The 288,358-nt window shown below is 37.8% G+C and overlaps 1 protein-coding gene and 1 pseudogene across 1 annotated transcript; both read left to right on the top strand.

Annotated features, from left to right (window-relative positions):
* The first annotated feature begins 56,225 nt into the window (after positions 1-56,225).
* Positions 56,226-57,428, top strand: LOC129782788 (cytochrome b-like; annotated as a pseudogene).
* A 41,657-nt stretch (positions 57,429-99,085) lies between these two features.
* Positions 99,086-277,925, top strand: FBN2 (fibrillin 2). The gene is made up of 65 exons (XM_055791573.1): positions 99,086-99,693; positions 101,141-101,223; positions 104,882-104,980; positions 105,569-105,664; positions 108,055-108,150; positions 140,837-141,034; positions 154,006-154,131; positions 164,725-164,850; positions 166,862-167,014; positions 167,782-168,015; positions 168,881-169,018; positions 176,120-176,239; positions 176,798-176,923; positions 177,584-177,706; positions 178,797-178,919; positions 184,694-184,846; positions 185,749-185,802; positions 190,563-190,688; positions 193,674-193,799; positions 202,728-202,847; positions 209,277-209,414; positions 210,667-210,717; positions 211,193-211,318; positions 214,220-214,447; positions 216,922-217,047; positions 219,378-219,506; positions 221,597-221,722; positions 222,433-222,558; positions 223,373-223,495; positions 223,621-223,746; positions 227,706-227,831; positions 228,850-228,972; positions 230,378-230,500; positions 232,219-232,344; positions 235,043-235,165; positions 235,542-235,664; positions 240,236-240,397; positions 241,432-241,500; positions 242,174-242,299; positions 243,426-243,551; positions 244,104-244,256; positions 248,477-248,545; positions 249,081-249,206; positions 250,022-250,147; positions 250,561-250,686; positions 252,230-252,346; positions 254,581-254,709; positions 255,035-255,154; positions 258,413-258,538; positions 258,773-258,925; positions 259,495-259,560; positions 259,857-259,982; positions 260,089-260,208; positions 261,395-261,517; positions 261,938-262,069; positions 263,449-263,574; positions 266,286-266,492; positions 267,191-267,316; positions 267,911-268,033; positions 268,184-268,300; positions 268,947-269,075; positions 270,745-270,864; positions 272,521-272,752; positions 273,425-273,584; positions 276,018-277,925. Exons 1-65 carry the CDS (start codon positions 99,470-99,472, stop codon positions 276,390-276,392), a joined length of 8,697 nt encoding a protein of 2,898 aa, XP_055647548.1. The 5' UTR covers positions 99,086-99,469; the 3' UTR covers positions 276,393-277,925.
* The last annotated feature ends 10,433 nt before the right edge of the window (positions 277,926-288,358 follow it).

The following is a 288,358-nucleotide window of genomic DNA, read 5'->3' as shown; positions in this document are numbered from 1 at the left end:
TCTCCAACCTCAGTTCTGTGCACATGCACAGATGTTTGATTAAGTTTCTCAGAATTAGCTCCTCCTGTTGTTCTGTGATGTCTGTTGGTGATTTTCCTGCCATAGCAATGTTGAGACAAACATCAGCTGTGTTGGTGGTGCCAGCAATGTTGTGACAAACTTTGTTGCTGTGGTGGCAGTGTCCGCTGATGGTTATCACTGACGCAGTCCCTTACAGAGGTCTAATGCTTTAAAGTCAAATGGCTGCAATTGATTATTTCAAAAGCATATTCCTAGTTTCCAGCTTTTTGTGCAAATCTGAGAAATATAACTTCATATTCCTTCAACACTATTGAAACAGAGGACTTATCATAAATAATTGACTTATTTTGTGTTCAAACAGCCCTCTTACTAGTAAGAGAAAAAATTAGCATTAAGTTGTACTGATGAACTACATAGGGTAAACAGCAGGGTCATTGGTTATAAAATGACTTCTTGTTCCCAACAAAAAATCATGTTTTCATTTTAAAAAGGGCTTGGATGTTTCTCATCTACTCTAATGCTATGCCTTAAGCTTATAGTGCTAGTAAATCCTCTTAATACCATTCAAAAATAATACTGAGCCTCAGTCAGGTCCTAATGACCAAACAAAAGGATGATGGTTTTTAAGGCTGTGGTCTGCAGCCTCAGTGCAGTGACTCTTTTTTTTTGTCTGATGGAAGAAAATGAACAAATACTTCAATCCACTTTTGCAGTAGTAGAGGAAGATAAGTGTTGTCATATGGTTTAATCATGTGGCTGCGTCTTCTGGTTCAGCAGCAAACAAGCGCTCAGAATAAAATCATCAGGCAAAGAGGCAGAGTTTTGTACGAAGGACTTCAAGGTCAAATGCCCTTTGACTTCCATGGTCTCTCATCAGGCTTTTATAAATGAGACTGTAACTATGATCATTAGCGATCTACTAGTATTTTCATTATGAAAGGAAAGTTGTGCATGGGCTATTGAAATGTGCAGTTTTATTTTTTAAGTGTTTTCTATAGCCTTCTCAGAAATTGTGTGATAGTCAGTAAATGTATGCTTTCTGCGCCACTTTTTCATGTGCTTGGTAAGACATGTACAACAGCCTGGGTTTACCCAGCAGACAGTTTAATCACCACTACTGTAAATTCAGTAACAGCACTTGTGGGTATGTAGTCTGATGCAGTACAACCTTGTTAGGGCAGATTATGAAAATGTGTGATCAATGTTTTAGGCTGTTGTAGATACTGGGAGATCTTCTGCACATGGCTTCTGGAGAACAGTCTTTGGTGAGTTTATTTTTTTGACAAAGATGACGGTTTGAGGCAAAAGTAAGGCCACCCCATAGTGCAGTGGCCTTTGTAGGGACTTGTGAGCAGTTACTGCAACCTGGGATGAAAGAAATGCCTAGTTCTTGGGCAGAGAAGGGGAAAGAAGCTACTCACCTGCCCCTATCTCACCACCAAAGTTGAGGGGAAATAAAGAAAGGGAGAGTGATGGTTTAAAAATGTAGAAGACTAAACAGGCCCCTATCCCCCTGCTCTGCCTGACCTGACACTGCTATTCATATCCAGCCTGCAGAGGAAATGCTGCAACTCTTGACACCTCTGAGGCTGTGGTAGCTGCAGAGGTGGGTGCTGCCCATGCAGCAGCCTCCATGTCTCCCAACGAGCACTTCCCAGGCATTGCTAAACACTGCACCTAGGCTGTTGTCCTGTTTCTCTCCTTTTCCTTTTGAGGGCTGCTGGCTGCTCCTGTGCAGGTGAGGGAGTCGCACTTGCCAGTCTTTTGGAAGAGAAGGAAGGGTGAGGTGAGGGGTGTAGAAGTCAAAACAGGCTAGGCAGTTTTGGAAACTGATTTTTATGAAGAAGCAATATTTTCTACCTCTGCCTGTGATTTTCATTACATCAGGACAAAAGAAAGGCTTTGTGTGGAGATTGTAGGTGTGCTAGCCAAACTATTTACTGGCAGTGTATTTGTCACTCTTCCATCCACCTGCTCTTTAGCTAGTTGCTACCTTAGCAGATTGGGCACAAGGTTGACAGGACTGGCAGGTTATGCAGCCAGCCTTGTCTGGAGGAGAGAGGAAAGGGAATAAATTTAATCCAGGTTTTGTTAGCCCTCACCAATTTTCACTCTCACTTAGAAGCCCTGTTACTGCTAATTTTCAGTTACTTGCTAACACAGAAACTAAAACTCTGGGGTGTTGTGGCCTTTTATCATTATTTTGTTCCTAAACAGATTTTTGGCAGCCTGTGAAGGAGAAGGTGAATAGGGTGAGGTAGAGGAGTTACTGTTGTGTTGCAGATGTTCCTGAAAGACTAGCACAAAACGGTGGAGTTTTGTGACTACATGGGCAGCGCGTAAATCTGAACTCTCAGTAAGAGTCTTGTTTCCTCTTTGGCTTGGGAACTCATTTTTGCTGCTTCCATTTTTCCTGGAGGTAGATGTTTGTGATATCATGTGCTGAGTTAGGTCAGATAAGTCATCAGGCAGAAAATTAACCTCATTTTATAAAAAGAAAAACATTGAAAAGCTAAAAAAGAAATTATTACCTGGTCCTAGCAGATAGGCAGGATCATCTGTGCAAATATTGGTGTGGGGAAGGCAGAAGGAGACAAATACATCCACCTCTATCAGCAGCAGTTTAAATCTAGGTTGGTTTAAATTGTGTAAGCCTGACCTAGTTTGGACTATTGCATGCCTTGTTTGGGATTGAGATGAGCTTTCTGTGCTCAGATTTAAGACTTCTGTGTGGGATTCAGTGGATGTTCTTACCCAGGGTTCAGTTTTAACAAAAGGAATGTGGTAGCTTTGGGCCCAAGCCCTAGGCTTCTGCTTTATGCCATGTAAAAAATCCCCTTATCATCACTCTCAGCAAATATTTCTCTTTTGATTTTACTGGCTCTTTAGCAAATGCTTAGGCATCCTACTGAGGAAAACTTAGTTTTTAAGGCTTCTACTGCACACCTGAAAACCTGCAGTTATATGCTAACAGGATAATGTAATTTTTCATAGTTGGAACTTTATCACAGAATCATAAAATACTTTAGGCTTTAGGTCATTTATCCAGTCCAGCTCCCTGACCAAAGCAGGGCTGACCCTGAAGATATGTCCATTAGTCACAACATTTCAGTTTCAGCTTCTTACTATCCATTTGTTATAAAGCAGATTATTTTCTTGCAAGTCTATCCTAAAAGAAAAATTAAAGCTGAGGTTTCAGTCCCCATGTTGTTCTAGTAACATGGTACATTTCTGTTACAAGAATCATCCACAACAGGCAAGCCAAAACAAACATTCATTATGGAAGTATCCCATCAGCTGAGTGACAGACATACTGTGAAAATAATGACCAGATAGAGAACCCATGAAAACTGACCCCTACTGTGCAAATGAACAGTCTCTAAAAAGTGTTGAGAGAGTCTCTGGGGGGTTCTCTCCATCGTTTCTTTAGCAGCTCTGCTTTACATTCTCCTTCAGTACTGCACTCTTGATGGCTACTTATTGCAGGACACTGCAGTTCACAAATGTGACTATTTAAGCTGAATAGAGGTTAAAACTGACTGGGATTTTTAGAAACTTTTTGGTAAAAAGTATTGATTCTTATAAAGCAACTCTTTTTACAGGAATACAGGAGGTTCAACAACATTTTCTTTCCAAATGGTCTCTTCTCAGCCTCAGGCTGATCTGGTTACACTCTGGTAACACCAGCCACCACATATCCAAGCCAGCCCCCCTGTCTCCAGATTCTGCTAAGCTGTCCAGTTCTGTGAGAGGAAGGACTGAAAACAGTCCTTCCTGCCCTAATGTGGCATCTTCTTTCATAGGAAGAAAACCTCAAGTCTAGCCTATTTTGAAAGAGCTTTGACTTTCTTCTTTTTCATTTGGGATATGAAAGCAAGAGGCAGTAATTTTTGCCAGACCTGACTATTTTCATTACAGAAATATTGCTTTCCATTTTAAATGGAAAACTTTGAAAGCTCACAGCCTTTCTCATGCAGGATAGCATTTTGTTACTTCTTAGTTCCATGGGAAAACATTAGCGCTTCCCCTCATCTTAGCATGCAGGCTCTGAAAATAAAGTTTGCAATAAATACTAGTAAGACTTTTTTTTCCTTCAATCTTTTAGAATACATATATTCATGTTCAGATCATATTACAGTGGATTTCAACAGATTATTATTTTGAAACACAATTTTACACTTACTTTCTTTTGTCTTATCATTATGCCTTTATCACCTATCTCACAATGAAGAGAATTTTCTGGGTAGTCTTGATTCATATATTAATACATCCCTTCCAAATACTAGCTACTGACAAATTGAGTCTTGTGTTATTCTGTTAAGGGCTTCTGTATTTTCATTCATGGGAACATTTTTTTCCTGGAATTGGAGCTGCAAATGTATGTAGGATTGATATGTAGGGTAGGATTTATTCTCCTGACTCACTTTATCAAGTAAATCAGTGAGGTTTTATTTATAGTCCTACATGACAGTATATCAAAAGACCATCAAGAGAAAACATGGTGAAAAGGTTAAGTTCTCTAAGAGATAGTTTACTCACAGTGTCTCTCTAACAGGGAATTCTAAATACCTTTTTGCAAATAAATATAGCTAGGAAAATATTAAATGGCTGGACAGTTAAACTTGTAAACAAGTTGAATGTGAGTACAGCAAAGAATTTTGCCAGTGTTTTGATTTCTGTTCCTCTGAGAGTATAGTAAATATGACAGATTTATTCTCTTTGAGGATAAAACTTCAAGGGTGTATTACAGCCTTTGGACTCTCAGATACTCAGCTTTTTTCTTTCAAACTGCTGTCTAGGCTGAGACATGTTATGTCACTTGAGTAACCTGGAGTTTCTGAAAAAGCAGAGAGGTAATGGTCACAGAAAAGCTTCACCTTTTGATTCTCACTTATGCTCTGCCTCAGTTCTCATTCCTCTAAATTAAAATATCAATTTGAAATTCAGAATTAAAAGAGGAGGAACAACCTTCTGGGAAAATGATTGAAATTCATGCAATCCAAAGCCATCTGGAGTATCTTTGCAGTGTCAGGCCTCCACTCTGCAGAAGTGGTCCTGACACTGCTGCTATCAGTGGAGCACCCCTGGCACCAGATCCACCCCTGTGGATTAGTGTCAGAATCACAGGGGCAAAGGAAGCTGCTCCTAGTCACTGCCTTCACTGCCAGGGAGTTACCAAAATATGTAGGTTCTGGTTGACTCTGAAAGGCAGCTAAATGAATAGTCAAAGCATATGTGAAAGTTCCTGACTTGAAAAGTATATCCAGTCTTTCTCTTAAGTGCACTGGCTGCCTTAAGGGACTAAGAAAACACTTACATTTCAGCTAATTCTAGCAATTATTTATGATTTCTTTGCCAGATCTAGGTATATGGCATGCAACTCCTATTCTAGGACTATCAGCTTTTGTAAATAACTAACTCACAAAAACTTCTCTGTCCCTGATGCTCTTGAGAACTTTAACTACCACAGCACGAATAAAAGTAGTAAAAGATCATAATTCCATTTTTTCCAGGACAGTCATGGAATGGAGACATGGTTTATGGAATTAGATTTTGCCTAATACAAGGACTATTCCTGCAAGAAAGTTCACTTCTGTGCTCCAGTTCTTAAAAACTGAAAAATGAGATTTCTGAGATTTCCTTAATTAGTTGCTAGGACTCATCATTATTCATTACATGGAACCACTTGACTGTAACCTACATTGAATTCTCCACCTGGATGTAATCTGTGCTAAAAAAAAGATTGATGGTCTTGTTCTTCATGATGAGTAATTCCAGTATTCCACCAGTGCGTACCTCCAGGCAAGGGCTGAAGGCAGAAGATCAAGCAGAAATGAAAGTGTCTTCTTTCCTACAAATATTTCATTATTTCTTCTAAGAGATATTGGGCTAGTGACTTGTCATTAAGTTTATGCCTTTTAAATTTTTATCTGCATTAGTCAGTATAATTTTGAATGTGCTTGCTGATTAAAAATCACATCCAACTTCTTAAAAGTCTTTCAGTTAGTTATCTGAAAAATGTCATCTGCCAATAAGCTGCACTATTTCACTGTAAATAAAGGGAAATATTTATTTTCTACTGCAATTTTTAATTTGTTTACCTGCAATTATTAATTCATTTTTTCTGTTTTATGCAAGAAACTATACGCAAATATGATTAAATTGATACATAGTTATTGGGGTTTTCCCCACCTGAACCCCACCCTAAATGTCAGAACAAGTGGCATGGAGGTATAGAATATCCATCCTTGAAGACATTCAAGACTGACCTGGACAACACTCTGAGCAACCTTTTCTATGTTGACCTTGATTTGTATGAGCAATTGGACCTCCAAATGCCCCTTCTGTACATATTACTATATGGTTCTTTAAATTTACTTTAAACAAATGTAAAAATATAGAAAGACCCAAAAAGGTGTGCATGTAGGAAACAGAAATAGTGACTTCACTGTCCCATTATGGAACTAACTAGGGATGGTGGACCTAGGCACATGCTGCTAATGCACTGTGACTCATTTTTAAGACAAGCACGTGATGGTAGTTCTGAACACAAAATGAGGTGCAAGATACACTGCAAAAATGGTGCTTTCAGAGGTGATTCTCTCACCTTTGGAGAATGCATCTTCACCAGTGTTCTGTTGAGTCAAGACTATTTTTATATATGTCATAATGGCTCAAGCTTCTTTACAGAAGTTACCAGTCCAAAAGTAAGCCATATCCTGAAAGCACAGGAATCTGCTTTCCTATGACCATGTCTCTGGATCTGATGCTGTTCTTCTGTGTCCCTCCCACATTTACCTGACAGTAGTCCCTACCTTGCTCCCCAGTTGCTGCATGCTGTGCATGTAGACCTGTCGTGGCTGCACAGAGTCAACCACATGCCAATTGTGGTCAACAGGCAGCATGCCATGACATCCTCTTCATTAGGGCAAGCCACTGCTTTTCTTTGGACTTGTCCCTCACCTTCCATTTGGAGGGAATTGGTCCAGAGTGTCAATAGCTTAATAGTTAAACAGTGCCAAGTGTGAAATTGTGCCCAACTTGCAACAGCAGACCGAGATCTTCTTAGAAAAAACATGTTTTGCTAAAAAATGCCAACTGACTGTAGTACCTGCTTTTCGGAAAGTGCACCACTTGTGAAAAACAACTAACAACCCAACCCAAACCAAAATACAAACTGTACCAGGAGACTTGCAGCTCCAAAGACAATACGGACGCCAGGTAAGCAGGCATTTGGTGGCATGCATGCATTTTTTTTTTTAAATCTCGATGTTCATGGGATGTAGAACTGGTTTTATTACAGCTCTATCCATATAATTTGTCTGTCTCTTGAACCATAGTTTTTTACAGGTTCCTATCATGGTCACTGAGCTGAGGATCTCTCCCAGAACATGTAATTTGGGACTGTCATCAGTGTCGGTACTTAACAGTATTAACAATTAAATAAATCAGGCTTCAGGCAGAAAAAGAATTTTTGGTAGCCTTTGGGCAAAAGTCACACCTGGCTATGAATTCAGTTTCACACCTGCTGTTTCAATGCATCATGAATTTTGGAGAGGTTGTTCATGCTGTCTGCAGTCACCTAAGTAGTGACCACTTTGTCATTGGCAGAGTTAAACTGACAGTTCTAAGAAGGAATCTGAAATATTATTAGGGTGATCCTGAGAAATCGATTAGCTATTTATACCTGTCCTTCCCACTTCCAGATACCAACAGCAGTCAACAAATTACATTTGTGTCATAAGGCACAACACCACGACCAGCAAAATAAATATGTTTTGGTAACATTTTTTTTCTGCAGGGTAGCTTAGGTTCATGAACTCTTTTCATTATGTTTATATTCAGAAGTTGTGTTTTTGCAAGAAAAAGAGGAGGCCGACACTCCTTATTGTGGAAAACGGACAGGGTGAGGTTCCAGAGTTTCTGGGGTGGAATTTATGTTTCTTCTTTTTTTGCCTTGTTCTCTGGTTTTTATTGCAGTGCCCCAGAATCTTGAGGGGAGGTAGGGAAAAGCAGAGAGAAAACGTTGCTTTCCCTGCTAGCTGTATTGCTCCTGCACTTGTTCAATGTTTTATTCTTTCTTTCTCCCTTTCCCTCATACTCTTTATTCAGAAATTGTAAAATAATTCTTGGTTCCTGTCAGCATTAGGGACTTCTGTATTTTGGATACACATTGGTCTGCAGAAGGTGCTTACCAAGTGAGAGAGGAAGAAGTATGTAGTCTCAGAACACAGAAAGGTGCCCTCTAATCCTAAGATCCCCCCTGATTTTGTAGCAGTTCTCTTTGCCAACTAAACACTACTGGATCAATCTGACTTCATGGGTATGTCTGTGCTGGCTGCTGAACAGGTAATGATTTCTCACCATGAACAGGTGGTCAGTGTTGGGAGTGAAATTTTTATGTGATTCATCTACACTGGCCGAGTCAACCTCAGCCTAGGATAATCCTGCACTGGCAGGTTTATCACCACCTCTCCCTTGACTGCACAGGCAACACAGAAAATTTAAGTGTGAACTTCAGCACAGTAAACTCCCGAAATAAAGTGAAATTAATTCATTTGTGTAGGGGTCCTTTTTTTCTCTTTGTCTTTCCTGTGTTCATTATATTTTTCCATTTTCATTTCCTTTGTATATTTCCTTTTACCTTGATGTTTCTTTCTTGCACATTGCTTACTTGGTGGTTCTTGGAACTCTTCATCTAGTTCCTGCAATAATCAGAAAAAAGCTGTACTTCTTACCTGCTAACATTGTGTCTGTCAGTGGTTTTGATCCAAAAGGCACTGAATCACAGAAGGAATGTTTGTAGCATCTGGTGACTCTTTCTCCAGTACAGGCAAGTGATTTCTTGAGAAATCACAAGAAGCACAGAAGCACAGAATGGTCAGGTTTGGAAGAAGATGATCTCTCTCTGGAGATGATCTAGTCCAACCCCCACTAAAGCAGGTTCACCTGGAGCAGGTTGCACAGGATCTTGTCCAGGCAGGTTTTGAATGTCTCCAGAGAAGGAGACTCTACAATCTCTCTGGGCAGCCTGTTCCAGGGCCCTGTCACCCTCAAGGTAAACAAGTTCTTCCTCCTGTTCAGGTGAAACTTCCTGTGTTTTGGTTTGTGCCAGTTGCTCCTTGTGCTGTCACTGGGCACCACTGAAAAGAGCCTGGCCCCATCCTCCTGACACCTGCCCTGAAGATATTTGTAGACATTGATACGATCCTCTTTCAGCCTTCTCCAGGATAAACAGGCCCAGCTCTCTCAGCCTTTCCTCATCAGAGAGATGCTCCAGTCCCCTCATCATCTCTGTAGCCCTCCTCTGGACCCTCTCCAATAGTTCCCTGTCTCTCTTGACCTGGGGAGCCCAGAACTGGACACAGCACTCCAGATGTGGCCTCACCAGGGCAGAGTAGAGAGAGAAGATAACATCCCTCAACCAGCTGGCCACACTTTTCCTAATGCCCCCCAAGATCCCATTGGCCTTCTTGGCCACCAGGCACACTGCTGGCTCATGGCCAACTTGCTGTCCACCAGAACTCCCAGGTCCTTCTCTTCAGAGCCGCCTTCCAGCAGGTCAGCCCTCAGCCTGTGCTGGTGCATGGGGTTGTTCCTCCCCAGATGCAGGACATTACACTTGCCTTTATTGAACTTTATTGGATTCCTCTCCGTCAAACTCTCTGGCTTGTCCAGGTCTCACTGAATGGCAGTGCAGCCTTCTGGTGTGTCAGCCACTCCTAGGTTTATATCATGCACAAACTTGCTGAGGATATACTCTGTCCCTTCATCCAGGTCATTGATGAATAAGTTGAACAAGACTGGATCCACTACTGACCTCCTGGGAACACCACTAGCTGCAGGCCCCCATCTGGACTCTGCACTGCTGATCACAGCCCTCTGAGCTCTGCCGTTCAGCCAGTTCTCAATCCATCTCACTGTCCACCCACCCAACCCATGCTGCCTGAGCTTACCTATGAGGATGTTATGGGAGACAGTGTGAAAAGCCTTGCTGAAGTCAAGGTAGACAACATCCAGGGCTCTCTCCTCCTCTACCCAGCCAGTCGTTCCATCATAGAAGGCTATTAGATTCATCAGGCATGACTTCCCCTTGGTGAATCCATGTTGACTACTCCTGATAACCACCTTTTCCTCTATGTGCTTAGACATGACATCCAGGTCATCACCTTTCCAAGGATGGAGATGAGGCTGACCAGCCTGTAGTTTCCTGAGTCCTCCTTGCCCTTTTTGAAGACTGGAGTGACATTGACTTTCCTCCAGTCCTCAGGCACCTCCCCTGTTTTCCATGACCTTCCAAAGATGATGGAGAGTGGCTTAGCAATAACATCTGCAAACTCTCTCAGCACTCAGGGGTTCATCCCATCGGGGCCCATGGATTTGTGGATGTCAGGTTTGCTTTAGTGATCTGTAAACTGATCCTCCTCGACCAAGGGAAAGTCTTCCTTACTCCACAATGCATCTCTTGCCTCCAGGGTCTGGGATTCCTGAGGGCTGGCTTTGGCTGTAAAGACTCTAGCAAAGAAGGTATTCAGTAACTCCACCTTCTCTGTATCCTTTATCACCAGGGCACTCACCTCATTCAGCACTGGGCCCACATTTTCCCTAGTCACACTTTTCCTACTGATGTACTTGAAGAAGCCCTTCTTGTTGTCCTTGACTATGTTTAAGAGGCAGTAGACCTGTGGAATGAGCAGAGAAAGTTTGTCAACAATCATATTCTGTCACCTGATCAAAAGTGTAATTCTAAGACAATGAGTATTTCTCCACTGTGAGCATGTTTTGTTCCTATGCAAATCAGGAGTGGATTTTATGAGTACATAGAATTGGGGTTGAGGATTATGTCATTTCTCTAGCATCAATCCAGCAGAGATCATAAAGAGAGCACAGAGTGCTGCTGTTAGTGCCTTTTGGCTGGTCATGCTTTCCTTCCACTAAGTCTCCGTTTAACTCACCAACAGGGAAGAGAAATGTTCAAGTGGGAACACAGATATAAAATTCTGATATATATTGATGAGTTCTCCCTTGAGCCTTTTCTTCTCCTGGCTTCAGTTCCAGCTCACTCACTCTTCCCTCAGTGGAGAGATGCTCCCTAATCAACTTGTAGTCTCTTCACTGGACTCTCTCCGGTATGTCCATGTCTCTCTTGCACTGGAGAGTCCAGAACCTGGCACAGTACCTCATGCATATCCTCACCATGGAGTGAGGAGAGGGAAAGGATCATCTCCCTCAAGCTGCTGGTGACACTCCTCCTAATGCAGTCCAGGATAGCCTTTGCTGCAAGAGCACATTGCTGGTTCATGTTCAACTTAGTCATTTTCTGTGAAGCTGCTTTCCAGGTGGGTGGCCCCCAGCATATATTGTGCATGGGCCTGATCTTCCCAAGGTGCAGGACTTTGTGCTTTTCTGTGTTGAATTTCATGAGGTTCCTGTCAGTCCATTTCCCTAGCTTGTTGAGGTCCTGCTGGATGGCAGCATGACCCTTTGGTATAACAGCCTCTCATCCCATCTTTATGTCATCTGCAAACTTGCTGCAGGTGTGCTCTGCCCCACCATCCAGATCATTAATGAAGACTTGGAACAGGATTGGACCTAGTACTGATCCCAAGAGTACCCCACTAGTTACTGGCCTCCAACTAGACTTTATGCCATGGATCACAACGCACTGCACCTGGCCATTCGGCCAGTTTTCAATCCACCTCAACTTTGTTCAACCCAAACCTTAAGGTTATTTTTACTTCATGATAAAATTGAGTCTTTGGGTCATTAATAAAGATTTAAAGCTCCAGCCTTGTATAGGCCTAATTGTACTGTTGCAAATTTCCCAGAGATCTTCAACACTTATTTGTGAACTGTAAACATTACTAAGAAAAGCCACTGAAATTATGACATCATTGTTGATGCATTAAACTAAATTGAAGAAACTACTATTTGATCAATGTAGACTTAACTCTGATCTTAAAGCTCCTGAGTAGTATGATTTGATTTTTTTGAACATTTTATTGAATAATCATTTTTTTTCACATTCTGAGATCAGGTTTGCCTATATTGACCTTTTGTTAACCTTGTCTGTTTATAATGAGTCACACTGATTGTGCTTTACTTATTTTTGGCTAAATCAATATGTCTTTAAAATAGGTGTTTCTGCTTATTTCAGAAACAAAATCTGTTGCTACTTCAGCAAGAAACTGTAGAAATTAAAAACAAATAGAAAACCCCCACCTGTAGATTCATCTTAGCCACACAATCCCTATAGACTTAGGATCCACACAATTTTGCTTTTTTCTTTATCCCATGTCTTACCTCAGTACTGTGGTCTGCATGTAAAGATGGCTTTTGGCTTTTATTCTCAGTGCTGCAGTGAAGCTCAAAGGGATTTCTCTTCAACTTTTCTGGACCTCAAGGAACTTTCTGAGCCCATCACTTGATAGTCTCCTTTCTGGCATTCAAGAACACGTGTAATTTCCTCAAAGAAAGATAGACCTTTCAGTAAACAACCAGATTCCTCCATTAAAAAAAAAAAAAAAAAAAAAAAAGGAACCTTGATTTGCCATTCCAATATCAGTGTAGTTGGTTGTGACAGTGGACAGCATGGTGCATTCTGAAATTGTATGACTATTAAGCATGCTGAAAGTGCTTCGAAAGTGATGTGCTTGGTGATGAAAAGGCATATTTTACAATACAGCTACATATCTCAGTGAGAAATACACAGAGAAAAAATCTTTTGTTACATAGCCTTAAATAAGATAACGTACTGAGAAGAAAATTCTAAGTAGGTATGACTATTCATTATCAGGTACAAAATTTTATATGGGACATGGTCACAATCAGCCATCTTTCCATGACTTCAATTAGTTTTCAAGTAAGTTTCAGTTTTAATACATGATTTTCAAAGTGTTAAAACATAGTTAAGTAAAAAAATACGGGGTTTGTCAATATTTTTGCCTTTTTATTGTGGTTTGTCTCAAAATACAGTATTGTAATAAACATTCATAGTTTAGTAAACAAGTCTTACAAACAGAAAAGCCACCATATGCACACATTAATACATTAATACAGAGATAATAAAGACTGTATGTAGGGCTCTGGGATTCATCTTAAATATCTTGTATCTATTTTAGATCAGTCCTAAGTGGGAAAATACATTCTAAGAAATAGTTGTGATTGATCAATCTGTAGAAGGCACCCAATCAGAGATGTCCGAATTCAGTTCTCTCAACTATTTTATGGATCTGTCTTGTTCTCAGCAGGCTTTAGAGCATTTATGCTTGTCTGGTTAGTGTTCCTTTTCTTGGAGCTCCCACTAGGGAGCTATGCTGTGCAAAATCCTAATCCATAGACTTTATATAATTTCAGATTTCCTTTACCCTGAAGCTATGTCTGCTCAGACTTTTGGGGACAGAATTAAACTGGCTGTGTCTGTCAGATCTGCCAGCTATGATTCAGCTCTGAGCTTGAAGTCAGTCCTTCAGCAAGACTTACTAGCTTGGGCACAGCACTGTACTCACAGCAGTTTCCAGTTAGAGCTCGCTGGCATCCAGTTAAATTGAAGCATAGGCAGAGACTTGGTAGGTCTGCAGTGATCATGTGGACTTACTCTAAATATGCTGAAGCACTCTCTTCTCCCATGTATTTGGAGTACAGACTGTCTGTTGCCTCACCACCGAAGTGGCCCCAGCTTGCTCTGACCTGTAAGATCACTGCTTACCCCTATGCATCTTCTTAGTCTGAGTAGCACTTTTCATCATGACACTATTGTAGTCAGTATTGTGCACATTTAGGAGCACATGTGAAAAGTGCATAAAGCATGCAGGTTTTGTACACAAGTGTAAAACAAGTTACTCACTGCTTCCAAAAAATAAGAAGTATATAATTTAAAATAAATCCTGTGTGCACATCCATGTCTCTGTTTCCTCATTTTTCTATGGGCTTGGGTTGACATTTTTTAGTAGAGAATAGTTCTGTCTCTCTGGAGTAAGTCAGTAAGCCATTAAATTTTCCTTTTGTCAAAAGAGCATTTGTCTCCACTGGCCTGTTGTTTTGGGTGGGTTTGTTGTTTGGTTGGGGTTTTTTTATTATTTTTTGTATATATTGGTGTGTGGTTCAGTAGTCTCCCTAGTTCACAAGTGCTCTAAAATCACCTACTTCTAATTTTGCAACTGTTTGGTTTTTTCATTATCTATTTCAACCTATGTTGTATCTCTGCTCTACAGACAGGAAGGATATTCAGAATCTAAGCAAATTATTCCTCCTTGAGCATCAAGGTGAGAGATAGACAGTGAAGTAGAGCTGCAAGCAGCACAGCAAGGTCCAGAGACAGTTATTTTACTCCAGCCCACACTGTGGTCTCCAAAAGAGGCATTGATCTAACCAGATTACTGACCCTAACTGTCTTTCAGTAGGCAAGTCCAAAAAAAGTGGGATGCTTAGCCACTGTTGAAAGGTCTTCAACTATAACTTCTGACGAAGTATTTTAATGTACCACGAGTAAAAGAACTGCACATATATATTTTTGTACAGCTATATATCTATATGTGTACATTAAAAAAATGTCTCTGGTGCTTTGTGACCACTTTCAAAACATTGCAGCTCTTGTTGCATACATGAAGGCTAGCACACATCCAAACAAAGGCTGTATTTAAAGTGTATGATATCCAACAGTTATGTAATGGCAGGTACTAAAAGTAACATACCAAGGTGCTAAAACCAAGACAAGAGTTAAGCAAGAAATGAATAATAATATCTGGCTTTTAAGGAGTTCAAAGTGAGCAGTAACAAACACAATACAAACCCCACAATAATAAATTGCAAAAATGTAACCCTTACCTACAATAGATACTCTATAATAAGTAACTAATTGTTTGGGTTATGTATGTGCACACACACGGTTGTCTGCTATGGTAGAAAAAGATATTTATGTAAGAAAAAACAATTTCTTTCAGACTCCAGTCCCTGGAAACTTTATACCTGAGTAGGAGCCACACCAGCTAGTCAGCTATCATTCAGTTGTGAGTGGCAGTGAAATTTTCTTCCCTTGACACTCAGTGAGAGTCCAATTGGCTCTCAATTTTCATTTTGTCTAAGCTTGTCTGATTTATTTTGAACTCTTTATCAATTACTTTGTCTCAGATCAAGGTCTGAAAATACAAAAGGTCTCCCTGTGTGTGCTGTGCTGCCTATCTCCCGCACACCTTGCTGCTACTCCATAGGAAGAGAAATAAGCTCCTAGCTTCTTTACAATTCTAGGGCCTATTCCATTGCTACACTGTTGGAGATATAATGAATCTGACTGTCTTTGAACCAAGATGACCAAACTCTACAGTGTCTTTTACTGATGACTAGAGTGCTACTAATAAATTGAAATATAGATTTATGTTAAATCAGAATTCTTTCAAGCTAAATCATTTCAGAAAGCTGGAAAAGAGATGCTAGTGTCCCTAGAGTAAAGTCTGCAACATATACTCCTTAACTACATAGCCATTACTATAACTTTTCACCGAAGGCACACAGGAACTGGTGCATTCGTAAACAGAACCATTGTTCACATTAACTTTTGAAACTATAACAATAAGATCTACTGCATAAAAACGTACTGGGAAGTTAATTTTTCATTGACATGGTGTTTAATAACTAAAATATTTCTCATATAACTATACACATGTAAAATATACAGATTAACAGACCCAGCAGCATATTACTGATTTTAATCCAAAAATGTATACACATATACACTAAGTGCATTAAAATGCCCTAAGAAGTATCTTGGGAATGCAAAAGTAAAAAGACTGCAGTCAGATGACTACTGGTTGTAGTCAGTAAATGAATAAATCAATAATGTTACTCTTTACAAAAAAGAGATCTTTCACATAGCATATTTTTCTTCTCAATAAGTTTTATTTCAAATGGGAATTACAATATTGATTTTGTTTTGTTTTGTTTTTTGTTTTATAAGGGTCCAAGTTTGGACAAAAAAATCAGGAACCACTTTTTTCTCCGACCATTACAGGGCAGTTTTTCCTTATTTGACAATAAAGCCTCATCATGAAGGAGAAATATTTGGTTCAGTTAAGCTTTAAGAATATAAAGAGGCAAAGGAAGATGAAGCACATATACATTCATAGGTTTACACCAAGATAATTCTGGAGGCAGATATAACTTGGAGTGAGGCTGAAAATCACTGAGAAAGTTTTAGCTTTTCTAAATTATTTTTGATTACATTCTTCTTGTTACTTTTAATATTGCAGGGTTTGGAAGACCCTTTCTGGCAGAAATTTTCAATCATGCTATCTGCTATGTAAATGTCCATTAGGTGTATGGGATTCTGACTGCAAGCTCTTATAATCACTGAAATATAATTTTCAACAGATACAGTTGCAACAATCTTTTTGGCTTTTTTTCTTTCCTGAAAACACATCTTAGAAAGTGAAGAGAAGGAAACAAGTGTTAGTATTTGCTTTCTGCAATAGAAGAAAAAAGAAATTTTGAAATATATTTTCAACATTAAGATTAATCAGTACCTGATGAAGTAACCTTAATGAAGAAGTGCAATAAAAAGTTACAAACTTAGCAATATCTTTTTGGTCTGAAGTTAGAACACCATAGCTGCTGGCAGTCAAAGGCTTGCTGTAGGTAAGGGGGTTTCTCTGGTTTCAGTCCAGAGGATACATCTGGGTCAAACTGCAGGCCAGTGAGCAGCAACTGTCTGAGACAAAGCTTAGTTGTGCCAGGAAAAGTGGGAGAGGTTTTTTTTACTCCATAATGAAAAATAAACTGCTATAAGAAACTGTAATTATGCCTAAACTATGATAATTTTTCTGAAATGAATGTATATAATTCTATACAAAGCAGTAGATTATGGCTTCCAAATGATTCCATGGATAGCGCAAATATGTCTACTCTTCTGCATTTGTCTCTCCTAACACATAGAGCTACACAGAGATTTTAAAATTCTTACATTTTTGTGGAATTTATCAGTGTATAAAAATTTTACTGCTCTGATTAACTACGAACTCAAATGAATCCACTGTTTTGAGTATTTATGAACATGTTTAGTGTGAACCAAGGTTATATGGCTTCTCCACATCTGGAATTCAGGTATTAGTTAGAAATACCACAAAATGAAACAAAGTTGCATTTATAGCATGCATTTAAGTGCATGCTATAATATTTAAAATCAGGCATGAATTTCTGCCATTGTATTATTTTAATAATGTATTGGTGCTTTCAAAATGTAGTTGTTAAAAATGAAGATGGTGAAAGTCTTGCTTTTGTTCAGCAAAGTCACTGATCTCGCTAACCACCAAAATGTACTACACTGTCTAGTAGAAAAGGCATTAGGTAAAAATCACAGAAACAGATTCCAGGCCTTTCCTTACTTTGTAGAAACACATATCTCAAATCCTTGTGGTATTTCTGTCCTGTCATTCAGGTTAGACAGAGGTTCATACATTAATCACTTAATTCTTTGAGTTGGGTAGAGCTTGCGTGTGACCGTAAACAAGTTTTGCTGTCAAGTAAACGTGTTGCCATCTTTCTTTTTTGCTTTACATTCACTCTCTAAAACACTTCACTCTTCCAGAGTATTTGTTAAACTAAGTCTTCTATTAAAAGTTAGTTTTGATTCTCTGCAACCATGTTCTTTTTTTAGAGTTTCTATTTTGAGTGACCTTACTTTGGTATAATATAATTTGAGAATAAGTCCTTTTTTCACTAGTTTACTGGATGTGGCAAAACACATTTATTAAATGATAACACAGATAAAATTTGTTTAAGAAAGCCCTTGTATGTTTTCTTGAATGTCTTGGTCATATTCAGTCTAAATTGGTAGTCTGGAAACATGGCCATTTCCTTCCATTACATTATTTACAGTAGCCCAGTGAAGTGGCTTTGTATTTTGTTCCATGTGATTTGGTTTATCAAAGCAGTAGGTGGAGATCAGTGCACTGGAAAATGTGGTTTATGCTTGTTGTCAAGCTAAACCATTGTGGTCCAATGTATATACAGTGGCTCCAAAACCAAGACATTTAGCAAGGCTGAAATGCAGTAGTACATGATACAATGATCTCGTATTGAACATTACCTGCTTTGGGGTATTTTTGGACATCACTATGAGGTAGCCTTTGATCTCCTGATGGTAGCTTGGCAGTTTGTGGTGTCCTGAGCATCTGTTACAAATTGATTGCTTCATGAAGACTCTCACTGTTGTTTCAGGGCACTGTCAATTGGGTAAAAAAGGAACTGCTGTTTGAAAACTGCCGCCAAGGTCTTGTGAGATCTGGAGACATGGTGTCATTAGTGAACTGTGTGAGACATTTTTGTGTGTTTTCCCCATCAGTCAGTCTAGGTTAGAGAACTAATATTGACTGACTAGATATAAAGGAAATAGATACTCTCATTTACAGAGTCCAACAGTTGCAGCTGAAAGATTCTTTGTCCATAGACAACAATGTAAACATTTTGTGTGTGCCGTATCATTCCATATTTCACCAGCTTTCACATCAGCATCCTACAGATTAGCTGGACCTTGTTCTAGTATTTTTTTCAGTTTATATTTAGGATTATTCCCTATTGCCTTACTTAGAAAAGCATTGTATGCTTGAGAGGTTCCGTTAGAAAACAGAAAATAAAAGCAGATTGCTTTGAAGGATAAGCCTGTGATGGCAACCAATATAAACACAAATCCAGATGTTTTGGCAAGCTAATGTGAAGACAAAGCTCTATAGTCTTCATTTACACTTTACAGCAAATATTTTACTAGGAGGTAATGAAGAATGTTGACATTCTACCACTTAGACCCCAGTCAGAGCAATGTCCTGAATGCCAAAATGTCAATATTCATTGCAAAGTTTCCTTCAGAGCAGCATGCTAGAACAAACATCTGGCATCTGTTTTTCTCTCTTTTTTTCTTTTGCTGCTGGCTGTAGTAGATATGAAAATGGGAAGGCAAGATAATTCTCACATCTCTCAACCAGCCATCTGTATTCAGCTGTCTGTTCACCTATTTAGAAAAAAATAAAACAATCCAAAAAACCAGAAGATATCGTAACCTCAAGTGCACATACTATGTGCAAAACCCATATTTAATATCTGCAATCTATAAACCTTACATCCCTTGTAGACTATAGATTTATCTATTGTAACCTTTATTCCTTATTATGATCTGTAATTCTTATAGAATCTATAATTCTTACAGATTATAACCAAAATTCGTTTTATCTCTCTGTTTTTGTATTTATCTGCGTGGTAATGTCAATGGTCAGTACTCCAAGATGAAGTCCATTTCATGGACGCACATTAGGAAACAGGCTGAACTTCATGCTCCAAAACTATTAGAGAATACTTTGATTTTGGCTAGATTCCTTCTCAAGCTCACACGAAACAGCCATTCAGCTTTTCCAGGGACATCTAGTAAATGAAGACCATTTTTTCTATGCAGATCTACTGTTTTGAAGAGCATGTGGCTCTCCTGCCTTGTTCTAAATCTACATCCTGAACTGAAAATATTCTAGCACTGATTCTGGAGCAGATTTTGCCTCCTGGTTTGAAGGCAAAGAAGGGAGAGAAACTTGCTTCTGTGTGTGAGCTATGAAAATAAAGTCATGAGGTTTGGTGTCCTTGTCCAGCTTTTTGTTATGAATTATTACCTTTGTCTATATTTTCCCTGATAATCTGACTGCCTGAAGAACTAGTTAATTATATCTGTGTTTCTGAAAATTCACTCTTCCATTTGCAAACAAAAGTAGAAAAAGCCCCAGGGAACCCATGATTGTGTAGGTATAAATTATTCTGAATTATTCTGCAGGGGTCCTCCTTTTTCTAACCGTGGGAAATCTCCAGGAAGAAAAAATGTTCCAGTCATGATAGTTCAGGCTTATTTATAGCATTCTAGAAATAGAAAATATTATGAGAAACATCTACCTTTTCCTCCTTCAGAATTTAACACTTGTTTTGCTATGTGTGACTGCAGTTTGGAAAAAAATTACAATGTAAAGTACTCTCTCATATACAGAAATTGTTGTGTGAACTACCAAAAAAACCCCAAACCGCTCCACAAAAAAAAAAAAAGGCAAAAGAAAAAAACCCCCAAAAACTAACCCCCACCCTTTCATACCAAAGATATAATTTTCATTTAAGGTTTCTGACTTGGCCTAGAACATATCCTGTGAACACTGAGTACTAAAAGCAGACAGTTGCTCTCTTGTAGAAGCAATTAAAGGGTTACATTTTCCTTTAAATAGAAACTGTGTAGGTGCTTAAGGAGAACGTATTCTATTTTCTCCACAACTCAGGGATATAAATATGTAATGTTTAGTGGCATGTTACACAATCACTAATTCACAGATTATTTGGGCCATACTATACAGTAATTACACAGTGTTTAGATGCTTTCAAGTTAAAATAAGTTTAAGTAAAAGTAGAGTAAAGTAAAAGTAAAACTTGGCTGAATTGTGTATTGTAAATGCCCACCTTGCTTTACACTCTTGAAAGAAAATATAAGTTGTTACAGGCTTTGTGAATCAGTTGTAGTATCAGTGGGAAGACTACTACATTTACACATTGGTATAGAGCAGGAATAAATAATTAATAATTTATTATTTAAAAATTTATATACATCCAAGTAAATCAAAACCAATCAAATCAGTATCCCTCCTATCACAAACATGAATAACATGGTCACCACTGTTACTATGAGTAAATTAATTTCCTTTTGTCAGCCTCTGGCATCTATCTTACAGCAATCTCTCTGACATTACAATACTGAAAGCAATAAAAGGGAAGTTTTTTTCTTCATTTTAAACCTATATTTCTTTACAATCTTTATATTGATTTTCTTCTTCTTACCAGCACTGCAAGCATTTTTGAGGTGTGATGTAAATGGATTCAGTTTCAGCAGAATTCAGAACAACATGAAACTTTGACAAGTTGTTTGAGTATCAGCAGATTATATATTATTCCTTATGCTTTTTCAAAAGTTGACCTGTTGGCAGCAAATTGAATGATGACATTTTCCTTATGCTTTCATTTTGTCATGCACAGTAGTACTTGCCCAAGATTGAAAACAATTTGGTGCAGCATAGAATCACCAATACACAGTCAAAATGTAGTTCAAGATAAACATCTTTCATCATCTGTGTTCATTTCCACTTAAGTCAGTTCCTTTCATCTGTAGCTTATGTTGCTGCTTTGACCACCATAAGCTTCACCTCTTTCCTGTTCCATTAACCTTCATAATGCAGTGCATTCTACAGCTATTCCCTAAAGCTATTCCCTTTTAATCATTTTTTTTACTGAATCACAGTCTATTTGGACTCAAGTATCATAGCCCTAGCCTAAGCCTCTGAATGGCTCAAACAGGACTGCCTTGGACTGCTTTGTTGGAAACATCAGCGATTTTATTTCTGGTTGACACTTACCTGTGATGGTTCTGACTAAGTGTATTTCCTTTGCCCAAGGTGCATCAACCCTCTTTCCTGCTGGGCTTAAAATGGACTCTACAGCATAGAAGCTCAAGCTCAAAATCTTCCCCTTCCAATCCTCTCTCCATGACTGTCCTCAGAGATGTTTTTCAACATCTGCTATTCAGCAGTCACAAAGAAACATGTCAGCCAAACACTGTCCATGCTGGTGCCGCTACTGGTATTGCAGGGTGCAACCGCAGAGCGATTTGCATCCAGATAGTAAACACTATTGTGATTAGAGATTGGGTTTCTGAGGGCATCTGTGCAGCAGAAGGGAGGTGTGACTGTACCAAGAACTAGGGTACCTGTGCAAGCCTGACTAGCTAATAAGGTGACAGCAGGGCATAGATTTCACACTGGAGTCCAGCTGTTAGTGCATGCTAAATAACATGCACAAACAAATCTGTCATTATACCATCCAGCTTTTAGTCTTGTACTACACTTCAGTTCAAACACAAACTCTTCACCCATTTCTAGGCCTATTGTAGTTTTAGTGTCTTTCTTAAACATGCCACTCTCACATCTTCCTCTTTGGGAGGGCACTGAGAGCCCTCATCCTTCTCCTGCTCCTTTGTCTTTAGATTTATTTATTTTTTTCCTAGTCTCAGGAGTCAGGAGGATGGACTTTGCCAGTCCTTTTGAAGGTAGACTAGTAATTGTCATTTACTAATATCCACACTGCTTTCTCAATTACTCTTGGTATTATCCCAGCTTGAAATGATTTTCTTTGTCATGGTCTTTAGTCATTGTCAATTTGCTGATGGTTTCATCGACCTGAGCCCCATCTGATTTAAGGTAAGATATGAAACAGGTTAATTGCATAACTTTTCCAAAAAATGAACTTCACACAGTTAATTCCCTGCTTTACAACAGAAGCCTTCCTTACTTTGAAGTTCTGACATCACTGTTGGTCATCTTCAGTGTATTCCACCAGTATCACATTTAAATAAATTAAGCAGCCTGAGGAAATTTAATGTAAACTGGCTAATTGGCTAGTTCTCAGCTCCTGCTTTTCAAACAAAACTGTTGTAGCACCACAGCAATAAACCAAGTGGCTACCCACCATTCCTCTAACTCATCCAAACATGCTTGTCTGTACTGTTGCCAATGAATCTGAAATATGTTAATTCATATTAATACAGTGAAGACTGCCGTACTCAGCAATACTACTACCACATAATTTCAAAATGCCACAGGCTTATTTAAAAAGGTTGAAGTATGTATTATCAGAAGGCTTGACAGCTACTAAATATAACCACTGGTCCTAGACTTCTATGAAGAGACCCTACAGCACATGAAACCCAGCAACAAATGGGCACATTGCAGCACGCATGTCAAATGATTATTTCCAAAATGCTCACTGGATTCATTAAGATTGCCCAAGCAAACAGCAAGGTGTCTGCCTGCTCACTAGAGTTGTAGCAAAAAATTCCAACCTTAAAATCTGTTGGCACAATGAAGTCCTGTGTCAGTTAATCAGCTAGTGGGTTCTAATGAAAGATATTTTGTGTATTTCTCAGCCAATTCACAACAGAACTAAGATGTCCTGTTAGGCTCTAGTTTGAAAGACTTTGACATGTTCATTGGAGAAATCTCCTTTTTTTCTCTAAATTTCCCTTATTCCTTGGAGAAAATGGAAGAATATGCTCAAAGCTGTTCCTGTATGTCTTGTCATGTTTTAGAGTAACTGTCTAAGCATGAACATCAAGTCAGTAAGGCTGACCTTCCTGTGTTTGATTCCATTTTTTGTACACCTTCTTCTCTTTTTTTTTTTTTTTCTTTTCTCTCCTTTCCCATATTCCCTTTGCTTGTTATAACTGTGAGAGGGTCAGGAAATTTTTAGAGCCTTTTTTCATGTATTTGATATAACCGTTGTTATTTTCCTGTCCCATTGCTAATGTTTACAAAGTATTTTCTATTTGCAGGATTGTATTAAAGTTTTTGTAAGTTTGATATTTCAGTTCAAGGACCTGCTTCTAACCTCTAGCTTTGACTACCTTGTCTTTTAGAAGAAAGTAAAGTCAGGTTTCCCACACTTCAGTGTAAGTGTTTTTCTAAAATGAAAATGTGATTGTTTCGCAAATACTGAATTTACTGTAAAAGCAGTTTTAAATCCCATCTTGTAGAAAAATAAAGAAAAGCAAAATCACATCAAAAGTTCTAGAGCTGTACAATAAAAGCTTACTCACTTCTGTAACTGTGGAAAGCTGCATTTAAAATTTCAAAATTCATAAGACTATATACCTGCTTATTAATTTCAGACCAAATGCAGCACAATCTATCATGTGCTAGTAAAAAGCAGGACTAATTTTGTAGTTATATTTTTATTTTATATCAGCAAATCCTTAAATGTCTAAAGATACTGTTTGTGATATGAAGAATTACTTGCTAAATTCAGGTGTGCCCTTAAAAACAATTCTAGTACATTTTCTTTTGGTCTTTTTGGTTGTGGAGCCTACATCAGATCACAGAGAGATGATATTTGATCTCTGTGGAAAGATTTTTGACAGTTTTGTGAAGGATTCACAGCCTGCAGCTAGGCGACATTTTATTGACATTTGTCCTAAATGAGTTTCTTCAAAATTTACTGTAATTACTGAAAAGATATGTCAAACATGTCTGGTTAGCAGAATAGTTACAGTGACCTTTTGCTTACATTGTGTGAGTTACCAACATTCTGGACCAAAAATAGTGCAATACTTATCCAGGCAGACACCCCATCACGAGTTAGCATACTGAGTATGTTTATGTCTTGGTTTAACAGACTAACTTGGAGAAATAACTGAGTTGAACCATTACCTCAACAGACAAATCAAAACAAAATCTCAAAGGCTATTAAAACTTAACCTATATAAAATAAAATATTTGGTAATCTTTTATTTTTCTTTTTTTCCTTTTGCCTCTCTGTTTCCTGTTTTTGACCACAACAAGACACAGAAATGAACTGCAAGAAGAGCTATCCCCTCCAAACCAGATGGGTTTGGATAAGCAACTTCTGGAACCATCCAGCAGAATTTCTCAGACTTTTGATGTTTACCCAGAAGTACACACACACTTTTCCTGCCCCCAGCCACAGACACGACAACGAATGTGCTGTAAAGTAAAATGTCATATCTGTCCTCACAATTTTTTAAAGCTTCTTGCTTTCTTTTAGTCTATTAATGTATACCTCTCCCATCCCAAAGAACCACATACACATTTTTTTTAATTCAGTTTCCTGTATTAAAACCTTTTGATCAATAAAAGGTTCCGTTATTTTTCCTATACTGTCCAGACAACAAAAAGAATATAGAAGAATAAAAAGACCTTTCTAAAATTATTATCCCACTTGATCCGTTCTTTCTCCTAGGAACAATCTCTTATCTTAGTAACAAATGAGTGAAGATTTATACCGTCTTAATTGTAGGGTGGGTTTTTTGTACTTTTCAGTGTTCTTTCCTTGCCATTGCTTCTGGAAAAACCCTGTTTTTTCCCTCTAACACTTGTCAAGTAGTACATCATTCCAGAGCTGTCTATAGGGCCCAAAGTACAGGCCCTAGTTTGGAAATATTCCTGTGGTATGATTTGCACATAAGACCACAAGGTTTAAACCTTGTTGTCTTTAAACACAGTTCTCTCTGATCCAGTTTCTGTTACTTCCTTTTTTTTCTATTTCCTCCATCTTTTTCCCTGTTCTTCATTTTTTGAGCATTTGGGCTTCTTAATATTTTTCCCATACTTTTTCCAGGCACTTAACTGATGGAAACATTTCCCAACTTTTATTCTTCTGAAAAAGATTGAGGAACAGTCTGTGCAAATTACAGTCTGTTTCACATTGGGAATGGAGCAACACCACCCCAGGCAGTGCTCCAGGAAGGACTGAAGCCACCAAATGCGTGAGAACTTTTCAAAGCACAAAGAGAGAGCCAAGGGTATTCACCTCTGCAGCTCATGCCTATACTCAGCAATGGATGTTCTTATGGAAATTAGTTCCAAAGATAATTTTTAACTGGAAACTAGAGATACTGGAGTAAACACATGACAGATGATCTTGTGGCTTGTAAGCATAGCCCTAATTCAGGCAGTGCAGAACTGCATCATCCCCAAAGGAACATCAGAATGGCTTTTTTCTCAATAAGCTGCAAGTATCTCAGTCAGCTCAGTAAGGTGAAAAGGCTTCTCAGACCTCCGAAATGTAGGAGGGGAGTGTTGCTTAATGGCCCATTTGCAGGATGTACATCATCCACACACCTGTCATACAGCCAATATGCAAAGAAATACATGTCACTGGTATATTTCAATACCTTCAACCTGCATTTGGGTTTGTGACATTTACCCAGCAGCTCAGGCAGATCTTGGTATTCTTTCTCTGTCACCATTATCTGATGCATATAAAACATTCAGGAGGAAGGCTGGATTAATACATTTGTTCAAGATGCAAATACTTTGCATTGCAGAATGCAATTTTTTTTTTTTTTAATTTGAAATTACATCAGAACTTCTAGCAATCACTAGCTACAGTGATTACTCATATCCCTTATATATGACAGAAAGTCAATCTCATCCTTCATGGGATGTGATACAATCCTCATATAATACCGAATTCTAAGGTTGCTAACATTTTATTTCTGAAAAGCTCCAGAATCGCTTTTCCATTTTGCAGGTCCCTGCCTCAGAATTCTTTTGTATTCTTCTCAGTATTCTTGCTTCAGTTATAAAGTGAGCAATGGAACTTGATCTTACATGCTGTTTTTTGAAACATAAATAAGTTGGTTTGCCTGTTACTAACTTAAAAATATTCAAGATACACAGTGTTGAATAAATGCAGAAAGCAACACAGTTGTCCTGTTTGACTATGAGCAAGTCAAGGAATGAACCTGATAAATCTGTGGTGTGCTTAAAAAGTATAGGCAGAATTTGTAGAGGGGTTTGTTTGCTGTGTGTGTTCTAACAGTTCAGATAAATATGGCACTTCCTCTTCCTTCACCACAAAAGTAATTTTAAAAGGATCTCTAAAAAAAATATATATATATACTTCTAGAATCTTGTTCTTAATCATAAAAAAGATGTTTGGGTTTTGGTTTTTTTTTCCTTTGTGAAAGGGAAATTGAAAGATCACAGCATCCTGAAGTTTAGGACAGCTAAACCATACTAATCCTCACACCAGTCCTGCTGGCAGCTGCTTCAGTAGTTTTGGCAGCCAAATGTGGAGCTAGCCAGCAGCACAAAGAAATACAGCCAGGAAGACAGCTACAGTCCCATATATTGATGCTGGAAAAATTGCATTCCGGAGCTTGGCGTCTGTTCTCCGATGCTTGCCAAGCACACCCTAGGAGTGGCCACACATGTGCTGGCTTTCACAGCAGAGAAGCAGAATGAAAACTGTGTGAGCCACAGTGTGGGCAGTAGGGGGGAACATGCTGCCATAGTCCATTTCTTTTTTCTAGAAAATGGAAGATATTCCTGAGAAGTCAAAGTGAGTGTGCACATATTTTACCTAATGTACAGCAGAAACATTATTTTTTATTTACATCCAGAAATTTTATTTTCAGTTCTGCTGAAACTGTTCTGACCTGTTATGATAGGACGTTATATATCTAGCTTCTCAGTTGTGCCAAGTCATTCACATGGAAATTAGTCAGGATGAAAACGCATACCTGATAACCTGCAGCATTCAGACAGCATTCCAAATGCCTATCTGGTGCCATTAAAGGGGATTTGACTTCCATTAAAGTTTTTATCTATATATGCATTAAAGATTATTCCATTAGGTGTCTCAAAAAGATAGGAATGTACTTGGTCAGACTGTCGAAGGTTCCAGTGTTTGGGCTGACTGGTATCCTGTCTCCAACACTCACCATAAGATGGCGGCGTCTATCTGGTATTGTCCAGAAAATTCTGGCTTAGTGTATGTACACTTTCTCTTTACTCAGTCCTGCAAAACAATTAGGAACAGACATATGGTCCTCAGGCTAGAAGCCATAACAAGCTATGAGTCAGAAACTATAGTCAGCTATCAGAAATTGAAAATGTATCCCAAAGACCAAATGACAGAGTAACTGACGATATACAACAGCATCTGCTGAGGTCCCCCTATGGAGGTGGCTGTACCAGACAAACTGGGAAACCATCCTGGACTAACACAAATTGCAGTCTTTTTGTTTAGAATGGCCAGGATCAGAAGCTGCAAAATTATATAGCACTGCAGACATTCCAGGTAGCTCTGATATCCATAGAGCAGCTGAAGGAGGCTGCTGCAATGTGGATGATTCATCACATGTTACAAAACCGTTGAAAACTAGCTCAGCTACTGACACATCCAGGACTACTAAGGCATAAAGATGGCTTAAGGGCACAACTTTGATCTTCTTTAATGAATTACAGCTGCTGTGTGGCACCTGTAAGAAATGTCAACTCCAGTTGATTTTATCACGTGTATTAGATTTATAGATACTTGCTATCAAGTAACAAAGATAGCAACTATCCTCTACTGAAAAATGGAAAAGCGATTCTGGAGCTTTTCAGAAATAAAATGTTAGCAACCTTAGACTTCGGTATTATATGAGGATTGTATCACATCCCATGAAGGATGAGATTGACTTTCTGTCATATATAAGGGATATGAGTAATCACTGTAGTTAGTGATTGCTAGAAGTTCTGATGTAATTTCAAATTTAAAAAAAATGATAAGGTCCATGTAATCTCAGAGAAATAATTGTATCATATGCTCAGAAAAGCAGTCCATGAAATCTGACCATTTCCTGGGGATGAATTTGGTGTTTGCATAAAGCTTATTTTTAGCTATTTTATTGCTTCAATAAGCTTGAGTTTTTGCGAACAGACTTCTTTTTTGTTCTGAAACAGTACAAAGTGTTTTCTTAAGAATGCAGTCTCTGGCTTTCCTACTCCCTTTTGCAGTCAGAACTGCAGACAAATTTCAGTGTGAAGCACTCTGTACATCTAGGAAAACTAAGTAGTTCCAAGGAGTTAACCCACTGTAATACATTCTTCACAGATATCACTGCTATTAGCCAAAAATATACAGGCAAGAAATATTTCCTTCAGTACTGATTTATGCACTGTCATCTATGAATTTTGAGACAGTGGGCAGGAAAGAGGCAGGAAAACAGTAAGGAACCATGCTTCAGGTACATTTTCAAATATAACAACTGTCTGGGAAGTAATACTGAAATGAGTACTACCGTAACAGGACAGTGTTGATGTACACTTACAATACATCCTTACATGAAATGTGAATCTGATTTGTTGGAAAACGATTTGGAAAAGGCTGAGCTTGTTTATCTATAGCATGTAGCTTTCATTGACTGCAGAATGTATGACTGACATGGCATGTAGTGTTTTATTCTTCCTGTAAAGCCACAAACCTGCCTGGATTGTCATACTCATAAACGACCCACATGTAAGCAATCACTCAAATTTTCATTCGTATTTGTGGATGGGCTTTCAAGTTTAGAACAACATACAATGTCACTTCTATAATATATATTAAAACACTGTAGTGGTTATCTATCAAATTACTTTATGTGCAAGTTCAGGAAACTGCTTTATAAATAGCACTGAGAACATCTCAATAGAACTGATTACCTCAGCAAAAGGCCCAAATTTATTTTTATTTCCCAAGATATTTCTACAAGACTAATCAAATTCTTGCTAATTCTTTTCAGCCTTGAAGAGAGCCTGAGAGAATTAGCCCCTGACAACAGACATCAACTCACATTCATGGAATCTGGAGAATTTCTGAATGGAGGAAATATTAAATACAGACATACTTCTATTTACTTTCCTCAGGCCAAAAGGGAAACAGAACAATTTAGACAAGTTGTGAAAGATGGTTGCAAACTGCTGAGCTATGAGGAAAATCCAGGAGCTGGTTACTTGTAGATTAGTGACAGAGCTCTGTAACAGTTCAGTTAGTTTTCCTTAAAAATCAGTGTATGAGGGATAGAAAGATTAATTAGAAAATTCTAGAGTACTTACAAAAAATGTAAGACTGCAGTGACATCAGAATATTTTTTTTGCATGAAAATGGTTATAATAAGCTGTGATTTACATAAGAAAAATAAAAATTGAGAGTATAGTTGAAGAGAGAAAACAGAATATCAGACAGTGATTTCCATATGCCCTGCATATTGATGAATACAACTTGGACATAAATAATATAGTGATAAAGAAATAAAACTATTTTAAGAGAAAGATGAAAAGCATAGCATTTTCACATTTATTAAAGGCAGAGCAAAGAGAGTAATAGCTAAAACTAGTCGGTTTCAGTGATCTTACAAAGTTGAAGCTATTGTGGGGAATCTTGTCTGCTGGCAGAAGGCGGGTGCTGTTAGATGTGCTTATTCATCAGCTTCTCAGACACCTTTCCAGGAATAAAAAATTGTCTGCTTTTAAGCGATAATAATAGTCTGAGTGCTGTATTTTTTTGTGTTCTTCCAGATAGTCCTGGCAAACATCTGTTCTTCACACACACTCCCTGAAAATGCCTAGCAGTTAAAATATGTTTTTGCTTTGTGGTTTCATTGTAAAACTATTTAAATCTTCCTAACCTGTACATGCTTTCTATTAAACAGGTAGTCCAGTACTTCAAACTGCTAGAATACAGCAAATATGTTTCAATTGACTTCTGACAAGGATGGGTTTGATATACCAACATTCCAGTTTGCCAAGGAAAATATATTTGCAATTACTTGAAAGCCAGAAGCTTTGTTCTATACTATAAAAAGCAGATAAATGTTTTGATCATAGCAACTAGTCATTTTCAGAATCCACCTGCTGTTTTAGATTTGTGATGAGTGACACTCACTATTACTGTTTAAGTTACTGTTTAAGATGAAGAGTAAGAGGCAGTTCTTTATAAGATAAAGGAACTGATCACAGCAGTAGTGATATGTCAACAGGCAAGAACTGGGTCTAGTTTTAATGCTTTTGGATTTTGATTAGGCAGTTTACCAGACTGTTTGGATCCAAGCATTACATGGTAGCAGTATGAATGAGACACACATTTTCTATCCTATTTATTCTTAATTTGATCTATATATGCTTTTTAATGCCACTGTATCCCTATTAAAAAAATGTAACATACTTCTAGAGTCTTAATGTTTTTTTGGAAGTTGCTGAGCATGTTTAGGTGCTTTAACAATGGAGTTGGGCATGGCATGTTCTCATTACAAAGACCTGTGTCAGATTATTGTGAAGGAAGGTGTTACTTAAAAGATTTTGCCTTTAATTTTAAAATTATACTAAAATAATTTATCTTACCATATGATTTGATGACAAGTTAGGCAATTAAAAAAATTACCTGTGTTCTACAATTTCTGTAAACAATAGATTGCTTGTCCTCTGCCTTCAGGAGAATGTAAGAACATCTGAAACTGATGGATAATAAACCCATGTAAATCTGTACCTAAGTAAATGTAAATTATATCAAAAAGGATGTTAACACCTCTGTGCACCTACAGCCATCATCATTCACAATTTTAAACTTTCCTATGTGATTACAGGGTATTGTTATGGAACCTGGTTGTTAGCAGGCCAGACAATAAAAGAAGATAAAGTAGGAATTCCTTCAAAGCTCTGTAGTTTTCTTTTGTTTGGGAGTTTCAAAAATCTTTTTGGAGCATGTATATGATATAATTGGGCTTTAACTTGCATTTAGTATAGTGCAATACTATTAATGTGCTTTACTGATTTCAAAAGAATACCTCCAATAATTCAAATTGTTCTAAGATGAAAAATGAAATAAATGTCAAATCCAGTTAATCTTACAAGTTAAAAATGGTTTGTATGGTCCTTGTATGTGCCTCAGCATACGTTTGGCTGGCTGTATCACAGGACCACCAGAATGTTTGGCTTAGCTGGCAGACTGTTGAAGACTAAAACAGTTAAGCTATTGGGGGTCAAAATGCAAAGGGATAGCTGTGGTGACTTGCCTAGTCCTGCCTCCGTTACAGACATGAATCAACATTATCTGTATCTCATCATCAAAAGAATTGCCAAAATCCATTTAATTTTGTTTTTTAATAATAGAATCCCATCTCTGCACAATTTAATAGAAAGTTAGTTGTGTCCACAGGGATGGATTGCTTTTAACTTTTTATTAGCATGAAATGAGTGCTTAAATGTAAAATTAAATGCCACTGGCAAATATGCCCTCACTTCTCAAGTTAATCCTCCCAGAAACATTTCTTGCTGCTGTTTGATAAATAATGGGAGACTGCACAAATTGTGAAAGATCATAAAATCCCTTTATTTCTCTGCAACTAGAAAAATAGACCCATTGTAACTCTTCTGTTATATTGACATTAATTTAAAATGTTTTAAATAATTGTCCTGGTTTAACTCCACCATCAACTAACTACCACACAGCCACTCGCTCACTCCCCTTCGTTCCCCCCACCTCTGGTGGGATGAGGAGGAGAATCAGAAAAAGGTAAAACTCGTGGGTTGATTTAAGAACAGTTTAATAACTGAAACAACAACAACAATAATAACAACAACAATAATAATTGTAACGAAGAAGGGAGGGAGAGACAGGAATAAAAGCCAAGAGAAAAAAAATCACAACTGATGCACAATACAATTGCTCACCACCCACTGACCAACACCCAGCCAGTCCTGCACAGCAATCAGCAGCTCTCTGCCAGCTCTTCCCAGTTTAAATACTGAGCATGATGTTCCGTGATACGGAACATCCCTTTAGCTAGTTCATTTTTAGTTCATTTTACTTAAAAAAAAAAAAAAGAAAAAGAAAAAGAAAAAGAAAAAAAGTTATATAACAAAATATCAGCTAGATTAGATCTTCACTATTATGCCTCAGTTATGATAGCTTACAGTTGTAGCAGCTGTTATGCTTGCAAGTCTGAATAGAAGAATCCTTTAGAAATTCCTCAGCAGCTAGCAATTTTCATTTCATTTATCATTTTAGTATTAGTAATAGGTTCTCCATTAAACAAACAGTGATGGAAAGACTTCCTTCTCTTAAGCTCTATCACCTGTCCCTCAGATCTTTTTCATTCAGCGTTTGCTTTCAGCCTCTCTCAGATTCTAAATCCCAGCAGTTTTTCTGATTAATTTAAGCCTACTAGCAGTAAGTTGTTATCAGATACCTTCAGTAGATACAAAAGTAGATCCAACAGCTAGCAGTGTGTCAGCAAACAACAGAAAACAACTCCATGCATACACAGAGTGAAGAAAGGGGGATCTTTGTCAGGAAAATGTATAATAGTATACGCTTTCTACACATGTTGGTGAAGGTTATCTAAATGCAGTGTTGAGTGCAACAGAACAGTGTATTTAGGTAGATCTCAGTAATCCCAGAAATGTCTGTTCCAGTTTTGGAGTATGCACTAAGGCTCAGGTGTAACAGTATAACATCTTTTTTCAACTAAAATTCATTTTGTTTTGGCACTAGTGATGGTGTTACTCTGCTTTCTGATAATTGTTCTCTGAGGAGAGCCTGACAGACTCTTTGTGCAATACATAAATGACATAAAAGTGTTAGCAAACACAGCTTTCATAATTAATTTGAATCTCTTGTTCTAAGCATGGAGCACATGATCTCTGCTTTTATCCCACAGTCCATATGAAACATGGAAAGGCTTCAAAAATGTAAAACAGAAAGGCAAAGCACACACAGTCATAAAATGTATGTCATAAAAGCAATAAAATGTACCAATTCTCTCACTGGAATAAGTCTTTAACATAAAGGTCTATTTACAGTATGTCCCATACAAAACTACAAATTAATAAATTGCAGAGTATGTAATTTTCTTTCTAGAGCAAAACAATTATTTACATATGTAGTTGAGTCAAAGCCAGCCTACCCTTCCTAAATCAGAGCAGGCAAGTGTTATATACCTATTTAAATCCTACAGCTTAGAAAATAAAAGGACTTACTTTGATTTTCTGCCCATCTTCCTCACTAGCAGGTCTCTTCCTGAAGTTCAGTCTACACCTCTCCCCTTTCAGTTGCATCCTGTTACTTATAGTTATGCCCTTAAATATGGCAGTAGTGATATTTACATGCTTCAGCTATTTCCAGACTCTTCCCATATTTTCTGCTTAGTTAATGTTTAGTGTCTTTTGTCACAAGTCAAGAATTAAGTTCTCAAGACATTTTTATCTTTATTTTACCCCTTTGATTTTCTAGTAGTTTTCATCCTGTGTATATGTTGAATTGATTTCACAATTCCAAGAGCAGTTATAGTAGTTATGTTGAGAAAGGATAAACCTACTTGCTTTTTGGTGTGCTGCATTCATACGTGAGAACAAACACATCCTTGGTGCATTTGATTCTTTCTGTTCACATACCTACCCAGCATAATGACAAGGTGCAGCATCAGGGAAGTTGCAAGAGAATGAAGAAGGGCTTAGGAAAATAAGATGCTGGTCATGGAGAACAGACCCAACAAAAAATTAAGTTGGTGCTCTAACAAAAGTCTCTAGTATTTACTCTTTGCTAACTGCCCAAAACAAGGGCTTGTTCATGGAAGATTTAACATCAGTGTAGCTGAAATCAAACAAACACAGTAGTAAGCATTGTATTTAATAGTGCTTTTCAGCCTTTGGTGACAAACCATTGTGCATCCACTCCAAAGAATTCAACAGAAACATATGCATGAGATCAAGATAATATATAATTACATTTTCTCCCACTACATAGCAACAATACAGCTAGTATTGTATATCATACTAGATACGCAAAACTTGCTGGCTAGGACTTTTAAAAGCACCCAGCGTTGACTTCACTCTGTTGCTCTTGAAGTTAGGATAACTTACTAGGTACTTCTCAAAATCTATCCCACTGCTTGACTATTAGTGTAATAGCAATACAGTGGTCTTTTTGTAAAGCCAATGTGAAGCTGATGGCTAGCACTAAAATGAGGCCAATGTTAAAAAGCCATCCCTAAATTTTAATTAATTCCCACTCTGAGATACCAAAAGTATTAACACAACTTATTTTTAGACAAGGTTTTAAAGTGGGGTTAACATGAAGTGGCAAACAGGTACAGTTTCTTTCTTTTTTTTTTGTCCAGGACTAAAGTTGGAGCACAGTACTGCTTGTAGAGTTGTAGTGGCTGAAAAGAACAGAACAGCTACCCAACACTGCGTGTTCCAAGTGCCATGTGTTAAGTGATACTTAAGTTACACAGAGTGCCAGACAGGAGAAAGTCAGACAGCAGCTGTACAAGGTTTTCAAGGCCTCACCATGAAGGGAAGGTGCCCTAACAAAACAAAAATAAAAACCTTCCAGTTAAAATAATCACAGAATCACAGGAGTTATATCATCTTTTCCACTACCATGTCAGTCTTTGCTCCACTCTACTATACTCAATAAAAAGAATTTCCCTTAATAAAGTATTCAACTAGTAGATTCCTCAGGCAATATTTCTTGGTGTTTAGATTAAGTTCTTTTTTCAATGAATTTTGTTGCACAGTTCCTGTGTTCTCTCTTTCATTGTTTACACCATTCATTTCCTTCATCATTTACACCATTTAAGATCTTTCAGGGAAGTGTCATATTCTTATCCTACCCCTACAGTTTATGGTTCCTCTCGACGCCTTCTATTCTATCTCCCCCCAGTATGGGATGCACTTAATTATTACCTTGTTGATACATCATCTGTCCAACTTCTTGGTATGTTATGAAGAAAGTAGTAGCTATGCATGATTTTCAGAGGATAATCTGTCTCACAATGTAAATTCTGAATGTCAAGTTCTGAATGTCAAGATATTAAAGCAGCTCTGAGTGCAAAACCCCTTTTAAAATAAGTTCAGGTAGTATTTATCATACTGTTTATTCACATGGGTAAAATTAATCTAGTACAGTTTTCAGCAAAATATTCTTCCGACTGCTTGAGATCTCCATGGGGACTGCATGGGTTGACTTGCCTGCTCTCTGCATACTGTAGAAGTTACTTGCACACCCTTGTGACGGCAGGGGTTAGAAAAACAGGTTACAGCATCTACAGAAGAACATATGTAACATTTATTTTTTAAAGATGTTTATGTAGTTCAGTTTCATTGTATCAAATTTTTTATTTTGTTGATGTATCAACATCTGGCATTCAACTTTTTAAATACCTCAGACTAACAAATGGGGAATTGAATGCTTTTTCAGTTGTGACTTTTGAAGTTACTATCTATTTGCTACACTCAGCTGTGCTTTAGGTAAACAATGATGAAAGATTATCACTCTCTGATGCATGACCAGGTATGTTCATAGTGGAACAGATCAAAATTTTGACACCTGATTAATGAATAAATGTAGACCTTCTTTTGGTCCACTCCCTACCATTAAACTCACTTTGAAGTGAAATTTCAGAACTAGGTTTCAAAATTTTAAGAGTTTATCAGACACCTAATCACCACCCCATGAAGTCAATAATTTTGAGAAACCAGTCTGTATGTAGTACATTCATTTTTACCCTTTCCACACTTTCCATGCAGGAAAACTGACAGCAAACTAAAAAGCTAACGTTGTGATCTGTCCCATTCTTAAAACCACTGCACTCTTGTACAAACGCTCCCTCTTTTTCTTCCCCTCTGTAAAAGTTAATTATAACACATGTATTGCACAGCTGAATATTTAAAAAGGAGTCTGGTAACCCAAGCAAGGAAAATAATGGCAGTGGTTTCTGAGCAGCAATTACACCATAAGTTATTTTGAATATGTTGTGAAAACAGAGAAAGCTTCATCAGCCTGATCAAAACCTTCATGCTGGCTCAAGGATATCAGGATTGCAATCTCTTCTGAAGCTCTGTAACACAAACAATGACTTTTTGATTTTTATGAAGGTGGATGCCATAAAGTAAGATGTTAATTTTAGCAGTAATGCAGCTACACTACATTTTAACAAGCCCAGCCTAAGAAATCTACATACAAGCCAGTCTTAATACAGAAGACTTCACAAAAATATAAGAAGGCAAAAGCTAAAAAATTTAATAATCAGATACCTGTCTAAGCTTAAAGAGGAGCCCAGAAGGCCACAGGACTCGCCATCACTATGCAAACTGACTGATGCTTTACTGACAATGAGGACTACAGATGTGAGATCTGCCTTAGCAGTAGGTCTAGTCAATGTTCTTACCTGCAGTGTTTCTGGATATCTGGGATGTTGACTTCTGTATAGTTATCATATTTTGTTGTGGTGACTCAACATATGTGTGCTCACAGATTTTTTATTTCTGAAAGAAATAATTCCTTTTAGGATGATAAGTATAACCACTTCCTGAAACATCAACTCACAAACAAAATGTTCACCATAAAATCTGGTGAAGTATCATATTAGCTTTCATTTGCCCTAATAGAAAGAATTTCAACAAATGTATATTAATAATCTAGATTTGGTATTCTGTGAAATCTTTGCAAAATAAATACAAATGACCCCAAATAGCAATGAAAAATTTTGGTTTGTGATAAAATAATGCCATATATATCAAAGGGAGGAACTTGGTTCCTTTACTTATCTTCATTAATTATTTGGATTTAAAGACATTATGAGATTTAGATTCCATGTTCTTTTGGTCTTTTGATTAGAGAATGGACTTCTGCAGTTAGGGCAACTTTAGGAAGTATAGCATCTTTTTCTATTTATGAGTGCAGTGGTAAGTGGTCAAATTGGAAGGAAAGAAAGCCTCTGTTAGAACATTTTAAAGTATAAATGCATAGACTTCTAAATTATTAAATTATTTCCCTATACACAGGTATTACAGAAAAACAGATGATCACTGCTTTACCAGTCTGATGGAGTAGATGCCATAGTATAGTGTTTGGACCCTCACTAAATAAAAATAAAAAATTCCCAGACCTATTTTGAAGAGATTTTGTCATGAAGTCACAGAGTTTATTTGCTTTGGCTTTGTTCAGATATTAGGGATTTATAATATTTAATCACAGACAGTACTACGGGACATGGAGAAAAGATTTGGGTCATTCATTAAATGCAAGACTTTTGGAGCATGTGTGGTGAAAAATTTGTAAGCCATCATAAAAAATAAACCAGTAACAAATTCAGAATAATATTCTTCATAGAGCTTTTTTTCCCCCTTCTACACTTTAACAGATTGGGTTAGAGATAGATGTCACATGTGGGAAATATAGGAAATACAGTTGCCTTAATTATACTGAGATGTCAGGTCTTCGTTTGAATAGTTTCAGTGCTCATACTTTTCAATATCTTCTTTGATTTGTGGGAAGAATTGGAATATGCATTCATACATCCCGAGGCACCTTGCTAGATGAACTGGAATCACTTTATTTTCAGTTTCTTATTTTAGACCATATGAAAGAGAATTGAACACACTCTACTGTAAAACAAATAACAAGTAGACAGGATTAGATTTCTAAATGGACCAAAAAAGTCTTTTAGGACATGAAGTACGACTTTTCTCCAGTTAGTGATTTTTACCACTCCTGAATCGTGACAAGTGATCCTTTCTAAATAACTGGTATGGCTCTGTGTTTTCATGAGATAATGCATACAATATATAATATAGACTATAACATGGTATCATCCATTATTTTGTCCATTTGCAATAGCATTTCTAACAGTAAGGCACAACCATAGCATTAATGTGAATGAAAGAACAGACATGTCTGGTTTTAAATAGATATTTTTTTATTAAAGCATAAAGGACAGGTAAAAGCCACTGACATGCTGGCCACTAATGCTTTCATCAAAGATACTATGCTTATCTGTTGAGGTCTGCTGACTTTCCCAGATGCTGGTGACATCACATGCAGTCAAACAGCAGGAACATGAAAAATATGAACCAAGCTGGAACAAAAAGAACGTTCCGGTGGTTTCAGAGCAATGTAAACATTATCTATGCCAGCAAATGCTGTCCTGAAGTCAGAGAACTGTGTACTGTCCTTCCATTTCAAAAATAAAAAAGTTATCTGTATTTCCTTTAATTGTCCTTGCTTATACTAAATAAGTATAGGAAGTATTTTTATTGACTTTTTTAAGAAAGCTTACTAGACAAAACTTGTAATTCTGCAAGCTCTTTACTTCTTACTGAGCTACAGCACAAGAATTTTAGTCTTATGGAAACAGAGGTATAATGGCTGATCCTAACAAGGAATGTTATCATTTAAGTGGTACCAAAGAAACTTGTAGTACTTTTTTTTGTTTGTTTTTTTCTTTCTACCTTTACAGTGTAAGAATATTGAATTAAACATGATTGCCTTTTTCTTTTCAGATAGACCAAAGTCGTTACGTTAAATTCCTCAGAATCAAATGCTACTGACATAAAAATAACTCCCAAGAGGCAGAATTAAAAGAATGACCCATATGTACTCCAGCCAGCCTACACAGTATTCTTTAGCAGTGGATAGTACTGACATAGCTGTCAGTAGGTCAGAGCAGTTAGTGGAAGTGTTTGCCAAAAAGCCAGATGCTGCTGTTGGAAAGACACCAACAGTGTCTCATCTGTATGGCTCTGGGCATTGAAAAAGGCGTCAAGGCAGCAAAAAAAGAAATAATGCTGCCTAGACCTTCAGCGCTGTTTGGAACTGTAACTCAAATGACACTAGTTAGATGAAGCAGTCATTACTTTCTTATTCTGTGGATTTAGAGGATATTCCACAGGGATTAAAAGATTGAGATTATATCCTCACAAATTCTTTGTTTTTCCTTGTTCCCCAAAGGTAGAGGAATATGGGAAATCATGTGGCTCCACAACTTAGTTTCTCTGAGTACGGCAACATATTCCCAGCTCTTGGAAAATGAACCCTGTCAAAGTTCTGACTCAATGTATAGTTTAGCAATGATATTAGGTCAAAGAAGCTACATTCAACAACTAAAAATTGTAACCTGGAGTTGTTTTTCACACAGAAATGTTAAATCAAACACTGCTACAAGGTCTGCTTTATTTGCCTCTCCGGGTCATCTTAATGGATCTTTTTAGATATATTTAAAGGAAGTGGTAGATCCATTTAGGGATGATTTCAGGAAACAGGTTAGGAAAAAAGGACCAATACCTAAAAGAACCAGCAGCAACAGGTGAAATGTTTCATTAAACACTATTATTCATGGTGTAAGGCAGGATCTTGAAATAATACTAGAAGAACGGTTCTAATCAAATAGAGAAATTGCTTCTGCTCAAAAGAGCTTTCAGATGAATTACTGTATTTAGGTAAGCTGTAGTGCAGTGGTATCACAAACACTTATGCCAGATTTTCAGAGAAGAATGAGGATGTAGTTGAGCTGTAACTAATGCTGGCAGGCTCTGTATTTGTGGGGCAAATAGTATCAAGTAATGTGGTACATTGCACAGTGCATGCACACGTACAATATGCTGCCAGTACCCTTTCTTTCTGATCAATAAAGACAAGAATTCATATACAAAAGTAATGAAGTATAAATTCTACAGTTTATATACTGAAGTATTTGAAAGAGCTTGGTTGCTACAGCAAAATAGCCAGGGTCTCCCCATCTACTTCATAGGCATGGAGCTTAAGCAGCATAGCTCAAATGAGTGGTCATTAGTGCCTGTTGTCCTTTCCCCCTTGCTTTTTAATGCTGTGTCCCACCTCATTGCGTTGCTAAGCATATCCTTTGAGACTGAGAAGGGAAACTCTGGCAATTTTATTATCTGCTACTATTCAGGCATTCCAAAAAGCTCAAGCAGAAGCCCCAGTGTGCCAGAAGATTGGCATAGGAACTGCAAGTGGTTTGTTTCCCTTTTGCAGTATTTTAATAATGCAGATACTGCAAAATTAGGTAGTAAATACAACCCAGTATACTGACAGTTGCTTTCTGACCTTTTTGGAAGAGTATATCTATTTCTCAGGAGGCTGGTCAGCCTCTCCCCACATTAAGCTATGTGTTTGCTGGGCGCTCCATGTTTCCCACCTGTCTGCAGACTCCATCCAGGAATGGGTGACGTAACTAACTAACATCTCTTGCACAGGTAGGAAGACAATGTGAAACCATTTCACAAAGCCTGCAGACAGACAATTTATGCAAAACAGCAGGCACAGGGCAATATGCTTCTTATGTCCGCTATGCTGCAGGCCCCTGTGCATACCCCACCATATCACTAGTTGCAGCAAATTAGTGCTTGTGTCCATGATTTCAGATGGAGACATTAGAAATGCATCCAAGAAGCTGAATAAATGGCTTGGTTTTGGTGGGTGGCACACACGTTAGTGTACTGACAGAGGAGAGAACTCATCATCTGGGTAAGTGTAGCATGTACCGGATTGCACGGCTTAAACAGGCTAATGGAACCAAGACTCCAGGAAAATGAAAATTTTCAGAATTGCCTTTTCTAGCACAATTTAGGGTTGTCTGTCTTCTGGGTTTAATTAGCTCTGCTAATTTAGCATTATATGAAAAGAGAAGCAAGGGAATAATTCCACTTCCTTGCTGTAGTTTTTTGTCCTTTTCCTTTGAAAGAACTCTCTTGAAACTTCTTTATTGCATCATCGTGACAAGGTTTCAAACTCTTTGTTTCCCCTTTTGACACTGTTCTACTGTAGTGAGTAACAGACAGTTACTGTGAGTGACAGTAGGGGTCCTACTATGCAGTGAGTAACAGATAGCTGCAGTTTAATCAAAAGGAGAAACTGCAATGTTTATTAATTTATCAATTTTTTTTAAAATTAAAAATCTTGCTGGTGCTCCCTGATTCTATAATCTGTTCCTTCTGCAACATGCAGTAATTGACACAGCATGCAAGAGCATTCAGGAAACCTCTTACGCACCCTGAACAGTGCCTGCATAGACAAGAGCAAAAAGGCACAATGCATCAGGCTCAATTTATGTTTTCTTATTGTAGGGGTTAGCACTTGAGAGTATGAAACTATTTGAGAAACAAAAGCCATAGGCTATTTTCAGTCTTTTATTTTTTGTGTGTGCTTTAAAATTGCTCTTGAAGTTGTGTGGGCACAAGCCTGGAGGTCAGGAAAGGAGGCACAGCTGCCCTGCTGGCTGCAGGATGGCCAGGGTGATAGGCAGCAGCTGGGCAACAGGCTAGGCAGGTGGATGCCATTAGCCTAAGGAGCAGTGAAACACTAAATTCCTCCTCAGACACCTCAAGTGCCACAAAAAAAAACCCCCAAAACCAAAAAACAACCAACCAACAACAACAACAAAAAAAGGTAGCTAGGGTGGGTAGGTACAGTTTGCTGTAAATTACACTGCTGGTTTATTTGAGGGTTGTGTCCATTATATGTTTAGGGTAATGTAAGATTCAACAGCTTTGAGTATTATGTACTGTTTTATGTAGTATGCAGGAAGAGTGGCAAGGGAAGAGGAAATACATGTGACCAAAAATCAAACTAGCTGTGCATAACCCATTTGGTTCTATGAGACACTGGCTGTATTATGAGACTGGCTGGAATCTGTGTATCTTAGACCTCCTGTATAAGCAACTCATTGCTTTAGCTCTCTACCTTTCTGTCCATGGCTACAGCGGTGTGAGAGGCTGATACTGTAGGAAGCAGTCAAACTCTCATGCGCATTTCTCTGAACAGGTTGACTACTGATAAAAGGTGACTTGAGACTGTGGTGTACCAGGAGCAAAGCAAGTTCAGTTGAGCTTTTCCTAGAGTTTCCTTCAGTTCTTTACCTCTTCCCTATGCCCAGCCTCCCTGGTTTTCCAAATAAAAAGACATTTATAGGTTTCTGTAGTAGACATGTGTTTTGATTAACTGCCTTCTCAAGATGGTAAATAAAGGATGACCTCCTATTTTAAAGCATCTGTAGGAAAAACACTATACTATTAAATCTCAGATCTTGTCAAAACATTAACCGCTTACTCTTCTGAAAAAGTAGCTAAACTTGAAAAATAATGTCAGTTAGTTCTCAAATTCTTGATCTCATATCTCTTTTTTTTTTTTTCCCTTCAAATTAAGGTACCTCCAGGTATAAAAATCATTTATATTCTTCTTCTGCCATACTTTGTTCTGCAAAGACATTTTATTAAACTATTTCTTTAACTGAAGAATGAATGTCAAACTTGCCCATGTATAACAAGAGGTTTACATAAGACTATGAAAGTAAATAAGCATTCCTCTGAAGGACAGTGGCAAAGCCCCCTTAGCAGTGCCACCTTTGTCATACCTGAAATCAAAATTAAAAATTAAAAATATTTAGTAAGCCTTTTAAGTTCTGTGAAATGCCTTAATGCCCTCCGCATCCAAAAGTGGCAAAATAAAACATTATCTGTTTTCTGAAACTCATTTGCAACTGATGGAATATCATAGGAAATGCTGTGTAACACTTTTCCATCAAACAATGATTTCCCCTGGAGTATTTTATTGCATTGTGTGCTGTGTAATCTGCCTTGGTAGCTGGAAGCTAACATTTTCTTTTCTCCAGCACTTTTTTTGACAGCCTAATGTCTCTGAAAGCTCTCAGTTGCAGCTGATGGTGATAAACTCTCGAAATTTGATGGCTGTATTTGGTGTCCAGTAGTGACTTTACACACACACATGTAGTACTGTAATATTGCAGGACACTCACAGAGTTTGCAGAAAACAGTCAAATTATGGGCTATCCTTCTTTCGGCTATGAGCTTCTGAGACTGTCAAATCCTTCAATTTTTAAGCAGTATATCCTGTGTAAATTGTGAGGTAAATCTCTTTTTGTGGAGGAACATTTGTACTGATATGAGAAACACTTAAATGTAAATGCTACACTTTTTACCAGAGAGCTGCTTCCCATTCAGTTTCTGCTATAAAATGTTTATTCAGCTTTTCCTTTAGTTCCATGAGGGGGCCATTTTTTCTTACAAGGTCTCAAAACTACTTTCAGTGTTTTCTGCAGTCCAGACCATGTCAGAAGTACAGCACAGTTAATCTCTGCAAAGGCTGGAACCTATTTTCCACCTACAGACCACTAAGCCTGGACAAAAAATTCTGGGGAACTCTGGTAGGTGTCCAAAAAGTACACTTTTCCTTTTTCTTCTTCCTATCCCTGCGCCCCCCCCCCCCCCCCCCCCCCCCCCCAAAGTCTTTAAGGAAGGCCTGCCACAAAAAGCCACATGTTTCTAAGTGGTACTTTACAATGACACCTCACTCACTCTGCAATAAAGCAAGCATTTCCTATTTATATTGCTATTAATTAATTTCTTTTAATTTCTTCCTTGGAAGTATAAAAACAGATTCACAGTGTAATGTCAGGTTTTAATAAGCAAAGTTTTTAAAGACTGATACAGCTATGAACTTGTGTCAGGGACACAATTCAGTGCAATTGTACAATTAGGTAGAATAAGAGTTTTCTTGCTGTCAGCTTTGGCTTTTTAGATATTTGTCCGTCTGGATTTAAAACGTTGCTTTCTTCATAACTGGAAATGGTAGTGTCTACATATTGTTTTCTGAGGTTCTTTGAATCAGCATTAAGAATCATCTTTCTTGTGAGACAGAAGAGTGGAATGAGAACCTAAACTGTGGACTTTATAAGCAACCAGCCATCTTTCTCTAAAAAAACCCACAACTCTTTAAAAATATACATCATATATTTGTTACTGGTGAAGAAGCTGTAGGACGTGTAGGGTTTTCTAGCTTCCCTACTTCTTTACACAAATAATTCTCCCAAGCCTTCTAGGCTTTGCTTTCTATGCAAGTCTTAAATAACATATTGAAGGACTGCTGGGGTTCCACAAAAAAAGAAAAGCATAAGGTACTATAGATGCAAGCAATAGGAACTGGTACCACTAGCTCCCAAACTACATTTACTTTGAGGTGTTGTTTTAAATGCTGCATATGCCTCTGTATGTTTGTCTTTGACACTACCATAAAATAAAAGCCATTATTACAACATAGGAAAATGCCTTAGATGACAAAAAAGGAAAGAATTACACCCAAACTGTGTAACTTCTGGCTAAAAGAGCCCTTCCTAGCTCAAAAGTGTCAGTGCTACAGAGTCACACAAAAAAACTTAGGTCTAAAATGCAGAGGGGGTGGGGTGTCACTGATTTGAAAGGAATGCAAAAAGAGTATTCCCAAAAATTTATTTTACCTTTGTCGTCTCAATAAAAATCAGAGAGTCCCCAATGAACTCAGTAATCTCCAAATGAAATCAGAATTCGGTCTCTTCCCTACATGCAGAAGCAAGAAAGGGGTTTTTGTGTATTTTGTTTTCCTTTTTTGGTTAAGGTTTCCCAAACAAACAGAGCTAATCATCTGTCCCCTTTCAGTAAAATGAGAACAGTAGCTAAGTGGTAAACTTTATTGTCTGGATTTTTATGTGTTGGGTTTTTCTCATCATTCAACATGTTTACAATAAAACCCAGAATTTGTCCAGTCATATGTACTGAATTCCCCCCACGTTTGACATAATTGTATAAATAAAATCCACAATTATTTTAGGCCCAAGGAAAACATTTCTATTCATGAGAAAGACAAAAAGCCATAGATGGCAACAGTGCTATAATAGAATACTCTATGCTTAAAATGGGCATTTCTAGCAGTACAAAAAACATTACCAACCCATATATTATTTTCCTTATCTTCCTAGCATTTATGCAATAGTGAAAATTGTGTGATAATAAATATTATCTTGGGTTTTTAAGACTGGAAGGATCTTCCCACTTGTAAGAAGTCTTAGTATTGGTAGAGTTTCTACTGTTTAAAAAGCTGTAGTTCGTGTCAAGTGGAATGGAATTAGTTGACCCCAAAGTTGAAGGGGAAAACTATCAAACAATCCCAATTTATCCACACTTCTTTGGTCATTTATTCAGACCATTTTACCAGCATCCCACTGGTACAGCATAGGTAGGCAAGTTGTCCTTAGAGCGAGTATGCAAGATTTTGTTTCTTTAGAGGATCTGTTTGTCTTCTAGAGTGGGTTTATCTCTGGTTCAATCACAAATTCAAAATTAAAATCAAAGTGTTAGAGAAAAGAAGGCAGTTGTAAGAGGTCAGAATTCCTCACCTAGAAAACATATAAATGCTGAATTCAGTGGTGGTTTTATTTACCATCTCTTCATTATCTAAGTTTCTGAGTAAGCAGTATCTAGTGTATTCTTCTTAACTGCAGAGCAGCATTTGCACGAGTTCATCACCATTTTGAATTTACTTGGTGACACCTCAAACTACTAAAAATGTCACTAAAGACTAAAAATTAAATTGTACTTTGTCACAGATGTGTTAGTTAGGAATATCTCCCGTGAAGCTCTTAAAATTACTCCAGTTTCTATTTGAAACAGAGCTTGGCTTTACCTTAAGAGCAACGCTGAAAAGGCAATAGGGAAACTGACCTGTATGCACCATTGTGCTCTTCCCATTGGAATGTCAAGTGCCCTAGAGCAGAATAGGTAGTTTAGAAGTGTTATCTTGTTGGGATTATTCAAGGAGCAACAGCAATGTTTTCTTTGTTTAAAAAAAAGATAGGCATCTGTTGACAGGGCAAGCTCTTCAATTAGCAACAAGAACTAGTGATGGGTGTTTTCTAAATTAACCGTAATTTCTACACAGTTGCATAAAATGTGAATGAAAATAATGAAATATTACATTTACTAAAAGTGTAGGGAAAAGTAGGGAAAGAAATGACTTGGCTGTTTTTGGTTTTATACGGTGACTGCAATGTAGTAGAGAGTGACCAGTATGTAATAAAAATCCTGTGAAAATATAAGGGTTTTTCCCTCCTCTGCAGCTGAATTGTCTCTGCAGCCAACTCAGAACAAAGCTATGCATGCACAACGATGTAGCAGCTACATTGTCATGCTTGAACAATGCATAAATTCCAGAGTTTGATTGGGAAAGAAAATGCTATACCTCTTACTATGAGCTTCTCTATTTTTTCCACAAGTTGCTACTTATGTATGAATTATAGTCTTGTTTTCTGACCTAGGATATGGAAGAAGTACTGTGCTCACTAGCTTCCCTCTGAGTATAATGCAACCCCTGGAATGAGAACAACGATGTAGAATGAAATGTTAGCAAGATAATTAAATTCAGTTATGATTTAAAAAATTAAATTGAAATACTCTCCTTGCATCAGGAAAAAAGGAGTCAGATACATCTCTGACTATGTAAAAGACTGCAAAAAAAAAAAGACAAAAAATGATTCTACTAGCCAAGCTAAAAAGAAAAAGAAATAAGGTTAAATTGGAAAGACTTAGATTAGACACAAGGAATAATTTTCTACTGGTAAAAAAATAAATAAAACCCCACTGTAATATTTTGCTTGAATCACTGTGGAAAAAGGAGAGGAGTTTTCTGGGAATGTATTTCCAAAATACCTAATATTTAAAACAAACAAAAACCCACCTAATGTAATCCTTTTCTTATTAAATTGTTATTTAATTTTTGCTTGTAGAACACATCACTTTGCCACACTTTTTATGCGCAGTAGTTTGTATATGAATAGTACTTATTACAGCAAGGGTTTGGGATGAAATACCAGAATGCAGAATTCTTCAAAACAATTCTTCATTACTAATCAAGAATTGTAAAAAGACTATTAAGCAGAATTTGTGGCGAGAGAGTACTCCTTTCAGGTTTCACATTCCATTAGTTTTTTCTTATCCTTATCACAGTAACTAATTGTGTGGCGCTAACATTCCTTAGATACTTGTAAATGACTGAGTTGTGTCTAAAATTATCTCTTCCTCCTCAGTGAATACCCTAATCATGCTGTACTATGTGAGTTCAATCTTCTCAAGTGTAGCAAAGAATTGAACTAGGTCTTCTGTGGCATTCAGTGTTTCAGAGTAGAGCACTTCTGCAGGAATGAGTTTGGCAACAGGGGACATGTGAAATGCAACAGCAGACTGATAGAAGTGTCTGTAAATCACTGTGGCATTCGTCTGCTTTGTGAACTTTCCTTTTCAGACTTTGTTTTATTGCAATGTATAAAACCTGGTGGAGTGCTAATACAGAATATGATGTGCTGGGCCATGATGATTTTCCTATGTAGACACATACTCTCACATCCGCTGTAAGATATGCATTGATTATGTCAGCACAGAAGAAAACAATGGAAAATACCATCTGATCTAAGTGCTTCTTTCAGTGAAGTCATGTTTCCCACTGAACTTAATAACAGTTCTGATTTAATTTGGCTTACCTGGTCTGTATATTTTTTCTGCAAAAGCAAGTGCTAAATTCTAGAAGCAGGGAAGAAGGAGAAAATCATGTTTGTGAGAACTGACAGGCTTAAGCAATTTTAGAGTCAGAATTGACACCCTAAGGGTATAATGTTCACAGTTCGGGTGCTCTGAAAACTATTGTTAAAATTCCAAGCTATTTAAAAGTATTCAAGCCAGAAAATTATGACTCGTACAAAGACTTAGAACTACAATAGAACCCAAAGTTTCCCACATTTTTTTACTTTCGTGATGGTCTCTAGAGAACAAGTAGAGCAATGTAATGGTGCAAATCTAACTGCTAATTGTAGATTTGACTCCTCGTTTCCATACCATTAGCTGACTACATATGCCACTGCTACATACAGTCTACCCAACACCATTTTTTGGTCATTTTTTCCACTGTGGAGTACACATCAAATTTTCAAGATTGTTTATATGTTATTTAGACATAAACAAGGCTATTTTGTTGAATTTATGGACTATGAAATCATATTCTGTGCACATCTTCTTGAGAACCTCTTACCTGAGAACCTCAAACACTGAAAATATTATATGAAAATCCTATCAAAAAAGCATAATATAGTTCATTCCATATTTCCATGTTACACTGAACCATTTATGCCACAATAAATGGTGGTGTAGTCTTGAAAAGAAACTTCAGAAATGGAAAGAAAGCCAGAAGATAGGTCTTCACACACTTCCAAGAAAAAGTCTGCAAGCTGCTCTTTGATTTCAGAAGGTGCTTAGTCTTTCCTTTTTCTGACTTTCATTACTGTAAATGGAGGAATACTGATTTTTTAAAAATGTCCTCCTTTAAGCTGAATCTATACTTTTTTAACACTGAATTTGTCCTGGGATATAAAGTGGGGCTTATGCTTAAATTTTTTTTTTGTTATGCAGAAGTACCCTGAAATTTGGAAACCTTTACTGTAATTTGCAAAATAATTAAAAGTTTCATTTCTAGAATATATTACCAGAGAGTAAGAGGTAGAGGTTCTTAGCAACTGATATTAATGATAGTTCACATTTTCTGCTAGGAAACAAGTCATGTTGGTATTTTTAATTCAGGCAATACTGATAAACTGTAATCAGAGCTTCCAGAAACAAGTTGGGATGACATCTATCATTTTAATCTAAACAAACGTACCCTTACTAAAAAAAAACGATCTTTAAGAAGTACAGTTTTAATTTTGCAAGTAGAATTTGTTGTGCTTTATTTCTCACAGCCTTATATACAGGCCTACCTTTAAGGAAATCAAATTCTAAATAAATGTTAAAAATTGGGGATCCTATCCAGTATTAAATATTGAACCCCTTTTCAAGCTGCTTGGATTCCGAGTGTTCTAAATCCTGGGGGTAGTGCAAGGTAGACTAGATGATGTATCTGAATAACAGAAGAGACAAACCATATGAAATTCCATTTAAGTGTAAAAATACTGTTTGAGACCAATGAAAGCGTATGAATAGCAAACTACTCATGAGTGCAATGCCCACTGCATTTTCAGCTCCTTCCAAATACTGTCACTGTCACAGTGAAGTAGGTGAGGTAGTGTAGCTTCAGTGGATGGGGACCATTTCAGTTAGAGGATGTCTCTTACCAAAGCACCAAACATATTCTTGATATTAGCCAGTAACAACTTTTAATGCCAATCTACTGACCTGTATTACATTCTAAGAAGCAAGTGTGTTAAACTTTATGCATGTTTAACACTGAAATAGGTTGTATGTGTAGAATAATGCTAATGTACTCCTATATTTGGGAATATTGATGACAATGGTGCTTCCGTGAGTGATAAATGTTTTGCAGGAGGAGGTCATGTGTGTTGTGTCCATTGCCGTCACCCATCCCCCAGCCTCTTCAAAGCCCTGCTTTCCCTCAGAGAATGGGGAGAGCCAGTTTAAGTTGCATAGGGTAATGGACCATGAGATTATAACACTCATATATGCTTTTATCTGCTGGTATATATATAAAACAGTAAATGCAAAAAGATTGATTAGGTTTTTTCACTTTTTATATGAGCAATTTTTTTACTACCTGTGTACTCTATGTAGGTGACATTGTGCCCCACTAATACTGATAGCCTGTAAGATTTATATTTCTGTTGACTAATATGAGGTCCCTTTAGGAATGTTCTAGCAAAATAACACTCTTATTGTCATGAGTCATCACCCCCAAAATGCTGGGATTTTATTTTAGTTGAAATCTTTTAATATTTTCACTGTTATAAAAAGAAAAGTGTGAAATACTGCCCGTTCTCTTAAGAAATCAGTTATCTATCTTCTAGAAATAATACTGTCAAATGAACCGTGAGCTAATTATTCTGGATGACTTCTGGCACCTTTTGCCTACCTTTCCAAAAGAAACCATAGGCAGAGTTTGAGAGGGTTTTGTCAGGATTGTAACAGTATCTTCAAAGCTCCAAGCAATGAGCTTTCTCTTATAGTAAAAAGCTTTGGAGATTCTTAATCACTGCAGTCAGTTTCTATGGGTTTTACTACCAGGCATGGTGTTCCTATGTCATTATGAAGCCTGTATGCTGTTCTCACATATTCTCACAAGACCCGGCAGTAATGCTGATGGGAAGATTTTTCCCAGTGAAAATCTTTCTGTTAATAAAAGTAGTTGGATTTCTCAGTAGGTATGTTCTGGGTCAACTAAAACATGAGATGAACTTGAACAAGGACATTATGGATAAGCCTTTGCACATATTGGAAGCTATAAATGAATGTCATACGTGTCTATAAGAGCAAAACACCTGCATCTTGTAATCAAAAAATGTCACCAAAGCCAGCAGCAGAAAAAAAAAAAAAAAGGTGTAAATTGAGAGCGAGTGACAATTTTGGGGTACAAAACAACATTCTGGTACCTTTCACAAAAGTTTTTAATGCTTACAACTGGATTTGGCAGCTAGTTTGAAATGTCAGCACATCATGTAAGCAAATTTTGTAAATGTACCAGTTACAGTGAGGTGACATGCATATCACCTGCCTTTCTGACATTATGATCACTATCAATACACATGAAAATCCTCATATATGAAGCTTCTTAAAGGATAACCTGGTGTTTCCTACATTATTAGGTAGATGGTTTAGAGCCCATAAGGACACATGATATATTTTTATATGCATAAGGTGAGTTACTGGTTTCAGTTAGTATTGTAAGTAGGCTGTGGACAGTAAACACACATACAGATCCTCATCCTTCCCCTGCTCCCTCCCTGCCCACCTCCATTTCATAATTCTTTATTGCTTTTCAGAAAATAAGACACATTACACGAATTTACAAAGTAAATAATACAAAAAGTCTTAATCCAGCTTTACAAAATTTCCTAGAGCTTATTTCAGTGTTGTTCATCTTCCTCTGCTTTAATCTATTACAGTGTGATAGTCCTCAGTGCACACACCTTACATATTCAACAAGTTATGTGCAAAAGTAATAAGCAGATATCTATCCAAACTTAGTCACTGCTAGTGTTACTACAGCCCACAATCTTCCTAGGACACCTCCTGCCTAAAGGCACCCCCACCCCACTAATCCCTGCTTTAATTACAATTGGAACTACAAGCCTACTCATCTTCCCACTAGCCCTAGGGGTCTACCTCACAGCAAACCTCACAGCAGGACACCTACTTATTCAATCCATCCCCACAGCTACCAGGGCCCTGCTCCCTATAATGCCAAGAGTATCCACCCTAACCACATCAATTTTACTCCTACTCACCATCCTGGAAGTGGCAGTAGCCATAATCTAAACATATGTCTTTGTCCTTCTACTAAGCTTACACTTACATGAAAACATCTAATGGCCCACCAAGCATACTCCTACCACATAGTAGACCCAAGCCCATGACCAATCTCCAGAGCTGCCACTGCCCTTCTCACCACCTCAGGACTAGCCATATGATTTCACTACAACTCTTCCCAACTACTAACCCTAGGCCTACTCTCCATGATCCTCCTTATATACAATGATGACGAGATATCGTCTGAGAAAGCACATTCCAAGGCCACCGCACACCCACAGTACAAAAAGGCCTATAATAAGGAATAATTCTATTTATCACATCAGAATTGTTCTTCTTCCAAGGCTTCTTTTGAGCCTTCTTTTACTCTGGCCTAGCCCCTACTCCAGAACTGGGGGGACAATGACCCCCAACAGGAATTAAACCCATAAATCCCCTAGAAGTACCCCTACTTAACACAGCTATCCTGTTAGCATCCAGGGTCACCGTAACATAAGCCCATCACAGTATCACAGAAGGAAACCTTAAATAAGCAATCCAAGCCTTCAGCCTAACCGTCCTGATAGGAATCTACTTTGCAGCCCTCCAGGCCATAGAATACTGTGAAGTCCCATTCTTAATTGCTGATGGTGTATATGGCTCAACCTTCTTCATTGCCACAGGGTTCCACGGCCTCCACGTAACCATCAGATCCTCCTTCCTCTCAATCTGCCTTTTACAATTAATTAGCTTCCACTTCACACCAAACCATCACTTCAGATTTGAAGCCGCAGCCTGATGCTGACACTTCGTAGATGTTATCTGACTCTTCCTTTATGTAACTATTTACTGATGAGGACCTTGCTGTCCTAGTATATTAATTACAATTGACTTCCAATCTCTAAAATCTGGTACAACCCCAGAGGAGAGCAATCGATATAATCACCTTTATGCTCACCTTATCCCTTGCCCTAAGTGCCATCCTAAACTTTTGACTTGCCTAAATAACCCCAGAGTCAGAAAAACTATCCCCATATGAATGTGGCTTCGACCCCCTAGGCTCAGCTCAACTGCCATTTTCTATTTGATTCTTTCTCAGTAGCAATACTATTCCTACCATTTGACCTAGAAATTGCACTCCTTCTTCCCCTTCCATGGGCCACTCAACTGTAATTCCCCCTCCCCCCCCAATCTGAGCCCTCACAATCATTCTCCTACTCACACTAGGACTCTAGTCTACAAATGACTACAAGGAGGCCTAGAATGAGCAGAATAAAAAGAAATTTAGTCTAACCAGGACAGTTGTTTTCAACTCAACAGACCATAGCCCCACCCTATGACTTTCTCTATGCCACTCCTTACACCTAAGCTTCTATTCAGCCTTCGCCCTAAGCAGCCTAGGACTAGCCTTCCACCGCACCCATCTAATTTCTGCCCTACTGTGCCTAGAGAGCATAATACTATCCATATACATTGCCCTCTCAACCCTACTCATTGAAAACCAAACAACATCATTTACTCTAATACCCATGCTGATACTGACTTTTTCAGCCTGTGAAGCTGGCACAGGCCTAGCAGCACTAGTAGCCTCAACATGCATTCATGGCTCCAACCACCTACACAACCTAAACCTCCTACAATGCTAAAAATACTGCTCCCAACCCTCCTACTACTCCCAACAGCCCTCCTATCTCCAATAATTTTTTTATGAGTCAATACCACAGCTCACAGCCTCTTAATTGACTTTCTCAGCCTACAGTGACTCCTCCCAACCTACTACCCCTACAAAACCTTAACCCAATGAACTGGCACTGACCAAATTCCCTCCCCTCTCCTTGTCCTAACCTGCTGATTCCTACCCCTTATAATCTTAGCCTCTCAAAATCACCTCCAACACAAACTTGCCTCATGAAAATGAATTTTCATCCTAACCCTCACCATCACCAATCCTTTATCATCCTAGCATTCTCAGCCACAGAACTAATACTATTTTACATTTCATTTGAGGCAACCCTAATTCCAACCCTAATCCTAATCACCTGCTGAGGAGACCAACCAGACCCCCTAAATGCAGGCATTTATCTACTGTTCTACACCCTCATCAGCTCCCTACCACTGCTAGTCACAACCCTCAGCCTGCACTCACAAGCTGGCACCCTCCACCTCGTAACAACAAAAACAAATCATCCCACCCTAACCTACTCCTGAACAGGCCTCCTATCAACCCTGGCCCTACTAATAGCCTTCATAGTGAAAGCACCTCTGTATGGCCTCCATCTATGACTACCCAAAGCCCACGTAGAGGCCCCAGTCACAGCCTCCATACTACTTGCAGCCCTCCTCCTTATATTAGGAGGGTACGGCATTATATGAGTAACCCTCCCAATAAACCTCCTAAACCACCTCCACTACCCATTTATTGCTCTAGCACTATGAGAGGCACTAATGACCAGCTCAATATGCCTACAACAAATCAACTTAAAATCATTCATTGCCTACTCATCTGTAAAACACATAGGCCTTGTTATCACAGCAAACATAATCCAGACCCCCTGATCATTCTCAGGAGCAATAATCCTCATAATCTCCCACAGCCTAACCTCCTCAATACTATTCTGCCTGGCCAATACCAACTACGAACACACACAGAGCTGCACCCTGCTATTAACACTAGGCCTACAACCCCTTTTACCCCTAACAGCAACCTGATGATTGCTAGCTAACCTCACAAACCTAACAGCAGAACTAACCATCATAATCACACTCTTCAACTAATCCACCCCAACAATCCTTCTCATCCGAATTGCAGTCCTACTGACTTCCTCATACACCCTATTCATACTCCTCACAACCCAACGAGGAACCACCCCCACCGACATCACCACCCTCCAAAGCTCAAAAACACGAGAGCAGCTCTTAATAGCCCTTCACATCCCCACCCTGCTCTTCCTTATCGTAAAGCCAAGCATAATATTGGGAATCCCCTAATGCAACCATAGTTTAAACCCAAACATTAGACTGTGATCCTTCTGTAAATCCTTCTTGCTTGCCAAGGGGAGGTTCAACCAAAAAGAACTGCTAATTCTTTCATCTGAGTTTAAAAACCTTAGACCCCTTGCTTTTAAAGGATAGCAGTAATCCACTGGTCTTAGGAACCACCTACCTTGGTGCAAATCCAAGAAAAAGCAATGGAGACTTCACTGCTCCTCAACACCTCCATACTCCTTACACTCACGGTTATTCTCACCCCCCCTACTCCTACCCCTTCTACCAAAAAAGCTTAAAAACTCCCCAGCTACTATCACCCACACCTTTAAAAAAGCATTCCTAATCAGCTTCGTACCAACAACACTCTTCATATACTCAGGCACAGAAAGCATTACCTCCTGCTAAGAATAAAAATTCACCACAAACTTTAAAATCCCAATCAGCCTCAGAATGGACCAATACTCAATAATATTTTTCCCCATTGCACTACTTGTAACTTGACCTATCCTACAGTTCACAACATGATAAATAGCCGCAGAACCAAATATCACAAAATTCTTCTTCTACCTCTCCACATTCTTAATTGTCATATTAACCCTAACCATCGCCAACAACATATTTTTTTTATTTAATGGCTGAGAAGTAGTTGGAATTATGTCTTTCCTCCTAATTGGCTGATGACATGGTTGGGCAGAAACCAATACAGCCGCCCTTCAAGTCATACTCTATAACTGAATTGGAGACATTGGTCTCATCCTAAGCACAGCATGACTCGCATCTACCCTAAACACTCGAGAAATGTAATAAGCCTTCTCCCACACACAGCCCAACACTCCTTCTCCTAATCCTAATCCTAGCAGCCACAGGAAAATCAGACCAGTTCAGCCTACATCCCTGATGGCCCCACCCCATCTACACCCTACTCCACTCCAGCACCATAGTAGTAGCTGGAATTTTTCTCCTCATCCACACCCATCCTATACTTACCCACAACCAAACTGCCCTAACTTTGTGCCTATGTTTAGGAATACTATCCACACTATTCGCTGTCACATGTGCTCTGACACAAAATGACATAAAATAAAATCATCGCCTTCTCCACATCCAGCCAGCTAGGACTAATAATAGTTGCCATCTAAAACCTCCCCCAACTAGCTTTCCTCCACATCTCAATACATGCATTCTTCAAAGCCATGTTCCTTTGCTCAGGCTCAATCATCCATAATCTAAATGGAGAACAAGACATCCAAAAAATAGGTGGCCTACCCGACAACCACATCCTGATTAACCATTGGCAACCTAGCACTAATAGGAACCCCCTTCCTGGCAGGATTCTACTCAAAAGAACTCACTACTGAAAACCTAAACACCTACCTAAACACTTGAGCACTAACCCAAACGCTTCTAGCCACAGCCTTTACAGCAACCTACAGCCTCCACATAACAACGCTCGTTCAAGCAGGTTTACCTGAATTCCCACAAGAACACCAATTAACAAAAACAACCCCAAAATCACCAACCCAATCCTACACCTAGCCCTAGGCACCATTGTAGCTGTCCTACTCATCACATCTTACATCATCCCCACAAAAGCTCCACCAATAACTATGCCAGTTCTCACAAAAACTGCAGCCATCCTAGTCACAATTCTAGGCATCATTCTAGCACTTGAACTTTCAAGCATAACACACACTCTAACTCACCCCAAACAAAACACTTACCCAAACTCCTCCCTCAACCTGGGATACTTCAATCTATTAATGCACTGTCTTAGCTCCACAAGCCTACTAAACAGCAGACAGAAATTCACCCTCCACCTAACTGACCTTTATTGGTACAAAAAGATAGGCCCTGAAGGACTTGCTGACCTACAACAGATTGCCACAAAGACCTCAACAACTCTACACACCAGGTTAATAAAAACACACCTAGGATCCTTCACCCTATCCACCCTCATCATTTTACTAACATACTAAAAGAAGCACACTAATGGCCCGCACCCTCCAAAAGCCACACCCCCTACTAAAAATATTCGGTAACTCCCTAATCGACCTCCCCATCCCCTCCAATATCTCTGCCTGAACTTTGGATCCTTACTGGGCATTTGCCTGGCCACTCAAATCCTAACAGGCCTATTACTAGCCATACACTACACCGCAGAGACAACCCTAGCCTTCTCATCAGTCACCCACACATGCCGACACGTACAATATGGCTGACTAGTCTGCAACCTAGATGCCAACGGAGCCTCACTCTTTTTCATCTGCATCTACCTACACATCGGACGAGGCATCTACTACAGCTCCTACCTATACAAGGAAACCTGAAACACAGGCATCATTCTTCTACTTACTCTAATAGCAACAGCCTTCGTGGGTTACATCCTACCTTGATGACAAATGTCGTTCTGAAGGGCTACAGTCATCACCAACCTATTCTCAGCCATATCCTACATCGGACAAATCCTTGTCAAATGAGCCTGAGGGGGCTTTTCAGTAGACAACCCAACATGAACCTGATTCTTCACCCTATGCTTCCTCCTACCATTTTTAATTGCAGGCCTCACCCTAATCCACCTCACCTTCCTCCACGAATCAGGCTCAAACAACCCCCTGGGAATTACATCAAACCGTGACAAAATCCCATTCCACCCCTACTTCTCCTCAAAAGACATTCTAGGGTTCATACTCATATACCTTCCACTAATAACTTTAGCCCTATTCACTCCCAACCTCCTAGGGGACACAGAAAACTTCATGCCATCAAACCTACTAGTCACACCCCCCCATATCAAGCCTGAATGGTACTTCCTATTCGCCTATGCCACCCTGCGTTCAACTCCCAACAAACCGGGCGGAGTACTAGCACTAGCCACCTCTGTACTAATCCTATTCTTAAGCCACTTCCTCCACAAATCTAAGCAGCTCACAATAACCTTCCACCCCCTATCCCAGCTACTATTCTGACTCCTAGTCACTAATCTCTATACTAACATGAGTAGGCAGCCAACCTGTGGAACACCCATTCATCATCATCGGTCAACTAGCCTCCCTCACCTATTTCACAATCCTCCTAATCCTTCTCCCTCTTAGCAGGGCCTTAGAAAACAAAATCCTTAACTACTAAAACACTCTAATAGTTTATAAAAACATTGGTCTTGTAAACCAAAGAATGAAGACCACACATCTTCTTGGAGTTCCTGCCAGCCTCAGGCTTGCATTTTTGCCCTGAATTATCCTATAATCCCCCTAGATCTGATTAAATTCATCACCACCACACCCTTTAATAATATTGCATGCACATATTTACCCCATTACATTACAACTCAATGTAGTAAATGCATTTAATGTATGTATTGAACCCATCTCTGTATACTTGGGCGTAACGTTATTGACAGCCATCTATACTTTCTAGGATTATTTAAGCAATGATACACAGAACGTACACCCTCTCCCCTTGGACTAAATCCGTTATCCCTTAACCTTATACACGACAATTCTCCCTAGGATATGGCAGTGCTTTAACACATACCATGAATACTAGCAGGCCATAGTACTTAAACTACTTCTCAAAGTTTCAGGTTTCAGGTTATCTATTAATCATCCTTCTTACATGAAATCAACCTCTGCTGTTGCATATAAGGCTCTACTTTACTAGCTTCAGGACCATTCTTTCCCCCTATACCCCTAGCACAACTTGCTCTTTTGCGCCTCTGGTTCCTCTGTCAGGGCCATAACTTGTCTATTCCCTTAACCTTGTTTTTCAATGAGCCATCTGGTAGGCTATCAACTGTTTTGTCTGTGATGGCAGCATTTTCTCTTTTTGACACTTGTGGTTCCTTTTTTTTTTTTTTGGGGGGGGGGGGGGGGAGGGCGCATCTTCAGGCTGCCCTTCGAGTGCACTGGGTAAACACAACCTAAGATCTGGGCATCACATGGTTGGCGAGTGGCTATTAGTCCTCAGGAGCTGCTGAATGAGACAGTTTGCACATCTGGGGAATCACCTTTACACTGATGCGGTTTGTTTTCCATTCAGTTCATGTTACCTCTGCTGTCACTGACATATACCACTATATATGAATGCTCATTGGACATAATCTATCACTCTCTCTCTTTCTTTACCTTTCTAAACAACACCAGTAACATCTTAACCATTCCATCACCACACTACATTCACATTTTCATCACATTTTTTCATCAATTTTTTTCCATCCATTTCACAAGCTTTCAGCACCGAAATCACATTAATAGACACTCATTCCATTAACCATTTTTTACATTGAACCACATCCTAAAATATTCCCTTCCCCCTACCTCCCAACCTCAAAAAAAGAGGACTCAAACCTCCATCACTAATTCCCAAAGCTGGCATTTTCTATTAAACTATCTTCTGAGAGTCTTTTTTCCCAAAAAGTATCTAAATTGCCCCAATCACCCCACGAGACAACCCCCATACAAGCTCCAACACAACAGAGTGAGCAACAACCCTCAGCCTGCAACTAAAAACATTCCAACACCATACAAATAAAACATAGCCACCCCACTAAAATCCAAACGAACAGAAAACACACCCCCACTATCAACAGTATTCATCCCAGTCCCCCAACATCCAACACCACCTGCAACCGCAACCCCCATAACCAACATCAAAGTAAACCCCACGCCATACCCCATGCCAATCCCCCCAAGCCTTAGGAAAAGGATCTTCCACCAGCGCTACAGAATAAACAAAATCCACTAACATTCCCCCCAAGTAAACCATAAACAACACCAACAAAATAAAAGAAACTCCCAAACTTTTCAACCACTCACACCCAGCAACAGACTCCAACATCAGCTCAACAACCCCATAATAAGGAGATGGGTTGGACGCAACTGCTAATGCCCCCAAGACAAAACACATCCCTAAAAACCCCACAAAATAAGTCATGACTATTCTTGCTGGTGTCTATCCAGGATCCACAGCTTGTAAAACTCTTGTACAAACTTCAACCACGAGAACCCCACAAGGCCTTCACCAATAGCCTGTGCTAACCCAAACACAGCCCAATAACCTCAGCATCACATGACCAAGATAACCTCCACTAACACCCAAGAATTACCAAGTGAAACAACTTACTCAGAAAACTGCCCCAACACTGACACTACATCCACCCCGCCCACATTTTCAACCACTATACTGCCACATGTTACAAATTTTCACCATAAACTTCATCTCACATGCTCTCAACACCAAAATTGCATTAACAAACTATACCACAAAACCTACCACAACTCCTAAATAAGACCCCCTCCCAACACTAACGTGCAAACAACAAAACAATGAAACAACAAAACAAAAGTCCTGTAGCTTACAACAAAGCATGACACTGAAGATGGCAAGACGGCTTAACCCACAAACCCAGGGACAAAAGACTTAGTCCTAATCTTACCGTTGGTTTTTGCTAGACATATACATGCAAGTATCCGCGACCCGGTGTAAATGCCCTGAACCTCTCACTAAGACAAAAGGAGCAGGCATCAGGCTCACTCACTATGACTGTAGCCCAAAATGCCTTGCTCAGCCCTAACCCCACAGGTACTCAGCAGTAATTAACATCAAGCAATAAGTGCATGTTTGACTTAGTTATAGCAACACCCCAGGGTTGGTAAATCATTTGTGCCAGCCACTGCGGTCACACAAGAAACCCAAGCCAACAGTCACATGGCATAAAGAGTGGACCAGAGCTTATCACAGCAACTAGGATCAAAATGCAACTGAGCTATCATAAGCCTAAGATGCCCCTAAAACCAACCTCAAAATGATCCCAGCAACTGCCCCTCAACTGACCAAGCCCCACGAAAGCTAGGACACAAACTGGGATTAGATACTCCACTATGCCTAGCCCGAAATCCTGATGCTTGCCCTACCAAAGCATCTGCCTGAGGACTATAAGCACAAAAGCTTAAAACTAAAACTATAACTTGGTGGTGCCCCAAACCCACCTAGAGGAGCCTGTTCTGTAAACGACAACCCATGCTACACCCGACCACTCTTTGCCAAAACAGCCTACATACTGCCATCACCAGCTCACCCCAACCGAGGGCCTTACAGTGAGCACAATAGTCTACTTCGGCTAACACGACAGGTCAAGATATAGCCCATGGAGCAGAAGTAATGGGCTACATTTTCTAGACTAGAATACTTAGGAAAGGGGGCATGAAACCACCCCTGGAAGGCAGATTTAGCAGTAAAGCCAGACAATAAAGTTCTCTGTAAGTCGGCCCTGAGGCACGTACATACCGCCCATCACCCTCCTCACAAGCTACCAACCACAATAACTAATACTCTCCCCAGCTGAAGATGAGGTAATTCATAACAAAGTCAGTGTACCGGAAGGTGTACTTAGCATACCAGAGTGTAGCTATAAAAACAAATCATTCAGCTTACACCTGAAAGATATATCTGCCACACACCAGATTGCCCTGAGCCCCACTCTAGCCTAACCACAATGCCCCAAAGCCAATTAAAAATCTACCCCACCACCCAACTAAAATATCTTTTAACTTAGTATAGACAATAGAAAAGACCTACCGGCACAATAGAGCTCTGTACCACAAGGGAAACATGAAATAACAGTGAAACCCCAAGCAACAAATAGCAAAGATGTATCCTTGTACCTTTCGCATCATGGTTTATTAAGAACAACCAAGCAAAGTGAACCTATGCTTGCCCCTCCCAAAACCCAAGCGAGCTACTTACAAGCAGCTACCCCTGAGCAAACCTGTCACTGTTACAGAAAAGTGGGACGACTTGTTAGTAGAGGTGAAAAGCCAATCGACTGCGTGACTGCTGGTTGCCTGTGAAATGAATATAAGTTCACTCTTAATTCTCCTTCAAGGACCCCCAACCCAACCGACATGAAGTGAACTAAGCAATTTAAAGGAGGTACAGCTCCTTTAACAAACAATAGAACCTCCAGTAGCAGATAACTCAACCGCCCTCTCTAGTACTGCAGGCCTTCAAGCAGCCACCAACAAAGAGTGCGTCAAAGCTCCACACAGAAAAATCCAAAACCAACACGACTCCCTTATAATCTAACAAGCCAATCTATTAGCAATAGAAGAGTCAATGCTAAAATGAGTAACTAGGGAGTCTGCTCCCTCTTAGGCACAAGCTTACATCCAAACATTATCAACATACAAACTAATGCCCCAACCCTAACAAGACCAAACATTTTAACTAACCCTATTAACCCAACCCATGTGCTTCCACCAGAAAGATTTAAATCTGTAAAAGGAACTTGGCAAGTCCAAGGCCTGACTGTTTACCAAAACCACAACCTTCAGCCAAACAAGTATTGAAGGTGATGCCTGCCCAGTGACACTACGTTCAACGGCTGCGGTATCCTAACCATGCGAAGGTAGTGCAATCAATAGTCCCATAAATTGAGACCTGTATGAACAGCAAAACAAGGCCTTAACTGTCTCTTACAGATAATCAGTGAAATTGATCTTCCTGTGCAAAAGCAGGAATAAGCCCATAAGACAAGAAGACCCTGTGGAACTTAAAAATCAATAGCCACCACACACAAACCCAAGCCTACCAGGCACACTACCACTGCTCATTCATTTACTGTTTCTCTTTACAATGGTCTTAAAAAACATGATGTTTCTTCATATTTCTGTAGTAAGACAAAGTTTCCATGAAACAAGTGAAACTCAGCCTGGAGTGTATTGGAGAACTAGAGCCTAGGCCTGCATATTTTTGTTGCATTTCTGTTTTGAAAAATGTTTCCAACATTTTCTTGGTAGGAAGAAAGCAAACTACAATGAGTGATTCTTTTGTGGGGGTTTTTTATGTATTTTACAAATTATACTGAAATTTTGAGTGCTATCAGTTTATGTATATCTAACAAATATCAATTCTAGGTTTTCTTAGTTTATTAATTCCAGATTTATTTATTCAGTGCTGGAATATTTTATAAAAAGGAATATTGATTTTCAGAATGATTAGTGACAGTATTTATTGCTTGTCAAATACTAGAAGGAACAGATCGCGTTCTGTTGTACAGTGTGACATGTTTGCCATAGTATGTCTTAACTATGCAATTTAATTTTATATTAGATTTCTTTGGGCTGCTTTTTATCACAATGATTTCATTTTTTTAATTTTACTCTATTGTATTGTGCTTTTCCAGTTTTACTTTAACTTCAGGAGAATATGGGAAAGTAAACCAACACACACAGAACTTTATGCAAGAATCAGTCACGGCTGTTGACCTAAGGCTGAGCTGAGCTGAACTTTGTGTATACATAAAGCAGCTTTTTGGTCTTTTTGGCCATGTGTATTTAAAATATATATGGATATATACACACACACCTCCTTCCTAAATTTTGAATATACTTAGTAGATAGATGTATTTGATGAAAATTTTCAGGTGTTTTCTGTACCTAGACTGAGTTCAATCAAACAATTCCCTTAACAAAACCAGTAAAATCTGTATCCTTTTTGATCCTCAAAATAGAATAATACAGATTTTAAAGATGTGGTTTTGGGAGTGAGGAAGAGACATCCTAAAAGAGTAAAGAGTAGTCCTATGGTAAAATCTTTTCAAATGCAAATTGGTAGCTCTATCAATCCTTATCACGAATCTCTTAAGAGTAATTTGAATGCCAGAATCATCTTGCTCATAGAGATAGGCTAAGAGCCACAAAATACTTATTTATTTACTTCTGCCAGCCTACTGGGGTTTCTTCAGCAAAAACAAGACATTCTGCTAATTTGAATACTAAAGATGATGATTTGGTTTCTGCCAGTTGTACCAAACAGCTGCCTGTTTTTGATAAGGCCCAAGTTGTTGTCTGTACCCTCTCTGGCCCTTCACACAGGTTCAACACAGACAAAACCTTCACTGACTTTGACCAGCTGTTCAGTTACTGCTGCTGGTATTCCTCACGCCAAATACCTTTGCAATTGCAGAGTCTACTGGAAGACACTTTAGTGGATAACCTGTCGAGTCTGACAGACTACAAGATCCTCTTTCTGGCAATTACAATGTTTTTTTCCAATGGACAAATGACCCCTCTCATTATTTTTTTCCTTCCGACTCTAGAATAAGAGCTCAAAATCCATTTTGTGACCACCTGCTAATCTCCACCCTAAACTAGCTCAAACCAAACTCAGCCTGTGTTCTTATGATGCTGAGAGTAACAGAATTCCCAGAGCAATGCAAGAGTGTGTCTGTTTAAATTCACTGTATGCAACCTCTCTGCAGCACTAGGATGTCTTGTTCACCTACAGAATAATGATGCTTTGCTCTCCAAGACAGGCTTTGGAATGGATACTACACCACAGAGTTGGGAAAGAATTCTACTGTTTTAGTAGTTAATATACAAAAATAATTATTCTAGGCAGCTGAATGAAAAATGACCAGGCAATGGTTGCTTGGCTTCATATCAGAGAGATAGCTTTAATGTCTCTCTTAAATTTAAGAATTTTTTTTTAGATATACACATAGAGTAGCGTAATAGATAGAAAGTTAGCAACAGTGATCTGACAGTTTTTACCACAGATATTAAAATATTTAATGGAGTCAGAAACAGTGTGTGTCAGACTTGTTGGGGGGAAAAGATAAGGAAAGGAAAATTGCTTCAAAATAGGAAGTGAGGACCACCAAAGTTAGAAATCTGTAATTTTTATGTCTGCAAAGAATATTTTTAAAACTGGGGTGGGGTGGGGTGGTGGGGAGGTGGGGGGGTGGTGGGGAGGGAGGTGGAGGGGAAGTGAGGGGAGGGTCTATGCTGATTTTGTAGCATGACATTACATTTTTAGCCATAACAGCTTTTTAGTGATTTCAGGCTGGAAGTAGAGCTATGTAAGTCTGTTTAAGAATGAGGTACAGTTTAATTGCATCACTGCACACTTTCATTATGTGAGTTGGCCTTTGTATGATTCAATACTGCGCTGTGTGCACAGTCACCTAAGCCAGAGCTGACTCAGTCTCTGCACTGTGCTACACATGATGTAAATGTGCCCTTGGACTAAAAAGCAAATTGCTAAGTTATAAATTGAAGTAGTTAGAGGATCAGAGTTTCTGAATGTCTAGTGCAGTATGGAATTTTATTATGCCTCTTGAGAATGAAGGAAACACTCATAATTTTAAGTTTTATAATGCTAAATTAAGTTTTATTACTAATTTCTTGTGAAAGATCCTGTTACATATTTTGCTGTAATAAAAAAATATTTAGTGATATAATATTATCACTATTTTATTGCAGCAGAATGTGTAGCTGGACACCCTGGGGAATACAAAGGCTTAATGAAGTTTTAGCACAGGCTATAAAGTCTCTTTGAGAAAGAGTAGGGCTCGGTGTTTTGTTACTGTGATGTAAACCCAAATCAAACTGTATGCTGTGGTTTCCAGAGGGTCTAATGAACTTGTAAACCAGAAATTCAAGCTGTTGGAAAGTGAATACTAAAAAGGAACAACTAAATAGATAGTCCTCCATAGTTACGAGCAAGGAAGTTTATTGTTTTGACAGCCAAACTAGTGTAGCAACACTTACTTTATTGAAAGTTAAATCTCTTTGATCTTTTTCTTTTTTCCAGATTTTAACAGGTCATCAGATATTGTGTAATGACTTATTGTTTAATTAGTGCTTTTGGATTGTGAACAGCAGGTTTTCCTCTAAGTGCACCCTACCTTTTTACATTAGCATCCACTACTTCCAGTATTTACATTACTAAAGATCACTGTTAGCAAGAATTTGCTAAGTATTAGGACACATACTGGAAAACAATCACCACCACTTCTAAGATGTAGCTATATATCCTACCAATGCACTGTAATTTAATAAAATCAAGTTATACGAACTAAAACCGTTTGATTTCATGATAAATTTAAATTTTAGTAGGGCTCAGCAGGAAAAAATGGGTGCTATGGCATTACTTGCAGCTGAATGTACTAAAAACCCAGAAGGTGAAAGTTGGAAACATGTACTGAGCTTCATAGTTCTCTTCCATGCTGTAATGAGATGGCTGAAAGATGAGCTGCAAGGGCATCCAGGGTGGTAGGAAGAGGGGAGGACTCCACATTGGGATATCAGAAGGGGATTTGCCTCTCCTGTGAAACACACCAGCCTCTGGCTATGCAGCAAGCCCAGAGGTGGGCAGCACTGTCTGCCCGAGGCTTTGAAGCTTGTTTCCCTCCTCTGTTTCTCTGGAATGGCTTCCAGTGGGGTGTGTGGAGTCTTTACCTCAGTCTTTGCCATAGCATGAGGGTATTTGGACAAGAAAACTGAGCAAACAGATCTGTTACATTGACTTTATGCTCCTCTGTGCTACTAGGCACTATTAAAAAATCCTTTTTAAAGTAATAACTATAATAATAACTAATAAATTGTATAGAAAAACTATATATATCATTTTCTTGGGGTTTTAGAATTACAATTACAGTTTCTTTCAATAAATGTAATGCTACTATAAATTATATCATCAACATCATTCTGAAGTCTTTGACAGCTTTATTGCAGCATCAAAAGTTTAACAATCCTCTGTCTTGCTCTGCAGGGAAAATACTTTCTGGAGCTGAAGGGCTTGGCGGCAACCATTTCTGAATGACTACCTTTTCTGGGCTTAGTGCAGCTGCCTGGCACAAGAAAGAGCAATCTCTACACTGATTCAAACAAATCAAGGCTTTAATTGAAAAAGCAGTATCGTTTGTTTCTTCAAGGTGACCACAGTATATAAATCAAGAGCGAAGTCTTTTATTTTCTCTCATGTGTATGTGAAAATTACTATGACTTATTTCTGTATTATCAAAGAGGCTGCTTGATGCCTGGTCATTTTGCAGTTCCTGTCTGTCTGTGAAACTGAAGTTAAGAGTAGTTGAATTTTATTCGGTGGGCTTTTTTGGTTTGTTTGTTTGGGGTTTTTTGTTATTAATATAAAGGAATGTAGTTACTAGATGCTTGATGTTTGGGGTTTTGGGGTTGGTGGTGGTGTGATTATTTGTTTGTTTGTTTGTTTTGCAGGGAAGCTGCATTAATAAGTGCTTCCCCTATAAAAGTAAAAAATAGCAGTCTGGAAGCATATTATTAAAACAGTACCATCTAGCTGACCCAGCAAGGTTTAACCATAAAATAATAATTCATCTGTTTTTGAGGAGAAGAAACGTATTTCTTCATCTGGAATAGTGAACAATAATTTTGAAAAAGAAACTTCTCATACACTCTGTAACTATTGTATATGGAGTAAAAGTAAAGTTTCTATAGCTTGCTACAGCTGTCCTGCTGGAAGCAATAGTAAATGACTTGTCAAAGACAAAATTAAAAATTAAATCACTATTATTATGATGTTTATCCATTCTGCCAGGGATGTTTTCTCTCATGTTATTACACAAGCTGTCACATGTAGGATTTTGTGCTGGTGATTTTTACATTAAAGAAACAAATAGATTTGAATCTAGTTGTGCTGCTGGTCAGTACTGCCTTTTTCCTTGGGGGTGCCTTTTGGACAAGCAAATAGACCTGTTAGCATGAAAATGAGGCAAAGTGGGTATAACCCAGCCATTACAACCTCCATATCTCTGCTGTATTGACTGGTCCCAGCAAGCTGATTCTCCTGAGTTTCTGAGGTCTGGTATTCTGAAATAAATTGACTTGGATAATGGACGAAAGGTGCAGCATCTCAGGAATACCTTGTAGTTCAGAACAGTGTCAAAACCTAACAGTTGAGTTGTAATACAATAAATCAGACTTTTCCTAGTGGCCTTAGCGATACCTTAAGTTGACCTTTATGATATTAAGGATTTTTTCTTTCTAGAAGAGAAGTATGAAAAATAACCATACTTGTTTTGCAACTCCATAGAACAGTTTTCCGTGAAATGTCGCCTCGAGAGATTAATGTAGCCTCAAAATTTTAGGGGTGTTCATTTGATGTGACCACATAAGATTAGGCAACCATCATAGCTGGTGTAGTGAAAAGCTTCTATATTCCCATCATTTGCGTCTCTGAGGGAAATGGAGAAACACATGACACTGGATTGTGGTTAAAGTGATTGCCTAATTTACAAGCAAGAAATCATACCCTGTTTTGAAGGTCTTTGTGGAAGAATTTTCTATGAAATAAACTAGTTCAGGAATATTCTGTGTAGTTTAACGAACTACATAGAATACAATGGTAATTTTCCTTCCTTCCTTCCTTCCTGCCAAGGAAGTGCCTTAGTTGCCATGACTGCAAGTTTATAGAAAAGCATAAGACTTCTTTTAAAAAAATGCTAAATCATTTGCTTCTTTTATGAATCAGTGACTATCAATAGTCATTTATGTTTAGAAGTAGCTATACAGGTGTCTGAAAGGGACCTGGCAAATCTTTGCATTCTGGTGATGCAAAATTTCCTGTTCTGGCTTTTCAAAGGAAACATTATATCATGTTGTCTCTTTTAAATGACAACTATTTAAGCTATTTATGAGTTTAGAAGCTTGTTATCTATCACCCTAGAGGTGGTTTAGTGGGCACAAAATAGGTAAAACAGCTACACAGAAAAAAGATCAAACGGTTTTTCTGTAAGATTGCAGGTGACAGCTGTATAGTAAATTGTGTGTACCTCATAGCAGGCCTGAAAATTCATCCAAGTAACATATATTTTAATTTATTTTCTCTTAGGACATGGAAAAAAGGCAGTACACTTTCAAACTCTGGCAATAATAGGTTCTAAACTTGTGCTAATCACAGCGTTAAGAGTACAGCTCACTGAGAGTCCAGTTCAAATATATATTTGGGCCTAGGCTATGTAGCTGAAATATGGACTGTCTCTACTACAAAAAAGAGTAAGCTATGGCAGTCTTGTAAGTACCAAAAGTTGGTGGCATAATGTCACTACAATGTGTGGATATTGATTGTCTGTTTCTTCTGACTTGCTCTGAACAGTGGAAAATTGTCAACAAGTAGTTGTCACTTTGTACCTTGGAATTAAACTATTTTCTCAGAGATAGCAAAATATCCTGTATGCCTGGCTATTTGCTTGTCTCACCCTACCTCAGGCTTGAACTTTGCGTGTAAATGACATGTAGCACAGTATTGTGGAACCCCTGGCCCCACGCCAGTACAGCCTGGCAGCCTGGCCTGAGGATGGCAGGGAGCGTGCTGATGTTTGGTTTAGTGCGAGGTAGTCCTGCAAGGAGTAGGGAGTTGGAATCAGTGGCCTTTGTGGGTCCCTTCCAACTTGAGATCTTCTGTGATTCTATGATTCTTTAATTGCATGAGTGAACTTTAGAAGTGTACATATAAACAGCCCTTCAAAGTTACAGATGCTATTTTCTCAGATCTGTAAGAGATCCAAACACGTCTGTTAAAAGTTGGCTGCTTTAACATGGCATCAGCTGTGTCACTTTATATGTAAAATTACTTGGGTAGTTTTGTAAAATAACTTCCCTTGAAAAGCTGGATAATTAGTTCATATATATATATATGTATGTATATATATATATGTATATATATATGTGTGTGTGTATATATATATATATATGCCTTCTCTTTGTTCAGTAATTTAAAAAAGTTAATTTCAGCACAACATCACCATCAAGCAAGTTAGAGAGTATACTTATACAAAGACGACAGCAGGCAGAACACATGTAAGGCATTTCAAAATCATGCAAGTTGTACACATTGCTCTTGTGGATAAATAGCTATAACTTCTTAGAAAGTAATAATAAACATAAATGCTTCATGCCCAATAACATTAATGGAATTGATTTTTAGCTTTCCAGAGAGTTTCAAAAGTTAGTAAGGCTTTTCTTAGAAAACATAATCATATACAATATAAATTATTCAACTTTTTACTTCCAAAAGGAAGCAGTCTCTTAGGGCTTCAAATACTACTGGGAATGGAAATCATTTCTCAGAAAGGATGTTTGGTATGATCAGACCTGAGGAGTTACTAAACTTCTGCACTACAGTATTCATGAATTCTATGAGTTTAGTTTGAGCTCCTGAACTATTTTTCGTATTATAACTGAAGGCATTATTACAATGATAGCAAGTTTTTGCTTTAGAGTTTATATGCCAATAAATTTAATTTGTCAAGCTGTTCATCATCTTGAAAGAGCAACTTAACATACTACATATACCCTTCAGGTTGGAAAATTGGCTTGTTTCCAAGGGGAGGATAATGTAAATTTCTTGATATCTTATAAATCTGCTTTGCATCTTTCTTTGCCCTGAGTATATAAAAATTCAGGGCTGATGACTTCTCTATTTGGGCTAAATACTATAAGCTGCATACAAACATTATTAGAGTGGGAGAAAATACACCATAGAAACCCATTATTAATTTAATACACTCCCAAAATTAATTTAGGATCCAGACATCTCTGCATGACATTACTGTTTGATAGGGAGAAGAGATCTGTCCCCAATACATTCAGATAGTTGATTACTTGCTTTCTCTCTCTTCTGGTTTCCCCAATTATATGTTTTCTTGTTTTCTCATGTGGTCCTGACTATCCATTCTTTGTTTCAAGAGGTACACACTTTGCAGTTTCAGTCCCAGATACATCTTCTTGAAACTCTTTGCAAGTCCAAATCAGAATCTACAGTTTGAGATAAGCGAGTCAAAAGTACTACAAAGCTTCGCTGCTTCTATTTCTGCTACACTGAATTTCTGACAGTACTGCTGGGTCAATCCACAGTATCATAGGCACAGACAGTCTACATTAACAATAGCATCTGCTTCAGTGGAATTACAAATATTTCATTGATTATCTTCAAATGTTATATGTAAGATTGTAAAGATCTAATCTCTGTGTCTTGGGACTAGTGGCATTAAATTGCAATACAAGGTGAGGAAAAAGTGAGCCCATTACTCTTCAGCAGTGCTCAGTGCAGCCCTCCTGGGACTCTTTAAGCACTGACCCAAAAAACTAGAGAGAAACTCTCTAGCTTTTATCCTCCAGGGAAATCACAGCATGGGGGAAACCTGCCTTTCTATCACACTTTCTGGCACTGTGTTAGGTCAGCTACAGGACTATTTCCAAGTCAGTGTGCAAACAGCTTTGATTATGGGAACAGGAGATCCTCGTTCTCTGCAGTTCATGTCCAGCTGACCTGTGGCTTCTTGTCCATCTGTGATGGCGAGGCCAGAAGGAAGGAGTGCTGCATGTTGTGCAGCTTTAGCAGGATCTGCCTAAAGGTGGTTAGGAAAGTCTTGGAGTCTGTATCTGTGGGGTGGCACTTTAGACCTCTGCTACACAGTGCGGGTTGTAGTTCTCTTCTGCTTTCTGCTGTGCAGTATCATGGCTAGCAAAAAGACAGGGTTATGAATGATACTTGGAAGAGTTACTGAAGAACATTTAAGATGTGCTTCATTCCACAACTCACTCTTGTGAGGGAATCTGTTAAGAGCACTTTGTCATCTTTTTCACTCCTTTGTCAATGCACAGAAGCCTTTTCCAGGCTCCTTTCATAGGCTGTAACTGTTGACTGTTGATGCTATAAACAACATTTCCTAAAGACAGATGTCTGTGGGACTCCACAGAAAAAAGAAAAAAACTTCTCAGATTCCTCAAGTACATCTTAGCAGCTGCAGTAGTTGGCACTGACTATTAGTGCTGTGCAACATTAAGTTTTATGGTTTTCTAAGCATTTCAGGTACCATTTTATACCATTCCATTGTATCAAGCTTTCCATTATTTTTGGCAGTACATCCTAAGGAATGTCTGCTTCATTCGAAAGTAGTGCTCGTGCCAGTCTCAAACTGAGGTAAAAAAAGGAAGATGGGGGTGGGGGGAGCTATGCATGAAGGGGATAGCACACTCACAAATCACCCTATGCTTAAGGAGGTGCTCACCACATTCACCAGTCACCTCATGTTTAAGGAGATCCTGATTTTTATGGCATGTTGAAATCACTTGGGAAATTCAGTGACTATATTTGCCAGAATTAAAGGCTTTACAGAAACATTCATTCATATAATTGCTTTGCTTTTCTTTGTTGGCTAATGTACTCATAGGAATCTAAGCAACACTTAGAGATGGAAAACTGGTTTCACTCAATTTAAGAAAAGAAAAAATAACATCTTTGAATATCTCTATTACTGAAGCACCTGTTTTGGGCAGAGTTGCATAATGTGAGATTTTGGCTTAAAGCATTTTGTACCCAACTAAACTGTGTTGGTTTGGATGATGTTAAAAGAACTTCTTTAAAGATGTTTCTTAGTTTTATGTCTAGACTTCAGCTCTGAGGTCACTAAGCAGCTGTATTTAGTAGCTCTTGGCACACATTAGTACTCCAGCAGAAGTCTGAATAAGGAAATCTGAAGGTAGTGTACTGCTGACACTGCTTTAAGACACCTTTCCTTTGGCCAACAAACGGTTAATTATGAAAGAGTTAATCGTGAAAATCCTGCAACAAGCTATGAAAACTCATCTTCAGCTTAGTTATGCCACTGCCTTTGTAGAAGAGCAGAGGAAACTGAATCCAAGCTCCTCTAGCTCTGGATTAGCAATTCTCCTGGGAGGAACTGGAAGCTACATACAGTTGTCCATGTTTAAGGTTTAAATGGATGTTAAAAGGTATATTTGTGTGGGGAATGGACAGGAAGGGGATGCATAGCTGAGATCAAAGGGTAGTGGTGGCTGTTATTATCCAGAAAGGTTCATGTCTTGCCACTTTTCTTCATGCTAACTATTATTCTCCAGGAGTAATCCTGTTAAATTATTATGACTGTTCATATGATTATAGGTCAACTTGTGTCAGTATGCCAGCACCTGGCCCAAAGGAAAGGGAAAAACGTCAATGAGACATTTTTCATTCCAGTTATGAGCAAGAAAAAGTGTGGGTCTTGCAATTACAATAGAGTAAGGACTGCCAGTAAAGTAAGTAAGAGTAAAGCTGACTATTGCTTGATGAAGGCAGAGTCCTTGTCACCTGTAATGAATGGTACAGACCCTAAACAAAGACCAGATGGGACTCACTCTATTATTTCTTATGTTAGTGTCATGGTTTAACTTCAGCTTGCAACTAAGTACTACGCAGCTACTTACTCACTACCATCCCACAGCACTCCTGGTGGATAGGGAGGACAACTGGAAAAAGGTAAAACACATGGGTTGAGATAAGAACAATTTAGTAATTGAAATATAAGAAAATAATAATATAATAATACATCAATAAAATATATGAATAAAAATACATTAATAAAATATAATAACAACAATTGTAGTGAAGAGGAGCGAGAGAGAGAGAAGAATAAAACCTGGGGCTGGGGCAGCAGGGGCAGGGGGAGAAAAACCCAAACGAGAGATGCACAACATAATTGCTCACTACCTGCTGACTGATGCAGTGATCAGCAGGCCTCAGCCAAGTCCCCTGAGTTTATATAGTGATCATGATGCTCTGTGGTATGGAATATCCCTTTGTCTAATTCAGGTCAGCTGTCCTGGCTGTGTCCCCTCCCAGCTGCTTGTGCACCTGCTCACTGGCAGAGCATGGGAAACTGAAAAGTCCTTGATTTAGAGTAAGCACTACTTAGCAATGACTATATAACATCAGTGTGTTATCAACATTATTCTCATACTAAATCAAAACCACATAACTGTACCAGCTACTAGAAAGAAAATTAGTTCTATCCCAGCTGAAACTAGGACAGTCAGTTCCCCATACTTTACTGGAGTTATGGTGATATGAGGGGGAATATGTTATAAAGTATTCTCTCTTAAGAGACACAGATTTGTCAGAAACAAACAATTGTGTGTTCTATCAATAATGGATATTCTGTGCAACCTGTTTTAGGACAACCTGCTTTAGCAGGGGGTTGGACTAGATGATCTCCAGAGGTTCCTTCCAACCCTGACCATTCTGTGCTTCTGTGATATTCACTTCATTTACTGGACTTTAGGATCTGAAATAAAGGCCTCCAGCAGCTCTCCTGTTTTAATTTAATCTCTGAAATGCTGATTTTAATGGCAATTTGATACATCTTCAATATTTAAGCAAAACTTTAAATATTGAAATTAATATATTTTTCAAGGTAAATAGACATGTTGTGAGGAATCGTGGGATTTCAAATACTGGCATATTTTGAGTGATCAGTCCTGCCAAGTATAGACAGATCCCAGGAACAGTAAAGCATTCTTATTCAAAACTTTTCCCTTCAAAACTTGTGTACAAAATTAAAAATTATTTGGAGATATTTTATTATTATTTATAACATTGAGATTTTCTATTAAAAATATTAATCTGAATGCACATACCTTGATTTAGAAATACTGAAATATTGTCTACTAAAGAAGGGCTGTATTTCTCTCATTTAATGTCTCTGCTTTCTTTTTTGTTAAGGGTTCTGTGTGTTGATGTGGTGTTATACCTCCCACATACAATATGCTATGGCCAGGGCCCTTGGTAGTGTCAGCTTTCCTATTCATAAGTACAGAGGGATAAAAACATGCTAGAAATATAATTGCATTATATCCAGTTAAATATAATTTGGTATCTTAACCTTTGCTGAACTATTTGAAGGTACATTAAGAATAAATTTGGGTATAATCCATAAATATCAATCACATTTTCTGTAAGACAAGAAAATAAGAATACTCTTTACCAGCTTTGTTACTGTTAGCTGAGAATTTGAATTTTTTGGAAGTCTTACTCCTGTGTTCATGCACATCTGAAGCTTCAATAGAGTACTGCTAATAAAATATAGCACACTAATATTGAGCGTACAGAAGGGAATTTTCTTGATACAAGAGTTTGTATGTTGTCACCAATTGATAGCCGCCTCTTTAAATTATCTATCCAGAACAGTTGAAGTTGTGGAATTACTTTGGTCTGTGATACCCACGTACATGATGACATTTGGTTTAGAAGGATTTTTTTATTGAAAAATTTTGGCAAAAGCACCTACAGATAGCATGACACAAACCTGAGGCTGTGCAAGTATTCTATCGTCTGTTATTGTGCAGAGAGCACCTCCCCACAGGTACAGACTAACATGATAAACACTTGTGTATATGCAGGTTTCTCTGTTGGAAACAGGTAAGTGATTTTCTGGATCTTTTGTACCTATGCATAAAAGCAAATTTTTAGAGAGTAAAGAACTTAAAGACTTAAATGAATCCAATTCTTTTGTATCTGTCAGCTATAATAACATTAATCAATAACTAATCTCTAAATTCCAAACAATACACTTCTTACATAGCAAAGATTATGTGTACTAGATTTGGTTGGGATAATTTTCTTCATTGTGGGTCATATAGTGCTATGTCTGGGATTTGTGAACAGAAGAATGTTGGTAAGTACCCATGTTTTAGTTATCGCTGAGCAGTGGTTACACAGCATCAAGGCCTTTCCTGTTTCTCACACTGCTCTACCAGTGAGTAAGCTGGGGGTGGGGGGTGGGTGGCAAATGACATTGGGAAGGGACACAGTCAGGACAGCTGACCCCAAGTGACCAAAGGGGTCAGACCATATGACATCATGCCTAGCATATGAAGCTGGGGGAAGAAGAAGAAAGTGGGGGGGGACATTCAGAGTTAAGGTGTTTCTCTTCCCAAGTAATACATATTGAAGCCCTGCTTTCCTGGAGATGGCTGAACATCTGCCTGCCGATGGAAAGTAGTGAACAAATTCTTTTTTTTTTGCTTTTTTTATTTGCACAGCTTTTGCTTTGCCTATGAAACTCTCTTTATCTCAACCCACAAGTTTTCTCACTTTTACCCTTCAATTCTGTCCCCCATCCCGCTGGGGGGAAGTGAGTGAGTGGCTGTGTGGGGCTGAGTTCCCTGCTAGGGTTAAACTACAATGGTAAAGAATCAAAATGTTGCAGTATTAGCTACACAGTCACTTTTCAGATTTAATAGCCAAAGGTACTTGAATTTCACTTAGCCTGGCTAATTAACTCAATTTTTGGACCAGTGGCTGCCAAATACTTCGCAGCCATATCATTCTTAAACCTCAGTATTTTTCATGCATCACTGTCCAACTTTATACTGCAACTAAAGTCAACAAAATGTAATTAAAATCCAGGCATTTTAGTCCTTCAAATAGCTCTGAAGGGCAGCCACAAAGTAGTTACCATGGCTTTATGGATCAGGTATGGGAATCACAAGTCTAGACAAATACATAATTTTTTTCATATTAGGCTTTAATCCTTCCTATATTATACCTGGAGTCTGCTTTTCAACTGCATAATTTAACCAGTGCAAAAATCTTTACCGATAAAATTTAAAATCTTCTTCCACTTACAATTTAGATAATACCATATATTCAGCTTTTATGGTTGAAGCAATGTGCAAGCATATCTTAGATTGAGAACAAGAGCTACATTGCTTCTTCAAGTTTCTCCAACACTCCATTTCTGCTCAACACTATCATATATAAATTTGCGCTTAAGTTAAATTTCTGCCTGTCCTGTGGAAGGCTAGGAAAACAGCTCGTGTTCTGCACCCACACATTCTGTAGCTATGAAAGGGATAGACAGAATATGCTCCAAAATAAAGAAATGAAAAAACCAAGCTGTACTAGCAGTAAAATAATACTGAATGAAATAATTAAGATTTTAGATTTTTTTCAGATTTTAATTTTAGATTAAAGAAAAAAAATAAAACCAAAAGTGTCCAAGCAAGTGATGTATTTCTCTCCCAAATAACATTCAATCATGTCAGAAAACGTACTTCAACAATTAAATGAGACAGAAGTCAGTGGAAAAATAGCTCTTTGGCAACTTGTAGCAACATAAGTTGTGCTTTTCATATGCACGCAAGCTCTTTTCACTGGACGATCCAGACCAAACAGCATGTAACCAGGGGCAAAGAAGTAGCAGGCACCAAACATGAGCTGGAATGGGGAATGCATTCTTAAGGAGCTTTGCTTAGTGGCATGAAATGAAGCGTGATTTCCAGATGCATCTTTCAGTCCATGTTCTTGATGAGCCAGATGCTGATTTGTGTAGCAGAAGGCAGTTCTTTCCCTGCCTGACTTTCATAATTCTCTCAGCTGCAGGTTCAGCAGTTGCTGTAACTTGTTCTTTAGGATTCACGCTTTCCTGCTCTAGAATTGTCATATAATACACAGGACAAAATGCTAATAATTTTTGTCAAAAAAATTTTCAGTTTCATACTGTGTCTGCCTTGTCAGAGCAATAGCTCTTGTTGGTTGCTCTGTTGTGCTCAGGAGGTATTCTGCCAGGCAGCTGTAGGCAGCAGTTTGTTCACATGACTGCAAAGGTAAGACAAAGTACAAGCAAGATGAAATGGTGGGGAGAACTTTAGTTTTCTTTTTTAATGAAAATGTAATAACGAAATGCAAAAATGGAAAGATGCACCACCCTAAGTTCACAGGACACTCTTAGCCATATTCCTTTCCATTGCCTAGAGAGAATTGTTTGGTACACAACAGAAATACTCATGGTGTGGAACACAGGCTCAGCTGACACTCGTTCATACTGGGCTTGAAGGAAGGCACAAAAAAACTAGGGAAGGTGGCAAGGTCAAATTATTGGTAGATTCTGGTTAGCTTTTGCTGCTGATCTGTTCCCTTCTGTCCTAGTCCTTATGCCAGCCTAACATGACTGTGAAGTTGCCTAACTAGGCAATATATGAGAGATCCATAATCAGTTGCACAACTGACCTCAGTATCTGCTCTACAGTTTGCATTTCACCCATTCCAGAAGTTCCAGTTGTCTTTGTTCACTGTATTTCTCAATGCCTATCAGTGAATTCCCATGCACTTGGCATATGTGAGCACATTGAAAAGTATTGAATGTTGCTGACTCTAGAATATTTGAAATGCTGATTTCAATGCCATCAGCAAGAACAACACTTACATTGCACAATGCATCCATTAATTTCTTTTAATCATGTCAAATTTTCAGAATTTTTACCCATGAGGGGAAAATGTGGGTTTGTATGTCCCTCTATGGTTTATTTGGTTTTCTGGTTTATTGAAACTGAAGGAAAAAAAATGGAAGACTTCATACTGATTTACAATAAAAATACAGGGATCTTGGAATAAATATTATATATCTTATTTTTTACCATTTGAGACCTAAATGAATTTATTTAGAGATAGGAGGAAGAAATGGTATTTTGCTACTGACTAGCTTATAAAACACTTATACCAGCTGAGTTTTTGTTTCCTGCCAGAAGGCAGAAACTGAGTTTTCGGTTTGGAACAAATGAACAAAAAATTAGTCCTCCCCAGAATCTGTCATAGTCCTTTAAGCTCTTCTTCTTCTTCAAGTGAAAGAGGAGTTTTGTGGAAAATTGCTGGACACATGTTGAAGACAGTAGCTGACAGCTAAATAAATTTGAAAACTTTATATGTGTGCTATATCTTTTAAATCTAGCCATTGGGAATGTAATCTACATTGCTAACTGCATGCATTTTATTAACTTCTGCTACCTTTCTTCTAAACAGATGAGTGGCAAATTCCTGAACTTGGTTGTTTCAGTATCATATGAATTATATTTTTCCATCATTACAAGCCAGTGGCCTATGACTCTTCTCCTGATTGCATAACGCTACTTCACAGACTTCCCCTTTGATGTCTCAGGGATTGTCTTAAACCTCTTCCATATAAGTTGTCTTCCATAAAGTGATGAAGAAGTTTCAGTCTGCCTGCTAAAACTGCTTCTTTCACTGCAAAAAGCTGATAAATATTGTTCAGGTTTTGAAAATACCTGAAGATGCCTTTCAGGGATATCGTAAGATCTTGTAGCTGATATTAAAAATGTAACTTTCATTTAAAGCCTAGATGGTGAAAACTGGGTTCTTCTGAGTTCATGTGATGTATCAGTGAAAAATACCTTGCTTCTTATTCAAAAAGTAGTGGACTAAGAACAGGTTTTATAACACAGTCAGTTAAGATGCTGGAGTATTTTGAGTGCAAACTGAATAATCAGGGTATACATTTACTACATGGGTGCCTGTTCAGTAAAAAAAATTTGTCAGGCCTAACCCAGGGCAAATATCAGTTCAAAAATATCTTGCAACAACGGCACAGAAAGAATTTATTATTACAGTTGGATTTAAATGTCAAATTCATGAAAAAAAAGAGTAAAGAGAGCTTGAATAAATGGATTTCTGGAAAATAAATAGTAGTATTATGGAGTCAACGGAAATACTTTCTAGGGAGCTAATACCTTGCTTATATACGGATTCATCCAAACCAATCACCGATATGCAGCCCAATGAAGTGTTCTGTATATTTTTTGATACTTCTTTCCTACAGAATATTTAGAAATTGTTTATTTTCATTTTCTGCCATCTACAGATACCTTTGGCTTATTTAACCACTGACAATCAACTAACAGTCCATTTCATTTGTAACTATAAAGTAGAATGCATTAAGATGTTGCCAGCTGTCTAATTTGGGTGGTGTCCTTGATGAAACTTGTAAGGCCTAATTCATGAGTGGTGTGAAGGCATATCGAACCCAGGAAAGCAACTTTTTCTCTTGCAGAGTATCTTCGCTTATTTGGTAGGACCCTTTGAAAATGTGTACTTTCTCCTGCATTTCTTCTTGGACCTTAAATGTATTAATTGAGAGGACAAAAGGATTGTAAAGGTAATTACTCAAGAGCAGGTACCAAGGTTATAGCATATCAGAACTGGCTGGTCTCTGCTCTGGCCATGCACTATATCCAGTTCTTTTCACACAGCACTGTCAGGCAGAGGAAATAAATATTTAGACTAGACTAGACTGGAATAGACTGGGCTAGACTGGCTACAAAAAAGGGAAGGGAAGGGAAGGGAAGGGAAGGGAAGGGAAGGGAAGGGAAGGGAAGGGAAGGGAAGGGAAGGGAAGGGAAGGGAAGGGAAGGGAAGGGAAGGGAAGGGAAGGGAAGGGAAGGGAAGGGAAGGGAAGGGAAGGGAAGGGAAGGGAAGGGATGAGGGACAAGGGAAGAAAGAAAAGAACAATTCCAGTGAGGATCCTACAATGATCATCCAGTTGAACTGCCTGACCACTTCAAGGCTGACCAAAAGTTAAAGCCTATTGTTAAGGGCATTGTCCAAATGCTTCTGAAACCCTGACAGTCATGGGGCATCAACCACCTCTCCAGGAAGCCTGTTCCAGTGTTTGACCACCCTCCTGGTAAAGAAATAGGTCCTAATGTCAAGTCTGAACCATCCCTGGTGGAACTTTGAACCATTCGCACATGTCCTATCACTGGATCCCAGGGAAAGGAGATCACCTGCCTCTCCACTTCCCCTCCTCAGGAAGCTGTGGAGAGTGATAAGGTCAGCCCTCAGCCCCCTTTTCTCCAAACCAGAGAAACGCAAGGTCCTTAGCTGCTCCTCATGGGACATTCTTTGTAGCTTTTCCACTGGCTTTGTTGCCCCTCTCTGGGTGCATTCAGGTTCCTTAACATGTTTTTTGAATTGTGGGGCCCAGAACTGCACACAGCACTTGAGGTGAGGCCACATCACAGCTGAATAGTGAGATAAGCACTTCTTTTGACCAGCTGGTTCTACGGTGTATGATGCTGCCCAGGGTGTGGTTTGTGCCAGGGCACACTGCTGACTTACCGAGCTTAGTGTCAGCCAGCACCCACAGAACTCTTTCTGCAGGGCTGCTCTCCAGTCAATCCTCTCCCAATTTGTACTTGTATCTGGTGTTCCTCCATTCAAAATGCAAAAGCCATCATTTCTTCATGTTAAATTTTGTGCTATTGATGACTGCCCAATGCTCCAATCTATCCAGATCCCTCTGCAAGGCCTCTTGTCCCTAAAGAGAGTCAAAAGCAACTCCCATTTTTGTACCATCAGCAGACTTACCAAATATGCATTCAACTTCTGCCTCCAGATCATTAACAAAAATAGACCTTGGCCTAGCACTGAGCCCTGAGGAACACTGTTGGTGACTGGGCACCAGGCAGATGTAGCTCCATTCACTAAAACCTCTTGAATGCTGACGTTCAAGGCCATAATTGCACTTTAATATTTAATCAAGACCACAAAACTTATCTGTGTCTCCTGTCTTCTTCCACGTCCAGTCAACCAAGTTTCCTCTAACTTTCAAAGAAAGGACATAAAGGTAGCAAACTTCTGAATCAGGAAATACTATAATAGCTAATGTAAAATAAGCAATGAGTGGAGAAATAGGACAGGAAATTAAAAAATATATGACAAATACAAACAAGCTTCAAAAAGTTGACATAAACCCCAATACTTTTTCAATAGCTGTTGCTTAAGCAAGACATGACAAATTTCTTATTCTGTCTTAAATATATATATATATTCCACTTTTTCAACCGTCACATTTTGCATGTTTTACTTTGTTGAATTACCTGTTATCATATTTTTCCCCTCCGTTAATCTGCTTCATTAATAATTTCTTTGATTTATTCTTTTTGTTTAGTTTTCCTTCATTGATTTTATTTTCATTCTCCTTTCTCTGGGTTCTAGATAATCTATATTATCGCTGTTTCTAATCTTTTTTCTCCTTTACATCCATTTGGTGTGCTAGCTGAAGTAAAAGGAAACAGGGTATCCCAATCACGACGTAGTAGTTTTCTTACAGAAGTTCTTTAAGAGGAAGTGTACTTCACTACAATTCTACATTTTTAAGCCTGTATTTTGTAAAGATTCACTGCAAAATAGTGAAAACCTGCCTGGTTTAAAATCTGATAGATTTGGTGACTCTGTTCAATTGGTGCCACCTTGTAAAGCTTCTCCATAAACAGACTTGAAATTGCTTTTCCTCCTGATTTCTCACCTCCCACCCCCCCACCCCCCACCCCTCAGAAAGGCTGATCTTGCTTATATTTCTGGGTTGTTTTATTCTACTAAAAAAAGACACATTCCTCTAGTTCTTTGCAGCAGAAGGGCACCTTGCTTTGTATGTTTACATTGGACTATATCCTTTAAAACATGAATGTCATGATCTCTCAGTTTATGTCATTAGGAAGGATCAAAAAGAAATCACTGTAGTACTGCTGGCATATGTTTTAGAGTGTCAATAAAAAGGGTAATGTATAACTTTCCATCACTACCTGTCTTGCAAGTACAGATAATGAATTGTGCTGGTGAGAACTGTCCTCTTTGTGGCTAGTGTAGGTAAAGTATATTTTGGGGGTTTTATGCTTTCCAGATACTGATGCTTCCTACAGGAAGAGCAAGGTTTTGATAACACTTAAGAATACTATAATAACACTATCTTAAACAAAAACTGGATTTACCCATTTGCAATCTCACCATAACTGTTCCAGCTGTTCTTTTCCCAGGAAGTACTGAATGCTGTATACCTTGGTAGGCTGAATTCAGTACACAAAACCCTTTCTTAGCAGGATGTGAAGTTGATTATGGAGTGGATGCAGTGTGAGTTTTAATTATAATTCACAGAACTCACAGAAAGCCCAAGCCAGTAATATTATCCCTCATAGCTGTGTGTGTCATGGGGGACACATTACCCTATGTCATTAGACCACACTTTTTCCCTGGTATAATCTGTTCTAGTTCACTGTTCACAGCACACAGAAAACTACCACCAGATCTGGCATTAATCCACCGTCATGTCTGCAGACTCAGTGGAAATACCAGAAAATACAGGCATGAAAACCAAACTTCACAAAGTAGTAGAAAATACTTAGGAAGGTGCAATTCCAGACTGGCAGAAGAATAGAGGACTTAATATCTTTTTTACAGTAACAGGCACACCCCCCTACCCCCTTTTTTTTTTGTTATTACTTGTTACCATTATTACTCTTTTTTTTTTTTTTTTTTTTTTTTAAGGGAATGGAGTTACTTTCTCAATTACAGAACAGGGCCCTCCAGAACAAGAGCATATGAGCAGGCTGGCATGCAGAAACTTGGGTGGTTTTACCATTGCAAGGTCTTAATAAGGGACTACAAACTCCAGATCTGTCATCTTGACCCTTTACAAACACAGTTAAAAATTATGTGATACCATAAATTAATAGCATGGAACAATGCAGTAATACACAGTACAAATATTTTTGTAGTCTACACTGAACTTGAAGTTCTCTCCTGTGGAAATAGCTCCTACACTTCAAAACTATTAAACATGTAAATTTATAGCCCAGCTGTAATACAAGGTTGCACTGTCAGAGGTCACAGCAGCAGTGTGTAGGACTGGCACGGTAAATGAAGGTGCTCAGCACCATTCTAGCTCATACCATAATGCAGCATTTCCAGTTGCCACCCTCAGCTGCTTACAAAAGTTCAGTCTCTCATGTTTTGCCTCTGTATTTCTTCAAAACTTTAGCTGACTGAGCCTCAAGAAAAACATATTGTAGGATTCCGGAGAACAGAAATACCAAATTAATAAAGGGCTGTCCTTCTAAAGCAGGTGATAAATCAAACTATCTGCACCTTTTACACCTAAGTACGTATAAGACACTAAAAACTTAAGTGTGTTTAATTTAATGTAACAAGTAACCTATTGCTACTGGAAATTACTGCCTAGAAAGATGCCTTCCTCCCCACACCCACACAGTTAACTGCCTTGTGTAAAACTGAAGATGTGAGATTCTCCACTATGTATGCATATTTCTCTACTGAAGTTTATGTATTCAGGACAGTTATTCATAGTTTCTGAATTCAGTTACTGGAGACAGAGTGCAGTAATGAAATCTCATCTGAACTGGCTGTGCAGCCACTATCTTGGATGATTTCAAGGTCAGTAAGACAGAAGTGATAAATGAGTTGCAATGACTCAAACCCAATAAATCTTTAGGTCCAGATGGGTTTCATCCAAGGTTGTTAAAGATACTAAGAAAGAAGAATGTAGACTGGTGGCAGTAATCCTGGAAAATTAGATTATTGTGAAGAGGTTTTGGAAGCTACAGGAAAAATAGACTGACATACAAAAATATAGTAAGCACAATAATACAAAGTTACTTAAAATGCATGCAAAATAAATGCAAGCAATTTGCACCTCGTATGAAAACACGGTTGGATAATAGGTAACCCCCTCCTGCAGATTAGTTTTAGCTAAGGCCATTCAATAGCAGACTTCTCACTATAAAAAGGAGACTCCCTCCTCACCATCATACCCCACGAATCAGAAAGACTGTGGGAGGTAATCATATAAAATTTCTCCGTGAGCCTACATACAAAATTGTGGTGAGGACAGGGAGATTATAGCACTGTTTAAATGGTCCAGCTGAGGCTCTTGAAGGCATATGTTACAATTTAAGCAGCCTAGCAAATAGAAAGCTGAAAGACAGAGGAGTCCTGTGGTATAGTACTGCCTAATTTCATTTTAAAAAGAGCATCAGGTGTTAAATGAGACTGAAAGTTTTATTATACCTGTAATTAACTCAAAGAATCTTACAAGTATGGGATTGAAAAAATTCCAGGCTATAAAGTACAACTTCCCTTTCTTGAGATGATAATGCAAGTTGTAATGTGCTTATTTAAACCATACATGAGATGATGTTTATGTCCTTTGGGTTATTTACTTCATCCTCTTAATATTTTGTACTTAATGTCTTTGCCTTAGTAATTTTAATCTGGTGTAGCCGCACTTTTTGATGTGCTTAATTATGGGAAAATAAGATTAAAAAAAGAAAAAGATATTACATAAAATGACAAAAAAAAGGTAGAAATTCAGGAATAGCCTTAAGTCTGAAAGTCAATGCATTTTTTGAAAATGTATTAAATCTCAATATGATAAAAGAATATAACTACTAAAATAGTTTAGTATAGACAAAGTCCTAGGAGAACAGGTAAAGAGTGAAAGATGCATCATATAAAAAGCAGGGTTTGAACATGAACAGATTTGTATTTCCTCAGAAGTCTGATAAAGTTATTTCTTTGTCACAGCTGAAATACATTTCTGGATTCATCTAGCTGTTGACCAGCAGTATCCTTGTAGTCCTTAGGAAAGTCTTGCTGAGTTAAAGGGACCTTGACTTCCCCAGTAATAAGTTTATTTCCTGTAAAATATTCCAGGTCATTGTTAGGTGATTTACAGGTAAGTAAAAAAAGGGATTTGCCTATCTTACTGCAAAAAGGAGATTCTCCTCCACCATAGAAGCAATCAAAGGTAAAAATCACCAAATTAACTTTGCATTTGTGTATAACAAATTCAGTGCTATGTTAGCTCTACAAACTTCTACTAAGTGGGTGAAAAGATTGCTTTGAACACACTTGAACTGTATAAAAAAGTCCACTGCGTACAAGAATATACTACAAAAAATGTGCCGTTAAAATAATTAAATCAAAGACACAGAAAAACCCCCGAAATCTAGCAGTTTAAATTATTAACCAAAACAACAATTATAAACTTTAATAATAACTAGCTATCATTTCTTTATGTAATGCCTGTAGAATCATAGAATAGTTCAGCTTGGGCAGGAGCTCAGGCAGTCACTAGTCCAGCAGCAGGGTCAGCTCTGAGGTAAGACCAGCTTGCTCAAGGCATCCCCCATCCAGGCTTGAAGGCTCCAGTCTTGAAGCCTACACAACCTCTCTGAACAACATGCTCCACTGCTTGGCTGTTTCTTATGGGAAAAATTTTGTCCTTATATTCGTGTCAGGGATCAATGCATCATTATGCCAATAATCTGCATGCAAATAATCTGTGATCTGGAAAGCTCTTACAGCCTGCTATTATAATTTCCACAATGAGTTAAATATAGGTTGTCTCTAAATGCAGAAGACCAAAGCTGTTTATGCTGTTTTGGACAGAAAATGGTCATGGTAGCAGAGTTTGTGTGTCTGAACCTACAGTTCACAGCCACAATGACAACACAATCATTTTGGTAAGAGCGAAAGCCCATGTCAGGGATCAAAACACCATCATACAAATCAACCGATTAATTACGATCTCCGGTGTGGAGAGTTCCTGTGGCCTGTTACTACAAACGAGGAGAGGGAAGGATGCTTAAACTGACTACAGACCTTCACGGGGAGCCAACAGTCGCAGGGACCTGTACCTTTTAAAAGGATAGAGTGGGAGTGGAGAATCGCTTCCTTCCTTTCCTTTTGTGGAGAAATCCCATATTGCAGGAAGCCGATGTCCATGGGCATCCTTAGTTCTGAGTGACTTCTGAACAGTACAATTTATCAGGAGTAGCTTCTGCCCACCTCTTTTGTTAATGCCTGTTGTGTCTTGTTCTGCTGCTGGAAAGGCCTCTTTCATTAAGAGGTCAGTACTGACTTTTGTCTTTCTCTTTACAGTCAGAATTTTCAGGACTACTGTCTGGATTAATATAAAGACATTTTCTACCCTTATATTACTATTCAGCTTGCAACTCATAAGCCTAAAAGACTTTAAGTTGATTTGTCTTGACCTACACAAAAGATATTTTGGTGTATATAAAGCTCATTTATTGAGAACTTTAACCCAATTTTCTCTTCCATTTTATTTTGATTAGGATGATAAAGGTGACAAAAAGAGCTGCGCAGACTTTTTCAAATACTGAATTGGAACTGAATTAGAACATCTTTTACTGGCCTGATCTTTACCTCTTTCTGCGCACAATGAACAGTGTCCTAACTGTTATTGTGCTTTCAGGTGCCACATTTTCCTTACAAGTAAGTTCATACTCTATATAAAGGAGGGAATTATGAATTCAAAATATTAAATTAGAAATAACGATTCCATATTGTCATTAAAAATATGGTATTACACAAGGGGAAAACTGAGGAGAAGATCAGATACATACGTGTTCTTATGTTGACAGGTAAGCAAGACTAAACTGTTTTGCAGTAGTTGGAATTAAATTTGCAGTGGTTAGAAAACCATTTTGATTTTTTACCTTGTTTATATTGTTATTTTGCTAATACCATAAAGAATGATAATATTAGACAAAGTGGGTGAGGAAGTTTGTATTTGAGTTGCACTACATCAGAAAGTGAAAAAGGCATTAAATTAATTTTGCTTAACTTACTGTAGATTTAATTCAATTAACATTAGTAAGAGGTAGATCCATGCAATCACACTTGCCAATTTCTGCTGTCAGTTTTTCCAGGGTTAAATTTTGAGTAACTTGTATTGAAGAATGTTTTTGTTTTCTAGACAAAGCAATATATCCATAGCTCCTCTGCATTGTCTTTTTCAAGCAAAAATGAATTAATTGTCTGTTTATTTCTCTCAGCATGTTTTGTACTTTCTTTTCCCTCTCCTTTCTCCATATCTTGTTTGTATGGATGCTGCTGGCAAGTCTGAAGGAAAGCAATGAAAGTAAGTTGAGCTTACTGTATTTGTGATAGTTTAACTGAGTGAGGCTCTGAGCTAGTTAAAATTGTTAGTAATTTTGATTTTGATGAGGTATGTAGAAAGAAATGTAATATTCTTTGTGTCAATGATAATTTAATGTATTTAACATTTAATGGGAAATACATCTACTTTTAACACTGGAAAGTCCAATTTCTGTTTTCTTCTTTATTTAAAAGAAATAGTTGAAAGTAAGAGACAGCGTTCTGCATGAAAACACTATCCTACCAAAAAGTTTCGTGCAGTCAATATTACCAGTGCTATCTATGCTACTACTATTGATGGTAGATCATTTTAACATCTTTTTCTAGAAATTGGTGTAAATTTGATTCAACCTAACTAACTGTGTTTTAAACTGAGGGCTGTTTGGTTTGGGTTTTTTAACATTAGCAATTTAGCTACTTGGTGAAGTAAAGCAGAAACTTGCTGAAGTTTCAAATTACAGATTTTAGGTACATCATATTTAAGATGATCCAGGAGGTTCTGGTACTGTATTTTTAAAATGCCAGGAAAATCTGGAAATTAGATTAATGACATTTTCCAAAGGAACATGTTACATTTCAGTTACAAAAAGAAAGCAAATAAATGTATCCCCTTTTACTCATTTAATGAAATGTTTAAAGAATAAACCTTCCAAGAAGAATGAAAGTATATGAAGTGATATTTTAAAATTTTCCTGATACTTCCATACATAGGAAAACAACTGTTTATGCCAAGACAACTATGGATGCAATTCTGCGGATATAAACCTTTTTAAAAAATGTGTCTACCCACTGCTATCTTGAAAGAAAATTAACAGGAAAAAAAGCTGTTTTGTTTCTTTATTTCTTGTTATCTTTTGAGTTCTCTACTGAGATACTTTTCTAGATGACCGATACTGGTTATGAAACATGGAGAGGATTAATCTGCTCTTGCCGAAATGTGTGTTCCAACAGCTAGTAACGAGACAGAGTGCAGGATGTGGCTGGGCAAGTGGCATGCTTTCCTATGAGAAGTATCTAAGATTAGTACCATGAATTGGTCCCCTGGTACTGGAGACAGCATAAAGGACTATTTTAAATTGTGTGTCTAATTTTGAAGTCACATAGCTAAGTTTACAATAGAAATTTGTACCCCATACTATCCTTAACGTACCTTCTATTACTGAGGCTCATTTATAGACTAAATTAACTTCTCAATAACAATTGTAAGCTGTCTTTCCTAATGTTAATTTCTTAATTCTGTTGTCAAAATGGGACAAAAGAATTTGATGTTACAGTGATGCAGTTAAGAATATGTTGAAATCGCAAATAAAGCAAGTGACAAATGTTCAAGTCTTGAGAATAATTTGCTGCATGTCAAGAGAATTGGCTATAGGAAATAGATAGGCTTCATCTTACAGCCTGAAGATTGTATAAAAAGAAAAATAAAAATCTGAACCTAACTTGAGGAATGATTGCTGAACATGAATCTTTACATTTCTGAGATTAAGGTACTGGAGATGAGATAAGATAAAATGCACTTTTTAGGCCTCCAGCTTTAGAAACCTCAGAAGTCTGTTTCTGGGTTTCTTATTTTTCCATGGTCTGTCCTTTATTTATAGATTTTCACTTTTCCAAACAACTGAAACTATAGTCTCCTTTTTCATTGTAGTCTCCTCATTTAATCAACGTCTTTTCCTCATAAATGAAATCCTGGACTATTTGTCTAATTTGTTGTCTTGGAATTCAGGCTGTTAGTGTAAGATCCACAAGGAGAAAATAAAACTTAGCTGCATGTTTTTCCCACCTCCTTTCTCTAACTGTTTTTACTAGGATTGCCAGCCTGCCTGTCATTCAGACCCATACTCTCACCAACTTTTGCAACTTGCATCATTTGCGCTGCATATGATGTTCCATCTGTATGACTCAAAATCTTGTTCTGGTTGTCATCTCATATACCAGTAATGATCACTCTTTGTCTAGTGCTTTGACGTGCAATATATATCCAGATTTTTAATACAAAAATAAATGCTTTCCATTCTTTCACTGATTTCACATCTTCTGTTATATCAAATACAGGTTATGTGATCTTACTTTCCAGAACTGTTGCAGTCACTTCTTTTGGAGATCAAGAGGCTGTTGTCTGGCCTGTGCAACAAACCTTCACAGGCATGCATGCCTAAAAGCTTGATCTATTTCTCCAACTTTCTTGCTCTTTTTACTCTTTGGAAAAATAAATCCTGAAGACATGTGTACAATATCCTTTTTTCCTCCCTCATTCATATCTCTCTATGTTTTTCAGTAAATAGCTATGCCACATGCATAAAGCATCCACCTGTCAAGCTTACCAATATTTCTTCTGTGCATTCTCTCCACGATAATTCCTGCCTCTTTTATAACGATTGTAATCTTTTGCTGTCAAGAAACTTTAATTCATGGGTTTGTCCTGCGCTTGCAGAACACAGTCCTGATCCATTAATAAAGCCCCTAGATGTCACTGTAATAATATAAAAACCAGTAACAATTGTAAGTAGTAGCAGAATTATTCTACAATTAAGGTGATCTTGAATGACACTTAAGTAACTTGATAAACAGGTATCAGCCAACAGATCAGGGAGAAAAAAAGATGTTTAGTAAATTGTTGAACTTTGAGAATATAACATAGAGGTTGTTTTCCTTCTGCCCTTGGCATTACCTGGCTAAAAAGAATATTCTAGAAAACACTTTCACAACAGCATTGTTTCAGAAAAGATGACCAAACTACAATGTAATAAAAAAGCTATTTTATTAGGCAGTGCATTAGACTATAACAACAAAGAGAATCTGCTGTGTGAGTAGGTGTCCATCCTGACCCCGACCACATCCTAAGTGGCCAGAAGTATCCTCACAGGTTCAAGTACAAATTTTGTTTTGGTTAAAACCCACTTCTTTTTGGCAACAGACCTTTGCGAGTCCCTTGAGCAGTAACTTAAGAGTTTTACTACACTGTGTTTACAAACAGGAATCATATTTCCAGCTGGTGAAGCATAGCCATCACTGGTGAGATCCAGTAGACAGCATGGAAGGATGAATGTTTTGAACCAAGAAACTACATTGAAATCTGCCTTCTTTAAAAATTGACTGTGATGTGCAAAGGTGACTTTTCAGCTTGAAAAGTAAATAACAGGTTCACCCAAACCTGCATATTCTGGCCTTCTTCTATCATTCTAATCCTTCCCATCTCTGGCTGGGTCGATGAATTATCTCAGGCTGGAAAGACAGATATTGGATGTTTTCTACTGTCACATTCATATATATATTCCACTACTGAAAGTCTTTTTAAGGTCTGTGCCAATGGAAATCAGTGGAAAACATGGCTTGGTTTTAGCTGAAAAACTCTATCACGGTAGTGTTACAAGTCTTATTGTACGATACTTGCTCTTAATCTGTGCAAAGTACTTTCTAGGCTGGGGTAAGCATTATCATATTTCATTTGTTCAGTTTGCTTAGCTCTAACTGGGAAGCTGATACCAAGTCCTTCTAAAAAATATTTACATTTTACAAATATAAAACCATATTTGTATTTTTGCACATACAGAAAAAGATAGATGTGCTATCTTCCTAAGCAAAGGAGAACATCTAAGGGAATATTGCTGGGTTTGTGTGTGCATGTTGAAAAAAATCTGAGACCCAAAGGCTAGGTTTCCCAGATTGTTTATATATATATCTCTATATCTACATATATATATCATAGGTATGATGTTTGAATCAGCAAACACAGGATTTTGATTTAAAAATGTCAATGGCAAGTTAAAAACAGAGTATCTGGTCAAAGAGATCTATGACTATTTTTCTCTGAATGCAAAACACATATGCAATCTGTGAAATGTTCTACCGTAGGCTGAAGGGGAAAGGGGTGTAACTAGCATTTCCTTTTCAGTCTGAAAATTTATAGGAATGCAACAGCACATCTGTATGGAATTAGCATGGCTTCTCTCCCTAATACACTGAGATTCATGTGACTGCGAACCTAGGTTCTATAATCTTCAGTCCAGATTTGTTTTACCTAATAAAAACATCAGGATTGATTGTACCTTAGGGTCTAATATTTAAAAAGACTAAAATTATATTTTTAAGAAAATAAAAGTAGACAGTTTCATAGTATTTTTAAGCCCTTGCATCGTTAGATATCTGTTTCAGAGGCTGTGTGTAACAGACTGTACACCAAACTGCATGCTTAAATTTGAAGGCACTGCAATTGGATTTGAGATCATCAGTATACTCAGAAAAATCCTTCTCTTTGGAAAGTCACATTGTAAACATTTCTGCTGACTGCCAGTTTTCTTATGGAATTTACATTGGTGTATGACCTATTCTTTTTCCTTCCATTAGTCTATACAAAGGGCATGCTGTATATAACATGCATAACTACAATATGCTGGCATAGTGCTGCTGAAATAAGTTAATGCAAAGTTTGAACTTTCTTAGTATATGTAGTACCATCACAGATTTTTGAAGCATTAGATAATGATAATATATACTATATATAAATATTCCAAATAATACTATATAAAGAAATTTTTAATAGAATATATTATGTATTTATTTCTTTATGTGTCCTGAGCATGGATCTTTTTAAAATCCCCTGAATAATTATCAGAGTTTTATATATCAAGATTATGCTGATTTGAAGCTTCTGCACATTTGGCACCCATCTATTTCAATTTGCAGGTAAGTGAAAATTTACCAGCTTTCCCCTTCACAGGCATGTGTCTGTATAAAGGAGATGCCATGATAATAATTCAGCAACTTAACTTTTGCATGTGTCTTACAGCATGCAAAGAATCAAAGTCTACATGTACTCATATTCCATAAAGCTATTTGGATGTGGTAAAAATAGTTTGGCTCTGGTATATAAAAACAATGATCTCATGTCCATCAGAGAGGAAAAACACTAACAAAACACAACAGAAAATGCTGTTTATTTATTTCTTGTTAAGAATTTTTTTTATTTAGATAACCCTTCTGCTTAGTTTGGGGCTTATCAGAGATTCTTGGGAGTGCTGTCAGGTTTGCTTTATTCTTGTGATTCCACAGATGAAGTAATATTGAATAATGAGAGAACATAGGCTTTAAGCAGTGATATAGCCAGAGCAGCAGTCAGTACAAAATCGCACCATTTACATGAATGGTGGAATTCAGGTGAACTGAAACTTGGCTGCAGCTCTTAAATACCCTCCCAGTTCATCCCTGTTGTCTTTACTCAAAACTTTACCTTCACGCGGGCATGCAGAAGCATTGAAATGTAGAACAGATCATGTTAAGTACGATGTCCAGCTTTTCAGACTCCTGACTTGTGGTGCAACGCTCATGTGCTTGCAGCAGCAGCACTAGAACATCGCCACTGGTTTAGACTAAGAAAATGGCCTTAGTGCATGGAGTAATTGTGGAGATACTGTTAACATAACTGCATAATAAATATTATGTATGCCTTAGATAGATGAATAGCTAGAGATATGTATATTCAAACACGTCAAGTCATTGAGATTTAGGACACTTCAATCCTCTCTTTTTAAAGGTGTTAAAGAGAAGCTGAGACAGAGAATAATGCTTAAAGGAACCTATAAAAGAACTGTTTTACATCAAAATAAAATCATCAATGTATTTAAATAATTAAAGCCATGCAGTCCAAGGTTTAATGACAGATGAAACTTCTTTTGAATAACTGAGCCCCTTTATGTGCTCCACCTACAGACTCCTCAGGACAGAGTTTCATGAATGAAGACAAATCAAAATAATTGTAACTATAGACATCTTCCTGGAATTAGGGAAGTACTGCAGCAGCTACATGTTGGGTTTTTTTTCATAGACAAAATAGGATATCCAAGAATCTCTGTTGTGTTTTACATTTTATTTAACCTGACTCATTTTAAAATAGACACTGAGGTGTTTGAGCTTTGTGAAGGGATGGCTTCAACCTCCTATTTCATTTAAGTGATATATACAGATCTTATTTCTGTTGCTAATTCTTGCACACAGAAGCTGGTTAACCTTTTCTGCATCTACAAAAAAAAAAAAAAAAAAAAAAGAAGAAGAGAGAAAGTGCTTAATTTCTGGGGGTTTCCCTCCCTCAGCTTCTTCCCTCTAATGACAGATTTTGGAGCTTCAAATAGGATTTAATTTCTGGTACCTGAGATGCCTAAATTCGGAAGATTTCAGGTTTGTTTTTTCTCACTTAAATAAAAGAAAAATCAGTACAGAGTGGTCCAACCTACCCCTCCCATGCTAAAAAAAAAAGATAAATAAAAAAGTCCCCAAGTAATATGAGGTTTTACAGGCAAAATAGTCAAATAAGTCCTAGAAGGATGTGCTAAGATATCCTGCTTTGTTTACATTTTCATATGAATCATAAAGGTAAAGTTGCTGCCATTTTAAATTTATGACTCATTTTCTCAAGAACCTGACATTCAAAACTAGGCTTTTTGTAGCTGAAGTTTTGTAGCACTGAAATATTTTTTAGTTAATTGCATAGAACAATTCTCATTATATGTGTGATATATTGTGTAAGTACCATGATGGATTTTTTGCTTTTTTCAAATTGTCTTATGTATGAAGTATCTTCCTGTTTTTATTTTACAAGCCTTACTAAATTATTTCATTTCTTCTTTTCAATACGCCACAGTTAACATATACTGGCTTTTTATCATCTGCAGTGAAAGCATTACTTTGAAACCACTGCTTAAATAATTTTGGATTTTGTATATGATAAGCCTGCTGCTCTGCAGGATGATTGATCTATGCGTTGTATAGGTTAGGAACTTTATTTTGAAGAATGATATCTGAGGTCCTAACTGTAGAGCAACTATAAGTGAATTAGAAGTGTGACTCAGAATTACTTCTTCAGTGGTTGTAATATGGTTTATATGCATTGAAATTTTACAGATAAGCACAGACATGGAAGAGAGCATTACTACTTACTTACTTCTTTTTTATTGAGAATAAATACAGTTATTGGAATAAATTGATTTTCTCTCTTTTTGCTTACTAGTTTGTATTTGTTGTTTACCAAATTATGGGCATATACCAAATCAGCGCACATATTTAAAGAGGAAAAATTAAGTTAGGCCAACTAATCTAATTTTCTTGCCTGAAAAAGTGCTGAAAAACAAATAATTCCAGTTCCCCTGTGAAAACAAGAACATCAAAAACAACCAAGAGAGGCTTGTTAAAAGCAAGGACACGGGCAGATAACAGGGCAGATGGACAGACCAAAAACCCACAGATTTTGTAAGCCTGATTTTAGTAATGCTTTTGAAAGATTCTCAACTGATGTTCTCCTAAGCAGGCAAGAAATCACAATCAAGAAATCACAGTCAAGATTAAATTACACAGTGAATATATAATTTGTTAAGGAAAACATATTTATTACAGCAGTTATCAATAGCTTATTGGCAAGGAGGAAGCAAGTACTATGTGTCAGTTTCACACAGCCTTGGACCCATTACTTTCAATATGCTTTTTTAAAGAGCAGAGGGCAGAAAATTTATTCCATTTTCAGACTAACGTCAACCTGGAGGGAGCACAACTACACTGGAGGATAGGATTAGAATTCAAAGTGGTTTGGTAAGTCAAGTAAATGGCAAAAGGAAAAAAGAAAAGGTAAGAAAAAGAAGTGTGCAGCTCAATAAATAGAAATGCAAGAGTTTTACTGCTTAGGTAGCACTTTTGTAGAAAAAGACTGGAATATTATAGAATACTATAAGCTATAGTGAGTACTTACATCAGTACGGTTTTGAAAAACACAAGCACCCTGTAATCTATATATAATACTGATTTTAGGCTGTAAAGTAAGTTAATTACTCCCTCCTCTCTGATCAGCTTGGGCACAGTCTCAGCTAGAGCTGAGTCTTGAGCTTTGAGCACCTCACTTGAAGAAGGAGGTCAGCCCAGTAGAACGAATCCAGGCCACAAGAATGAGTGAAGGTATGGAAATATCTCAAAAAAGATGCATGCTGTTTTAGTCAGAGAAAAACAACAGAGAAGTCCCCCCAGTTCATATAACGAGCATGATGTTCTGCAGTATGGAACATCCCTCTGGCTAGTTCAGGTCAGCTGTCTTGGCTCTGCTCCCTCCCGGCTGCTGGTGCACCTGCTCACTGGCAGAGCTGGGGAAACTGAAAAGTCTCTGATTTAGAGTAAGCATGACTTAGGAACAACTAAACCATCCATGCATTATCAACGTTGTTCTTACACTAAATCCAAACCCACAGCATTGTACCAACTACTAAGAAGAAAATTAACTCAATCCCAGCCAAATCTGGATAACTTCACAGGTATTCCATTCAACATAACTTCACAATTTAACATCTTCCAGTATTTTTCCTGTTTCTCAGTGTGCTCTGCCACATTTAAAAAAATGTTTATGCTTGGAATGGTCCAAAATAATGGTGGTAAGAAGTCAGATGAGAGCATTTGCCCTTTTGCTGAAATAAGGTATACCAAAATAATATTGAAAATATGCATATGTGTAAAGAGTAAGAAACTTGTTTTTACAGAAGAGTTCAGATGTGTAGGTGGAACTTGAGATGTAATTAGAAAAGGAGAAGGAAAAAACAAAATATTTTGACATTGTTGAATGACTATATTTTTTGTTGTTGTTTATTCTGGTCCCTTCCAACCAATTCTTATCATTTGAATCATGTTTTATCTAGAATAAAACCAGACCATCTTAGAAGAATTGTTCAAGCACTTCTTCCATGAAAGAAGCAGGAGATACTGTTCATGATGCTCAAAACCTGAATGCTTCCTGCTGTACTTGGTATGGCCAGGCACTCAGATACATCCCTTGCTACCAGTATAACCGTGTGGAAGGACCAGCAAACTGCATCCTGAACCTGTATAATGCAAGTGCTTAGATCTGTGAGCTGGTGACTGTACCGTACTATATACTAGGTTCATAAAACTGGTGTCTGGCACTTAACACTGAAAAGATAGGGCCATGCTCCTAAATGGACAGAAGCACAAATTCACACATTTGCAATTATGTCATTTTTACTGTAGCGTCTTAGCTATGAAACAAAACAACAACAAGAAGAACAAAATCCCAAACAAAAAACCCAAAAGAAACAAAAATAAAGCTTTACCCTTTTGCAAAACACTTTAAGGTCAGTATATATTTTTATGTCAAGTATGTGTTGTAATTTATGTGACTTATGTTTTCAAATCTATGGCTTTGGGCCAACAGATGGGCCCAACACTGCAATCTCTTTCATTAACTTTAATAGAAAACTTTCTGCAGGACAGGACCAGTCTACAATAGACTCAACTCCTCTTATTACAGTGGAAGAAAAACAACATGACAGCAGTTTGGATAGAAGCATTAAGAAGAAAAACCCCTGTTTTTTAAAAAACCTGACATTCTGTTGTCATTTGTATTTTTAATACCTGAAAGGCATTGGGTGCCTTTAATGATTCAGGTTAATGAATAACTGAAAATATTTTTAATTGACAATCAAGTGTGGCCATTGAGAGACATAATTTTAGGACTAAAAGAAATTATTTACATCTACAAACTGTAGTTTAATTGGATCACAGTTTAGCATAGTGATAGCCCACATTTTTGTTTCCAAACACCAAAATAGTAGGAGTGCCTTTACTTAAAATAACTCCCACCCTTGTTTTGGAAGAAAAAGTCAACCATGTGGGAAAACTTTGGCTTCAAAAATAACGCACATTACAAGTTTTTCTCTGGGAATATTTTCTGTATGTAAATATGCACTTACATGTTTCCTGAACATCCACTACATACAACATTTTGAACTATTTTTATCAGAATTGGTCAGACTTGAAGCAGAAATTCAGCTAGAGCAAAGTGGACATTCAACCTCCTGCATCAGTCACATGATGTCAATATATCAGGGCATCTTCTGTGAAAGAAGCTATTCTATTTTATAACAGCTAGGGATTATGATGGGAGGGAACCTCTAGGATTATCCATTTCAAACATTTTTTAAGACTTGGGAGACAAAGCCTACAACATCTTTCCTAAAGAAATCTAGTTTCATCCCAAATGTACTTAACAATTTTAAGTTCTACTTCTAATGAAGACCTGTATTCCTGTTTTATTGAAGAAACTATTCTAATTGTAGCACTGATTTGAATTATTATCACTTCATGTATTTTTTCTTCTATTTTCCTTCACTGTTTTTAAGAGAACTGCTGTTACAAACCCTTTAGCAGTGGTTGTCTTCCCATTGACCATACTAGTGGCGTTTAAGTGCAGATATTCTAATTTTAACACATCTTTTCATACCGTGAATGATCAGAACCTAATCATCATTTCAGATTATGTCTGATCAGTGTCTTGTAACCATAAGAGGTATTAATGCTTCCCTTTCTAACAAAGACAGCTTTGCTGGGAAGTACTTAATCTGTATGCATATTTACATGGACCATGTATACCACAATCTTATCAGAATTAAGAGTCCTTGCTATTGAATGCTTTGTAGTTTTGTGTGCTAGTTCCTTTCAAAATTCTAGAAAGGTGCTACCTAGCCCTCTTCTGGTATGACTGCGATGGGATCTGTGGGTCTTAGAAATCACTTAACAAATCACTGGTGGCTGCCGACCATTTGCCGACCATTCCTGTGCCTAATATCTATGACGAAAAAAACCCCAAACAAACAGAAGTATATATATCTTGGCTTTAAAGCTTAACTTTTTTTCCCCCGAATATCTAGCCCACCCCTGCTGTGTAACTGGTTCACCTTTTTTGTTGTTTGTTTCACTGATATTTTTTTTCCTTAATGTTTTCTTGTGTTGTCCTTTTCAAGACATAACTCTGTCTGACTTCTGGGAATTACTTCTTTATCTCTGTGCTTCCTGATATCCAAGGCCCTAAGCTTATCTCAGATCAGTTCTTTCCTTTTTATTCTTTGTAGGTTGCCTGCTTATTCTTCACATTTTTTCTTGAGATAGTTATTCAAGCAAGCAGGCATGGAATCCTTCTCTCCCCCTGGCTTTGCTACGTGCATCTCATTCATGACGGGTTTAACAGCTCCTGTTTTGAAGAAGCTCCAAACCTCACCTATATTCATGAGTTTCCTTGAACTCTTCTACCTAGTTGTCTTCATTAAATAGTTCTTTCATTAAATGCTTCCCTTAGTTTCCCTAAATTTCTCAAGGCTTTACCTTTAAAGATTCAGTTCCTCCCATGCCAAGTCACTTTTGCTAACCTTCCCAACTTAAAATTAGCTTCTGGTGAGTCAGAATATAGATCTGTAAATGCAGCCACTGGACTGTGAAAGTAGCCAGTGACTTGAATAAGGGAATAACTTCCTGGCTTCTTAGCTAGTGGGTTTTGTTGCAGAGATAACAAGACATGACTCCTGCATCTCATTCTAGAATTAGAAATGACACATAATATGCACACGGAGCTAAAAGAAGCTGCTACATGTTTTCTGTTTTGTTTTAAAAGGAAAAAAACCCCAACAACTTTCCTTGTTGCCAAAGGATGCCATGGTATGTATGGTGAGGTGCTCAACCGTATAGCTGTAATTCAAAGCAATAAATCTTCTCAGATGACAAAACCAGATTGTGTCCTGTTGTTACCAGAACGACCCAGAGAAAGCACTCAGGGATTTTCAGCAAGGACATGCCTTCACTGCTTTTGTTTCCTTTTTCCTGATGGCTAACTGTTCAGCACATCTAGGTAAAGGCATGGTTATGGCCTTAAAAAGTAATTACGAAATTAGCCAAGCTAGGAGGGTTTTTTGCATTCATTTTAAGATGCTTATGTAGAGAAAAACAGGGAGAGGAAAACAAGTAAAACTTTAGCGTGCGAACCTCAAAAAACGACTCCCGAAGGAAACCACAAACTCATATAGTTCAAAGGCTCTTAGCTCTTGGTGCCTTTTGAAGTGTTTTCAAGAAATTTGTCAGCTTGCTGGCAAAACCACCGATACAGGCGGCTGAACCAGGCGGGAACGAGTGCCCACGCCAGGCGCCCTTGCCTGGCGCTCCCGGCCCACCCCGCCGAGGCCCCGCGTCCGCTCCGGCGGGGTGCGGGATGGGTGCGCGGCTCCCGCCCCCGTCTGCCTGCGGGGCCGGGTGGAAGGGCCACCCTCAGGCCTGATCCTGCCGGGCCCCGTCCTGAAGCCTGGCCCTGGACCTCTCCTTTGGACCCCGGATGCTTTTCTACGGAGGGGTTTTACCGATCAGTCTCCCCGCAAAGGCGGGACCACGTACATTTCATGGTGCAGTTCTCAGGGACTTGGGAGGGGACGCGGAAGGAAAGCGCAGACTTCCCCGTTAAGCCAGCTCTACCTGCAGCGCCCGCCCTCCGCGTGCTCCGCGTCCCCGCGGCTCTCCGGCAGCCGCCCGCCCGCCCCCTCGCTCCCCTCCCCCGCCGCTCCCTCTTCCCGGCCCCCGCCGCAGCCCCACGTGTGCGGCGGCAGCGGCGCCCGCTCCCCTGGCTCGGCCTGGCCCGCTGGGCTCCGCTGTGCCAGCGGCGCAATCCGCATCCCGCATCGATCCCGCATCGACCCCGCATCGATCCCGCATCGATCCCGCATCAATCCCGCGACCGTGGAGCCGCTCGACCCCTCCCCCCCGGGCGGCCGCACACCGGCCGGGAGCAGCAGCCCCGCCCCCGCCTCCCGGCCTCTCCCGCACCGCCCGCCAGCTGTAACATCGCCCCTTGCGCCGCACGGGGGCTTTTGCTCTCCTCACTGTCCGCCTCGGCACATTTCTTTGGACGCGCTTATTCCTAATTATCATCTTGTGTTCGTTTTTTCTAGGGAAGTTCAACGTGGTTCTGTTGGATTTCCTTTTAAGGAGGGAGGGGGAGAAAAACCCAAGCAACTCGACTTCTCTTTTTCCCTCCTTTTCCCCCTCTCTTTGGAGAGAGAGGAGGGGGGTGATGCAACGTGGACCCCGCCGCTGGTATCACCGCGTCCCGCTGACGGCCGCGGCGGCAGGGCAGGCTGGGGAGGAGAGAAGAAAGAGTTTCCGTCGCTGAAGCCTTCCCCCAGTGAGGAGCGGGGCCGTGCCCCTGACGGCGGTGCGGGACAGGCACACCTCTCCCCGGCTCCCCGCCCGCCCCCGCCGTTTCCCACCGGGGCAACCGCAGGATGGGGAGACGGCGGTGGCTCTGGGTGCAGCCCTGCATCCTGTGCCTGGGCTGCCTGGCGCTCTGGGCTCAGGGAGCAGCCGGGCAACAAAAGCCTCCGCCGGTCCGCCCCGCCGGAGCAGCGGGCGGCATGTACCCTGGAGCCGCGTACCGGGAGGACGGGGCCGGCAGCGCCGCCGCCGCCGGCCGGGTCCGCAGGCGAGGACAGCAGGACGCGCTCCGCGGGTAGGGATGTGTTCCGCGGGTAGGGATGTGTTCCGCGGGTGGGGACGTGCTCCGCGGGCAGGGATGTGCTCCGCGGGAAGAGATGTGCTCCGCGGGCAGGGATGTGCTCCGCGGGCAGGGATGTGCTCCGCGGGCAGGGATGTGCTCCGCGGGCAGGGATGTGCTCCGCGGGAAGAGATGTGCCCCACAGGCAGGGATGTGCTCCGCGGGCAGGGATGTGCTCCGCGGGCAGGGATGTGCTCCGCGGGAAGAGATGTGCACCGCGGGCAGGGATGTGCTCCGCGGGCAGGGATGTGCTCCGCGGGAAGAGATGTGCTCCGCGGGCAGGGATGTGCTCCGCGGGTAGGGATGTGCTCCGCGGGCAGGGATGTGCTCCGCGGGTAGGGACGGGCTCCGCGGGCAGGGATGTGCTCCGCGGGAAGAGATGTGCTCCGCGGGCAGGGATGTGCTCCGCGGGCAGGGATGTGCTCCGCGGGCAGGGATGTGTTCCGCGGGAAGAGATGTGCTCCGCGGGCAGGGATGTGCTCCGCGGGTAGGGACGGGCTCCGCAGGTAGGAACACTCTCCGCGGCCAGGGACGCGCCGCGCCGCGCTCGGGCCTCCCCGCCGCCGCCCGCCCGACAGCCCTTCCCGGCCCCCGCCGGCCCCCGCGGTCAGCGCCGCGGAGCCCGCCCCGCAGCCAGCCGCTGCCTCCCCGCAGCAGTCCCCCGCCTCAGACCCCAGACTATGGTCCTTGCGTTTGCCTTCGGTACATCTTGCCCTCCCGCCCCGTTCCGCAACGGAGGGATTGCGCTCAATTGAACTGGGTATTTTGTCCTCGGCTGTGAAATGAGGTCTTTTAATTATTGCGGTTATATTAAAAGCAGACATTGTGTGGGGCTGCGTTACAACTAATGGATGTACAACGCTGGGCTTTTACTCGAGCATGTTACAATATTAAGATGCTTGGACATTCACTTTACTTCGGTTTCTGCAGGGAAACTAAGCAAAATCTGTTTTTCCTGGTGTTTCGGGGAGCTCTTGGTAATTTGAATTAGCTTGTTAGTCTTTATGATCAGTCATTGTGTCTGTCTTGTGTCAGATGGCAGCATGAAGCCAGTTTTTATAGCAAGGTTTCTAAGACTGTATATGAATGAAGAACCAAACTCATCCCTTGCATATCCTAAATAATTCTACCAGGGATGAATGTGGCCTGCTGTTGCCTAGCTTGCCTCTCCTCTTTGTACTAACCAGTTGAACTAATATAAAATAAAATGGCTTGGAACTTCTTATAGCGGAAGAAGATTTTATTCCTTTAGGGAGGATTTTTTTTGTAGATAGCTTTGCTATACACTTTGTTTTTATTTCATGCAGCTGGTTTCTTCCCCTGTGTGTACATAAAAATTTGGATACAATTTACATTGTTTTATATTGTTGTATATACTTTTATTTGTTTGTCTGTGTGACAGGCCAAATGTGTGTGGCTCTAGATTCCATTCGTACTGTTGCCCTGGATGGAAAACGCTCCCTGGAGGAAATCAGTGCATTGTTCGTAAGTGTCTGACTTCAAGTTTCTACTGCCCTAGGGGTAATAATAAAAATAAATATTCTTTGTGAGTTACTGCCCCATTCAATATGAGAAAAGAGAATTCAGTTCTGTCTTTTGCCTTATTTCTGAAGAGAAGAGAAAAATATGGATTTACAAGTCTACTTTTGTTGCAATCAAAAGATCAGCCAATTGCTGTATTTTCCTTGGTGTGCTCGTAAGAGGCATGTCTGCACTTAGTTTTTACATAAGAACATGACAATGAAGGAAGAAGGAAAAAACCTTCCAGAAATCAAATAATCCACTATAGTAACAGGAAAAAAAAAAGCCAAAAGGTCTTTATATAAAGCAAATCAGATCTTAATTTTTGTGAAACTTCTGTGCTAGGCTTGGAATTGCAATCAAATGGAAAACTTTACATCTGGAGTGCTTATTCACTTGCTTGTCGCTTTTAGTTGTGTTTTAACAGCTATAAAGCATGTAGACTGGAATTACTGCTTGGTCATAATAGGTACTGTGCTGACAGATGTGGCTGTTGACATGGCTTGGCAAAAAAACCCATCCAAATCTGCTCAATGCTCTGGTTAGGGAATGTTGCCTACCTAGAAAGGAAGTAGAGAATTATGTTTTCTGTCTGTTAGACAAAAGCTATTAGACACATGCTTGTTAGAGTTCTTGATTCTTAATATGAGTCTGTTCCCATTCATCCTAGCCTGTCATCATCTCTCTTGCTAATAAGTGTGCTCAGCTTCAGAACTCAGGTTCAAGAACGTATTTCCCTGTACATAAGCAATGAAGGTCTCTGTAATACTCCAACAAACTACAGACATATAGGACTAGTGAAGGAATGGGCAGTAAGCCATGGTATGTGGTCATAAAGGTGACTTTTTGGGCTGCTGCCTTATGATTCAGGACTGTTAACCTGTTCATACTCGTTTTACATGAATAAATTTGCCTTGCTAGTAATTCTTATGAAGGTGCCATGTGTATCACAGATTTTTATCTGAGGTTGACCTAGCATTTCCTTGCAAAGGTTAATAAACATGTCATTCAGAGGAAGATGCTGCTATCAGTACCACTGTGTGATAAGAGGAGCTCCTCAAAATATTCAGATCACATTTATTATCTCATAATACTGGCTTACTTAAATGCAAACTGGAGTTGCTGTTGGTAGGTTTTCAGGTTCAGCTGGCTATCTCTGATTTACTTTCAATTTATGTGCACAAAGGATATCTTTTAGCTCCTGTTTACTTACTGAAGCTTAATTGCAGCTCCCTAACGTGTTTGAAGGGTGAATGATTTTGCCAGACCATCTGTAAGATTGGCTGTGACCCTTTTTTGTATTTTTGGTGGAGGTTTGAGAGCACAGATTGCTATGCTCCTATTAAACATTTGTTGAGATGATGATCCTTCTGGCTAGAGCTGTTTAGCTAGATGAAGCCTTCTTCACAGGATGATGGACAAGGTAGCAAACTTCTTGTTGGAGATGCATTGATTATATTTAGTGCAGATTGTAACTGGTGATTTTAAAGTATTACTTCATGAAGAGAGATCAATGATCTAGTAGTGGTGGGTCAACAGGAAACTGGTCTGACTTTGCAATGTTTTCATTTGATAATGTGATGATGGTTGTTGGTGGTTTGTGACATATTTATGATTAAAAGTGATCTGATACCTAAAAAACAAGGGTCTGGTTGGGTTTATTTTTTCTTTAAATAAAATAAACTGCTCTGACTAAAGCACATTTAGAATATGCTTTTGGCTATAGGGCTTTGAGTTGATAAAAAATTATTCCCTAACAGATAATTAACAAAATGGAACAGATAATTAACAAAATGGTCTAAATGTAGACCTCGCTTAACCAGGACATTGATCTATGTTGTATGAAGATGGACTGAACATTCATACAAGGAAAACAGTCCTGTTACGTGTTTGTCAAGTGCACTAAATCTGAGTCCTGTTTCTCACTTTTACACCTGCTAATGGAAAAAAATATTTTGTATCAGTCAGTGGTATGTCTCTAATTTCAACTAAATAGCAAAATCCCACAAACTCTTTCACCTCTCATGCCTTCATGTTTAGGGCATGGCTGTAGAAGAATGTAATGGTAATTGTGGATGATCCACATTGCATCTCTTCGATGCCCAAAGAGTGGTGTCAGTGGACCCCTGCTGTGGCTTTGTCTACTCCCCTCCAAAGGCAATGTGGCCTTTATTGGAGTATGTCAAGGAGGATGTGGGTTTAGAAAATCTGTTCTGGTTTGGTCTGAGTTGGCATCAGTACAGAGCTGCTGATTTGGTGGAGAAAAGTTGAAAGAGAGCATGTTAATTTATCAGGGGGCATATTTAACTTCTATAATGGGGCAAGAAAATTATTTGCTTCCTTGTAGGAGTTATGTCTCGTTTATGCATTTTTTTTCTAAATCAGAGGTAGAGCACAAGCATTCTGGGAAAGGCCTTATCTCTGCTTCCTTTTTTTAAAATGTATATGGCCAGGTGTGGGGTTTTTTTTCCTTTCCTTTTAATATACATAGGCAGGGTTTTTTTAGGTTGTTGATATAGTCTTGACAAATTATCTGTCAAAGTATTTGTTCTTTTTGTAGTCCTTCAATGGAGATATGCTTCCAGATTTTTTGATTCTTTCAAAACCCCAGAGTTATTTACAAAGATACTGTGATTCTTGGTTGTTGGGGTTTTTTTTTTGCTTTACAAGCTGTCTCTCACACAATAGTGGTTTTTTAAGTCCTCCTGTGTCGTACTGGGTACTAGCTCTTAATGATTCGTGGTCTCTTTTGGTGCATTTGCTAATCCAGCAGATTATTTAGATGTATTCATTTGGATCTCGTTTAGAATCTGGATTTAACCTTTAACTCTTTCCTTGTTCACTTGTTCCTTCGTGCAATAGAGCTCCCTTGGCAGGTGAGTGAGAAGGGAAGGCACGATTTAGATGCATCAGGGGGATAGCACAACAGCGTGCATGTTATGGATCCATAATACAGTGTGGACAGCCTTCCCTGAAATTTTTATAAAGTTAGTTTCTAAATGACGATGGAGAAATATTTGAGTACAGAAAACTGTGTTTAGGGAAGCTACACAAAATCTCTAAAGCCCATCATTTGGACATGGACTTCTCAAAAAACGGGTTTGTGTGAAGGATGGATAATCTTAGAAAAAAAGAGACCCTAAAATGCCTCTAAAATATCAATTATAAGAGAGGAGCTATACCATCAATTGACATTATGATCTATATTGTTTCTATTCATTCATATCTTGGATTCTTGGTAAACTTACTGGTCTTGTGGTCTACAATATGTAAATTTAATAATTTTACATTACTCATGTAATAGGCTGGTAGTTCTAATTAGGGAAAGACTTGACTATCTGGTTTCAGTGGTCAGACCGATGTTTGAATATGCCATATATGATTCTCTTTGCCTTTAAATTTGTCAGAGATATTGATTACACCAAAAATTAGTTTGCTTTATTTAACTTACAATTACTTTTGCATGTATATAAACTCTCCCATTGAAATAGGCATTCAAGTGTTCCTTTTGTTTTGTTTTGGTTGTGTTTTCTAAAAGAAGCTGTTAACATACTTAGGACTTTTTCCTCTAGTTTAAGACTAAGGTTACTATTAATCACTGTCTTTTTGTGTTTTTCCTCAGCAATTTGTAGAAATAGCTGTGGTGATGGATTTTGTTCCCGTCCTAACATGTGCACTTGTGCAAGTGGACAGATATTACCTACTTGTGGATCAAAATCTAGTAAGGACTTTCTATATTTGTTTTCATTACAGATTTCATTTTAGGTAATTCTTTTTGACTGTCAAGTCAGAAATAACTACTGTGTAAATTCTTTAAAAAGAACTTGTCATTACTGCATATATGCATGTAACGCTTTGGCATATCTCTGGTTTTTGATAAAGTTTGATACACTATGCATGTATGTTTACTCTGTGTGAAAAATTGGAAAAAAAAGTGTTTAAAGAAATAAGCAAGTTTAAATACAAATTTGCATGTTATTAACATTTTCATCAAGTCCATTTTCCTAAGCAATGAGGATTGTACAGCCTCCAAGAGAATTAAAAGTTCCAAGTTGCTAAATATAGGCATGGAAAACTAAAAAACCCTCTTTTTTAAAAAAAAACAACTCTTCCTTTTAAAATAATGGCTGACTAATAGCTACAGTGTGGACGGCTTTGGTTACAAAATACCTGAGTGTACATTTAAATACATGACATATTGTACAAAGCTCATGTCTACTTTTAGATGCCTCTGTTGTCATTCACATTTGCTTCCTAATGTGGTATCTCTGCCTAACACTGGTATCTCTCTGCCTGGGCTCCGCTGCAGTACAAAAGTGCAGCATTAGTTGCATGAACGGTGGCACATGCACGGATGACCGGTGCCAGTGCCAGAAGGGCTACGTTGGAACTTACTGCGGGCAGCGTAAGTAACTGCTCTGTTGCATTTAAAAGTAAATCTGCATAAGTCCTGCAAGTTAGCTCTTTCACTGCAGGTAGAGTAGGAAGATAAAAAAAGCCAACATGCTGAAATATAACGAGAAGTCTGTGACAAATTTAGTGCTTTTTTGGGGGTATAGTGTTTACCTGAAAGTCACTTCATGCTTGAAGTGCATTTATAATTCTCTAAAAATCTGAGTAGGGATTGAATTCACCAAACAGTTTTGGAAGATCCTTTGGGAACAGTAGCAGCATACATCCCACTCTCCTTCTCTTACCAGGTGATCACTAATTTTTCATTCTATTTTATGAAGTTTATCCATCTAAGAACAACAGCCTAACTGCTGTTAAAGCACGTTTTTCTGTTTTCTACTTGACTAAGGAAAAACATTAAATATAGTTCAAGCTTTTGAATACCTTTTCAGTTTGGCAGACAGGCTAGAAAGTCAACTATTTGCACAGCTCTACCTGTCACAGTAGTGTTTACAAGCTGTACAAATGTAGCAAACAAAAATCACTAAGGGCTGCAGGGATGAGGAAAGACTCAAAGTGTATTCTGAAGCCAGCTGGCTACTAATTACCTGAGAAATTAATTGCTGAAGTTAGTCTGAAGGAACTGGAGACAAATGAAAGGCAGCCATGCAAAGAGCAGTTAACTGAACAGTTAGACTATTCAGTTACACTGAATCCCTTTGTCTTGATAATTTTTGCAAATGATGGAGAGCAGTCTTGCTCTTGGTTTATTTCTACCTAGATAAAATTCTCTAAAATTTTAGGTAATAATTTTAATCCTAAAATGTAAATATTGCTAAGAGTTGCTAGCCCCTTGCTGGTACTTTTAAAGAATTGGGTCAACACCTGAATGCTCTCACACAGGCCATATTCCAGTGAATAAATGAAAAGGGGACTGGATTTTCAGGCAGTGACTCGAGCAATCCAGAAAATTTGAACAAACTTGAAATTTGCCTTATTGTACAGTTAAAATTTGAAGTAAGGTTGAGTATTTTTCTTCTAGACACAATATGGAATGAATGTCTGAAAAATGTAAAATTGTCATTATCCTTTTTACTTAATTTATTTACTATATATATTTAGAAATGTGTCTTAAATACAATGAAGTTAATTGTCTTGCGAAAGTGTCATTGTCCTTTAATTCAGTAAGGTGACACATGCAGAGAAGTGTCTTCATTTTATGCATAAGATACACCTTATCAGTAAAAAGTAATTCAGTTTTATAGTTCTTGATAAGAAGTAGGGCTTCATCACATTTCCACATAACCATATATTTTATGTTCCCCATTGTGATATAGTTGACGTGTATATTTTTTCCAGTCAGCTTGAAATACTTACCTTCTCTAGGTCGCTGAGGTTCTTTTGCGCTGGATACTCAAGTGTGTTAAAAATGCCGCCTCCAGACTGGGGAGACCTGTGTAGGAAGGTAGCCTGGAGACTTCTAGACCAAAGTCCCTTTGCTCTTGTTCAGAGCCACTTAAAAATGGTGGGGCTCTCCTTTATGGTGAAATACATTGATTTGGAACATGTGTGAATTCTGAACAAGGCTGTGTGTCCTGGAAGCAATAAGCCTGAAAACAGACCGGATTAGTTAGTTAAAGCACTCTTAATGGCATTTTTCAACCTTGCTGAAGAACCGTCTTCCTTTCAAATTGAGAAGATTTCAGTGCTTTGACAGCATGTTTTGTTCTTTACTCACACCATTGATAAATTACATGAATGGGTGCTCTGAAGTTCTTCAACTGTAAAATATCTTCTCTGTCTATATGTACTGTGGATTTATACTCCCCCAAAATTGTTTTATTTCTTGTTGGGATCTTTTAGGAAACAGTTTTTTGAAGGTACTTACAGACAAGTTAAAATGATAATTCTTTTCCCTTGCTCTAAACATCACTTCTCCTGCCAGTATCAACTCTGAGAGGTGAATTACCTGTCTCTTTGACTTCCCAGGCCTCCCTTCTTGAAAGGTTTACTGCTGTTGTGAATGAATAGTACAACTTAATACACTCAGAAAATCTCAAAATAGACGAGTTTTTATCTGCTAAGTTTGGTGATGGTTATAAATTCTTGAAATTGGCGACTAGAGCTGCACAACTGTTTAAAAATTAGTTAAACATCTGCTGATCTGTGCTAAATGTGATTAATTAATCATATGCTTGCTATTAGCATCAAACAGGTGCTAATGGAATTTGAGTTGAACAGTCATTACTGTTGGTGATGATGGGTAGGAAGGAGATCAGTTTGATCTTCAGGTCCAGAAAGATTTAGATCGGTTGAGAGGAAAAAAAATATTTTTGAATACCACATATGATAATCTTTGAAATATCATTACTATAACATTTTAATATTTTTTTTTAATTAAAGCTGTCTGTGAAAATGGCTGCCAGAATGGAGGACGGTGTATTGGACCTAATCGCTGTGCATGTGTCTATGGATTTACTGGCCCTCAGTGTGAAAGAGGTAAAAGAAAGAAATAAGGAAGGAAATTATGAAAAGTTATATGCAACAGTGCAGTATGTATATATTTTATGCTGTGTATTTTCTGGCTGAGCCAGTAAGCTTCCAGTAAACCATTTATTATTTGTAATTTTAGAAACTGTCTTCCTTTTTAGTCCGGTAGCCCCATTTCATATTGGCAAGTACAAAACTGTCATAATTAGTACGAATTTCAGCTCATTTAGGCTGCTTATTTTGTTCATGTAACAGTTCAAATTTGATCTATCTTTTGCTCTCAGCTTCGTGAAATAACTTGATAGCAAAATTGCTGATCGTGTAACTAACTGAAGGATTCTTTTTCTGTGTAACACCTCTTTCACAAGAGGAACTTGGGAAGTTCCTTGCTCTGGTTAGTTCTGTCCTACAGGAGAAAGTGAGATGGAGCGAAAAAATAACCAGTTACCAGGATACTGAGATCAGTTCCTAAAACCATGCTTATATGAGAAAACATCTTAAACGTATCTTAACTAATTGTGCTTTCATGAAATGGGGACTAATCTAGGATTTTATTATAAAATTTTATGGAAAAATCCTAAGCTGCCTTTTATGGGTTTAGAGATACCGACGAAGTCAGTTTCAATGGAGCTGAACAAAACATTTTAAATGTTACACTATGTGGTTAGCACGCAAAGAATTAAGGCACTGAATCTACATACCATGATTTAGAATAAACCTGCTTCCACTCTCAGAAATCTATAGTTCATGCTTTTTAGTAAATCAGAGCATTGTTTGTATTCTGAAACAAAGACTGTGGAAATATAGTAATGTAGAAGTGCTCAACATTAGATCTAATTTTAGAATGTATTTTATGTACATCAAACTGGTAAGTGTAACCCAAATCTCTGTCTATTTAGAATGGATTTTTAATGAGTAGCTATCGTGACGACTGCTTATCAAAACAATAATCTTGTACATCCTTTAACATGAAGTTTGTAAGAATAATCAAAGGTGGTGCTGAAGAGGTTAGCAGAAATATTATTCTTGGGCTTTCTCCCAGGTGGTGTGTTTGCAAATACATGTTCTCATCAAAAAGGGTACTGAAGAACTGAGCAATCATAGTGTGAAACGCTGGGTACTAGTATGTATTGTTGTCTTACTCCTTTAAAATATTCAAAATGTTGTCAGTACTAAAAAGGGGGATGGATTCATTTGCATTAATGGAAAATAGAAGTCATATATTTAATTCTCATTAGCAGTGGACAAGACACCCACTCAGTGCAGAAGTAGACTTCTTAGATTGATAAAAAAAAATTAAATCAGAAGGGATCTCCACAGGCCATCTAGTCCAGTACCTGCCTGAAGCAAGTGTAATCAGATAAGGCTGCTGGGGTCTATGTCCACTCAGGTTTTGAACACCTTCAAGGATGGAGATTCCACAACATCCCTGGACAACCTATTCCAGTATTTGATCATCCTCATGTAAAACAAATAAACAAACAAACCACAAAAAATATCCCTAATATCTAATTGCAGTCTTGCATGTTCTGACTTGTGTTTGTTGCCTTGTCTGATGGCTGTGAACCTGGAAGAAGAGTCCAGCTTCGATTTCAATGTATTTTATATTTTATTATATATTATTTATAATATATTATTATTATAAATAATATTGTATTATTTATATTTTATGATTATATTTCATTCTGAACAGTTATAGGCAACAATACTGCCTCTGTAGTTACAGGCAGCAATAGTCCCCTTGAAACCTTCTCTTCTTAAGGCTGGCTGAACTCGGGTCCCTCAGCCTTTCCACACAGGGCAAGCTCTCCAGCTCCCTGACCAGTTTGGTGACCCTTGTCTAGATTTTCTTCTATATGTCCATTTCTTCCTTGTATTGGGAATCCAAAACTGGACACAGTACTCTGATGCAGTTCTACAAGTGCCAAATGGAGCTGAAAAGCCACTTGCCTGGACTGGATGCTGTGCTCATCCTGTTGCAGCCCATGCAGCTGGCCTTCTCTGCTGCAAGGGTATGCTGCTGCTCCATGTCCAGGTTGTTCTCTAGTAGGACCCCCATTATCCTTTCCTCAAGAGCTGTGTTACAGGCAGTTAGCCTCAACACTCTGTTGTTCCATCAGATTATTTCATCCCAGATGTGAGACTTCCTTTGCTTTTGCTGAACTTCATGTGAATACGCCCGTTTTTTCTAAACCATCCAGATCACTCTGAGTAGAAGCCCTGCCCTCCAGCATATTGTCTCGTGCCCTAAATTTGGTGTAATGTGCAATTTTGATGAGTGTGCTCTTGTGCCACCACCCAGGTTGTTGATGAAGACATTAAACTGTTATTTGCCCAAGTACTCATCCCTGAAGGACCGTGCTAGTTTCCTGGCTACAAGCTGGACTTTGCTGATTACAACTGTTAGAGCCAGCAGTCCAGCCCATTTTCCACTCACCTTATACGTTGCTTACTTACTCAGTCTGTATCTCACCAATTACAGTCTCTCAGTGGGAGCCTGTTTCAAAAGCCTTCTCAAGTAAAGCAACATCCACTGCCATGCCCTTGTCCTCGGCTCCAGTGACCTCAGGGTTGAAAGTGGTGATGACACTTACCCTTGGCAAACCCATGCTGGCTGCTTCCAAACACCTTTTGTCGTTCATGTGTTTAGAAATGGCTTCTGAAGGGAGTCCTGTGGAATTCTGTGTTTTAAATTCGGGTCTGAAGTGCTCCAAGCTTTTTATAAATTGTGAAAATACCTTGCACCATTTTTCTACGCTTGTTCACTATGAAATGGAGGTAATTTCCATGTAGATGAAAGAAATAACTAAACCAAATACTGAAATATCAGGAGCTTCTATTTGCTATTCAAGGCTGTTTTGTATACCCACTAGATGTCACAAGCAACAGAGAAATGTAAAGGATGACTTTGTTTATTTGTCTCTAATTGCTTGTCACTTCTGTTCTTAAAACCAGATTTACACACTGTTATTCATTGCTGGTGGTTTAGGGTTTTGCTGTTGCAAGTTACATCCAGCCCGTTCTCTGTAGTTGCTTCTTACAAACCAAGTGCAAGAACTCAAATCTTTTATATTTTGGCTAGTGGGGAAATAGGAAGCATTATTCTGTTAAAAACTCTGTTGATATTTGCAGCCATTTCCAGGAACATTTATTTGTAGAATGTACACCTACCTTCTAGCAAAAATAAGACACTACCAAGTCTGTCAGTTTAGAATGGATTTTCAAGGGATTGGACAGCATTAGGCTGCTTTATAGTTTAAGCCTTAATTCAGAGGGAGCTTACATTTGTCCAAATTCAACAGTCAAACTTCTATATCCAAGATGGATGATAATTATTGCAGTACTATAACATGATAGAATTGTAATATTGCAATTTTTATAAATTGATTGCATTCATTTTTTTTTTTTTTATTATTTATTGCAAGAGAACTTGGTAAACCTGCTTTTTGTGCCTGACAGAAGAAATTGTTGCTGGTTAAGACTTGTTTCCATTGTCTAGCTAGATTCAGAACTGTAGAATCATAGTACGTATGACAGACTCCAGCTGCAATGATGGTTCAGACTTTTTAATAACTATGCTTATACTTGAAATAAGTTGACTTGTTTAAAAGATTCTAGTACATATGGGTATTGTAACAACTTTTGTGGTGATGAAAGCATTGAAGTTTGCTTTCTTATAATTCATTGTAAAACTTTAAGCTGCAGAATTCAAGCCATGTAAAGGAATGAAACACCAGTATTTTGGCATCCATATTTCTTAGCTGTCCTTCGAAGTCTTAGCCTTTCAATTCTACATGTAGAATGCTATTGTTATAAAAGATTTAAGCTACATTGCATGGTTATTTGGAAACTGAGTTATTATAATCAAAAATTTACATTTCCTTACTTGAAATTGGGGATAGTAAGACAAATATGCTTCTGTCACTGTCACAAAAATATAACATATATGTAATATATATAATTGCTATATAATTTGCTTATCTATTATAATATAATATACTTTTCCAGCAGTGGAAAGGACTAAGTAAAATTTCACCTAGACTCTTATCTTGGTGTTGCCTAGACTTTCTCATATTCAAAAAAATAAGTTAACTAATTTATTGTATATTACTCAGCTAAAGAAAGATGACTCCTGTAGTATATCTTGGTAATAACTGTAAAAGGTCTCTACTATAGTAACTGTGAATGTTAATTTTTTTTATGCTTTACATGAGCTGGAGTACTGTGAAGGATACTTTAAATGCCTATTCTGTTCAGTACTTATTCATAATTTATGCTTTTAACCTAATAAGAAGTTTATGCTTTCCAACAAAATGCAAAAGGCAATGATTTCTTCATCTCTTGGTTGCAATGGTTGCCTGTAATACTTTACAGCAAGAAATGCCTCTGTAGTTTAATTTAAAACTGAGTTTAGCAACAGTTCATAACTCTTTTAACTAACATTTTATAATTTAAGGTTACATGAACTTCCTTTGCAAATCACATCGGAGTTATAAGAGACTTCGTTTTGTTATTTTCTTACATCGCTGTGTTTTAAATGCATACATTTTATTGTTCTGTAAATTAAGTTCTTTTAAATTAGGTATTTTCTTCCTAATATAGAACATATGTAGCTTTCCTTCAGACTGGCCTCCCAGCCTCAGTTATATGATAAAACGTGACTGCTTGTTCAGCTATCTGGGCTCCGAGCAGACTAATTTCCGGACTGGAGACAGGAGGCTGAGCAGTAACTAATGACTGGAATGATGACAGTATTTAACTTGAGACTTGCTGCTGGGTTAACAAGAAAGCAGAACCTGTTTGGGAGCTTGGGCTTTACTCTTTTGGATATATACAATGAGCTTTTCTATTTCCTATCAAAGTGTTCATTTGGTCAGCTTCTTGTCTTTGATTTGTAAACACAGAAGATTCAAGTATTTGCTTTTGTTTGTTTTGTTGTGGTTTTTTTTTCTTTTTAAAGAAAAAAACAGATGTCAAAATTTTGCTGTTGAATTTTTCCTTGTGAAAAATAAATGAAAATAAAGAAACAGATAGATTAGGAGGTCTCATCCTCAGTTGTACACAAAAGAACAGGTTTTCTATCATGAGCAGTTTCTTTGGTTTCTCGAGATTGTCTGGGTGAATGATATTTGTATTGTGACACATGGTGTGTGCAGTTTTTTAATTATCTGTAGAGGTAGGTAGCTGTGGAAAAGCAATGTTATTTTCTTCCTTCTTTATTGTGGGCTAAAGGGATGAAGAACCAGTGGAAGGAAGAATCCTGTCACTGATCTAAGTTTGCCTCCATCCCATGTAGGAGAAAGAACAGTGCTCACTTACTGTGTATGTGAGTGGCTTACAATGGGAAGCAAAAAGGTTTGGACTGCGTAGAAATGCATAGCTTGGGAAGAATATCCTTTTGAAGAAGGGAGCAGATTTCAGATAAAGGTATCATGCTAGGGCAGGTGAGAAAAGAGGAAAAATGTACAGATGTAATAGTTTAATATAGCATGGGGACTTCTGAAACAGGGGAACTTTTGGGTTGTTCTTGGGAAAATTGCTGCTCAGATGTTTTAGTCCAGTGTGTTTATTGTGCTTGGTGTTCCCAGTAAAAGTGTCTGGACACTTTCTCTGACTGACTGAATTTTGAAATTTCTGTCTATTAAAGTTGTTGAGAACCCATACTTCATGACAGATGGAGTAAATAAGTGACTGGGGCAGCTGCCTCCCTGCGGGTTTTTAGTGGGTTAATAGGGAAGACTCTGCATAGATACAGCCAGGTAGTCAGTAGAAACCCTCCTCTCCAGCCAGGCAGCAATTTTTATGCGAGTTCTACAATACCTACAAGAACTTGGCCCATGCAATTGAAGAGTTCTAGGAGGGGCAGCAGCAGGGTAAGTGTTGTGTCCCTGCAGTTAAGAACAGGGTGTTGCAGAGGATGGTGAAAAAGGTTTGAGGTAGAGGATGTAACTAAAATAGATGTTCAGTTTGTGGGGTAGGAGAGCATACATCTAAACATTATATTTGAGATCAGTTGCCTTTGTCTGACCTTCTCTGATTGGAAAGTAATTTGATGATCCTGTGTCTAAGAAGAAAAAGGGGGAAAAAGAGAAAAAAAAATAAAAAAAAGGTTTTCTTCAAGCTGGGAAGAGAGTGAAGAAGTCAATCAACAGCACAGAGAAAGGGGCAGGAGGGAGCAAAAAGCATTCTTGGTAAAAGTGTTAATAGCATAGCGTAACTGAGGCAAAAGAATAAAGAACAAAGAAAAAACTGAAGTGGAGCTGTAATGAAGACAAGGATCACCACTTGAAAGTTATAAAGGTATTTTTTGATAATACATACGAATAAGATGAAGCTTGTATAGCAAATTGATGCAATTTAATATAGGACAAAACTTCTCAAACATATTTTTATTATAAAGAAAACATACAATTCATATTTAGTCTGTAGTACTGCTGAAGATGCTTGAGTGTGCTTAAGTGACAGTGGCCAGGTGCAAATGAAGCAAGGAGGAAATGAAATTCTTTAAGAAACTACTCCTTCCTCTGACAGACATTCAAAAGATCTTTTATCTTTACACAGCTTTTCCGTATCTGTTGATGGTAGCAGTTCCACGAGAAGAAGTGAAAACTTTTGGGGCATGTATTCAGATCTTGTATAGTTGGTGTTACCCCTGTAATCTCATAAACTGCAGAACTTCTTGCTGTGTAGACTGTGGCAGGTTATGCTCGAGAGGTTTTCCTGTCCGCCAGACGTGGCATGCTGCTGTATGAGTGGTTATAAACGGACCTGTACTTTTTCTCAAGTTGCTCTTTTTGTTTTAGCTGTCCCCCAATGACTGTAAACTTTGTTCAGGTGCTTAACACCAAAAATGCTCTTTTGATCATTGAGCTCTTCTCTTTTTGTAGGAGTTGTGGGAATGTAACTTTTAAATTTTTCTAGGTTTTGCTTTATAGTGGCTACTGTTATCCTGAACTCAAATAGAGGTTCTTTATGTGGGCTAGGATGTGTGTGTGTGTATGCATAAGCAGGTCCCTGCTCTGAAGAGCTAACTGGACAAAGAAAGTATTATTACTCTCTTCTGTGCCCGCAAGACAGGCTGAGGCACCTGAGGTTGTTACTTGTTGAAGGCTGGGCAGGGAAGCTTCAGCAAACTTAGCAATCAACTAAATATCCTGCGTTTCAGTCTGAGATTTTAGCTAGGGGAGTCATCCTGCCTGTTTTATCAAGGTGGTGTAAGACTTTTGTATTTTGCATGCCCTGGGAGTGACTATAAATGAAAATGCAGGGTATTTTAGGAGAAAGCAGGAAAAAGGAAAGGAATAAGATTAAACAAAAAATAATTACTAAACGCTACTCTCAAATATCAACGCTGTTTCTTTCTGCCACAGGGCCATGTGTTCTGGTGTCTTGTTTTTTTTCAGTGTACACTAAGTGGAATATTTACCTGCTAGACACCAGTTTAGTTCATTTTCAGTCTGCTTTTAGCCATTGGAAGTGGAGTGCATGGTCTGGAGATACTTGCTGAAAGTTCGTAAAGGAGTTATTCAGGGCCTGTTGAGTGAAGAGAAAGAAATATCAGTTCACTGCAGCATACTCTTAACTACATGATCTAGTTCACAGTGGGTATTCATCACTGCTGGGGTAAACACAAGGGTTACATCATCAACTTCAAGTCTAACTAAAGTCAATGATGTTTAATCAATTTAACTAAAAATGAGTTAGCAGTAAAGCTGTACAAAATGTGAATCATCCTTAAATTTTCAATCTTCACCATGATTTCCTACTTTATTTTCTAATTTTCTGTTAAAAAACGTTTCTGTCAGCTTTTTTCCACACATAGTGAAAAGTTAATTATAAGCAAAATGCTGCAGTGGTTGCATTATTTTTTAAAAAACTTCAGTTTAAAATAAAAAAGCACACCTCTAATTTCCTTTGGAGATAGTAAGAGCTAAGGATTGCAGATACCTGCAGCAATAAGAAGTAAACATCTATCTGACAGGTTAGTACCTGATTCAGGAAAATATGTCAGATTATCTGTGTTAGAAGAAGCTGCTAATTTTTTTTATTGCTTTTTTGAGACTAGAGGTGTCACCAGATGTCTATAATGCATACAGTTAAGTACTGTCCCTGTTCAGGGAACAACTTTTCCTTCTGCAGGTTCAGACCTGCAGGTATTTGCATACATCAGTCTTTGAAGGATGGCCGTAGTTCTGAAGGGCAAATTCAGAAAGCTGCTTTCATGCTTTTAGATATCAGTAGCTGCTAGGATTACAGGCACTACATTAGCTAGTTTGGTCATCCATCATTATGTCCGATAAACAAGATTTTCAGACTTCCCTTCCCTCGCCTTTCACAAGCTGAAAAATAAATATCTAAAGCATTGAAAGCCCCACAAAAGAGAGTGTATGTTTATTTGTTGTTAGCAGATACCTGAAAAAGTCTCTCTTCTAGCTGTGTACAAGGTTTAACTTTTTGCAATTTAATAAAAAGACATGGATAATGCTGAATGTGCCATTGCCAATGATTAAGAAAGTACTTTAATCCCAGTCAGTACTCTTCTGTTGCTTCCCTCTTTTCCTTTCTTTGTGTACTTCACTATGTGATGATTAGTATTCCTTCCTCTTGCCACTTTTCCTCTGGCTGCATTACGGACAGTCAATCTGTTAGATAAATACCTAGTGATGGGTACAGCAAACAAAGTCACTTCATGATAGAATACTAATGATATATAGCGTATACTTCTAAGTTACTTGAATAATTCTCATAGTGAACTTAATATAGGTTGTCTCTGAATGCAGAAGACCAAAGTTGGTTATGCTGTTCTGGACAGAAAATGGTCAGTCATGGTAGCAGAGTTTGTGTGTCTGAACCTACAGTTCACAGCCACAATGACAACACAATCATTTTGGTAAGAGCGAAAGTCCATGTCAGGGATCAAAACACCATCATACAAATCAACCAATTAATTACGATCTCCGGTGTGGAGAGTTCCTGTGGCCTGTTACTACAAACGAGGAGAGGGAAGGATGCTTAAACTGACTACAGACCTTCACGGGGAGCCAACAGTCACAGGGACCTGTAGCTTTTAAAAGGATAGAGTGGGAGTGGAGAATCGCTTCCTTCCTTTCCTTTTGTGGAGAAATCCCATATTGCAGGAAGCCGATGTCCATGGGCATCCTTAGTTCTGAGTGACTTCTGAACAGTACAATTTATCAGGAGTAGCTTCTGCCCACCTCCCAGTTCTAAAAGCCCTGAGAAACTATCTTGAGGAGTATAGAGCAATTACAAGTTCCTTCAGAGTTGAACTGGGGAGAAAAAAAAAAGCAAAAAAGAAAAAAAAAAGCCCTGAAATTTGAATGACACTACCTTTTTATCCACAGACAGTAAGCACCAGAAAAAAAAAAGGTAAAAGTCCTTCAGTGAAGCAGCCTTGTAACTTTTGCTCCAGCTGGTTTTTAAACACTTGTAATCTTTAGAGCTTTTCAGTTAGTTCAGGCATAAGACAGGTAAGTAGTAAAGTGTTATAGCTGTGGGGTTATTGCACTTTGTGTTAGAAATAAAAGCAGAAATTTTTATGCCTTTAAATTAGGTGTACAAAATGAAGATGAAAATACAGATTTGGATAACCTCTTCCAAGGACCTGAGGATTTTCATCAGAGTAAAATGGAGCTCTCCTGCAGTTTGGGCGTAGGGGAAGCTTCTTCGCTTCAAGTCAGGGTTTAAAAGGCAACCAGTGTAGCTACACTGTTCTGTACTGTCAAATGAAAGAAAGAACTAGCAGAGTTGATGTACTCCATACTTAGGGCAAAATCTATGCTTGAAAACTAGTATTTTCTATTAGTTAAAGCAGGAATGAGTCCAGGAGAGTATAAAATACTGGGGTTTTGTATGTCAGGTAGGGCTTAAATTGGATTATGTTCTACATCTAGAGATTGTTCACTGAAAAGGAAAAAGTTCTGATAATATAGAGCAATGGACCAAAATCGTGAGTGGGGAACATGTGGCAAAGGAGGGGGAAGATGTTGTCTCTGACAATTTTTGACTAATCTTATCTCTTTCCTTCCTCACTGAGAATATTCCTCTTTGTCAGATGCATTAGAATAGGACCTTTTCTTTTATTTTAATTGTTAGCGTTTCAGAAGAAAAAGTAATTTCTTCAGAAAAATCATTAATTTTATTAAACTAAATAATTTGTAATGTATCCAGGAAAATATCTGGAGCTACTTGCAGAGCATCTAGGTAAGTTAGCGATCACAATGAAATTAAGACATTTGTTAACAGGGATTGTCTTTAACAAAGGTACAAAACCTCCTGAAATAATCAAACAAATAGGAAAACTGTCAGATTCAGCAAGTGCTGATGTTTTGTATTGTTTGTGTAGGCATTGTAGGCAAATTTTAAAATTGGAAAAAAGTAGAAAAACCTGAGATAAGAACCCAGTTCTGAAGAACTGTAAAAATGAAGAAAAAAAAAAATCTTTGCTTTTGTGACTGTAGAATGTATTAGGACAAAGTAGACAAATAGATTTAAGAATACTGTGTTGGAGGAGGCTTTAGAGGTCCTCCGTGGAATTCAGCAACTTTGAAAGTTGGTTACTTCTATAATGTTTATGAGCATTTGAAATGATGTTGGATTTCTATATTACTTATAAGTACTTGTGCAAAACTTGAAAAACTCTACCCACAAAGTCATCCTGCCGAGTATAATTTGAAGCATTTCTCATATTGTATAGGTTTATATTATCCAAGAACATTAGATGAAAAGAAGCTCTTGAAAATTCCTGGAGAGGAAGTCACAGCATATGGGAGAGTTGTCATACAAAATCAGACCAAAGGGGCAGCCTGCCCTAGGATCCCATTGCTGCCAGTAGCCAGTTTAACAGAAGAAATGGCAATTCCCCAATTTATTTCCCAGGGTCAGGTAATTTTGTGGCTCAAGATTTTTCTGAGCAAGTGGCATTGTAATCATTTTAACACCTTGTCATTCATTTTTTGGTGGTTCTTGTGACCAGCTTTCTTTGTCCCTTTCCTCATTCCTGAGATCACTTAAGAATATGTGAATCAGTGTGGGTCCCAGCATTCCTTCCAGCGTGAAAATTATTCACATTCTCCCCATTTTGTTTCTTACCCACATAAGGAACTTCCCTCTTATTTCATGCCTTGTTTTCTTGAAGAGCCTACTGTTGAGGTCTTTTGGTTATGCCAGGAGACTGTATCTCCTTCCACCTAGTAGTTATGTTGATTGATTAAGGAACTATGCTGAGTATATAGTGTTTGCTTTTCTTTTACAACAGCCACAATGATACTTCCACAAGGCTATACCTATCAGTATTCCTACATCAATTAAAACCTAGCTGTTGATAAAAGGAGGCTTGTGGCACACTTTTTGACTCTGAATGTTTTTTAAATTCAGATTGGTGTGGGCATAGATTTAGAAATGTAAACTACAGGAATTCTGCAATTTCATGCCTTTTTTTTTTTTTTTCTTAATGTGAAGATACATGAATTTATGTAAACTTGAAGTCATGCTCTGGCTCTGTGGAGTCTGTGTCTTACTTCTACCCCTGACTTAATCTGCTTCATTGGCTTACATTAATCTTATATTTTTAAAACTGTGGTCATGGATTCTTTGTATAGAAACCAATAATCTTCTTAGGAATGTTCCACTTCCTCCAGTTGTTCTATGTGATGTATTTTTTGTTATTAATACTGAATTCTGAAAAGAAGTCATTAAATGGAAAGCTTTTAACTGTCCTTAAGAGTACAGTATGAAAATGTAAGAACAAGATTTCCAGTTTTCCAATCTTAAGTTTTATGAAGATTTTCAGGTCTTGATTGGGTGAATCAAAAACCAGTTTTGTTTCCTGTCCTTATTCATTGACCTGCATGCTGGCAGCATCCACAAAAATATAGTGTTGCAAATATGGGAACTGAACAGAGATCTGTCAGTCCAAAGGTCCAGTACCTCAGACTGAAGCCTTGGCACATACAAGTGATTACAGCAAAGCAAAAAGGTGCTGAGGTGGGTTGAGCCTGGCTGCCAGGTAAGCCCCCACCCAGCTGCTTGCTCACGTCCTCACAGTGGTATGGGGGAGAGAAACTGAAAACTCATGGGTCAAGGTAAAGAAAGTGCGATAGGTGAAGCACAATCGTGCATGCACGTGAAGGAAAATAAGGAATTTATTGACTACTTCGTATCAGCAGGCAGCTATTAAGCCATTTCTGAAAAGCAAAGTCTCAGCATGTGTAACAGTTACTTGGAAAGACAGAAACCATAACCAAAATCCTTACCCTTTCCTCCAGATTTTTTTTTTTTTTTTTTTTTTTTTTTTTTTTTTTTTTTTTTTCCCTGAGCATGAAGTCATACGATATGGAATATCCCTCTGGTCAGTTCAGGGCCATTCCCAGACTCTTGACCACCCCCAGCCTACTCACTGGGGAAGGCAGAGTGGGAAAATAATAAAGAAAGAAAACCTTGACAGTGTACAAGCAGTGCTCATCTATGGCCGAAACACTGGTGTGTTCCCAACACTGTCTTAGTCACAAATCCAAAACACAGCGCTTCTGCCAGTTGTTGTGAAGGAAATTAACTCCATCCCAGCAAGACCCAGTACACCTCCAAAAGGTTTCTCAGGCAATATAGATTTATAGTGATCTTTTTGTTTACGAAAATAAAGGAATGGGTAGGATTTTTCCAGAATTCAACTTTAATTGAAATTCACGTTCATTTTTGAGATTCAGATCAATTAGATTAAAAAAATAATTATTGATGCAGCAAATTTAAATTAAGCATAATGCCATCACTGTAGGATGGATCTCAGTCAAGTTGTGCATGGCAGTTTGGTATGATTCCACTGTGTCTTGGATTCACAGTTCCAGCTGGTGTCATGACTACAAATCCAATAGCATTGTGTGTATGATTTGTCATACATTTTTATGCAAAATGAATCACTGGAGGGAAACTGCGTGTGTAAGCTTTATTATTCCAGTTTCTACCACATGGTAGTTCATCGGAGTTCTTTTATAACAACAGGTAAGAAATCAGTGAGAAAAGCTGCTGTTCTGACAGTGAAATAATGGGACATGATTACAATTTTTCAAGGCTACATGAGACGATGTTGGGCCTATTTTCTGTCCTTTAACTTTTAGAGCCCCCAGAACCCCTTCTGGGTTTTGCCATACCCAAGAACTTTTCATAATAAGATGTCTAAATGATCTGTTGAATATTTATTATAGATCGCTCAACTTACATAATTAAATACTTGACTGTTCTATGACCTGTTTAGTATGGTGTCGACACATTTTATCTGTGGCTTTAGATATTGATAAATAACTACCCTGAAGCAGCATCATAAGCCACCGCCTTCTTTTAGCATAACAAAATGGTGTGATGCTCTTTTCCCTGAGTGAATGTTTGTCACGTTTTTATGTGTGGCCATAATGCCAGTGTGGCCTTATATTGGTATAAGAAATGTGTGAATAATTCAATAGAGTTGTTTGAATAGAAACAAACATATTTTCTTTAGAGTGAATTTTTATTCATGTTGTTCTTATACACTCATTGGGGCTGCTGTGATGTGGTTCGTGTGTGTTTGCAAATGACTCCTGATATTTACACAATGTAGTTTTTAAAACTAGAAAGTTACATTTTTTCTTTCTTTTTTCTGTTCAAAAACGTTTGAGTCATCTAACCTGTAAAACAGAAACAATACCATATAACCAGCTGCATAGCATAACAAGAAAAAATCAATGTGTATATGTATACTAAGACTAAAATTCTTTGAAAGGACTCAGTTAATAATTCATGTAGTCATAGGAATAATCATAATATGAAAAACAGTCAAAGGAGAATTAATTTTGTCATGTTTGGTATACCAAAATGGTGTGATGTAGACATAGATGGCAGATATCAATCCTTCCATTCAACAGAAAGCAAAGCTCTAGCAGAAATCTAAAATACCTTATTAGTATTAAACGAGATGATAGCAATAAAATGTGATTTAATTATAATTGATGTTTAAATTAAGTGCTATTGGATCAATATTAAATATGTTTCTAATATAGTTATGACTTTTCATGGTCTAGTAAAGTAGAAAAAATTACGTTTTCAGGCAAGTATCTCCTTAGGAACACTGGTTTGTAAAAGCCTGTTGCTGACCTTTTTTTAGATGACTCTTACAGATTTTTCTTTATTTAATCATGACCTTAAATTAGTCATCTAATACCCAGTGATATACAAAGTATTCAAGACATGAAAAGTCCAAAAGAACAGGAAGGAAAATCAATGGAGATAAGAAATAAAGTAAGAGTTGAAGTATTCCTTATGAAGCAATGACCTCTTTAAAACAGTGGAATGAAATTGAATAGAATAAAAGCATCATGGGTAAACAGTAAATTTTGCATCAGATGGGGACTGACAAACAGCTTTTGGTGGTCCTCATGGAAAATGAACCATTAGCGCTTAAGGTCAGTTCATAGTGAAGTTTCAACACATTGTCAGTTCACAGGAGTGGAGCTATACGCGCTGTAGCACTATCAGCACATTTGCAAAGGCTGTAGTAAGGTATTGGTTGGACATCTTGACATGCTGCTAAACTTGCTGAGGTGTTAAAAGCAGTGCAACAAAGGTTTTGGATAAATTAAAAAAAAAGCAGGAGGGATATCACTAAGATCAATTACTAATTCTAGATACAAGATGAAACAGAAAGAATAGCTAATCCCTATAAAGGGAATAGTACTAGAAGAGTAGTGGCACAGGTCTGCCTGCTGCTCTCTGAATCTTCAACTGCTCTGTGTGCTCCATTAAGGACATTCACCTCAGCATGGGGCTTTGTGGTACTGTGACAATCTTGCTATCTTTTTAGTGTGTTTGTGTGTCTCACCATTGTGGTATAAAATTTGTTTTTTGAAAAAATTTGCCCAATAAGTAGCCGCTTAAAATACTCAACTGTAAGCAGCTAATTATTGGGCAAACCACTATTGTGGATGCTTTGCCACCTTCAAATTTAAGAAGACATTTCCTGTGGTTTATATTGTGCCTGTACAGGTTAAGACACAATGCAGACTTTTCTCACATGTGCGCAGCTTTTTATGTGAGGTTTGAGCTGATTTTCAAGTAGGGTGTGGCATACATTATGTGTCCTAAACAAATGGATGATGCAAAAGATTTCTTTATTCCAGTCTGTGGCTTAATATACATGGTCATCTACACCTAATCAGGGCTGAGGAGGGACAGAAAATTTTGAAATCTGATGACCGTGCATAGTCTCTTCGCTGCTTGATTTTTTCCCTCTTGGGAGGTGGGTGTGTAATACCATTATAATGGAGTACAGCATTACAGGAGCTATCATTGTCTACCAAGAAAAGTTATTTTGCATCTTTCTCGCATTATACTGATTCTTAAGCCTTCAAGAATCAGGTAAGATGAAGTGTTCTGTTTTTTCAAAGATGATGAACAACATTTCTCTTACTGACTTTAGAAGCTCCATGTGCTTCTTGGAAACTAGGCTATTTAATATAACTAACAGGCTCACAAAATACTTCCATTTCATTGTACTTTCAATAAGTGCAACTCATCAAGGAAAAATATGTTTATAGCTGATGTCAAGACCTACTCTTCACGCCTTAAAATTGCCAGATTAAACTTTTTCTCAGGCAGGAGTCTTTTTGTTGTCTTTCTCTATAGCTATAAATCTCAGCCTTCAGAGAAACAATTCCCTGCCAATGCCTAAAAAGACACATCTCCCTACTGTTACGATATCCAGCCCTGTAGCCTGCTTCTTCCTTTCTGCTCTGCTCTTCCTCCCTAATTACCCTCTCATGATGGGGTGAGACACAGTAGACTGTTTCCCTTATCCTCCCTATAATTTCAGTGTGTGTATTTCCAGAGTGGGTGTACCATTCCTCAGTGGCTAACTCTCTTAGAAGCTGCAGATTTCTTGTTAGAACTGACAGTAAGTGACCTTCACATGTGAGGTAAAATTTTGCTCTTCATCTGCTTCAACACCTTGAGTTGTGTCTCTTCTTTGCATCTAAAACTTAAAACCTGGTTTAGATACTAGATACAGTGTTTTCAGATTGTTTCAGATTGTTTCAGCCTTTGTGCCTTGTAGCATAGATGACAGGAAAAATATAAAAGGAGAATCCGGGTTAATTTTTTGACCTCATTTCAACTAGTTTAGCTGATGGATTACACTGTAAAGTGACATTTTAGATACTGTACTACCAGAAACAACATGTACCTACCTCACACTTAGTAATCTGGTGCCCAGAAACTTTCACTGCTTCTGAGTATTTGTAGAATGCAAGCTAAATCTGCAATATCTACAGTAAATGGAAATTCTAAGCAAAGCCTCCTAGCTAAACCAAAAACATGTGAAAATAATAAAATCTAACAATGGAAGAGGCATTTTCCAGTATAGAATTATATCATTTGAAACTGTAAGATGTTTTCTTTCCTAAGAAACAATTATTTATTTTTTTTTAAATCCTGGCTGGTTTAAAGTTGGAGACCAGTGTCACAAAATTAAGTCTGAAATGGTACAATTTGGAATCTAATCTTGCATTCATTAGGTATGGGATTCCTTTGGTTATTTTACTGCTGTATGCAAATGTGACAATTTAAGCATGTTTGTGAAAAGATGTTCTCTCTCCATATTAGGGTTAAGGTGGGTAATGCAAAATTTTTTACTGAAAAAAAATTAATTTCAGAGTAATAACATAAATTTTCACTCTCACATGTAGAACAGGAATTAACGTCTCTGTTTTCAGTCCTCTTTTTGGACCCTTTTATTTGCTTATTGTAAGTGCAGACTGAGCTGTGCCACTTTGTACCATTGCAGAGCCCTCAGGCTCCCCAAGGTCAGGATTCTGCCAGAGGAAGAATTTTCACAGCAAGCTGCAGTTACTCTTTATTACTGCAAATTGACTGGTGGTGCTCCTGTATAACCCTGTCTTTCCCATTGAAAAGGCGTTTTGCTCGAGGATGAAGAAGGGGCTTTAGGAAGTGATGTCTGTGATTTCTGACAGTTGCTGGAGCAATCATTCTCACTCATTAACCAGTATAGGGAGGATGATTAATGCTGTTTTAACTTTGAGAGACATACAGATGCTCACAGCATAATGAGTAGAGTAAACCTATATTTTTACCTCCTCCTGACAAGGTATCCAAAACACAGTTTGAGTGTGGCACTAAAAGTAACTGGAGTTCTTTGTTCTCTTCTGCCTGGAGAATCATTTCACTTCATTACTATTAGCATACCTTAGAAGATGAAAACTTGTATAATTTGATGAGTATCTTACAATATAAAACAATATAAAAGTTACTTAAATACAGATCTTTGTATTTTTTAAGCAAAAACCTTTCTAACCAAAGAGCTTCCTTTTGCTTCATTTTCTAAGACAGTAGCTTTTAAAGACGTAGAACGGTTTTCTTCTGGTGTAATTGTATTTCAGTAAATTTCCTTTCCATTAATGCCATTAGACTCCAAAGGTTTAATCCTGTTACTTCCATTTACAATTCCCTTCTGTCTATTGCCACTTCTTTGCCTGAAGCTACTCTGCCTACTGTCTAAATCAAACACGTAAGGTTCAGAATTTTAAGGAACTGAACAATAAGCATGGCTACTTGTGATGCATGTCTGTTTCTAAAATGTTAACACCATAACAAGCAATGTTTTTTGGTTTTTATACTTTCATATATAGCTAGAATTTTGTGGGTACTTTAAAAATACAGCTGTGTGATGTTTTTCACTCTGCCTGCCCTTACACTTTAGACCTTAAGAAGCAAAAATCAAATATAGGAAAATGCATAGAATGGATTAGGAGAGGAAGGGGTGGGGACTGTCTATAAAAGAAGTAGAAGAAACCTAACACAGAAACTTGTAACATATCCAGCTTTATTGAAATCTAGTGGAAAGATTTTTATTCATTTCAGCCGGGTTAACTAAGGCGTCCCAAGGAGGAAAGGAAAAGCCCTTGAATGCATATGGGATATGCTTTTGCTTCTGTGTTGGTTTCTAGTAACATCTGAAAATACAGTGACATACAGACACAGTTTAAGCACACTGAAGGAGAGCCTTTCTGAAGGAAGGGCTGGAGGGAAAAATGCCTCTTACTAGGCTGGTTTACGTAATTAAACAAACCAGACAAATCCTGAATCTTTTCAGATGTGGTAATTTTTATTTTTCTTCAGCTGTTGCAATTTTATCTATTAAAAAGAGCATAAATTTCTGTATACATTTTAGATAAAACTATGTATCTAAACTAAAAAAGTGAAAATGGTACAAATTCTTAAAAGATACTTTTCTGGTCAGAAAAGTTAAGGAGTTAACCCATCCTTATCAGCACTGCTACTTCACTTTTAAATGCTGGAAAAAAGAAGAGATGGAAATCTCATAAAAATTGAAGTAGTGTGAAGGATTAGTGTTTGTCCCTTGAATTTTTTAGCGCTAAGGAAGGACTTGATAGTTTGTAGTCATAGGTGGTTTTAATGGCAGGAAATTTTGAACTGTGCTACATTAATGAATTGTTAAGCTGAGATAGCTTCACAGCAGAAGGGATTGTAGATGAAGAAAATATTTGAGAGAAAAAAGTAAACATAAGACTTTATTATTATAACACAGGCAATTAATATTTCAAATGACTTCATACTTTCAGTAGGCTTTGGAGTTTGCTCTCTCCCTCTCACTTTTCTCCCCCTGCCCTGATATTGCTAGCAAGTTTCCAGTAATCTGCACTGTTTGTTCTCAGTCTAGTATGTTAAAAATTATCCTTTGAAAGAGAAATAGGAAATATAAATTAAAAACCATTTTTACATGTCATTGGTAGTCTTAAAGAGAATTCTATTGAACTGTTCAAGCCTGTGAGGTGTATTGGTAGTGTTAGTTACATCATTGCTCTGGGTGTTTTTAGTGGGGTTAGTTTTGATAGTTATATAATTATTGCCAAATTTTAATATATATAATTATACAACATAATTTTATATAATTTTAATATAAATAATATAAATTTATGTTTATATTTGTTTATATTTCTGCATACTTTTATATAAATAATTACATATTTTATGTCACTGCTGTCACATAGAATGATCTAACTTACTCCGGCAAAGCCTCTGAAGAAGGTCATCATACAAAGCAATTGCTGAATTGTTGTTTACCTTGGGTGTGTGCATGCATGTTCTGTGTACACAGAGGCCCCAAATTAGACTTGAGAGAGTGGAAAGAGAGCTTTGAATATTCCTTTGTGTCCTCTTTTGTAACATTGTACTGGGGCTCAATGGTTGAGGGAGAAGTAGAAGAGGAAAAGTATAGATACAGCATTCAGTAACACCTGAACTGTTCTTCTCATGGAAACAACTTTGAAAAATAAGAAATGGGAAGTTTTTTTGTTTGCTTGTTTATTTTTCCCTTAAAGGGCATAGTCATTCACTGTAAACTTTGCATTTGTTTTGATTAATACAAAAGGAGTTTTAACCACTTACATGCTGAGCTAGGAGGGTGAGCGTGGATGACAGAATTCTGTGTGGCTTTATGGTTGGGTGTCAGACAGATGCCAGATATTTGGAAATAATTTTCTTCTATTTTCTCCACCTGTGTTTTTTGCATATGTGATTTTTTTTTTGCTATGTCTGTTCTGCTACCAGCTCCCTGACAGATTTTGTGTTCTATATCAGATTTTACAAAATACAGGGGTTTTGAGCAGCTGGCAGGTCTTCAGAAGTATTGACTTCTAAGTATCTTTCTCATTTGTTTCTGGTGAGGGTGAAATGTGTAGTGCGTACGTCCTTCCTTCTTTGCCATGACCTCGTTGTCTTTCCCTGTGTATGGCCTTCCCCCTCATGCAGTGCCCTTCACAAGGCTGATGGCATTCTGTGGTCATCACTCTCTCTTCTGCTGACAGTCTTTGCAGATTCCCAGGGAGCAGCTGAAGCCAATGAAATCCGACTTTTTGAGTTCAGTCCTGCACTAGGTCTGGCAGGAATCCCAGAGAAGCTACTGGGAGTTTTGATTAAGAATAGAATTCAGGTTTAGGACTACTGTTTGCATTTAAATGTAGATCTTCTGGTTTTGGTACCTAAACGCTGTAGCACTGAACTGGTCTATAAGAACTGAAAGATCATAGAATCATAGAATGGTTTGAGTTGGAAGAAGGGACTTTAAAGATCAGCTAGTTGCAACCCACCTGCCACTGGACCAGTTTGCTCAAAGCCCCGTCCAGCCTGGACTTGAACACTTCCAGGGATAGGGCATTCACAGCTTCTCTGGGCCACCTGTTCTGGTGTCTCACCACCCTCATAATGAAGAATTTCTTCTTTGTATCTAATCTAGATCTACACTCTTTCAGTGTAAAGCCATTACAGTCATCTAGTTGCTACATGCCCTTGTAAAAGGTCCCTCTCCAGCTTTCTTACAAGGCTCCTGGAAGCGTGCTGTAAGGTCTCCCCAGAGCCTTCTCTTCTCCAGGCTGAACAACTCCAACTTTCCCACCCTGTCTTCATACGAGAGGTGCTCCATCCTACATCCTACTCCTCTGGACTAATTCCAACAAGACCATGTCCTTCTTATGTTGGGGGGCCCAGAGCTGCATGCAGTAACCCGTGGGGGTAGACAGAGGCTAGAAGGTGTTTCTGTTACTCAGCTCAAAACAGTCAAAGAGTAAGATTCATGTAGCTGGTAAAAAGCATACCAAACTCTAGAATTAAAGTTTTAGTGATTTTGAGAATAAAATACGTCACGGCAATTATGTATCAAATAAGATGTCTAATTTTAAACTATTGTTCGATTTAAAAAAGTAATGAAATACGAAGATTTAAAAGTCTTTATAAAGATCTGCTTTAAATTTTCAACCATATCTGTCTTCATAAGCATTAGTTATGCAATGTCTTAAAAGTATAGTTACTTTAATAAAATTATATGGAAAAGAGTAATGCAGGTATTATTAGGGATAGAGTTTGCTGAAGCCAATCAAGAGCACATTGAATCCAGGCTTGAAAAATACTGGAGTGCCAAAAGTAAGCTGGTTTATTTCACCTCAGAGTAATAGCTTGGTATATAAGAAACAGCAGTAAGTTGTTTCTTTATTGAGAGAAGAGATGAATCCTCTGAATTAACTTCTGTCCTATATTTTGATTGTTAAAAGATACCCAGCTTTATAGTGTCCCACTGAAAATACTGCATAAGCCAGATCTCTAAAGCTCTTTTTTTTGTTGTTGTTGAACAAAATCCCAGAGATCTGAAGAAGAGGCAACTATGCTTCTGCCTCTCCGCAGAAAGAACTGTATAGTAAGTAGTAACTGGCTGGGGTTTTATTTATTATCAACTCAAAGTATCAGGATATAGACAGTCATCTGGGGAAATGTTTCTTGCAAGCTAAATACGATTTTTCTCCCCCCCCTAAGACCAATGTGGAAAACAGTTGTTTTTCCTACTTACGCTAACAATTAAAACATTACATTGAGCTGCATGTCCATGGTTTCAACAGGGTTTCTGATCTGCTGAGACTTTTTGCACGATTTTCTTAATTTACACAGGAATTGATTATGAAATATTTTCCCTCCTCTTTTTCTGAGTATGGATGCATTCTGAAGGCCCTTTAAAAAAGTCTGTTAAGAAGGATACAGTTAATGGGAGAGACTCCACGGCTGCAGTCATTCACTTTTACCTAACTTCAGCAGAGGTTCCATCATGCGTTATGGCACCTAACTTTATTCTGACTCTGGAGTTGTGGCCAGCTGGGGACTAGCATGTAAACATCATCTGCTTTTATGTATTCCTTCTTATTTTTGACCTCACAAAGCAGCATGCAGTTTGCCAGAGGGTTACCACAGAAGTTTGTTACATTTAGCTACTTTAAAGTTTTATAGCTGTAGAAAATGGTACATTTGACCTTTACATTGTCCTAACAGCTTTTTTTGCATTTGGCTAACTGAAATATGTCCCAGCATACCATGGCAAGATCAGAGTTTCTGAGAATAATTAAGTATTTGCAGTGGACTTGTTCTGCAAGCCCTTCTCCGTGTTGGTAGTCTTAACCAGTGCAAAATGCCTCACATTGATTATTGGGATTGGTTTCTGGCATGAGTAATGGCACTGAACTCCAAAGCAGGGGGGGTGATGGTGGGTTGGGGAGTCTGCGTGGTGCTGTTTACACTACTCTTCAATACTCTTAAAAGTTTATCACATCTACAGACCTGTTTCTTTGAATTTTCTCTTTGCTGACAAGGGATGCTGTTCCTTTGAGGTTGATCTTTTCATCATAGGGGGAAATCTTGTCAATGGAATCTGAGTACAAGGTTTTGTGCAGGGTATGGAGTTTCAGCAGACCTTTGAACAGTCCTTTCTGTCTTTGAAAATCAGACATCCAGCTGTCAGGCTGTAATGGGCAATATTTCTGCACTTCCCTGTTCCACCTGCAAACCCTTGTTGGTAGTACAGTGTGCTCTCTCTGTGAGGATTTGAATGGCTTTGGCTTCACTCTGGTCTACTGGTGTTTGGTGGCCTTAGGTCTTAACCTTGACTGTACGGTGGAGAGGAAAACCTCTGGCTTCTTTTCCATTAAAGTTTTGAGGTTTGGGGCTAGGGGCTTTCAGGATGGGCATTATCTGTTGTGCTGTAGTTCTGAAGAAGCCTAGTTGTGGACCAGAATGCCAGTATGGTGGGAATTCCTGTAACTCAAAGGAGAAACAGGAGGAGAGAGCAGTAAGCAGTACGATAAGAGTTATTTCACTGCTTTGATTTTTGTTGACATCTCAGCAAAGATGTAAGAAGCTAGTAATAGGACAGTAGGTATGAACTGCTGAATCTTGCAAAACATTGTTTTTGTGGTTTCTTACCTCCATGTACACTTTGCACAGGAGTAGTTCAGCCTGTAACTTCTTGTCATAACTGCTGATTCATGTTTTGTGGTGTGTCAGCTTGTGCGTTAGGTATTTGCCCATAGAGGTATTTTATTATAGTCCAGTATCCAAACTCAAATGCAAACTTTATATAGTAGCAGGCTTGTGGCAGTATAAATAAATATATACATTTACAAGAAGCTCCAAACAAGCCAAAATTGGAGACCTTGCTGGAGCCAAGGTTCAGGCATATTTATTTCCCAGCTTTTATTCTACACTTGAAACTTTGTAGCAGTCAGCATATGTATTTTGCAAGCCTGGATTCAATGTGCTCTTGATTATTGCATATGGCAACAGTTTCTTCCAAGAAATTTGTAAGTGTATGGAAATACTTTGCTTCTGAAAGCAACTAAATTCGACAAGTGACAAAAGTAAAGCATTTTCATGTTTCTGTCTTTCTCTACTTTTGGTGTGTGTATATTTTACAAAATGTTTTTTGTCTTAAAATATTTGAAGCATTTTCTTCAATGTTCAGGTTGATTTGAGAAGATTGCATTTTATTTCAGAAATTTTGTTGATTATATGGTACTTTGCCTTCCTTTTCCATGTACTTACGTGTGTAAGAATGAATAATTTTTAATTAAATTTTAAGATCTGCAGATAATACTATACTAATACTTTATCTGCTTTAAACTGACTTAATATCAATTACATCAAAATGGGTGTGCAGACCCTGGAATGTTGTTTTTGGAAAAAAGTTGGTTTCACTCTTCCAGCAAGAGAAAAATGAGTATGTGCTTAGAATGGACATGACAGCAGTACTGGTGGAAACTGGAATTTTGCTAAAAGCTACAAAGCACACATAGTCTGCTGCATTAAACATGCTTTTTTTTCTTCTTTCATTTAGAGCTGCCCTCCACTCCCTTTTTAATTGCCATTTGTATATTCAGTTGCCTAATGAATCACAGGTGTTTCTATGATGGAAAGTATTGCATCACAGGAGCTGGTCAGAAATGGTCATACGGGACCAGTAGAACGGTAGTAAAAATTCACCCTGAAATGAAAGCTGTCAGCTGTAAGAAATTGTTTGAAACATTTTTTGATTAAACTGCTGTTCTTCACTCTTACATATCAACATAAATTTTATAAAAATCATTCCTTCAGACAATGACTAAAGAACCTTCTTGGGATGTGTCTCAACTTTGAGTTATTCACAGTTTAAAATGTTTAAAAGACTTTGATGTTCATTGTTTACCTTAATCATAAACTTAATATTTAAATAGTTAATTAAGGACTTAACACAAGCTGTCTTTAAAAAAAAAAAAAGTCAGGGGAAGGAGGCTCAGACTTTATACTATTCAGGCTTTGGTTTTTGTGAACTTCTTAGTTTAAATAGCTGTACTGCCCATAGACTATTTTTTCTGAGAGAAATTAGTAGCTCTGCCAAGTCTCTTTCATTTTCCAAGAGACTAGCTCTCATTTTTAGCCAACAATCTTTTTTTCCGTTACTTGTTGGATGTCACCTTTGAAAAAAATGCTTTTTATTTATATCAAGCCTGAATCAGTACAATTCATCTTGTTCACCTTTGACACCTCCCTTATAGTGAACCCTCAGTGTTGGCAGCTAAGTACTACTGCAAAAAGAACAATTTTCCATATTAGGATGATTAAAATATTGAAGGAAAACCAATTTTAGACAATCTTTAATAAAACAAACATAGGTACCTTTGTAATGTTTAAGTATCTTTTTGCATGCTGTGACTTATGATCTGCAGATGTTGGAGCTGAACAAGAATAAAAATATTTGCATATGCGTACATTTCAGATTTGTGGTCTGAATTTAAGTATTCATACTCATATGAAAAGTTAATCAAGGAAAGCCCCAATCTCCCTTTTTTTTTTTGAAATACAACATGTGGGCAACACTGTCATTTATGCAGAATTAGTAGGTAAATGGGGTCTGCCTTGCTTTTCCAATCCTGCTAATATTATGGTAGGAATCAAACATTGTGGGATTTCCCAGTGCAGGAAGATGGAGCTCAATTATACTGTCAATTATCAAAACATTTAGATTTCACATTGCAAAGGGGGAAAGTCATATACAGTTTGAAAAATCTCATTAGTAATCTAGGAGAAAGTGCTGCAACATGCAGCAGAAATAGATTTCAGGTTTCTGGAGACCTGTGAATGTTAGTGGAAATTATTGGAAAATACACCACAGCTTCCTATCAGAGGTGTAATAAAGACAATTGCTTCTCCATCGTGTTTCTAGCAAGGTGAATGTAAATTCAGACCTTTGCCAATACAGATGTAATCTCTCCACTCTGAAGGTTCCCTGACATGGAGTCCAGTCTCTTGGACTTTAATCCACTGTACTAATTTTTCTTTTGGAAGTGAATAAAGTTCCTGCTAACCGTAACAGGAGGCACTACTTTCCAGCATTCAGGTCCAATGTATTAGGTTGTTGCTCTGATAATGCTGATGTATGAAGTGGATTTTTGAGGTATCATTAATAATAATGATAATGATAATAAGCTGTTTACTATACTTGAGCCTGCAAGGGAGGTAGTAGAAGTTAAAACGACTTATTTTCTCATCCCTTCATTAATATTTCCTATATCATACTTATGGGAGAGAGGTTCTATAAGAAGTCTTTATAAAAGGCTAATTTGCTTTGTAGGGAAGGGAAGCAGATTTATCAAGTATTAGGTTTTGTTCTTTAATTGGCAGACATGGGAAGGCATATCTCAGACCTCCTCCTTTAGTCATGCCTCACGCGATTCATATTGATCAGCATACAGAATGTTTTCAGTATTTTATTTTTAGTTATAGAAGTATCAATATTCCAAATAGTTTAGGGTTAAAAATATGTACTTTCAGACACATTGCTTGCTTCCTTAGTTATGGTTGTATGGAGTTTTGTTTAAACAAAAATGATGAAGGAGAGTTCACAGTTCCTTCCTGCTAATCTTTCTAGCACTCACAGACCTCAAATACAGGATTTGTGATAACAGCTGTTCCAGCACAGCAGTCTCTGTCCTTTATTCCTTCTGGAGCATTTATGTAGGCTTTAAGTAGGTGCAGGAGACTTCCATTCCACTAGTAATAGTACTGTTGGGCTTTACAACAATATTTTGGTATTGGGAGACTTCAGTTAAAATTTCAGTCTGTGCTTTACCATGAAAAGGAACTTGGAAGTTTTCATATTCTTCCAGATAGCTTGCAATGGACATTCAATGTGTCTAGGTGCCTTTTAACTTTTTCTTCATATCTCCCTTTTTCTCTTTTTAATTACCTGAGAAGAGGTAAAATTTTTGTGGGCATTAGTAGTTAGTTAACACAGTATGAAACTGTGGACACTAAGGCTGTGGCCAAAATATTTCAACGTTTTGTCCTGAATGACAACAAAATGGTAGTTGGGATGTTAAACATTGTGTGTTTCAGGTTTTGAGCTAGTGGCTGTTAGACACCAGCAGGAAACCTAATGTGGCAGACTGATAATCGCATGTCTACTTTCAGCAGGCTTTTTACACCTGCATTGGAATCATCCGGTTTCGGTCGAAAGTACAGGAAGAAAAACATATCCGTGGATATTGGACCATACCCAACATGAATTCTTATGTTTCTAATACTTGTTGAAGGCTCCCCATCAAATAGCTTTTTTTTTAAGTTACAGGTAGAGTTAGAATGGACTTACATTTTTTTGAAAAGGAATTAATGAAAAAGATCCCAAGAACTGTCATTCTTCATGTCATGTTTCATATTAAATATAATTTTCTAACGTTAAAATGTGTAACACATATGTGCTGAAAATCACTTTCTTTCATCAAAGCAGTTACCCTTTCTAAGGAAAAAATGATTTATAACGTATGTTGTAATATTTGTTCTTTCTGGCAAAATTATTACGGCAGCAATGCTGGGAAAGGAGCAAATGAAGAAACATCTAACAATAAGACAAGAAAACCAATATGGAAAAGTTGATTGATTCATAAGCTCAGGGATTTTAAAGTCAGATGAACCATTATGTTAAATAAACTGACTGACTGTATAAAACAGAGTATAGAGTCTCACATGGTAATTTCTGAATCAAATCCACAGCTTCACTTGAAACTACAAAGTATCTTCAGAATGGCATCTAGTTTTAGTATGTTTGCTTCCCATATTTACAAATATATACTATGTGACTAGAGACCTTTGTATCAACAGCTGTACTGTACTATACTTCATATTGTAAAATCTTACATTTTCCTTTTGGGATAGAAGACCAGCCACTACTCAGACTCTTTACCTATAGACTTAATTTTGGATAAACTGATAGTGAATGGATAAAGATTTTTTAAATGGATATAATTGTTATGGATAATAATTTTAATTACATTATTTTAAAATATTAATATTACTATAAAGCATGTTTCTGAAATCTTAAATTGTTCTTCTGACTCTTTGCATAGTTCTTCCAGTTTTCCAGCATCCTGTTTGAAATGCAGTTGCCATAGCTGTGCCAAGAGCCACTCTTGCCAGGTGCAGAGATGTTACTTCCCTGTTGCTATCTGGAAATGGTTTGCTGCTAGGTTTCTACTTCTGTAACCCAAGGTTATATGAGCCACACATTCTCTTAGGAGCTAAGGATCTGTTCCTTATATGTCATTATTCATTCTAATATGTCGGTATCATTCAGGATCTCAGCGTTTTGGGTTGAATTTATTTTTATTTGTAAGTCTACCTGAAAGTTTAATAATAGTTTAGTTTGTTCTTCTGCTTTTCTAAGTTGCAGTAGTCAGATTTTTAGATGCCCTCCTGCAGGCTTTTTCTGATGGAAGTTGCTTGGTTATGGAACCTGATCTTATTGTTTGCCGCATATTAAAGCATGGGTGGTGACATACATATGGATTTCCAGAGCATGTTTCTTACTTTGTAGATATATGTAGATATACGTAGGATATATTAAGCAATGGATATATTGGTATCACTCTGTCCTGTATCTAACTCATTCATACTCTCTTGTACAATCTTTGTAGTCTGGTTATATTCTCTAATCTTTCTTTCAAACACACCCTCCAAACTGATCTTTTCATTACTAGGGATGACAGAGTATCTACACAATCATCTTGTGTCTTATGGGAATGTAATGGAACTCGAATACAATTCACAACTGAAGTTTAAGTTCCAAGTTTAATCTTGTCTGGTTGAATTCCAAGCTTCTTAACATGGAAGGCCTTTGGCCAAAATATTCCTGTGGATCACCAACCATTAAACAGAAAAATACATAATCTATATTTCTACTCCTACGCTAATTGCTTCCCATTATCCAAAGACTGGTCCTATAAGAAGTGTACCTTGAAGGACAGATGCTATAAAACTGTAATACTATCCAGCAGAATCTGAATAGGAATTCCAAACTGAGCAGAGATGTCAAAATTATCAGGTGAATGCAAGCTTTGGAAGTTCTAGAGATGCATAATAAATCATTATTTGATTTCATTATACGGTGCATTCCCCCATGAAGAAGTGGACCCATTGGAGTGCGTGGAATAAGGAATGCATGACTAGTCATCACACCTAAGTTCTGCAGAGGGTTTGTGTGCTGAGTAGCTCTCCAGGAACAGATCCATGCCTACCTGGGCTGATACAAAATACAACTTCAGAAGTAGAATAGGATTTGGAATTCCCATACAGATCTGTATGGATCCAGAGACAGGCTCTCTTGCACTATTGGAAATCTTACGTTCTTCTGATAGGGATTATGTTTTCTAATAGGATTCTCAATATTGCTAGTGACTTATGAATGATCTTTTCAGGTTTATCCACACACATCTTTTTTTCATTTTCAGCCACATCCTTTTGTCATTTTCAGCTTCATGATTTTGAGGATCTCATTCATGAGGAGTCTAAAATCAATCTTAATTTTCAGGAAAGACTCAAGCTTTATTGATCTGACTGCAATCATCATTGGAGCAAAAATTCTGCAATGTGCAGGTGCAGTCAAACAATCAGCTCTCAGAACATAGAACAGACCACAGACTTTCCCCTATCTGCCTATTATTTCTACTTCATCCACTAATGAGTGGACTCTTTTTAATCATTTGTATTACTGTCATGTTAGCAGTGAATATAAATTAGTTGACCTTAGAATGGGAGTGTGGGAATACTGCTTTGTGGAGGGAGTTAGAGAAAAGTGGGACCTAATAGAAGCATAGTATTACAGAAAGCTGTTCTAGGGTAGAATACAGCTATCGCCTTCAGGATGGTTGGCATGCACAGAGTCTACATCCCCACGGCTCCCTGAGCAGCACACCCTGCCAGCTCAGCACCTGCTGATGGGAGTGACGGAGGCTGGAGCGGAGTGGAGACCCCGTGGCCGGGCTCTGCAGTGCTCCTGCAGGAATGGGAACTGGATGGCACCACACAGCTGATAAACTGCACAGCAGTTATCACATGAAGAATCCATAAGATGTCCACTGCTGAGCCAACCATTGTGGAGAAGTTACTTTCCTCAGATGAAATAATGTCATTGCAATACTAACGCACACCTCCATCCCAAAGTTACCCACCTCTAAGGTACTGCCACACCTCACTGGGCAGGTGATATCAGTCAGTAACAAAAATATATATGAATAGAGTCACTCAAGCTCCAAATAAAGTAAAGAAAATGGACTAGTCCGTGAGTGAAATAAGTCCAAAAGAGGGGGATAATTGTCTAAACTGAATTACCACACTCTGATTTAGTGTTTAACTGTATGTTAAACAAATCTCTGCACAAAGTTAGTCTGAGCTGACCCACTCTCTAAAGTTATTACAAATGAAGGGACTTCTAATCAAGGGAGTCAGCCTTAGGAAGGGTAAGTGACAAAGAACAGATGGTGAAAAGAGCACCATTATCTAAGTTACACAGAAAGAAGCCTTCAAGTGAGGAAAGTTCTGGCTATTAGAGACAGGCTGATAAGGTGTTGCAGTCCACTGTCAATAACGGAAAATTAGTTGAAAATAGTAGAGACATAATTGTGGTAGTGGGAGATTGTGACATCTCCAACTCAAGTAGCCACCCCAAAGGAGGGCAAAATCCCACTTGGGGAGCATGCGTAGTTAGTAAAGAACTTAAGTACTGCTATTGGAGGATGCACATTAATTTACATTAGAAGTAAGAACCAGTCCTGTGTATGATAATGAATATGCAATGTACTATGAAGGATAAAAAGTGAGCAAAGGAGGGGAGAAGTTTGGGAAGACTCCATCATAACTTCTGGGATCAGTCGACTAGCTAAACCTGTCTTCTGCCCCACAGGGATGCCTGTTGGGCAAGAGCTTTATTCTGTGACCAACTCGTACCAGCTGTTACTAAGCGTGTTGTTTTAAGCTTGTTTTGCGGTTAGTGTATTATCATCATCAATCCTCGAACCTTATTCTGTCACAAACTTGTATTTTGTATAATAAAATTCTTCAGCTGAAGTTCATTTTATGTAACTCTCTGGAGATTAGAGTAGTTGTTGTAAGGAATTTGACTTGGTGACGCTGTCAGCAAGGTCCCTGAATAGATCGGTTGGATCACCCTCCAATACTGTGGGCTGTCAAAGTGCAGGTACTGGACAGGCTGGTTGGACACAAGGGTCTCATGTTTCTTGGGAAACTAACAGGCTGATCAAATATAAAGGGATCAAGGAATCCCCCCTTCTTAACATGACAGGGAGTCTGCTCATTGAGCAGTAGAAGCAACTTTTTCCATGCATTTGAAGCTCATTACTTTTGCTCTGTGACATAGAGAATGCTTTTACAGATAGTATTATGCAATAAATTACAAAGCTATTCGCTAAGGAGTGCAATACTGTTTTCCAAGAATGAAATAGTGTTGCCATTGAATTCAATAGCTAAATTCCCATTTGTTTTCACTGGAGTCAGAATTTAATTCTTTCTTTCAGTTCTTAAATTCTGAGTAGTTCTCTTTTTCTTCTGATAACAGGCTGACCTCTGTTGATGATCTGCAGGTTAAATACAGTCTATCATGTATTCCTGTAACACCTGAGTGAACTGTATGAAAGAAGTGTTCTGTCATAATCTGTGATGGAGTCTTTTCCTTACCTTTACCCCTTAACTAAATTCCAGACAAGATTATAGTGAGTTGCTGGAATTTAAATCTTTGATGGTTGGAGTTTGTGTTTCAAATATTTGTCATTCTCATATGAATCTATAGCTTAATGAGATCACTGTCTTCTGCTATCAGCCATCAGGATCTGAATTTTGTGTTAAAAATTCAGCTCTCTCCAATTTGGCAAGGGCCTTGGATGCAATTAAACTGAGACCATTGTAAAGCTGCTTGTCTTCCAGTATGTTGGACGAAAGATCACTGAAGCCTTTTTCTAACGGACAGGATTTTCTTTTTTTATAATGTACCTATTGTACTAAAAGTACTATTTTTGTGGCTTGATGGACACAGGGGAAACTCAAAAGGTATAACTCTGAAAAATATTTTCTAATGAGAATCAAGAAGATTAAGATTTATAGTCCTTACCAAGTATTTAAGAACTTTTAACATTCTTTAATGGTTAAGCATTTTTGTTGTGGATACTAAGGTTCTTGCTTAATTTTAAGTGAACAGCCTAGTTGAAATTAACTGCCCATGTGTATAAATAACTGTGCAAAAGTCTTTCACAGACTGATACCTGAATGAACCTTATCAAAGACAGGGAGCAGAACATTTATTTCTATTTCAGCTAGCTTTCACTTTAACAGCCTTGTGTCAGTGCAAAGAAAACTTAATATGAACTCTCACTGGGAAGACCATTTTCTTCCTTTCCAAGCATGTCAAAGCTCTTATTTTTATTCTTCAGGGTGGAAGTATCAAATTCTAGAAGCATCGATTGTCCCATTTGTAGCTTGGTTGTGAGACCAATTGCACACTAATGAAAGTGTGTGGAAGACAGCGTGTAACTCACATCAGTATTGGAGTCTGTTTTCTGTAGGAAAAAAAAGGAGAATAGAACAGGATAGCAGGGAGAGCAGCCATAACCCCCCTGTTATGCCTTCTTTCACATGACTGAGTCTGAGTGAAAGCTTTGCATTTTCTTCTTTTTTTCCTTTTTTTTTTCCCTCTTAAAGTTTCCATAAGGATATGAAATCTGGCTTAGAGCAACCATCTGTTTCTCATTTGTTCCTAGAGAGTTTCAGTTAATTGTTGTTCCCAGTTTGTGTTGCCTCATAAGGTCAAAAAATCTTTCTCTTTATACAGGTTGAACCATAATGAGTTAACTATTTACAGGAATTTGACTGAAAGGTATATTTTCATATAGTTTGTATGCTATATTCAGTGCACTCAACATAGCTTGGATAGGTTGTATTATCTCATGTTATTCCTCTGAAATAAATGGTGGTTTACCAACTAGTCCTCCATAGGTAGTACTATTTTGCACTAAGCATTCCAGCAGAAATGTTGATTCTGTGACAGTCGCTGGCGTGGGCCTTGATCAATGTGGAGTGAACAAATGTGTGGCTGCTGTGGTCTGTAGCTACCTGCCATGAAGTAACTTAGGAACAAGAAAGCCCATTCCCAGTCATTGTTTGCTTAATTTGATCTGCTCTTTTGACTGCTTTATTGTAAAACTCTTTCACTTATTATGGATTTTATTGGACACATTGTCAATCAGTTTTGGGTTCAGCTGCCTTTCATTACTTGCATCTATCAGAAATAAATTGAAAGATAAGATAACTTTGTGAAAGTCATTACCGTCAGTGGAAGGTGTCATGCTATTTCTGTAATCAGTAACATAAATTTCCACGTTCACTCAGAATTGTATTAACATAGGTATCTGCTGGATTAAAAATTTATTCCTTCTATAGTTACTAGTACACTGTCTTGTCTAATACAGTGATCTTGTGTTTTTTCCAGACTACAGAACAGGCCCATGTTTCATGCAAGTTAACAACCAGATGTGTCAGGGCCAGCTAACTGGAATTGTTTGCACAAAGACTCTCTGTTGTGCAACGATTGGGCGTGCATGGGGTCACCCCTGTGAAATGTGCCCTGCTCAGCCTCAGCCATGCCGTCGTGGCTTCATCCCTAATATTCGCACTGGAGCATGTCAAGGTAAGCCCTTTACTTTAAATTGTGCATGACTGTTGTGTTCCTGATATGCATCTTGAAAACCTTGCAGTCCATTTAAGACAAAACCACTGTTTTCCTTGTGTCTGTTCTGTGTCTTTACTTTTGATAAAATTTGGATATGTTTTGCTGCTTCCAGATTTTAGCTAGTGTACATAGATAACAAGACTCAAGTGCCTGGAAAAAAACAGATGCCAATCAAGGAGCCACAAAGGCAGAGCATGAAAAGGTCAGAATGTCTGTTGAGCACAGCCGTCAGACACTGCAGTAGAGCACCTATCAGGCAACTGGCTTATGTTGCTGTAGCCCTTAACTAATATATACTTAATTAATTCTAGTGAAAAATTCACTATTTCTTGCTACTGAGTTGCTTACTTTCTGAGGTGGTTGGGAGTTATTATATAGACTTTTTTTTTAAAACCCTAATTTAGATAAAGCATATTGTGAACCTTCTCGATGCTGTTTGTTTTATTTGTGCAGGGTTAGAAAGCATGAGTAAGGAAGGACTGCGGTCTTCTATGTCTAGATTCATAAAATGTTCAAGAAATGTGAACATGTTCTTGCCTTATCCAGTATTTCTTTCCCTGATGTTAAGAGACTTGCTGCTCTTCCTTTCTGTTGTTACAACAGCCCACCTATCCTGAAAGATATGTATCTGTTCTGCTGTAGCTGCCTGGCTAAGTTTTAGAACAAGTATATTTTATTGCATAAAGAATGGAATAACAGAGAACACTAGAACTTCCAAAGGAGATTATACTGTTCTGCTACAGGCTGGTGCACATGGTCAGTTTGCAGGCTGTGTTGTCTCAGAACCTTCCCAAGAAGCGATGGAAGCCAAGTAGGTGCTTTGGTCAGACTGTACAGTGCTATCTGCACCTTGAAGGAATAAGGTTCAGAGTCCAAGGTACAACAGACTGTTGTTGGATTGATGAGTGTGCACACTTCACCTTGTTTGAGCAAGAGGGCGTCTAGTTCTCTAGTATCATCCTGGCAGTGGCTTGCAATTGTGGGTTGTGCTGTTAGCTGCATGTCCCAGTTGGACAAGAGTATCTCTGATGATAATGTTGGTCTTAATGTTGCTGTCTGGAATAAACCAGTAGGCCGCCCATCCCATAATAGATTTCAGCCGTTGACCCACACTAATTTCTTCCCAAGTAAGTGTTTCTCACTTTACCTGATAGTTATGCCCAGTTAAGTGGTGCAACATATGGGGCATCCATTTCTTAGGGCAAAACAAAATGGTACCTAGGATGCTGGTGACTGGCTGATAGGCATTTTCGCAGTTTTCATTTTTCCACCAATTAAAGCTGGAAAAGGTATATCAATTACTATACAGCCATACCATACCTGAGGGTGTCTGTACCACCGTAGAAGCATTCTTTTCCCACATGAACAAAGCTTAATGTATATAGTTAGTATGAGACCAGAGGGCCAACTTCTCTTGAGGTGGGTCGATGACTTGAAACTTTTGGATGTTACAGTAATTCACTGTATAGGCCCACTTTTACTTTCCTCTTAAGTGAATGTATCAGGAAACACCTGTATTTGAAACCAAGGAATTTGAAGTGAGTGTGAGAGTCAGTTTGACTGCTTCTAAATTGAACCAAAGTCCCATAGAGTACTGTTGTGTGTTTTGCCCAGGTCTGTCATATCACAGTCTTGCACTGTACAGGAAATACAGGTGTTAGGCTTTGATGAATTAAAATGGATTAAATAAAATCCACTGCTTGGCGTGGTCCAATCCCAGCCACATGTATGGGTGGTGGTGTTGGTGGTCCAGCTGTCTACCCCTTCCAGGCAGCTTTCACTGTTGTGTAGGCTCAAACGCAGAGGGTCTGAAGCTAGAGGTATACAGCACACCTGGACACCTTCAGTGGTATTGAGGAGAACTGGTGTTTTCAAAATTTTTGCTATTAATTTTGATATGTCAAGTCCTGAGCCATAAAGGTGTAAAGGTGGGCTTTCAGCTGATGTCAGGGTGGCAATACAGACAGAAAATGGACTGTCATTAATGACCACGTCTCACACAAATTCCGTTACCTTTTGCAAGGCTACATTACTTTTAAGCCCTCCCTGAGTGGAAGCTTCTGTCTGTGGAGCTGTACTTATGGCTATCAGGAAAAAGAGGCCAAACCACTTCATATTGGCCTGGTTCAGGCACCTGTGATGCTACTCAAAATGCAACTGCTTGACCACATGCTACCAGCAGCTACCCTACACCGAGATCTTCCAGAACAGACCTAGTCTAGCCAGCCACAGTGGGTAGTGTCATTTGCTGCCTCCATCTTAAAGGTATGGTGCTGCATGCTGAACAGCTGCACCAAAAATTCAAAACCTACAGAGACCCGTACTGATAGAGTCACTAGGAGCAAAACTCTCCACTCCCTCCAGTAAGTCAGTAACAGCACCCAGCTGGCAACGGGGCTTCAGTGGAATACAACAAACATGCACCATACGGGTGAACCAAATCATGCTGTTCAGAGTCATGAATTGATCCATGATATTCTGGAAGAATAGAAAAGAAAATGGTCTCAGTGCGGAAAGGCCGGATGGTTACCCCTGGACCCACTGGTGGGGAATTTTTAGAGTCCTGCTCTCAGGAGTCTGAATGCTCCAGATGTTGCTATGCATGCTCAAAAGGAAACCTTGTTTAAACCCCTCAGTGGAGTGAATAAAAGATACTGCTTCTGCAGTCAGCAATTCTTGAGGTGCCTCTGGGGGAGTTGACAGGTTTGGCAAGGGCAGTCCAAGCAGAAGAGCCTTGCCAGTGGGTTGAACATGTGTGCCATATAGTGGAAATTTGTTTTGGCCAGGGCTGTCCACAAATGGCTTCACCAGTCAGGCTTGTGGAACTGTAGTGCTTGTTTTAGGTCAGGAAGAAAAGCAACTTTTAAGTTGGCGATGTCCCTTCATCAGGAGGGTGCACCACCACCCAGGCATTGCACACACTGAGAGGCTGGCCCCCCACTCTTTGAATAATTAAGACTAATTTAAGTCTGGGTTCCAACCATTGTGTGAGCAGTTCTAGTTTATTGAAACTGAGGATCAGATACAATGGTGAACCTGAAGCTTCCTGTCATTATTGAGTCCCCTTTGATGAACAAACTGTTCAACAGCCAGCTGCACTCGTCTGCTAGCCACTTCCTGAGCAAAGCGAGTGCAAAGACGTGGTTGTTCTCCTCACTTCAGTTTAGGGACACTCCCTGCCCAACAGACAGCTTGGGCAGTCAGGGAACATAGCACTCCTGGACTTGCACTGAGAAAGACACCAGGTCCCCAGCCTCCCTTCTGAGCTTCCTCTTGTTCAAAAACTATTCACTATTCAGCCATCTCCCATCTCAAGAACTCATTTGACCCACTTGATAGCAGACTCATCAGGCCATTTACCAGCTTCCCTCTGTAACTTGGCCAGATCAAGGGGTGGAAAGACAGTGATCTTAACTACATTGTGGGCAGGTCTCCTGTCTGTGCCCCCACTCATCTCATGTTTGATAATGCTGAAGAATCCTTGCACGGTATCATCACCACTGTCTGGCCAGTCACCTAGCTCCTCATTGGGGTTGTTCCAAATGTCCCCATCCCAGTGCTCAGGATCTTGTGCCATGGCCCGCATTTTAAGGGCATCCACAGTCCTGCCCTGTTTCTCCGAGTTAGCACTGACTATGTGTACTACTTTATCTTCTAATCTCTTGTTTTCTCTGTTTCTGTAAAGTTAGACCTTGCATCATCAGCTGCATCTCTTGCCTTTGCACCTTATCGTGTAACGTTTCAATTTGAGCAAGCAGTTCTCTCTTTTTGTCTTCCAACTTTATGGAGGGGGTTTTGGGGGTATGCCCAACATCTTACAGATGATGTCTTTATGCTTTCCATCCTTAACTTCTGTGTGTCAGGTCCCTGTGGCTTTTCACCTGGTCCTGCTCAGACCAGTGGTCTCAGACCCAAGTATTGTCAGAATGGGGTTGGTTGGGGAATCCCATGCTTACCCAAAGAACCCTCTGCCCTTTATCCTTGGACCCCACTCATTGCACCATTTTGTGTTGTGGTCAGGCCCTCTGCTGCTATCTACACTTGAAGGAATGAGGTTCTGAGTTGGAGCTACAATGCGAGCTTAAGGCACTTAGTGATGGATAACAATTACACTGCCCTGCGAGTGGGGGCTTTTCTGCTCCTGTTCCAAATGTCCTTATCATCTACCTAATACATATCACTTAGTTCCCAGGAAAGTATCCTCACCCAACATCCCCACTGAGGGGAGATCAGCACCTCAGGAGTGCTTGAATTGCACTCTTGAGGAGCGATTCAGGCACCTTTCCTTGTGGGGCTGTGCTCACTGCCCAGCAGTGCCACTGTGCTGCTGCTGGGATGGCTCAGGCCCTGAGGGTGGGGGGGCTGGACCCCCAGCAAAGCATGGCCCTCAGTCTGGGTCACCTCCCTGCAGAGCTTTCTATCTTTCAATAGTGCAGTGTAAAGTTAGGATTTGGGCTGAAATTGGATGCTGTAAATCAACACAGTTCTGTGAGTTTTGATTGTAAGCTGTATAATGAAATAAATTAACAAAGAGAGCAAAATCCTTTTCGATCAATCAATCCCCAGTCAATCTGGGGATAAACAGAAGTTCACATACTTTTCAGTGACAGATATTTTTTTTATTTTGTTTGTTTTCCGACTTCACAGAGTATCTTATGTACTGTTCTTTCTCTTTGTATACATAGCTTATGTCTTCCAAAATCCATGTGAGACAGCACAGACAGGATGCTGCAGTAATTGCATGCACAAGCAGGTCTCTGTGACAGTATTAGGATCCCTCTTAGCAAAGTCATAAAGTTGACTTGAATCATCTGCCCTGAATTTTTATGTAGGTGACTCCCTGTAGTGCTGGAGAACTTGCTACTTTAATTCTCCATTTACAAAATAATAAAAATCATACACTAGCAGAATTTGTTTGTGCGTACATATATGTTAGCAAGAAGTTTTGTTACACAGTTCAGAAGAAGGGCTTTAACACTGTCTCCATAAGATGTACAGGCTGGGTGAGCAGGTGGTGAGCTGGTGGAACAGCTGGGCCCAGAGGGTGGTGCGAGGCAGCACAAAGGCTAGTTGGAGGTCAGTGACTAGCAATATACCCCTGGGGTCAAAACTGGATTCAGTCTTGTTTAGCATCCTTATTAATGAGCTGGATGATGGGGCAGAGTGTGCCCTCAATGAGTTTTCAGACAACTGGGGGGAACAGCTGATACACCAGAGGGTTATGCTGCCGTCCAGAGAGATGTCCACAGGCTGGAGAGTTGGAGTGACAGCAACCTCATGAAGTTCAAAAACAAGTGCAAAGTCCTGCACCTGGGGAAGAGCAGACTCAGGCACCAGTATTGCTGGGTGCTTATGATCTTGAAAGCAACACTGCAGAAAAAGAGCTGGGAGTCCTGGTGGACACCAAATTGAACATGAGCCAGCAATGTGCCCCTGCAGCAAAGAAGATTAATGGTATCCTGGGCTGTGGAAGAAAAAGTATTGCCAGCAGGTCAAGGTTGGTGAACCTCCCCCTCTCCTCAGCACAGGTGAGGCCACATTTGGGAGTGCTGTGTTGAGTTCTGGGCTCTCCAGAACAAGAGAGAGATGGAGCTACTGGAGAGAGTCCAACAAAGGGCCACAAAGGTAGTGAAGGGACTGGAGCATCTCTCTAAGGAAAGGCTGAGTGAGCTGGAACTCTCCAGCCTGGAGAAGAGAAGACCCAAGGGGGATCTCATCAGTATATACAAATACCTGAAGGGAGGGTGCAAAGAGGACAGAGCCAGTCTCTTTCTAAGTGGTGCCCAGTGACAGGACCAGAGGCAGTGGACGCAAACTGAAATACAGGAAAATCATCCTCCACATCACAAAACATTTTCTTACCATGAAGGTGGCCAAGCACTGGGCACAGGTTGCCCAGGGAGCTTTTGGGGTCTCTGTCCTTGGAGACATTCAGAAGCTGTCTGGACATGATTCTTAGCAAACTGCTCTAGATGTCCCTGCAGGAGCAAGCTGGTCGGACCAGATGACCTTCAGAGGCACCTTGCAACCTCAACCAGTCCGTGATTCTGTGAAAAACATCCTCATTCAGGCAACTTCTGTTGCTCATGGTGTTGTAAAAGATCTCAGTAAAGTTACTTTTTTACTGCTTCAAAAGGGGCTAGATAATGTCCTTTTCTCACTTGTATTTCCCTATTCCTTTTCTTTCAGTCTTCTTTGTGGCTCCCTGTATTGCAGCGTTAGCGCTACTTTCCCCTGCGCTGCATCGTAGCTCAGTGGCTTAAAATTGTCAAATCTGGCTAAGTCAGTTGTTTGGCTGGATTTCTGCTTCAGGCCTCCTCTGTAGGTGTTCTTTGTAATAATCCACTATGAACGGGTGTTGAAAAATGGGGAGAAAATCAAGAGGTTGAAAGATGCAGTTTTCTTTCTCACAGTAGTATGGTTGACCTGAAACTACAACTGAAGCTGTTAGATCAAATTCACTTCTGTGGAAATCCTCACAGCATTATCTTAGCAGAGGCATCTATTTTATTTAAAATGCTTAGATTAGTTTTAAGTAACAATAAATCCTTTCATTTTTCTTAGTTTCAAATATTTGCTTTCCTGTTTTTTCTGTGCTTACACTGCTTGAAGCATCCAAATTATATGAAAGAGAAATACTTGATTGCATTTTTCCTTATACATCAGAAATAGGCCTCTGCATATAACAGCTTATGTTTTACTAGTCATCTTGAAGTGGTTAGTATATTTTAGACATTCTTTTCATAACCGTATCATAAACAGAAAGAGCATACTGAAAGCAGGCACGTTGGTTACAATCTCTAAGTCAAACTCCTTTGTATGACAAAGATGTTGGCCAGATAGAACGATTTCTTAAAACAACTCTCCAAACTGATCCTGGCATAGCTTTTGGGGCTTCATTTGAATTATGTGAGAGATCACTAGAGCTCTTTAGCACCTGTGCCCACAATCCTGTGTTTTCATTTTCTGCCAGCTTATTGTGTGTGACAAATTAAATTCCACCGTTAACATCATTGCTGAATTCCACTAAGAATCACAGAAATAAAGGAGTGGTCTACTTTTTGTGATCGATGAACAAAGGAAGCTTGAACAGCCTAGTTCTTGCTACATTTTTGACATATGATTACTATATAGGAAGATCTGATTCTATTTATGTCAGCAGGAGTTAGCATGTGATGTTACAAGATGATGGTAGGGTACAAACAAGTGAAGAAAAGTCAGATTCTCTGTGTGGATAAAACAAGATGAAGAGTTTCTTTGTTCCACAAAATCATTGCCTTTACTTCCAACAGTCAAGACGGGTCCATTTAAGCTCTGAGTACTAGTAGTTCCTCCTGACCTAAGTTCTGTGGTGTTTGAAAGGTGATTGCATGTTGTCTACTCTTTCCTGAATTACCAGACCACTCTGCTGGAGGAAGGAACTGGATGTATCACTTGACACTGTGGAGACACTGTTTCTCTTTCCAAACTCCATGTTGGGGTACATAGTCCATAGAAATAAGCTGCAGGCTTTTGCTACAGCTAGGTATGACAATTGTAGAAAAAAAGAGGGTCAGAAAACCCTCCAACAGTTGGTTAAAGTAGAAACTCTAGGATGGAGCCAAGGGGTATGCTGGACAGACAAATTGGGACTGAAGGACATGCTACTACACCACAATACTGCAAGGAATGTAACCAACTCTTATAATTTCTGTGCAAAATTCATCCTGGCAGAGAAAGGTGAATGGAGAGTTTAATCCAAGTAGGAGTAAAGGGTGGTAGGTCAGTGAGTTGTGCATAGATAGAAGGTGCAGTAGTGGTAGCAGGTATGACTGCACAGAGGTAAACTGTGAAGAAGAAAATACAAGGGGTCACAAGGATGAACATCTGGGGGATGCTGCAGAAATTTTAACAAGAGAGGAGTATTAGCAATTCAGGAAACAGTTGTTCTGCAAGCATGGTTAACACCTATCTGAGGAGGCTTCACTTCATGAAATAGGAAGTTCAGATGAAACTGATGTTAAACATTCTCTCTGAGGGTTTTAGAAACAAATACAGGGATATGGCTAATGGTTTTCAATACTTTCCTTTCTGCTGCTGACATCAGATTTGCAGAGACTTTTATTAAAGGAACACAAACCCCCTTGGTATTCAATAAAACTGTATCTTTGTCACATATCAATTAGACCAGACTCACTAGTGGTGGTTCATATGTGGATCACTTGGCATTTTTGAAATGAGTGCTTACATCAGCAGATAGCCTAGTTCAGGAGTTGAACAAGTCAAAATTGGTAGGACTTGCACCTTTGTATTGGAAAATACATCATAATTTTCATATGTGTGGGAGTCAGTGTGCGTTACGCCAGAGTGTGACTGGATTTGACTACTGCATATGAAGCTACTCCTACTCTTCACAGGATGTGCATATTGCAATCTTAGTGTATATTAAATGGCTCTTTAGCACCTTTTCAGGATTAATTATGTTCTCTGAGTAGTGTGCTTGTATAGAACATTATGGTAGTATTGTTATTTCATTATTACCTTGATCAGCTTTTAAAAAATCAGAGAAGCAAAACCAATCAAAATTCAAATTGTTTGGTTTTGTTGTTGCGCTTTTTTTTTATTTTTCCCAACAGTTTCTATTCAGTCATTGCTTAAACAGGAATCATAGCTGTTCAGACATCCCTCATCCCAAGAATTCAGGCAGGAGAAACTTAAATGTTCCACTTGAAAGTACTTTATTGCCATCGCTACACAGCCTTAGCAATAGCATAATGGCAGAAATCCTGTGTTGGAAGTTTTTTCAGTTCCTCCCTGCATTCCTCAACAGACCATTTCTCAGCTACACCCTTTCCCTTCAGACAGTTATTTTTTTGCACTAAGGAGAGAGAAACAGTCGGCTAAACAGCTTTTGAAAATACAGAGTTTCTTCTTCCTCCTACCGTTGCTGACATTAAGTATATACAGCCATAACAGGAGATAATATCCCAAAAATGTGTTCTGTAGTAGGAGTGTACTGTACTGAATATTAAAGGTGTGGACTGGACAAAAGAGAGAAGACACATGAAGGTTCAAATTCACAATGAAGAGTGGTGGATTATAATCTACTGTTTGGAATTACTGTGCCAGGCTTACTGACATTTTTAACAGTGCCATCTAGGATCCCATCATAAAAATAAGTATTACAACAGGAAAAAAAAAAAAAGGCTTAGTGTTATTTCTCTTGTATCTTTGTATTCATAGTATTTCTGTTATCTAGGATGCGGAGGAAGAACAAAGAGTTTTCCATTGTATTGGTGAGCAGTTTACTTTTAAGTTTCCACATGGCAAATCCATTGCAAAGAAACCCCCCCATACACATAAGTAGAATTAAAAAGAAAATTTGTATTTGGGTAATTGTTATTACTACCATTGTAAATAAGTGCACTGTCCAAAATTTGTGTATAAACTCTGAGAGGATTTATTTTTCCTGAGCTTTTTGGTTCTTTGGGTTTTTGAGAAACAGTCCACTCATCAGAAAGGGAAGCTGGATTTGGCTGTGTTTTCAAAGGTACATGTTTAAAGTTAGCTGTGCAAATCCCGCAGGCGTTTTGCAGAGAAAACTCTGCAAAAGCAAAGAAACTTTCTTCTCTTGCCAGATATTATCAAGCCTATGAACACATGGAAACATTCTACCTAATCCATAGCATATTGAACCTCTGTGTACAGAACTCTATCTAAAGAGTTATTCATCTAATTTTTTGTTTATGGCAAGAAGTTTATTGTGTTTATGTGGTCAGGGGTTGAAAGTGTGAGCAAACAGATAATTAATAATGCTAAAACTTCTGTGTGGCTTAGCCTAACTGTCAAACATAAAAAAAGTCAACAAAAATATGCTTCATCTCAAATTAGTTGTATTTTCAGAAAAAAATATTCTTTTGTCTTAAAATGTATTTAAGAAGTAATTCATAAAATATGCCCTGTTAAGAAAACATTTTTGTCCTTTCTGACTTTTCTCAGTTCCAAAGCACTTATGATACATTAAAATAAACTTGGGTTTTCACCGAAAGGTGATAGTGACCAAATAAATCATCAGGCCTGTAGCATGTATATATGTTTTTAAGCTAACATTGAAGTTAAATATACTTATTCTCTTTAAATTTAAATATGACTTGGAATATTTATCATATAAACTCTCACAAGTTAAGAGTGATATTAGTACAGAAAAACAAGATAGTGCAATTCAAAGATTTGCAGGATCTTGCCTTTCATAGTGATACTGTTTGTGTTTTCTTCACTGAATAAACACTTCACTATGTTGTGTAATTGGGATCAGCTTTTCAGGCTTCAGCAGAGCTTGACATTTTTGTCCTTTTAAAACCATAGGATTGGATTTGAAATAAATGAATGGAATCAATAGATCTTAAAATTTTGTTCACTTCAAGGCTTCAGTGATACCTTTTCTGTTTCTGGAAATTATTCATTTCCTGCTGCTACTGCTGTTAATTTACTATTACTTGACATCTTTGACTTACTAAACTGTAAAAGATACACAGTGGTTATTTTTAACCACTGATCTGCTGACTTAGTTGGCTTATATTTAAATAAGCATTAGTACTGCATGTGATGAATACATTTTGAAGCCAAGGGTCAAAAGCCAAGCACCATATTAATTTTACTCAGAAGAGAGCTACTGGGTGGGCTGGTGTGAATAAATGATGGAACCCATCTTCTGTCTAGATGTTGCGAAATCATGTCCAAATTCTGTAAAGTACTTCAGAGCTGAAAAGTTTTATTCCCAGGTAAACTAGATTGCACCAAACACTAGTTACTTAGAAGAAAAAAGCTTGCAGAAAGTTTATGCCTCTGATAAAAGTCCTTAATCCATTCACAATCTAACTGTTGCATTTCGATGCAATACTGTGCTGACAAAATCAGCACAGATTCAGGTATGAAATGAAAACTTCTACAAATGTACCTAAACCCAAGTCCAGTGTTGTGGGTTTTTTGGTTTTTGGTTGTTTTTTTTTTTAATAATTAAAAAGAAATTGCCTTCTTCCTTGACTATAAGCAATTATACCCACTTGAACAAAAAAGCAGGTAAATGGTCAAGGCATATGTCGTACATTTTATTTATAGCAGACACCAGGAGTAGCAAAAACTGAGGAAGTACTATAATCCACAAAGTCAGGTGGAATTTCAGTGTCTTGTAAGGGCTTTGAGATAATGAACATCCTTCTGAAAAGGAGTACTGTATTCCACTATTAATACATTTCTCCTATCCCGTATGTATCTCGCTGTTCTTTGCATTCATAGTGGCGAAGAGCTGGTTGTAAAAGGGAAAAGGCAAGGAGAAAGAAAACAAACAGGAATGTGAGCAGGAAAGAGATGCTTTCTTCCACATCTTAAATATAGTTTACCAGCTGCTTCATTTAATAATGCATGCAAGCTAACAGGAAAACTGACTGAAAATGGAAAATAGGGTAATGCTTAAAATTCTTTGTTTATTTGGCAGTAATGAAAAATCTAGGGGGAAAAAGATGAAAAATACTTTTCCTAAGTGCTTTAGCAATACAGCTAAAAAAAAAAAGGTATTTTAATCTTAATGGAGAAAGGAGTAAAATGAAATTGTGTTGGTTTTTTTCTTTTTTAAATACGCAGTGTATTGCTTTATAATTGAATTCTGGACTTATCTGCAATCCAAGAAGAGTTTTGGAAACTATGTGGCTTCCTTTTCTGCAACCTGCAAAGGACAGTTTCCTATATATCTATTTCACAGTGTGGAGAACTAACAAAATCAGTTGATTTCTGCCTCTTCTGTGAAAGGACAAACTATTTGAGAAGAAATATTACCTGAAGTCTCACAGAACGGCTTCTGTAGGTTTCACAACAAAACTTACAAGCCTTCTCTCCTCTGAACATTTGGATGCACGTGAAATTTCATTGTGAAGGAATACTCATCAGTGTATTAATATAGTAGCTTGATTCTGAACTCTCTGATAGGTACAGATTAACTGAACTTATAAAAAGGGCTATTAAGCATCTAAATACCCATGTATAATATGTATATCATGCACTAGCCTAGAGCCTGTTCTCCCTTCCCTTGTGTACAAAGAATTTCAGTCTGCTTTAACACTGGCTATTTCACAGAGGCCTCTATGATCCTTGGTTATTACTTTAACTGCCCATTTGCACATATGTGTTGAGTCATGTGATAGTTTAGTATAAAAACCTACAGAAATACAGGTTGTTTTATGTATAAACAAATGAGAACGGAGAACAAAAAACCCAACACAATTTAAACTGCAAATAGTACATAATAAAATAGAATAGGAAGTTACTGAAAGTAATATGTAAAGCAAAAATGGCAGTATATTTTCTAAGACCATTTATTTAACATTGACAGGTCCAGCCTAAAGCAATCTATGAATTTCTAGCCCTACTTATTACTTCAGTAAATAAAGTTATGCAGATCACTTGCCATACAATTTACCCTGGCTGAATAGCACCTATTTTCTATTGACTTGAGTGTTTGACTTCTGTCCAGAAAGAACATCCTGCAAGAATTATCACATTTACTTAAGGTGGACAGGAGAGTAGACCATACGTACAGGTAGAGATCCTTTCAAAATAAGAACCTGCATTTTGTAATGGCCATATATATAAGGAACAATCCAAGAGCATGGGATACCAACAATAAGTTGTACAGATATGACTTAAGTACACTTCTTAAATATTTAAAGCTATGCAAGTCAGAAGTCAATACATGTGACGAATACAACACACATTAAAGTCTGAGTCATGTTACTGCTGTTGTTGCGATGTCTTACATTGGCACTAAACTGGAGAAATGTGCTGGGATTTGCTGTGGTTATTTTAAAGAATAATTTCTGAGGTCTCTGTCTATCAGCAAAATCCATGACGGAATTTTGTCTCTTATGTCAAGTAATCCTTCTTTTTTGCTTTTGTAGATGTTGATGAATGCCAGGCTATCCCTGGAGTCTGCCAAGGAGGAAACTGTATAAATACAGTCGGTTCATATGAATGCAGGTGTCCTGCTGGTCACAAACAGAATGAGGCAACTCAAAAATGTGATGGTAAGTGATGTTGTCAGAGAACATACCTAAAAAACGGTTAAGTAAAACATTAGAGCACTTTGAAAAGGTTCTAAGAAGTTGCAATGTCAGATCTGAACAGTCGCAACATCATTGTACTGCGCTTTTGGTTTCTTCACAGCATCATTTGTTTCTGCTTTGCTGTTCTTAATTTGTGTTAGATGCTTTTTTCTGTCTTGACTTCTGCGGCTAAAGACAGTGTTTATCCTGCTTCAAAATTCAGCACTATTGATAAAGGGTGCATCTGTGAGTAGTGTATAAATCCAACTGAGTTATTAGGATTTAGTTTTTTTCTCAAAAATGTCGAAAATATGCTAGTACAGGTAGGTATTTTCAGCCTCCTGACCACAGCATGAAAAGCCAGTGTGGCAGTTTTGGTAATGGATGTAAGGAATTACTGCTAAGTACAAGGCCAGGTTGGATGGGACTTTGAGCAGCCTGGACTAGTGGAAGGTGTCCCTGCCCATGGCAGGGGGGTTGGAACTAGATGATCTTTAAGGTAATTTCCAACCCAAACCATTCTATGATTCTGTGATTCTATGATACAATTTGTGTTGAAGAGTAAGTGAAAAATACATAGGAAATGTCCTTCTTTTTTGATGAAAAATCAATTACACCTTGTTTAATAAGCATAGTTTAATAAACACAGACCATGTTTATTCAGTAAACATGTTGATACAATTAAGTACAGCAATTCTGTATAGTCTAAAGTAATGCAAAAGAAAACTGCTGAAGTTTTTTGAGTTTGATGAAGACTTTACTGATTTAAATGAATTTGCTATGCCTTTGAAACAAATCAGAACTCTCAAACTTTGTCCCAGCCAGTGGGGGTACCTTCACTTTCAAGTTAGATCAGAGGACTGCTTATTCAAGGCTTTGGCTTGTGGATAGGTGGCAATCTAAGTATATTACCAAATTATATTATACTCAGTATTCCATTACAAACAAATACACGGTTTGTAGCCAGTTTCGGAAGTTGTCTCAGAGGTTTCCTTAGTTTTTGCCTACCATAAAGAATTCACAGAAAAACTGAGTACTACAGTCAGTTTGAAAATCATGTTTTATAAGTGAAAATGTTGCATCTGGTGTTGTTGCAAGTAATATCAAATAGTACATAAAAAAAATAGCCAAAGTTATTTTTCTCTGGTCCTGTCCTCCACATTTTTTTATGTTGATTAGTTTCAATTTCTGCTCAGTACACAGTGATATTCCTATAAAGAGTTTTTGTAGGGGAAACTTGGCTATATCTTGTTAAAACCTCCCAAGAAACAGTTTTCAAGAAATAGAGCAGCAGCCATAGAAATACAGCTTTTCTCACTGTTAAGAAGCAGAAGCAGCTTGTGTATGTGTCTGTGCACATCTGTGCATATATCTACCTAACCATGTAAGAGTGTGCTGGTAGGTGTCCAGCATACACACAGGGGTTTAGGATTCTGCAGAAAGCGATCATTTTCACAGGGAAAGCTGGTCCATTTGAACCATTTTAGAAGTAAGGGAACATCAGGAGCCTTGCTGAGACACTGGGAAAAAAGAATCTCTCCATACCCTGAATACAATAGAACAATAGAAGAGAGAGTTGTAGAGCCGTAGAACAGCAGAGCGCTGTCTCCACAGCCTTCTGCAAGATTGAGGGAGAAATCAGAAAGCACCAAGTGGAGTGAGGAATCCTACAAAAGAAGATGACTGAAAGGGAAATTTGTTGTCAGTCACTTTCCTTGGGAAAATTAAATCCATGGCATTTCATCTACCCTGTACTGCATGGCAACCTGTAAGAAACAGGGCTAAAAGTAAAGTGGGCAGCACATACTAGCAGAGACTGTAATTTTTTTTTGGGGGGGGAGATAGAAAGGGAATGTAATCATAGGCAAGAGGCAGTGGGATTTTTTTTACCAGGGAGGCAAACAGCAAGGAGTGGCTGGGTAGGATACAAGAGATTTTGTAGGCCCTCAATGACGCATCAGCATGTAGGAAGGAGAATTGTAATTAGAAGAAAAGGAAGACGGCAGTTGCTTTGTTTTCCCTTCCCAAGACCTCTCCTTTGGGCTTGCCTATGTTGGAATAAGTGGAAAGGAAGTAACTGAAGCATGTGTCCACCACTCCTGCTGTTTTTAGAGGACATCATGCTTACCAGCTTGTGGCCCTTTACTTGGCTTCTTCCTCCTCTCACCTATGTGAAAAGAGACCCAAAGGATGAAGCATCCCTTTCCATTCAGTGCTGACTGCAAAAACCCCAACTGCTGTTGAAATTGCCAGCTGCTTGATCACTGAATTTTAAAATTATAACTTCCTTTTTTTTTCTTTATTGAGCAGTAGTTGCAAGGGGTGCAGGGGCATTAGTAGTAGATAAATCATTACACAAAGTGTATGGTAATATATAGAAGATACGTGGTAATAATCCACCATTACTTGCTTTGTTCTGATAATAGACTCAAATCGTTTGGAAAGGTAAACTACATGCAATGTAGTTTATGACTACATTAATTTTTTATATAAAATTGTCTGGCACTACTGTCAGGTCAGACATGGTGCTGTACTGATACGGATATATAAATTGTACACCAGATCTAACTTGTATCCTACCAGCTCAGAGCACAGGCACAGTGAAGTTAGCTGCCTATACCCACCTGAAACCTGACACATACCTGACATGATTAGTTTTGTAGTATCTGAGTGCTGTTGTTAGCTTCTAAGCAATGTAATTCTGCAGTGGTTCCGCAACATTTAGGAAATGAGTAAGCATCTATTGTTTGCAGTTTTCTTTGTATAACTGGCTGGTTTTACTACTATTTTATGTTATGTGTGATACCTAACAATAAATACAGTTATGATTTTGAAAAATTCTGGCAGTACAGTTTATCTTTCAGTAGAATACAAGCTTAAGTTTACTGAGCATCGCAACATAAAGTACACAAAATTCAGAAACATTCTCTTGTAATTGTGCATTAAATATAAGCAACTAACAGGAAACAATTTGCAAATGTTGAACTGTGACTGTGATGCCTCACCAGAAAAAGTAGATTTGAAAATGCTAGAGCTATGATCAACTCATGATTTCAAAGCTGAAACAAAACCCGTTATAAATGCTAAAGAAACCTGTAGTGTATTTGATTGTGTAGGCAATGTAGAGATTTGAAGTGTATGCTTTGTTGTTACTTATCTTGCATTTGTGTTGTCGGCTGCAAGACATTTCATTGGAAGACTTTTATTCAGGTTGATACTCTGAATTACATCTGTTTACTTCAACAGGACCTTTTCAACTTGAGAGTGTTTAAAACTTTTTATAGTATTAAATGCAATGATTAATTTAATGTTAGAGAGTAACTTTAATGGTTTTTTGATTAATAGTTACTTATCCTTTTTTGTTAGAACTGCGCTTGTTTTTTTGATTCTTTCAATCATGGTGTATTTATTATTATTCTATGAGACTTGTACAGCCAGAGTAGTGCTTTTGTAGCCCAAGCCAGCTGTTGAGGTATTGGTCCTAAAAAAAGGCATTTCTACTGTGATAAATCTACCATCAGAGCAAAGACAGCATTTAGGTATCTGTTATGGCGGATTACTGTCTCAGTTCAATAAATGAAGCTCCTGTTGTGATGTCTGTAATCTGCCCATGGCAGTGCTCATGCTTTACTGCTGCTGCTAACTCGAGAAGAACTCTGTGTGAAGGAGACCTAATACCTCCTGTCAGGCAAGGATGCGGAAAATCCATCAAATAGATGTTTTCATAGAGATCCAAAAAATGCAGGTAATTTTTTAGACGTTGTGTTTCTGCCTGGCATCTGCACTTCAGCTTTGATGCCAAAAAGAGAACTTATTCAATGGTATGTTTCTTTCCTTCTGAAAACAGTAATTAAAGTATTCTTTGCATTCTGCTTTGTTAACCTATCTAAAGCTCTGCTTTGATTGTTAAAAATGTTATTCAACAGTTCTTCCTGATAGTATCCACAGGAAAACATGAATGTATTTTTAACATATATATGCTTAAAAGTCTGTGATGATTATGGTACTGTGCATAATAGAAATCAAACATCACCTGCAGTCTGAAATATTTGCTGTTATTTCATAGTTCAGTAATCAATGGTTTTTAATTTCCTGCTTTGTTGGCAGCCTACTGCAGAACAGGTCATACGCTCTGGCTTTGTTTCTTCTAAGCCCCTGCCACTTCTGATGTGGAGAAGTTAGGTACTAATTAGTCCCTGGTCAGAGCTACCCCACTAGCTTCCCTAGTCACATAATTCCCCACAGGGAATTATGAAAATAACAACCTGCAGTGCCCAGTTTTTCTGGGGAAAAACCCCAACATTATGAAACTGTTACTTGTCCATTTCCCCATGCTTCACAGAAGATAGTAATGCCAAAATTATACCAGCATACTGTGCTTACATTATTCCAAGAACAGAGCAGATAATGAAAGCCAAGCTATAGTTTTATTCAGGCTTTTTTTTTTTTTTCTATTTTTTTTGATTAATAAAGGCTTTGAGAGTTCATAATCTCTCAGTGTGAGATTTATAGGATAAAACTATAGCCAGTTTTTAAAACGGTTGCACTTTCAATTAGTGGAATTGGTCATGTGAGTGAAGTTACATCATTTATGTATATGGCTTGGGCCATTGAGAAGTATATAAGAAACTGGTCTCCTATGAGTTAGAGCCTGTACACAGAGAAATTATTGGCTAGCAACTGCCTTGTTTTAGTTAGGTTTTTTTATTTAAAACACTATATACAAGTGATGTGGTATGGAGTATTCTGCTTACTCCTTTCCCTTCTTTAAGTATGGAAAACCAGATAAAATATTATTTGCTGGCTACAAAGGACAAAATCCAAGTTGGAGTCAATAAGCAGACAAGGTTTCAGTGTTCAGAGGCAGGGGCTGGAATATTACACTGACTATTCAGACCTTCTTTATTTAACAGCAAGTCTTCTACTTAAGAGAGAGGGATTTGAGATCTCCTGCCACATTCATTGCCCTTAAATATCCAGATGTATTTTGTGGGTTAGGTTTTTTTCTCTTTTTGTTCCTCCTGGAAATAATAGCTATTGTTAGAATAAGTATGTTCATGTTAGACTTTTTGTGCCATAATGGATTTTGCTAGAACTACACTAAGCAATAAACATTGTTGTGCTGGGCTATTTGCTTGCATTGTATTCCCATGTTCCTTTCAGTAAAAAGGCATATATTCCTCTTACTGGATTTATTTTGAACCTGAGATTACAGTTTACTGACATTGACCTTTCAGAAACTAATGGCAGTTGTTTATCAGGAAAGAAGGTTTAAAGGATTTCCAAAGCACATAACAACTCTGTGTGTATGCCCTCATGTGTGGAAGTGTAACTAGGTAGCTTAGGCTATTTGAGAAAATATGACCTTTTAAATTAGTCTAGTTCAGGGTTACTAATTTTATTTATAAGGTTTTCTATATTCCTGATTTATAGACTTTCAACAGTAGTCAGGACAAATTCTTCCACTACTGGGCAAGTCATGGAAGTATTCAAGGAATGGGCACAGAGATAAAATAATTTGGAAAAGGCCATTACAGGGGTTGTATCAAATTCCAGGTATCTGGAGCATTAGTGATGTCTTAACTAAACAAAAGAAAACTCCAAACCCTTCTCTTCTTTGGCCTCAAAGTTTTGATCTACAATATATTGAGTTTTCATAGTCTTTTTAGAAATTAAATTCTGTTCATTTTTAGGATGTTATCCTCCAGAATTAACCTAACTATGGGTTGTTCAAAGTTGGATTGTACCTAAATAAACTCAGAGGAGGAATAAGCTTTTAGTTGTGCTTGCTGGTTTACTTAAGAGGTGGACTACTAGTTATTAGTACTTCAGGGATTTAATGTGTTCTACTTAAACTTCTCAAATTGAAGATACATGACTTGACTAAATGTAGTTAGCTATGACACTCTTTAGAGTCAAAGGTACTGTTGGAGGTGGGATGCCTCTGATGCTTTTCCAAAAAGGTATGTTGCTGTACTCTTGACATCAAAGGGCTAGGACTGCATGTCACAGGCTAACTAGGTTTTTTTGTTGTTTTGTTTGTTTTTTTCTTTTTTTTTTTTTTTTTTTTTTTTTTTTTTTTTTTTTTAATGTGCCATCACAATGCAAAGAACCTTTTAAAAGGAACAGTTTTATTTCTGGTTTTCTTGCTTTAATGTATAATTCCATTACATTGTGTGTTATTCAGATTTGATACTACCACGTATTACTATAGACTAAACTTGTTCTCAAGGAACCCTTTTTCAGAACGCAGCATTTGAGGGCCCCTTTTCTGGTACTTTTAATTCAGTTATTCATAAAATCCTGCTTACTGTGGCAGTAAAAGTCATGAATTCTGGATGACAGGTAGCCAGGCTGGGTGTTTTTGGCAGAAGCTCACCTATTAATGCTCACACCTGCAAAGTTTATGCCACACATTTAAATCGGTTCTCATATTGAGACTGTCTTTCTCGTCTTGTGTGCAATATTGCAACCACTCTTTTTCACCTTTAAGACAGCATCTCCGCTTACTATCTTTGGAGCATTTTCCCTGAGACTGTTAATTTATGTATTTTGGAGGGGGGAAGGGAGGAAATTGAGTAACTTTTTCAATCAGCCACCCTAAAAATAGTTCTTCCTGAGGTAAAGTCTCAGAATTTCCAGTCAAAGGTAACAGAGATCTTGTTGAAGGAATTGCACATGCAAAACCAGGGAGGGGGAAGGAGAAACAGAGATTTAGGTTAAAAAATAGTGACAAAATAATCCACTGACTTGGTACTGCTCCAGTAAGTAAGAAAATTATTCTTCCACAAGGGTTCTCCATATTAATTGGTCAAAAAAATGTATTTCTCTCCACATGGAGAAGACTGTGGAGTCTTCCTTCCATTCTGGTCACTGCCCAGGTTTCAGGAAGGTACTTCCTCCCATCCCAGCTCCCTGTCATTCTTGGACAAAAGCCCTAGACAGTGTTAAAATCCTGTGCTTGTAGGCAGGTGAGAAGGGTTGTCTATGTCCTGCAGCTTTGCAGAAGGGGCTAACTACTTCCTTCCTATGTCTTTCACTTGCCAGGCTACAAAGCCACCTACTCATTACCTCAAAAGGGCTTTGTACTGTATGACCCACTAGTTTGGAATTTGGTTTCCTTTGGTAGATCAGGTGTTATGTTATGCCTTTAAAGTAGCAGGTACATGTGCCAAACAATGAAAATTAAGGGAAAACTCTGAGTTTTCAAGTCCCTGCTGGTTTTAGTAGTCAGATTTTTATAGATTCATTTTTCTTGTGTTTGTTGGTGGTGTGATACCTTAGTTATCAAAAAAACCAAAAAAAATGGATGCCATGAAACATACCAAATTTAAGACCCAGTCTATGAGAGTGACTGAATGAAATAGATATTTTGAAAATGTGTGTTCCTGGCATAGGGATTGTTAAATTTAACTTGCTCATATATCACTGATGGTAGTTGCTACCAGCTTTGCGCCATCCCATTCATGTGTACATCATTTGTATCTTCAGACAGTATTTCCCTGCTGCTAAATTGTGATCACCATGCTGGTATTATCTTTATCAAAGTTTAAGTGCCTCTAAACTTTAGAATTTATTTTTAATTTATTGGAATTTATTTTTAGAACCACTAAAGCAGTGATGAAAAAGGGTAGTATTTTCCTTGAGATCGAAGGTGTACTTCAAGGGATGGTAAAATAAGGGAGTTTTCTTGCACAAGCATCCAGTGACCGCAATCACAAAGTTGTCACTTTCCAGAGAAAGTAAGTTCTTCCTGCAGAGTCCTCATTTTGACCCATTTTCTTGCCCCTCTGTCTGACCCGATGTTTCAGACTGTGTGTGTATACAGAAGACAGTATTAATGTTTAAAAGACTTATGTGTTGTGAAAGACCTGTACTGCATGAAACTTCTCAACAAGGCATGCAGCCGGTTCCAGTTCTGTTTTGATTTACACACATGGTTTCATTTCATTGGATTAAATCAGATGGTAAGCAGTTCACCACATTATATATATTGTTTTTAATATAGTAAATTAATGCAAGATTTCAGAGATTTCCTGGGGAATTATTTGGTTTTGATTTATACCATCATTTGGAATTCTGGAATCTCTTAAGTGGGTAACTATGAAGTCTTAAGTGAAAGCATTATTTCTTAGAAGTCTTGATTTAGGAAAAATGATGCTTTCTTTTGTACATATTTGAGTAGATGTCTAAAATGTAGGGAATAGTTGTCATCATTCTGTAACTGGTTTACTGTAAAATTTTAACTCTTTGGGTGCTCTGAAATGCTTAAATAACCCTATTAGAAAGACAAAATTTTCACTTCCCCTGATTCTGCTCCACAGTGTAAAAAAACCCAAAAGGCCATATATAGGCAAGTTAGGAAGTTTGAAGACAAATTACCTGTAAGATAATTTTTTTTTTCTACAGTGACACTTCAAACGACATGCCAGTGGGAGAGGGGGTGTTTTATTCATACCTTCACTTTATGTCGCGACGGAGGGAAGACACAGTCACTCAATATGAGTGATCAGCAGACTTCGTTTATTGTCTCTTACAGTCACCTTTTATGCCTTGTTATAATTAGCTCATACATATTACAAAAGTTAAGCTCATTATTGGTTAGTTGCCTAAATACCAAGCCCGCCCCTAGTTTCTCTTCTGTAGTTATCTGTTCCCACCTGCAACATTCTTTTCCCACCAAAATCTTCCTGTTATTGTGTAACAAGGACAGCCAAGGACAGTGTATTTTGCTTTACTTCAGATAAGCTGAGAGCGATGTGCATTTTTGTCCAGCCAGCTGGACTATGTCTGTGAGACCTTTTTCAGCTAGCCAGTTATCCACAACTTTACAAAGAACAGGTTTCATATTCTTCATGGCCTTGTAGCAGAACTTAATTTTCCTTTCAGTACTTGAATGTCCCACGTAGATTCATATCTAAAGGGAGTTCTTCATGTGTGGACCTTCCCATAGTGGGGAACTAACCTTTTTAATATAATTGCAGTGGGTGCCAGCAGTTTTGGCACTCTTCCTTTTCTTTGAGTTTTCAGTGTGAAGAATGTAGCAAGGGAGGGAGCAAAGTATTAATCACATAAAAGCCTCCCAAGAAATAACACCTGCTAAAGTTTATTTCTCAAGTAGTCATTCATCTCAAGAGAATTTCTAGAGTGACAGCTCCAAGGAAATGATAGGTCTGTGTAAAAGTGCAAGGAATGGTCTGTGGGGTGCTAAGGCTTTCTCACAAGGAAAGTGAAGAACTTCACAGTGTTATCACAAGATAACTTCTGTCATATGCTCTTTCTGATGCTTCTCCTGCATTATTTGACATGAGACAATCTGAGTTCAACAGTCTTGACTTTTTTGGTTTGGTTTTTGTTTCACAATATGAAAGCTAATTGAAATAAATACTGCATCCAGATTTTTACAAACAAGCTAAACCAAAGTCTTCTATGTAGAACTACCTTTGCTATCAAGGCATGCAAAACCTGTGGTATCACATAATTCCAACTGGAAAACATAACTCATCTCAAGCTAGTTAGAAAGTTGGCTCATGTGTCCCTGTGTTTTTTCAGAATGCCTCCCATGTTAAACCTGGGCCACAGTCCACATTCACTGAAAGCCACTTGAAAAGCTAATAGGCAGAGGTCAGTTAAAAGCAAAGTTAGGTTGTTAAAGTGACCCTAAAAATATTCCTTTGTCTGAAGATTGTCACGTTTGTAGAACAGAGCGGTTACTTGAAGTAGCTTGTTTGTATAAATGGTCATGACAGTTTTTACTCTCATGCTGTTCTTCCCACCTGTATTTCTTCCATTCCAGTTTGATCTGCTGTGCTTCACATCTCTAACAATATAGTCAGACTATTTCTTCCCATTGCTTCTTACTATCTCTGCTCCTCATTTTGCTTTCTCTTTCTGCTGGGACAGCACAGAGTGCTCTTAGTCCTGATGTCAAGTGCCCTAGCACTGTTACATACAGCAGCCAGTTCGTCAGCTTGATGGCATCTCACTTTGTATGTATTTACATACAAAATAGTTTCAGTGTTCAGATGAGACCACTGCGTTTAGTTAGCAGAAACTTTTGAATTGATTATAAATATCTGGGAAAAAAAAGGGAAAATAGAACATTTGGTTGCATTTGAAGAGCTCAGCCAAAATTCTTGCTTACAGTTGGAGTATTAGAAGGCCAGAAAGCAGTCAGATCTGATAAGCAATATTTCTGTGGTCACAGAGCCCAGACTTATCATGCTTGGCTGCTGTACCATCGTCCCTCCTTCAACTCAAAGCAGGATGTGTATTTTGGTATTGCATTATAGCTGTTCTGTGCTTCCTAGGGATGGCATTCAGTATGTATCATTTAGAGGAAATCCCAGACTGCTCTAATGTCCTATGCAACTTGAAGTGGTGCACGCCTTGAATGTATAAGGAAAGCCTCCTTTAGATGGCAAATAAAATTATTTGTAGTATGTAAACACCAGCAATATGTTATTCAATCTGAGCTGAATAACAGCTTCATTTCAGAAAAGCTCTTTCCCTCTTTTTAATGCAATACATTCGAGTACTCTGATAATTATCCTATGCCCTTTCCTTTTTGGATAGATATTGATGAATGCAGCATCATCCCAGGAATCTGTGAAGGTGGTGCATGCTCTAACACTGTAGGAAGCTATTTCTGCATCTGCCCACGGGGTTATGTCACATCCATGGATGGCTCCCGCTGTATTGGTAGGTATTCCACCCTGTAGGGTTTTAGAGCTCTCAGGATTATTAAGGGATTTTATATATAGCAGCAGCAGCATCTGTCCCAACCATCTAGTACTTCTCCCCTGCCCCAGGACCTCACTAAATGCTAACTCATCAGTATCTCTGATCCAGCTACTTAAAATTAATAACATGCTCTGATGATGATGATTGCCGTTGCAACCATGTTTATGTGGATAGTAGATCCCTCTGTGTCGACTGTATTATAGCCTGAGAACTCCTACCTGAGATCTGGATCTTCTTAGGAAAATATCAATTAATTCTCCCTGTTGTCTTGGCAAACATATGAAATGTTAATTATATTTCTTTGTCTAACCTGCATCTGATGAAACCAAAAGCTAAGCTCACTTTGGTTCTAAAGGAGCAAACATCTGTCCTTCCTTGATATTTCAAGTTACATAGGTTAATTTAACCTTTAGAGACCAATACAAGGCACATATATGAACTCAGAAGGTATTAAATAGTGTATGCCGAGGTGCCAGTAATTTGGCTGGAGCAGACGATAACCAAATATTAAATTTCAGTAGATTGCAGCTTTTACAGGACAATTTTTTTAAAACCTGTTTCTGTATTATGAAAAAGATGTATCTCATTTTTGCATGTGGTAAGTTCTTTCATGCAGCTGCATGTGTCAAATATGTGGTACAAACTATTCTGATAAATGAACTAAAAATACTGCATACCATGTGGAAAAACATTAACAATTGCTAATAATAGTGTCTTTTCTAGTTCTCATGTGGTTTATTTCAGACAGCGCAAAGCACTTTGTTCTCATGTTGGGAGAGGGACGGGAATTCTGAAGGGCTTCCTAAATTACAGATAAATTCTGTAAGCCAGAAGCAACACAAGACCTACAAGTGATTTCACATGGATAATTTTTCGCACAGTGTAGCCAGCTTTTGCCATACAGGTTCATTTGAGGAGTGCCAAACTTCAAGTATATTGCGCCTGGCCTCATGAATACTGAGAACCTGTGATTTCCAGTATGATCAAAATTTCTGTGCATTTTGGCATGTTTTACAATCTGGTTTCTAAAATCAGCCCCCAGAACCAATTGCACACAAATCACATGCCGTGGTCTGCTAAGGCAAGCCCTTATGTCACAGAACCTCCTTCCCTTAGATGAAAATGTGCCTGGAAGTTCTTGTGCTTTCAAATGTGTATGGTATTGGAGTATAATTTGTGTACTCTAGAAATATAATTTCACCTTTACTTAGAAGAAAAGTGAAGAATGTAATCTGTATTAATATAAATAATTTTGTTCCTCCCAGTTTAAGATAGAATACTCGCTTTAAACCAACATATCAGAATCGGCTCAGTTACTGTAATTGGTACTGTGTCTTTCAAAACTAATTAAGCTTTTCTCCTAGGCATCATTCAGGAATATGACAACAAAAGATACAGGATGTGTCCCTGAAGGAACTAAAATATAATAAACACTGATGTATTTATATTGAATAGTTTTTACATGGCACTGCTAAAAATACTGTTGTACATTCAGTCTGCTGAGCAGAGCAGCCTGGATAACATTTCTTCAGTCAGATGCATCTACACCAAGGAAAAATTCATTAAATGAATGTACTGATGTTGATGTTGTTACATGGAATGTCTTGATTTTTATATATTTGTATCTAGTTTCTATTTGTACTGCTTTGTATCTTTTGTGTCATCCATATTTCCCATTAGCTTGATCAGACTTTTAAGATTGTGTTTTGGATTAATGCAAGACTAGTGTTTATACAATCCTAGTGTCACGGAAATAATGTGATCCTGCAGTAAACCAAATGTGCAATGTGTTGGTACTTACCACCTGAGATAATTATTGGGGGTGTTTTGGGGTATTTGGGGGTTTAGTTTTGGGTTTTTCTTAATACAACTTTTTTATCATTTCAGTCCTTACATGAATTGAATAAGGGAAAGTAATCATGAGAGTTCATGTGACTAATTGTGGTTTTCTTTTTAAATTAACTACCAGATCAGAGGGCAAGTATGTGTTTCTCCAACATAGTGAATGGCCGCTGTGCACAGGAGCTTCCTGGTAGGTTCACCAAAAGGCAATGCTGCTGTGAGTCTGGCCGGTGCTGGGCCATCGGATCTGTTCCAGAGATGTGTCCTGTCAGAGGATCTGGTGAGTGGCTGGTTGGTTGGTTGGTTTGTTTTCTCCTTACTGTCCATTCTAGTTGGGATGGAGGTCACTGGAATATTTAAAACTAGTTTAAAATGTAGGCTAAATGGAAAAAGAAAGTCAGGAATTACATTATTATTCATTCTTGTGTTTTTAATACTGATGTTACCATCTGTGAACCATTTTTTTCTGGTCCATGATTGTTTGGGACTAGTTTCTTTAGCGTCCTTTTGTTGACTTTGGAAATAGTTCTTGGGAAATGGGAAAGATTTTGTGGTCAAGCTTGAAGAGGAAATGACTCTGAGGGTCCTTAGTTCATTTTGATTTAAAGGAACAGCTGCTCTCTTGTTCCATTAAATTTTGGGTTACTTTGAACTAGAAATGCATCAGTATTTCATTTTTTCTTTCAACTCTGCACATAGAATAATAGTCCACATCCCTAGTGAGATGTATTTACAGTTTATCTGTATCAAGATCTCTGACTGACAAGGGAGTTACAGTGCTGCTGGCAACACATCAACAAAAAGATTTCAACAAGTATTTTAAATTGCAATATTTCCTTTTATTATTTTTAGTGTCCTTCCTTAAATAACACCTGTCACAATCATGGGGTCTGCCTGAGATTAGGAGTAGGAGAGGGAACACATAACATCAAAGAAACAAGGAGTTGGTGTTCTGGTTTTTGTAGCATACAAAGATCTGTATCTTCCTTATAAGCTGACTCTGAGGGTTGATTTACTTCACGCTTCTCTGTGCATTGCTGTTAACAGATGAACACCGCAGACTCTGTGTGGATGGCGTTCCTGCTGGAGGTGGTTCCAGAGGTGGTGGGACAGGAGGAAACGGGTTCCTTCCCAGTGGCAATGGCAATGGCTATGGCCCAGGAGGTGCAGGAATCATTCCTATCCCTGGAAGCAATGGTTTCTCCCCAGGTGTAGGTGGAGCAGGGGTAGGGACAGGTGGTCAAAGCCCTGCTGGAAGTGGCCCAATAATTACAGGGCTAAGTACGTACGTGCATTGTTGTGGCTTGTTTCTTTCTTTTTCGTTTTCCTTTTTTTTTAATTTCTTCTATTGGTTTCCTTTTTTTCTGCATAATTTTTCGTCTGGAAATGGTACGGTGTTCTTAAGACACAAAAATGCCTTTGTATTCAAGCACATTTAAGAGACTTCAGTTGATACCTTAGGAAGTTCAGGAGTCCTGTTTTTAACAACAGTTCAGATGTAGAGATTTTGTTTTTCACTTCAGTTATAGAGTCCTTGAGCCTGTGCTGTCTGCTAATTGGTCTTGGTCAGCACTAATAAAACTCAGAATGTCTTTAAGTGTTTTCAAAACATCACCAAGGTTTAAAATAAACTTTTTCATTGTTCTTCCAAATGTAAAATATATCTGTTCTGCAGGAACACTGCCTTGACTGAAAGCTCAAGATGAGTAGTATTCAGAGGGAAGTCTCATATATGTGAAGTTGCTTATAATAAGTAAGCACATCTCTAGGATCAGAACCATAAAGTTAATAAAATGCAAGGAGTATTATTAAGACAGGTCACTAAAAATAGTAAATACATAGGAAGAGAGTGCTTCAACTTTCATCCGTATTGTGGTATATTCATGAGACCACTGACAATCTCATCAGGCTGTACATGTAAATGGCAAATCATAATTAGGGCTGTCTAATGTGGTTTTTGTTTCTGAGAGATACTTGTTTTTATTAGTTTACTGTCACATCAACAGGTACTACTTGGAAGAAATACTTGATTTGGTGAATATGTTTATGCACCTGATAACATACTTTCTGAAGCCAAGTATAATCTTCATATTTACATTTGTTTGAAAATACAAATATTTGTCTCATTTTCTGTTTTTTTTATTAGCAATACTCAACCAAACAATAGATGTCTGTAAGCACCATCCCAACCTTTGTTTAAATGGACGTTGTATACCAACCCTTTCGAGTTACCGATGTGAGTGCAACATGGGATATAAACAGGATGCAAATGGGGATTGTATTGGTATGTGCATATTTCTAAAATCCATTTTTCACTGTTAAAAAGCTATTTTTTTTTTACTTAAAATATTTTTTTTTTAAAAAAAGCATATTCTTTTCCCATCACACACTTATTAATCTTAAAAATATTGCTCTTGTGAAGGAGAGTGCAAAGACCATATTACTGAATTACTAGAATGGTTTAAAATCTTCCTGAGACATATCTGTTTCCTTAAAAAAGAAGAAATCTTTAATTGCAAAAAATGGTATTGAGTATTCCTATACTTGATGAGTATTGTACATTTTTACCTTCACATTCAGTAAAGTTCAGTTCTATGCTCTCTTGTGTGATGCTCACGTAGCTCCGTTTTTGTGACAGGAGTTAGTGTTAAGTTATGTTCAAGATAAAAGTAGAATTTATGTTTTACCTACTCATAAGGAAGATTCACAGTTTGAAAGATATCAAATAATTAAAAAATGCATTAATTAACTTTTTGTTTTATTTGCATTTTATATGAATATATTGAATGCTAACTTTTTAAAGCAATCTGAATTCGTGATTCTGCACTATATTCAGTTACTGTGGACTTCACTCTTGCAGTGTCAAAGGCTTATCGGGTATTTCAGGGAACAAAAAAATGTGGGTGTCCTTGTAGGGTAGTTGTGTGGAGAAGAATCCTGTATGCAGGATACAGCTTAGTAAATATATACGTTCCTAAACAGAAAATTCTGGTTATATTTCTGATTGAACGTTTGCTTCCTGATTCTTTATAAAGAGATTTGAGAACCATGAGTGAAAAATATTTTACAAGTGCTTGTTAGTCATAGGCTTTTTTCACTGAAGCTGTGCTTTCAGAATGAACTTTTAGCGTGCCTGTGGATTAGAGGAAAATATAGAAACAAAGTAACACAGAAAATTGCAACTATGTGAATCCTTCAGATGCAAGACTATGCAGTTTACAGTATGCAAGTGAGAACAGTATAGCCAGATTTTGTCGTACATGAGCAGAGTGGGTGTCAACCAGAAGCTGATGAGTACCAGGACCTGCCTTGAGTGTATATATAGATATACATATATATATCCCCGGAATAGTAATATGTGACAACTTTTCCTTTGATTTCCCCGTTTCTTACCATGTTTAACCTCTTTTCCTTTCACACATTGACTTGATATACTGCACCTGAAAGTTTGCAAAATCCCTTAGCTAGGCCATCTCTTTTACCAGAAGTGTCAGGTACAGCTACATCGTTCCTGACAACTGTTTGTACACTCTCTTCTTAAGAAATCTCAGTTGATGAAGATCCCACCACTTCCCCAGGCAGTTACAGTGCTCCAATAGTTGAACTTCCAGCAAGTTTTCAGAACATCTAATCAAATATAATCACTGTTTTGAAAAAAAAAAAAAAATTCTGCTCATTGTTTCTTGTCTTATCCACAGTATGTAAGAAAAGCAGCTCAGTACCTCTCTCTTTGCACTTTTGTGTACTTGAAGACTGCTGCAATTCTTCCAAGTTTTCCTCTATCATAGAGCAAGCCCAGCTTTTCCAGCTTTTTTTGTTTGGGTGAGAGTTTTATGTATCTCTGATCTCTGGCTGGGAAATTCAAGAGACTTAGTTTCCTGCTGCATCCCTGGGCCTTAGGAGCTATAAGTACATTGTAAGTGGGGAGTGGGAGTTTTACTATAAATCTGTCTTGCATGGCTCTTTTTTTCTTTATAGTGTATGGAGAGCCTTGGCACTTTTATTCACAGCACTAAATTTTGCGTTACTGAAATCAACAATATATTTAACTATGGTGAACCTTGACTCTTGAAGAACTGTCTTGAAATGTGCTGAGCATCTTCTGAAAGCTGGTGTATTGAACTAATATTTCTTGATAAAATCTAGTTCACAGCTTTTATTCATATTCTTTGTTACTTGGGGGGCAAGCTGAATATACCATTTGAAGCACACAGATGTTTATTATCTACTCGATAACACAGTGTATTTATTACATTTTTATTATTTTTGCTTTCTAAGTTCAAATGAAGGAATAAAGATGAGCAACGATAAAAATCTGAATATATGGTTGTTACAAAGCTAGCAACTGAAAAAAGTGAAAGGCCTTTCTAAACTGTCCTTTCTGAGGCAACCATCCTGTGTTTGAATAATTAAAATGCAGTGATAAATAACATCGTAGTAGAGCATGATTATGATAAATTCTTGCTCATGCTTATAAATAAATATTCTGCATGAAGAAATACACTGAAAAAGCACATCGCTGTAAAAAATGATCCTCTATATCATGGAAAGTCACAGTGTCAGTGGTTCCTAAAATAATTTCCTGTTAAGGAAAGACAAATTCGACTGAGCTATTTTGTCCTTCATATCAGCAGATAGCATAAAGGTGCTATGTGATTCAGCATCAGTTGACTATGTCATATGAGATTTGAATGCTGTTAAACTAACAAAGCTCTTTTTTTAATTTGTGAAGCATGAAAAATAAATGGCAACACCTAGGTAAAAATTAGTGTGGTTTGATACTATTACAAGCATTTAATTATAAATCAAATGCATATTGATAACATGGCATATGCAAGCTAAGAGCGTAGGAAAAAATGAGTTGTGGAAAACAAAATCAAACCAAAGCAAATCTTGATGCAAGTGGTAAAGTTAACTCTGAAATAAGAGGTCAGACTAGATACCAGGAATTAATAATACTAGGAAATTTTACATATTTAGATAAACTGAAGGCCTTACCAGGGCTTGGGTGACCTTTTAGACTTCTGCTTTTAGTGAACACCAGTTTCCGTAACACTGGCACAAAAGAAATGGTTCAGTGCCTTTGCTTCCCAGTCTAAATGGCCAGGTGCTAACTTTGTCTGAGTGGCTTTTGGGATTATTCCAGAACAGGATTTAAACTCTGTGGTTGAGCCTATTGTGAAATGCTTCATTTGCCCTCTCTTCGCGCACCATTATACTCAGGCTGCAACAGGTGAAGTTACATGGGTTTAATTTAAACTTTTTTTTTTCAGTTCTCATTTAAGAAATCATGCATGAAAAAATGAAGCAGGACAACCATCTGTGGCTTCAAAGGCCCATCAGATTTGCATGTCTGGGTTCTGAAATTGATTGACAGAAAGCTATGTGTTCTTAACAGCTGGCTGGCATTCTGTCTCTTTCTCTGCTGCAGGGTCACCATGTAAGCCACCAGCCTTGCTACTCACCTTTCAGCCTAGGCTTGTGATAATAGTGAAGCTTTATCTGGTTTTCAGTTTGAAGATAAAGTGCCTGGAAACTGTGAGAATAGATTGATAGATGCATTGAAAAATTAATATTGGTGACCTGGTTTAATTAAAACACACAGTTATGTGCCAGGAAAAAGTTTTACTCACTTAGCAAAATCAGTCCTGACTTCGTAATGCACACCTCAGCATGAAACAACAGTATGAAAACTGGAGCAATTTTGGATGCACTGGGTTCAAAACAAAAATTTCAGCTGTTTTAACAAAAGCAGAAGATGCTGTCCCAGCTACGGTAATGTCCTAGGTTGAAAGCAGGGGAAAAACCACCAATAATGGCTTCCAGCAAGTTTGTAATTTTTCTTTTTTCCCTGTATGAAACACATCAGTCGTTACTAATTATTTTAACTCTTCAGTGTTTTGCCTACTGCATAGCTGCTTCTATTCAGAAGACTTTTTATAAGATACAGTACTTTATGAATATCTATCTTAAATAACACAGCTTTGTTCCACTGTTATTTTCTAGTTCTGTTATAAAGAAGTAGCCTGAGTATCTCAAGTGCCACACTGAATTGGTGAATTATGAATGGTAGTTGCTATAAGTCACACAGAAAGTTGGCTTAGGAATGTAGGCAGGAACTTAACTGCATGGAATTTCTGTGTGTACTGATGCATGCTAGATGAAATTAAAGGCTTGCTTGAATCTAGCTTGGATAGTCCTCTCATTACTGAAAGAACAGTCTTGGGGTGCTGGGAACAGTTACATTTCATTGTATGGGGTGAGGTTAATGGTATATAAATGAACACTCTTTCCATACTGCTCTATCTATCTGGCTGCCTCCTACCCAAGCAATAAATTAAGAAGCCAGAAATCATTACATATTTTTGTATAGAGTTAAATAAAAGCCTTACTTAAAAAATATCCTGCCAAATAAAAAAATAAGGGCATTACATACTGCTGTCTGACCTAAACTTGTATTATGCTGCTCTCGTGGTGGAACATGCCTGATGGGTCAAGGACCATAAGTGTCCTAAGTGATCTGGCACTGAAGAGTCAGTTCTTTTTCCCAAACTGATAGACAGCTGTAATATTATTACCTTTCCTTATTTCATTCTGTTTATAAAGAGTATGGATAAAACTGTGGAGACTTTGAAAGTGGCAGCAAGCCTGTAGCTGTGCTGTGAAGAATTGTAGTTGTTTTGTGAATACAAATCTCCATATTTTAGATTTTGTAATATATCTTCAGACTTACTGCAGTAAGTCTTAAGGGGGCTTTGGAAGTTTCATACTGTGTCTAGTGAAATTCTCTCAAGTGTTAGAGGTAAAAACTGAAACGTGGAAATAAGTGGGATGCAAATGTTGAAAGAGAAATATTTGATATTGAAGAAGAGTGTACTAGGAGGTAGAATAAAAGAGTTAAATATCTCTGTCTCAGATGTTTCCTGTTTATACTGCTGGAATATGCATGCTTGCAATGCAAACTCAAAGCCAGAAACTTCTTTATATTAACATATATTTGCCATTTCCCTCTTTTTATCAAGAGCTTATAAAAATAAGAGCATCTTAAGATGCATATTTTATATGGAAATCATCTGATGCACATGGCTTTGGAAGGATTTTGTAAGCTTAAGTCAGCTATTTCATAGAGGAACACTTCATTCCTGCTGTACAATTTATAAATTAATTTACAGTGAGATCCATTTCTAGAATGAATATGTTTTCTTTAACAGATGCAGCAAGTTGAAGCCTGTAATGAAGTAAGTCATAAATGTCATTCTGTGTAGGAAAACTAAACAAAAATAGATGAGTGCCATATCTAGTTCCCTCTGTCCTCCCCTATACTAAAACAAGATAAATATACAGTAAAGTCATTTGAATTAAGACATTTGACAAAATATTCATGTGAAAATGTGATTTAGTGTTTAACATTTTGTTGGTAGCTGAGGACTTTGTTGTGAAGCAATTATGTGTGATCCTACTTGACCCTCCATATCAGCTGAGCACTGAGGAAAAAATACCCAATCTAGCACTCATGAGAAAGAGCATCCCAACAGCCAGGCACCATACAAAAGCATGAGAGCAGGGAACTACTATAATTACATAGAAGTCTACTGCAGTATAAAGATACACTTACTGTTTTCTTCATTGTATTTAACACTTTGAATTTTTCTTTTCTTTATCTTGCTTCATTCTTGTGGGTTTACTGGAGTGGTGCTATCAGTTGCTATGCAAATGTGAATGAACTAAATATGCTGAGAAGAGGTATTTGATTCTTCCATTTGCTTTGCCTTCATTTGTTTAATTCTTTATTCTAAACAATCTGATTGTATCTAGACACCAAGAGTGCTGTAAACCAGCTCATTAACTCAGCAATTTGGGCAAACTCAGATCTGTTTGATATGTATATTGATGCTATTGATTTTAATTGTGTATGCACTAACACAGTAAATCCTCTGAAATGTATGGTCTTGGTTTTGGTTGAATTAGAACAAAAGTAGCCTTTTGCCATTTCTTAAAATCAGGTCATTCATGATGCAATACTGTCTAGAAGTGCACACTTATTTAATGTATAAATGTTCTTAAAAGTTTTATTTCTCATTCCATCCCATTATTTCCAAGATGTAATGAGCTAAGTTTTAGAACTAGAACTGACAGAGGGTGGGTACAAATGATCAGCAAAATTACCCTGGGTTTTTCCTGGTATTTCTAGTAGTATATACTGCAAAATGCTCGCAAAAATCGTTGTTACTAAGAGCCAATCAGCAGTGACTTAGTTCCAGCTTCCTATGGCAGCTTACAGCCAGATACCAAAAAACTGCAAATCACCATTGGCTCTCTATTGTTAAAGCCTACCTAAATGCAAAGATGTGTAATTTCAGACCTGTAAGTGAAATGGAGGGCATAGCTGGAAGGAAAAAAGTAAAATTGGCAAAGCTAATTGATGAAGAAAGCAGGATTTCGTCAAGGGGTCTATTCAGTTTGTAACCCGTAAATTTAGCTGTAGTAGAGAAGAGCTGCTCAGGTCACACTCTGGTAGCTGCAGGAGATACTGAGCCAGCAGTCCTGCCTGGCAGAGCAGAGGGATGCGCTTGCTCCGCTCCCTGGATCACAGAGGACAAGGATCCTGGGAGGGATTAGAGGAGCGTAATGGGGAAGAACAGTGTTACTTCAGAGCTGGGAATAGCTGACTCATTGGTAACCGCTGGGGTTCAAATTTAGGAATGGTTCTTGAAAGGACTTAAAGTTTTCAGAGCCCTGTGTCAAGGAGTTATTTCCAAACAGTTACCCAAGATTTAAGGTGGTTAACGTGTGTTTGGTTGCACCCAAATACCAAAAGCCTTTGGAAAGGAGAGTAAGGTACTTTATAGAGAAAGGCTAGGTTAGGGGCATTACTCAAATGCAAAGAATGGGGTTGAGGATGCAATGGGGCATAAATAATTGAGATGTGATGTGCAGACTGGTGTCTCATTAAAAGTCCCTTTTGCTGGCCCCTCCTCACGTTTCTACAATATAAACCTGTAATGTAATGGGGGGTTGGGGGGTTGGATGACGTGATTATCTATGATTTTAAAATGCCAATTTTGATTTATATTAGTTTTATTCTGAAGAAGAATGAAGGGCCATTCAGTTAATTGAAACTGTGTTGAATGAAGTGGTGTTCTCTTTCACTAGGCAACGGTCAAATCCCATGTCTCAAAATCCTCACACATATTTTTTATTTTGTCTTTCAACAGGTGTATAAATGATGTGGTAGCATTTCACTCCTTAATGATTTTGCACCAACAACAAGTTTTAGTATTTAGCATTCAATTGTTAGCTACCATCTTTTTTACTTAGAAATTTCTAGTCTTGAAAAAAATATATACATTGTGAAGTCACTAATGCTTCTCTGTGCTGCCAACAGATGTTGACGAATGCACATCAAACCCATGCTCTAATGGAGACTGTGTCAACACACCCGGTTCCTATTACTGCAAGTGCCACACAGGTTTCCAGAGAACTCCTACCAAGCAGGCTTGCATTGGTAAGAAAATTTGCTTCACATTTACTGACATTGCAGATGTTCTGACCCCTTATGTCAGACGCTATTGGAGTTCAAAAAATAGTTAGCAGTACGATTTTGGTAAATCCCCAAAATTTTTATATTAATTGGAGCTCTACTTCTGGGCTACCATGCCATTTATTCTGCTGTTGTCTTTCAACGTTTATCCATTATTCTGTATTATCTGTCACTTGTCTAGGGAATTCTGCAACCAGGAATTCTACAAAAATTTCAGGAAACAGATGATTAGTATGACAGGTGTATATGTATGCAGATGAATATGTGAGTAGGTTTTTAAAGGTATTCATAAAGTAATTGCTGAGCATCACAGAATGTAGCACATACTGTATAAGTGTAAAGTAGTATTTTTCCTATCTCTGATACAATGAGAATAAATACGTAAACATCTTTGGAATTTTTTTTTCTAAGTAATATTTAAATAACATGACAGTATTTTTCAAAGCAGTAATTGTCACGATACTTTTTTACCTTATAGTATTTCTCTGATTGTGTGATTTTTATTTTTATTTTTTGCCTTAGATATAGATGAGTGTATCCAGAATGGTGTTCTTTGTAAAAATGGCAGGTGTGTAAACACTGATGGAAGCTTCCAGTGTATATGCAATGCTGGGTTTGAACTGACTACAGATGGAAAAAATTGTGTGGGTAAGAACTCTTCCAAATAATTGGCCAAGCATCAGCGTGGTGACTCTAGAAATCACAGTACTTCATATTACAATTAAGGTTACAATTAAGGATTCCTTTTTAAAATCAGGTATGACCTGAGGTGAACTCAGAGCCCCTGCATTCAAATAGTTATAATATGGAAATGCATGGTTTTAAAAAGAAAGATTGAGGTAATTTTTGTTTTGAAGCTGCATCTTTTCTCAAGGGTCCCAGGTGCCAATGCCATGAATAACATTTTTCCCTAAAGCTTCATTGCAAGTGCTCCATGTATTAGCACTGCTGAAGAAAAAACTGATTTTAATTTTGACTGCACTGTGTCAAAAAAATCTTCCTAGATAAACAAGCTCTTAATTCTATCAGGTGATTGAAACTTTTTATCCTTTCATGTAAGAAAGAAGTGGCACCCTGTTCTTCCATACACAGTCTGCTGAAACACACAAAGTAACTGATCACAGCGGGGAAAAAAATTGCTGCTTTGTCTATACAGTGAAAACTCTTCAGATACTTCATCAGACTTATGAGTAGAATTTAATCTTCAAATGAAGGAGTATGTCACATCAGATGTGATCGTTTATTTTTAATGTGTCATTTTCTGGAAGGTGAGGAACTATAAGCAGTTTTCTTTGCAATATTTTGCAGACCATGATGAGTGTGCCACTACAAACATGTGTTTAAATGGGATGTGCATAAATGAAGATGGGAGTTTTAAATGCATCTGCAAACCAGGATTTGTTCTGGCTCCAAATGGGCGTTACTGTACTGGTAATGTAGAACTGAGGGCTCATGCATTAAAACAATCTTGATTGAAAGTGGGTTTTCCTGTCCATTCGTTCGTGCAAGAATGGCAATCTCGTCACATGGCTTTAATATACTAATACCTTAATAACTCATTACAGTCAATTCCTTAAGCTGCCTAGAATAAAAATAAGTTTAACATACAAAAATAAATAACTAAATTATTTAATAGTACTGCGAAAGCTACAACAGATGATAAATTAGCTTTTGAATATTCTTGGAGCATTTTAAATGCAGCAGAATATGCAGCCCCTTCATGAAATGGTAAAGTGGGAAGTAATATGGGTTGTTTAAAAGGTTGGAAAGATTTTACACTGATGAACACACACAGTATGTTTTCCACACAACTATTTTGGCAATTCAGAGTGCATAACACTTAAGACATTGTATTTGCCACATAGCATTACAAACTTTTATAAGTGATGTAATTGAAATATTAAACGTTTTAAGAATAGAATCTGGTTTAGCTTCTGTTTTAAGTAAATTAGTGGAAGATAACCTGTTGCTGCAGAAGTTTGAATTTGAGTCGTTTCTGGTAAGTGCAAAATCATCCAAACTGTTAGTTTTCTGATTTGATGTTGAAACCTTTCTATGAATTTTGGTTTTCTGAATGTAGATGCAGCTTGGCTGTTGACTTAGGTAGAAATTGGTGACCAATGAAAAGTTTGTAATTAAAATTTACCATCAAGTGGATCTTCTGTGATTAGTGCTTCCTTAACTGTACTTTAAAACAAAGTTTAATATCATGGGATGGACAAAGGGGAGAATTTATCAGTTATTTTTCTTAGTGTAGAATCTGAAGTGTCTCTAATCCTATGTTTTTTCTGGTTTGCGTGATTTTTGGTTTGGTTTGGTTTGTTGTTTTTTTTTTAATAATGTGTAGATGGAATTTTGATTATTTACTGTAATTCCAAGATGAAATTTTTACTAGAAATAAAACAAGGATATGTTGATGATTCATCTGCTATCATAAAGTAATTTGGTAATGTTTTAAAAATATTAATTTTAATCTCGCCTAAAAACAGCAAATTGATTGTTTTGTGTTGCCTCCTGTTAGATATTGATGAATGTCTGACATCAGGAATTTGCATGAATGGTCATTGTATAAATACTGAAGGTTCCTTCCGGTGTGATTGTCCACCTGGCTTGGCTGTTGGAGTTGATGGTCGCGTGTGTGTAGGTAAGTGAGATATTTTTTTTCGTCAAAAAGCAAGTGGAATTATCAGGTTGTCATATTAAAGAAATACATCAAGTGGTATCCTTCTAGATAATGTTGACATCAAACCACAGAGGATCTGTTCTAGAATAAGTCCAGACTATTTGTCTTTTGTTTTGCTATGTGTTTGTGTTAATATATGTGCATGTGTGTATATATATTTATATTCAGTTATGAATCCGAATCACTAAGACATATCTTGGTTGCGACACTTTGTAATTTTGCACTCCCCTTTTCATTTCTTTCTCTAATCTGAAAACATTTTATTCTGCCTGTACCATAGTGTTAAAAAAGAAGCTCTAGGAGGAGAAATAGTGAAAACTAGATACACTTGTTTCTGTGAACTCAAATATCATTATTAAGAATTATTAGGAAATCTTGCATTATGCTATCCCATAAACCTAGTGTTAAAAGACAATAAGCTTAAATTCCTCTGTGGAATCAGAGTGGCACCACCTTTTGTTTACCAGTTACTCCTATAAACTAAATTTACAGTATTTATTCTTCCTGGCATCTCTTTTTTGTTTTCGGCATGCCCTTTGTAGTCTGCTGATGAATAATCTTTCGTCATATAATATGAACTGCAGTCTTATCCCCTCAAATGTTACTGGTTGACAGTTAATAGATTCTTCACCCAACTCTACCAGGAGCTCTAGCACTGGTTCAGGGAGCTCATTGGAGGAAAATGGAGCATTTTCAACCCGATGAAGAATAAAAAGGGGTAGACAGCAAGGCGTATTATTACCTTGTTTTCTGCTGATTGCTGATGAAGATGTTGGAGAGGAATATACATTTTATAAAAATTTCTGAGAGTGGTAGGACTACATGCACTAGGGACTGTGATACTGCAAAGTTCCTTAAACCGATTTAATCTGCATGAGATGCCAACTTTCCCTTCTTCTGAATTTTGAAGCATCAGTTATGTATCTTCTTTCTTCTTCCATAGCTCATGAATGTATCTATCATGAGGCATATTTTGTGTCCCTAGGTTCACTTAGTGGGTGGGCTTGACATTGAGCTTCAGCAGGCTAATGTGCATGGAAAGGGGCCTCCTTGAGTGAAAAGCACACCTCTGGCAGCATCACAACACATTAGCTTCACTTTGGTACATGACCTTGTGTGCTAGGTGCTTCTGGTTACTGGACTGCCATTGGAGCTGGTGTTAGATCGGGACAGCTGGTTATGTCATGATGTCTGACAAGTTCATGAAGCAGTAAATGCAAAGAGGTGACCATTGGCTTAGCTCTGCAATAGTCATATCTATTAATCAGCACTATGACTGTTCTTGCTGATGGGTGCATATACCTATGTCTTATCTGCCTGTGTCCAGATAAAGGAAAGACAGACTTCATCACAATGTTTTGATGCTGATCTCGTACTGAAAGGATGTGAGGTACTACATCCTTACATTACTATTATCAATTCATTTTAAATAAGATTTTAAATTATGCAGAAGTTCATTATCCTTTAAAATAAAATCTAGTGCAAGCATTCCTGTCAAGTGCCTGCACAAGTTGGCCCTTTCTGTTACCACTTCAGTTTAAAAATGCACAATAAAAACCCAGAATGGCTTTAAAAATAGGCTAATAAAAAGACAAAACACCTTCTCAGTCTCTCAACTGAAACCCAAATATTTGTTGTTTTGAATAAATGAGATATTTAGTTAGCAAAACTATACTAAAGATTAAACTAACAAAAGCAAGGTTTGCTCTCTCCTATATGGTAGCCAAATTGTTTTCTTGTGGTTTATTAAACATTTGGAGAAAAGCAATGAAAAGATAAAACAATGAGAATAGGCTTGGTATACTGTTTTTAGTATAGGAACTTCACGGCTTAGTGACACAGCAGCAAAACCAGATTTGAGTACAAGCTGTTCAGTACCTTTTTTGTGGTCCAAGTTGGCCTCATCATTACCCCTGTCAGTGATACAGCTGCAAAGAATCAATGCAGCGCTCTTTTTTCTGTGCTTTCATTCACCTAATGCTACCATAGTTCTAGCAGCTAAAGGCTTCACAAGTTGGCCATCGGCTGTGAACACTATTTTTTATTTGAAAAAGTTCAGCTTCACATGTCACATAGCTTTAAGGTTTGCCATAAATGCTTAGATTTTCAACAGGAAATACCCTTAATATGACAAAAATCATAAAGCAGAATCACAATTTATTTGGAAAATTAATTTTAAAAAGATGATGTAATTATTCCAGGCATAAAGTAACATAAGAAATTTCAAATATTGCATATCAAAAATATCCTTATACATGACCTTTTGATAGAATTTCTAAGGCAATCTGCTGTTTAGAATTTTATGTGTGTGTGTGTATATATATGTATGTGTGTTTATATATACATAGACATGCTGTGTTAACTACAGGAATTCGCTGTCTGGCTATTCTGTCCCATATCGTACATGAACTAAATAATACTTTTCAGACACTCCAGCTGCTAGAATATTTGTAGTCTGAAAGTTGGTAAGTTACATGTGGCTTCCTTTTAACAGTATTCCCACAAATGTGCTAGGTAATTAGCAAAAATGCAAAATCAAAGAGCCTGCAATCAAATTCTGTCACTCTTACTTTGAGCTCTATTTTACTTCTGAATAGTGCCATTGATTCTGGTGGGACCATTCATAGAATAAATTTCTTTTTTATTTAGTATTAATAAGTATGGCAGGGTCAATCAGAAAATGTTATACAGGTTTGGAATGAAAAAATGCATCAAGGGGGGACAAATGGGGGATAAATACTCAGAGCCAAACTGGTGTTTGCAGGCATTTCAGGTTTAGCTATACTTCTAACTGCAGCTCCATGCTCAGATACCTCAGCTGGCTCTCTGTGTGTGTTTGTGTATCACCTCAGAACTTGTACTGAGCTATGGCTATGGCTTTGTGCAGTGTTGAGACACTTATAATTCAGTCTGCGGTTCACACCTCTGCCCAAAGCTATAGTCATGCAGAGCAAAATAGTTAAGTTTTATTTCACCCTGGTTATACTGCAGAATCATACCTCAGAGTGCCTGTCATGAACATTGCATGATTTGATCTTCTGAAGAACCTGGAGGGTGCAGTGACTTGCACTGAGAATTGGTCAATCAATCTTTTCAACCAACCTTGACCATAATTGTGATGGTGATAACATTTGCAGATGTTGGAAGGTTGGAAGGGCTACGCCACAAAATTTTAAGAGTCTAGAAATGCTATTATCTGGGCAACAGTGGTTTCCTATAAACAAGTGCACAGTTACAGCAGTACCAATGCTAAACTCTGATCTAGGGCATAAAATAAGTTCTCCAGTGTTCTGAAATTAGTAGCCAAAGGCTGATCAAATTATATATGGGGAGCAGGGCAGGTTCCATCAGTAAGGTGCATGCTCAGAGCTGTTGTGACATTGGGAACCTAAGCTTGGTGAGGTGCTATTGCCAACAGCAACTGAACCATGGATAAAGCAGTTCTTGTCCTTCTATCCTTGTTATCAGCATGGGAAGCACAGCCCATGGAGGACATTTTTCCTGTCATACGATTGCTGTTTTGCTTCTGGGGGATCCAGCTTGGTTCCTCATCCTGCACAGGCTTTGTGAATCACTGTGTGGATAAGACTGTTCTATAACTAGTTAGGCAATCCTCCCCAAATTCCCTGTGGAAACACTGCTTTCTGTGGTAAAGCACCTGCTTTCTTCTTATGCAAGAGCAGTTGCTCAGTACATCTGTAGCTTCCTCCAGCTACTGCCCACATTTCACATCTTTAAAGACCTTCCTACAGTGCTTTTTTGCACACTTCCCAATCTTTTCTCCCCCTGAAATTTCCCTCGGTGCTATTTCCTTCCCTTGAATTGCTTCTTCATTCTCTCCCAGACACCTAACTAGAAGGAAGCTTTCACTTCTGTGACAGGGCAATGATCGAAGCCCCTTTACTCATGGCAGAGCATGGCAGAGTGGCATCTGGACTTGTTGGATGTGTGGGGAGAGGATGTGATGCAGCTAGCTATTTCGTAGAGTACATGAACAGACATTTCTTGTGCAAAAATTCCTGATTGTTGTCAAGCATAATAATCTTTTCCTGCTGTCAAATGCAAGCAAATTGTGCTGGCTTCACCTTGACTCTTGGCAAGGAATAAGCCCTGAAATCTGGGCCACAATTAACTGTGCTCCAGAACTATCTGTTCCATGGGATACCAAAAGCAAGAAAAACATTTATGTGCAGGCAATCCTGTTTTATCAGAGCCAGCTTACAACACTTGAAGAACAGGCAGAACACATAAGGAATTGCCAGTTCTTATATGGATTGGCACAGGGTATTCAACATCCACTGTAAGATTTTTCGTGCAACTTTTCTTCATTGTTTTGAGGTCATCTTTTAAGTAGATAACTAACTGGATTCCCTTAGACCCTACTCGGTTTCTGAGTGCACCCAAGTTCATGTCGAGGCCAAGTGTATAGTAGTTTTACTGGGAGATGGACAAGGAGCACGAATTAAAGCCATGTGCTGGCCTGTTCCATAAAGATGCCTGAAACAAAAAGTGTTTCTGTAGCTTCAATAAGTGTCTGTAGAAGTGTAAGAGCCAAAACTAAAGGCTATTTGCTCTACCTGTATCCTGCAGTTCTCAACCACACTTTTAGATGGACTGTCCACCCACTTGCCTGTTAGAAGATTTCCAATATTATCTTACAAGCAGATATGAAAAAGGCATCTAACCCTGACTGAAAAACCAAAACAACAACAAAAAATAAAAAAAACACATAAAAAGGGATCTAAGAGACATTCTCATAGTTCCTGCATAAGCATAGCAGATGGTTATAGCTGCAAAGGTAGGGCTGAAGGCCTGCCTTGGGAGCTGCAGCTCTTGGGAGATGTGCATAATTTTTCTGCTGTCCTTTATGGCATGATTTTTATGGTTGGAGACCTTCCAGGTATTATCTGGTTTCTTTGTGTAATAAGTGGTGGTTTGTCCTGGCCATCATTTTCATCCCCCTCCCCAGGTATGGCGCTTTAATTTCCATAGTGGCTTTTCAATCACAAACCTCTAGAACTTTCTTATGCTTTAGGCAGTAGTGCCACTTTCCCCACTATCTAGTCATGTGGAAGAATTGCTGAATTGCTCTTCCTAGCTAGGTATTGGGACCTCTTTGATATCCTAAACCTAAGCCAGCACTGGTGCCAGTTTACATATTAATCTATTAAGGCAGCCATATCATGTAAACACTGGTCTGAACAATATGCTGAAATTGCACTTCTGCTCAGAATTTGTAAATTCAGTAGGAGGCTATGTTCTTCTTTTTGGAAAAAGGTAGACTCCCATATTGCCAGCACTGGCCTGCTGGTGAGTTATCCTACATAAAGAACCATTTTGGAAGTAAACAGGAGATCTGCATGTCCAGGTTATGGTTGTAGTACTTCTCAAAGGCAAAAATTCATCACCACATGGTGATTCAAGCTTTCTGTGTTTCTTACTGACACACATGTTGACGGATTTACAAAGCTGCTCTGATGAGTGGGTGATCTTTGCTGGGTAATATGGAATGCTTTTAAATTTGCTCACAATATGCTGCTTCAGGTGGTTTTAAAGTGCTGTGTAGAATTGCCCTTGATGCCATCAGGTTTATTGTAGCTGAGCAGTGGAGGTGTAGCCAATGTAACCATTTTGTTAAACAATTTCTTTTTATTTTACCTCTTGTTGAGAGAGTATGCATGCATTTCACAGTCAGCCTAAGGAAATAAATTATTTCTTTGTTTGCCCTTTCATAGATACTCATATGCGTAGCACATGCTATGGAGGCATCAAAAAAGGAGCATGTGTGCGTCCTTTCCCTGGTGCTGTGACAAAGTCTGAATGTTGCTGTGCCAATCCTGACTATGGTTTTGGAGAGCCATGTCACCCCTGTCCTGCTAAAAACTCAGGTAAAATTTTGTTTCTTTGAATACTACAGTGGACATACAGACTTAAAAATACTCATTCAGATCAGGTTGTTCATGTATTTCATGCCTTAAAGTGCACTGAATAGGGTACTTAATGGAATTGTACACTGCTTCTGGAAATGGCTTGTCCTTCAGAGAAAAACTCTCTGGTATTTTATGTTGAGTGTTTGTGGTTTTATGCATTTTAACATTTAGGGTGAACCTAGTTCCAGAGCTGGACAGACTGTGATAAAATTCAAGATGAAGAACATGAGTATGCTATGGATGAACTTGAGTCCCTGAATGAAGTGTTTGCTTTAAGTAATAATACTTTGAAGAGACAAGCAGAGTGCTCTGATGAATCTGTAGATTTCCTAGTTAAACCAATCCAGTTTAAAAGAGCAGCCCACATTAATTGTAGAAATTTGTATTTCATTTTACAAGAATCAGTTCTCTGGTAAACATGGGGGTTGATTAAAAAAATAATCTCTTGAATATAGAATTGAGATGATGTATCTTGGACAGTATTTCCATTCAGTGTAGTTTTCTGAAATAGCAGAAAACTATTTAGAAGAAATTAAATAAAGCTGGCATTATGGTTGAAAGCAGTAACTTAAGGAGACAATACTGTCAAAAAGCATAACGAAATCACTTGAGCGTTTTAATTCTTGCTATCAAATTTCATTTTTTTATATATGTGAAAGTTCAGGGTGTAATGCTGCTTAAGGTATTTAGCTTTATTATCTATAAATAGTTATTTCATGTGAACATTGGCATTTTATTAGTTACATTGTAGGAAAAGCATTTTGAAAAAAGCAAGTGGATTTGATTTAGGATTAAAGAAAGTGAAACACTGGAAATAACATTTTCTTTTTTCTCCACCATCTCTTGCTTCAATTGAGTAGCTGAATTCCATGGCCTTTGTAGCAGTGGGACAGGTATTACTGTGGATGGACGAGGTACGTTGCACATTTTCTTTAATGCATATGATTCAAGGTTAAACAAATATACTCAGAATTGTATTTTTCTGTAACATACTAGAGTGGAGGTTTTTGCCTCAAGATTAATATGTTGATTTTAGTATTTTCATTATCAAAGTACAATAATTCAGTGTTGTCTAAAGAAGAGGCCAGAATTAATCCTCTACCTTGGATTCTGACTGACCCTGACAATCGAAAAAAAAGTAATCCATTTTAAAGGTTTGACCTGGAATTCATTTTTATTTTTTAGAATAGTCATCATACTGTTCTCCCTCATTTGGGGAATGACAGGAGCCACTTGCTTTTGTAGCTGATTTTCAGTCAGCTGGGGTAGTAATAGAGCAGGTTTCACTCCAGGTCCAGTGTTCACTACATGGACTGCTTCCATGGAGGGATCATTTCTCTGGTGACTCAGAGTTGGAAGGGAGCTGTCTAAAAAAAGTCCTGAAATAAGCGCTTGCATTTAGTACTGGGAATTGTAAAGCTCCAGCTCCTTTTTCTAGTACCACAGAGAGAGGGATTTTAAAAATAATAGCTGAGCCAGGCCTGAAGTAGGGGTGATACATGCTGCAGCTGCCAAATAAGTAGAGTAGGTTGAAGAAGGAATGGTGGAACACGGTGTTATGATTTGCTGCTAGATAGTTCCTTGATGAGTTAATAAAGTTGCAGCCAAATTAAAGCAGATACATATTTCCAGGCATTTAATTTGTATAGCTTTTATCCTTGTCAGCATTAAAGCTCCTATTCAGTTCAGCGGGAACAGCATGAGACCCTCTCATCATTATACTTAGTAACAGCCTACATAACTTTTAAAAATAGTACTATAATAAAAGAAATTCTGTGTCTGTTCAGTACTGTAAGTATATATGCATAGTTTTTTCTTCTCTATGAGCTCATTGCTTAACGTGTTGCCAAACTTACAAGCAATTTGAAATCCATAGAGTTTGTAAATTCTCTCGGCTTTCTTTTCAGTGAATTTTAAAAGTTCTATTTGATGAATCTCTAAATCTCATGAAGAAATAATGGCAATGTACAATAACACTGTTGTACAAACAGCATCCTACCATAAGAATTTGTATGTAGTCTGGTAGAGAGGTTCTATGTTCTTTTGGATACACAGAAAATACAACTTCTCACTGAAAATGTAAAACCAGTTGTGGTCTATACCAGCTGCATGGTAAAGACTATAATCTCTCAGGGGTTCATGTTTCAGCTGAAGTCCCTTTTTGTTTAGGCTTCAAAGAAAACCCTAGTATTTTCTGGACAGCTAGCAGACACCTTGCAGACAATTTTCTTGCTGCTGCTCCTATCATGCTTATAGCAAGGGACTTTGTTTGCCAGTTCCATTTCCTAAAGGAGAGGAATTCTGATCCCACATTCAACCCCTAACAAAAATTCCGTTGTGTTCCTCATGCATTCTCATTTTCAAGAATGAGTGGGAATATACTTTATTAGTGAAGCTCTTGTCATAGAGATTTTGTTTTACTTTTAGTTGATACATAGCTTGTTAATTAGACAGCAGACCATCACCACATCCCTACTCCTCTCTTTCAGCTTGTGATTAACAAGTGCAAAACATTCATGTCTTCATCTGGGAGAAATCTGGACATAGTGAGGACAGAGATTTTACATTCTTGTATAATATAAAAAATAACAAGAAGGGCTGGATGTTCTGAAATCATTAAGTTGATAAGGAGAGGGATATTAATGAAATTGCATGGCTTGTCCCAAAGATACCAACAAGTTTACTAAATGACAGAAAACTTTTTCTCAGAAGAAAACGTAGAGCTGAAGTATTATGCAAATTCGTATTTTCTTACAAAAAAAAAAGTCTTACAAAATTTTCAGATGTCTCATAGCTTTGAGTTTCATCCAGGGATAGCATGATTTTTCCAAATGTGTATCTGAGTATATGTAATTCATGATCTAAACTGCACTTTGGTTGTCCTTTATAAAAGAAAATGTCCTTTATAAAAAAATTGAGCAGGACAAGTATAAAACAAGCTTTTTATGAAGTCACAGCTAGGCCAGCACCCCTGCTGTTCTTTCAGAGTTTGGAAAGGGAACTATTTTAAAGTAATGGACTTACCGTATGAGAAGAAATAACTTAATATTGAAAAACCCTCTTTTCCTCAGAGGCAAAAAAATATTAAAACTAGCCTGTTCCTGTTCTTATAGTTCATATGAATATTTTGGCATTTTCCAACAGCAGAAATTCAATATGGGACTGTAAATTCAGGGAATATATCTCATTCATCATCCTATTCTGTTAATCCAAGAAAAAATTTAAATTTCCAACAAGTGCTATAATTCCTGTAAGACTGAGTATTTTGTGATATTGACCTATGCATGAGTTCTGTATCAAGAAAAGTATTTGTGTCACCTAGTAATTTATAACTTCTTACCTAGATCCTTAATTCACAGGCACTAAGTGCACAGGCTAGATATTTTGCAACATTACAAACACATAGTTCCCTATTGATTTAGGTTGGAAAGAATATCTGGACATCATCCAGCCTAACCTTCTGCTCAGAGCAGGGGTAACTTCAAAGTTGAATCAGGTTTCTCAAGGCCTTGCCTAGTGGAGTTTGGAAAATCTCACAGGATGGAGTTCCCATAGCCTCTCTGGGCAGCTTGCGCTCATGCTCAACCACTCTAATGAGGGAGAATTGTTTTCCTGGTGTTAAAATTTTCCCTGTTGTAACTTGTACCTGTTTTTTCTTGCCCTGTCATTGTGTACCTCAAATAAGAGTCTATCTCCATCTTCTCAGTAATCATCTCTTAAAATCAGAGAACTGCTGTTGGATGTCTCTGTCATCTTTCCTTTTGCTGGCTAAACAAGTCCAGTTCCCTTAGCCTGTTCTCATACATCAGGGACTGATTCTGCTGAGGGACATTAATCACCCTTTTGGAAAAGCAGCACAACAAACTGAATGTAGTCCAGGAGACTCTTGTAGTACACTGAGGATAATTTCTTAATCCAGGTGATAGACAGCCTAACCAGAGGAGAAGCATTACTGTAACTGTTGCTTACCAATACAGATGAACTAATTAGTGAGGTCAAGACTGATGGCACCCTGGGCTGTAGTGATCTTGCCCTGGTGGAACTCATGATCTTAAGGGATATGGGCCAGGTGAAGAGTAAAGCCAGTGAATTTTAAGACAATTTTCAGTTGTTTAAGGAAATAGTGGATGGGACCCTCTGGGAAACTGCCCCTGTGGGCATAAAGGAGCAGAACAGCACTGGCAGCTTTTAAGGACATTTTCCTGAGATTGAAAGCTCTCTATTCACGTGTGAGAAATTAGGCAAGGAAGGCAGGAGACCAGTATGGCTAAGTAAAGACCTTCTGGTCAAACTACAGCATAAGAAGGAAATCCATAGGCAGTTCAACCAGGGACGTGTATCCTGGGAAGAATACAGGGACGCTGCCTAGATGTATAAGCATGGGATCAAGAAACCTAGGATACAGTTGGAGCTGAGTTTGGCGAGGAGTGCAAAGAATACGACAGGCTTCTACAGATACGTTAGTTGGAAAGGGAAGATGACAAGAACATGTACACAGACACACACAAACACAATAAATAGGACAGGAGAGCTAGTGACAACTGACATGGAGAAGGCTGAGGTACTCAACAGGGTTTTTTTCCTTTCACTGTTAATCACTTTTCCTGTATCTCTCAAGTCTCTAAACATCAAGGCAGGGATGGGGAGAACAAAGGCCCTCCCACCATGGGAGAAGATCAGGTTCAAGACCACCCAAGGAACCTGAACATACACAAATCCATGGGATGTGATGAGATGCATCCCAGGGTCCTGGTGAATGTAGTTGCTAAGCCATTCACCATCATATTTGAAAAACAGCAGTCAGGCAAAGTCCCCAGTGGGTGCAGAAAAGGGAATATTGCACCCATTTAAAAAAAAAAAAAAAAAAAAGATAAAAAAGATAAAGAGGATGATGATATGAACTACAAACCAGTCAACCTCACCTTGGTGCACAATAAGATCATGGACCATATCCTCCAGGAAGTTATGTCAAAACATGGAAGACAGAGGTGATTAGAGACAGCCAACATGGCTTCACTAAAGACAAATGTACAGTGGAGTGACTGCACCAGTGGACAAGGGACAAACTACTGTCATCTACCTTGACATCTGTAAGACCTTTGATACAGTCCCTCACAACATTCTTCTCTCTCCACTAAATTGGAAATAGATAAATTTGGTGGGTGGACTGTTGGATAGATAAGGAATTGGCTGGATGGTCATGTGAAGAGTTATAGTCAATGACTCAGCGGCCAAGAGGAAACCAGTAACAAGTGGTGTCCCTCAGGGGTCTATACGGGGACCAATATTGTTTAATGTCTTCATCAATAATATAGATAGTGGGATTGAGTGCACCCTCAGTAAGCTTGCAGGTGACACCAAGCTGAGTGGTGCAGTTGATTTATTAGAAGCAAGAGATACCATCCAGAGGGACCTTGACAGACTTGAAGCGTGGGCCCATGTGAACCTCATGAAGTGGCCCAAAACTGCACACAGTATTGCAGGTTTGGCCTCTCTAGTGTCAAATAAAGGGGAATAATAAATTCTTTCAGCCTTCTGGCTGCCCCCTTGCTATACCCTTGCTCTGAATGACAGCCCCAACATCCAGTGAGTCAGATATTGTCCATGTCTATCAAAGGATCAGGTATTTCATGTCTCTCAGTATCTGATTATATTCTGTGTTGTGTTAATATAGATATTAATGAGTGCGCATTGGATCCTGATATTTGCTCCAATGGAATTTGTGAAAACTTACGTGGCAGCTATCGCTGTAACTGTAACAGTGGCTATGAGCCCGATCCTTCTGGGAGGAATTGTGTGGGTAAGTTGCTCAAATTTTTTATTATTGTTGAATAATTAATCACTATATTGATGCTAATTCGAACTGATAGAATTAGGTCGCAAGACATCTACTTAAAGCTTAAATGCAAAAAATCTCTAATGAAACTGTTTTTCTCAGTCACTGCACAGCAAATATTCTTAGTGGTATATTTTTCCATTATTTGGCAGGAGGTTCGGGAAGTGTAAGCAGGAGATATCATTGCAAGTTAGGAATTAATTTCCTGAAAAGCATGGATCAGTTTGTGTTATATTTTAATGCATAACATTTGGCAAGACCACCTAAAAGGTGTTCCTTTCAAGGCTGGATGATAATTTGCCAAGAGCTGAAGGTCACGATTATGCATAATAAAATGTAGCAGATGGTTGTCATTATTATAATGAATGATAACTGGTGGCCTATGTACACAGTCTCGGCAGTATGCAATAATTCGTCATGTCCCCAAGTTATACAAGTGCAGCAGAGTGGATTGCTGCACGGTTCATCCTCTAATTTCTGAAAGCTTCAGCTCATGAGGGAATCGGTGACCCACTCTTAGGATTACACAAATCATGTCTGAACAGTGGGCTGAAGTGTAACAGCTATTCTTCTGTTCTTCAGAATTTTGAGTCACCAGTGTATGGGGATGATTCACTTCAGAAACTTCTAATTATCATTTCTAGTTTGGTTTGGGTTTATACCAGGCTGTTGTTGAGTATCTAGATACATTTGCTGCAAGTGTTTAGGAATACCCAACAGAAGATACCTATGTTATACATTTCACTCTCTGTCTAATTGATTTTATTATTCATGGCTGCGCGTGAAATTCAGTGTTATTTTTTATTTTATTTTGGGGATTTTTGCATCCAAAACCAGTGTATTATACCACAGGGACATCATACAATATATCACTTATAGTCCTGTTATAGTCCTGTAATTTTAAACAGAAAGATGAAGTTTGTGTTAAAAGCTAGTGGACATCTATCTAAAACATTAGAGTTATAAGTACTGTCCTACTTTCTGATGTGTTTATTCTGGGAAATTACTGTTCTCTACGCTTAAAGGTTTACTGACCTATCAATGGTATTTGTGGTCAACAAAATCCCACCATTTTTGGTAGGGAAAACCTGGAGTATATAACTGGTAGAATATTAATACCAAACATTCCTACCTAGTGATGCAAAGCAAACACAGTTATAGAAGTGTTTCTTTTCATCTGCTTCACTTAAGGAATTTTACAGCTAATTACTTTCTAAAGACCCTAAATATGACCTTTTGGCAGGAAAGGCACTGCTGCAGAAAACTATTGGTAGGTTTTTTTAAATACTTCACATAATATTCTTTTTCCAAATGGATTTTATGGCAAGGAATTTTATTTATCTAGTTACACTTGGGATTATGTAAGTGCTAGCATAGGTATATGTCTGTTTAATTATTTAAATAGAAGTACAACATACTGACTGTGGCAATGCATTTATTCTTAGGAGAATTTTTGCACAAGAGAATTTCATTATGAACACTCAAATAAAGGCTTGAATTATTTTAATTAGTGATACAGATTATGAGCTGCCAGGAAATAAAAATGGTTATTAAATGCAGACAGTATTTTTGTCAGTTTGAAGTGTTTTTAAAGCATGAACTATATTGTTCTGTGTTTTTACAGTGCATATCACAATAGATTACAGTCCAAATCTGAAGTTGCTCTGTGAGGTTCTAAAGTAATACATTCATAGCACTGCTAGTTTGGGTTAAAGGGTTGTATGATGACAAGCTTAAAAGTAAAATCTGTTGCTCTTGAAAATGTCAAATTCCAAATCCATCCTTCTCTACTTAGTTAAAATCAGATGAGGTTAGATTAAGTACAGGTTAGTTCAGAAGAGCTTCTTTACAGCTGCCAGACTTCAGCCTCGGGTTCGTCTTCTGGGGAAATGTAGACTTTATTGTCTGAATACTAAAGGAATTTTTAAGTATGTCTTGCAAAATCTAATGTAGTTGGGAAACTACAGCAGCCTCCAGATTGTAATTATATTGCATTGTTGTTTTTCTTCTTTGTTTTTAAATTTAAAGTCTCTGAAAAATCTAGTTGGTTTAAGATTTCATTTGCAACATTAAGTTTGGGAAGTCAAGCAGTCAAAATATAGGAGAAACCCTGAAGCAGGATGAAGTGTCAGGTTTATCATAGCTTATTCTGTCAGTGTTCTTCTATAGGTTTAAGTATTTGTGACATGTGATGGGCTTTAAAAGAAAGTATCTTAAAATTATTTATTATTTTTAAAAATAAACAATAGGGCAATGAGGAAGATGGATTTTTTAATATTATTATTAGCATTATATGTAGTTGGTGTAAGAGCAGTTCAGGGAGTGATGGTAATTTATGGGGTTTTCCTATTCAGTGTGCTTGATATCCTAGTATTAATCATCGGGGGCTTTTTTAATACAGTATACCTCTGGAGGGAAGGCACATACATGTGCTGTTAAGATGTCTGCCATACATGAACTGCACAATTTAGATTTTAACAAACATACTCACTTCATGGATAACAAAATCGATTTTTGGCCACCTAACAGGATTAGAATGGTAATATTAACGTACTGTGATTTGTGTGTTTTAAAAAAATAAAATTAAAATGCTGGTTTTAAAGCAAATAGACCTTTGTGAAGTTGTCATGGTAATATAGTCATACAGTTGACAAAGGCTCCCAGGTCATTCCAGGAAAACATAAATATTATTTTAAGACTATGAACTATTTTAGAGCCTGCTAACAAAAAACTTTAAAAGCAGAACAGAATTTTTTGTAATAAGGATCTGAAAATGTATTAGATTTTTGAAACTAGAATTGGCATTTTTACTTGCTCAGTCTCTGTTGTAGAAAATTGCATATCTGGCAATATAATTGTTGCTGTAGAAAGCAGCAAGGGCTGCTTGTGGAGGTGAAGGCATCTCATGGCATTTGCACTCATTGGTATGTCTAACTCCTCTTTTTGCAGACATTGATGAATGCTCAATGAACGGGCTGCTGTGTGACAACGGGCTCTGTCGAAACAGCCCTGGCAGTTACAGCTGCACCTGTCCAAAGGGTTATGTATTCAGCACTGAGACAGACACGTGTGAAGGTGAAAAATCTGCAAGTTGTGTTCATTTTATTGTTTATCATATAATACTAAAGCTAAATGATCACAAAAGATTCCGAGTAGTGAAAATAACAGAGGGAAAGACAGAACTAAGATACTGCATCCATCATTGCATTCCGATTGCAATTTCTCTCAGTACCTTTTAGTATGGGGTCTTATCATTGAATTTATTTGCAAGTAGACAGTTGTCATGGTTTAACCCCGGCCAGTAACTAGCACCACACAGCCGCTCACTCATTCACCCCACAGTGGGATGGGGGACAGGATTGGAAGAGAAAAAGTGAGAAAATTCAGGTGTTGAGATAAAGACAGTTTAATAGGTAAAGCAAAAGCCGTGCACACAAGCAAAGCAAAACCCAAGGAATTAATTCACAACTTCCCGTGGGCAGGCAGGTGTTCAGCTATCTCCAGGAAAGCCGGGCTCCATCACACATAGCAGTTACTTGGGAAGACAAATTGGGAAGACACTCTGAGCATCCCCCCGCTTCCTACTTCTTCCCCCAGTTTATATACTCAGCATGACATCATATGCTATGGAATATCCCATTGGCTAGTTCAGGCCAGCTGTTCTGGCTGTGTCCCCTCCATATGTCCTGTGCCCCTCCAGCCCTCTCGCTGGCAGGGCCTGAGAAACTGAAAAGCCCTTGACTTGGTATAAACATCACCCAGCAACAGCCAAAACCATCAGTGTGCTGTCAGCGTTGCTCTCACACCAAATCCAAAACACAGCACTGCACCAGCTACTGAGAAGAAAATTAACCCTATCCCAGCTGAAACCAGGACATCAGTTCTTTTCTATATGAAAATACTTGCCTTTCCTTAGATAAAACATTTTTAAGCTTGAATAAAGGGGAATATATGCTTGCATTTGACCATGTAGCGAAGACACTGAATCTGTTATTTAGGGAAATGTGTCAGTTTTGATCACAGTCTCTTCTTTCTTTTCTCCCTTAAGTCAGTGACAATAGTTATTTCTAGATCAAATTCATGTATTTGTGATGCTTTATGTGGTGTTTGAATTGCAAGATCTGGATGCTCCTGCCTGTTGATAATAAAAATTGTCTTTTATTTTTAGAGTATAATCAAAATTGCTTTCTTATATTATGAATGAGCACAGATGTTAGAGCAATGAAAATGTTACATAGCAGAAAATAATGAGAAGTTTTAATTAGAAAAGAAAAATTAAGCAGGGCTGTACAAAAAAAGTCAAAATAGAAGCATTACCTTTTGTCTCAGTTTTTAATGAATATTGAGTAGTAGAATTTTACTGGTCTTTTCCATTAGTTTTTATTTGGTTCCATGATATGTAAATGTAAATATTTGTTGTCATTAGAAAACTTTTACAGTAAATAGTCTTCCAATTTTGTGAGTGATGGGGAAGCTATAATGCTTTGTTATGGAATACCTGTTATGTGAACCAATGTCACTGTCCAGATTTATCTGAAGCCCTGGAAGCCATTATTGTATTCAGCTGCTTGTTGTTACTGATCAGACACAAGTTACTGCCATACAACTAAGCAAACATATAGAAAGGAAAGTGGAAGCACTTTAAACCATCCTTGCTGTGTAAGATCAGACAGGGTAACTTACAGCATTACCTTAGCAGCATACGCTGAACAGGCTAACTTTGCACTGAAGCAGGTGGGGAGCATCCGTGCTCTTTGACAGTTTTCAAGAGGAGTGGAAGCAAGCATTGTGGGGTGGGCAGTTGTGTTTTGAATGCCTCCAGCTGTTTGGAAAGTGAACATGTGTTTACATTCTAAACATCTCATGAAGTGGTTTAAATTCTGGCAGTATCAAATCATTCACCTCTTCACTCTTCCTATTCAAAAGAAATGTTCTTTTATGTTTAGTGTATGTGTGTTTCAGAGGCCCCTTTTAAAAGTTAAAATTTCTGCTTTCCCTGTGTGTTACAAATCAGTAGCACTTGTTCAGAGTACCCCATGGATTTATTGTGCTCTCTCTGCTAAGCTGTCTCGATGCCTGGTATCTATCCACAATGTTCAGGAGAAATTTACTCTTCAGTTTCTGTCTATATGTTTAGTTTCCATGTACTGAATTATTTCTAGCTGTGAAAATAGCTTACCATGTGTCTTTAATGTGCGTGTTTCTTACGGAACCTTCTAGACAGAAAAACTGGAATAGTACGGTAAAGGGAGATGTGTCTTACTGATATGAGGAGACCATCAACTTCAAAGCGTAACACTGACCAAAAGGTAGATGAATGAGATGCCAGAATGCAAAGAGCCTAGCCAAAATTATTGAAATAAAATGTCTCTGGACTTCCAAATATAAAATGTTTGGGTTTTTTTTATGGTAATAATAGTAACATTAATATAAAGGCTCAAGATAAGGATTTGACAACAACAACAACAACATGGTTGCATCGAGCCACCACAGCCTTAGGAAAGAAGCGATCTTTTCTGTCTTCCAGAAATCCTTATCATTATTGTAGTGTGTTTTCTGCTGTGCTAGAAGTTTAGGGATCATAATATAGCGAACCAAATCTGGGAGTCCTTTATCTTAGTCTTTTTGTAAGGGGGGTGTAAGTGGAGAAGAGCATGAGAGAGAGTTATTCTGGGGGAATTCGTTTGAATTGATAGTTTGTTGAGGACAGGGTGACTTTTTTAGATAGCATTGCCAGCTGATATTGACTGCAAAACCATAGCATAAGAAAAAAGTTAAATTTAAGGTAAAACAGAATTTACAGGAAAGTATACAAAGAGAAGAACTAGCAGAAATCCAAATGGTAGGCATGTCCTCTCTTCATAGGACCTTAGTGCATTTTTTCTTAAGTGAGTGTACGTCACATTCTTAAGGAATGTGACGGCTTTCAAGTTTTCTCTAGGGGAATTAGGTACATTTTCCAGATTATCATTTTACGAATCAATTCTAAAAACATGAATAAAGAACCAGTATGATTTATTCAAACTAACACATTGTGGAGCCTCCTACAGTCACCTAGTAATACAAGAACTGAGATATTTCACAACTCCAGCCAACCTGAACATGAGGTAGAAAATGCACACACACTTGATTTAAACAGGATTTTATGTAAATTAAAATCTGGTCTCTTGTGAAAAAATACTGAGATGGTTATTCAAGCTCATTACGTAAGGTTGTTTGGATTTCTATTGGTGGGTTAGGTGAGATTTTAATTAATGCATTTACTTTCATTTTCTTTAACTTTTTTTTTTTTTTTAGATCTTCATAAAAGTACATGCATCTGTATATGTTTGCAATATTTGTACTGTGGCTCCTGCAAAGACTGATGAAAGAGTATTATTTGATAGTCAAAAAAAATCTGCAAAAGAATAGATCTGTCCCTGTCTCACCTCCTTTTCATGGTGGCCAGCAGGTTTAGCTTGTTACTGAAGAGGAGGGTATTTTGCCATCTTTGTAGAATAACAGTGGGTGTGCCTCTCTTGGCTGTATGTCATAACCCATGTCTGCTGAACTCTGAGCAATGAGCTTGTGATTGGGCATGATTGCTACATTATTATTTAAAATAATAAAACTTTTTGTCAGTAGAAGAAAAAAAAAAGTCCTCTTTGCTCATTTGGAAAAAACCCCACAAACCACCAAGCAAAAGATCATTAACTAAAACTTCAGATTTGTAAGAGTATTCTGTTTCTGAGCATAGTTTAGTGTAATCACCCTAAAATACTTCACATTTTTTATTGTCTGTACAGCAGAATCTGAAGGATTTCCAGTTTCTTTCAATATTATCTACATTAACTTACATACATAGGTCATGAAGGATCTGTCATCTCATCTTTAATATGAATCTTATAGTTAAATTGATGTTTAAATTTAGCCAAACAGGTAAAAAAGCTGATCAAGAGGAGTTTAGTATAAAACTGTCTGTATAACCCATTAAATATATTAATTTTTTTCCAATGTTGAGTGGATTAGCAACAGAGGAGTAAATTAATCTCTTTCTGTCCAAATTCTGTTTTCAAAGAAACACTACGTAATTCAGTGTGGAGCTGCAAGTTCACTAGTTGTAAAAAACTTCTGTAGCCAGAAGCTCTGTGTTGGTGCTCTGAAAATGCTCTGATGCTTGTTACTCACCAGTATACTTTTAATTAATATAACTCTTATCAGTTACTGTGAAGAAACAACAAAACCATTCGCTGTTTTTGTTTATAATTCAATTAAATTTTTTATCAGTTTGTTGTGGGGAGCAGGGGAGTTGTTTGAGGCTCCGGAGTCTGTGAAAGTTGAAATTTTTACAGCAAGCTCTGTGGTTTGGATTGTGTTTCCAGTGACATAACTAGTTAAATGTAAACCAGATGTGCTTTGAAGTTAATTTCCATGAATTTACAGTGGACTGTTTCAATTTTTGTTTCTCTGACATTGACAATGTACACTCACTTAAGAAAAAATGTAGTTTTAAAAAAACCCCTCTGATAAACGTTTTCAAATATAGTGGCTTTTATTTTAAAATATAAACCAATATTAAAATAAATTTGTTTTCTTGCTCACTCTTGTTAAAATTACTATTTAATATTCTTATAAGAAAGTGTATAGAAACAATTTTTGTAGTTTGTTTGCATTGTGCGTATGATGCTTTTTCACATGATTCAGCAGAGCGCTAATCCTGAAGTGCATCCATCCTTTAATTTTTTTTCCCTAAATGGTGGTTTTAGGGAGTAGTCCATGCAATATTATAAAACTGTTAATACCCAAAAGCTTTGAGACTTGATTTTTTTGTTTGTTTTGGGGTTTGTTTCTTTGTTTATTTTTCTTCTTTCCCTAGTATAATGCTGAAGTATGTCAAATGCATAAAGTAACAAACTGGTTTTTGGGACATTGGAAGCCTAGAGCATAGTAACAAAATAATTTCAGAAACAACTAGAAGTTAATGCCTCCAGATATTTGTACCCTAACCCTTCGTGAAAGCTGCTTTCCATCTTTCTACTCCATAGAGAGAAATGGGATGAGTATTCCTTCATCTGCATCAGGGCAAAGTGGAATGAGGAGGAGTCTGGTTCTGTGACACATCTTCACTCACCACTGGTCTTGGTGACCAGCTTCTGCCATTCTCATCCCAGGAGATGGAAAGTGACTGTGGGATCAGTGAGGGGCAGGCACTGGCATTTGGGAAGGGTAGAAACTGAGACTGAGAGAAAAAGCAGGAAGGGTGAAAGGGTGAAAGGGGAGCAGACCGCAGCAACCTGGCGGGTTGAGTCAGCTGTTTTGCCAAGCAACACATTTGATGCAGACTTGTCTGAGGATTTAGACTAGATCATCTGACTTTGGCTTGAAATGGACAGGCAGTTCTCCCAGGCTAGAAAGTGGTCAGCTCTGACAGCGACTTTTCGTCTTTCTGTTCTTCCTCATTTTTGCTAACCCGTGTGCTCAGTTTGAGTCTTCTTCTCTCCTTTCACTGTCTTTGGGTAGAGAATGAAGAACATGGCCCATGAAATCATGAGAGCTGCTTCATTCATAAGGCATTCAACTTTAGCTGCTCTGGCCCCTCCATCTGCAATTACTTATTCTTTTGAGGACACTGACTTCCAGGTGTGGCCCTCAACTGTGTTTTGTTAGGTTTGGGTTTCTTGTTAGCTCTGAAAACCCGAAATACAAGATGTGTTTTCCTGGAAGAAAAATTCTTGTAAACCTCACTTGCTAAATATCAGGGAGAATTAAAGATAGACATGATAACCTAATATTACATCTAATATTAGGTGTGTGAAGTATTTTGAGTTTCATGACCTTTTAAATATTCTGAATATGTTTGAAATGATGTTTTGGATAGTAGTAACTATCTGCTTATTACAGTGTTTTGTCTTGCACATTGGTTCTGTATGTGTGGACCTGTGTGTTGTTGGGCTGCCAGCTGTTAAAAACATGTGACATGAAAATCACCCAGTTTCAGCTATAAATATCTTCAGCAGACTTCAGGCGCTTGACCTATAACTTGCTTTACTGGCTGACTAAGTCAGACTGGGTTTTAATTTTGCCTTTAAAAAATTCAGACACGATGTTTTGGTCATTTCCAGGATGATGTTGATTTGTGTATTTAGAAAAATGCAGACCTTGTGACTTTTTTTAAAAAAGCTGTTGCTCCTATATGCTGTTGCAGCTTGAAATGTCTTGAGTGGTTTTTGTGTCAGGATAGTGCCTTTGCTCTGAAGACGTGCTTGGACATGGCCAAGTTGTCTCATTTTTTATGTGCTCAGTGGAGACTTATTTTCAGTGTCTGAAAGCCCCAAATACTCTGTGGCACAGATTATGCCTGGTCCCTCATGGGAACTTCTCTGAAGTTGTTTCTAAAACTAGCTAAAAGCAGTGAAGAGTGCTTGCAACTGACTGGACAGAGAACCATGTCTCCTAAAAGCAAAGGCATAAATGCAGAGACTGATCAGACATCCCTCTGACCCACAACAGATCAAGCATACAATATGAGTTTCCAAAAATACTCTGAATCCCCAACAGTTGTGGTTCAGGGACTTCTGACACCAGAAGCAGGATCTTTACCTTATACATGCCTTGATTACTGTATTTTCCATAAACTTTTCCAGACCGCCATTGATTAATGCAAGCTTTCAGCATCCTAGGGCAAGGATTTACAATTTCTCTGCCTGTCATGTAAAGAACCATTTCTTTCCTTGTTTTGCTACCAGCTAGCTTCATTGGCTGACCATTTGGTTTTGGGCTTTAGGAGATGGTGAATATTTGATGCCTTTGATAGAAAGAAACTATATGTAGCTTAAATTCAGCTAATTTGACCTGTCTTCTCAATTTTTCTCTTTTTTTTTAAAGCTAGCCAAACTGCTGAAGGTGTGATGGCAGATAGAAAGGAAGGAAAAGTGTGTCTTTTTCCAAGAGCATTTCTATATGGAGAATTATTTGACATATAGTGCATATTTAAGATTCTTTGTCTCAGTATGATCTGTTTCTAATTGTGGGAACTGGGTATTTGGTTTCTCTGCAAAAGCTGCAGAGACTACTCTCCACTACCAGGGACTGATGGCTGCGGAGAGAGCATGAGGCAAGGGAGGCAGGGAGCATACCTTGGATAATAAAACCTGAGGTAATTAAGTGTGAAATGTATTTACAGGCAGGAAAAGGGATGCAGAGCAGATAAATGTTGGTGAACCCTCCAGATTGCCAGCTTGGATACAGAAGAACTTAGAGCTTGCTCTGTCAGAACTCACTGGCTTTCTAGATCTACTTGATTACCTCTGAACTGCACTTCCCAGAGCAGTTAGTCACTACATGAGCAGTGCCAGACCCAGCCTGGCCCTACCTGCTGCTCTCCACAGTAAGCTGGCTCAGGACACAACCTGAGACAACACGACCGACCGACTGTGTCTAAGCAGGCTGTTCACAGAGACATGTACAAGCTCTGCTTAATGACCTGGGGGGCTACCAGCTCATAGTAGGATGAGGCTTACCAGCTTGGGGGTGCCAAGGCAGTTAGCCCAGTACAGCCTGCCATTGAAACTGTGCGCAGGTATTCATGTAACACACTGTCTTGACCCAATAAGGCCTCCTAGGTTTTGTATCTCTGCATCTGTGTATGACGGATGTGTAAGTAGGGTAATCCACAAGTTGAAGAGCAGACTTCACACATTTAAGGCTCAGTCACTATCCAAAAAATTACTGGCATTCAAGGACAAGTCCTGTTTGTAGGTAATTCTATTTAGTAAAAGGACTGTTAAAACCAGCTTTTAAATTAAGTGCTTGCTTTTGGCATAAGAGGTCACAGTTTCCCAAGTTTACTGTGATCTGAGCATTTTCCATCTCTTTTTGTTCCTTCTTTTTCAAATAACGTATACATAATTCAAGGAGTATTCTAAACATGTATTCCTTCCTACAACCCCAGAAGATCATGAAAGAATACATCTCTAGTAAAATTAAGGCTTGATGCATCATAACATACAAAATAGCGAATGGTACTTTTTTCATGACTTCTAAAAGATAAGGGAGATATCTTACTTTATCTTGAAAATGATCTCTTGATGCTATTAATGTTTCCAGAGCTTAACTAGATGTTGCATTAGCTTATAATTAAATCAGGCTATTTTGGTTTATGGATAAGACATTATTCTTCAAGCGCTACTAGCAGACATGAGCAAGCACTAAACAGGTTTGTTTCTGGCCCAGCAAAGGAACTTTCTGGTTGGATTAGAATGTATGGCTTGATTCAGGACTCAAATAAAAAACTTAAATTGGTTGCATTCAGGAAGAAATGTTGGATATGCATCTGCAATTGTTCTTTGAAAGAAATTACTAGTATTGTTTTAATCTTAACACTGATTTAACTTTAAAAATAATAATCAGAAAATAATAATGTCTGCAGGAGTCCTATTCTTACATGTGAACAGGCTTAAAAAACAGAGGGGCAATAAATAGAAGTAGTTAGGGGCTAGACAGAAGTACCATTTGCAGTATTCTAGTTTCCACTCCTGTTTCTTGAATGCTTTCCAGAACTAGAGAATCACAGCCAGCATTGTAATATTTTACTTCTGACAGGGTTTTCTTAATTCTTCTAAAGCCCTATGGAGCCATAAATGACAGAAACAATAAGGCCTTTGTTTGTCTATTGCATGTTGTGGCTGTGAATGCATTGCACTGCATAAAGAAAGAGTTTTGTTTTCTCACAGGACAGTAATAATTGTTGCTGGAAAAATTTATAGTCCAAGTTGTTGGAAATTAATATCTTTGTGAAAATGAGCCGCTTAATTAACACTTTCAATATATGTGCTCCTATACACATGCACGTACATGCTGTCTGTCTGTCCCTGTATTTTCTGACTGTCACGCTGAGAGGAACAGGGCGGGACAAATACACCTGGCAATCTTGGCAAATCATGGTCCACAGTAGCATTTATACTGTATAATGCTTTTCAGAAGCACATTGTAATTCTAACAGTGTCTTTTGTTTCTGGATTATAGATGTAAATGAATGTGAAAGCAGCCCATGTGTCAATGGTGCCTGCAGAAACAATCTTGGATATTTCAGCTGTGAATGTTCACCTGGCAGCAAGTTGGACTCTACAGGACTGATATGTATTGGTGGGTATTCCCTCCTATTATTTTACCTTTTTCTTACTAACTTGAAAAATATTGATTACATAGATTAATTAAGCAAAAAAAACCCCACCAAACCATATCTGGGTAGTTCCCCCATGATAGCAGGTGATACATCTAGTTCTGTAGGTAAGACCAAACAAACACATACTAATTTGCTTCTGTGGGATCAGGAACAAACTGAAAGAAATCTAATTTATGGGGATGTCCAGACTATGGTGAAAGTGGTGAAATGCATGTACTGATTGATATGAGAGAGTGGGGTTGTCTTATTGTAATAAGAATTATTTTGTTCTTTGCGAGAATGAGGATATGAGTAAAGTTACAAGTGATTAGTTTGGTAGTTGAGAAACTAAGGCAGAAATGCCCACTCAGTTCTTTGGCCAGTTTCAAATCTGAGACAAGAAAGCAAGTAAAACTGGAGGAACATCTGCTCAAATAGTGGTAAGAAAGCACATGGCTTCTAGGGCTCAGGACATTCTTCATAAACTGTGAAGACTGACTTTCCTAAGTCATTAACATAAGGAAATGTTAATGTTTTTTACATTATAGTACAATCTTATAGTTTACCTGGTTTGTAGGAGGCTGGTAAAAGTGAGTAAGACAGATACGAGTTTGTCAGGATCCCTGGAGCAGATGCATAGATACACACACACACACACACATATATATGTATATATATATAAGTATGTATGTATAAAAATAAATAATGTTAGCATCCTTTGAGGATCCTGTTGCATTGAAAAAAAGCAGAGCACTGCACAGATTTTATTGGTCCTAGCTGCAACAGTTGTCTGCAAGATGTCATTGACATTATCTTGGTAAGTCATTGATTAATGTATTTTTTTTCTTGCCTTTCCAAGTAAAGTCTAGTCTAAGGATTGGAGACATCTGTACTTCTCGGGTGATCACAAGCTGCCGTTGTTTCATCTTACTTGTCTAACATAATTGAATTCATTGTAAGAGATGTAAGATAAATTGGATTGGAGTGTCATTAATAACTGGATGATGCTAATTTTAAATGTTCCCTTTATTTTAAAATGGATTTTTCTTGTGTTCGTGATTCAACTTTCTTGCCTTGCCAAGATTTTCTAAAGATAGGAAACTGAATGCAGAGACTCAAGTTTCCATATAATGATGGAGTATGTCTATGCCCTAATAAGTTTTTCTAAGTGAATGTTACTTTTGTGCCTAAGCCTTCTCTTAAATTTTCTTGTAGCATCACTGGACAGTAAGGTTTAGTATTGTTTTTGTTCTTTTTTACATTGTGCTGATTTATTGATATGACCACACTAACCAATGGTTTTTTGTACTGCTTATTTTTAATCTTGTGTTTTCATATCCAAAAGTGCTACAAATTCACTAAGGGCCTAATTATAGCAAAGTTCTGGCTTTACTTTGCAAATGGTTTCTATTGGAATGTTTACAGTATGAGGTCTCATTTGGCCTGAATATTAATGATATGTAACATAAAATTTAAACAACAAAACCACCTGATTAGTCTTCTGTACTACAGGTGACACTACGTTAGGACAGAAGGGTCAGAAGTACAGTTAATGTGAGACATACAGACCTATACTGTTAGAACCCAGTTGTATGTTTTCCTTCCCTGGCAAATTTCTATTAGAATTGGTAGTGATGAGAGGAAGGCAGACTGGATTACTGAAAGGTGAGTAAGGGGTTGGAAGAAGTTACAAGTAGTTTACTGTGTGAAAAACTTGCAAATACCCTTGTCAAATATGTGCCATTTTCAATTTGTATAGTAGAGCAAGTCGGTTTTTTTCTGTTACCACTGCAGTTAAAGACTTGTATATTGAATGTATTTACCCTGATTTTTTAAGTGGATTGCTCCTGTAAAGCATTCCTCTAGCATCAGATAGGAAAAGCATATGCTGAAACATAAATGTGTAGCTAAAATAGTATTGCGGTTTGGGAATGTGTTGTATTCTTCATAAGAATCATCAAAGTAAGGTAATGTCAGACTCTGACACCTCTCTAGATTTTTGGGGGGGTTTCTTTCAAATTTGCTCTCATGTCAGAACCAGAATCAGTCCTACATTATAAGATGAAGTTTTTCTTTCTTTCATGATGATGATAGATTAAATACGGCACAAAAATTTCAAGTAAAAGCACATGACAACAATATTAGAATAAGAAAGGGTTAACATAACATCTCCATTAATTTTATTTTAAAAAATTATTGCTCCAATATGTTTGTTTCTACTTGGTCTTACTGCTGATTTTCACTGTCTTGTGGACTCTGGTCATGTATGGAACATTATACTGATCTTACATGGAGAAGCTATATGGCTGGTACGTGTTCTTTACTCAGTTTGTGGAGACTTCAGTCTCAATTCCTCCGGTTCCTTTTCTTGAACTGCCCAGGTGGCTTGATCCATTTGTGTCTGTGTTACCTCTAGAAATCGAGCATAGATGAGAGCCATTTGTCTCTTTCTGTGAGCTTTCCTAAGTAGAAAAAAAATGACTTGCTCAAATTACAGACAGAATTCAAATCACAGTATTTGTGCTCAAATTTAAGCTCAAAACTCCAGAAAATGAGGGTTGTTAGTTCAGCAGTTACAATAAAACCATTCTGAAAACGTGTTGACATATTTTGCATTTATTTTGCTTGCACACTGACAGTGCTTGCAACATTGAGGCTGAACTCTTAGATGAAAAAAGTGGCATTGTTTTTGAAATACATCTGTTGATGGTAGAAGTGTTGCACTAATATTTTGGGAATTGCTTATACAGTAAAGATACTGCCATTCATATTTTTTGAAATATGTATTTAATACATTGGTCTTCTGCATGTTTTAGTCAAGATATGTGGAATTCATACAGTGCACAATAAGTAGGCTGCCATCTGCCTGTAGTATGCCTGTATTCTTCTCCAAGTCAGAATCAAAGAGATGCAAGCAACAGAAAGAATGCTTTGATGCTGGATAATAACTTTTTCACCAAAGCAAACATCACAGTGACTGCCCATTTTAGATTTCATCTGGACAATGGAGATTATGTAAAATAAAGGAAATTAACTGATAGCCTGAAAAAAAGATAAGACAAGCAGATTCTGGCAGGATAATGTAGATGCAGCTGGTGTGAGGAAAGTCACCTGCTGATTTGTATAACTTAATTTTTCAGACATTAGTTTGCTTTTTCCATCATGTAAAGTTGGCTTCTAAAGAGAAATAATATTGCGCTCAAGAAACTTCTAGTGAATAAAGCAATGGAAGCACTTACGTTTTGATAACGTAATGCAGAGATATCAATACATGAACAGCAAGCTGGATATGGCATAAAAGAGCAGCTAAAGAACCTATTCCCTTTGCCTAAGCTGGTCCCTGAATTTGGACCATGGAACAACCAGGAGCATGCTCATCCCATGACTGGCTAAAGACCTGACCCACTAATGACTGTCCAGGTTTCATCTTTGGTCTTGTTATGTTAACCCAAGTCTTGACTAGCTAAAGACTGATCAAGGTGTGCAAGAGGTGCATTTTCCACTCTTCTATACCCCTTGTTCAATTGTTCACTTTAAGTGTGGTGCTCTGCCCCACACATTTGTGACCAATCTATATAATTAACATAATCTGTTTTACATTTAATGAAGTACGTTGCCCAGTTTTTAGGGATGATTCCAGTCTTAGGCCAATTTTTTTTTTTCCCTGTTACTTTACAGAGGAGGATTGGGCTTTCTGTGGTCTAAATAATTTTACAACATGGCAGTTTTGTAGAAAAGTTGAAGTTGTTTGAAGAAAGTAAGTTGAAGTGATTCTATCTTAAGCGTATTGCTCCTAAACATGAGATACTGGTAATACTGATCAATAACACCAATAGTAGGTAGTCTGGCTTTTTGTACATATAATATACGTAAATCTTAAAGCCAAATCCTATTCCTCTTTCATTAGTCACCTCATTAAATTAATCTGGGCCACTTGCTTAGCTTTGAGCTCAGAGTATAGACATGCATTTAAACTCCACTCAGTTTGACTTCCCAATCTGGGTTAGATCTTTACAGGCTGCTTTTGCTATCTAATCACAAAGATGGTTGTCTCCTTCAAAAATTTTATACCGTTTGAGTGTAACATTGTAAAAACACTGAGCAAAGGTACTGTAGGTACAACTTCTAAAGAACATGACTGATTAAGGATCTAACATTTTAAAAAATGCCTTGGTCACTGAAAGCAGATTTTAAGACTTGAACATTTGGGTACCTAAAAGAATTTCAGAGGAGTTCAGGCAGCAGAAACAATGCTTGTGGCTGTGCTCAGTGGCTGCCTAGCCTGGGCAGCCGTCAGGAGGGGCGGCCTGACATGGCTGGACACTTACTGGCATGGGTTTGCCCTGAGCTGTTCGGAGTTCCTAGCCCGGCAATCCAGTTTGTGATTCAGGGCTGGCTGTGCTGTGGCTGAGCCCCGGGGACCAGAGAGTAGAGCATAACCTAACAGGCATGTTCAAAGCATAGCTGATGCACCAGCAGAACCAGACCCCTAAAAGAATATAGCACAGCCCTATCCCCCACATTTTTACCTTTTTTTTTCCTTCCTGCAACCTTGAAGGTTCACCAAGGGAGACAGAGGCAAGAGCACTGAGCTGGAGGGTACTGAGGGAACCGAGGGTGCTGGCAGAGGAGCTGGCCAAGCCACTCTCCATCATTTATCCACAGTCCTGGCTAGCTGGAGAGGTCCCAGAAGACTGGAGGTTAGCCAGTGTGATGCCCATCTACAAGAAGGGCAGGAAGGAGGATCCAGGGAACTACAGGCCTGTCAGTCTGACCCCAGTGCTGGGGAAGGTTATGGAGCAGGTCATCCTGAGTCTCATCACATGGCAATGCAGGACAATGGGGTGATCAGGCACAGCCAACATGGGCTTATGAAGGGCAGGTCCTGCTTGATTAACCTGATCTCCATCTACAACAAGATGACCCACCTAGTGCATGAGGGAGAGGCTGTGGATGTTGTCTACCTGGGCCTTAGTAAAGCCTTTGGCACGGTCTCCCACAGCATTCTCCTGGAGAAACTGGCTGCTCATGGCTTGGAAGGTTGTACTCTGTGCTGGGTTAAAAGCTGGCTGGGTGACCAAGCCTGAGGAGTGATAGTGAATGGGGTTACACTCAGCTGGCAGTTGGTCACAAGTGGTGTTCCCCAGGGCTCAGTACTGGGGCCAGTCCTGTTTAATATCTTTATGAACGATCTGGACAAGGGGATTGAGTACGTGCTCAGTAGGTCTGCAGATGACACAAAGGTGGGTGGGAGTGCTGATCTGCTTGAGGGTAGGAAGGCTCTGCAGAGTGACCTGCACGCTGGATTGATGGGCCAAGGCCAGTGGTATGAGGTTTAACAAGTACTGGGTCCCCAATAACCCCAGGCAGTGCTACAGGCTCGGGGAACAGTGGCTGGAAAGCTGCCTGGTGGGAAAGGACCTGGGGGTGCTGGCTGACAGCCAGCTGAACGTGAGCCAGCAGTGTGTCCAGATGGCCAAGAAGGCCAACAGCATCCTGGCTTGTACCAGAAACAGTGTAGCCAGCAGGACTGGGGAAGTGACTGTTGCCCTGTACTCAGCACTGGTGAAGCTGCACCTCAAATCCCGTGTTCAGTTTTGGGTCCTTTACATCAAGAGGAATATAGAATGCTGGAGCATGTCCAGAGAAGGGCAGCAATGCTGTTGAAGGGTCCGGAGAGCAAATCTTAGGTGGAGGGGCTGTGGGAACTGGAGTAGTTTAGTCTGGAGAAGAGGAGACTTGGGGGGAGAGATTGTAGGCAGGTTGTGGTAGGTCTCTTTTCCAGATCACAAGCGATAGGACAAGAGGAAACAGCCTCAAGTTGTACCAGGGGAGGTTTAGATTCAATATTAGGAAAAACAGCTTCCCTGAAAGGGTGGTCAAGCATTGGAACAGGCTGCCCAGGGAAGAGGTGGAATCACTGTCCCTGGAGGTATTTAAAAAACATGTAGATGTGGGTGCTTAGGGGCATGGTTTAGTGATGGACTTGGCAGTGTTAGGTTAACGGTTGGACTTGATCTCAAAGGTCGGTTCCAACCTAAATGATTCTATGATGATTCTATGACCCAGAGATCACAACCTCTGCTTTTGTTGTAATGTGTATTTTAGACTGATCAGTCACTAGATAAAGTAAATAAAGAAATCCACTGTAGTATCTGGAGGACCACTGCTAGCTGTCGGACCTGGACTATAAAATGCCGCAAGCAGTGTGCTGTTGCTCACTTTTAGTGACAGTGCTATTCCTTTCCACCACTTCTGAGCTAAAACGTGTACAAAATGACTCTGATAGAAAGTTTTCTTCTAAAAGAGAGCCTGCACTCCCTTGGCACGCTTTCTACTTGGTGGCATGAACATTGCATGCTGGCTGTTTTTGCTGTGACAGTTTCATGTTGTTTTCTATTCCACTGCAGATAGCCTGAAGGGGACTTGCTGGCTTAACGTCCAAGACAGTCGCTGTGAAGTCAACATCAATGGTGCTACACTGAAATCTGAGTGCTGTGCTACCTTAGGAGCAGCTTGGGGCAGCCCATGTGAGCGATGTGAATTGGGTATGCTGTCATATCCTGCATCTTTTGGGAGAAGAGAGGAAGTACCACTAGACAGATTCTCGTCATTTTCTATATAGAAAACAAACAAGCAGACAACGCAGAAAACTATGAAATGAAGTTGTCTTATTTAGTATCACGTGTAATCACCAACATCAGAGGTCATTCTAATAATGTTGGAAGCTACCAGGAAATAACGTGTATATAAATCTTTCAATAATTACATATTTCATCTCCACATGGAGTGTGCATTGAGATAGGGAAGTAAGGACTGCAATAATAAAGTGAAATACCTGTAAAAGTCTGGAAGGCTTTTTATGTTGCAGGCTGTTAACACTTTTTCCAGCCATTTTTTAACTCATAGCTTGTGTATAGTTATTGATTGCAGAATAGTACTACTATTAGATTACAGGGCTGAAGTTAGATTACAAGTCTAGAAGTTAGAAGCAGGAATACTAACTGTGTGCTCTAGTTTGTGGAAAACATGCTGTGCCACATTCTCCCCATAAAGTTGCAGCTGAACCAGTGTCAGGACATTTTAGCGATTCATTTTTAATTGGAACAATAATTGTCGGCACATGTATCCCATCTAACAAATATGGTGCAAAAATCATCCAAAATGGCTCTTAACTGTGCAGTGAAGCATCAAAGATACTACTTTGGACTCCATTAAGCAGCATGGTCACATTAGACTGGTAAAACTAATAAAAAACCTGTTCAATCTAGAAATCTAGAGAGTTAATTAGCTCAAACTGGGTCCATTTGGCTATTTAATTTGCTATTCTCTAACTAGTTAAATTTCAGCAAGCTTTCACGTCACGTCATCATGTTACATTTTCAATGCATATCCTAAACTAACGTCATTGCTCAGATCCTTTATTAAGCTGCAGTGGAAAAAAAAAAACTTTTAGTGATAACTGGCATCACTAGAGCTTTAAATCTTCAGGCAGCTCTACAGGAAATTTATCTTTCAGCTGCATCTGAGTGCAGAGATTGATATGTTTAGATGCTAAACATTCTGGTCTCTATTAAGGAAAGCACATGAGAAAGTAATTGTCTAAGATTTAATTTCCTCAACTATTCATATAATTAACATGTATGAGTCAGTACTTTTCTTGATTTGAGGCTAGAGCACTCACCACCTTACACAGTCAAATTATTAGAGAATTCCAAAGATACATTTATTTTTTAAACTATTTACTCCTATATTTCTGTCATTCTAAAGCAGTGACGTATCTTTCTGGCTTAATTCCAGACACAGCTTGCTCAAGAGGATTTGCAAGAGTGAAGGGTGTTACCTGTGAAGGTGAAGTTTCTTCTTACTCAAGATGTCACTTTTTTTCCTTTGAAAATGAAATTAAAGGGAATTTATTATGTTGTTGGTTTTATCAAGATAATAATATTGAGCTTAGATGAACACCTTCAAAAACAGTTACTGACTGTTGGGAAGGTTTTTTGTTATGCTATTGGAGAACTGCAAAATGATACAAAAAGAATGGAACTGTTCCTTCAAAATACATTTAATCCCTTTAGTTTTTCCTTTCTTTCAGCCATGTGCATCATCTTGTCTTAGAGACAAGAATGTGGCATCTTAGTGCCCTATGACTTGAGGATCTTGCAAGAGTCCCTTGAGATTGGCCACATGCTTTTTCAGAATAGTGTTCACACCCTAACGCAGTATGGATGAAAGCCTCTCTCTTTCATGTAGCTTAAATTCTCAGTAAAGCTGTAGCTGTCTCCTTACAGGTAGTATGTCAGTCAACTCTCCATTTCCCCAACAGATGTAAATGAATGTGATGTTTTCCCGGGGGTTTGTCCCAACGGGCGGTGTGTTAACAGCAGAGGCTCATTCCACTGCGAGTGCCCTGAAGGACTGACACTGGATGGAACAGGGCGAGTGTGTTTAGGTAAGAGTGCCCTCAACTGTTCCAGCTTTTTGGCTCTGTCAACACTTGTCCAAAATTATTCGCAAAGGCATGTGAAAGTACATTTCGTTTGTTTCTGAATTCAGTTTGTTAAGCATATGTTTTAGTTTATGCCTGCTTAGATACCAAGCACCTATGCCAGTTCAGGGAAGAGCTGTTAATTCCCTGGGGCAATGTGAATGCTTGTGCTAAGACTTGCTTTGCCCATAGTGCAATCAATAGGCTTTACTGGAGTGCTGCCCTTGCTCTGGCTCCCGTTCATGAGCACAGATGTCTGGCTCACTGGGAGCTAGGTGTTGAGCAGTCAGCTGGTCAGCCAGCAGCTTGTAATGGAGTGTGTGCAGTGCTCTTCTGTATTGCTGTCTGGGCATTTCATGAAACTCAGATGCTACCTTGTAGCATGAATATGCTGGTGCAAATTAGTCTCCCTGAGAGTGATCAAAACAAGTGTAGATAAAAATAAGACCTCATCTTTGTTGTACGGGTTGGTATCTTCTGCTGACAAAACATGATGTCCATGAAAAGACATTTATTTCTCTAGGAAAGACTTCAGATAGAAAACATACTGAGCCCCAGCGTAAGTGCAAGAAAACAGAAGTATCCTGTAGGAGGACTAATATCCATCTTTAGAAATCAATGGTCAGAGATGAAAAAAAGATGAAGTCAGAATACTGGGTGTTTAGAATAGTTTCTGGAATCCATATTAATTTTTCTTATGAGTTCTAAGGACTGTAAAAATACGATTACTGACAGCATTGATTTCTTTTAAGAAAACACTGCAGCAGAAGGAAAATATTGTCAGCCCTTGCTTCAGATTTTTGCACTCTAAACCTTTATTTTTTTTTATTTCAACAGTGTTTGCTTTCCTCAAGCAGATTGAAATTTAAGCAAACACTTTTGCTTTAATTGCATTATGCCTTACCAATAGCTGTTACAAACAGTTACCAGGCTATGGGGTTTTTAGATGAGTGTAATTCTAGAAATATTTTTTAAAATAAGCAGAATTTTGAAATTAAGCACATGTATATAATCAGTATCAAAGTCTCAGAAAAAAAAAGGAACAATTCACAACTAGGTCTGCTGGGACACACATATCCATTATGATTATGTGTATCTTATGCAGTTTTGCATGTTACGTTTTACTTGGTATTCCGCCATCCCCCAACCCCCACAAACAGTAAGTCTGTCACCACTCACTGGCATCTGTAGCCATCAGCCCTGTATTACTTCTCAATGACAAATTTGATGTGGACAGGTGTGAATTTAAATGTGGTTGATAGGTATAATGAAAAGTTGGAACAAAAAAGCCATTTTCAAGCAAGACACAGGATTCCTTTACTCTCAAAACCATGTTGCCTTTTCTTATTTTAATGAGAAAACGACCTTTTCTATTACAAGATACTTGTCTTCTCCTATGCTATACAAGCACTTTGCACTATGTAATGTATTTCTGAAATACATTAAATGTATTTCTGAAAGCCACTACAGTTATTTTAGTGCACACAAATACTTTTTAGCAGTATGTTTGCTGAACTTCTGGAAATGAAAATAAATATTATCTTGATGTGGAATAGTTTACAGGAAACCATGAGTATTCTTTGAACGATTTCCATTTCTTATACTTGCTTCTAAACTGTTTAACTTCAGATGTGCATAGGGAAATTTATAAGTCTGCACAACTTCGGAGGGCTTGTATGGAAAACAGTTCATCAACTCATCTGGGTTATTTTTAGATTTTGCATCTTCTCCAAAGCTTTTTGTGCTAAGCATTTAAGCGTTCTGTTAAGTTTGTTAAAGCCTAACTTCCAGTCCAGTATATCATGTGAAACATGATGTGTCCTTGTGACCTTCCTTACACAATAAAAATAACTCTATTTTCCTGGAGAACATTAAGCTACCAATAAATTTTTCTGTGGAGTATCATGGACATCTTATCTTGTACTGCCATAGTTTTTACTGTCCATTTGCTATTATTGGTATTATTTGCCAGATTTTTGGAATTTGGGAATAGAAATGCTCCTATGTTGTAGAAATTAGCATGAAGAGGCTTAAAATCCTAAATTTTATACAATTTTGTGTTTTAATTAATACTAATTTTTTAATAAAAAATTTAAACTTTTTCATTAGTGAAATGCAAATACGTGAAAAGTGTCAAATATACTGATGCTTTCAAATGTTTTTTTGTTGTTATTTTTTACTGTATGTGAGATAAAGCAAAGCTGATTTCTTACATGTACAGACCAGTGTGTGGTACTTCTGCCAGTTGGCTACACAAGTACAGATTTTGCCTGCATACTTGGTTGATCTATATTTTGGATGACCTGGTTTTTTGCAAATGGGACCCTTGAGTATAATAATTATTTTTTCTGGTAACCATATTGTTTTCTCCTGTTAACTGGTGTTAAAGTAAGCCTAATGTTGGCTAGCAAGAATTTTTTTCTATATTCCTTGTATTATTAAACTAATTTAATAATATAAACATAGATGGGTTTTGTTGGGGTTTTTTTGCCATGAATGCAGGTCAATTTGTAAATGAGAATAGTGGATGCAGTAAGGAAATGCATGTGTCTGTCCTATCAAATACACATAGAAACCTAAAAAGCAGTGTTATGTCAGAGTTGTCGCGTATTTTGATATTGGAAGACAACAAAAGAAATGCTTCTGCTTTTATGTGGTACAACAGAGATCCAGAAACTTAAGTATAATGCAATATTAGCAACTTCAAATGGTTAAGCATTGTGCACAAGTGTAGAGTCTTGAGGAGAAATCAGTCTTCCAGAAACTGAGCGTCACCCATACTCGTGCCTTAGAAATAGGTGCTTCTGAAAAACAGAAAACTTTAGCAGAGGGTAAAATGCCTATTTGTTTTTGTAAAATGAGCAGATATTCGCATGGAGCAATGCTACCTGAAATGGGATGAAGATGAGTGCATTCAGTCTGTGCCTGGCAAGTTCCGTATGGATGCCTGCTGCTGTGCTGTGGGTGCTGCCTGGGGCTCCGACTGCGAGGAGTGTCCCAAGCCTGGCACGAAGGAATATGAGGCTCTGTGCCCCAGAGGTCCTGGGTTTTCCAACAGGGGAGATATTCTAACTGGCAGGCCTTTTTATAAAGGTAAGGGCTCATTCTTGGATTTAAAAGTTAATTATAGGTGCATCTGGGTGAACGTTCTAAAACAATGCCAGGATTTGTGTCTGTGTTTGTTACATGCTTGAGATGAGAGAAGTTACAAAGATGTTTTTCTGAAAGAGCTGACCTTCCAGGTGGGAAGATTTGTTTGCATGGTGCTCAAGATTGTTGTGGGGACCTAGAAGGAAAATGTGCAAAGTCTGAATTTGCTAAGGAGAAAAAAGAAATGGCTATGACAGGACTGAAGGAAAGGGAGCTCTAAATGGTGAGAATAACAGAAAAGGAGCACCTTTTTTAAAGGTAGTGCTTTGCAAAGAGTGAACTGAGAGTCAGGTGAATTTCCATAAGGTCAGGAAGTTAAGATGTAAAGGTAAAATATACTAAAATTTGACCAGGGTTCTCAGAAAGAGAGACTGAAGAAGAATGCATTCTTTCTATTGTTTGCAGAATTAATAAGTGATTAAAAGGGAAGGGTGTCTCTTGCATTAAAATTACGAGGGCAATGATAATGAGAAGTTGCAGTGATAAGGAAGTAAATAAAAGCCTTTTGTGCAATTTTTACTAGCTTCACCTCCTGTAGAGGAATAAAAAAACCCAAAGAAACCAAAACAAACCACCATCAACTAACTGAGGATGCTGGGAAATGTTAAGAAACCAGATCTAAAATACTTTAAGTGACTGGTATATCAGAAGAAAACCTAAATTTCTGTGTGCAGAAGCTGAGGTGGTCCAGAAATATTTTTTTATTTTAATGATTTTTAAATTACATATTCTGAAGCATTTGTCTTGAAATATATTGAGTAGCTTGAGAAAACTTTAATGGATTGGACCTCTGCTTCACCATAAACAAGTTCTGATTTTTAGGAATTACTATTCTCAGGCAAAGCTCTCAATGTTCGGTGATGATTTACCAAAAAAAATAGGAATTCAATTATAATAATACAATTGTTTAATTTTATTTATATTTATTAAATTAGGAGTAATAAAATCTTAGTTATTTAGTAATAATATAACCTTGTCCACCCCAAGATTTTTGTAAGGTTTTGCTTCTTGTTTCGTCTTTTGTATTTGGACCACACTTTTCTTCCATTCACACTAATACATAGGAGATGGAAGTTTGTTTCATCAAAGATGAATCTTGGATAAGGACATTCATCCAGTAAATCATAGAGTGTAAGAAAATCTCATTCAGGTTGGTAAATGCTAGGGGTAGGGGTGCATATGGAGAGACTGACACATGAAAAACCTTTATTGGTCCTGGGCAAGATTAACAGCCTGTGTTACGCTGCTTGCTGTCTAGCAAAACACATTAGAAGAGAGGAAACGTTTCATTAGATACTCAGCAAAAAGAGAATTACCCTTTTCTAAAATGAGCTCCAGACATCACTCTGTCAATCTCAATTAAAACAAGCAAACAAACAAACAGGCAACCAGGTAATAGTTACATCTTTTACAGGCTGGCTCAGGAATACCATAAATATTCATACTGTTAGAAAGCAAAACAGAGCACAATACACATATTGGCATCATGGACTAAAGAGTCTGAATTTGGGAAATTCCACTGAATTTGGTTGATTGCTGATTAACATAACTTACAATTACTGGTTTGGGTATGGAGAAGCAAAGAAAGCATAAACAATTCAACAGATAGGGAGACATCTTTTCTCCCCTGCCCCAGGCTCAGCTTCAGCACAGCACCTTTCCTCCACCCTTCCCAGTGTCCAGCTTCCCTAGTTCATGGATGAGGCAGCTGGCAGCAATGGTTTCTCTGTCACCCCTTGTTGCTTAGTCTTTCATTGCTCCTTGCTTGTTACTAATTTCCTGTGCCCTGGAATGGGCTTCTCCATGGGACAGATTCCTTCAGAGATGTTCCTGCTCCAGCATGGGTTGTCCACAGCCCACGTTCCATCAAGGTGCCCCAGCCCCAGTGCAGGTCACTCGTACTGTAGTCCCTGGATGGTGACCGTGCCCCAGCATGGATTACCCACAGGTCATGGTCCTTTAGGGATCTGTCTACCCCAGCAGGAGTGTCTCAGCCCCAGCATGCATCCTCCATGGGCTGCTGTCCCTCAGGATGTTCCTGCCCCTGCTTGGGTCCACAGTCCCTCAGCCATGTCCCCATCCTGGCGTGGGTCTTCCACAGGCTGCAGGCCCTCAGGGGTGTCCCTGCCCTGACATAGATCTTCCAGGGGTGGCTGGCCCTCAAGGGTTCCTTCTTGAACATGGAGCTCTGACTTCCAAGAGTGCATCTCTAGTCATGTCTCCAACAACGTCCCCTCCTGCTTGCCTCCTCGATTTCATTTTTCCATTCTCCTAACCTGTGCAGGAAGCTGTCTCTCCAGTCCCCTGCAACCCAAACCCTGCCTTTTATGCCCAATTACAACCAGTAAGGAGGAACAGGAAATTCATGTTAATTATATACTTATGCTTATGAATGCTCTTTTGTTTTTATTTCATAGATATCAATGAATGTAAAGTGTTCCCTGGTATGTGCATGAATGGTAAATGCAGAAACACAGTTGGAAGTTTCAAATGTAGGTGTAACAATGGGTTTACTTTAGATATGGAGGAAAGAAACTGTACAGGTAAGTCTTGCTTTTTCACCAGTTTTTCCTAGAATCATGGAATAGTCCAGGTGGAAAGGGAGCTCAAAAGGTCATCTGCTCTAACCTTTTGTGGGAAAGGAAGCCTTGATAAGATTGTCTAGCACCCTGTCCATCTTGAAAGCGTCCAGTGATGGGGACTCTACCACGTCCCTGAGGCATTTTAAAGTAACTTGCACTTGTTGCTTACCTTGGTGATCTGGAAACTTACTGTCATTCATTTCCTCTAGTTTCTGAGCTTAATCTTTGGACAGAATGGCTTCTTCTTCTCTTTCGAAAAGTTATTATTTAATAAATGTAACACTCTTCTTGCACATGTACATTAGGATTTTTTTAAATTGGTGTTAAAGATGTTCAGATTATGTTCTATCAATACAACCTGAAACATCAATTGAAGACAAGTTCAATGTTTTAACCAACAGATTAGCTTATTTTACATTCCTTACTCTCTGGTCATTGCATTACCAAATTAACTTAGACACTACACTGCAAAGTAATTTTCAGTTAGATGGCCAAGCACACAAAGAAGCACCTCTGCAATTCTGACATCAGTGCAATGTTAACTCAAGAAGAAACCTGCACTTAGTTTAGACGTTTAATATTTTGTTATTTACTTCCTGGAAAAACTGAAACAGAAGATAAACTTGATAGTTTTCTGGTTATGGGAACCTGGATGCCTGCATTGTGGGTGGCTTTGTGCTGAAAATGAAGGAGGTTTTGTTATACCACAGAGGCGTCTATGAGTGAGTCTGAGTAATAGGAAGTGTGGGTGGTAAGGCACGTTAACTGAAGTTGGTCTGGATGTTAATGTTGCCCTAACTGGTAATTTCCTTGTTTTTATAGTGATTGCATTGATGAGAAATGCATTTAAAAAACTTTATTTCTAAACTAACAAGAATAGGTCAGAAAACTTCTCTCTGCAAAAGATTCTTTTGGTTCTATTTTTTTATTGAAAGTTTGTTCTGATGAAAATGTTCCACTGAGCAGCTGTAGAGCACTAAGTTTTATTAAGTGGAAGATTTTTTTTTGTTCTAAATCAGCAACAAAATATTTTATAAAGCATGGCGGGGACCAGTTACCCTGTAAGATCCAAGGCCCACTCTCCACACAACTGCGTGTGAGGATGCAACTATTACCACCCAGCAGAAAACTGGCCATAGGGGCTGACACAGAGGCGGAAGAGCCTCTTGCATGTGGTGAAAAAAGAACTGTTTTAAATCTTTAGTAGTTTCTTTAGTTAAGCCTGTATTTACCACTTACACAAATGAGTCTACGGCTCACCTCACCAACTTACTGCAAACGTGTTGATGCTTTTCTCTGATTCCTTGCTCCTTTGACTTCTTGGATGACAGAATCAATCCTATGCCCTATCCTGGACAAATGTCTTCATTGGTTCAAATATTCTGTTACTTTTATTGCCTGTAAAGACTTCATGTTTTTTTAATATGTAAAAATTAACGATACAGTAGTGAATGAAGAAAGTAGATGGTATAATGGAGAACATGAAACACTGAACCCTAGTTCACCCCAAAAACCACTGGATGGGCAGTAGAGTAATGAAGAGAGAAGTCTGGAAAGATGTAAGGAGTTAGTAAATAATAGGCTATCCAGTTCTTCTTTCCAGCCTTCTCCTTCAACACTGACCTGTTTCACTGGATCATATTCATATTACAAATTCCTCTTTAGTTTCCTGCCTTACTACCAGCGTGTCTTACAAAGAGCTCTTCCTTCTTCTTTTACCTTCTACAAACCTGCTATAGATTTCAAAGTAAGTTTCATTCAAACTTAACTAATAAGATAACCAGTGAACTGTAAAACTAGCTTTCAAAGGAGCTACTTTAATTCTTAATTGAAGGAGTACATGTAAGCTTATAATGCTTTACTGGATAAATGTCTTCATAATAAGCAATTTAATATTAATGGCCCTGTAGTCACAGAGTCAGTTGGTACCTCTGTAATAATAACAACTCAGAATTTGTTACAGTTAGTAATTTCCTTAGAAATCTAACTTTAAATTACACTTAGTGGAAGCCTACTTGTTACATAGTTTATAGTTGAGAGCTCTGAAGGCATTGCATCATAAATCTTTCACACACTGTTTCACCTAATCAGATATTCCTTTAAATATTAATTTCTTTTTTCTCTGTTGATATGTATACTATATATTTTTTTCTGTAGAGTTAATTTATAATTTTATAATTATTTATAAATTTATAATTATAATTTATAATGACCAAGTGTTCACTTCAGTGAAAAGCCAGATAAACTTAAACTCTATTTGATTTTTCTACCTCTCCATTACTATAAAATAGACATTGATGAGTGCCGGATCTCCCCAGACTTATGTGGAAGTGGTACTTGCGTCAACACTCCTGGAAGCTTTGAGTGTGAGTGCTTTGATGGTTACGAAAGTGGATTTATGATGATGAAGAACTGTATGGGTAAGTGTTGCCAGGATGACCTGGAGTCTGTCCATTTACTGTATAAAGCCTGACTATATGCTCTACTATACCAGCTCTGCTCCACTGAAGACTTCATATGCGTAGTTATGGTGACTTCTTGCACAAATGAGACAGATATACAATTTATAGGACAGGTAACTGAACTATGCATATAGCTTTACTTGTTCATTTTCCTAATTATTTACACATTTCTGTATAGATATTTTCCAATGGCAGCAACTATTAATTCATGTAGTTTAAAAATGGGTAATGAGGTATCCAAACATTTGGTAAAGTTAGGAATGGAAGGCTGGAGTTTCAAAAGTAGTACGATTCACTTTTCTGTGATTTTTCTAGGATTCAAGAAGTTCTGAGACCATTTCCTGAAAAATCACATCTCTTTAATCTGGCTAAGAATAGATATGGAGACATCAAAAGTTACTAGCCACCTTAAAAAATCTTGAGTTAGTATTGTGGAATACTTCATGAAATATATAATGAAAATTAAAAGTCAGAGATTTTCATCTTGATGAGGCTGAATGGGTCCTTCTTCTTGCCCTTCTTGAAGATTGGTTTGACATTTCCTATCCTCCCACCCTGTAGGTCCTTCCCTGATTTCCATGATCTTTCAAAGTTGGTTAGGAATGGCTTTGAAACTACATTGGCCAGCTTCCTCTCAGCACTCATGGGTCTTTTTCATGGCCTTTGTCAGCAATTCCTTTCCCCCATTCCCACCCACCCACCCCTTTCTTTTTTTTCTGCTGCTGTTATACCCTTCACATCCCTTTGCCAGGATCAACTCCTGGTGGTTTTGGCTTTTGTAACCCCCTCCCTGCAGCCAGTGCCTCTGTATTTCTCCTGCATCACCTGTCCCTGCTTTTGCCTATTTTATACTTCCTTTTTGTGTTTGAGTTTTGTCAGGAGCTTTTGTGCTTGTAATTGAACTCAAATAAGTGGTGCTATGCCTCTGTGTGCCAGGAGGCCTTGCAAGATTCCTGTCATCTTTACTGAATTTCCTGCAGGTTGTGATGATTTTAGACTCCCAAAGTCAGCAAAAATATCTTCTAAATCACAGGTGAACATAATAAGCCAAATTGTAGAAGCTGAATAGACTCCATGAGAGACAGAGTACAAATGCAGAGAATCAGTACTGTATGGTGGAGATACTTATCCATAAGCCAGAGCCAGGGAAGCAAAATGTCACATAAATAAGCAGAGAGTGTGGAGCTAAGAAGAGAAATGACTTCCTGAGGGCCTTTGCAGGAACTAAGAAAGGAAGGGCATAATGTTAATTTTGAAACTTCAGTGACTGTCCAAGCAAAAAGAGATGTTGGATTCTATCAGGCAATTTCTCCCCTCATTTGAAAAACTTTCACAACTGCATGGTATCTTGGCTAAATTCTCGGGCTAATGAAAAATAAAAGGAGTCTGCCTAGCTGAAGAGAAGTCTGTAGTTCCAAGGATAGGTAGCCATAATGGCTCCTTGGAGTCCAAAAGTGTGAGTACATCCTGCAGTCCTGAATATCTTTTGGCCATATTTCTTTTCATACACATCTACAGTATTAGCTGGTTTTATCAAGTCCGTGAGTCAAATACTGTTTGCCGTTGCAAGCTGTAGCAAGCATATTTCTCAGCCACACAACACACACAGGAGTCATCAAACCGAATAGCTATTTAGTTAAAAGTTTACACACACATCCCTGTTAATGGCATCCACAGACAACAATTTCAATGCCAATGCATACATAAATGTGTGTCTGGTTGCATTAAGAAGCACTTTTCTGAAAATGTTATCACATTAATACATTGTTCTGAATGGCAACCATCCAAGCAGTTGCTGTCTTTTGTGTGCTGTGTCTGCTAGAATACTTAATTTTGAATGATGAATTTCTGGTTTTCTTAAGGGGAAAAATACCCATTTTTAGAGTTAATAATGTATAGTATGCGGAAAGGAGCAGCAATGCTTCGATGAAACAAGCCTTTTACTCCTGTCCTCCAGATTTTGTCACTTACAGATACTCAGAATTGCTTTTTTCTTTGTTGCTCCTTAGTAATGATTTTATGTTTTATTTATTATGGTTTCTTCACAGATATTGATGAATGTGAGCGCAACCCTCTGCTGTGTAGAGGTGGCACATGTGTGAACACCGTGGGGAGTTTTCAGTGTGATTGTCCTTTGGGACATGACCTGTCACCATCACGTGAGGAATGCATAGGTGAGTTTCAACTCAGAATAGTAGTCTTCAGCTTTCTAAGAACAGTGGTCATCTGTGCTACAAAAAATTCTTATCTCTGGCAAGGGTGGGGTCTTAAGAATATCTTCTACAAGTTCATACTCCTCCTTTATATGAGTACCTTCAAATTAAAACCTTGTAACAGATTCTCATAAAATCTCTAGTGCCCTTTACACTGTTGACTTCAAAGATGAGTATTTTACCAGGCCTTTTATGGTTTATTTAGCAACTCAAAGGACTGTACCACTCATGGTGGCAACTTTAAAGTTAAAATACATGGAAGCACAAAGTGAACTTCATTCCTATAGTCACAAGAAAGTATTGTCCCTTACTGAAATGCAGCTCTTCTTTTTGCACATAATTTGCCAAAATGGTGAAAAAAAACCCATAATGTATATTATCTCTTTGATTTCTGTGTTTGCTGCATAGCTGCTTCACAAGTTAGTTTAAACCAGCAGACTGTGCAGTTAACGTTCACAGACCAGAAACAAAGAAGATAAACCTTTGGACAGTGGCTTAAACATACTGTTCAGGTCTCCATACCCTGAACCGGAATGTGCTAGGAATAAGAAATAAACCAAAAGAGCTTGGACACCACCAGTTTAAAATATTGCCTTCACCCTCTTTCCCTGGCATTTCATCAGTTAAGAGTCTGCTATTCTGAATAACAAGTATTAATGATTCTTTCCCAGATGTAAATGAGTGCTCGTTAAGTGACAATCTCTGCAGACATGGCAAGTGTGTGAACATGATTGGAACATACCAGTGTTCCTGTAACTCTGGGTACCAGGCCACACCTGACAGACAAGGCTGCATAGGCAAGTATTGTATACCTTCACCTATGTATTTGTGCTTCAGCATATATTGTTTTGTCTCTCTTTTTATTTAATCTTATACTTCCCTTTTGAAACTGACCAGGGCCATCTTCTCATCTGCTATTAGGCATGTCATGAACTATCATGGACCCTTCTTTTACCTTAGAAATATAAAGAAGATTTAAAAATACAGTTGCTGTACTGAACTCTGCGGAATACTTTGATAAAAACTATTCTTATTGCTACTTTAAAATCAGAGGTTTGAGCTAACAACCAGAAAATATTGCTTGATATCTTGATCAAGTGAAAACAGTCCCATGTATTCATAATTTCTCTTTTCACTTTTTCTCCTTATTGTATACATGTTTTAAACCCTTCACTATAGTAATACTGAATTATGTAGTTCTCATCACATTGGTAAGGAGAACAGAGGATTGAGACTTGCTTTATTTCTTGGGTTTGTTTATTTTGTGCAAAAATACTGATTTCGGCTACATTTCAAGCTTTAATGAAACCTAAGTTTCTGAGGGCTTTTCTTTATTTCCTTTCCACATATTGTGTTTTGCATTTTGCTTTACATCTCTAGTAATACATGTGAACAAAAGCAACAATTAAAAGTAGCCACTTGCTCCCACAAATGCAAATGCAGTTGAAAGAGAAAAAAGTTGAACAAAATATAAATGAGAGACAGTAGAGTGAGTATAAAAATACAGAATCATATCAATTATAATATGTTTCATCTCCTAAGTAAAACGGCAAGAGAAGATGACTTTTCCTTATAAAAGTAAACTTAGTACTAATAATTTTGCTTCTTCAGATATTGATGAATGTATCATAATGAATGGAGGCTGTGACACCCACTGCACTAACTCAGAAGGCAGCTATGAATGCAGCTGCAGCGACGGCTATGCTCTAATGCCAGATGTCAGGACATGTGCAGGTTGGTTTTAGTATCTTAAAAGTTCCTGCATTGTACCTTTCAGACAATATGAACATGGTGTTCTTTTAGCCAATCCATACCTGAGTGATAGAATTATTATCTGCCTCTTTTCCACCCCCCCCCAGATATTGATGAATGTGAAAACAATCAAGATATCTGTGATGGTGGGCAATGTACTAATATTCCAGGGGAATATCGCTGTCTCTGTTATGATGGATTTATGGCTTCTATGGACATGAAAACTTGTATTGGTAGGTAGCTGTATGCACCAAATTCAACGTAAGTCTAAAAATTCTGCAGCTGATGTTTTAGGATGTTCTGCTGAATCCTTGAAAGTGGGTATTGAAAATAAATTACTAAAAAAAGTAATCTGTAGATCTTTCTTGTTTATCACTGTACATGTCAGGAAAGGTAGAAAAAAATTTGAAAACTCCATAAAGATGAATCAGATCACATACTTCCAAAAATAAGAGTGATTTAATTGTAATATGATTCCTCTCAAGCAACTCTATAGAGAAGAGAGAATTTGAGTCACCCAGAATTTTCTTCTGTTTCTTATAAATGTTTTTGTTTATTCCCTCAACTACACGACGTTATCATAAGTGATTTATAAAGGAAATTAAAATGAAAGTATCTCCTCAAACTAACCTAATCTGTTTTATCTATCTTGGTGTTTATATGAAGTTCTTATCTTTTACATTTAATATAAAGTTCCATACATTACATAGTTTAAGGTGGGGTTTATCTTCATCTTTTTATATTTTGTGGGCATCTGTAAAACAAACCTTCAATTTATATGTGTGCACACTCACATAGACAAGGAACTAGTTGTAAGTAATCCTGAGCAAAGCTGTCCTGAGCTGGTTTTGTCTCCTTTATTCCATAGTTAGAGTTGAACTGAAGATTTTCTTTTCACCATCACTTTGATGTTATTCCAGATTCTTGTTTTCACATACCCCATGTTTGCACAACCAACTTGAAAGTTTAGAACTGATCTTTTCAAATTTTTTTTCTTACTAGCCACATTAGTAGCTGTAAAATCAGAATACTTCTGTTCATTTTATACACAACTGCTCTTGAATGTTCTTCTCTAGGGAAACAGTATCTGATATTAAGGTTAGAAACGTACAGTGAGAAAGTGTGAATTTCTGCCATGTATGTAATTGCTTTCCTTACTAACAGCATTATCCACTTTGTCCAAAAGCCTCTGGGTTAACTGCAGTTCCTTACAGGAGCTAACACTACTTTCAAAAAAGTACCTGGGGGTTTATTTTCAGCAGAAGTATTTTCAATATGTTGTATTTGTTTGACAGTATGTTAAATTAGATGACCTTGCTGTTTAACTGGTGTAAAATTTGAGCTATTTGAATAAAGTCAAAAAGTTGACATATGTTTAACTCATAATAAGATTATGTTTTATAACCAGATCTTTAACTATCAGCTGTATAGCTTTCAGATGAGGTAAATTCTGGAATAATGTTAAAGGCTTGTATTATAGTTGAAAGCCTATATTCAAGATTTAGCATGCAGTATAAGAGTTTAAAACACAGTTCGAGTACATTATTCTTTAACAGACGTTTTCTTACTAATGAAAAATTTTTATCATGTATGCAACGCTCAATGAAATTGGGAAAAACAAGGCAACATCAGTAGCAAACTTACCTCTTGCTTGAGACTTCAGTCTGCATCAAGGCAGCAAGTGCTGAGAAGTCACATTGTTGAGGTGTCTGGGGAAAGAATCTGGCACAAGAGCACATCTACAGTCCTGATGTCCTGTTTCGTCTTGTGACTTTTATATGATTGTGGGAAAACTTTTCTGGCTGTGGCTTATCACTTGTTCTTTCTGCAAGTGTCTTTCCCAGCTCCACCTGCAGCCTGACTTCTTGAATGTTAACTTTATGGCGGCTTTGTGCCTTTGTTTGTGCCAGAGATAGCTCTAACTTTTGGAAGCATTTCTTCTTGAAGGCTTCCTCTTAATGTCTCTGCTCTCTGCCCTCTCCCAAATTGGCTTTCAGCAACACCATTAGGACAATGGTTATTGACCTCTTCTTTCATTCCTACTTAGTCTCAGCTGTGGTAGGCATTTTGGTTTTTCTTCCTCTCTTGAAATGTCTTGAAGATTCTTTCAGCTTCTTTCATTTTGTTTCTTGTCAGCAAGGAATTCACCCCACCACACACACATACACACTTGAGATCATTAATAAATATTATTTCCTAGCTACCCATTTTCTAATGGCATAACAGAGTGATAGATGAAGGTCTATACTAAAAAGCTGCCAGTGATCCATAGGCATTCTCCAAAACCTAAATGGAAGGCTGTGCTAGAGCTACTCATAGCCATGAGCTGCTCAGCAAAGGAATTTGAAGTTTGCTTGTGGTTCCCTGTTTGACGTGGATCATAGTTCAGGCTTTTCCAGTGAGATTTTGGGAGAAGCAGGGCAATTCTTATGTTCCGGGTGTTTCTCAGCAAGCAGAACCAGAAAGTTAAGTCTGCAGCTCCTGCAACTGAGGAGTCTTAAAGCATGGCAGCTTTCCTTTGCCTCATAGTGTGACAACTGAACATACCAGATAAATAAAGGTTGCTGTAATGAGAGTATTTAGAAGACTGACAGAATCAGCCCTGCATTAAAATGAAAAACTAAATTTTACTAAACTCATTTAATAACAACACATTTGCTAATCAGTTCTTATGCAATATTGATCGTTATCACTGCATATACAAAACTGTCATTTTTTAACAATTGCATTCTGGATTATATGCAAGTATACAATACCATAGAGCTGTTACGGGTTGTATGCATTGACTGGCTTCCGGCCCTTGGTGTTGCTTAGTCACAAAGGTCAAGGTGGTACTTGATTACTTGGGCACTTGCCTACAAGGAAAGCTGGAACTGAAGTGGGTCTGTCTTTCTTCTTTTTTCTTCTTCAGTCTTTCATGCTTGTATTTTTTTGCTATTGCCTTCCTCACAAAATCAAGGGTCCCTTCTGCTGCTTGTAGGGCTTATCTTGTTTTCTTGTCTTGCCATTCTCCTGGTGTGCCTGTAAGGTTTTCTTCCCTACCTGCAGTCACTTGCACTTATATTGTCCTGTGTCTGGCAACTTCTATGACTTTGATGTGTCCTGCATGCAGATACACCCATCTTTCTTTGTTCTTTTGGCAGTCTCCTTGATCACATCTTTATGCAAAACTGTCTGTCTGTGCTGTCACAGTATTAAATAAAACTTACATGCTATTGCTAGTTACACTGTTTCAGCATGCTTATATTGGGGTTTAAGGCAAGCTAATATTAATTACATCCCAATTAATACACTTTTAATTTATATGTGATGCAGGCCTCTGCTTTGGCTGCATTACATGACATCTTACTTCACTCAAAAGGACAGCTACAAATAACAGAAATGCTTTTTTGTCCACAGTACAGTGACTTTCTTTAAAGTGATAGTGTAGTACTGTTAGGTAATATAATTTCAAGGGACAAATGGGAATATTGACAAGGTATTTGAAAAGTTGTTGGGCCATATGACCCCCCAGCATTATGACTGAGAACAGAAACTCAGAAACTCCTCAGTTACCTGCTTGAAAGGTCCCCAATTTTAGTTTGTCCTTATACAAGTTTTGTTCTTTCATAAGTAAAAGGAAAGAATGAAAGAATGTGTTTCATAGGATTGATTGTCTTTCCTAAGTTGAATTCTATTAAAAAAACTGATTGAATTTATTATTTTTTATAATTTTGAAAAATGCTACTCAGAGGTATTGACATACTTGTACAGATCATTATTCAATTTTAAATAGTGATGAAAATGTGCAGATTGAAACTGCAGGTAATATCAGTACTGGAAAAGCAATCAATTTACTGTATAAATTCTTCTTTGGAAGAAAATTATAGCTATATTATGATCAAGAACATGTTTTTTAAAGTGCTTTAAAATGATTCTTGTAAGTAGGTGACTTCAGTTTCCAATAATCAGCATTCTAAACAAATTAAAAAATGCTGTGGTGCTTGGACTACACATTCATCCTGACCTGTTTTTAGGGAACTAAAAGAATACAGAATGGAATAGCTGAAATACATTATGATGAAGATTAATAAATGCCACGTTTACTGGTGGACCGTGCTGCTGATATTTTCCCCTGAATTAAAATATTCCAAAAAGACCTGTTAAATGACAGTATTGTTCAACTAATAACGAATTTATCTGCACTCTACAGATGTGAATGAATGTGATTTGAATTCCAACATCTGTATGTTTGGGGAGTGTGAAAACACTAAAGGTTCCTTCATTTGTCACTGTCAGTTAGGATATTCAGTCAAGAAAGGAACCACTGGATGCACAGGTAAAGCAAATTTCCAGCGTATATGTCATGGTGTGCATATAGCTTGGTTGGCTTTCAGGTAAAATGAATGCATGTGTTCACACACAGGTGAGAATATAAGAGTAAGTATTTTATGTTTGTCAGCATGTATCCAGAGTTTGAAAAGGTACATTCCTCGACCAGTATCAATGTGATATGAGAGGCACCTTACATAACTGTAATTTTAAAGGCAAGGCTTTTATCAGTATAGATGGGGGGAATATCTGTATTACTAACATAGCTTGGGAGGGCACAGCTACAGCTGTATTAATCGGTACCCATTTGTCATACATATTTAAAGTATGCACTAATCTGTCAACTAAAACTGCAGGAAATGCCCCCATCATCTAAGAGCATGACAAAAGAAAAAAAAAAAAGTAAAAGGAAAGAAGGAAAGAATGTGATGATGTAAAGAGGAAAGTATATGTCACCTTTTAACCCATGCTAATGAATTTTAAAGAGTTATAGTCAGTCAGTTTCAAACTTTACGAGTTCTTGTGATAGTAAAGCAGTACCTTGTCTTCTGCAAGGTGGGTCCACTGCGTTCAGGAAGCTTAATTCATCCAAAATTATTCTTTTGCAGAAGTTGAGAGAATTTCTCCTAGAATTTGGCCTTTAGGAATTTGTTCTAGAATTACTAAAATCTTGGACTAATCATCTTTATAGCTGAAACATGCCTATGCACCCAAAGATCTCATCCCATTTTTATACATGTAAAAATAAATGGCTTTAATTTCAAACTAAAAAGCAGTTGTAGGAAAGAAAATTAATTTTGCCATGTTTGCAAACAAAGAACAAAATGAAAACACAATTGTTACTATTTTTATTAATGTATAATACAAAGTAACTTGCTTGAATTATTCTGTAGTCGTGAACATTTGTTTTTTAAAGGACTGCAAGCCTGCACAGTGGAAATAAGCAATATGTAAAAGGAAAATAATTTGTAATATTCCATTGCTTCTGCTGTAAATACTAATAGGTTGGGTTTTTGTGCTTGTAGATGTGGATGAGTGTGAAATTGGTGCTCACAACTGTGACATGCATGCCTCATGTGTCAATGTACCAGGAAGTTTTAAATGTAGCTGCAGAGAAGGATGGGTTGGAAACGGCATTAAATGTATTGGTAAGTATACAGAAAATAAATATTTTCTCTTTTTGCTTTGGGGGGTTTTTTTTTGCCTTTTTTTTTTTTTAACGAAAGCATGTAATGTGACTGTTTGATTACTCATTTAGAAACCAAGTATTGCTCTTCAATTTGCTGCACTCTGTGGATTGATGGGCATGCAAGATTTGTATGTTTCAGGGGTTTGGTTTTCTGAGAAAAAAACTGGTTTTATCTCAGTAGCTTTTCTGTGTAATATTTTCCTGTATTAACTGTATTTCACAAAGTTTACATAAAAATGCTAGAATGTGCAAAATAAGAATAAGTCAAAAATAAAATTGAATTTTGATTTCCTGCCAGTAAGATTATTATTTCTGTTACTTAGTACCATTTTTTTTTAATGTCCTGTAGTGTGTCTAGTTTATATGCTGTAATATAAAGCAAATAGGACTTGAGGTGTGGGAAACTTGATTCTACTTTTACTGGACTGCTAGAGTAGCATTGTGTCCCCTTGCCTTTGTTTTTTAGTTTGCTGTGTAAAAGATAGTAATATTTACCTTCTCTTCAGAACATTTTGGGTTCTATAGAAGAGGAGCCTTTAGGCTTTATTGGTGTAATATGTGAAAGAAAAAGTACCATATTGCAAGGTTTTACTGCAGATCAGATTTTAAGCCATATCTGACAAAAAGAGGAAGGCCCCCTAGTCTTTATTACTCTCATTTAATTAAAAATATGTGAGATTCTACTAAGTACAAAGTCCCATCTGAAAGACAAAACTTTTGAAAAAAATTCTGGCAGCATCCTCATAGTTTGAATAGCTCCTGGGTATAGGAGAGCACTCTGCAGGTAGGTGAGAAGGTTCTGTCAGCTAGTCAACTAGTCAGCTAGTGTGAGTCCTATGTCATGGACCCGTACGGACATTCCCATCAAACATGCCCTTGAGGGGAAGGAAGTTCTCTTTTTCTTTTCTCTTCTTTTTTTTTTTCCCCCCCCATCTAAGTTGGCGTCCAGGTAAATAAGGAAGCTTGCATTAACTTTCATGGGGTTACAATGTTGTCACATTCTTGTTACTTAAAAAGAGTCTCCAATATATGGCAGATTTTCACCTCACTGTATTACTTTGGTTTCATTTTTTTTAACTCATTTTGAATTTGAGTTAACAGGATATCACAATTCAAGTTGCAGGTCAGCTGAATTCTATCTGTTGCTTGGAAACATTTTGCCCAATCCCATGCATTTTAATTTAAAAGGAAGAATTATTAAAATTAAATCACTATAGGTTAGCCCTGTGTCTTCTAATGAGAACTTTGAATATTTATGGAGACACGAATCATCTTTGCAGTTGTGCTTGTTAGCTTGACAGTTAATTGCAAGCTGAGTATACTAACTGCTCTAATGCTGGCACTCTTATGCCCCTGATGTGCAGATCTTGATGAATGCTCCAATGGGACCCACCAGTGCAGCATGAACGCTCAGTGTGTGAACACCCCAGGGTCATACCGCTGTGCCTGCACGGAGGGATTCACTGGGGATGGATTTACCTGTTCCGGTAAGAAGTTTCTGTGAAAGCTGACTTGTCACTGGTTGTTTCTGTTGTATGGAAGCTGTGCAAATTAGTCCTAAGCTGAAAGTGCAAGATCATAGATGTAGACGTGTCTTTGCAGATCAGGAGTCTTTCCACCTGCTGAAATGAGTGCAGAGGCAACTGGTTGTTCTTTTGGTGTGTGTGCCAAACTGGAGCCACTGGGCCTATTTGTTGGGTGAAGTCCTTTTCTGCTGCTTTTTTCCTTGTCCTCGTCCCCTTCATGCCAATTTTTTGAATGTGTGTGTGCTGCTTGCAGAACCAGGCTGTCTAGTCAAGAGCACAAAACACCAGCACTCATGTTATCGTTCCTGTCTTGTGGGCCAGGTCTGTCTCCTGCAGGGAAGGCATTATCTGTTTTCCCCTCACTGTGTTGGTTGAACAGGATTTAATCATTAACATAAGACTTTAAAAAAAAAAAAAACAAATTACCATTGAAAAATATCGTCCATGATCTCTGCATTTAAATTTGTTGTTAAATACTCACTATTAAATTAGCACACAGCAAGTGATTCAAAATCAACTGACATGTAAAGTATTATATAAAGTATAAAGATTTTTGTATTAAACTTTAATGGCCAAGTAATGAGTTACTGTGTTTTTATCACTTACAGAGTGGAGATGGTACAATATCTCTGCTCTTGACTTCTAACACGTCCTGTATGTGGTCAGCAGGTTTGAAGGTTTGAAGGATTGCATCCTAATGATGGTAAAATACCTAGGAACTAATATGAATGAATTAATTACTAGCTAACTGGCTACATTTAAATCAAAATTAATCTACAACTTAACAAGACAGCCTTCTGACTAGTACTGTAAGTTTTTTTATTTCAGAATGGGGATCTTCAAATGTTATTTGTTTGTCTTGCAGGTTTTGTCATTAATGAACAAGAACTTGCATCCCTGTTATCAACACGCTATGTTTCAGATCTTCTATTTTTGAAAAATAAGATAGGCTACTAGGGACTGACTAATAAAATGAAAATATATAGAATTTTTTTTTACAATCATGAGCATATCTGACAAAATTATGAGTCCATATGATGACTGCAGTAGTGAATGCCTGCCTTTTTCACTCTTTTATACCTTGTAAAAAATATATATAACTTTGGGAGCATACTAGAAGAATTGCCACTATTCTTCTAGTGCAATATATTTCAGAAGCAGCTGCTTCTGAATGAATATAGTGCATATTCATATAGAATGAATAGTGTGCAAATGGTAGTTATAATGTTCATAATCCTCAAAGGATGTTTTCTAAAATGCAGATGAAATTCACTTAAGATTCACTTAAGAAAAGTTGCATTTTGAATGTGTTTTATGTCAAAGTAGCATAGCAGTATATACCAGGAGACAAAGTTTTGACTTTGTAAGCACAGTATTCAACGTATATGTCAAAGCTAATAATACTGAAACTGAAAACATTGGATTATTTTAATAAAAAAATAAAGAAGATTTAATAAAAAACAATGCGTAGGGAATCACGGCAAGGTAAAAGGAATAATTTTGGAAATTACATTCTGTTTCCTTTTCTGCATTCTTTCAATTTACTTCACCTTCAGCAATTTACTTCACCTTTTATATCATCAGTACTCAACAAACTGTTATTCTGAATGTCAGGATAGTATTATTTGTATTTTCCTAGTGAAACATGCAGTTTCAAAGAAATTTTCTGTCTCCCACAGATGTTGATGAGTGTGCAGAAAATGTTAATCTGTGTGAAAATGGACAGTGTTTGAATGTCCCTGGTGCCTACCGTTGTGAGTGTGAGATGGGATTCACTCCTGCCTTGGATAGCAAGTCATGCCAAGGTAAGCCACTGATACTTCAAGTTCATTTTCTGAATTTGGATTGGCTGCTATAAATCAAACAGCAAGAAGTGCTGGAAGGACCTCAGCCTGGAATCAGAATATTCAACGCCTGCTTCACATGTAAATAATTTCTTCAAGCAAGTAGTATTTTGCTATGTGAATGACATTGAAAGTAGCATTCATCTTTTTATGAATTTATGCTGGCCCTGGTCCAAATATCCCAGAGCAGAGATTTGGCTCAGTAATATTTTTTTTTTTAATTATTGGTCTTCTCTTTGTCTCTAGTGAATAGTATGTGGGAACCCCTATGTGCATCACTGTTTTATTTAGTGTGTTTATATAGAAGACACAAAGTGCATTAGGTGACCTCATTTTAAAATGAATGTTTTCAAGAAAATTGAAGTATTTCATTGCTATATTTGACAAAGTTTGTAACACTCCTAAAAAATGCATACTGGAAAATTTTTATCATCACCTTTTCACTCACAATATTGTACCAGATCATCTGAAGAATTATCTTGCCAGTCCAATTAAGCATCTGTTCCCTGTTGTGTTCTTATGTCTTTTGTTTGTTTTTTTAATAAAAGAGAACTGTAAAGTCTTTAGCTGGTGCTCCAGAACTTCTTATTTTATATTTAATGGTGGAAGCCTTATAACATCTTAGGAAATGAAAATCCCTGATGAGACATTAAAAACAGATTCCAAAATGTAGTCTAAAATTCAGTCTGTAACAGCACATTTGAACATTCAGGTGTACATATATGAATCACAATTCAAGCTGTAGAAAAGTTGCAGCTGTTTCTGAAAGATTAGCCATGCAACTCTTTTGGTTATATCAAGTATATCAAGAACAAGTATTGTCAATCAAGCTTACTGAATTTCTTAGTGCAGCTCAATTAGTTAGTCATACTATAGTCATGCCAATGTACTAATAAAAAAATCCAAATAGGTATTAGCCAAGCAATATTTTGAAAAACAATATGATTCTAGTTCTTGGGACAGCAGGTCACCAACATTTTACTTTTCAATTGGTCCACACTGATGTTCTGAAAAATAAATCAAAGAATTTTGGAATAATACTTGGTAAATTGGTATATTACTGCAATTCCAACAGAGGATCTGAAAGCATTCCATAAATTAAATATGGTGTTGGAGAACTAAGGATTGAAGTGCTGAATACTTAAAAAAAGTTACCTTCTTTTTTTAAGTTGATACATTAATTTCTCTTATGGTAAAGTGACTCCTTGGCTGATTTCTGCAATCCAGGGAGAAAATCCAAAGCCTGGATTTAGTGCAATAATTGTAATACAAATAATTAATCCAATTTCTTCATAAATCCCTTGAGATGTCAGTACATTAGCTTCTCAATGATACAGTCTTTTCCATAACTTTATAAGGCTTCATCTGAACACGAGGTTATATTTATGATCTGGTTTGGAGGTCATTCTGTGGCTGTACTCCAAGGTACTTAGAAACCTTCCTTTAATTTCCAGTTTAAATTTACTCAGAACTGTTGGATATTAGACCTTTATCTTAAATTTCATTTTCCCTTAAAAATTTATTTCTCTCTCCCCCTCAAAAGTTACCCCTTTTCATATGTTCCCATAAAGAAGCATTATATCACTTCTCAAGTTTTGGCTAAGGCAGAGAAGCCAAGTCCAAAACAGATTATTTCATTACCATAACCACTTTAATACACTTTTTTACATCCCATCCAATTTTAGTTCATCTTGAACAGAGCACTGTATGCAGAATTTTACATGAAGATTTAGCTGTGCATCATAAACAGTATTAATGCTTCCCTGTCTCTGCTAAAAATAGCTCACTAGTACATCCTAGAGTTGCATTAGCATTTTGCACAGCTGCTTCATTTTGGCAACTTAGAAGTCTTGCTATTAGACAGTACATGGAGGGTTTTTTTCCCTCTTACCTCACTTACCTTCAACTCAGATATCCTTTGTAGTTTATGTCTAGAACCATTACGTTGCACTGTGTGCTGTTAATATTTAACTCCTTTTCTAGCACTGTAGTTCACAAAGTCATCTAATTTTCTGTCTGCGACTTTCATATTCAGCTATTTCATATTCACTTTACATAAGCACGCAGGCAGTCCTTTACAAGCATTTGGGCTCACCTTTATGTAGTTACTATATAACGTTTAACATAGGCTTGAGAAAATCATAGTTAATTCTTACTTCCGATATTCCTTTTCTCTCTATCCTTTCTCCGAGGAGATACAAATAAGTGTCAACACCTACTGCCTCTCTTTCTTCTTAGTATACCTTTTTCCCTGACAATGGTATTTCGAAAATCTTGCTTGCCATTAGTAAGAAATGTGGAAGGCTATGAGCTAGGAAATGACTGACACCTCTGTTCGGTGTTACACTTCATTCTGTTTAATGAAGTGTATTTTGAAAGGAACTTACTGGGGTTTTTTGACTGAATTTTCATTTTGAGTCCTGAGAAGTCAGTTTTGCTATTTTTACTTCACACAAGGTAAAACAGAAATAAGTAAAAAGCAGCTTACTGGAGAATGCTGCACAAACCCCTAGCTATAGTGTTCTACATGAAGCCAGAAGTGGTCACTCAGTGTTGCTGTTTTACATTTTTGAAGTTACGTGTGTCTTCATATCCTTTTAGTAGTACAATATTAATGTACAAAGATATGTAACTTTCTCTTCTTAATATATTCCTTCAGATATCGATGAATGCTCCTTCCAGAACATATGTGTATTTGGTACCTGTAATAATCTACCAGGAATGTTTCATTGTATCTGTGATGATGGCTATGAACTAGATCGAACTGGGGGAAACTGTACAGGTATATTCTTCTGTTCAGAAATATGTCAAGACGCACTTTTTTTTTAATTATACCAAGTTAATTTAAAGATGAGTTCACAAAACATGCATTCTATTCTTTTACAATGAGAGTGCATTTTTCCCCATTAAACAGGCAATGTGTAGAATTGCATGCTTTGGCATTGCTGTTAAGAATTGAACAAACAGACTGGCTTCTTAAATACGCAACTGTACAAAGGTTATTCCTAAATGCTTGATGAATTATTAGTAGTGCTTTTGTTCAATTTCAGCTAAAATTCACTTGCATTTGAAATTTTCTTGCCCATTTTGTTTTAAAAAGTAAAATTGTTCTTTTCTGTCCAGTGAGCAGATTTATAAGTGTGATCTTCCTATTTTAGATATTGATGAATGTGCCGATCCCATTAATTGTGTTAATGGTCTCTGTATAAATACTCCTGGAAGGTATGAGTGTAATTGCCCTCCAGACTTCCAGCTGAATCCTACTGGAGTGGGTTGTGTGGGTAAGTGAAAGCTGCCTGAAGTATTACTTTAGAAATCACAGCCAAAGTGACTGTTTTGATGCAGGTAAGGGTAGCAACAAGGAAAAACTATACTTCTACGTGCTGTATATCCTGTTACATAGCTTTCGAGAGATGAAGTTATTTTTTTTAACTGAATAATGGTGTTTATAGTTTCTTTTAAATACACCTTTATTACCTGCATTTCCATTCTCCTGACAGTCAACAATTCTCATTTAAAAAACTGAATGTTTTAATCCTAGGTGTGTCTTGGACTGATTTGTATTTTAGCTTGTCTAAAGTGGAATTAAAACTGATTGTGGTACTCATTTGGCTGGAAACAAAGTAAAAGACACATTTCACTGTAGTTGCTGTAATTCTGTCTGGCTTATACAGACTAAAAGTGAGTTTTCATTACCTTTTCCCCTTGCTACATGATACAGGACTGTCATGTGGTTAGAGTATATACTAGCAGTCTAGGGGAGTTTGGGGAAGAGGAAGTTGAGAGAGAGGCTGAGGTTCAGCCATAAGGATTTGTGTGTGATCCTGGGAAAGCCTTCTGACTTTTTATTTGGAAAACAATCTTTTTATTTTATTACCCTGGGAAGACTCAACTTCTCCTGAATTGCTAGTTATAACTCTTATCCATTTTCTAAATCTTGATAATAGTACTACAGTGTGATGGCAAATTAATATTTTCTAAGCAAATAATTTTGAAACAATTGCAGATTTCCTTCAGAATAAATTTTACTGTTAATTTTTTCCATGTTTCTCCATATTCTGGTTATGAATATTCTCTGTTGCTTCTCTGGATGCTAGAAACAAGTCTTGCTTGAGAATTTCGTATGTGCACAGTCTTGGCCAATTTATTCTAAAACTTTAAGCTAATATTTTTAAAAATAAAGTGAATTTATGTAATCTATTTCTATTGTATTGGAAATTGGATTTTTGTCTCCCATGGACTCTTCTGACCATTCCTGCCTTAACGCTTTTCTTCTACAGGTGCAGTCTTGACTTAAACTTTTAGCTTTGCCTCATCTGAAGATTCAGTTGAAGCAATGAAATCCTGCCTTTTTGGCTCCCCTTCTGCAGCATATAACTACCACAATCCTCATTCTTTCCTGCAACCAAATGCTGTGCCTGATCAGCCCTGCAAGCCTTGAATTATGACCAAAGAATAAGTGATGTCTGAAGAAGCTTATGAGAGTGAATTATTGTACTGCTAGCTGATTTATGTTTCACTAAAAAATGGGAGTTTGAGTTGGCAGTCTACTTTGGGACCAGTTGTCCCAATGACATTTTTGGCAGAGATCCCATGTTTCCTCAAGGAAACCTCTGCCACAGAAGGGAGACTGCTCAAGAGTAAATCCAGCAACTCTAGAGTCCCAAGTGAGAGATCGAGCCCTCCCTCTCTGAAGAAAAAGTGTTGACTAAGAAAGTGGTAGAAAAACTACCTGACCCTTCCCTATTTCTATTCTGAGGAAATACTACTAGGGCTGTCCCTCTCTCTGGTACAAAGACGCTCCCTTTCCTTTGTGTAAGAAGCATCTGTAGTTTCTCAGTGACTGATTGTACAGAAAAGAGACACCAAAGACTTAGCTCCCTGAGCAAACACGGGGGTTTGGTTGTGATTTGGGGTTTTTTCAAGTTCAGTTCTGAACAGTGGCAGAACTGTAATCCACTAACCTTTCTGTGGGAGGAGCTGCAAGCCTCAGCTGTACACGTTCCATCTCTCTGCAGCCTGGTTCCATAAAGTGTAAAAAACACTGTGAACATTCAGCTTTTGGTTTTTGACAGGGTCAATCAATGCCTCTGCTTCCCATGAAATATCATCAGAATAAGATAATTGAAATAAAGCCCTAATCCATGAATGAAATTATACTTTAGTGTCCCGATTTTTAGAAGCTCTTGAAGAGATGGGCTACTATGTGCAACTAGAAACAGTTACACTATTTTATATGATTATAGGCATTGTTAGGTTTTGAACTTTTTTTCTTTCAACAGCGGTTCTAATAAATGATTTTGCATGGGAAGTGGAAACAAAGAGAGCTGCCATTCCAATGTAACTATACTAGTTCTGGTTCTAGATTTCGCATGCTTTGGGTATGTCTACTTCACGGACTCATGCAGTCCAAAGAGGGAAGAACTGAAGTTCAATTTGCTTGTAATCCTTTATAGTCTCAGGACTGCAATTCCAAATTACAGCTTCACTTGCAGTGATGTTTGTGTCACTGGCACATGGTAAAATATTACCCCGTTTTCACTCTAAGCTTGTAGTCATTTGGAAAAAATCCCAAAACCACAGAGGCTAGTACACCTCAGCAAGAAAAAGGAAAGTTTTATGCTTCTGGACTGCACGAGATGTGCTGAAAAACATTCCGGAAACTTCTTGACAAAGGACAGGAGATTCTGGTTCTCTTCAACAGCACTATCTTTTGCACTCTTGAGAAAAAAAAGGTGGAGGAATTTAAATTCCAGTTGCATTCAGGAGAAACAAATATTATCCTTGGCAATGAGGAACATGGTGCCGTGTCAAGACAGTTCATGTGAGGAATAAGCCAAAACCTAAATCTCTCCATGGACTCAGTATCGATATTGTGCTAGAGAATTCCAGGCTCTGCCTTCATTCCAAGGTCTATTATCTGCTATGGTTCTTAATGGGCCTGAGGTCTGGGGCTGAAGCTGTCTTCCAAAATGGCCATTGTTTTTCACTTTCCCCAAGGAGAATGAAGCCAAATCTCTTCTTGATTTCTTTTAAAAAGGCAGATGTTCCATGCTGCCATGAATGGAGAGAAGCATGAAATTAATCTGAGAAAAGGAGGAGATAGGTATACTCAGAATAACCACGTTTGGGTTGTTTTAGCTCAAGTCCACAATGAGAACAATAGGATTTGCCCTCTTAAAAAGGCAGTAAAAAAAAAAAAAAAAAAAAAAAAAAAAGGTTTCCACTCTTAACATATGCTGATCAGTGATCTCAGATAAATTTTGCCTCCAGGGAGATAAAATTACCGTGCTTGAAGTGTTTTCTCTGTACATCAGAAGCTGAGACATACAGAATACATATGTCTCTGCCATTCAATTCTTAACAGAGTATTTTAGCTTTACAACGGTGTGTGTTTATGGTGAGATAGTGACAGTTGTAGGATATATGGGGCCCAGAACACCCTCCTTTTTCACATACTCTGCTGTAGTATGCTCCTAAATTTTGCAGAAAGATTCACCCATTAGTGCTTAAATAAATTTAAATCCTTTGGAAAGCTTGGAGGTTTTCTCATGGTGGATGTTAAGACCCTTAAAAAAAAAAAATTGACTCCAAAAATTAATGCAAAGTTGTGTTTTTATATTATACATATTTAACTAACTTGAGGAACTCGAGAACAAGTAGTTCCTAACAATTCAGAAAGTTGCATTCAAGCTTCTTTTATAGATATGTCCCAAACCTCAGGATAATTTGAAAACCCATGTCTTAGCAAGACATTTGGTAAACTCTGGAAATTCTGAAAGTATGAACTACCCATATTTATCATACTGTGTTCATTTTACTCCATGTAAATTGCTAAGGCTGTAGCACCTGGCACTTGCTGCAAGCAGTAAATTAAAAATGTGGTATTGCTTGGTAAAATACACATCTGGGAAATCATTAAAAAATTCATTAATAAGTTTCTCTAATCATACTAGTAACAGAAATAGTAAAAATGCAAAAAGATACTGCAACCTTTATACAATGAATTTATCAAAAAAATTTTGAGTGGGTTTCTGTGCTTCTTTAGAGATAACCTTTGACAGCGAGTTAGTTTACAGAGATGATCTTTAGAATTATAATGCTAGTCTTGAGGAAATGAATGTTCATCTTATTTGGCTGTAATAAGAAATGTTATAATTGACTATCCTGTCATTCCTTATGACTGACTGTTGGTTCCTTCCCATTTATAAAGAAGAGACAGTATGTGCAGTACTAAGAAAACTCATAGCTTTATTTCTCTTCGATTCCTTGCTCATTCTACTGATGACAGCAGTTCTCTAAATCGTTGTTAGAGTTTGAGCGAAGTAATAAACTACTTTTCCTCAAACCTACTGCACATTGAGATTATTTGTTTCAATATTAATGATGTTTGGCGAATTTCTTTGCCAGTGAAAGAATTTTTGCAATAACATGATGTTGTTCTGTGATTCCATGGAAAAATATGTAACTTCTAATTCCACAAGAAAGAGTCATAACTTAGTCACAATCAGAATATGGAGAAAAAATATGAACCGCGAACTGCAGCAAGGTTTCTGATATTCTCTGAAGTAAAAGACTGGGAATAGCATATACGCTACATTAGAGTATGGTGTGACTTTGGAAGACATGTAAATGTTTTAGTCATCTCTGTGTACTTAGGAAGCTAAAGCTACACTTTTTCCCTGCTATCTCTTAAGGTCATAACTATGAGTGTTTTGCGCTTGCCAATGATTTCAAAAGTACAATGTTATCTGAATTCCTGCTTCTAGATAGGAAATGTTGAAATGAACGCCTGCTGTTCCTTTGTCTGGATCATTGTGTGCAGCTGTAGTCATATGTGCTTTATACACAGATAACCGTGTTGGCAATTGCTACCTGAAGCATGGACCACGAGGTGATGGGAGCCTGTCCTGCAACACTGAAATTGGGGTTGCAGTCAGTCGTTCCTCATGCTGCTGCTCTCTGGGCAAGGCGTGGGGAAACCCCTGTGAGACATGTCCCCGTGTAAACAGCAGTAAGGAAATGTTCTCTTATTCTTCCCCTGCCTGTTAATATAGAAGATGCTAACAAGGGATGGAAAATTATTTGAAATCGTTTACTGTATTACTATACTTTTATCATTTAAGAAAATTATTTTCTTCATGAGGCAGTGTTCTGGCACAGTTACAGAAGAAAGTCTCCCTGCTACTGCCAAAGGGATGATGCAAAGGTGTGGACCTGGCCTTTAGACTTCTGTGTCTGACTTGGTACCTATTCTCACACTAATAAATCAGTGGTAACTTTCAGAGTCACTTCCCACTGGACCAGCCCCATGTACTTTGGGTAGTTTTGGGCACTGTTTTGTTTTGCTTTTACTTTTCTTCCATTAAAAAAATATTAAATTAATTGCAGATATGCTTGTGTGTCTTAAGAATGGAATGGATTGGATGCATCTACTAGGAATTTTTATCCAGCACTCCGTGTTGATAGGGAAATAAAGATATTAATAATACTTAGAACTGAAATTTGGAGAGCTGCAGTAGCTGTCAAAGGAGAGTGTTAGTGACTGTCGGTTAATTATTTCTAAATCATTCTTGAGTACTTTCAAAACTGTTACATGATGAGGCTTGAAAATTTTGGAGAGCTTTGAAGTTCTTTGAATAGTGCAACAGAAATGTCAAGCATATTTTTCTTAACAGTCTCATAATAGTATGAATATTAAGTTTAACACATATCTATCAGTGGTATACTGACATTTCATATCAGAGAACTAGTCAAAATGGAAAATATGTGCCTTTATAAAGGGACAGTACGAAGAAAACAATATGGTGCCTGACTTAAGAGTATCTGAGGTTATGGTAACGTTTTAAGCAGAACTCTTAGTTTTAGCTTGATTTTCTACTAATTTAATGCACTTGCTCTATATACTGTGAATAGGTCAAGAAGAGTAGAAAACCAATGAGTGTAGGGAGGAAGACGCATTAAAAACACAAATGAAATTTTGTGTTTCTGTTGTTAGCATTTTAATCCTCGTATAACTGACATGCTTTCTCTTGTACTTTACTTTAGCGGAATATAATACTCTCTGTCCAGGGGGAGAAGGATTCAGACCAAATCCCATCACTATTATTTTAGAAGGTGAGTTTATTGTAAATGACTGTGATAGCTGGCAATAAAAAAAAAGTGTCATCTTTGAAGAGATGTATACAGGAACTATATTTTGCAGAAATCATTACATTTAGTGCAAAGCAAAACCCTCTGCTAATATGAACTGGACAATAACATGATGAAAAGGCATACTGTAAAAGAATATTGAAGAAGTCAAACAATATTTCAGTAGGAAAATAAGCTGATGCATACATTTTGTGTGTCTCCTTACTTCAACTGGCCTTTGAAACTGGCCCCTGAAGGATAAGTCTTTTATGAAAAGTACAGCTTATCAGTGGAAGGTGTAAGTTTCAGGAAATATTCATTGGACAAAGAAATCCTGGTTCCAACAAGTGTGCAGGAATGAGAAATTAGATTCCAAATTCCTGTAAACAGTAATGGAAGTTGAACTCCATGGTCTCACTAAGCTGTGCTTTATGTACATTTATGTGCTCCTGAAGAGCTATTTGAACGGGAGAGAATGAGCATCTCATCCATGCTTTAATGAAGTGCAATTTAGAATAAATAAAAAAAAAATAATTCTAAGAAATCCACACAACAGTTAAAAACTACTAGTTGGTAAAATTTCAGGGGAGTACTTAAAGTATTTTGTTTCTTTTCATTCTGGAATGAAAATATGGTGGGTTTTGTTCTCTGTTTTCAGACATTGATGAATGTCAGGAACTGCCAGGTCTCTGCCAAGGTGGAAATTGCATCAATACTTTTGGCAGCTTCCAGTGTGAATGTCCTAAAGGCTACTACCTCAGTGAGGAGACAAGAATCTGTGAAGGTTGAGTCCCTTGAAACCTCCTTCTCTATAACAGTGCAGTTATTGTGAAAAACACTTACCATTTTTAGCCTTAAATCCAGAAGTTAATATGGTATCCACATCATTACCTAACATCTTCTCTAAAGTCATTATCTTTGGCACCAGTGATATCATTAATACAAAACTTGAAAAGCAGCACTTGAGTGTACTAACATTTATTTCTACGTGAGATATCTCAGCTATATGTATTCTGTAAACTAAAGTGGTTTTTCATGATTTGTGGGTTCTCACTTCAGCCCCTTGTATCTCTTGCTAGTTTCACTAGGCTCCCTGTATTTTAAGTGAGAGAAGGTGTCCTCCTCACAGTGTTTCAGAGTAGCAGTTTAATTTATGCAACATGAAGTAAAAGTAATATTAGTCTTCCTGCTGTGTTTGAGATTTGTCATAAGTGTTAGCACCAAATATTTACTGTAAATAGACCCAAAAAGGTAAAGAATCTTTCATGGTTTCTCCTAGTTTGGAGTGTTTTAAAGTCAGCTTCCCCTTCTTCATTGAATTTGTGAGAAAAAAAAAAATTGTCACCTTTCAAAACAGAGCCTGTGAATCCTGAGGCTCTACTAAGCTTGGGGAAGAAAACTGACCAGACTGGGTATGAAATTAAAATTGTATGATTAACTGTATGTAATTGTATGTAATTGTAAGACTAAAGCAGCAAGACTGTGATTACTGTTCATCTTGCCTGTTTCTAAATAGAGTACCTGAAAGGTCATTTCTCAGTGGAGTAGTGAACACTGATAAGTGACAGTAACATTCCTTGAGAAGAGGGTGGGAATGTTTTTTGTGGAGCCAGTGGGGCACAAGGTGGTCTAGTTTAGTTTCAGTGATAGATTCCTCAACTTTGAATTCATTTAGGGTATTCTCTTGCACTTCACTGGCTGGGATTAATAAAGGTTAACACTATGACTTTTCAGCAGCTATTACAATAGCTATTTAATGCAAATCTGAACCATACTGTCCAAGCTAGCATTTAAATGAAACTTTGTTGTTAACTTAGCATGGTTTATTTTAGTCATATTTCTCAGAAACATTTGCTAGGACTTGGTCCTCTTTTCCCTTGTTAATTATAGTGTTCTCACTTGGTCTCTAGATATCGACGAGTGTGTTGCACTTCCTGGTGTCTGTGGTCCTGGCACTTGCTACAATACCTTGGGGAACTACACCTGCATTTGCCCACCTGAATATATGCAGGTGAACGGAGGACATAACTGCATGGGTATGCAAAATGTCATCTTTACTAGAACTGTCTGAGTATCAGACTGCTTTGGAGCAGACTCTTAAAATTTCCTTTTCAATGAAGCCAGTTCTAAATTTAGCCTTGTATAGTTTTTTTCCTACCTTTAACTACCAGACAGTTAGGTCATGTAGCCAGGAAAGAGATCCCAATGACTGACATGCAGTGTTCAAGTACTGTTATTCCTTAACAGAACTCAGAAATCTTTTTTTTGATTTTCACTAGTCATTCCAAGTAGTAGGTTTTACTATACAAATGGGTCTGATGAGCATCTACGGTGTGTTTCTGATTTCTTGGGAGTTGTCCTTTTTTTGCTTTGTGTCTTTGAATGAAAGCTGAAAATATGTCACCTTTCAGGTGAGTCTAAAACAGAGACTGTAGGCTATTTCAATCTTTAAATTATTTTTAAGTCATCCATGCAGAAGCCAGAGTTAATGAACCACTGTCTAGATTGATAGAGGGTTGATATTTAACTATTTTCTTCTAAAGTTAGTTTGTTAATTACTTGGTAAGTGATTCTTTTCTCACATCTAGACATGAGGAAAAGCTTTTGCTACAGAAGCTATAATGGAACCTCCTGTGAGAATGAACTGCCCTTCAATGTGACCAAAAGAATGTGTTGCTGCACATATAATGTTGGGAAAGCCTGGAACAAACCTTGTGAACCATGTCCAACTCCAGGAACAGGTAAAGCCTACTCTAATCAACCCACGTTGTTACTTTCTTTACTCCTCTGCTCCTTTGACCTATTAGCTAAATTTCAGCCCCCAAAAAACCTTTGCTGTACTCCCAAAGCAGAGTGACAATACCCTGCCATCCTGTCACTGGCTGCATTAAGTCTTAGTCTGCTAAATAAGAATAGATATTTCTTCTATATTTTTAAGTTGAAGAAGTATCACTCCATATTGAGTGGAAAGATACAGCTTGTATAATTTGAAGGCGCCAATCTTTCCCCCAAATGTAAAAAATAATTCAGGAAGAACATGTGTATTTCCCCTCTCAGCTGCCCCTGAAGGGAAGAGCAAGGGGACAAACCACTGTCACGTGTTGCTGAGATGGATAAAAAGGCCTGGAAATTACAGACTGACCTTCCCATCAGCAGCAGGAGTATGTCAGCCCTGTATAGCTAGACTGATGTTTGTAAGATAGTTGTCTGTAGGTAGATGTAATTATTTAGCCCCTTTTTTTTGGCAATGGAGCTCTATGAAATGACTTGTTCCATTCTTTCTTTCTAAGAAATGCCAAGGCTTTCAGATGCCTTGTATGGATATAGAATTACTTTCAGTTATTTCACTTTATGTCAAAATATCTATGTTTGCATAGGTAAGACCAACCAGGGTGGTGCAGTAGGCATAAGCAAGTTTTCTGAATGCATGATTACCAAACTCCCATCTCTAAAGCTGTCACTTTGAAGTTTCTGGAAAAGCAAGCATTGGGCAATAACACTGAGGTAAAAGATGCTGGCTACCTGGTCTGTCTTCCAGGATAATTAATTTAGGATAGTATAATTTAGTTACTGCTTAGTTGGGGATACATTTATCCTGGTAGTTCTAATCTGTCAGAACAAAAAGACTGTTTCATTACTGAGTGCATTGCCTTTCTAAATTTTTTCACTTGTATCCACACATGATCATCTTGGTTGCTTTTACATTTTCTCTGTTGAAAGTGATGAACTTGCAAAAGCTCAATAAGCAGAGCATTGTAAAAACTTCCTTCTTTAAAGGGAGGTGAAAGTAAGGTATAGTTCTTTTTCAGATAGTCTTTATGGAGTTCCTTGCCTGGAATAAAACACTCGTGAAAGCTCCACTCCAAAAACTGATTGGTGGGAAAATCACCAACTTGGAAACCTGACAGTAGCACCTGGCCTTCATTAAAAAGATTCTTACATTTGTAAAAAAAGTAAAGGTGCCTAAACAAAACTAAAAACCTCAGATGCCTGTTTAGTACAAACACATTTTATTGTTCATTGACTTTGCCGCAAGTTTACTGCCACTAAACCCATACCTCTGGTGCTACAACATTTGTGATGTTAGTGTAAAGAATGTATTACTTTCATTCCAAGTGGTTTATCCTGGTGTCATAAGAGAAAAAGCAGATCATTTAGGAAAGACTTCCCCCCACACACAAGCAGTAAAGAGGAGGAAAATGGGACTGAAAAGAAAAAACAACCTCTTCCTTTTCTTTCTTAAGTAGCAGGAGGGGAAATGAAGGGATGTTCCTAGCAGTCAGGAATGGGAGATGGAAATATGTTTGCTATCACAGATTGCTCATAAAATTCTTTCCCATAACCATTTATCTCGATGCCATAAAATTGTCATTATGATGACAACATGATGAGAAAAATACAGCAAAGTACTAGTAGGGATTCATGCAACTAGTATTCTTGGGTGGAAGAAAGAACTATTTTAAATTCATAAGACTGAAGTTCTCAAAAACTTCTGCAGCTTTTAAAGATCTGTTAAAGACAACTCCACTTAGTCTGCAAGCAGTTATAGGGTTAAAATATTTCCTGAAATATTTCAATATTGCCTTGTTAGCCCTTCTAAATGCCTTTACTGTATTTGGAGACATGGTTGAACTTTTTCACCATGAAAAGAGATTGCGTGATGGATCAAACACAAATTCCAAGTGTAAATGGTTGAATAGCTGCACTTATGTGGTATAATCAGTTGTTCTGAAGTCTGGGTGGGGGCTACACATCACAGACAGGGGTTATGATACACTGACCTTAACCAGTTTCCTAGACTAAGCCCAGTAGCTCATTAAGAGCATTATTCTGCTCTGATGAGAATTGTATTGTTCCTCTAAATGAACTTCACATGCCAACGCATTTGCATTTTTTTTCCTTTGAGAACAGAGCTCTTTCTTCGTTTTATGTATTTATGCTTAACAATCAATCTCTATTTGATGACTTTAGGTAGTAAAGACTGTATTGCTTTGTTTTATACATTATACATACCATACATTATACCATTGCCATACAGACTTTCAACAGAAATAACCATTCTTGTTTGGTTGGGTTTTCACCCAAAGAAGTGTAAAAAGCTGCTTCACTGCTAAGAGGTAACCAAATATTTACAGAACTCTTCCATGGTTTGATCAATTCAAGAGTGCTTGACCTCAGAGGGTTTTTTTCTGTTATGTGATAGATCTTTTTGTCCTAAAAAATAATATAGTGGTAAGTATATGGGGTTTTGAAATACTTTTTAACTCACTGATACAAAGTCAAGCTTTCAGAAAGTAAATCTTTGGTGTGTTTGTGCATGGATAATTTGGCGTTGTGTATAAATGCATTATCATACAGTCCTTACCTAATCATACGCTCTTTTTCTACACAGTACAAACAGAAAATAACTATGGAAAAACTATTAAATGGATTGTATGGAACACATAGGTAGCATAACACAAAATGTAAGAAGGCAAGCAACACTCATCATGCCTCTCATCATCCTCCCAGACCTGATGTTTTAGGTTTTATCAGGAGTAGGTGTTGTCATTGCCCATGGAGACAGGGCAGTGAACGCAAGGTCCTCTTTTTTATCTAGTATGTGTGTTTATAAATGGCGTTAAGCTCCATGCAGAAAAGAATTGTTTCCTAACCCTCAAATCTTATACATGTTCGTATGAAAAAGCAGAAAACTGCTAAATGGGAAAACACCATGGCAGGGATCTCTATGGCCCAGTATCCTGTACTGCAAGAATAACCGCAGTAGGCATTAAGCAGTCATTAAACAACAGGACATAAGAGAGAAGAAAATGCTGAAGTTCAGGTATACTAGATCCTATTTGGCTTCTACAAGAAATAAAAAAAGAATGTCTGAATGTGAGAAAAATATTTTGCCAAATCTCATTCTGAGCAATGACCAACTACATTTGCTGAAATTGTAATACATATGAATGTTTGGTGTAATGGACACAAGAATTATTCAAGTTGTAACCCCAGGGGTTAAACCTTACAAAATTATAAGCTGCTGAAGAGCTGCCATTAAAATGTAGATGATCAAGAAATTCAAACTATGGCCAGTAGAGAAATCAACTATTACTGCTCTAGATTAAAGATCATTATTCACAGGAAAATAGAAGGGTCTCCTTTCCTTTTTTCTGGTGCTAGGAGAGATGCCTAATAATTTGTCTGCATTTCAGGTTTAGAGGTGAATTATTATCCTAGAGTAATTAATGGATTCCATGCTAGAAACTCTATGTTTTGTCATATGTAATATGTGAAATACGTAACATTTAACATGTACGTATGACATGAAATATGCAACATTTTTCTATATGTTGCAAATCCACTCAAATTCATACACCTTGCCTGGAAAACCGTAGGTTTATTGATTTTATACTGTGCTTTTCCAATCCTGAAGATGCTCTGGAAAACAATACAAAATGAGCATATTAAACTAATGCTCTTTTTTGGAGCATCTCTTTTTAGAGTAGAGTGTCCATTCTGCTCTACAGACTAGTGCAACTAAAGTACAGTACTTTCTTCAGAAAAGAACACAGTATCATCAAAGAAGGCTAGGTGCTGGTAAGTTATGTTTATTTCTGCTGTCTGAAACTGTTGCTGCAGATTCTCTCTACAGATGTCTGGAAAGCAGGAATAAACCTTAAAAGGTAAGTTAAGAAGGTCTAGTTAAAACAAATACTGAAGTGTTGCTCTTTCAAACTACACATTTACTCAAGCATGAAAGTCTGCAAAGATGTGAGAAAAGCAAAGTGTGAGTTAGTGTTTCAATTTGCATTTATTTATGGCAATCTGAATTTTCAATACAATTGGTACAAGAGGCAATGGCTCTTCTGAGTGGATTTGGCATACATCAACTCTTGAAAAGCTGAGACGACTAGAAGTAATTTTTGGGAGATTTGAAATATTCACTAAAAATGCATTGTTCTCTGTTTTGCTGTAGCTGAATTCAAGAACATATGTGGGAATATTCCTGGCTTCACTTTTGACATTCATACTGGGAAAGCTGTTGGTAAGTGTCACTAAACTTACTTTAACCAAAAATTGTTTTGTATAAGGTTGTTGCAGCTGCATGATGGTACTAAAATGAACATTTAATATAGTAAAATTCTAATTTCATTCTAGAGTTACAATGGTGGCAGAAGTTGTGAGACCAAGTTTTGAGTAAAATATTTCTCATCTGTATTTCTTTATTTCTATATTCTGTTACAATCTTTTGCTCACCCTGCATCCTAGTTCATGGTTTTGAGTGTTAATAGGTAAGACGAAAGAGTTTGGCTTTAAAATGTTGTGGATCTTATCTGCACTTTTGTAACAGTTCTGCATCTTGTCTAATACTTAGTATTACTCTGTTTTGACCACTTCCTGAACTTCACATGGTTTATTTTCTCTCATAATGGGTGTATGTTTAGATTTATACCCTGTATACAATTTCTGTAAATTAGAAGGAACTTCTCAACTCAGTTTTAAGCACCGTGAAATTGAGAATACAAGCAGTATGAAAAGGCATGAAGTACTGTACTTTGACTAGCTGATCTCACTTTCAGACATTGACGAATGTAAGGAAATCCCAGGAATCTGTGCAAATGGTGTTTGCATCAATCAGATTGGCAGCTTCCGCTGTGAGTGCCCCACTGGATTCAGCTACAATGACCTGCTCTTGGTCTGTGAAGGTGATTTGAAACGACATTATTTTCTACTTAGCTCCCATAAGCATGCTTGTCTTAAAGCAAAAAGGAACATTTAATTCCCGTGTTTTTCAAAATCCAAGAGACAGACTGTGAGCTTGTTTGTAGGGCTCAAGTATATAAATCAGCTTGGACATGTTTGTCTTTAATACATATGTGCATGCACTTAGTGAAATTTGTAATAGTTTTGTGTTAAGCAATTCATTGACTCCTAAATAGGAAGTAAATTAAATGCTTTTATTTTATTTTATTTTAGCAAGGAAATTTAATTATTGTTCTTAAAAATTCTCGAAGAACAATTTCCTTGATTTTTTAAGTCGTCTGTCTGTTCTTCTGCAGTTTTATAGGTACAGATATTCATAGCATATCACCATATCTAATGGTGAAATTTTGTGTGTCCTAAAATCAATGGAGTTTTGTCGTTGCTATTCAAGGGTCTTTTGCTGGCAAGTGCACCTTAAAAAACTAACAAACTGTGCCAATTACTATTTCAGTTCAAAGGCAAAGAAGAATGTTTTTTTAACATGAAAACTAATTTCTTCAGGCAGATATTTAAAATTGCAAAGCCACTTCAGTGTAAGTTGGATACATAGGATCCTCCTTTATCCAAAAAGCCTGTTATGGATGACATTGTATTGATTTTGCTTTTCATTTGCATTTATGGCACAGAAGGCTGAAGGTCAGTTCTGTTGAGAACAAAATACTCATCTTGCACAAGACAGATGATACAGTCTAAATTCTAGGCAGAAGTAACTATCTCATGGTTTCTGATGTCTGAACCATGACTTTTGGTATTTCAGATATTGATGAGTGCAGCAATGGAGACAGTCTCTGTCAGAGAAATGCAGACTGTATCAACAGCCCTGGCAGTTACCGCTGTGAATGTGCTCCTGGTTTTAAACTTTCACCGAATGGTGCCTGTGTTGGTAAGAAACTGTTTGACTTTTCTTGTCTGTTTGAATGTGTACCTAATCAATGGTATGTGTGTGATTCTCTCAAAGGGTAAAAGCATTTATGTTGTTACCTTGTGTATTCTGCTGTTTTGCATAACAGTTTTAACTTTATAGCTCTGTTTCTTTGTAGAAGGGAAGAAAATACAGAGTAGAATTTTTAAAGAACACTCTCAATGAATCAACCAAATCCTAACAGTAGTTTCAACCTTGAGTTGTATAGGCAAGAAGTTCCAATAAAATGAAGTTTTATATGATTCAGGTTTAGTTATGGATAATTTTGAGCCTGGTTTTAATAATAATAACAGATTGTAAAAACATGTTTGTGTAAAATGAATGAATAATAAAAGTTAATAATATGTACCATCTGGTTTATATTTTTGTTATAGATCGCAATGAATGTCTGGAAATTCCTAATGTTTGCAGTCATGGTGTATGTGTGGACATGCAAGGAAGTTACCAGTGCATATGTCACAATGGTTTTAAGGCATCCCCAGACCAGACTATGTGCATGGGTATGGAAAGAAAATGCTTTTGTGTGTGGTTTGTTTGGGTTTTGTTTTTTTTAAAGGGGGAGTAGATGAGTCTAAATTTCTGAGGAGATTATAGTGACATTAAAAGACTGATTCATAAGTTTCTGGAGTTTTGTGGATAAAGTATGTGAAGTTGTCCTTGGAGGGGATATATTAGTTTAAGAAAAAAAAATATTATAGTGTTTATTCTTAGACTCTCACAGAAAAATATATTAACCCCATTTTCACAAAAATCTGTCATAGTGGCTTATTTGACAGAGAAGTTTATAGGAGATATCACAGAGTGATAGAGTTTGGAGATTTAAAAACACAGATTTTTCAATTATTTATAAATTTATTGAGTTTATGTTTCATTTAAAAACCAGAATCCCACGTTTAATCTAAAAAATCTATACTAATTTTGTATTGAAATGATGACGTGGTAGAGATAAGAAATAAGAAGAATGCAAAAGTAGAGTGTTTTTCTCATAATTATTAATTAAAAAAATATTTTGATTTTTTAAATAATGATCATCTAAATGCCAGTTCAAAACTATAAAGAAGTTCAGTGTCTTCTAGTGTGTTCCAATTTCACCTTCAAACAGACATTTGAAACCTATTCACACTGTATTACATAAATATACGTAAATACTATGCCTTGAGTCTTCTTGTATTTGGACTAAATCTACATTTGTCAAACATCTGAGGAGGCTGTCTGGGAAAGTGACTTGTGTTAACAATGCAAAATTTTGAGAGCCTGGTTACTCAGAACACTAACTTAAATAACTCTACATTTCTAAAAAAATTTTAGTACAAAATTCAGATCTAGACAATAACGGGTTATGGAAATGGTCTGTATGACAAGAGGTTTACCTTCTGTAAGTAAATAAAATGTTACAGAAAGTCCACAAGAACTAGGAGAACAAGATCTAAATATCTTCCAGGTCCCCATGAAACTCCAGAAATTACTGTTACTGAAGCACACAGCAGGAAACACTAAATTTTAATGCCTTTTGAAAATGGATGTTTTGATGAGTTTGTAAGCAGTCTTTATAATTCTGGATGTAGTATTGACATATTTACATATGTAAATTGACTTGTGAACAATGACAGAAAACACATTTATAGAACATTTCAACATGTTTTCATGGGCTTTAAGAGTAAAATATGTACATAAAATTAGAGGTAGTTCCAGGGCTGTGACACTCGATCCTTTGTACTAAGTTCTGAGCATTAGTGCACATTAAGAAATTAAGAAATGTCAGTATGGAAAATAGAAAGACAGAAAGCTTTGAGATACTGCACATGCATTTACTTTTGTCTTTGCATGTAACTGTATATTTTATTTTAAAATACATATAAAAAATGCATCATGTAACATTTTCCTATGTGTACCCAGAAGCTGTAAAAATCAGTAGTATAAATTAAAAACATGACAAATGAAGAGAGAGACTGAGGGTTAGAATATTGTCACTGTGTACAGATCATATGTGAACACATACCTGGGAGAATCTGTTCCCACATACAGTTTTGTTTCTCTTTGCAGATGTTGATGAATGCGAACGCCATCCATGTGGAAATGGAACTTGTAAAAACACAGTTGGATCATATAACTGCCTGTGTTACCCAGGATTTGAATTAACTCATAATAATGATTGTATGGGTAGGTGATGTAATCCAAACTTTATTTTCATTGCTTCTGGTTTGCTATTCCAAGGAGGATGGTAGACATTTAAAACTCAAACAGAAGACAGGTCAGGGTGCTAAGAAAGTTAACTGAGTGCAGTAACTGATACTGCTACCAGCCCTACTATCATTTTTTAAATTAATTAAAAATAATTTTTACTGGCCAGCTTGAGATAACGAAAACTTAATCTCTGGACCACTGGGGCAACCTTACAGTTCACTGACAATGCATCCCTCACCTCCATTAGATCCCCTGGGTAATTACAGCACACGTCCTTGACTACTAGCACAGTCTATAGGCACCACTCAGGATAAGTATATATAATATCACGCTACCAGTGTTGTCTCATGAATTTAAATCAGTTCTTTATTTCCCTGGCAAGGGCACCTGGCAAGGAAGCTGCACACAACTAGTTTTAGGCAGATAACCTAGAAGCCTTAGGTTTCTGCATGGTAAGAGACAGAGTAAGCACCTCTCTGTCCACTGTGAATATATTAAGAAACCTGGTTTTCAGCATAAATGATTGAAGTTAGCTGGTGCGACACCCCAGACATGCATACATCCAAATAACTCCCAATAATAAATGAGCAGTTGTGCTTGTGTGGACTGAAGAAAACGCTGGTGAGGACATAAAGATTTGGCCTAGAGCTACCTAAATCTTTATGGGTGCAGGAAATAAATTCTATATTTAAATAAATTTATATTTATTTATATAAATAATATTTATTCTTATACTTGACACTTGCACACAGTGTGAAAGAGAAAGCAGACCAACAGTAGGAAAGCCAGTACAACTAATCTACCAGATCTGCACTCCTAAGACAAACTCTGCTTATACAAAGTTTATACAGGCATTGTGATTTCCTGTTCTCTAATGCAGAGGACACCAGAACATCTGATGGGTTTGGACAATTTAAATTCCTGGATACTTGTGATAAAGCAATTAAAATTTTCCTGGGCTGAAGAACAGGATCATAAGTCTCTGGAGATCCTCTCCTTTGTGCAATGCAAGCCAAAGGAGCCGAAGACTTTACATTCCTTCCTGCTACAGAAGGAAGACGGGACCAAGTCTATGGGTTGCTTTCTGGTTCAGAAGAGAACTAAAACATCTTAAATAAGTATTTTAAATCCTCTCCTCCTACAGGAAAGAGAAAATTAAAAACTTGTTCAAGTAAGAAGAGTCTGCTGCCAAAGAATGGCACTATTTTTGCCAAGGAGGTTCTTTGCTTTGGCCATATAGCTGCCAATCTACTGCCAGGAGCATCCAGCACCACTTCTCCAGGCTCTGCCTTCAAGGAGGCCAAGAAGCCCAAGCTGACTCAGAGAGTTGGCCTTTTGTTAGCACTCCTCTTGACAGCTTGGAAAGCCTTGGGGCTTTATTCCAAACTATCCGAGCCATTCCAAGACATCTTCTGTTATTTCTGCTTGTAGAACCGTAACACAGAAGAAATGCACTATGGAATAAACTAGTAACACAGGCACAGCTACTGGCTGAAGCAGGAGGTAGATCTTTTTCAGGAGCTTGTACTTAGTGTTTCTGAAGAAGACTTAAAACCTCTTCAGTAAAACTAAAGTTAATCTTCATCACTCAAATTCAGGTTTTGTGAAACAGTGATGTGTAAGTTGTTCTGAAGATGCTTATCCAACCTCCTTTTCATTTATTCTGACACTTTCTCATCTATATTTTTCCTTATGCAGTGCTCCTTTAAGTCTGCATTTTTGAAGTAACTCTACAAACTAATAAGCATTTTCAAGCCTCATTTTCAGAACTGTTGTGAAGGAGAAAATCATCCTGTGGAAAGCAAATGACATATTCTAAAATTTGAAAATGACAAGGCAGGTTTTAGGAGGAAACTTGAGTGCATATAGATCCAGATAAAATTCAGAACATTTTCTTTTCCATGTCTGGACTTAGTATTATACCATCACTTGGCAGTAATTGGATGTCTCCAGATGCAGTAGCTGAGGTAATGCTGCAAGTTTGAAAATTATAATACCCTATAAAAAAAGTGTTGTTTAAATAGAACATATACCTTAATGCACTTGAATGAGAGTTACTTTCCACTAGCTTCCAGCTGTTCCCATGTTGCTGCATTTACCTTTTCCACAGAAATATATATTGCAGCTTGAGTGTGTTTATAACATACTGTGTATGCTACGTTGGGACTCAGCTCTCACTTTGGGGGTTTTATTTTGGTTTTTTTTTACAGATATCAATGAATGCAGTTCTTTCTTTGGTCAGGTGTGCAGAAATGGACAGTGCTTCAATGAAATTGGTTCCTTCAAATGTTTATGTAATGAAGGATATGAACTTACTCTAGATGGCAAGAATTGCATTGGTATGTATGATCCCACATGGAGATGTTAAAGTACTGATGAGCTGAAACAATCAAACTGTTAGATCTCATCTAGGGGAAAGCACCGCAGTATGAGTGCCTAAGTACAAAAAAAACCACAAAAAACCAAAAACAAACACAGTGACTTTAATGAAAACACAGTAGAAGTAACTGAGCTTAGGAATAATTGTTGATCTTCTAGCATTTAAATGCCTTATAAAAGAAAATTTTAAAAGTATCCTACAGTCTTTTTCATGAATAAGCCTGTTTTGTTACTATAAGAATTACATGTTTCTAAACCTTTCTTGCTTCCATCTACTCTCCAAAGATACTAATGAGTGTGTGGCACTACCCGGTTCATGCTATCCTGGTACCTGTCAAAATTTGGAAGGATCATTCAGATGCATCTGTCCACCAGGATATGAAGTAAAAAGTGAAAGTTGTATTGGTAAGGCAAGTTGTAATTGTTGCTTCTGAACAATTTAAAAATTAGAAAAAGTGTCTGGTTCTGATTTGGTGGAAAGTCGTTGTACACCCTCATGTTTGTGAATGTTGCCCAACTTAAAATCATGGTGACAGGGAATAGGTAGGAAAAGTCTTCAGGAGGATGTTTTAAAAATGGAAGGCAAGATATTTTGTACATTAGCATCATCATTAATGCAAACAAAAATACTTGTTAAAAAAATGGTATTTTATCTTTCATTCCCTTTTTTAAAAAAATTATCATTTATTTTAAAAAATCTGTGTACTGGATTTATATAGTGTTTACGGGAAGGTAATTACTGGCAATTAATGCATGAACTAAGCCTCTGGTTTCAGAGGGCTATGACATTTTAAAATCTTGATAAAATTATGGAGCTTATGGGAACAATTGCTTAAACTGGTTTCTTGTAAGAACTGGTTTCTGATTTTGTATTTTGTATAATGGCTCTTCTATGCTGACATTCACAGGAAGAGGCTACACCAGGCCTTTCATCAGTCTGCATGTTCTTGTTTGTTCATTCAAGCCTCATTTAAAGGCTTGAATATCATTCAGGAGCTGAATATCACACAATGACTGAAGATTTGGTGTGGCAGAGAATGAGAAATAAATCCAAGTTACAACTCCCTTTTCCAGCAGAGCAAAGCACAGGACTATTGTGAATTTATTGGGCATTTAAATTAACTACATGGGGCACCTGGCAAGGAAGCTGCACACAACTAGTTTTAGGCAGATAACCTAGAAGCCTTAGGTTTCTGCATGGTAAGAGACAGAGTAAGCACCTCTCTGTCCACTGTGAATATATTAAGAAACCTGGTTTTCAGCATAAATGATTGAAGTTAGCTGGTGCGACACCCCAGACATGCATACATCCAAATAACTCCCAATAATAAATGAGCAGTTGTGCTTGTGTGGACTGAAGAAAACGCTGGTGAGGACATAAAGCTTTGGCCTAGAGCCACCTAAATCTTTATGGGTGCAGGAACTGGATCACAGGAACTATTTTGAATATTTGTCTTGAACAACAGGATTTATTTTCTATGCCCTAGAGTTCTCTCATCCTTCTGTATCATGCCACCATATTCAGTTTGCCTGCCAATTTCATGGTTTCTTTTGGCAGCTGCTGTTCCCATATTAGCCGTTATGTTTGAGATGAATTCAAATCATCTGCAGTTGTAAAATCATGAATTTAAAATGAAAGCTTTTGGTTTTCCAGCAATATCACAGGTTATGGACACTTTAGTATCCTCACAGAATCTTTTTGGATGTTTTTGACAGCATCAGTGACTGCCTGAACAGATTTTTACCTGAACTGAGTAAAAGGCACTTAATTGCATTCTTTTTTTCATTCTGCCATGTGTCCAGAAAGTTTTCAGCTAAAGTACCTAGAAAATGCCTAGATAATCACATGTGATTATACTAATACTTTGATTAATATTATGACAGTTCTTGCAACATACATTTCCCATTACTTTCTGTTGATCTAAAATGCAAACTTTATAAGAATTCATTACTTCTGTCTGTAGCATGAAGGTGGGCAATGGCTAGATTACTTTTTGAGCTCAGAGTGATTATAGGCAGGAAAATGAGAGCCACAGAAAAAGTCTTAGTTTTCATCTAGCTATTTAATGTATTTCCTTCAATTTTAAGGGAATGAAGGGGAAAGGATTCATTTACTTCCACAGTCTGGCTAGTCACCTGTTCATTATGGCCACAAAAATAGTTTCTTACAGTAGTTCCAAGCCATTCATTACAGTAATAATCAGTACTTCTAAAGAGCATTTTTTCCATCCCATTAATGCAGCTGAACTGCTGAGCTTTGTATATTAGCAACTGCCACACTAACTGGGAAATTAATTACTTTTTTCACTGAAGCAAACTGACATAAAATGCTTCACATAGTAATAGCCTGCCCATGGGAAGCTACAGCAGAGTTTAGTCATAATGCCAGATTGTGGTACAGTGGTTTGTTCATGTGCTATACCTAATAGTAACTTCTGAAAATGGGACTCAAGGTAATATTTTTCAGAAGTAACATCAAAGAATCTATTCCTCCATCACTCTGCTTATATTTTCCTTGTGATATATTTCCATTTTTCCTTACTGGCTTAATACAGGTTAGTTTTCTAAGATTCAGTATAGTAGGGAGTCCAACCAGTATCAGAGAAATTTGGTGACGCAGCACCTGTGAAGAATACCTGTTCCTGCATACATGTTAAGATCAATATGGATATTAATGTAAAGTGCTTATACAGCCATAGATCTCTTTGATGGTTCTTTTAAAAACCCTTAGTAAAAGACTCGGGAGGGGTTGTACTGCAGGTAGAATTTTTGAGGTTTATTAGAATACACTTTCAGAATTTATTAAATTACAATTAACTCTGCAAGTTACTTTAGCAAGGAAGCTTATATCTTCTGTCAGTATTTGCAGAATAAAATTAAAATACAGTTTTAAATAATAGATATGAAAAATTAAAGGTCTATTAATGTATTACTTTTCTTACTCTGTCTGTTGTCTATGTAGATGCAGGATATGCAGCCTGGTACTGTTTTAGCTGCAGAATTTTATAGGCACTTAATGTTTATGTTAAGTACTCTCATCTTAACGTTTTTGATACTTATAAAAAGAACTCAATTTTAACAAAATAAATCTCACAGTTTTATAGTCATAACAATATATCTTAAATTATGCAATTGAGCAGGAAAAAAAATTAAATAACATCAGGAATGCCTGTGGAAGACTAGTAAATATAAATCTGAATATATAAATATAATCATAGGTCTCTCGCTGCTAATAACTAGCTATAGTTTCAGTTCAGGAACGAAGTCAATCAGCATGAAAAAAGCCCACCTTTAATGACATGGAATCCCCAATATACAAATTTTTAACAATTCATTTCTGGATGTTTTATGTTTAGAGAAAAATATTTTCCTTTTCAGAAATATATGTTTTCCTCTGTTTCAGCCTGAAAGCTTTTATTTGATGTTTATATTATAAATATGACAAAGAACAGAGAATGGGATTTGGAAAGGAAAGTGCATACCAGTGAAACACTCCAATTTGAAAGAGTTGGTGGAACCTTCAGGCTTCTTTGTCTCTTGCATGCCTTATTGGAGGAGCACTTCCTGCTGAAGTTAAATAAATAAATAAATTAACAATCTTTCTTTACCAAGGAATTCATAGCCAGTGGCATTATGGTGAACCTTTTCTCCATTAATTTACAGATATTAATGAGTGTAATGAGGATCCCAACACCTGTCTCTTTGGCTCTTGTACAAACACTCCAGGAGGTTTTCAGTGCATCTGTCCTACAGGTTTTGTGCTGTCTGATAATGGACGGAGATGTTTTGGTAAGTTAATCATTAAGGAATGTAATAATTTATTCTGACACATAACAGATACTCTCTAGAATGAGTAAAAAGGGACCTCTGCAGGTCCTTCCAAACTGTGTCCTTATGAGTGCTGGAAAGTGCTTTCAAAATAGTATGAAAAACAAAGACCTTATATTATTCCTTTCAGGGCTAGACAGTTAAGATCTAACCAGGAAGGAAGTCAGCTACAAGTAACTGTATTTTCTTTTTTAGATACTCGCCAGAGCTTCTGTTTCACTAACTTTGAGAATGGGAAATGCTCAGTGCCAAAGGCTTTCAACACCACAAAGGCAAAGTGTTGCTGCAGCAAAATGCCAGGAGAAGGATGGGGTGATCCTTGTGAGCTCTGTCCAAAGGAAGAAGAAGGTACACATCAAGATTTAAAATAAAGCCTTTTTAGGTGGGAGAAAAGGAAAAGCACAATTGTGTTGTAACTTTTTGATCATTAGAGATCTTTTTGGCATTCTTTCTTAACAGGCTTTTCTAGAACCTTTTTCAGTTCAACAAAATTAATATAATTAAATAGATGAAACCACAGCAAAAGAAAAATACTGAGTTGTCAGTTGTGCTGTGTAGAGAGATGAACTAGTAGCCTCCATCTGTAGATCTAGTCTGCTTTAGGCAAAAAAGAAGAGCAAAATGGGATAATGCCAAGAATCCCTGAAGTAATCAACAGTTTTCAGTTCTTGGTTTTCTCCAAGTACAGAAAGGGGAAGGCACCAAGAACCACCACATTGAAGCTCAATGAGTTCTAGAGCTGCTTCCCTGACCTAGAGACAGTTTTACTTTTGTATCTGGCCAGACAGCATAAAGACTGTGATTTAAACAGTTGACAGTTATGGAAAGTGTGATATAGAAGATTTTGGGATGGCTTTAACTGTCTGTCATGGTTCTCTGTCTCTCACTCTCTTTTTTAAATAAACATACCTCTACAGCTGCTTTTCAGGATCTCTGTCCATATGGTCATGGAACCATTCCTGGAATTGATGATACACGTGAAGGTATGTATACTTTTGCCTGAGAATTTAAACAGAAATTATTTGTACTTAAAACTAGACTTGGATATTATAGTATGTGATGACTAATTCCCCACAGCCCCAGGTGACAAGAGGCTGACCTCTAATAAATGTGGACCATTATGAAATGAGAGTTAAAAGATTATCTTTAAAATTGCGTGGCTAGAGACAAACAGAATAAGGTGCTTAGGTGTTTTTTTAAATGCTTTTTTAATGCTTTTTTAAAACCTGATACAGAAATGAATCAGCTAAGTGGTTGCCAATATCTTTCTGCTTTTTAGATGTTAATGAATGCCTTGAAAGCCCAGGGATTTGCGCAAATGGTCACTGCATCAATACTGATGGATCATTCCGCTGTGAGTGCCCCATGGGATACAACTTAGATTATACTGGAGTACACTGCATTGGTATGTATATATTTCATAAACTCTAAGAATATTAACACTGGAATTTAAAACACAATTTGAGATGTGTCCCACTTCTCTTCAGTTTGCATTTATTCATTATATACAGATACTGATGAATGTTCAATTGGCAACCCGTGTGGAAACGGTACGTGCACTAATGCGATTGGCAGTTTTGAGTGCAACTGCCATGAAGGATTTGAGCCAGGCCCAATGATGAATTGTGAAGGTAACCTGTCCTCTTTATTTTTTTTCCTTCAGTTTTTGTTCAGTCCTCAGTATTCAAATTATTTTATTAACCAGACCTGTGATGCTGTAATAGCTAGGAGGAAAACAAGTTTCTCTGCTTGAAATATGTCATTGAAAAAGAAGTCCTGAATTGACTTAAGCAGTATTTTTAGTTTATCACAGTATTTCCCAAACTGCATGTTGTGGTAAGTTACATTTTTCAGGTCCTTTTTGGAAAAGATGAAGGGAGTAACTGTTGAGACTAGAATATCCTCATAAATGGTATAACTAACCATGGCAAAAATGCCTGAATTGCATACCACTTGTCATAACTGAGGCAGAGCAGTTTTTATTTTTTTACCTGAAAAAAAAAAAAAAAATTATTACCCTGAAGTCCGACCACTGGTCCATCTAGTCTGTTATTTCATCCTTTACAGTTGAAATACTATTTTAGGGTGAACTTTCTGCAGTTCACTCCTCTAATACAATAGCTAAGGATATAGGGAAAATACGATGTGAACTGGGGGATGCCTCCCTGCAGAGTGGGTTTAGTATCGACTTACAGACCTGTTGTCTAAGAGTCTGTCCAGTACAGTCTTGAATCTGCTGATACCATCTGTCTGCACAGCCTCCTGTGGCAGCAAGATCCAGAATGTCACTACTGTCAGTACTTGGAGAAGTATTTTCATTCATCTGTTTTAAACTAATACCCTATTACTTTCATTAAGTACCTCTGATTTTTCATAGTGTGGGAGCAGTGTACAACCATTCTGCTTTCAGTGGATGATCAGTATCCTTCTTACAAATTTTGTACTTTTTGAATCACAATTATTTGCTTTTTGAAGCAAGATTTTTTTTAATTTTTTTGAGTTGGGAAAAAAGCTGACTACTCCCATCACACAAAAATACATTAAAAAATTATCATATAATAAAAATCTGAAATAGGCATGTCCCAACTTGTCATTTTAAGCTCAAGTAGTTCCATATTTATTATGCTATTATTTTTAAGCAAAGCTTTGTTCAGTTTTCTCTGGCTACTCAAAACCAAACATCCACAAGTTTTTGGTTTGCATTATTAATTTCTGATACTTTTTAGCTGATAAGAGAAGCGTAGGTGTTAGAAAACCTTCTTGGTGTTTTTTTTAAAAACTTTGTGGAGAATAATTATTTTTTTCCTTTCTATTCAGATATAAACGAGTGTGCCCAGAATCCCTTGCTGTGTGCTTTTCGTTGTATCAATACTTATGGTTTCTATGAATGTACATGTCCAGTTGGCTATGAACTAAGGGAAGACCAAAAGATGTGCAAAGGTAATGACTTATGTATAAACTTCTCCCCAACTTCCATCAACCTATACTGGCTAAAGCATAATCCAAATATTTCTGTGCACCTTGCATTTATACTCTCAGTGGAATGTAGCAAACAGCCCAGCAGATGATAATTTACTCTTTCAGAACTCATGTAGAACCAGTATCTAGTGGTTTTACTATCAAGTATACCCCTTGATGGGGATTGTAAAGCCAAGAAGGTCACAATGGTGAAGTTCATTGTTAGCATGACAAGATGATACAGTTCATAAAGATTAAAATGACTGCAATTAAACATAGTTCTTCGATTTTTCTTCAGTGCTTGTTAGTTAGGGAAGTCCGTATGTCCTTTTTCTTGAGAAAGTGCTAATTGTTTTCAGTAACTGAAACTACTGGAAATAATACATACACTTTTTTTTCCAGATCTAGATGAGTGTGCTGAAGGACTCCATGACTGTGAATCAAGAGGCATGATGTGCAAAAATTTGATTGGTACCTTCATGTGCATTTGTCCTCCTGGAATGACCCATAGACCTGATGGAGAAGGCTGCACAGGTAAAGCTTAGAAAGAGGACATCTACTGAATACAAAGAAGCAAGCAAATGAAAAATCCTCTGTATATGAATATAGAAAAACAGAAAATAGCAATTCATAAAGCACACTCAGGACAGCTAATGATGTGCAACATCTTAAACTTTCTTTTTTTGTTTCAAGGTTTGACCTTATCTGACAGTAGTTCTAAATGACTAATAAGTATTTCAGAAGAAAACCTCTGGTTTTGTTTCTTTTGTTGTACAACAAAATCAGAAAGTTTTTCAAACGTGTTAGATTTAAAAAATTAAGTTGCCAGACAAAAGAGACCTCATTTGATGAGTAGGAAGCAAAATTATCATAAATAAAAAGTTATATTTCCTTTAGCATTAACACTGTTTATGAATAATGTGGCAGTTTCTTAAAGAGTTAAAACTGTAAGATTCTGAAACAGCATATAAAAGCCATGGAAAGCAAAAGATCTGGAAACTGCCATAGTTCAAAATAATTCTCCATCCTGTAAGCAAACAGTTTTCCTCCATCATTTTCTCAATTAGTTGAGGGGGAAGTGGTAGCTACATTTTGGCAGATTGTACTTTCTTGTGGTACTTAAAAACCCCAAGAAATTCCAGAGTTCTTTGTGAACAGAAGTAGCTGAGGCTGTCATTGGCTCAGAGATTAAAAAAAAACCCAAAATCTAAACATTAATGTCAGTGAATGCTTTAAATGAAAATATTTTAAAACAATATTCCTTCAGGAAGAGAATGAGTACTGTCCTTTACAGAACTCTATGATTTTTTTCAGGGAAAATTATCTGTATTAACAAGAATTCTGCCATTTTTGCCATGTTGTGCTGCCTCTAAATCACCTGAGGTTTTTCTGAGGTTTTACTTTAGGCATCTATAAAGATGAATAATGGCTTACAGTATCTGTGCCATTACTAGGAAAGAAAATTCACAGACTATAAGCTGTTTGAGGGAAATTATATGCAGACTGAAATATGACTGATTAAGGAGAGGTCAAACTGTATTTAGAGACTCTTATTTAGTGATTACAAAGTGAAAATTTGTTACTCAAATTGTGCATGTATTCCAATTTTATTTAAATCTTACTTGCCAGGAAAAAGTTACAACTAGAGCTTCTGCTGCAAGTGTTTTCTGCTTCTAGTTATAAGTTCCACAGAACATGCAAGAATTAAAGCTTTCATCCTAGGATGTAGTGCATAAGGAATGGAATAGGATAGGTTTTTTTGGGAACACCCTTTCCAGGCTTAATTATTTGCTGATTTTCCTCCTCTTGCACATATTTTGCAAATATTACTGCAGAATAATTACTGCATTCTATGATTCTGATATATTTTCTTGTAATAATTTATTTGATTTTTTTATTATATTTTTGTAAAGATGAAAATGAATGCCGCACCAAGCCAGGTATCTGTGAAAATGGTCGTTGCATGAACATTATTGGGAGCTACCGATGTGAATGTAATGAAGGATTTCTGTCAAGTCCATCAGGCATTGAGTGTCTTGGTAAATGCCTCTTTCATATACATTTAATCTTGCATTGAAGTATAAAAGATGCAGAGTGTAAATTAGGCTTCTGAGTACCTGTCTTACGTGGACAGGCCAACAGTAAGGCCATATAACTCTCATGTTTACAGAAATCTAATAATGATTTTATTAATTAAACAATCATATGATATTAAATAATTACAGGAATGGGGAGCATCTTGAGAATGTCAGCTGAGTAGCAGTCAGGGGCCTCACATAGAAGTGTCTTATTTCCAAAGGACATTGAAGGATATATGGTGCTGAGCAACACTATCCAGGCAAAATACAGGTATTTGTAAAGAAGAATCAGTAATTAGTTACCTTAGATCAAAAACTAGGATGCAGAGCAAAATTGTTTGCACATTCAGAGTGCAATCTTAAGCACCACAATACTGCAGCTGGGCATCTGAATTTTCTGTACCTTTAATTCAGACAGAGATTATGAATGCAAAATACAAAAAACTGCAAGATGTATTAAAAAGTTTTGAGGCAGGCCTTCATTTCAAATGCTGATGAAGGGGGATATATTCATCAACCTCATATTTCCTTTTCAGTATGTTCAGTCTTGTCATTTGCACTACAGTATTAATTGTTCCCTTTTTAGAAATCAAAGAAAACTGCAAAATTTACCTTTTCATGGTCAATGTTTAAGTATATATCTATATAAAGTGTTTTACAATAATAAAACTATATGAGTATTTATTAGTATTCTTGCATCAAAAATACCTGTATATTATGTACTTTGTATATTGTATATATGTATTTATTTTGTATATTATATATAACTTTCTAGGAGAACAGAAATCTGCTGAGTCTTGCAAATTACTGCAGCAAACATGCTGCCTCACACGACTGACTTTCACAAAATCACAGAAGCACAGAATGGTCAAGTTTGGAAGAAGATGATCTCTCTCTAGAGATGATCTAGCCCAACCCCCAGCTAAAGCAGGTTCACCTAGAGCAGGTCATGCAGGATCTTGTCCAGGCAGGTTTTGAATATGTCCAGAGAAGGAGACTCTACAATCTCTCTGGGCAGCCTGTTCCAGGGCTCTGTCACCCTCAAAGTAAAAAAGTTTTTCTTCATATTCAGATGAAACTTCCTGTATTTCAGTTAGTGCCCATTGCCCCTTGTGCTATCACTGGGCACCACTGAAAAGAGCCTGGCCTCGTCCTCCTGACACCTGCCCTGAAGATATTTGTAGACAGACATTGGTAAGATCCCCCCTCAGTCTTCCCTTCTCCAGGCTACACAGGCCCAGCTCTCTCAGCACTTCCTCACAAGGGAGATGCTCCATCCCCTCATCATCTTCACAGCCGTCTGCTGGACCCTCTGCAGCAGCTCCCTGTCTCTCTTGACCTGGGGAGCCCAGCACTGGGCACAGCACTCCTGATGTGGCCTCACCAGGGTAGAGCAGAGGGGGAGGACAACCTAATGCACCCCAGGATCTCACTGGCCTTCTTGGCCACCAAGGCACACTGCTGGCTCCTGGGCAACTTGCTGTCCACCAGCACTCCCAAGTCCTCTGCAGAGCTGCCTTCCAGCAGGTCACCCCCAGCCTGTGCTGGTGCGTGGGGTTGTTGGTCCCCAGGTGCAGGACCTTACACTTGCCTTTGTGGAACTTCATGAGGTTCCTCTCCACACAACTCTACAGCCTGTCAGTAAGGACAGATTTATTTGATGTAAACAGTTATGTTACCAAGCACGCAGAGTACATTCTGCCTAAAGCCAAAGTCTGCATTTTACCTGATTCGTGTAAGAAATGTACAGGTTCTATTCATAGTTGTGAAAGAGAAGGTCAGATGGGTGTTGATACATATACACGTGCTGAGGGATCTGAAGGATTTTAACTTTTTGCTTTAAGAGAAAAAAAAAAAATTGATCATTTGAAAACGTGTCTTTCTAGACCATAGTTGGCAATGTCTCCATTTTAATTAACAAGACAGGTGACATAGACTATTTAGAATATATCTCTGCAGAATTTAGTTTCCATTAGTACTGGAAGCTGCCATCTCTGCTCTCCTCAGCTGCCAGTTTGAAGAAAACTTGTAGGAGCTTAATGACTCTGAGGTTTTGTTCCTCTTTTATGATTGACAGGTATTAACCTTACAAATTAAAGAAATAGAATTAGAAAGGGGCAGACCAACCCTAAGGCCATATAAATTATACTGGGTTTATTGCCCAACAAAAAATAGGAGTACCACTGAAAAAGTACTGAGTTTCATAGACACTTTTAAGTGCTAAGGGCTTTGTCATTTAAAACACATCAGTGTAATTACAGATGATCAAACATGATATTTTGGCCAGTAAAACAAACTTCTAACACCACTCCAACTTGTCAAGTGCAAGCCAAACATAGGCAGCCTAAGTGGAAGCTCAGTTTGGCCCTGTTTCACTATTAAGCAAGCTCAGCGGGTACACCCCAGGGGACAGCTTTCTTAGAAGTAAAACTCTTACCCAACCCGTGCAGGTACTGAACTTTAGGGGTGTCTGGAATACACTTGGAACAGCAGCAAATTATCAGAAGGCACAACAAATCTGAAAGTCTAAGTCAAAATAGACTTCACAGACTAGCTGCTAATAATCTAGTGCTTGCATGTGTTGACAGAACGCCAGAATAATACATCAGACGCTTAACAGATCAGATCTTTCTCTCCTACTCTGTCTTGATCTTTCCACTTCTTCCTTACAGATAATCGCCAAGGGTTTTGCTTTGCTGAAGTTTTACAGACAATGTGTCAGATGGCTTCAAGCAGCCGGAATCTTGTCACTAAATCTGAGTGCTGCTGTGATGGAAGCCGAGGCTGGGGTAACCAGTGTGAGCTCTGCCCGCTTCCCGGAACCACTCAATACAAGAAGCTCTGTCCACACGGACCAGGCTATACTACAGATGGAAGAGGTATTTGCAGGGGTAAAAAAAGGAACAAAAGGGGAAAAGAATATGCTCACATGTCTAAGAAAATGAAGAATTTTCTTTGAAGTTTCTTTGAAGAATGCCTGTGAAAAAAGTTTGCTTTTTCAAATGCTCTTGAGAGACCAGAAATTAAAAACACCTTTAAACAGTAGCTGCAACCAGAATACACAGAGCTCTGCAGAATTTTCAGGGCTGGGATCTAAAACAGGAGGTACTAACCAGTAACTAAAAGCTAGAAATGATCCCAAAGCTTTTGTATGCTGAGAAGTTGCATACATGGCAAAGGCAACAGCAGTTGTTCTAACGACAGTCCCAGTGAATGCTTTGCAGTTACTATTTCCACACAGAAGCAGAAGCGAACATACATTTTTACACTGTGGTGAAAAAATTTTGACATCATCTTATATGACATCATGTAAGAAACTTCTATGGGTTTTTTTTATTTATTTTGACCTCACAAAACTGTAACATGAGTACCTAATGAAATAGCAGGAAGGTCTTGATACAAAAAACCAATAATGGAAATCTGAAAGAAATTTGACTTTGAATTCAGATCCATTTTTAAAGAGAAAGGGTAAAGTTCCTATGATAAGTGTGATGATGAGGAACTGTGAAAAAATAGAAGAGAAGAAAAAAGTCAAATTTAACACTAAAAAGTGACATATTTAATATCTTCTGTACAGATATTGATGAGTGTAAGGTCATGCCAAACCTATGTAGAAATGGACAGTGTATAAACACTATGGGCTCCTTCCGATGTTTTTGCAAAGTTGGCTATACCACTGACATAAGTGGCACATCTTGTATTGGTAAGATTCAGTATCTTAATAATCAGTTATTTTTTTATTGACATATCAACCTCTGTAAACCTTTGTATCGAAGCAGTTTTTTCTCTTTATCTCTTTTCCATCTTTTCTATCTTTCTTTTCCTAATATGCACTTCCATTTTGGTATTTCATTTTGGAAAACTGGGAAATAAGCTGTACTGGCAATATTCCTGCAGCAGAATAAGAACCGAAATATGTTTCAGTTGTGTAACCATTTTGACTGAGAAACCAGCTTATTACTTTGTGGTCTATATTTTCCCACTTCCCCGTTTGTTAACATATATAAGTACACCATAGTATGCCCAAAAGTAAATACTTGGTCCTTAGATGAAAATACTAATGCTGCTGTCACTCTAGTATGTTACTCTTTCAAGATACTCAGTTTGTCACTGTAGTGACAACCCCATAGAAACTTCATAGCAACAAATCCACAGAGAAAAAAAAGGAACTCTGAAGAAATGTAAATTGGGAGCTTTTTCTACAAACATGTTTCTGTTAAATATAGTGCTGTTTAGAAAACACCCTTCAAAGACAAAGAAATCAATAAAACAAATACTTAACATTTTCTCTCTGTAGATCTTGATGAGTGCTCCCAGTCTCCTAAACCATGCAATTTTATCTGCAAGAACTCAGAAGGGAGCTATCAGTGCTCATGTCCTCGAGGCTACATCCTTCAAGAAGATGGAAAGACATGTAAAGGTAAAGAAAGTTATACACAGTAATTTTTAATTTCGTTGCACCTTGACATAAAAGAAAGTAGTTTTGAAGTGTGATATTTTTATCAAGTTAGACTAAATGTACTTTTTTTTTGCTGACTTTTCTTAAGACAAAAGCATCTCTTACTTTCAGATCTTGACGAATGTCAAACCAAACAACACAATTGCCAGTTCCTCTGTGTCAACACCCTTGGAGGCTTCACATGCAAATGTCCACCTGGTTTTACACAACACCACACAGCTTGTATTGGTAGGAAAAACATCATTTTTTCTATAAGAACATTCTCAATTCTTACTTATTTCTTTCTCTCTTTATAAACAGTAACAATACACAGCAATAATGTCAGGAGTCCAGAAAAAAGACTTTGAAAAGCATTAATTATAGCTAAAGAAAAATCAGTCTCTCTGCCATTTGTATTTTCTTGCTGAGTAAACAGCCGCACATCTTTAATACATGTTATTACATTCTAAGTATAACCACATGGAGACAAAGAGGTAAAGTATCAAAATCTGGTTGTAAATGTAGTTAAACAAAAACAGACTGTATTTTTTTTAACAGATACAGATGTCTTTAGATCTTAGAGCATATGTATGAATGTTGCTAACTGAAACTATTTTATGCAGCTAATGCAGAAGTGTGGTATTTTTCACTGTCAGCAATTATATATCTGGTCCTTTGCACTTACAACTAAATTACAGCTTGCATTTCCAATTTAATAATTACTTATAGCTTTGCATGAATCATCAGGTCACCTGACATTTACATGTGAAAAGCTACATTTTCAAAGTAAACTGTTGCACCTCTGTGGATTTTAACCCTTTAAGAAATGTTATCTGAATGTGTCTAAAATCATGCCACAAGGTACACCAAGCTTCTCTTCTTCTGCATTTTTAAGATAATAATGAATGTGGTTCTCAGCCATCACTCTGTGGATCAAAAGGAGTTTGCCAAAACACCCCTGGAAGTTTTACCTGTGAATGTCAAAGGGGATTTTCTCTGGATTCTACTGGATTAAACTGTGAAGGTAACTAGTGAATGTCAATTTCATTGTGGTGCAAATCCTTACTTCTGCATCTAGTGAATCTTGTGTTGTCAAAGACGGATAAAACAGAGCACCAGCTGTAGAAAAAGTAAATACCAAATAGAAATAGGAATGTATATGAGTAACTTTAAGCATAATTGTATGTTAAGAACATACTGCCTGAGTAATTTTTACACAAATTAGGTTAAGAAGTTACTTTTTAGCTGAACTACTGAACAACTATTTCCAGGCTGCCATTTCAACTTCACATGGATTTATGCTTCTAAAAGTCTAGTTGTTTCTTCTTTTTCATTTTCATGCAGTCTAAACAGAATCTCTTTACAATTTTTTGTTTTAACTAGTTGTAATCCCCCACCTGAGGGATCTAAGATTGGATTCCGAATTCCTTACTTTAAGAATTCTACCGTAGAGATACACATTCAGAAGGGTAATTCACTACAGTTAAAATACAAATTATGTTGTTAAGATTCATCTCTCTCTGTTGGCCCAAAAGGGACCCCCAGTCATGAAATCTCTATTTGAAAGCTCCAGATTCTTCAGCGTGCAAACAGATGATTGAGCAATGAAGAAATTAGAAGGTAGTACTAGGCCATCTGGCTGCTGAGAATTAGAAATGCAGAGGTATACATGCACAAATTTATGACATCTCAAAATGTCAGCTACCTTGATACAGCGTTTAAAACAGGAGTTGCTATTTGGAGCCTATTTCTAGAGTAACAGTTCAGAACATATGCAGCCAAAAGTTTTAGAAAGCATTATCTTCTGTCAGATTACTTTTTTCCTCATAAATTAGATATATCGTTATTGTGTACTTTACCGAGCTCCTACGAAACAAAACGCTAAATTATGCATATCAAAGCATTTACAAGATATGTACACAACTTGCATATCAGAACTGCTCTATATGCCATTAGTGATAAAATGACAGTTCCCTTTCAGTTCCTTCCATGATGGTTTTCTGCACCTCAGGCTTTGGAACATCACAGTTCCATTGTTTCAAATTGTGGACAACTAGAGTGTAACTTAGAATCTGTGATATCATGCATGATTTTTTATTTTCTACTAGAACTGCATACTGTACCTGACAGAATAGGCTACTTAACAATCTACTTATTTCTAACAGCAGACACTATTTCAGATGACTGAGTTTTTACATTTTGGGTTTGATTTGTGGCTTTCTCCTTCATTTACACATACCTCAGAGACTTTTCAGATTCTTTTTGCAAAGGTAAAAGCTTACATCCAAATTGGATATGTACTGCTCATATTCAAACACTTCAGTATGTTCCAGGAAACTGAAAGTGTAGTCCTACATAGTTGGTTTGAAAACTGAAATAAAAAAAACATTCAGATTCTAAATGTTACATCAAAGCAACATCGTGTGGGATTACCAGAAACAATGTTTCTTCTCCAAATCTGAATAATGCAAAGGCTGAAAAGCTCCGATCGGATTATTGATAGATAGAAAGAACACTACATTTATTGACTTTCAGGCTTTCCAAAAGACCAACCTGGGTGGTGCTTCCATTCTACAGCAGTACTCTGTCATAAACACTGGTGTTTCAATGTTTGTGATCGAAGTGAGTAACACATTTGGCAACATGTGTAATCACGTGTTCTTTCATGTTCTACTTCTCTCCCAATTGTAAAGATGTGGACGAATGTGATGGAAACCATAGGTGCCAGCATGGCTGTCAGAACATCCTGGGAGGATATAGATGTGGATGCCCACAAGGGTATATTCAGCATTACCAGTGGAATCAATGTGTCGGTAAGGAAACAAACTGCACCCAATACATTAAATAGCAAAGGTGTCATAGTGTTTATAGTGACAACAGCCAGGTGAGAACAAGAATGAGCAGGACAAAGGGTATGCAGACACAAATGTTTTTTTCCTCTCTCCCTCTCCTTCCATACACTTAATTACTCCCAACACAAAAAAGTGACATGAGGTAAGAAGAAAACACACACATCCTGTTGAAACTCTGTGTGAGAAGGAGTTTTTACAGTAAGGCCTAAATTTTGACTCCCTTCTCCTTGGAAAAATGCCAGTCTTAGAAAGGTGGAAAGATGATCATTGAATTCCTGAAAGCATCAGTGTAGATACCTTTGCTGGGGGGTGGTGGGGGGAGAAAAATTCCTACCTTTCATCAGTAGGAATCACTCACCTTTATTAGCAATTTGAGAATACTACAGAATAGCATCTATGGTGAATGGGGAGAAAAAATACCAGCAAAACCATTAAGGGTTTCTTACTTCCAAAATACAGTCTTGAGGCCAACTTTACTTCTTTGGGAAGGGGACAGGGACAAATTAATCAGCTCAGGAGTTTTATTGTAGGTTTAGTTCAATCAATCCATCATTTATTTTCTGTGTTTCATGAACTAAGCTAACTCCCATAGCAAATGAAATGGGAGAATTCATTATTATTTTTTTTAATAAAAACCAATACACACCTGAATAACCCCATCCTGTACTGTTCACAAAGCACTGCAAGAACTTATTTACCTTTTCAAGTTTGCTTTCACGGTTCTCTGTCAATGGTGTCGTAATCAGAGGATGGCTGTGAGGACTGCCATACATTTCTTATAGGCTGATTTTACTGTCCTGATACTGGAGATATAAATTAGTTTATTATACCCATTTCACATTAAGTAGCACACCAGGCAATTTTTCTAAAGTCCCAACCACCATCATCACTCCTTCCTTAATACTGCTCTACAGCAAAGAAAGCAAAGGACCAGCATGGGAATACACAATGAACAGCTCCCACAAAACTCCAAACCAGCAACAGTCTCTGAATATTACAGATAGTCCTCAAAAGAATGTGTTTGTGTCTGCTGGTAACTGCAGACAAGAATGGTGAAGCATGTGCTAATGGTATTGGGGAGGAAAACACCTACAGGGAAATGGTACCTTGGTAAGAGAAATAAAATACACAACACATGCCAACTATCAAAAGCATGATCTTCCATACAACAAGCTACTTTCCTCAGTCATTTTTTACAGTATAGCCTGGAACCAAATCAGTCACAGTGACTGGAGGAGTCGTCTTCTCTGTATATTAGTTCAACATCCACACAGTGAAGACAGTACTTCCTTTTCTCTTTCATTTTGGTTGGCTATTTAGATTGTCTTCCCCCTCACAGAGCCTGCAGGTTTCCACTACGAGTGTGTGCTAACTGCCCCATCACTAGGCACCCAAGAATACTATCATGGTTGGAGTATTACTGGAGTTCCAGCTCATTTGTCCTCTGTGGGCCTTTGCCAATATACTTTTTCTTCAGAGAACAAGTCTATAGGTTACTGAGGTCAAGGATGCAGCAGAGCCCTAGGACTTGCAGCTACTCTGACTTGTCAGTTACATCATGCTTACCTGATGTCTATCAGATAAGAAGGTATCAATATACTTTGTTTTGCTTACTAGATGAAAATGAATGCTCCAATCCTAACATGTGTGGCTCTGCTTCTTGCTACAACACACTCGGAAGTTACAAGTGTGCCTGTCCATCTGGATTTTCTTATGACCAATTCTCCAGTGCATGCCATGATGTGAATGAGTGTTCTTCTGCCAAGAACCCCTGCAATTATGGTTGTTCCAACACTGAAGGTGGCTATCTTTGTGGCTGTCCACCTGGCTATTACAGAGTTGGACAAGGGTGAGTATCTCCACAAGGTCATTCATCATAGACATTCAGAAGGCTGTAAAAAGGCTGGACACTAGCCAGACTGAAGAACAGAGGTGCAAACTAAGGACAGGCTACTAAGTCATCTTTTCTACTCCCTTTGCACAAAATATCCTAGAAAAAAAGGCATGTCTGTACATCCAGCATGACGCTAATTTTAAATTTAGTATATAAGCAACATTAAACAATTGGTTCTGCTTTCTCCCCCAGTATCAGCACAAGAAGTCCTTCACAAACCGGCTCAGTGAGGACTGTTACTGCAGAAGGATAGGTGCTGAGATAATTAAGGGTTTTACACCACACTGATCAACCCAGAAAATTAAACACAAATTAACATTGTTCTGGTACATGACAATGGCTAAGTGCTGTAGTTCCAGAGTTCAGGGCAGGCTGGTGTTGTTCTGTTTGTTTGTAAAACTTGTAAATGAAAATCAGAAAAACCTACAGGCCTTCAGCCAAAGACTGTATTTCATTCAGTATGCCACATTAGTGCAAAGAAAATTAATGCACAGACCTCCTGCTGAGGGAAGGGAAAGGCAGGTGGTGCAGACACTGTGATATAGATTACATACGCTCGCTTTCCATTTAACAGGACAGTTCATAAAACTGCAAGAAGTAACTAAAACAGATGTTTTTATTCAATAGCCACTGTGTCTCAGGGATGGGATTTAACAAAGGCCAGTACCTGCCACTGGATGGACATGCTGATGAAGAGAGTGCTTTGTCCCCTGAAGCATGTTACGAGTGTAAAATCAATGGCTATCCCGAAAAAGACAACAGGAGGAAGAGAAGTGCTAATGACACTGTACGTACCAGGATAAATAAGCACTATAACGTACTTTGAGTTATTTTTCAGAGATACGATACTCATCACTATCAGTAAATGGAGGGAACTTTTTAACAGTCCACATTCAGCAGCGAAAATCTTTTTTCCCCCACCTCGGTGGTATTTACACTTGGGTCCTGTTGGCAGGAACGATATGGCAATCAGAAAGACATCAACAACTATGAATGGATCAAGTTTTTAAGGCTTGTGAAGAGTCCTTTGTAGTGTGAGATGTGTTCTAATTCCTCAAAATAATACTCAGAGAAGTAATTTTCCTGCTAGTTACAGAGAGCTAGGAAAGCAGTCATGTCTGCAACCTGTTCTGCAGTCAGGAAGAGATCGGATAGCGTTTTATGGTCTGGGACAGCTGAATAGATCTTCTTGCAGATCATTTTAGTCTTAAGTGTCTATCCCATGATTGCTCACAGTTGTGGGGGACTAGCGCCCATAACCTAGCTGATACACTATAGTCCAATATTTGCAGAATTGCTGAGGGTATTAGAGAGCTAGACTTCAGACCCGGTATTTTTCTCACTGCGTTTTGTAGGCTTATAAAAATGAGTTATGTGATACTCATGAAAGGACAGTCCTACTATTTATACCTTTTAGATGTTTTTTTCAAAAGTTAGAAGAGTATACCTGTATATCTGTTGTCCACATTATCTGTATGGTAGGATGTTGTCTTGTAGCATTAGGTCTGATTTTGAAATCTGCAGTAATGGGAAACTGACTCAGTTTAGAGGTAGCGACACACAGATTTTCCTTCAGTGGTACAAGATTTGTGTCATGTGAACAGGCAAAATGCAAACCCTCAACTAAAATGGTAAGGTGTGCTAGCCACAAAAATTGCATTGAAAGAACAGGGAAACAAGTCTCCTTTCTAAAAGGATAGAGGCATAAAACAATCCAGAAGCTCCAGTCCTAGTACACACTCCTTCACATAATGCCATCAAAACCAGTTCTTGTATTGGCAAAGTTTCTAAAGAAGCCAGTAAATCTATAATTTCTGCTCTAAAGGATGCAGTGTTTGCACTTAAAATCTAAATGTTTGATTTCCCCCACACACATCCACACTTCCCCAGCAACCCTTTTCCATCCCCACCACCACTCCCACTTGACCTGTTCCAGTCTGAATTCTGTGGTCAACCCACCACAGAAGTACATGGATGTTTCAGAAAGCATTTTTTCTTTTGCACAGTTAATTTCATATCTGGTTCATAATTGTTGTATCTTGTTATTCCATTTTTTAATAGCATTAACCTTTTCAGTTTTTAATACTACAACTACCTGAGCAGTAAAAGTGAAAGGTTTCATATCCATAAAACTATGTGAAAAAAGAAATATTGTCATTACTAATGGTGTCTGTGGGGTGCCGTATTTAAAACACTATAGTACTTGCTCCTGTCCACAAATTTTCCTTGTTTTCACCAAGTGTTTTTTATTACATTACATATTAGCACACATATGTATTCACGTGTGATTGGAATCCCCTCGGAGAAAGAAATCCTTTGCTATCCTTACAAGCATGAAATGATCTTGACATGTAGGCTAGGTACCTCACTTAGTATCAGGTTTCCTAAAGAAGACTACAGTGTATATGTTTTTGCAAAATCACTTTCAAAAGCATTTGCTTGTCAGATGCTTTTCCTGGGAATGCACTCATTCTGACCCCCTGCCCCCAAGCGTGTTCACAGCTAACACCTCTGGACAGATTCACACCAGCAGCATAACTATACTGAAGCTCAAATTAAAAAGGAACATGCAACTGATTTGTCAGAAAAACAATGCTAGAACTTTTTTCCACACTCCTTTCAGTGGTCCAGATAGGATTTAACTGGACAATGTGACATAGTAGCCCTTTCTGTAGGCAGCTAACAATGCAGCAGTTCTCTCCTTACTTCAGTTTCCCTCATAATCACTGTACTTCCTTATCACCAAATGCTGAGCCTGCATTCATTAAAACAATTATACCAGAAGTTTCAGGGAATTCCCATACACTGTTGTGGTATGTGTTTCTGTAATGTTGCTCACCAATATGCATCATAAGAGCAAGACTGTGCCTCGCATACAGCCTTTAGTGCGGTAGTAAACATAGGTCTCTTCTTTACATGGACTTCTTGCAAGCATGAAGCTGAATAGATTCTGAAACAAACCTGAAATCTGAACACCCTCTGTAGACCTGATGTTGTAACTTTAGTTATCCTGCTAAGCCTGTGTGAGAAGCCTTTAAGATTTACAGTGTATGTTATATGGAATCAAGCAGTTCTCCCAGATGGAAAGGATTTACAATTCTTTCACAGCTAGATTTTGACAAATGCAGAAACTGTTAATAATCAGCTATTCTTCTTCTCTCAGTGCAAGTGAGTATCTGTTTCTTTCCTGCTTTAAACAATCTTTCCTCCTTTACTTCAGATTGAGCAGATTAGCTTGGAAAGTCTAGACATGGATAGTCCTTTGAAGATGAGAGTCAACGTTTCCAGGCTTGACAATAAGGAGCACATCCTAGAACTCATCCCAGCCATTGAGCCCCTTACCAACCACGTGCGCTACATCATCTCACATGGCAATGATGATGGCATCTTTCAAATCCATCAGAGGGATGGACTGAGTTATTTGCACACAGTTAAGAAAAAGTCGGTGCCTGGAACTCACACACTGGAAATCACAAGCATTCCTCTATACAAGAAAAAGGAGCTAAAGAAGCTGGAAGACAGCAATGAGGACAACTACCTCCTGGGAGAGCTTGGGGAAGCTCTCAGAATGAGGCTGTGGATAGACCTCTACTAGCTGTCCTCCAGACTGAGTCCAGTTCTTCAGTCACTTCTGTTCACTTATTCTACCCACCTGAGCATACCTGCTTTTCAAAGGCTTTGAAACAGTCACTGACTTTTGGGGGAGGAAGGAAGAGGGGAAGACCTCTTTCTTTCCATCCTACCGAGACTGCAGAACCACCCTTGCCACTGCCAAAACTTTGATTACATTGGTGATCATGGTTACTGTATCTGTTATATAACCTCAAATTGAAGTATATTAAAAAGCTAAAGTTCAAGAAGTCATCACATGGCACTAACGGCACAAAGATGTGAGCTTTTTTTTTCCTGTTAGCAGTCTGTAACACTTTGGGTATTTTGCTATAGTTCCTAATTAAAAAAAAATATAGTTTATTTATTTTTAATGCAGTAATATATGGAGAAAATAACAAATTATGTAAACAAAAAGGGAAACTTGCTTGGTTTTCTTTACATTTATAAATTTGAGCTATAACATTTTAGAGGTACTTTCTTAATGAAAAAAAAAAAATTGAAAGATGTTTCCTTTTGTATTTGGGCCAGTCATCCAAATAGTATATAAGTAATTTTTAAATGTATCAGGGCTGAAAGAGCACTGTAGTACATCTTCTGGATATTCTAAAGTGCTCTTGCAAAGCTTTTGAGTATTCAAAAGAAAAAAAAAAGTTTTAAAGGGTAAGAACTGCAATATCAGTCTCTGCGGAGATCATATTTCACAGCAGCTCAATAGGATTGTATTCTGAATCAGCCACATCAAATAATGGAGGATGCACAACCACTGTAGCAAAATACCTTGACTGCTTTTAATACCATTAGCATTGCAGAACCAAACTGTACTGTACTTCCTTCCAGTAACCTCAAGGAACCACACATGCAACCACACCTCATTCTCAGAAAGGGTGCTCTACAAGTCTGCATTAATGTAGGCAGCTGAAGAAAATGTCTCTCTGAAGGGAACACATGATGTTCCATACTGTTTGGTGCTGGCTTGAATTAATGGTGCATTTACTTAAAACTGAGAGCTGTATCAGGACTGCCATATGTGCAAACTAATTATGCAGCGCAGACAAGGAAAAGTGTATTTGAAATCCATTTGTTATAAGTTTCATTAATACTGTAGTTATACACCATATGCCTCATTTTATCATAGCTTATTTTGTAAGAAAGATGTTTGTACAATGAGTTGACATTTAGTTTAGTAATTTTTTAAAAAATGTCATACCATTATGTGTTAAGTTTATGTCTCAGTGGTGCTTTTCTTGACAGCTGGTGCCTGTAACGTCATGTAACAGAATCTCATATGTGAAAATAGCCAAAGCACATGCTGACTCCAAGATTGTTTCAGTTGCATATCAGTGCTGACCAAAGATTATATCAAGTTATACTCAGTGATTTTTCTTTTCTTTTGTTGACTTTGGGGATTTTGAAAAGAAAAAGAAACTTTGTACATTTTTAATCAAAAGTTTGTAAGAAAAAAAGTTTTGTTTGAAGGTCTGTATCAGTAAGACAACACTTTTCTTGCAATAAAGCTTATTTTGGGGTAGTTTTTTCTTTGAAATGTCTGGTTTTTACACAAAATAAGCACCTACTTGTAAATCCGTAGGATTCAGAGCAGAAAAAAGCTATTTCGGTGTAAACTCTTCTTCACTCACGTTTAGGATTATACAGCATTTACTGACCTTTAGTTTCTCCATTATGACAGAACTGAAACACAGGAATTAAACTGTCCTTACAAAGTTAAAACTCTGCCTCAACTCCCTCAAAATCTGTCACATATTATGTTCAAGTGTGCTGGCCTTGCAGAAGTTTGTGCTTACCCGTGTAATGAGGGCTGAAGGACCATCACAATTTAAGTTTGATAATTCAGCTCATAACAAAATATCCCCATACATTTTAAGTGTAGAAGTATAAAACCTCCATCCTACCTGAATAGCAAAAAAAATTTCATAAGACTATCAGAAGGTACTTCTGCTTGCTGGCAGTCCCTTTCTTAAATCCCCTTCGTTAGGTACACAGTCAAGCACAACAGTGCAAAAAAAGTTTTTTTCATAAAGTATGCAAGGTTTCCACAAGACCTCATTGCATAAACTTCCCTTTATTCCATTCAAAGTTAAACTGGTGATTACTTTTAATAGCAAATACTTACTTCATGTTTTTGTCACAGCAGTAATAGCCAGAGAAAGGGAAATCAGGTTGGATTAAGCACTGAATTAAGATGCAAAATGTTTAAGATATACTCTTTAGTTTCTGAATATAAGACAGTCTGCACCAGCAGAATTACCCCTACATATTCTATTGCTGTTCTTCTAGAGGAATGGCACTTCACGAGCTAATTGCATTAAAAGCCAAGTTGCAGGTCTAAGGTTCTAATTACTGGATGCAGTAACAGTGAGTTTCCATAGTGTGAGTTTTTTCAGCATAAAATTGCTCTTCCCTGTGCTTTGAAACATCCAGACTAACATATTCTGCTACCTTGCTATCCCTCTCTAAAAATATTCATAAAGTAATACAAGAAATACAAGTTTTTAAAGGAATCATACATCTAATTTCACTAAAGAAAGAAAATAATGAGAAATTATGGCGTTGTTATAATAATTACCAATTTATTTCATGGGAGTTAATTTGCCTTGAGTATTCCTTGAAATCTACACATGTATTCAGATTTATCTAACACTTAACAATGCATCAGTTTAAACAAGACAATATGAAATTGCTTGGAACTAGACTTAATGGACATCACCTTCAGATTATGGTCGTGCAAGTTTCATTATGATTCAAAGCTGCTTCTGGGTAAGATGACTGACATTTACAGAAATGAAAAGATCTCTAGAGCTCTAATAAATATATCCAGTATGGCACTGACTCAAATTTTAACAACTCTAACAGCTAATTTCTAAGAAGGCTACTCTGTCCAAAATGGGAGATTTCCAGGAAACACACACTGGAAGAAAAGCCAACGGACTGAACCCAGTAGAGCATTATCCTTTGCTTTCTATTCTCAAGAAGGGAAAATAGTAGCAATGCACTTACAAATGACTCCTCTAAGGCTACAAGTTCTGGAAGATTTTATCAGTCAACAGAGATTATTGCTTAAAGCCTTTTTTATAACCAAGGAGCTATCATCAGATAACATCTGTGTTAACTAATCATACAGTCAAGTACAAAGTAGAAAAAATACCTCATCCCTTTACTAGAAAGGCAGCATTATCCTCTGCCACCTAAAAATGCACGAGTCATTTATGCACAATACCCAGAAAGAAGTCACCCCCACCTTCAAATTCAGATGAAAAAATATCCTGGATTAAAAAAAAAAAAAAAAAAAAAACCAAGCAAGAAATCCAAAACAGAGCCACTTCCTTTCCACCCATCCTGTCACAGTGTATATTTGCATACCCATTTCTTCAAACTCTAGCCTTTAATAGCCTATAACCTTTTTATTTCTAAACATTTAATGAGAAAGCTGACTACACATGCACAGAAAGGCCAGTGTTACAGAAAGCTACAAAACACCAAAATCTGTTGCCAACAGTAAAATGAAAATTGTCTATTTAAGAGGCCGCGGTATAAATCTCTTGGCAATCTGAAGCAAGGCTGTAGTGAGTGAAGGTAGTGTCTGAGCTAGCCCTAGGCAGCGAGGACTTCGCCAGTACACTCCAGCTATTCTAGCAAGTCTGTGATACTTTGTCATTACAATAATTCTAAAATACGTATGCATAAATAATTGATAACCTAAAATTTCTTTTTGAGGAAAGACTTCCAGTTTTTCAGCTTTACTGCAAGGACTCGGCCCCTCAGCCCTTGATCTAAACATTTGCTTTTCCAACATGCCAGCACTAAGGTTTGGCATGTTTACTGTAACCCCACAATATTACCAGGCCCCTCAAAGAATGCTTGCCTCCTTTCCTATCCTCAAATGCTCCAGAGTTTTTGACCTCTTTGTACGTGTCAGAGTCAAAGAAGAGTGTACAGACCTTTTAGGGCTCCTTCATCTGCAAGCATGGCTCCAATTCAATAGACAAGACAGCATTGCTGGGAGTATTGCTGCGTCCAAGCATCCAGTAATTATTTCTTAGCACATCGTGTCCTTTCTCCATAGCCACCTCTTTAACCAGCAGTAACGCTACAGCAATTCAAACACCACCCAGTTCCTTCATGTTCCTTGTCTGAAAGAATGGGCCGATAACAGTTTTTCATAAGCCAGGCTCTCCAGCCAGCATTCTATAAAGGACTACTTTTCTATGGGATTTTATTAGACTGACTTGGAATGACTAGTTAAAATTTGCTGTAATTGATATGGTCTGCACACTGACAGCTGAAGAGCCTGCCTTTGTGCTAAATGCACAGAATTCAGCAGTGACAATGCACTGCAAAACTAAATACAGCAAAAATCTTACTGCCCTAAATGTGCCTATTCATTCTTCCCGTGTGTTACAACTGTAACCTAAGCACCTGAACTAACCAGCGCTGTTCAGCAGACGTGTCTTAAATCACAGAAAAGGGCTGATTTATGGACTTTGAGGGGATGAAGGCCCCAACTCTACATTCACACTTCTTAAAGCAGGAGAGCAGGAAAACATGAGAGCAGAAGTACAACATTTTATATCTAAAATAAAATTGTAATGCCTAGTGCAACTGCTTATGTATTTGACATCAAATTGCTATAGCAGAGATAGGAAGTAAGTACTTTGCTGCCATAGTCTTACAGAACTGATGAAAGAGGTCACTTCTCATGTGGTCTGTGAAGCTTGTTTCAAGAATGCCAATTGTATGTCAGCATGGGTGTTCACAAAAATGTTTAACCTATGTATCTGGACATGATTCTATACAAGCAAGGCCTCCTTGCTGCTTGGGCTTGTCAAGAATGAGGTGTTTCCACCTGTGGCAAAAACCAGATCTTGAGACACAAGGAATGTCAGCAGAAACAGTTGGTGGTATGCCATCACTTTCATGCAAAACAGGGATTTCGAGGTTTAGAATTCTGAACTCCAAGGCCAAAGCAGGAGATCAGCAGCATTTCCATGCATGAACATGTATCTACACTGCACTACCATGTATCCTAAACAAAAGGACCCAGAGCTTGCTCAGATCTAACTAATCTGGGAAATCACTGCTGCAACACTATGAGGAAATGACAAAGTGACAGAATGAACATTACCAGTCATGAATGAGAAACACAGGACTCTTCCTCAAGGGTTTAAACTCCAGTCAGTCCTATGAATAGCAATTCAATATGCTGATGCATTAAAACAGGGAAGCGTAGATAGATCTATAAAGTAACTTAAGGCAAAAACACTCACATATTTAAAAGCACAACCATTCTCACTGTTTTAGCAGCAGTAGTATTAAAGCACATGGAAAGCTAAGACTGTCAAAGTCCAGACAAGAAAACCGCTAGATTGAAGCACTAGGTTCCCACTCTATCTGAACCAGAAAATATAAATAGAGCAGCACTGCAGCAGTCTTTCGGTCCACAGTACATTTTAAAACCCTATGTCTAAAGATGTTCTTACATAAAGTAAATGTGAAATACTTCTATTAAGTTTCATTGAACAGTAACATGTCATCTTTCTTTTTACTGCTGGCACTATTATGTTACTGTAGTTTTATCTAATTCTGCTATTTCTATAGTGCTTATATACTTAAATAGCTGATGTTTTTATACTTCATCCTATAGCATTTCTCGCCCAATGTAGACCCAACAAAACCCTGTCAGTTGCCACCAACATTTGTCCTGGTGCAAGACTACTAAAAAATGACAAAAAAACCCACCACGAGAACATATATATGCACATAGCTACACAGACACTCCCTCTTCACTGCAGTGAAGAGAACTGATGAATTACTGGTTCTGCTACACCAGAATTTTTGAAAGATTTTTAATTTCAGGCCATATCACCAAACTGAAAGCTGAATACCAAATGTGTTCTCAAGGCTTGTGGTTTGAAGCTGAAGAATATACATGCATTCAAGAAGAGGACCCCAACCCCAATATATTTATTTAGCAAAAATAGCGCATTCTATTTCTAAGTGATGCAAATACAAAGGCCTAAACCTGGATCTCTGATTCCATAAAATAATTGCCATAACTTTCTGTCTTACTGTTCTTCATGTGGAGATAGCTTATGGAAATTCATAGTTATTCTCTCTACCATTTGCTTTTAGACCTGTATTCATCACTGACAAAGAAAACAAAAGGGGGGCTGTGTGTGGTGTGTGTGGAGGGGGTGGTTTGTGTCAAATAACCACCAGGTCATAACCCTCAAGTGCACATTCAATTTTTTTGAAAAACATTAGTTTTAAGGAAAAAGCAACAGATAAACCGTATTGCCAAAAGGCACAAGTTTCACTGCTGGTTTGTCTGTTCCAGAAAATCATCTAGCAGAAGTCTGAAAGTAGGCAAGAAATAACCAATTAAAAAGTTACCAATTTAATAGAAAGCCTGCAAAGTAGTTCACCCCCAAGTTTAAAAAGTAATTGCAGTGTTCTCCCCAACTCATGTAACATTTCCAAGAGCCCTAATTTCTTAGCAATCAGAAATAAAGGCAATTATGAGCACCTGAGATAGGAAACAATGAAAAAATTTATGCAGTACAACTGCCACTCAACACTGGCAAACACAGATGAGCTACAGACTGAGTCACCTGTAAACATTTAACATAATAAGGAAAAGTTGTTTAGTACAAATATGACACATCTGGTATGCTATAACGAGGCAGGAAGTTTACATTACTATTTTGTGCATGCATATTTACCTGGGTATATGCATAATTAACTCATGATGAAGTGATCAGACCTGGGAATTTTTAAGATGAACTGGTAAAATCCAACAATGCCTACCACTTCCAAACTGGCTTTTAATAGCATAAACCCTTCATATTATATGTTTAAGCTCTCAAAACTTACATTGCCATTGCCAGTATCTCTCTCAACTTTACTGACTCAGCACAGCCTAATGCATAGCCCTAGCCTGCTCTTGCACCCTCAGCATCCGAGCTGCACTTGTTTCCAGGTCCTAGTTTTATGGGTAGCCACAACCTTCAGCTTCAGTAATGAAGCAAACTCTTCAGTCCCACACTATCTGGCAGGCACACAGTTCCTTTTTTTTCCAACTAAATTACTCATAAATTATGCAAACACTAAGTTAACAATTTCTGTGTCACATTTTGAAGGCCATTTTACTGTAAAATGACTGTTATTTTTTGGCACAGTGTTGCTGGATGCCTTATTTTCATGGCAGTGATTCAAATATGCAGCTGAAGAATGCAATAAATTCACTCATGAGTTTGCTGCAGCTTTTATTTCTCTTCAGTACGCCTTCTCAAATCCCCTTCTAAGTTTCAGATAAGACCTCCCATAGACTAGGTCACTAAACATATTAAGATTACTTCTTTCAAGGAAGACTTTTACTAAATCAAAATTTGTTCACCTGGATAGTTGAACTATAATAGTACATGTAACTAATAAATCTGTAGGAAAACTCCAGCTCTACTAATAGCATGATCCTGATATTTTCAGGGAAAAAAAGCATCTTCATATTACCTTCAGTTAAATTTTAAGTTTCTTTTAGATAATCTTTTGTTATTTTTCAGCAAGCCTACAAGAGCCACAAAGTTTCCATTTCTTCATGTCATGGTTTAACCCCATCCACCGACTAAACCCCACACAGTGACTCACTTGTTCCCCTCCTGTGGTATGAAAGTAGAATCAGGAATGTGGAAGTGGGAAAATTTGTGCACTGAGATAAAGACAGTTTGATAAATAAGGTAAAAGCCGCACAAACAAGCAAAGCAAACCAAAGAATTTACTACTTCCCATCGGCAGGCAGGTGTTCAGCCATCTCCAGGAAAGCAGGGTTCCCTGACACATCATCGTTATTCAGGAAGACAAATTCCATCACTCTGAACGTCACCCTTCCTTCCACCCGCAACTGTGTATGCTGAGCATGGCACCATACAGTATGGACTACCCCCTTGGTCAGTTGGGGTCAGCTGTCCCGGCTGTGTCCCCTCCCAGGTTCCTGTGCACCCCCAGCCCACTCGCTGGTGGGGTGGGGCGAGGGGCAGAAAAGGCCCTGACTCTGTGTAAGCGCTGCTCAGCAGTGACTGAACATCCCTGTGTTAGCAGCACTGCTTTGGTCTAACAACTGACAGTTGATCTAACTTCATTTAGAAAATATGATTTAGAAAATGTATTACTAAATGGCCACAAGTTATCTGTTTCTGGACCAATGAACATTTTGCCAAATTATCTTCCAGCCATGCACAAAGTTAATAATGTAAGACACTGCTAAGAAATTATCTAAAGGAATTTAATTCAATTAAATGTCAAAGAGGGTTTGTGGCTTTTTTAGTCTTCCAGTTATAAGTTATAAATGAAAATTTTTAAGTTATAAATGAAAAATGAAATAGAAAAACCTGAGAAGATCTGATGTTTGTTAGCTGAGAGGCTGAAAATTGATGGCTAAGAATCAAGATTTGCGTTGAAATGCCTGTCACTAAATTTATAAATCAGTGCACACAGCTTAGAAAAGACAAATTAAAAACAAAGAAACAACTACTACTTGTAGTAGTAAAAGGCCAAACTCACTACTGAGACAGCTCAGCTCTATGTCTCTTAATTGTTAAGACTAATTTCACCAGGCAGTTTAGCCAATGGCAGCCCCATCTCTGGAAAGTGCATTGTGTTTCTTAACAGGCTTCTAAACTTTGTACAAAAGGCCTTTTCTGAATCATCCATTGTATTCTTTGAGACATAATGCACAGCATTTTAAGCCTTTAATTTCCATATGCCTAAAACACAGTGAAATCTTTACAGTGTGTACTATTGTTACACTGATCAAGCACACAGAGATTGTTTTAAATAGCTGCTCTTGAATCAGAGCTGAGCTTCATTGGGATAGCTCCTAAAGTAGCCCATCTATTAATATCACTCCATGGAAAATACCAAGTATACCATCCATGCTGTTAATTAAATGGACTCAAATTCCTTTGCCTGCTTACCATATGATGCAAAGAAACACTATTTCTAAGTATCCCTCAGAATAATAGGAACCATTCAGTCCCAAAACAGCTGTTTTCTGGCTAAGCGGTAGCTGTCCTGGAATCCAGTTTTAAAGCCAAGATGAAAGTAGAAGACAACTGTTTGAAAGGAAATTTGATAGTTCTAAGTCATTTTTCAGCTGCTGAAAACACAGATGTAAATTTTATAAATGTGTCCACTTCAAAATACAAGAGTTTGTGGAATACAGAGCTAACCACAGATGAGTCTTGTTTCCTTATGAATGGAGTGAGTTACATCCACCGCTTCCTCAGTTTAGCCTCCTGTCCTAAGAAAAGGAGCAACAGTGGCTTCATGCAACGTGGAACAGAATGTGACAGCATTACTCAGTCACACTACTGATACGAATACAACATGCTGGAAAGCACATCAGTGTCTTCCCACTCTATCCTTTCCTTTTTAAATGGACTGGACTGGCTTTTGTGTATTTGTGTCCGTATTTAATGTCCTGTCTACTCCTGCATGTTCCTCAGTTTCTTTCAGTGAAAGCAAAACTAAGCTACCCTTCATCAAGACATGTTCTTAAGGAAAGCACAGTCCAGAGGAAACAGCCAACAAAAACAAGCCACAGTAACCAATGATTGAACTGAGCACCAGCAAAGCAAATAATTGAAAAGCTCTTGTTCCCATAAAGTTACATTAAAAGCCGACCAAAACTTTGCTGCTTGCAAGACAAAAGGTGGCAAAGAGAATGTGAGATGGGCCTCAAGTATGTATATAACTTGGTATGGTTAATAAAAAAAAAAAAAAAAAAAAAAAGAAAACCATCAAATTCATCCTTTGGGGAAGGCAGTGTATTTTTTTAAAGTTTCTAAAGTTTCAAGACTGTCTTCCACAGAAAATTGGGTCATATTTTCCACAGAACATCCAAAAACATTACAGCCACAGTGCCAGATTTATCTTCTCTATTGCTCAGACAATACTTTCCAAAATTAATATAATAGAAATGTCTTCCAGATATGAGAAGGAACCACTCTTAATTATCTCAGTCCTTTCTCTCTTTTCAGACTAACAGCATCAGTTAATACTATATAACATTTTTTATATGGTGAAATAACCACCAGCTGGTTAGGAAAGGTGCTCAGTTTTGCTTTTGTTTAATGTTTCTACCTAATTAATCACTCTGATTTTCTTAATTTTTCACTTTCAGCCATTGTTTTTTTAAAAAAGGTTGCCTCTCAATTTCCTAGTGTCATGATTTCCCCCATATTTTTCTCCATAACATTTGTAACTCTCATCTCCAAAGGCAGTACATTCATCATCAGTCCTCATAAATATACAGACTGTCACATGCTACTGTAGTAGCATATCACAGAACTAGGAATTCAGACGTAGAATGCAGTCTACATCAAACAAGCAAACAAGGATGAAAGCTAGTTATGAAAGCAACCAAGAACAATATTCTAAAGTGACGAAGACAAAACCCAAGATTTATTCAAAAGCAAGAGGAAGCAGAGTCTGGAATATGGTCCACATAAGCTGTCAAAATCCAAAATTTTAAGTTATGCAAGTAATATCAAGTATTTCACAACTACATGGTTAATTATGAAGAAATAAGATGAAAAGAAGTGAGAAAAAATAACAAAATGCTTTAAGCACTTCCACAGTACACTATGCTTTTACAAAAAAGATATTAGTATGCGCAGAAGGCCTTCACACACTCTACACACCAGATCTGATAGAAAATGGGAATAACAAGAAAAATAATTCAAAATGTTAAGCTGATTACTTCCATAACTAAGTTTTCCTCTTCAGGTACACCCTCATTAAGTAACACGCCACATCTGCATTTCCAGGTATCCTGTAGCACTTCTCTAATGCCTTTTTATATAAACTTAACTTTCTACACAAACCTTTACTTCTTTCCAGAAAAGTGAGAGAAAAACTGGTAACAAAGATATGGCCTTCCTCCTCTTCTCAGCATCCTCCTCATCTATTGAACCCTAATTCTATTTCATGGCTCATGCATCTTCTCAGTCTATCCCTTGTGTCCTCTGAGTCTCCAGTTTTCTTCTCACACCCAAAACATGCACTCCACTAACCTCTATAATCCTAACCTCTATAATCCATCTTTCTTTCATCCTTGGGTGATTTGAATATGCCAGTTAATAGTTTCCATTTAAAATCCCATTCTTTAAAATTCCCTTACACTTATGATGTCATCTCCAAAACACAACTCAGAACCACAGGATCTCATTCACATGGATTCATCTCCTGCCAGTTGGCTTCGACATACTATTTCACAGCTGATGTTGTGGCAGACTCTCTCAACAATTAAGCTGGGACATGGGATGTCTCTTACATTTTTGCAAATGACCTTATATTCCTTTCTATTCTCCTAAGAATATATATGTAAACGTCTCAGAATATACTCAAAATAGACAACTGCAAGAAGTCACCTGATCACAGGCTCTGGTACTTACAGAGTATTTGAAACACACCAGTATCTGTTGGAGGGGCAATACAGCTGGGAAAGCAATTAAAGAGATTTCTTGAGTCTCTTTGTGATAATTTTTTGATGCAAACCTAGGACAAACTCTCTGCTGAATCTGTTTTCTCAAAAGAGAGAATTGGCTAGGGATATAAAGGTCTACATCAGTCCTGGATGCAGCAACTATGACAAAGAGCGGAGTCTAAAATCCTGAGAGAAGTAAGCAAGACAAAAGGTAGAATTACAGCCCTGGACTACAGGAGGGCAGTCTATGGCTTCTTTTAAGATCTGTGCAGCATGTTCCCACAGGAGATGGCTTGCAGGGCAAAGAGACCAAGAAAAGCCAGCTGAACTTCAACAACCACCTCTTAAAAGCACAAGAACCTTCCAATCAGATGTGCAGGAAATTGAGCAAGTATGGCAGAAGGCCAGCACAGATGAAACAATGGCATGCAATCAAACACCAGTACAGAGAA

Source organism: Falco peregrinus, chromosome Z (assembly GCF_023634155.1).
Source record: "Falco peregrinus isolate bFalPer1 chromosome Z, bFalPer1.pri, whole genome shotgun sequence".
Taxonomy (NCBI): Eukaryota; Metazoa; Chordata; class Aves; order Falconiformes; family Falconidae; genus Falco; species Falco peregrinus.
The sequence above is the reverse complement of the archived record's forward strand: the minus strand, read 5'-3'. Positions and strand labels throughout refer to the sequence as shown.

Coding starts and splice junctions, on each gene's coding strand:
- FBN2 (XM_055791573.1), top strand. CDS start 99,470: ATGGGGAGACGGCGGTGGCTCTGGGTGCAGCCCTGCATCCTGTGCCTG. Junction 241,501..242,173: donor CATCACTATTATTTTAGAAG/GTGAGTTTATTG, acceptor CTCTGTTTTCAG/ACATTGATGAATGTCAGGAA. Junction 261,518..261,937: donor AGACCAAAAGATGTGCAAAG/GTAATGACTTAT, acceptor TTTTTTTTCCAG/ATCTAGATGAGTGTGCTGAA.